The 280,054-nt window shown below is 37.3% G+C and overlaps 2 protein-coding genes, 1 non-coding gene and 1 pseudogene across 4 annotated transcripts; all 4 read right to left on the bottom strand.

The window, feature by feature from the left end:
* Nucleotides 1-8,759: 8,759 nt before the first annotated feature.
* Nucleotides 8,760-10,706, bottom strand: LOC110582023 (annotated as a pseudogene).
* A 27,266-nt stretch (nt 10,707-37,972) lies between these two features.
* Nucleotides 37,973-176,875, bottom strand: COL21A1 (collagen type XXI alpha 1 chain). 2 transcript variants are annotated; one of them, XM_044917712.1, is made up of 29 exons: nt 176,754-176,875; nt 172,854-173,405; nt 154,580-154,748; nt 154,270-154,486; nt 151,742-151,915; nt 150,622-150,699; nt 148,479-148,487; nt 148,089-148,172; nt 140,901-140,963; nt 128,899-128,952; nt 128,754-128,807; nt 112,861-112,914; nt 111,970-112,021; nt 110,867-110,922; nt 110,695-110,748; nt 82,487-82,540; nt 59,931-59,975; nt 57,876-57,929; nt 55,853-55,906; nt 52,896-52,949; nt 51,209-51,280; nt 49,466-49,501; nt 46,574-46,618; nt 42,632-42,664; nt 41,916-42,062; nt 41,772-41,826; nt 40,859-41,059; nt 39,984-40,061; nt 37,973-38,498 (listed from the first exon to the last, which is right to left on the bottom strand). In XM_044917712.1, the coding sequence occupies exons 1-29, from the start codon at nt 176,839-176,841 to the stop codon at nt 38,311-38,313; spliced, it is 2,874 nt and encodes a 957-aa protein (XP_044773647.1). In that variant the 5' UTR covers nt 176,842-176,875; the 3' UTR covers nt 37,973-38,310. The 2 variants fall into 2 exon arrangements, with proteins under 2 accessions (XP_044773647.1, XP_044773646.1); XM_044917711.1 differs by lacking the exon at nt 148,479-148,487.
* On the bottom strand, nt 42,912-43,571 carry LOC110581945 (39S ribosomal protein L30, mitochondrial-like). The gene has a single exon (XM_044917713.1). It carries the CDS (start codon nt 43,430-43,432, stop codon nt 42,950-42,952), a length of 483 nt encoding a protein of 160 aa, XP_044773648.1. The 5' UTR covers nt 43,433-43,571; the 3' UTR covers nt 42,912-42,949.
* Nucleotides 176,876-276,981: 100,106 nt separating the features above from the next.
* On the bottom strand, nt 276,982-277,087 carry LOC123325612. The gene has a single exon (XR_006540546.1). It is a non-coding gene; the product is annotated as a U6 spliceosomal RNA (small nuclear RNA).
* Nucleotides 277,088-280,054: the final 2,967 nt, after the last annotated feature.

Raw genomic sequence — 280,054 nt, 5'->3', positions numbered from 1 at the left:
AGAAAAGAAAAGAAAAGAAAAGAAAAGAAAAGAAAAGAAAAGAAAAGGAAGGAAGGAAGGAAGGAAGGAAAGAAAAAAAAGAAAAGAAAAGAAAAGGAAAGAAAGAAAGAAAGAAAGAAAGAGAGAAAAGAAAAGAAAAGAAGAAAGAAAGAAAGAAAGACAAACCAAGACAAACAGAGCACAGAAGGCACTTGTGCAGCGGATGGAGAAGTTTCCTCCTGGAGAGCTTTGGTCAATAATGGCAAGAGATCCAATGAGGAGACTTATGAAAGCTCTTAATCATTTTCCTTTTAAGTAGACTGTTACTCACATGAAGTCCTTAAGCCCACTAAGAGCCAGACATGGCATATTCTCTGGAGTTGTTCTGTCTTAGATGCAGAAGTTCACCTCTGAGGTAAGATTAAATGATAAACTGATAAATATATGTAGATTTGTGACATGGAAGAAAATTGCACTTAGGTCTTATTAAATTGTATTTTTTGTACACAGCTTTCCTAAAGTCCCTTTGGAAAAGACTGCTAGCTTTTCATCAAAATGCATTCCTCCTTTCTTTCACAGCAAGAAAGTTGTACCTGGGCACCTCGTCTGGCTGGGAAGTGCCTGTAGCCTGGTCTGACCATAGACATCAGTTCTCTCTACCAGGAAGTTAGTAGAGGTAATGTGAGCCACTTCCTGGTCTTGCCCTTGTTTTAACCTTGCACATCCTTGCTCCCTTTCTATGAGCTGGGCACACACACACCTGTGACCCCATTTTTACCATGCAAATGAGGATAACGCTCTGGGGGGAAGATGGAGTAATAAGGGAGGAAGGAATTTGAGTCACTGAATGACAATATGGAACAGAGCTACTCCCCAAACCTGGATTGTTTCTCTAAAGATTCTTATGTGAGGGAGGAATAAATTAATATTTTTCTTGGAGCTAGACTACTTGGGAAGCTCTGTTGTAGCAGGTTAAGTGAGCACTAAGAGATTTTCTGTAGGTATTTTTACACTTTCTATGCAATGTCATATATATACATACACATATATACATAATAAAACAGTGACTCTCCTTGTACCCTTCAGTCATGATAAATAAACCATTGCCAATATGGTTATGGTCCTGTGTGCTCTTTACCAATCAAAACTCTTCCTTTCCCCAACCTCTGAAGTAAGTACGAGGTAATCTCGAATTTGATGCTTATTATTCCTCAACGTGTTTTTATATTTTACTAAATATGTATACTTCCTTAAGAATATATAGTTTTAGGGTGCCTGGGTGGCTCAGTTGGTTGAGCGACTGCCTTCGGCTCAGGTCATGATCCTGGAGTCCCGGGATCAAGTCCCGCATCGGGCTCCCTGCTCAGCAGGGAGTCTGCTTCTCCCTCTGACCCTCACCCCTCTCATGCTCTCTCTCTCATTCTCTCTCTCAAATAAATAAATAAAATCTTTAAAAAAAAAAGAATATATAGTTTTATCTGCATGTTTTATAACATTATATAAATTTAATCTTTAGCAGCTGGGGATCTTAGTTGTAAATACGAAAGAATCTACTTTGGTGAGTTTAAACAGAAAAGGATTTTATTACAGAATATTAAACGGTTCATAGAATCCCCAGATTCTCAAAAAGGCAGCATGAGACACAGTCCAACCACATCACAAAAGCTTCTCTAATGAAAACACCAAGGCGTCTAATCAGCAACGGCGAGGCAGTGGGATGTAGAGAAAATAGTTTTGTGTTTCTGTACTGTCTGGGCTTTCTGAATGAATTTTGCTGAAAACTTGGGATCCTAGGGTAAGATGCTTAGAGAATTCCAGAGAGATTTACCTAATTCTAGAGGTATGTGTTTACATTTCGACGAAAATGAGGCCCAGGCCCTTGGAAACATCCGTAGGTCATAAAAAGCCAGAGAGCTACATACAGGAGGCCTATATTGCTCCTGGAGACATGGATGTCTATTCCAAAAGGCTCGAGTGAGAACCCAGGATTCTTTCCATCCCATTTCCACAGAAGAGAGATTTTTCTTCTTCCTTTCAGGGGAAGAGAAGCAAGGCAGCTGTCCTGTGTATAAGGAGGGAATCCATTTTCCCCTGTCCCTCACCAGGGCAATGTCCACTACATATGTAAGAGGTTTTCCTACCTGGCTTTCATCACATCACCTCAGGGGTAAGAACTCAGATGAGGGGGAATCACATGCTTATTAGTTATAAAGAAACAAATACAAAATCTGCCTCTGATCCAGACCACCTCATGTACACATTCAGAATAAAATAAAGACGAATATTAAATCCCAGCAAGTGCCTGGGATTAGATGTTAGACATTCCGACACACCACTTCCCCACCCAAACACTGTACACAATACTAACCAGAGGCCTTGGTCAGGGTATTGGGGAAACAGGCTCTGAGGCAGGGATTTCTGTGCAGTATATTTATTGGGACTACTCTTAGGAACAATGCCTATAAGAATTAGTGAGGGAAGTAACATTAGGTAGAAAGATAAATTGAACTGTAATAAAATTGTAACAGAGGCCTCAGGGCGACTGGGTGGCTCAGTTGTTAAGCATCTGCCTTCAGCTCGGGTCATGATCTCAGGATCCTGGGATCGAGCCCCGCATCGGGCTCCCTGCTCAGCGGGAAGCCTGCTTCCCCCTCTCCCACTCCCCCTGCTTGTGTTCCCTCTCTCGCTGTGTCTCTCTCTGTCAAATAAATAAAATCTTTAAAAAAAATAAAATAAAATTGTAACGGAGGCCTCAATGACTTAGAGAACTCTGAACATTTAGTTGTCCTAAATTTAGACCAAGAGTTTAGATCCCTAGAATGGACCAGTCACTCCACACAAGCTGTCTCTGGGGGAAGAGCTACCCTCCAAGAGCAATTCCTAGAAACAGACTCAGCTGACAGCTCTCAGTAGCAACATCCTGGCAACTTCAGGATGACTCCTTTAACCTTAAAGGGAAGATCCGAGCAGTGAGCACTCTAGCACCTAGCACCAGATCACTTCTTCCAAATATAGCCGTCTCTTCAGAGTGCTCACTTCTGAATCCAAGGCCTGCATGGATGTATCTGATGGGAGAAAACTTTCAGAAGTATGATGGTGAGGAAAGACATATCTATATCCAAGTGTGTATTCCATTAAGGATAGAGAGCTTCCCTGTCCATGATAGAAGGTATCCACTCTATATTCAACCTGACATCAGTTGGCTGCCAGTTCTTTATAGTATGCATTGCATTTTCACAGGGCAGAGGTGGGGGAGCAAGTAAGAGGCAGAGACAGTTCTGTCAGGGCGCTGCTGCTAGAAACCTAAGCACTTAGCACTAGCAGTAGCCTGGTGAGCTTTCACGAAGAGACATGCAGGTTGAGCTATGAAACCACCATATTAACAACTACCAGTACTCATTTCAGGCAGAAGCAGACACGAGCACAGACTAGGTATATAAAATAAAGTTTACTTATCTAAGTAAGGTGTACTTATCTTGCTACAGAAAGAAGTTAGTGGAATCAGAATACCTACTGCAAATCAGAATGTAGGATTCAGAATATTGCGAAGATCAGCAACATTATCCTTTAACAGATTTTTGTATGAGTTTTCATGTTCTCCTGAAAAGGGAACAAGTGCAGGTGAAACATCTTACTGAAAGTTATATCAAACTTTCGGGAAGCTCAAATGCTCCCCTTCCAGCCCAATGTCATATATTTAAACCTGGAAAAGTTCTTCACACAGGCTCATCTGGCTCTGTGCCAGAGGCAGCATCATATAAGGCAGGTTGACTTCATCAATCTAGGTGCTATACAATATAAAATATAATAGTATAGTTCATTCAGAGAGCCCATTATTAAGGGTTCATTTATCACCCCTGGCCTCCCTGGTTTAAACGCTCTCCTGAAATGAGAGCTAAGAAACTAGAGTGATGATTATATCTGGGAGTCATGCTAACAGATCCTATTCCTGTCGACCCTAAAGGCGTACTGCCATCTCTACATGGTAAAAGCCAACTCTTTAAGATCCAATTACTGAAGTGAGGGGGGGAGGATGTATTTTCCAGATCAACAGCACCCTGTCAAGTACCAGAGGTTGTGTTGATTTGCTCTAGTAAAAAAACTACATCTTCAATGGAGTCATCACTTTATTAAGCTGACATTCATAACCCTTATTCTCCAAGGCCCAAGTACAACAGGTACCATAAGTGAACCTGTAATAAGGATAACCACACCTGCATCTTCCAAGTTTTTCATAGTACTAACCTCTGATTTCTTAGGGACACAGTATTTCTATGGCTTATACTTTGGTAGGGAACTAGTATTCTACTATTTGCCATTTGACTCTTCTTCCATGACAGTCTGCACACCATTTTGGAAATTGATAAGTATGTCTAATCCAATAATATACTTAGGAAATAGGACGAATAATGGGAAGGCTGTGTTTTCACGTCTGATGGGCCCACTGTGACATGGTCTTGAGCCAAAATTCCATGTATCACCTGACCTCAACTCTCCTCAAGCCCACAACCAGTGAACCACAAAAATGTTCTGGGTGGCAGCATCGTTTTCCTCCTGGTGACGTAACAAAATACCACATATTTAGAGGCTTAAAACAATGTCATTTATTATCTCACAAACCATAGGTTAGAATTCTAAGGGTCTCCCCAGGCTAAAATCATGATGTTGTTTCAAGGATCAGTCTGGTTGTTGGCAGATTTTAGTTCCATAGATTTGTTGAACTGAGGTCCCCATTTCTTCACTGGCTTTCAGCCAGGGGTCATTCTCAGCTTCTAGTAGCCATCTGCATTCTCTGGCTCATGACCTTCTTCACCTTCAAACCCAACAATGGCTGATCATCTCCTTATGCTTTGAATCTTTCTGACTTCCCCTTCTGATATATCTCTTTCTGTCTTCCTTTTGTGGTAGCATTGCAGTGTACTTTCTCAAGGATTCCTGATCTTTTTTCATTTAAGATGGTCTGGGTTTATAAACTGTGGGTTAGGAAATTGGTAAGATGCCTTATGTGGTCAAAAAGAAGTTAGACTATTGGAAAATAGTTCGTATAAACATGGTTAAAACGAATCTCTGATCCAAATGAAGTTTTCAAACACCAGTTTCCTGTCATAAATATTTCAAATGATGTTTATAATTTGTAGTAATTTAATTGCACACTTCAATGGTCTTAAATGGGCATTGTATGGCATTACATAGAGATAAGACTATATATAGGCTATTTTACATTTTGATGCATATGTTTGTAATAACTGTATGATGTGTGTATGTGAGAGTTAATATATAAATAACAAGCTATAGGTATGACAGTGGACACAAAATGTGTTTAGTGTCATATGCAAACTAAATAATGTCTTATATTTAAAATATGCATATGTATTACTATACTTCATGTAAAAGATAGTATGGTTCACATAAAAGAATAATTAGTACTATTTGTATACTGACAAACCAAATACTTCGGTAGTTAAACTAATGTTTATCAGATAGAAATAGATTCAGTAGTATATAATAGATTTCTAAACTAAGCTAGAAATTTATTTCTCTGTCTTATAAGAGTCTAGCCATGAATGGTCCAGAGCTGCTGTGAAGAATCTGCTCCATCAAGTCACCTTATCTGACATCCCTAGCATACTGCCCTTCTCTACATGGTCTAGGAGGACTTGCTACCATGTCCACATTCCAAGAGGCAGGATAGAGGAAAGGGACAAGAGAGGACAGTTTCCATCCTTTTATAGCACAACCCATAAATAGCCCACATCATTCTGACCACATCCCATGGGGCAGAACCGAGTCACACAGCCACACGGAGCTGCAAGGCAGATGTGAAATATAATCAACACTGAGATAGATTGCATTTATTAAGCACCTACTTATTGTACTAAGCCCTTGATGTAGAGTTTTGTTTATTTTCATTCAATCTTCACAACTGACATCAGGCCTATATTATAACGGACTTGTCTGAAGTCACAAATTTGGAAAATTAGGACAAGAAGTTTCACATTTCCTAGTTGTTTTCTCTTTTCACTCTATCATGCATTAGTGACAGTCTGATGACTTTGCAGCCTACGGCAGAAGGGCCATACACATGTAATATGATGTAGTCTTAAGTACCAAGAAAGCCAAAAAGAAATTGTCTTTTCCACCAAGTGCTTTAGACAGAACACCATTTTAGATGTTTTTAGCCTCTTGAAGAATAAAAATGGGAGGTCTTTTGATGGGAGGCCATCTGTAAATGATGCTGCTCAGTCTGAAGATTTTTGCAACTCAATTCCACACAGGAGAATGAGCATCTCTAAATTTCATGACCCGATACAGACATGATGCCAACTGCAATTGTGCCTTTTCAGGCTCTGGGTCTTCCTATCCAGCACAAGTCCCTGTGGTAGTACCATTTACCCTGATGATTTCCCTCCTCAGTGCAAAACAAGCTTCCACTTAATCAGCTCCATTTTGGTGGCTGGTTAGTGAAACATTTAACAACAACAACAAAATACAGGTATATGAAAGAACTATGGTACAGAAAGATAGGTTATGGAACTATGGTAGTTCAGGAGTTGAAATAGAGATGACAGTCTATAAAAACGATCATAGATCTTAAATATCTAAAAAATACGGGACACCTGGATGGCTCAGTCAGTTAAGCATTGGACCCTTCATCTCAGCTCATAATCTCAGAGTCATGAGTTGAAGCCCCTCATTGGGCTCCATGCTGGGTGTGAAGCCTACTTAAAAAAAAAAAAATCTAAAACAACAAACAAAAAACCCACCTTGAGCAATGGCACTTTGTCAAGTTTGTATCTTTTATAATAAGAACAGAAAATTTAGCTAAACATCAAAAGTTCACCCAAGAAAACTTGGTAAAATGGAAATGGGAAACTCATGACTCTGTGTAGGGAACTGATGTTAGAACAACATTCAAAAGCAAATCCTTCTGGTAACAGAGCTCTATCATCTTAGATGCCTTTAGCTATAGAAATTATTCCACATTTCCAAGTGGCTCCTTCTCCACTTTTAAAAAGAGAAGACAGAAAGGAATAGCAAACTGCTATGCAAGCTGGGACAAATTATGTTCCAGGGAAGGAACTGTTGCCACGTGACATATCATTGCACTTTGGTGGCCCTTAACCCTCATGGCAGAAGGGAACATAACTAGAAGCAAAGACAAAATCTCTCATAACTCCATTTCATGGGAGCAATTCCTTCTTTTACAACACCTTACCCTCAAGTAGTAATTATCAAAAGTGGTGAATGGGGTTAAAAATTCATCCGGGAACACAAGAGCCTTATCTGAATGAATGGAAGATGGAATATTTCATGTGCCTGGCTTCTCAGAGTTTATTGGCTTCTCGTGTGAAAGGCAGAAAAAGACCAAAGAGATTTTGTGGTCTCTAACACAAGGTCCAAAAGTGTTTTTAAAAGAGAAAGAGAAAAATGGATGATTCTGTCACGAGCAGAGCATGCTGGAATTCTTTAGATACACAAAGGGCTACTCAAAAGCCTTGCCTATTCTGGTTTTACATCTTGAATGAAAATATAAATTCAGAATTCATCTTCAGAGGACTGACATGGTCTTCATCCCATACATACTTCCATGCCAAAGGCTCTTCAACGGAAAGCAGCTGTGTGAGCCAATGGTGAAGTGGTAGAAACCGAGATGCTATGACATTATCTTATCTCTGTGCCTCCTTTCTTCTAAGGAAATAGGAGACCCTTTTTTCTCGGTGAACCATCTCCCCTCGAGGACAAACACAGAAGAAGGAGATGGGAGATTGGAGGGGAAGGGGGGCGGAAGTGCCCCAGGGCGAACACACCAGTTTAGTCTCTGAAATTTTGCCCAGGTGGGAATAGACTGGCCAGCGGGGAACTAGGGCCAGCCAGCCCCTCCCCTTGCCTTGAAGCCACTCCTGGCAGCCTTATAAAGCTTAGGTTCTTGGTTATTTTGGAGGCAATGCTTGTGAAGGCTGTAGCAATACCAATACTCATTTAAACTGAGCTGGCTTGAGAGAGTTCCGTGGTAGTTTGCACACTTCTGTCTTCCACTGCCAGAGGTCGTCTCGGCCCTGCCAGCTACACATGCCCAGCCGCACCTGTTGTTTCAGCTTACACAGGCCAATCTCCCTCATCATCTCCTTGCACCCCATGACACGGTGATCTCCATATTCCATGGAAGGTGTGGTGAGCAGGGCTAGCCTCTGCAAATCCATCCATCGTTCCATCCATCATCCACCTGTCCTTTCATCTTCCTAACTTCTATCCTTCCTTCCTTCCCCTTTTCCTTCCTCCCCACTTCCTTTCATTACAGTCTTGGCTGCCCACTACATGAGTTTGGAGCATCTCCAATTCATCTGTGCTTTCAGGTTCACTTAGGTTTCTTCTGGCAAACCCGAAACACATATTTCTGTATCTAAACTTGAAGCGGCTCCCAGTGGTCCCTTGCTGGCCATGGTTGTTGCCAGGGAGAGAGGCTGGGGTCACACAGGGTGAATCCTGCTGGTCATGCACCTATCCCAGATGCCAAGCATGGACAAAGTTTCCTTTGGAAATACCCATGAAGATGTTGCTTCCATATGGGCCTCTATCACTGCTGCTGATACTGGGGGTAGAAGAGGAGGTGATCGGACCATTCCAGGGACTGCAGCACCCCCACATTTTCTCTGTGCAGGTCACAGCCTAGAGGCCTGGCTGTGCCACATGGGGTTGACTTGGATTCCTGGTGCAGGGGGGCTGGGCCTGGGACACTGCTGAGGAAACAGAAACCATGGAGACCTCTGACCCTGGCACAGTTAGGCTCTCTTGCTGAGATTGAGACTGAGGAATTTCTTGAGGTTTTAAGACCCTATGAACATGTAAAATGGAGTATGGTATCTTCTGTTCACTACTGGCTTTTGCAGTTTCTCCCAATTCTGTTCATCAAAATGCAGGGAACTGCTAACCAGTGTATATATGATAACTCCCAAGCAACACATATTTATTTACCAGGGGTGCACCTTACATTTGGCTCTGGAAGATTTCTAAGGAAGCATAAGAGGACTGACACAGAAGGTGTTCAGCTTGTTGTCAAAGGTGAATTTCTTGCTGCAAAGTCTGCAATCTTGATGTTCATGTCAGCATCCAAGAGCAGGTTTTCTGTCTTTAAGTCTCTATTAATAAGAAACTTCCAGGGGCAGTACTGCACAGTAGATACTAGCTGGTGGCATTTGGCTCAGGCCTCTTTCTTTCCTACTCCCTGGGCCAGCAGATACTCAAATACCTCTTGTCCACTAGTATGCCTCATGAGAAGATAAGGTATTTACTCAGTCTCTATCCCTTCAAATAATTTCACTATGTTCACTATGATTCAAAGCCTTCATGATTTTTACTTCATGGAATCATTTCTGGAGGTTGAGTTCTATTGAGTTTTGTCAATGATTTTCACAGCTATCTCTTTCCCAGTCAGAATGTGCTGAGTCAATTTCACCTTGCCAAAGTTATCCTTGGAGAGGTAACACTTGGTGATGTTCTTGAGAGACCAGCAACTATCAACACAGGCTTCCTGTTCAGCAGAGGTGAATGGCTGAAAGGAACTGCAGTGTGTTGGACTTACTGTTGGGGTTAGAGTCAAGGTGTCCCAAGGGCAGCTTAAAATTTGGAAAAGCAGCTGAGAAACTTGGTCCAAATTGCTTAAAAGAAAATCATTTCCGGGGCGCCTGGGTGGCTCAGTTGGTTAAGTGACTGCCTTCGGCTCAGGTCATGATCCTGGAGTCCCAGGATCGAGTCCCGCATCGGGCTCCCTGCTCAGCGGGGAGTCTGCTTCTCCCTCTGACCCTCCTCCCTCTCCTGCTCTCTCTCTCTCATTCTCTCTCTCTCAAATAAATAAATAAATAAATAAATCTTTAAAAAAAATAAATAAAAAATAAAAAAATTTAAAAAAAAAAAAAAAAGAAAATCATTTCCAAAGCATACCTGATGAACTGATCTTTATAGTGGAATCAAAAACAAAACAAAACAAACAAAAAAAACCCCACAACTGCCAGACCAAAATAAAAAATAAACAAAAAAAAAGAGCAAGCTAATTAAAAAAGAGAGAGAGAGCATAAAAGATAAAGGGAAATTGAGAAAAAGAATAAAGAAAAAAATAAAATGAGAAAAAAATTAAAGAGTAAAGAAAAACAAAAATATAATAACAACAAACAAAATAGACAAGGGACCCATAATGCCAAAGAACAAACAATCTATCTTTAATCCCTCAGGTTACTGAAAACCAGCTTTCTGAACTGGAAGGACCACAAACCTACGCCTAACCAAGGACTTAAATGCAGGCTTGTAATTCCGTAACAATGACATAACAAAGAACAAGGAATTGGGATAATCCGTAGTGGTTTTCATATGTTGGCCTGAAGGACCCTTTACCCTTATAAAAAATTATCAAGGCCCCCGTGGGGTGCCTGACTGACTCAGTCAGTGGAGCGTGCGACTCTTGATCTGAGGGTCATGAGTTCAAGCCCTGCATTGGGACTAGAGCTTACTTTAAAAAAAATCATCAAAAAATTATCGTGGACCCCAAAGAGCTTTTGTTTATGTGGGTTATAGCTATTAATATTTACCTGAGAATTAAAATTTGTAAAATGCTTCAGTGGATTTTCATTCCCAGTTTGAATAATTTTTGGCTTTCAAAGAGCTCATAATGTCTATACTTTTTTCTGTAAACTCTGAGTAATTGGTCTTAAAATGATGCCAATATTTAACATCATGATGCTATACAAAATGTTCTATTGCATAACACACAATAAGGTACATTATCATCATCCAGAAAGCTTATAAGAAGATACCTCTCATCATATTTTATTTCTTATTTACAGTTTTGCCCAGTTGCTTTGGAACAGATGTCTCCTTTCCAAGAGCAAAAGAACTTACTATGTATGTATGTTTCAGTACCTTTAACTATAGAGGTTACACCTGTGGGTTGAGAAAGCAAGTCTTTTTTTTTTTTTAAATCAACAATCCATCATGTCCCATGTCCCTTTATTCAACATGGGTAGTAGAGTCCAAGCGGTGGACATGACAAGATACTCCTACATGATTAAACTATTTATTGATTATCTAGATACAAAAATGTGCAAAAATCAACAGTGTACAGCTTGGTGGCTGTTCACAGTTGAACTCCCTATTGAACTAACATCCAGACCAAGAAACATAATATTAACAGCTCCCTGCCATCCATCACCCTCCTTTCTAGGCACTTGTTCCTTAAGAGTAGCCACTATTATGCAGCCATCAAAAGGAATGAGATCTTGCCATTTGCAACAACATGGATGGAACTGGACGGTATTATGCTGAGTGAAATAAGTCAGTCAGAGAAAGACATGTATCATATGACCTCACTGATACGAGGAATTCTTAATCTCAGGAAACTAACTGAGGGTTGCTGGAGTGGTGGGGGATGGGAGGGATGGGATGGCTGAGTGATAGACATTGGGGAGGGTATGTGCTATGGTGAGTGCTGTGAATTGTGCAAGACTGTTGAATCACAGATCTGTACCTCTGAAACAAATAATGCAATATATGTTAAGAAAAAAAAAAAAGAAGAAGAAGATAGCAGGAGGGGAAGAATGAAGGGGGGGAAATCAGAGGGGGAGATGACCATGAGAGACGATGGACTCTGAAAAACAAACTGAGGGTTCTAGAGGGGAGAGGGGTGGGAGGATGGGTTACCCTGGTGATGGATATTAAAGAGAGCACGTTCTGCATGGAGCACTGGGTGTTATGTACAAACAATGAATCATGGAACACGACATCAAAAACTAATGATGTAATGTATGGTGATTAACATAACAATAAAAAATTTTAAAAAGAAGAGTAGCCACTGTTCTAACAATATAGGTTACTGTCTCTTGTTTATGAATTTTACACAAATATAATCACACAACATTAAATCCTTTGTGTCTGTATCCTTTGTTCAATATTCTTGTGACATTTATCTATACTGTTTACTTTGCTATTCTAAATGCCATTGGGCATACATTTTGTGACTATAAGAGTTTATCAATTTAACTGTTCATGGGCATTTGGGTACTGTTTGGGGACGTTAAGAATAGTGCTGCTTGATGATATGATACTTTATGTGGAAAACCCAAAAGACTCCATCCCAAAACTGCTAGAACTCATACAGGAACTCAATAAAGTGGCAGGATATAAAATCAATGCACAGAAATCAGTGGCATTCCTATACACCAACAACAAGACAGAAGAAAGAGAAATTAAGGAGTCGATCCCATTTACAATTGCACCCAAAACCATAAGATACCTAGGAATAAATCTAACCAAAGAGGCAAAGGATCTGTACTCAGAAAACTATAAAATACTCATGAAAGAAATTGAGGAAGACACAAAGAAATGGAAAAACGTTCCATGCTCATGGATTGGAAGAACAAATATTGTGAAGATGTCAATGCTACCTAGAGCAATCTACACATTTAATGCAATGCCTATCAAAATACCATCCACTTTTTTCAAAGAAATGGAACAAATCATCCTAATATTTGTATGGAACCAGAAAAGACCCCGAATAGCCAGAGGAATGTTGAAAAAGAAAAGCAAAGCTGGCAGCATCACAATTCCGGACTTCCAGCTCTATTACAAAGCTGTCATCATCAAGGCAGTATGGTACTGGCACAAAAACAGACACACAGATCAATGGAACAGAATAGAGAGCCCAGAAATGGACCCTCAACTCTATGGTCAACTCATCTTCGACAAAGCAGGAAAGAATGTCCAATGGCAAACAGACAGTCTCTTCAACAAATGGTGTTGGGAAAATTGGACAGCCACATGCAGAAGAATGAAACTGGACCATTTCCTTACACCACACACAAAAATAGACTCCAAATGGTTGAAAGACCTAAATGTGAGACAGGAGTCCATCAAAATCATAAAGGAGAACACAGGCAGCAACCTCTTTGACCTCAGCCACAGCAACTTCTTCCTAGAAACATCGCCAAAGGCAAGGGAAGCAAGGGCAAAAATGAACTATTGGGACTTCATCAAGATAAAAAGCTTCTGCACAGCAAAAGAAACAGTCAACAAAACTAGAGACAACCGACAGAATGGGAGAAGATATTTACAAATGACATATCAGATAAAGGGCTAGTATCCAAAATCTATAAAGAACTTCTTAAACTCAACACCCAAAGAACAAATGATCCAATCAAGAAATGGGCAGAAGACATGAACAGACATTTTTCCAAAGAAGACATCCAAATGGCCAACAGACACATGAAAAAGTGCTCAACATCACTCGGCATCAGGGAAATCCAAATCAAAACCTCAATGAGACACCACCTCACACCAGTCAGAATGGCTAAAATTAACAAGTCAGGAAATGACAGATGTTGGCGGGGATGTGGAGAAAGGGGAACCCTCCTACACTGTTGATGGGAATGCAAGCTGGTGCAACCACTCTGGAAAACAGTATGGAGCTTCCTCAAAAAGTTGAAAATAGAGCTACCATATGATCCAGCAATTGCACTACTGGGTATTTACACCAAAGATACAAATGTAGTGATCCAGAGGGGTATGTGCACCCCGATGTTGATAGCAGCAATGTCCACAATAGCCAAACTGTGGAAAGAGCCAAGATGTCCATCGACAGATGAATGGATAAAGAGGATGTGGTATATATATACAATGGAATATTATGCAGCCATCAAAAGGAATGAAATCTTGCCATTTGCAACAATGTGGATGGAACTGGAGGGTATTATGCTGAGTGAAATAAGTCAATCAGAGAAAGACATGTATCATGACCTCACTGATATGAGGAATTCTTAATCTCAGGAAACAAACTGAGGGTTGCTGGAGTGGTGGGTGGTGGGAGGGATGGGGTGGCTGGGTGATAGACATTGGGGAGGGTATGTGCTATGGTGAGTCCTGTGAATTGTGCAAGACTGTTGAATCACAGATCTGTACCTCTGAAACAAATAATACATTATATGTTAAAAAGAAGAAGATAGTAGAAAGGGAAAAGTGAAGGGGGGAATTCGGAGGGGGAGAGGAACCATGAGAGACTATGGATTCTGAGAAACAAACTGAGGGTTCTAGATGGGAGGGGGGTGGGAGAATGGGTTAGCCTGGTGATGGGTATTAAAGAGGGCATGTACTGAATGGAGCACTGGGTGTTATATGCAAACAATGAATCGTGGAATACTACATCAAAAACTAATGATGTAATGTATGGTGATTAACATAACATAATAAAATTCAAAAAAAAAAATACTGCTGCTCAAAACATTCTTTTTCAGCTTTTTTTTTTTTTAAGATTTTATTTATTTATTTGACAGAGAGAGAGCGCGCGAAAGGGAACACAAGCAGGGGGAGTGAGAGCGGGAGAAGCAGACTCCTGGCTGAGCAGGGAGCCCAATGCGGGGCTCAATCCCAGGACCCTGGGATCACGACCTGAGCCAAAGGCAGACGCTTAATGACTGAGCCACTCAGGTGCCCCTTTTTCAGCTCTTTCAATGAGTACATATACGCTTTTTTATTGGAGATATACCTAGAAATAGACATGCTACTTTATAAGGTATGCATATTTTCAATTTTTAATAGATACTACAGTTTGTACGAATTTAAACGCCCAACACCAGCATATGAGCGTTTTCTTTCCCCTCTCTTAACACTAATATATGAGAGCTCTGTTTCCTCTCTTCTACCTAGTATTCTCCACCTTTTACATTTTAACCTTTCGGTGGGTGTGTAGTGATGTAGCATTCTGGTTTTTAATTTTCATTTCTCTAATGCCTAATGAAGTAGATAGAGCACCTTCTCATATTCTTATTGTTCATTTCCTTTCTGTAAAGTGCTTGTGCAAGTCCTTTGCCCATTTTTTTCTATTGGGTTCCTGCCTTTTTTTTTCTTATTGGCTTGAAGGTATTCTTTATATATTTTGGATATGAACTCTTTGTTGGATATGGTTCTGCATGCCTCCCACCCACCATGTTAACTCTGACACCACCTACTGTATTACCCATTATTCATTCCTTGTTTCTTGGAGATAAAAAACACACTCCCACCTTTGGGCTCTGCATTAGCTTCTACTTCTGCCTGTAATATTCTTTCCCAGAGATCCACATAGTTCTCTCATTTTTGCTCATTTTCTCTCTCAAATCTTTGCTCTAATGTCACCTTCTTAGTACAGCCTCCCCTGATATTCCTATTTGCCTTGGAACACCTCTTACACATCCTATCTGTCACCTTCATTTCTTTCCATTTTTTAAAAAGCTTTGCATTATGGAAATTTTAAATATCTGTCAAATAAATAAAATCTTTAAAAAATAAATAAATAAATATACACAAAATTAGAATAGTATAAAGACTCTCCCTCACATACCATTATCTACTATCAATAATTATCAGCATTTATATAATCCATTTTATTTTATTCATAAATATTTCAGTCTGCATCCTTAAGGTCTATTTTAAAAACACAGATGCCACACATCATCAAAATTAACAAATTAACATTATATAATACCAATCCATATTCAAATTTCCCAGTTGCTCCAAAGATAATTTGTTTCAGTCAATATGTCTGAACGAAAGTCCAAACAAGTTTTGGAGAAGTAATAGATTATTATTTTTTACCTTTTATCCTCGCCTTCAAGCTCTATTCATAGTATAATTTTATTTAAAATACCTAATGAATTATAAGAATTTCAGAGGAATTATGAATGCACATTCTATGAAAACAGAAGCTGAAGTAAAATTAGTTCCAAATATGTTCTTCTTACAATAGCATGATTATTCAGATCCTCATATCTTGAAAATCCAAGTAAAAAAATAGTTGTAATCCCCAGAGTGGAGAGTTTCACAGTTCATACAAATGTGGTACATTATCAAAAATATGTCAATAAAAAATAATCAAATATGCTGTAATACTCATATTTAAAAATATAATGAAGTCCACAATTGAGAAACAAGATTATTGCAAGAAACCAACTCGCATATGAATCCATTAAAATAAACAATTAAATTCTTATTGTTCAAATCCAGTGACACTAATATGTGCTGCAGCAATTCAAAGGCTATTAAAATTACCATGTTTATTGCTACTACCTTGGACTCCAACATCCACATAGATTTAAGCAGAATTTCTTGGTATTTTGCATGGTACAGAGTGAGGCAACAGAGTTGAGCAGAAAAATATATTGCCCTGAGAATTAAGAGATAAAAGTTCTGGTATATTTTCTATTCTTAACTAGATATGTGATATTAGGGAAGTCAATAATTATTTGTCTCAGTATCTTTCTCTAAAATGAGATAAAAATGGGGCGCCTGGGTGGCTCAGTTGTTAAGCATCTGCCTTCAGCTCAGGTCATGATCCCAGGGTCCTGGGATCGAGCCCCGCATCAGGCTCCCTGCTCCGTGGGAAGCCTGCTTCTCCCTCTCCCACTCCCCCTGCTTGTGTTCCCTCTCTCGCTGTGTCTCTCTCTCTCTCTCTGTCAAATAAATAAGTAAAATCTTTATTTATAAATTAATTAATTAATTTTTAAAATGAGATAAAAATACTTGTTCTATTTAGTTCACAGCGTTGTGAGCTTTCTGTGTCAAGTGAGACTTTACTCTAAAGATACCAATAATATTTTCCTCCCAAAGATATCATCCTTTTGACAGGCTGTTTTAAACAAATGTGTCTTGTAACTTACTCCTTTACTCTCCTTTGTAAAAACTGCAGGCATAGGGGCGCCTGGGTGGCTCAGTTGGTTAAGCGACTGCCTTCGGCTCAGGTCATGATCCTGGAGTCCCGGGATCGAGTCCCGCATCAGGCTCCCTGCTCTACAGGGAGTCTGCTTCTCCCTCTGACCCTCCCCCCTCTCATGCTCTATCTCATTGTCTCTCTCAGATAAATAAATAAAATCTTTAAAAAAAAATTGCAGGCATACACATTTAATTTTGAACTTAAAATAGAACAATTGTATTCTGAAGCTCATATGGTCGAGTTTTCAATACATGATGAGTTTGGTGGCTATAAACATTGAGGGAACTGTGGCCTTCTACAATGGACTAAGGTCACTCTTTCCAGTCACAGCCACATCCAAGTGGATTTCACCACTCTCTCCACACACTGATTGAAATACAGTGGTGCAGCGCTTGCAGCAACTTTAGAGACACCCACTGTCCTCATTTTAAAGTTCAGCCAACTTCTCTGCTCCTTACCGAAGTCCACAAATAGGATGGTACTTAACTTGACTTTTAAAAGTACTTTCACATACATCTTATTCTCTTCCCTTTTTCTTTCACAATCAACTTTCTCTTCTCATCTCTTCTCTTCTCTCTTCTCTTTCCTCCCCTCCCCTCCCCTCCTTCCACTCCTCTCCTCTCTCTGCCTCCTCTCCCCTGCTTCCTTTCACTTTCTCTCTCTCTTCCTCCCTCCCCTCCAATTTTCTCAAAATGCCTGTAAAAAAACAAACAGCTGGCTCTTCTACAGCTCTCTTAGAAGCAGTCCTGAAGAACACTATAGAATGAGATGATAGTATCTGACAATCCCAGTGTCCTTTTACAAATCAATTTTTGAAATTTTGTTTTAATCATACACCATCATCTGGGATAATAACTTCTGTACATTTATAACCTGCTAGACAATGTGGTATTGCATTTGCCTTCATACAGCTCAAAACCATCTCTTTTCAACAGTATGAGATCAGATTTGCTGGAAGTAAACACAGAGGCTATCAGAATGTAGCCAGGCTTTAATTTGGTGAAGCTGAACCAGAGCTGGGCTAGAATAGGATGCAGATTCAAGGGAAAGAGGGCAATTGAAAATTCAGCTTCCACAGCTGGCTAATTTGGTGTGAGACTATAACCTGCTCTTAGAACAAATCCAGGGATTCTTTCAAAAAAAATCAGAGAGTTTTCCTTCACATTGTTCAAAAAGTCAGACACAAAGACTCAACCGAGTCTCTTTGCTAGTTTGTTTGTTTGCTTTGTTTTGTTTTATTCCTGACTTCCCATTTTAAAACATGATCACCAAGTAGTCTTACTGGGTTTGGTATCATATTTCTCATTTTGATAGGTACAGGTAAAGGTTTCATTATGAACTCTCTTATCTAAGAGTCTTTTTCTTCATTTCTTTAATTTAGGATTGTAACAGCCTTATGCTTTGTGGGGTTCTCTCTTATTAATATAATCTTTTAGTCATTTAAAGATTTTGTTTTCATTGCTTTTTCATTGTTGCTTTGCTATGTATAAGATTTTGAGATCAACTGTGTTTACTGAATATTAACATTTTCAAATAATCTGTAAGCTTGCTGCAGGTTTTTTTTTCAGATACCTACTTTTTAAATTTTCTAAATTAAATAACTATAAAATGAATTTGGCCTTTTTTCTTACTTTAAATAAGCCAAGAATATCAATTTTTAAAAGAGGTAATGCATATACAGAACAAATACATTCTTTATGAAGTACAGATGAGATAGAACATAGGCTTTTCTTTGGCTCAACAAAAGAAAAATATAGATAAGTACATGTTGTAAACCCTAGAGGTACTACTACAATAATAAAATACATAAGTATAGGAGGGGGGAAATATGGTGGAGGACTAGGGGACCCTATTCCAACTGGCCCCCGGAATTGAGCTGGGTATCTACCAGACCACTCTGAGCACCCACGAAACCAGCCTGAGATGGAAGAAGATCTGGATCTCTACAAACAGAATATCGCAGGCGGTTGGTTTTGAAGTACGAAGTGGAGAGCCATGATTCTGCGGGCAGATATCGGAGGATAAACGGCGGCGGGAGGGAGCCTGGCCGTGGGGATCCTACTCCCCCGGTGAGAGACAGCCTCGTGCGCTGTGGACGGGCACAGACTCGCAGACTGGTAGCGGTGGGGAAAGGGCTTTAGGGCAGCCCCCGGGGCGGAATCCCTGAGCGGCGGGGTCGCGCCCGCATGAACTGGGAGCGGCTGGCGGTTTTAGAAGCACAAAGGGCAGAGACATGCCCCGGCCTGGCGGCAGGACTGGGAGCGCTGCGGAGGGGCGCACAGCCCAGGACGCTGCTGTTTATAGCAGCACAGACAGAGACGGAGACAGTGTGGCCTGGAGAGCTCACTGAAGAACAGACTGAGGTCTCTCTGCTCTGAGGCAGAGGGTTGGAAACGGTCTCTTCTGCTCTGACTCGGGAAGAGACACGGAAAGTCCCCAGGGAAAGGCGCCAGAGAACAAAAGCCCCAAAGACTGATTCCCACTGAGCCCATCCCCCACCACAGGGGCGCAGGGCAACTCCGCCCAAACAGGGTTGCCTGAGTAACAGCGCGGCAGGCCCCTCCCCTGGAAGACAGGCTGGGAAAACAAGAGGCCAGCAACCCTAAGGTCCCAAGAAAACTGGTGCATCTTGCTTGGGTTCTGGTCAATAATTTGGACTCTATACATTCCCTCAAACACCCATCAACAGAATGACTAGGAGGAGGAGCCCCCAAAACAGAAAAGACTCAGAGATTATGACTTATGCTGCAGATTTACAAATGGATGCAGATATAACCAAGATGTCAGAGATGGAATTCAGGCCAGCAATTGTGAAGACAATGGCTAGAATGGAGAAATCAATTAATGGCAACAGAGAGTTTCTAAGGGCAGAAATGAAAGCTGAATTGGCAGAACTTAAAAATGCTATCAGTGAAATCCAGTCTAATCTAGATAATGTAACAGCTAGGGTAAGCGAGGCAGAAGAACGAATAAGTGACCTGGACGACAATATAATAGATAAAAAGGGAAAAGAGGAGGCCAGGGAAAAACAACTCAGAATCCATGAAAATAGAATGAGAGAAATAAGTGACACCATAAAGCATTTCAATGTCAGAATAATTGGAATCCCGGAGGGAGTGGAGAGAGAGAGAGAGGGCTAGAAGATGTATTTGAGCAAATCGTAGCTGAGAACTTCCCTAATCTGGGGAATGAAACAAACATTCGAGTCCTTGAGGCAGAGAGGACCCCTCCCAAGATCAAGGAAAACAGGCCAACACCCCGGCATGTAATAGTAAAACTTGCAAATCTTAGAACCAAGGAAACCATCTTAAGGGCAGTGAGGGGGAAGAGATTCCTTATGTACAGAGGGAGGAACATCAGAATAACGTCAGACCTATCCACAGAGACCTGGTAAGGCAGAAAGGCCTGGCAAGACATATTCAGGGTACTAAATGAGAAGAACATGCAGCCAAGAATACTTTATCCGGCAAGGCTGTCATTTAGAATGGATGGAGAGATGCAGAGCTTCCACGACTGGCAGAAGTTGAAAGAATATGTGACCACTAAGCCGGCCCTGCAAGAAATATTAAGGGGGGTTCTATAAAAGGAGAAAGACCCCAAGAGTGATCTACAACAGAAATTTACAGGGATAATCTATAAAAACAACGTCTTCACAGGCAACATGATGACAATTAATTCATATCTTTCAATAATCACTCTCAACGTGAATGGCCTAAACGCTCCCATAAAACGGCACAGGGTTGCAGATTGGATAAAAAGACAGGACCCATCCATATGCTGTCTACAAGAGACTCATTTTGAACCTAAAGATACATCCAGACTGAAAGCGAAGAGATGGAGATCCATCTTCCATGCCAGCAGACCTCAAAAGAAAGCTGGGGTATCGGGGCACCTGGGTGGCTCAGTCGTTAAGCGTCTGCCTTCGGCCCGGGTCATGATCCCAGGGTCCTGGGATCGAGCCCCGCATCGGGCTCCCTGCTCCGTGGGAAGCCTGCTTCTCCCTCTCCCGCTCCCCCCGCTTGTGTTCCCTCTCTCGCTGTGTCTCTCTCTGTCAAATAAATAAAAATCTTTAAAAAAAAAAAAAAAAAAGAAAGAAAGCTGGGGTAGCAATTCTTATATCAGACAAATTAGATTTTAAACTAAAGTCTGTAATAAGAGACACAGAAGGACACCATATCATTCTTAAAGGGTCTGTCCAACAAGAAGATCTAACAATTGTAAATATCTATGCCCCCAACATGGGAGCAGCCATCTACATAAGCCAACTGTTAACCAAAATAAAGAGTCATATTGATAACAATACGTTAATTGTAGGAAACCTCAATACTCCACTCTCAGCAATGGACAGATCATCTAAGCAGAAAATCAACAAGGAAACAAGAGCTTTGAATGACACATTGGACCAGATGGACCTCATAGATATTTACAGAACATTCCTCCCTAAAACAACAGAATACTCATTCTTCTCGAGCGCACATGGAACTTTCTCCAGAATAGACCACATATCGGGTCACAAATCAGGTCTCAACTGATACCAAAAGATTGAGATTATTCCCTGCATATTCTCAGACCACAATGCTCTAAAACTGGAACTCAATCACAAGAAAAAATGTGGCAGAAATTCAAACACTTGGAAGCTAAAGACCACTCTGCTCAAGAATGTTTGGGTCAACCAAGAAATCAAAGAAGAACTTAAACAATTCATGGAAATCAATGAGAACGAAAACACATTGGTCCAAAACCTATGGGATACTGCAAAGGCGGTCCTAAGGGGGAAATACATAGCCATCCAAGCCTCACTCAAAAAAATAGAAAAATCCCAAATTCACCAACTAACTCTACACCTTAAAGAACTAGAGAAAAAGCAACAAACGACGCCTAAGCCACGCATTAGAAGAGAAATAATTAAAATTAGAGCAGAAATCAATGAATTAGAAACAAGAAACACAGTAGATCAGATCAATGAAACTAGAAGTTGGTTCTTTGAAAGAATTAATAAGACTGATAAACCACTGGCCAGACTTATCCAAAAGAAGAGAAAAAGGACCCAAATTAATAAAATTATGAATGAAAGGGAAGAGATCACGACTAACACCAAGGAAATAGAAACAATTATTAGAAATTATTATCAACAACTATATGCCAATAAACTGAGCAATCTGGATGAAATGGAGGCCTTCCTGGAAACCTATAAGCTGCCAAGACTGAAACAGGAAGAAATTGATAACCTGAATAGGCCAATAACCAGTAACGAGATTGAAGCAGTGATCAAAAACCTCCCAAAAAACAAGAGTCCAGGGCCTGATGGCTTCCCTGGGGAATTCTACCAAACATTCAAAGAAGAAATAATACCTATTCTACTGAAGCTCTTTCAAAAAGCAGAAACAGAAGGAAAACTTCCAAACTCATTCTATGAGGTCAGCATTACCTTAATCCCCAAACCAGGCAAAGACCCCATCAAAAAGGAGAATTTCAGACCGATATCCCTGATGAATATGGATTCCAAAATCCTAGCTAATAGGATCCAACAATACATTAAAAGGATCATCCACCACGACCAAGTGGGATTTATCCCCAGGATGCAAGGGTGGTTCAACATTCACAAATCAATCAATGTGATAGAACACATTAATAAGAGGAGGGAGAAGAACCATATGGTCCTCTCAACTGTTGCAGAAAAAGCATTTGACAAAATACAACATCCTTTCTTGATTAAAACTCTCCAGAGTATAGGGATAGAGGGAACATTCCTCAAGCTCATAAAATCCATCTATGAAAAACCCACAGCGAATATCATCCTCAATGGGGAAAAGCTGAGAGCCTTTCCCTTAATATCAGGAACACGTCAAGGGTGCCCACTCTCACCACTGTTGTTCAACATAGTACTAGAAGTCCTAGCAACAGCAATCAGACAACAAAAAGAAATAAAAGGTATTCAAATTGGCAAAGAAGAAGTCAAACTCTCTCTTTTCGCAGACGACATGATACTTTATGTGGAAAACCCAAAAGACTCCACCCCCAAATTACTAGAACTCATCCAGCAATTCAGTAATGTGGCAGGATACAAAATCAATGCACAGAAATCAGTTGCTTTCTTATACACTAACAATGCAACTGTAGAAAGAGAAATTAAAGAAACAATTCCATTTACAATAGCACCGAAAACCATAAGATACCTCGGAATAAACCTAACCAAAGAGGTAAAGGATCTATACTCTAGGAACTACAAAACACTCATGAAAGAAATTGAAGAAGATACAAAAAGATGGAAAAACATTCCATGCTCATGGATCGGAAGAATAAACATTGTTAAAAGGTCTATGCTACCCAGAGCAATCTATACCTTCAATGCCATCCCAATCAAAATTCCAATGACATTTTTCAAAGTGCTGGAACAAACAATCTTAAAATTTGTATGGAATCAGAAAAGATCCCAAATCGCCAAGGAGATGTTGAAAAAGAAAAACAAAGCTGGGGGCATCACGTTGCCTGATTTCAAGCTATATTACAAAGCAGCGATCACCAAGACACCATGGTACTGGCACAAAAACAGACATACAGACCAATGGAACAGAATAGAGAACCCAGATATGGACCCTCAACTCTATGGTCAAATAATCTTTGACAAAGCAGGAAAAAACATGCAATGGAAAAAAGACAGTCTCTTCAATAAATGGTGCTGGGGAAATTGGACAGCCACATGCAGAAGAATGAAACTCGACCATTCTCTAACACCATTCACAAAGATAAACTCAAAGTGGATGAAAGACCTCAATGTGAGACAGGAATCCATCAAAATCCTAGAGGAGAACATAGGCAGTAACCTCTTTGACATCGCCCACAGCAACTTCTTTCAAGATACATCTCCAAAAGCTAGTGAAATAAAAGCAAAAATGAACTTTTGGGACTTCATCAAGATAAAAAGCTTCTGTGCAGAAAAGGAAACAGTCAACAAAACAAAGAGGCAACCCACAGAATGGGAGAAGATATTTGCAAATGACACTACAGATAAAGGGCTGGTATCCAAGATCTATAAAGAACTTCTCAAACTCAACACCCAAAAAACAAATAATCAAGTCAAAAAGTGTGCAGAAGATATGAAAAGACACTTCTCTGAAGAAGACATACAAATGGCTAACAGACACATGAAAAAATGTTCATCATCATTAGCCATCAGGGAAATTCAAATCAAAACCACACTGAGATACCACCTTACACCAGTTAGAATGGCAAAAATGGACAGGGAAAGAAACAACAAATGTTGGAGAGGTTGTGGAGAAAGGGGAACCCTCTTACACTGTTGGTGGGAATGCAAGTTGGTACAGCCACTTTGGAAAACAGTGTGGAGGTGCCTCAAAAAGTTAAAAATAGAGCTACCCTATGACCCAGCAATTGCACTCCTGGGTATTTACCCCAAAGACACAGATGTAGTGAAAAGAAGGGCCATATGCACCCCAATGTTCATAACAGCAATGTCTGCAACAGCCAAACTGTGGAAAGAGCCGAGATGCCCTTCAACAGATGAAAAAATAAAGAAGATGTGGTCCATATATACAATGGAATATTACTCAGCCATCAGAAAGGATGAATACCCAACTTTTACATCAACATGGATGGGACTGGAGGAGATTATGCTAAGTGAAATAAGTCAAGCAGAGAGAGTCAATTATCATATGGTTTCACTTATTTGTGGAACATAAGGAATAACATGGAGGACATTAGGAGAAGGAAGGGAAAAATGAAGGGGGGGGATTTGGAGGGAGAGATGAACCATGAGAAACTATGGACCTGAGAAACAAACAGGGTTTTAGAGGGGAGGGGGGAGGGGGGATTGGTTAGCCCGGTGATGGGTATTAAGGAGGGCACGTACTGCATGGAGCACTGGGTGTTATACGAAAACAATGGATCGTGGATCACTACATCAAAAACTAATGATGTAATGTATGGTGACTATCATTACATAATAAAATTTAAGAAAATAAAAATAAAATAAAATACATAAGTATAGCCAGTAACTCAATAATGGAGATAATATAGATAATATAGACCTGACTGAACACAAAAGCTAAAAACATAAAAACTTCTAGACCTATGTTGGCCAATATAGTAGCCACTAGATACATGTGGCTATTTAAATTTAAATAAATGCAAATTAAATTAAAAATTCAGTTCCTCAGTTGCACTAGGCACATTTCCAATGCTTAGTAGCTAAGTGTGGCTAGTGGCTGCAGTACAGATATAGAAGTTTTCCATTACCAGAAATATCTATCAGACAGTGCTATTCTAGCAGAAAATAAAGGAAAAAATCTTCATGATCTCAGGATACACAAAGATTTATTAGATGAAGCACAAAAAGTGTGAACTATAAAAGAAAAAAATTGTAAATCATAAAAATTTTGAAGTTCTACTCCTTGAAGGACTATATTAAGAAAATAAAAGTGCAAGCCATAGACTTGAAGACAATATGTGCAATAGAGAACAAAGAGCTTGTATTCAGAAAATACATTTGCTTATAAAGTTAAGAATATACTTATAATACAATTCAATAATGCTATTCCTAACACTCAAGAGAAATGAAAATGTATCTCCACATAGACTTGTAAATGGGTGTCCACTGTACTGTTACAACTGTTCCCACACCAGAAATAACCCAACTTTCCATAAAAAGGTGAATTAATAATCAAAATGAAATATAGTCATATAAAGGAATACTATTCAGCAACAAAAAGGGAATACACAATTGACAGAGATAAAAGCACAGACGAATCTCAAAGACACGCTGAATGAAAGAAGCCAAAAACCAAGGATTACATAATGGAATCCTATGATTCTATTTATACAAACTCTAGAAAATAAAATTTTAATCTTATAGTGACAGAAAGCAGATCAGAGGTTTCCTAGGACTGGAAGAGGGTAAATATCTGGGGAAAGGCACAAGAAAACTTTTCGGGGATGATAGAAATGTTCTATATCTTAACTGTAGTGATAGTTTCATGGGCAGATACATTTGTCAAAACACATCAAAATATACACTTAAAAATGGATGCATTATATTATATGCAATTTGCACTTCAATAAAGTGTTTTTTTAAAGCTAGCCTATTATACTTATTAAATATACATGTTAAAAATCTAATTTTAGATTATATTTTGGGCTTTATGTAAGCCAAAAGGAAGAAAAGGAGAGAAAAGAGAAAGGCAGAAGATGGAAAAAAATAAAATACAGATCAATTTTAGGCAATTTCAAAATTGTGAAAAGAGGAGAATAGTTATTTGATTTATTTATTTTCATTTGAACTATCTTTTGTGTAATCAGCAATACAAAACCATTGCAATTATTTTTGCCCTCAGAATATTCTTTCCCCTGAGTAACACTATGTACAAATTTCATTTCATAGGTGTTTATACAGATTTTCATGTAAATAACATTATTGGGAAAGAATGTTTCCTTGCCAATTTCCAATGCAGAAATTAGATAATTCTAGGCATAAAAAGTTATGTGGTTGAATACTTTTCTTTAATTTCCATGCCAAGAGACCAGAATCCCTAATATTCAACAAGCTCTTCTAATTTCATCAGCAGTTAGCCTTGTGGAATGCAGAATTTGACACCAGAAAACCACATAATTCCACTGACAATGCGGTAATGTAGTCATGTCCTTAGAAAGCACCAATATTAAATTAGTGGAACATCAGAAAAAAATGAAACTGTGAATTATGATTTTTCTTAGCAACATATGTATTTTTTTCCTATTATCTCCTCCCCCACTTTTCCCGCCAAACTAATATTCTATCAAGTGTTCAATATTTCCAATGCGTTAAATTAGACTGAATGCTTAAAATTCTTCAAAACCTCATTTTCCCTAGTGCTATAAAATGACATGGGATTTGGGGATGTGAAAAAAGACAACACAGTGCTTGTTTTCTACATATTTTAAAATGGAAAAACGTGTTTGAGTACATTATTTACTATATAGATACAGTAAATTTCATTCAAATAATAAAAGTCAGTTTTTCCAGAATCACAGAAGAAGCAAATACTTTCATTTATTTCCAAAGAGTTATTTAGTGATTGAATTTAATGTGTGAATAGATGAAATAGAAGCAATAATTTACAAAGTATACCTAAAAAAGTCCTGAAAATTCTCAATTAGTTGCAATTCTCTGCAACAATGAGGCCTGATTCCACAGTACATCAGTCAAATCAGATGGATTTATTCAGGGAAAAAATGTCATCACCTGTTTCAGGAAGCAGGGGAACTGTGTGCCACTGCCTTTTGGCACCACCAGTAGCAATCAGAGGGGTCACGATCTGGAGGGCAGCCTGTGTGTTTAGTTACTGTAAGAAGAGAGCAGTTCTCTAGCTGAGCGAGAGTTAATGGTTAAATCAGCAAGGTGAAAAATGAATTCTGTTATACATTTCAGAGTTAAGCGATGGTAGGATATTCCGATGAAGAGGCTTCACTAATTCTGCTACATAGGAGACTAGAGAAAGAGTTAGGATCAAAGTTTGAGGTGAGATTTGGTAACTGTCTGCATGGGCCAAATTTGTTAGTACTTTTTAGTGATTAGCCACACATGACCAGGTGGTGGCTTAGCCTGAGAAAACCAGCCCCACTAATCACAGTAACGGCTCCCCCCTAATGGGTGCCTGCTACATGTTGGGTACTTGTTCTGTATTTTAAAATTAATGATCACATTTAAAAACAACCTCTGAGATGTCATTGTCCTTCTCATTTCAAAGATGAGACTGCTGGTGCTTATCACGACTAGATTCAAGGCCACACAGCTAGGAAATGGAACTTCTGTCCAAAACCTGTGCTGCGAAAGAAATTGTTCTTCCCTTGTGTTTTCCTTGTCATCACTGCAGAAGTTTAAAAGAATAAGCCAATCATCAGAAAGTTCTAATAATGACAACCAGGAGTTATGGAGTACTGTGTCCCAGATATTCTTCTAAGCATTTTCCTCAACTCAGCAACATCCTAGGCTTCTAGATACCACCATTACCCTCTCTTATATGATCTTGGTATTAGCAAATATGGTTCAAAAAGAATTTCAAATCAAGACTTGGCAAGAGGTGTACTTGAAAACATATTTTGAAACAGTGCAGGAAGCTTGCCTTTAACAAGCTCACAGACTCATGGGGGAGAGTGGCAAAAAAAAGTAGGAAAACAGGGTGAAAAACAAAAATGCCGCCACGGGGAAATGCACAGAATGTTAGTGGAACACCTGGGAGAGGTCCCAAAATTGACCTAGGAGAGTCACTCTGAAAGAAACCTGCAAATGACAGTCCAAAGGAGAGAACAAAAGCAGTGCAACATCTTCCAACTGAACTAGATAAATTGTAAGGCAGTGAAAAACTGTGCCAGACAAACACAGTTGTAGAAGGATTAGATGGTCTCCCGTCACCAACAAAATAGTATTGCAACATGGACTATACAGAGAACACATTTTAGTTACACTCAGACTGAAAACATGAGCTTTGGAGCCTGGCAGATCTGGATTGAATCTTGGATTCATCACTGTCTAGTCATATGAAGCTCAGCGTTTTCATTTATAAAATGAAAATCATATTACCTAGTCCTAAGGAAGCTATAAATACTAAAGGAAGGATGTTTTGAAGTCAATGAATCAATAGTAGCTGTTGTTATTAATGTCTCTCTTCTGGCTTCCTAATGTAACAGTCCTTGACAGAACCCAAGAACTCAACAGATCCCTGTTTCTTCCCCTTTTGGCTTCCAGGACTCTAAAACATGCCTGGGGCCATTAACATTTCATGGAGACAGACAATAGCATTCGTCTTTTACTCTCTGGGTACTATTGGAGACAGTGATCATTTCTTATATGAGCTAATGCCTCTAAAATTTTAACTAGTTTACCTTAAAATGAACAATGGAATCATGGTATGATGTGGCATAAAACTAATCAGAGCCAACTGTCTTTTTTTCCCCCCTTTTTCCTACATGGGTGCAACTTATTCCTATGAAGGCTTAAAAAGATCTTCCCCACTTCCCGTTTTTTTTTTTTTTTCAAGATTTTATTTGTTTACTTGAGAGAAAGAGAGAGCAAGCAAGAGAGAGAGAGCAGGAGCAGGGGAGAGGAGAAGAGGGAGAGGGAAAAGCAGGCTCTCGGCTGAGCAGGGAGCCCGATACAGGGCTCAATCCCAGGATCCCAGGACCATGAGCTAAGCTGAAGCCGACTGAGCCACCCAGCAGCCCCCTTCCCATTTCTTGGTAAGGCATGAAGGAGTGTTTGTCAATTAAATGAAAGCCAGGACAGCTGCTGACACTTAAATTTAGAAAAGTTAAAAAGGAAAAGTTTTCTTTCTCTTTTTTTAAGATTTTTTAAATTTATTTATTTGACAGAGACACAGTGAGAGAGGGAACACAAGCAGGGGGAGCGGGGGAGGGAGAAGCAGGCTTCCCGGCGAGCAGGGAGCCCGATGTGGGGCTCGATCCCAGGACCCTGGGATCATGACCTGAGCTGAAGGCAGACATTTAACGACTGAGCCATGCAGGCGCCCCAAAAGGAAAAGTTTTCTTAAATGGAGATAAATATATTATTATCAAAGAGATCCCTGGACAGGTAAAGAATCTTAGTTGTTTCTGGAATTTTAAAGAAAATAAATTCAGAAAATGTCTAACATTCTTTCCTTTTATCCTCACAAACACCATCTTTAACCATAGACTTTTTCTTCTGCATTCCTCATTTGCATAAACAAAATGCTGATTAGCATTAACATTTCACATCTAAAAGTGGTAAGTTAACTCACAAGATGTGTGATCAAAGAAATCCTCCAACATTATACTCTGTTCTTTACCCTTCTCTATTCTCCCAATTTTTTTTTCAACTAGACCTTTTGTTTCCCTGGACCTATATAGAAACACAACATGGGGGAATATTAATTATCTTTCAATCTTTTCACTTAATGTGGCATAAAGGGGTTCATCGTATGAATACATGTGCACCCGTTGCTATGATGAAAACCTATTCTTCACGGCAAGGCCATCTCAACCCCAGTCACTAACATTCTGTGTCCTTGCTGTTCCTTTCTGAATAATATTTGAAGTGAACATTCCTTGACTATGGTTGATCCTTGCCCAAGTTACCTGGGAGGATATGCTATTCCCACTAAGCCACTTCCTACCCATTCCATATTGCATCTCAGTTGTATAAGGACCAATCTTTTTTTTCCCAAAGCCCTGAGCAATCCTCAAAGACTCAACTGTCCAATAAACTCTTTCTAGTATAAAATTTAATGAGTCCTGAGAAAAGGAAATACATTTCTGACAGCATTTTTGAATTACATCTAATATTCCTGATTTTCTTAGTTTCTATCACTTTTTCATTTGTCATTTAGAATGAGTTATTAAATTCATTTCTTAATCTCTGGATGTGAAAATATTTGTTTGAAATATTGCCAGAGAAAGAAGTCTCCACCAGGAGCCTTGTGGGGTAGCCACTGTTAAATTAATTAAACAAAGAGACCATTAGATTGAGGGGGCTCTAGCACCTTCATAACCTGCATAAGCAAACCAAAACCTAAAAGTGAGATGCCTCGAGATTAAGAAATTGAAACAACCAATCACAAAGAGCCGACTAAACTTTCCCAAATAAGGTACCTGTTTCAGCTAGAGCCAATCAAATGCTTTTCTTGCTTTGCTTCCACCTCTGTTTACATCTTCCCCCAGCTCCTGTCCAGTAGAGCACCATTAACAACTTCCAGCTGGGGGCTGCCTGATTGCAGGCTATTTTTGCTCAAGTCTTATAATTTTTACTATGCCTCAGTTTACATTTTAACACACCAAAGACTGGCCCACGCTCCTCCCCTTTTCAATAATTCTTAAGGAAATATAGAGATTAATTTTATTTTAAATATTTCTGTTATCACTAAATTCATCATGAGGAGAAATAGGGGAAATCAATTAAAATAAACAGGGGAGTAAAACACTTATAACAATTTATTTAGTTTTTAATTCTCATAGGAGTGGACAATATGATGGAGCAGCGCCTTGTCTTTGGAGACAGAAGGATTTAGGTTTAAATCCTTACTGTTCCCCTAAATTCCATGTAACTGTGAAAAATCTGCACCTGAGTTTAATATTGAGAACGTGTAAAATTCATAGTTCATACAGTTAATTCTAAGATTAATAAAGGTATTATTCAAGTTTACAGAATTCAAGTTTGTTTCTGGAAAGTCCTTAGGCGAGGTCAGAGATGGAAAACAAAACAAAACAAAACAAAAAACATGGTTTCAAATCGATTTCCCTCTAAATCCAACCCACATGCTCAGATACTCCTGTCTACTCCCCAACTCCCTTAACCTTACCACTTCAGCCAAAGGCAAGGAAAATCACATCTAAATTAGATTTTGCTTTCCTCCAGGCAATCATTAACAATTGCTGGGATTTGGCTCTAAAAACTTCCATTTCCCATTTCTGGTTTCAGGGCTTTTTCCCCTGCAGGGTGTTTCCTCCTAGAATTTAGGCAGGCTGCAGATGCCCTGGGGAGACTGGAGTATGTCCTTTTATCTAATGAGCTAGTTTGATTTATTGAGCATTTCCAGCCTAGATGACATCATTAACTTTCAGTTCCTCACCAAATAGCCCGCTTTACCTTAGCATCCATATGTTTCAATTTGGGGTGGCAAATTAATGCTCAGAGACTGAGTTTATCTTTGCCAGCAATTTATTTAATACAAGTTTACTGCAGGAATTTCACAACCCACAGCACATAGGGTAATGTCTCTTCAAAAGCCAAGGAAAGAATAACCTACTTCCAACCAAAGATAAGTTAATCGCACTATTGTTCCAGGCAAGGGGAGGTGAGAAAATAAAGCCCACATTTAGTTGCGGTGTACCCTTATAGGAATTAGTACTTGAGTGATCTGGCTTAGCCAACTGAGAGCTTATGTCCAGCTGCCAGCCCAAAACATAAAAGTCCCCTGTTGCTAGAGCACATTGCTAGGGAATGATGGCGCCAGTGTTGATGGGCAAATTAAAAGTCCGCTGTTGTTAGAGCACATTGCTAGGGAATGATGGCGCCAGTGTTAATGGGCAAAAGAAGTGCTGCCCAGTTTTCTGCACTGCTGGTAAGAGAGTTGTCTTTACTACAGCGTTAGCTAATTGCCCCAAGGTCTTGGGAGAGCTCTTTAGATCAGCGGTCACCTTGCCTGGCCCAAACATTCTAGGACATCCTCACAAACACTCACTTTTTATAGTCTACATGTCTATTGGCCACAGTTGGGTCTCCATATGTTTTCACAGGTAAGCCCCAGTGGGGCCATCAGCAACTGAACTCCTGAATGCTTATCAACGACAACAGATGAGACGAGACACCCTAACACGACTTACTTCATGAGAACTTTAGTTGTAAAGTCAACTTCATGTTCTTTTGGTCTTTGTCATCAACAAGTGGATTTGAAATTATATCAAATCAATACACACCGTGTCATAAAAAAAAAAACAAAAAACTTACCCATTACGTTCTTACACTTGTGCAGATGACCAATGCCACAGCATTTATATCATCAGATGTTCCTAAAAGGTCACAGCACATGTAAAATCATCTTCTCTTGAATCCTGAGGCATCAGAGAGAAAAGAAAAACAGATACCTTTTACTCTTGTTATCAGTGAAAGGCTGTGAATAACACATAAGTGTAGAAACTTCTTGTCACAACCAGAACCAGCATCAGAAACAGGCTGGCATGTTTTGCCCCAATGGAAACCTGAAACGATTACCTTTCCATTCACATTCTAGACCACGATTCTCACGCCAACCTGCCAACGTTTGCAAGAGAGGCCCCTAGAAGATGTAGCCCTGAGCCCTACAAACAAACTTGTCCTATGTCAACAGCCAGGTGGAAGTCTAAAAAATTTGGTTCATACCCTAACTTGCACTATACCAGCAAGCCCTCACCCTCCTGGTATCACTGGGTACATTCTGGAAGTTATCCACGATTACAGTAGAATAAATTGATGGCCTTTTATTTTCCCATCCCCTCTGCTTCTGTCTTATCGTCCTTTATCTTCACTTTTATCCTCAGTGCCACTGTGATGGCATTTAATTAGCTTCTCCACTTCCAGTCCTGCCTGGGTTTCATCTACTCTCACTGCAGTTAGAGTGATCCTTCTGCAATGCAAATCTCTTCCTATCTCCTCCTTAAAATCCCACAAGACTCTGTAATATCTTCTCCTTCCCACTCCATCCGTTTTCCCCACTCTCAATATCTCTACCCGCATCTTTTGCCACCTTCTACCATCAGCTTTCTAAAACCCACAAACACAGAATTACTTCTACTTCCATTGAGCTGTATTCTCTGGCCCAATGCCTTTGTACGGTTACTACCTCCACATGGAAGACAAACCAGTTACACCAGAATCTCTTGAGCCCAAGCAAGGGCATTTTTTTAAAGCTCCTTAGGTGATTGTAATGCACAGCCCAGGTTGAAAAAACACAGTCATTTAAACCCTTTGTTTCAGAGACAAGAAAACAAATTCAGGGAAATTATCAGATTCATCCAATATCACATGTCACAGGACTCTATCTTTTTTGTTGTCAAAATGACTTATTTCAAAATTTCACTTTGAATTTCACTCTGTAAGAGCCATAGACACTTTTCAAATTTGATTTTTTTAATATTATTTTGAAATGGCAACTAAACTGGGGACATGATGGAAAAACAGTGTCATTGCATTTCAGTTCTCCAGATAGGATACTCCAGTCAGCGATGTCAAATGGTCCTTTTCATCTAGGATACCAATATGGGACTTTTAAACTCTACTTATTCAAAGTTCATCTGTGAAAACCTACTTTTAGAAAGGCAGAACCCAGAAATAATTTAGTAAGTAGAAACAGCAATGTTCTTTATTTCAAATGTGTTCTTTGGAGCAAGATACAATTTTTCTACATTTTAAGATTAACGTTTTGTTAAGATATTCTGGAGAAACATTTACAGCTCAATTTAATAAATGTTGGGCTTATTTTTGGTCTTTTCCTTTAAAATTACTTTTAATTGGACAGACTTTTAATTGAAGTGTCCCTCTGTGCTCCCCATCATGCCCCACAGTCCTCAGAGAGTAGGCTCTTAATGCTTTAGCCACAGAACTGCTCATCTCTTGTGCTAACATTTTATAAAATCTACTGTTCCAAGATTATAGTACGTCTGGTTTACTCACTTGTAAACTCTAGATAGTGATAAGGGCAGCTTTCTGCCTGCCCTGGGCACAAAAAACCTAAAACACCAGCCAGCTGGCCAGATCTACAACTGAGGAATACCAGGTCTGAGCTTCACGCCTCTCCTTTGACAACAGAGTTATCAGACTGAAGATATAATCAAAGCTCCTAGCCAGAGCACTTAAACTAGATGAACTGAATCATACAAAGATAAAACAGATAAGCCAGACATCAAAATATAAACAGCTTCATTAACTGGCTTAGGTGTTCAACTTACAAAAATGTTATGATTTGTTTCTTCTTTGGATTAATAGTTTTGAGGATATAAATCTAACCATGCTTGCAAAACTGAGAAAATTTTCACATTAAATATATATAGTGATAGTTTATATGATTAATGCAATAAGAAAAAGGTTATCATAGCTAGGTTCTGTAGAAGTGATTATATGTATTTTGCTGCCCTCTACTGGGGATCAAAGAATGACTTTTCAGTTCCATCTCAAAACCTTCTTCACAATGGAAATTAAATAATTATCTGGTGAAGTTCTAAGAACCAGGGATAAAAAGAGTTAATAAAAAAAATACAGTGAATAAAATGCAGATAAAATACCCCAAAACTATAAACCCCAAGGGCTTGTTGGGGTTTCCCCCTCAATTGTTCCTACTTCACATTTTCGACCAAGATGATCAAAATCTGGCAGACAGCTTTTATTGAGAATTATCTTTACCCTTAAGACTGAGAGTTTCATTCTGAATTGCAATGAGTCAGATTAATCAGTTTTATCAGTGTGAGATACACAGATATAAAATCTTTTTAATAGCTAAAATTTCATCTCAAGATGTGCTAATCTCACACCATCTGTATGGTTCTGATAAATTAGCTGACTTTATTCCACGAAATAATTTTTTGTTCCATCTCATTTAATCCTCAAAATACTAATTCTTACTATTATACAAGTACTATTAATATTCCCCATTTAACATATGAAGAAATCTAGGCATGAAGAACTAGATAAATTTTCAGAAGACTCACTGGAAAAAGGAAGTAGGGATTTGAATCCGGGCAAACCCACTACAGAAGCCATGCTCGTTGTAACTACAGTGAAAGAGTTTGCATGTAGCATGGTGCTGACACACGATTACAATGCATATTGTCCTTGCACGACAAAATCATTCACCTATTCATTTCTGAAAGTCAGTGTAAGATGGTTAATCTCAAATTTGTCCAAGGCAAAAATATATTAGGACATAACAAATACCATGATAAACTACAGAAATATTTCACCTTGAAATATTAATTTTAAAAGTAAGGATACTAAAAGTAACATGGTTTGTATTCTACGGGTTTTATTCTCAGAATCCTCCATGTTTTTTCTAACCACCCCCCCTCCCCCAGCCTTTGCTCGTTTTCATTATCTTGACATGACTTGGTTATGTTTAATACCTCCTAGCCTTTCAAATATCAGTTTATAATCTTTGCTTGCTTTAGGACATTTTTTTTTCCCTACCCTCACATCTTTCCTATGAGCTTGGGCAGCAAATAACAAAATGCTATTTTGTTATGGCAGTATACGACTAGTGGGCTTAAACAACAAAAAGTAATTTTCTCACAATTCTAGAGGCTGGAAGTCCAAGATCAAGGTGGGCTACCTTCCTGGCTTGTTGACAGTCACCTTATCACTGTGTGCTCACAGGACACTTCCTGCATGCATGTAGAAAGAGAGATTTCCCTCTTCCTCTTCTTATAAGGGCATCAGTCCTATAGGATTAGTACCCTATCCTTATGACCTCATTTAACCTGCATGACCACCCATAAGCCCTATTTCCAAATACGGTCACAGGGGAGTTAGGGTTTCCATATATGAATTTGGGAGAGACACAGTTTAGTCCATAGCGTTTTCTTCTTTCTTAGAATGAACGTATTGGAATCACCTGTTTACTTCCCTGCACCTCATTAGGCAGGAACTACCTCAGGCCAGACAGTGCAACTATATTTCCATTGTATCCTTGGCACGGTTCCTGCCACTCAAAGGCCACATGGTCAATGGTGCTTGAATGAATGAATAGGTACTAACTACCCTGTTCTGCTCCTTTACCACTGTCTTAACAGGTATTGCCATAATTAGCTGGGGCTTAGGCATAAGCGGATACCCAGGGTGACAGAACATCAAAATATGCCTTATGCTATGGCTGGAACAAAAAAGACAAAAAACAAAACAAAACCGAAACAACAACAACAAAAAATGTGTTGCAAGAATGTGGAGAAAAGGTACCCTTGTATACTGTTGGTGGGAATGTATATTGGTGTAACCATTGTACAAAATAGTATGGAGATTCCTCAAAAAATTAAAAATAGAAATACTGTATGATCCAATAATTTCCCCATTGGATATTCACCCAAAGAAAACAAAAACACTAATTCAAAAAGACATATGCACCCCTACGTTTATTGCAGCATTATTTACAACCACCAAATTATGGAGGCAACCCAAGCATCTGCTGATAGATGAATGGATCAAGAAGACGTGGTGTACATATATGCAATGGAATATTACTCAGCCATAAAAAAGAATGAAATCTTGTCATTTGCAACAACATGGATGGGCCTGGAGCATATTATGCTAAGTGAAATAAGTCAGAGAATGACAAATACCGTATGATTTCACTTGCGTGTGGCATCTAAAAAACAAAATGAACAAACAAACAGAAAGCAGAAACATACCTATACATACAGAGAACAAACTGATAGTTGCCAGAGGGGAGATGAATGGGAGGATGGGAAAAATGGGTGAAAGGGAGTAGGAGATACAGGCTCCTAGTTACGGAATGATGAAAGGTACAGCAGAGGCAATACAGTCGATGATACCATTACGGCAGCGTATGGGGACAGACGGTGGCTACACTGTATGTTTTAGCGTTGTGTGGTGACAGACGGCGAGCACAGCACACCGTACAGACCTGTTGAATCACTATGTTGTGCACCTGAAACTAATGTAACACTGTGTGTCAACCATACTTCAATAAAAAAAGCAAAAACAACAAAAAACAAGCCTTGTGCCAACTCTGCTACTGAATGTTATGAGGTCCTCATCAGAGGGGTAGAATGACACGTCAGTTAAACTAAACACAGATCCACAGCCACTCCTGGGCCAGGAAGGAGATGCTGCACCATATCTTTATGTGAGTAGCACACCAACCGAATTTCTAAGTTCTTATTTCAGATGAACAAGTTTGTAGAGAATAGGGTAAATAATAAAGTATATCCACTGAATAAGTGACTATGGGATATGGATACTATACTCCTCCATCAGTTCAAATTATGTATAAAAAAGAAACCACGGCAAACAGGCCTGTACAAAACTTTATTGTACTTTGAGTAACAAGCATGTAACAAAATTTAGAGCATGATTAGGATGAAATATCTCAAACATGTTCCTTACAAAAGCAGTAAGTACAGTACACAAAGACTGTTCATAATATTTTAAAGTCCGCTAAAAATATCAACATGTACTAGGAGCTGTGGAGTTATCTTTCCTTTTGACTAGAGCATTTATTCCCATTAGCTTTGCTACAAATCAAAGTTAACATATAGGAACATACACATATAATAAGTGAAATGGAAGATGAAGGCATACAACAAACATTCCAATTACTAAGCAAATGTGAAGAATGAAGTCTTTTTAGCATTCCTGAACCTGCATTTCCTTGGAACATACTGACCAGGTACAATGAAACTTTTTTCTAACATATTCTTAACGTGACACCATTTTGACCATTCCCCATGTAATTAATACTGTCTCTCAGCATAATTTGAGGGTTTGCACATGTACTTAAGAAACACTTTCATCTCATTTAGAGGTGATCATTCAAAACCCTGAACACCCACCAGTCCACTGTCCCTCCCCAATTAGGACAGACACTGGAGTAAGTGGCTGGTGGGGCAACACAGTCGGTCCTAGCCGAGTGTCAGCCCTGATGTTCTTTCCAACGACACCAGACATGTGTTTTGGCTAATGTGACAAGCATGTGCTATGAGATATGAAACATGAAATTCACACAGACATGAAATTGAACCCAAATACTCTGCTGCATGGAGGCTGAATGTGAAATATTTCACAGTGACTGAAATTGACTGGTAACAGGCAAGGGTGGGTTTTTTTTAATGTTCAACTTTGATTCAAATAAATGGACTTACAAGAAACCCTTGAGATTTAGTTAATGCTACTAATCTAAAGGCTCTTGAATTACTGCAGAGTCTCTAGAATCAGTATATGTGACCTTTTATATATTTTTCCTTAAGAAAAAAATAATAATAAAAACACCGAGGTACTTTAGTTTCTTTTCAAGGGATTACTGTTGTTATCTTCCTGAGATGCAAAAGACCACAAGAGAAAAGCACCATGCCTAGGTTGCTGAGTGAGGCATCAGACACTAATAGTTTGGTCCTTTTCTAAATGGATCTCTTCCGACAATTACACTAAAACATAGCGATGGATCGCAGATGCCAGGGGGTCCTGGTTGCCCTTGGATTCCAGGTTTTCCATGATCTCCATCTTTGCCTGGGAGACCTGGGTCTCCTGGAGGACCTTCTTTGCTTATTCCAGGAGGGCCCTCCGGACCTAAGATGGGACATGAGCAATATATGAACAGAGGAGTTTGGTTGTTGATGATGATAGAGCTGATTCTGTAAGAAATTTAAACTGAAAAAAAAAATTTTTTAAGTTTTACGTATTTGCACAGATGTGAAAAGAGGAGGGACTCTCTTGCTAATCCTATATACCTCCCATGTGGAAAAGAACTATTCAAAAATCAGCAATTTTTATAAAACTGGGCTAAGCTATATTAATATAGCAATCATGCTGCTGATTAGGACACAGAGCTAACATTCTAATATTTTAATTGGTGGGTTGCCCAAACATTTCTTCCTTCCAGCATATCTTCTGTCAATATCATTATAAATTAGCAAGTGAATAGATCAGTGATCTAAAACTTTACTGAAGTCACTTTTGTGCCATATTTGCAGTTAAATGACTATTCTCATTAGACACATTTTTAAGTTTCCACACTTAAATACAGTCATTACCATGCAATAATTGTGATCAACATACACACAAAGGTGTGATAGCACTCATTTGTGAATCATTGCCTAATTAGTTCAATTAGCATGCTCAAAGGAAGGAGAGTTAACGTAGGATTTTGGCCTTTTAAAAAGTTGATGACTCAAAAGGACAAAATATTCAGCTTTTGAAATGGGGCAGAGTAGTCTGAGGCACTGTCTATTACATTACTAATCATTCCTGCTATTACTAAGAAACATTTATTTAGCACTTAACTACAACTGTAGATACTGTTCCAAGTATTTTACATAAAGACTGTTGAATCCTTTGACCCACTCAAAAGCTTCTTGAGGTAATAACATCTACAATAATAATAAGGGGCACCTGGGTGGCTTCGCCAGTTGAGCATCTGACTTTGGCTCAGGTCATGATCTCAGGCTCCTGCAATCAAGCCCAGCATCAGGCTCCCTGCTCAGCGGGGAGTCTGCTTGTGCACGCTCTCGCATGCACGCTCTCTCTCCCTCTCTCAAATAAATAAAATCCTTAAATAGTACATTTATTGAAAACATGATTGTTATGCACTGTTCCAAATGCCCTACATGTATTAACTCACATCATTTTTCAATAATGTCATGAGGCACATAACATCACCATTTCACAAATGAGGAAACGGAGGCATAACAAAGTTAAATAACACAGCTAGCAGAGGGTGACTTAAGAGTCCTCCATTCAGTTATTCTGCTTTCTTGAGAATCAAAGACTGAACAGTGATACACACTAGATAAACATGGGTGACTAAAACCATTCAAGAACTAATCTACAGAGTAGTTTTCTAAGGCATCCAAATGATAAACAAGAGAAAATCCTGAGTGATTCATGAATATGATAGAGGAAGAAAAGTCTAGGAGTTAGAGCTCAATGTGTTGAAAGTGAAACATTCAAAAAAGGAAACAAATGTCTTGATTTTAAATTTTTTGACATAGGTTGGTGATGATTTTCTTAAAGCCAAATGTGCAGCAACACTTATGAGCATATAACAAGTCTTACCTGGGGGACCAGGAGGACCTTGTCCTCCGGGGTACCCAAACCCTTGGTTCCCTTTTGCCCCATTTCTTCCTGGTAGACCTGCAGAGTGTCAAAGACAGGAGTAAACTTACTTTTCCTATAAAATCACTTCCTCCTAGATTGTTTCTTTCAAAGCTGTTCATACACACATTGAAAGAAAAATAAATCTTTTAAAAATAGCTTGCCATTTATTATTTCTCACGGGAAATGTAATTTTTGAAGCAAAAATTTCTAAAATTATCAGTGATCTAGAAAGATGTAACAAGGATTACATATTAAAAAGGAAAATGGCTTGGGATTATTAGCCCTTTCTCTTAATCATAGTTGTTTATTTATTACTGTGATTGAACATCTAAATTGTTCATATAATAGTAACTGAAAAGGGAAGTATTATCAAATGACATTTCATATAAACATTCAAAGACAGAGAAGTAAGTTGTGGACCATTAGGAAGTTTGGTTGCAAAACATAATTTTTCCTGTAAGAGAAAAAAACCTTTTCAATAAGGTAACAGAAGTTACTGAGGTCAAAATAAAGGAAATAGTGTCTGTGTCTTTCTATTTAAAGACCTTCTTATTAAAGACTCAGGAAAAATCTCTAAGTGCATTGTCAACGTTTTCTAATTTGTCACTTCACAAGCTTTAAACTTTAACCTTTGTCTACTTCAGAATATTGCTTTAAGAAAATAGAAAATTTGCTTAACTAGTTGACAAATTATTTAGAGACTGAGGTATACAAGAGCTTTCTGTCATCATAAAAACAAAGATGAACCCTTGCCTATTAAATCAGTTTAGAGGGTGAATACAAACCATACCCTTTTTTATTGTTTGTTTGCTTATGCACATAAAGTTAAGTACCTTTTAATCCTCTGGCACCTGGACGTCCAGGAGCACCCACTAACCCAGGAACACCATCTCTTCCTGGCAAACCAGGAAATCCTCGAGGACCTTCCGGGCCTATGGGACCGGGTGGCCCAGGAATACCAGGGGAACCGTGTTGGGACTGGCAATGATCACAACTTTGAATTCTTCCACTCTGAAGTAAGACTGGTAGCTGAGCTTAAAAACAAAGAAGTCCCACCCCTTATGTTTAAATGGCAAATGTGCATTAGTAACATCTCTACTCATTTTTTACAATTTACAGATGCCAATTGGTCTGTTGACCAATAATTTCACTTCTAGGAATTTAACTCTGGAAATACTCAATGGTCTGTGTCATCATTTTATTGTAGCAATTGCTTAAAATGGGAGGGAAAAGTGAAAACAAACCTCAAAAAAGAAACTGGCAAATTGAAGACATCCATATTTATGAATTAAATTTTCAGAATTATGTCAGAAAAGAAAATTTAATTCACGGTGAAATCATGATAAATTTCTTTATTAAAAAGATTACAAAAGAGAACATATAATTTTCATCTTCATAAACATACTCATCTAGAAAAAAATAGGGGTTTATAAATGTCCTTTATTTTCTTATCTTACTTATATCTTTTATAATTTCTACCAAGAATCTGTATTACTTTAGTAACTTTAAAGTTATTAAAATCTGTTTGAGGGGCATCTGGGTGGCTCAGTTGTTAAGGGTCTGCCTTCGGCTCAGGTCATGATCCCAGGGTCCTGGGATCGAGCCCTGCATCGGGGTCCCTGCTCCGCGGGAAGCCTGCCTCTCCCACTCCCCCTGCTTGTGTTCCCTCTCTCATGTTGTCTCTCTCTCTGTCAAATAAATAAAAATCTTTAAAAGAAAAAGAAATAAAATCTGTTTGAGACTTACCTCTTAATACATCAGTGCAAACTTGTCGAATAAACTGTTCTGAAAATTCTCTCCCCTGCATCAAATTATTTGGCATTATAACATGTACATACCAAGTAAAAAGCAATGAGAACACAAGAACTATGGAAGAAGCAGAATACGTACGGGTTTCCCATCCAATCCTGGAGGTCCCTGAGGACCTGCTACCCCACGCTGCCCCTGGGGACCCACAGGCCCCATCAGGCCGTCCACCCCAGACTCTCCTTTTGGTCCAGTGGCACCTCTGACACCAGGCTCTCCCTTTTCACCTCTCTGAAATTAGAAGAAATCTTTAAAAGCTCTATTTAAATGTTTCAGAAGGTATAATTGCATCAAAGAATTCCTTAAGGATATGCATATGACTATATACATAGGTATATATGATGTACATTATATAGGGAACAGCTGTGAAATGCTGTTATTAATCAGAAGAGAAACTTCATATATTTATCCATCCACCCATCCCCCAACTCCACAAATATCCTCTCTTCATTGAGCGTATTGTGTAGGCAATACGTTTAGTGCCAGAGAAACAGCAAACATGACACAGTCCTGTTCCCAAAGAGTTTAAATTCTAGAGAGACAAATACAGAAACACCATGTTCTTTGTTGAATATATGCAGGAAAAAACTGAGCTCCTAATCTAGAAGAGCCATTAATGTTCACAAATATGTAACATTTCATAACTAATTCAATGAATCCGCATATTATGAAAATCACTATTTAAGAACTGAAGAACATGAAAAGCATTTTGTTTGTGATGTCAATAGCTAGATTTATACAGCATTGAAAATTGAAGCAATAAGGACTGAAAAGAGAGCATAAGACATGAAGAAACATACCTCTCCTTTTGCACCATGATGGCCTTGAATTCCCTTTGAAAATTAATAGGAAAAAAAACTATAATAACTGTGCAAGGTACAGTACTAGAAATGGGGCATGCACTTTTTGCCACAGGTTTAATCAAACTTTAGTTTTTAATTTGAAAAGTACTGATAGAATCAGTGAAAGAATTACACATGATACCTTTTTTGGTTTTTTTGTGGTTTTTTTTAGCCAGTGAAAAGGACTAGTATCTAAAATATGTTTTAATGAGAACACTTTCTCACTACCTTTAAATAAAAATGATTTACATTTTTTAATATGAAACTGCTCTGGCCTTAGGACTTAACTGCTTCCTGGTCTATGGGGTTTAGATGCCACCGCACCACTAATTCCCGAGTGCTCTTGAGGCACGTGTTAGACATGTCCTCTGCTGGAAGTCCTTGGGGCAACTTCAGGGGCTGGATCCTTATCCAATGTTTAACCACTTTCAGTTTTGCGTTCACTGAAGGGATATTCTTGTGAACTTGAGGAGTATGTGCTTTTTCTAATCCAAGCATCTTTATTATATCTTTCCCCCAATATGGACATCTTTTTGTACTTTTTATTCTGGTAACAATATGCAGTTTATGAGGGTGCTGTGGATCCCCACCATATTTTTCATGATCTGCAAGTGAAGGCTGAAATACTTTATCTGGAATTCTTGACTTGGTAAATTTGTGATGAATCCAATCCGTGCAAATAAGAGACTCCACACCTTTTGTCACAGTTTGGAGTCTGCCTGGGGGCCTCTGAACTATGGAGCGCAAAATCCCTGCCATGAGTGTGGTGACTGTTCTCTTCTGAGGCGAATGGAAGAAGAAAAGAGGAAAGATCACCGAGCGCTACATTCAACCCCAGCCGTCACAGCGGGCACGAACTGCGACGCTGCGCACTTTAGTTCCGGCCACGTCCCGCCCATTCAAGGGCCATCACCTTTTTTGTCTTTTTAAAGGAGACTAATGACTAGGCAATATGCTAACTGGGTAATAGGAAAATGTGAATTTATGTAACTATTTCATTCTTAGATATGAATATTTTTATATATGCAGGTCAAATATGTAGGTTAGAATGGGATTCTAGCTGAATTCTATTTAAATTCTATTCTGATTTTTAAATACATTACTATTTTAATGGAAATTAAACTCAAATCAGGTAAGATATATTTAGTCTTTTATTTGGTGATTAAATGTTCTATTTTCCCAAGTTTATGTTCTTAAAATTAAATTTCAATTGAGTACTATTTGTAAAAGATGAGTTAAAGCAAATATGCCATTCAAAATGATTACTAGGGAAGAAAATACCCATCTGTCCTATACCTAAACCATTCACAGCTGGTAATTCAGAGATTAGAAAAGCCGTGTGAGGTATAAATGGTATTCTTCCCAAGTGATACACACACTGGGGAGCCCACACAGGAAACTCACTCACCGTTAACAATCATTGAATGGATCTGGATGGCTCTATTAAATTACTTCCCACTTCTAGTTGGGAGTTCATTACAATGACACATTACAGGTGATAAGAACTTTCAAGAAAGGCATTAGAATTTCCCATTTTTGAAATTCCTTGTACACTCAGGATCTAAACTCACCCCATACCAGTTCAGGAACAAGGGTGGAGCTTGCACGTACACAGGCAGGATTTCATGATTCAACTTTACAATTAGAAAGGGTGTTCCACAATTCAATACAAAATTTAGCATATAACATTTCACACTATATATTTTGCGTTTGAATATTTATTTGGCTTCATCTCTAGGTTCCGTGAACAAAGATACCCAGATTAGACAAAAGGGAAGACAAATTAGGGAAAAATCCATGTATGGCACAGAGAAAGGCAGATTCTCAAATCAAAATGAGAGCATAAAAACACCAAGTTTTCATGTAAATATAGCAAGTAAAACACTGTAAGACTATTCTTTAAATATTGAGGTTTCTGAAGAAACGCAGGGGTGTTCCCTACCAGACATAACCCTACAACCGGTAGCTTGGGTAAGAAGAGAGTTCAGTTTGCACAACTAGAACTGAATTAGAGCTGAAACTGAAAACAGCTGTCATCTGAGAATCCACCAGGATGATCTCATGAGCGAAACACAACACAAAAGCCAAGAAATCACACACTTGCAGCACTTGGTAAAATGACAGGTAACTAGTACTGTTTATTTAAAGAGCTTGGGACAACTATTCAGCTGCTGAAAAGCAAGAGTTGCTCTGACCCCCAGGTACTCCCTGAGGGCTCAGAGTTCCTGGTGGTGAGAAATGCAGCGGCCAACAAATCTAGGGCAGAAGCTTTCTAGGGAACTCAAACCCTGCCCAGGGAGCAGACCGCTCTTTCCCTTGAGAAGTGAGGGGAAAAAGAAAACATGTTAAGGGAACTGTGGAGAGTGTCATCCGGAAGCCAGTGACCTAGCGAAGTTGGGAGCTCAGACTCGACAGGAAATAACCTTCTTTTCAGACAGTTACTATAAGAATTTGGGGGGAAAGGCTTGAGTTGCAGAGGTTGAATGGATGAAGAGGTGAAGGTCCTCCTATGAGAACAGCTGTTTAAACATTGTGTGATTAACTCAGGGAAACCAAGGGGGCAAGTCTGTGTTGTCTGTGAGGAGAAGGGGGACAGAGCTGGTTGTATCATCAAGAGGATCGGAGTCAAGTGGAAGAGCATCAAAACCAAAAGACACATTTTATTTTTTTATTTTTTTTTTTAAAGATTTTATTTATTTGAGAGAGAGAGAATGAGAGAGAGAGAACACATGAGAGGGGATAGGGTCAGAGGACGAAGCAGACTCCCCGCCGAGCAGGGAGCCCGATGCGGGACTCGATCCAGGGACTCCAGGATCATGACCTGAGCCGAAGGCAGTCGCTTAACCAACTGAGCCACCCAGGCGCCCAAAAAGACACATTTTATTGAACACAGTTGTATGCAGGCAAAGTCGGGCCATTTCTCCTCTTAGTTACTTTTGTTCTTGGTGTTAGCTTCTAAATTCTCAAGTCTCCTTAATACCAGCACTAACCTTCCATCCTCTATTATAGATAACCTTGTGACTATATGCTTTCAGACCTCGCCCCCATGGTCTCTCATTTCTCCAGCTGAGGGACACAGAGACCTCTGTCCTCAAAGACACCACTCAGTTTTATCCCCCTCTCTTCAGAACCAGTGTAATTACTGAATCTCTTGAATGTCACATTCGAAAGAGGTCTACCCCACCAGGGGACTCATGTGTACACTTTGCCCTTCCAAAGTGTACACATGGACCAAGTTGGATCTGAGCTCAAATCTCAGCAATGCAGCAGCACGCAAGCTACATCAAGTACAAATCATTTGTAGGCCTCTTTTGGCCCCATTTAGCTCTGACTGAACTTGCAGGCCATATGGCAATCTCACTACAAACACTACTTAATGAGGAGAATCTAGACAGGGAAGAAGCAAAACAATTTTACTATGAATCTATTCCGTAACACAGTCCCTCAAGATAGTATCTAATTAATCTCCAGCATAGTAAATTCTATCTCTGAACCCGTAAGAGGGAAACAAGTACATTCCTCCCCTCCTAACAGGCTTCAACTACTCACATGTCAAGAAATAAATCAAGACTGAACAGTAGATACGGAGATACTGCCATTGGATGGCTGCCTTTGGCCAATAACTATTCCAAGACAGTTAGCCATTCACTTGACCAGAAAAAAGCATGGAAAAGCAAGTATAACAGTCACCAATCAGTACAGAAAAATGAAAATATAAGGCAAATGATTAAAGCCAACCATTATCAGCACCACCACCTGACATTTTCTTCCTCGCCTGCTTAGAGTGTGTACTACATCTGCCGTTCTTCCCACTCATTTCCATTTGCAAGTAACCGGCTCCCAACACCATCCAGTTATGTGATTCATTATTTCATTGACCAGCAGAGAAAACAAAAATACCTGTTGCCCTGGGATCCCTTGTCTTCCATTTTCTCCCTTTTGGCCCTTTAAAATTTAATAAAAATTATTGTTAGCTTGCACACATATAATGCACTCACATCTAAGACACAAACTATGTATTAACCTGTGGTTAAGAAGAAATGTCACCAAACCAGTGATGCAAATATATAAAATGATGTAAGAGAGGAAGAAGTCTCTCAGAGGAAGAAAAAAAAAATCAACCCTAATATTAACAACATGAAAATAATTTAAAAATCCAATGGCTGTGGACATTTTGTTAATTTCAATGACATAACTATGTTCAGTGCTGACTATACACATGCCAAGACAAGAAGACATCTTTAAAGGAATTTTTAAAAATTAAAAATACACTACAAAGTGGAATATTACTCATATATTTTGAAAAATGGAATCTTGCCTTTGTGACAACATGGATGGAACATGAGGGCATTATGCAAAGTGAAATAAATCAGAGAAAGACAAATATTGTATGATTTCACCTATACGTGAAATCTAACAAAATAAAACAAACCAAACCAAACCAAAAAACCTAAGCTCATAGATACAGAGAACAGAATAATGTTTGCCAGAATGGAGGGGGGTGGGTGAAATAGGTGAAGGGGGTCAAAAGACATAAACTTCCTGTTATAAAATAAAGAAGTCCTGGGGATGGATGTATAGCATGGTTACTACAGTTAATAACACCATATTGTATATCTGAAAGTTGCTAAGAGAGTGATTCTCAAAAGTTTTCATCAAAAGAAAAAATTTGTAACTATGTAGGGTGATAGATGGTAACTAGACTTATTGTGGTGACCACTTCACAGTGTATACAAATTTTGAATAATTATGTTGTACACCTGCAATATAGTTGACCCTTGAACAATGCAGAGGTTGAGGGCACCAACCTCCCTCAAAGTCAAAAATCTGTGTATAACTTTTGACTCCCCCCAGATTTAACTAATAGACCACAGTTTACCAGAAGCCTTATGAATAATATAAACTATCAATTAATACATCTTTTGTATGTTATATGTAATATATCCTATTCTTACAATTAAGTTAGAGAAAAGTAAATGTTAAGAAAATCGTAACGAAGAGAAATACATTTATGATACTGTACTATATTTATTGAAAAAAAAAACTGCATGTAAGTGGAACTGGGGTGTTCAAACCGACATTGTTCAAGGGTCAACCATATACTATTATATGTCAATTATACTTCAGTATGATGAGTACCATAGAAAACATTTTGCATGAAGATCTTTAAATCAGGACAAATAAGAAGAGAGGAAAATTAATAAAGATATAAACACATTTGTCCCTTTAATAAATACTTTTGGATATCCATCATATAATACATGGTCCTAGCCCCTAAAGCACTACTTCATCCCTACATTGGACAAGATAATTAGCAATTTCTAGGAAAACAAATACCTAGGTAATATAATCAATGAATGATCTAGTGACTTAAATTTTAAATCACTCTTGCATCGTGATTTATTCACTTATTTACTTAAGTGAATTCCTAATATTTATTGAGTGACACCTATTTGCTGGCCCAGAGGGACACTGAAACAAAGATATTGTTTACCTTCATGTTGCTTACTGTGTGGTGGGAAAGATAAGCCATTAAATCAAGACTAATGACAATGCATACTTAAATATCTGGGCTGGATACTACCGGAACAGGAAGGGGTATCTGACAGAAGGGGCATCTTATAGGGTAGGGAAAAAGACTCAACCTTAAACGACCAAAAAGAGTCAAACAAAGAAGCACTTTCCGGGACAGACTTTATCTTGAAATGTGTGGGGCACCACGGAAGGATTCCTGAGCAGATGTGTAGCTTAGTTATTGCATGCTGGTAGGAGCATGGGAGGAAGGAAGGAGACTGCACTCAAGGGACCAGTGAGGAGGACACTGCAGTAATCTGAGACCCATGACAAGAAATGATTAGGACAGTGTGGACATGAAGAAGGGGCCAAGTTCCAGAGAGACTTAGATGTGAAACTGCTGGTGGAGAGAGAAGAGAATGAATTTTAAGATAACTTTCAAGACTTTTTCCCCTCAGGTCATTACACAGTGCTACCAATTACCATGACAAAGAACAGAGTAGGAGATGGTTTATGGGGAAAGGTGACAAGTTCTGTTTTGGACACGTTGATGTGCACATGAGATATCCAAACTCAGTACCAAGAAGAAAATTGGAATATGTAGGTTTAGGGCCTCACAGACACTTCCTTAAAATTTGCCTCACTCTTCATCTCAAAATTAACTTAAAGACATCATAATAATACCTGAATATCTTCAGTAAAAGAAATTGAATCAACAGTTGAAAACCAATTGTTGAGACTCTAACCTTAGTAGAGTCTAACTCTACTATTACTTCAATTTGTAATTTCCTTTTATGCCTCCAGAAATTCTAGAGTTCTTTGCCTTTGTTGCTAAGACACCCAAATGAAACATGCTTCTAAATCATTAGATGTCCTCAGCCTGATTTAATTTTTTGGTATAATTCCCCTTCCATCTGTTAGTTTGAACATGTTTTATATTTGGTGTTAATGGTTTCTTTTCGAATTGATTTGTGCCATAAGCCATTTCAAAGCATTTCTGGAAACATACATACTTTCCATAAATATTAGATGTAATAAAATCTATAACTGTTTTTGTTGAACTATTTGGTTCCCAAGTTTTCTACAACACTGAAGTGAAGAAGAATCTTAAAATGAGATTTGATGATGACTAAAATGTTTAGAAGACAAGAAGAAAGCTGGGACTTAACAATTAGATACTGATGGCAAAACAGGAAGGAGTTGGAAACCACGTAAGAACTAAAAAGAGCAAAGCCCTGATTTTATTGTCAAACAAAAATAAAAAAGCCAGCAACATACCTGAATGCCTCTTTCACCTTCACTTCCTTTGTCCCCCTGCAAAAAAGGCAGTTTAATGTTTAGCATAATCTAGGATCTTCTGTATCCTTTCAAATAAACATTTTTCCACAGGAAAAAAATATTTGGTCTCATACAAATTCCACAAGTTATAAGCAGAAGCTGATTCCAAAACAGTATTTGGGAAGACAGTAAAATCGTATTATGTCAAAATGATGTTCTAAATGAACACTGTCTTGTGCTCTTACATTTGAAAGGAAAATTGACTACAATTTCTATTTTACCAGGAATAAGACAATTTTCTGTATTGAACACCATCTGAGGTTAAACAAACATGAGAAAACTCATTTTGACAACTGTTGCTTTATTAAATCAAACTGAAAATCTTCCATTGAGCCAGTTGTAGCCACACATTTATAGGACGCAATGAAGTAGAATATTATGTTGAAATGGTATTTTAGAAAACATATGCTTCAAAAATGAATTTGAGGGGATATCCATATTCCAGAATAAAAATAAAAATCCTAGGATTTTTTCAGCTAGAGGAGATATTCGAGATCAACTAATTCAATGTCCTGGTTCTTACAAGGACATGAATATGAATATGAATTAATATAATGAATCTGCAAATCAAGAAAGATAAGCACTTGCCCTAAGATGAACCTGGACACCGTTTCCAAATTTCTTTTCTACCTTACCATGCTCTCTAAACAAAGAGCGAGTTTTGTGTTTACAACAAACAAAATATAGGTGATCTTTTAAAGGGCAAGTTTTGAACACTAAATTTCTCTAAATCCAAACATATATTCACAGGTTTACTTAATATGTACTAAGTTTCTAACACTTCATTGCTGCTGAGTGTCATCCCTGTCTCTCCTGTGTTACCAGCTGCTTAATGGGAAAAAAAGGTTAAGGATCATACTGGTTATAATAACCTAGGGGCCAAGTATATAACACATGAGAAACAGAAAATTGAAATGGTAGAAAAACTAAAACAGCAAGGGATATATAGATGAAGATGTAAGTTAGTATCCTTTCCAGAATAAAAGCCAGTATATTTACTTTTATCCTGAAATGTACGTATTTGCAGTGGGATTGACTTCTTTGACAAATGGGCAGTTAGTTGTGTCTTAAAACCCCCAAATAATATTTATATAGATATAGCTTCAGCCTTCCTTTACTTGAGGAGAGAGAATGAACCTAAAGTGTTGCTCTCTTCTCTCACCAAATCATTCTACATCAGTATACATGATTTGTATTTTAAACTCCTCAAATTCATTTTAAATGAAATTCTATGTAATACACTCTTTCATAAATAGGAACTTCATGGTCAAACATTCTGGGTGTAATTTTTATCTTTTTACACTTTTGCCCCAGTTTTGGTAACAGTAATGTTCACATTTCGGTAAGAGTGCCTGACATGGAATACTTTTCCTACAAAATTCTGATTCATGTGGACTGACAGCAAAGCAATCTGAACTTACAGGATATTACTTAAGGATTTGTTTCCATTTTCTGAGCTGCGTGCCTCATCCAAGGCCTTCATCTAGGAGACCATACCCATGTAGGGACATGAAAGATACCACAGCTATGGACATGGTGTGGATCAGATCATACATATACAAATATAAAAGTCAGCTTATCGTTAAAAGTATAATCAGTCCTACTATGATACTTTCACAAAAGGAAGACTTACATGCTAAAAAGCTGATTAGAAGTTAATTATATCTCCTAAATAATGCATACCTTTTTTCCTTGAATTCCAGGTAAACCCAGGTATCCTGGTTCTCCCGGGAGACCTACTGCCCCTGGTTCTCCCTAGGTAACATAGAAATTACATAAAGATTGCAAACCTACTGCTTATGCAAAACACCACTGTTTTTATCCCTACATATATCTCCAATTTATAATCCATGGTTACAAAATTAGTTGACATTTAGAGTTATTACTGCAGACAGAGTAAAGAATGAAAAGGTAACTGGAGTCCTGATAAAACTTCTTACACTTTTTCCTATCTTTGCTAGTTAAACTATTCTGATAGCAATGTTTTAAAATTTTATAAATATTTGTCATTTTTATTTTATTTTATAGCTTCAACCAGAAAGTAAATAATAAAGTAGTGATAATAAACATAGGTATCTTTTGTTTTATTAACTTTCTCTTGTTCCTTGAAACTGCTTATTCTCATATTGCTACTTTAAAGAATCTATTTTATTGTTACAAAACTGGAGAGTAAATAGAACTAAAATTACTGAAAATCTCATTACTGTTTTTACTTTGTTATAGATTTTCTCTCTACCTCTCACAAGCACACAATGAACAATTTAGTTACTAAGATTTGCTCAGTATGCATGCTTCATTTTAGAATGTCTTTTACCACAAAATATATTAATACCGCGATGTTCTTCATATGCCGTTATGTTTTTAAAACGTAATTTTAAATACAGAATAGTACTTAACTGTATTGATTTACCATATTTGTTTTAATAAAATGCCAATTATTAAACATTAGTTTTCACCATTTTTATTTTCATAAACAATATTGGGGTGAACATCTTTGTAACTAAATAGTAAACACACTCATGTTTTTTTCTTTATACGTAAGGAATACTGTTTTTTAGAAGTAAATTCTTGAACTATTTCCAGTACAGGTAATATTCCACAACTTAATTCCTCCGCTCTCCATCATCCCGGATAATCCCAAGGGATTAGTTCCTTTATGAAATAAAGATTGCTTAAAAGTCTTACATAAGGAAATTTTCTGAAAGTTATAGTGATGATGTGTCAATGACATTTAGGTCATATCTGTAATATATAGGATGGAATCCTGAACTTGCTTCATGGTTCTTTGGTTTGCGTTTTACCATTAATTTCAAACTCTATCACATCAACTAAAGCTTACTCTCTTTCGTGGAAAGAGCTTTGTCCTCTTTACTTATTATGCCCATTCCTGAACTGTTGAATATTACTGTAGATTGTTAAAGGCTTGAAGAGATTTGAAAATCCTATTGAAATAAACATCAACCACTTGGTTTGGAGGAAACTGGTATAAAGGGCTCTGAGACCCCACACTAAATCCCTTCAATCAGCATACAAAAAAATAGCACCACTTGTGAGAGCCACACCCACTTTCCTTCAGTTACAGAAGACAGTGATATTCTCTGGACCAAAGAGGAGGTTCATATTAGCATATGGATTTTACCATTTCTAGCAAAATCAAGCCAAAGGGTAGTTTATGTCTGTTAACCCAAACTATGATAAAGTGTCCAAAAGACAAATGAAATCTCGCATTGGCCATTTTCCTTCATGTTTGTTAATTTTGTAATATAGATAATCCTTCATTTCATATAACTTTTCTTAAGGGATACATCAAATAATGAAGGGGACTTACAATTCTTTGAATATATTTCCAAATGCCTCAAATGATAATTACCTTTAGTCCAGAAGCCCCAGGCATCCCTTTAAGTCCAGGTTCACCTTTATTGCCCTGTCAATGCATCAAACCATTTGAATTTTTAAAAATATAGTCACAATATACCTGATATAAACACTTAAGAGAATACATTTAAAATAATTTTTACATTTTCAACTCTCCAACTGTTTGAAACATAGACTCTGTATGTTAAGCCTACTTATTAAGAAAAACTCTTTTGGGCAAGGAATGAGTCCCCATATTTATAAAGCTTTCTAAAAGCATGTTTTAAAGTTAGCAGCTACAAGTAAGGGACAAGCTACGAAACCTCAGGAACCAGTGCTAATTAGCTGGGTCTCCATACTCCACAGACCAGAGCCATGTATTTTAACAACGTCCTATACACTGAGAATCTTCATCTTTGCCCTGTTTCATTTTCTCAGCATGACTCACCTTCAGCATGCAACTGGCGGAAAGAAAATTAGCTTCAAATGTATAGTGGCTTTTTTTTTTTTTTTGAAAAAATATGAATCAGAAAATGTTTACTTAGTGTTCTTTTTCAGGATTCGAGTGCAGTCCTTTCTAATAGAAGCTGGGAGGGCAAGACCAACTTGACAGGGCAAAGAATATAAAAATATAAAAGGGGTTGGGTATATATAGAGAGAACACATCTGCTGGCTAATAAGGGGAGACTGTCAAAGATAGTGTTCGTTTTCAAATATACTTTGATACCTAAAATCCCAATCTAGTCAATGTCTGGCAAAAGCAAGAGCCAAACTGGGTGTACTAATAAGTAAAGGTAATCAACTTCATTTTCAGCTTTTGAAAAGTTTTCTAGGTTGCTCATGTTGAAACATATGAACACAATATTTGGACTTAAAGCATTCAGCACGTAACAGCATTATTAAGCCATTGAACAATGGTTCCATAAAATTTCTACTTTTACAAGTGATTAAGCAGAAATTCACAGAGGTGACAAGACTTGCTGCAAGTTACAGTTACAGGACTTGAATATGTTAACATATCTTAATGTCATTTAGATAACAATTTTTAAAACTAGAATATAGTATGGCTTAATGGCTTTTTTAAAAAAAAAGGTATTATAAACCAAGTTAGATGTTTTCTAAAGATCCACCATAGAGTTTCAGCCTTGTCCTTGCCCTATTTAATACAACTTTTTTGTCCCACCCTAAAATTCATACCAATTGATACTGAAGGCAGAGTTGACAAACTTACTAGTTGACAAAACAGGCAGAGATAAACTAACATGGAGGTAAGTAAACTATGGCCCATGGGCTAAATCCAGCCCAATGCATGGTTTTGTAAACCGAGTTTTGCCAGAACACAGGCACATCCCACACAGTTAGTCCATGGCTGCTTTTGCAATATAATAGCAGAGTTGAGAAGTTGCAACAGAAGCTATATGGCTCCCAGACTAAAATATTTACTATCTGGCCTTTTGCAGAACACCTGAGCTAATATACTACATGAAAAAGAGTTGAAGTGTCTCACTGAAAAGATTACATTCAAGAGGTATAATTTTAACACTTTGAATCTATTTTTAACAAAATAATTGCACAAGTACAAGATGAGAGAAAACAAACTTTACAGTAATTCATGTAAAAATAAGCAAACTGATCCTGGAAACAGCCATATCAGCTTTCCCAGCCATATCAGCAGAATCTACTCAAGTGGTGGATGCCATACAGTATTGTTCTAAAACTTTTTATGAAAATTCCAGCAGATTTAATGACCCCTAGCTCAGTGTGAGCTAACAATGTGAAGTGGCTGATAAAAACAAGCTGATGAAATCTTAGGCTGAATTCATAAGAATTAGAGCATCCAGAACACCACGGGGGAGTCCACTGTACCCCAGTTACAACTACTATGTATCTTCTTAACTCTGTATCTTCTTAGAAAATGACTTTGAGATATTGTGCAGGATCTCTACTTGGTAAGGGTTTTATACCAATTCTGTGCATACTTAGTACTGCTAGGACACACAATACTCCAAGGATTCACAAGGATCCACCACTGGTGAAAAGGCAGCTACTTTTCCCTCATCACTGGGCTCCCATGATGTTTTATCCTATTTCTTTCTCTAAGTAGTTTTGAAATTAAAAGTAGAATAGATTAGGTCATCTACTCATCTTCTCGTTTTGTATCCCAGGGTCTATTCCCATGGGACAACGTCTAGTTAAAGGTTTAATTCTTCCAAAAGAGCAATTCCATCATTTCCTTTTGTAAGGTTGTCCTACATTCTACCATTAAATAGTTGAGAATAGTTTGAGTCTAGCCAGAACATACTTAATTTGAGCCTCTAATAAACTAAGAAAAAAAAAAAATAGCTGTCTTAGCACAGGATTCCATATACCTAGAAAATGGTCCAACCATGGTATTCAGAGTTTCAGTTCTATCTTGAGAATAACCTAACCTGACATCCTAAACATATTTGTCAGGCTTGCCTAACATTTTTTAAATATACTATTAATTATACTAAATAATATACTATCTTACCCACAGTTCTGAAGGAGAGAATGCCTAATACAACCCATGACAAGGCATTTTACAATAAAAATTCCATATACATTCTACCAAATAAAAATATCAAGATGATGACTCAGGAACTGGTAAAAAGTTATCCTCAATCCTAACTACTAACCCTCTCCATTTGGTGGGGTTTGGCACCAAACTCCATACAACTCTACACAGTCCTCAGTGCTCCTGGGATGATGAGAGAGGAGGAGGGGCTCAAGTAGTGAGAGATTCCGGACATTTTCCTGCTTAAACCAGACCTGCTTTACATCAGGCTGTTTTTATATGCTTAGTTTTTGTTCTAAGATTTCATTCTTACAAATGACTGTTCATAGAATTAAAACCACATTTAAATAAAATCAGTAGAGTTAAAAGTTTTCCTGAGTACATAAATGATCATTTTCCATAAAGTTTTCTATCTTATTTAGTTTCATTTTGTTTACCTTAGATCCTGGTGTTCCAGGCTGACCGGGCAAGCCATCATGTCCCATCAAACCCTACATTTTTAAGTGGAAGTTTCAAGAGTAATTTAGAAAACAATATTAGAAAAATATTAAATCAATTTCCAAGGTACACATTCTCAAAATAATCTGCTAAAAAATAATACAATATGGGGAAAAGTTTCCCACATACATCCAAATAAAGGATAATAAAAAATCTACGCAAGATAGCATGAAGGCCAGCAAAGCCCTCCTAACGTGGTTGCTCAAATAACCTACAAATAGCAAAAATTCCTGGAAAGCTAGTAAAAGAAAAATGTAAACAAAAGTTGATTTTTTTTTTTCCTATATTCTCACTTTCTTCCTTTTGTCAAGATGGCTAAATTAGGTTTCTTCAGAGATGTCATCCTGGTCAACTTTACATTCAATTTCTGTTTTCTTAAACAATATTTTGAAAGAGTTACCATCTAATAAATTCTCTGAATCTAACAATCTCTCTTCAAGTTACAAAATGATCATATTTTTAACCATATAATTCAAAATATGACAACAATTACTCTAGCAACAAGGAACTAATTTAATTTAGATTCTACTTTAAATACCACTACATACATTAAAGCATTTGCTTTCTCTTAAACATAGCAGAGGAAACGTGATGAGCAAAAAATATGCAATATCATCAGAAAACATAATCTCAATAGTATCATATTGAAAATACCATGTCATCACTACTACGCTTTGCTATCAATTTAGGATATTACTGCAACTATAAAATGTAAAACATACTGGCTCATCGCATTAGGTATGTTACATATACATATTCTCAAAGTTCAGTGAGGTTCTAGCCAATACCTTCAGTTTTGGGAAGCTAACTCAGATACTGGTAAATCACCAAGTTTATTCCTTTTTTTTTTTAATTTTAATTTATTTGACAGAGAGAGACACAGTGAGGGAGGGAACACAAGCAGGGGGAGTAGGAGAGGGAGAAGCAGGCCTCCCGCGGAGCTGGGAGCCCGATGGGGGGGCTCAATCCCAAGATTCCAGGATCATGACCCGTGCCAAAGGCAGTTGCCTAACTGACTGAGCCACCCAGGCGCCCCACCAAGTTTATGCTTTCAATGAACAAATGACATGGTAGTGAAGGTGGAGGTTGAATATTCCATTTTAAAGGGAACAGTCTTCTTTTAAACCTCCCCAAAAGTCAAATTCATATCTAATGCACAATATTTTTCTTATTTACTCTTATGTGCAAAATTCACCAACTCTTTCACCAAGCAATGGATAAAATATCTGTGTTAACTTACATAAAGTCATAAACTGTTAAACATGAAAGATACCCATTTAACTTAAAGAAAAAGCTATTATAGGTAATTTGAATCACAGGTTAAAATCAACATCACTTCTAGCAATTTTTATGCAATCTTGCACACATACAATAGGATTTTCATAACTTCTAATATCAAACTCATATGTCCCTTCCAGTCTCAAAACTTCCAAAATTGGGACGCCTGAGTGGCTCAGTCGGTTAAGCGTCTGCCTTCGGCTCAGGTCATGATCCCGGGGGGTCCTGGGATCAAGTCCCGCATCGGGCTCCCTGCTCCGCGGGGAGCCTGCTTCTCCCTCTGCCTCTGTCTCTCTCTCTGTCTCTCATGAATAAATAAATAAAATCTTAAAAAAAAAAAAACTTCCAAAATTATTTGTTCACTAATTAAGGATCTTCCTATACAACTCTTCTGAATATATTCTTCCTTATTAGTGTAATAAATGTGTAATTTTTTTAAAAAAATGAAAAAAGAACATTTAAAGTTTTAGACTTTTTAGGTACTTAGTTTTTTTTAATGAATAGATAGAATATTTGTTTTCTGGTTTCTGGAAAAATGGACATAATCTTTTTCATACAAATGGATTTGTGGACCCCCAAAATCTCACTGTTGGATCCTCCCCAGTTTTATAAACTCCAAAATAAGAACTCCTGGTACATAGAAAATGTATTTCAAACACCCTGATAATAATGACATTAACATACAGGAATCCCTGGAGCTCCTTTTTTTCCTAGTGGTCCTGGAGGCCCAATGTCTCCCTAAAAATCAAATACAGATTAAATTTAAAATTTTGAATTATCAATCCATTTCCAGGAATTTCCCACCAAAGCATTAAGAAATGAAAATTCAATACCAATCAGCCCAGTCTGCCTCCCCTTTCTCTACTGTAAAACAGAAGCAACATAGGATGGAAAAATCAGGAACATAACACCTTAAAGATTTGGGCCTAAGGTCTGTGAAATCACTAAGTCATATATTTTTATGAGAATATCTGGAGAGACACTGTCATTGTTTCAAACAAAGACCTGGAAGTTCACACAGAGTTGGTGAGGTAAGACAACGGGGGGCGGAATCATGTGAAAAATTTTCTTTCTTATCATAGATGAAGAAACATGATAGTAAACATAAATTAAGAAAATACAGGATATAGAATAGCATTTCTACGTCAATTTCTTGGACTGTGGCTAACTAGGTACTCCAATGGCGTCTTTGAACCCTGAACAACAAGAACAAAAATCTGGAAAGAACATCCTCTGGGAGATAGTGCTGGTCTTATAAGAAGTTGGAGAGGTCTTCAAAGATCCCGCATTTTAATAAAATATACTCTGGGTTGACACTATGATTATGAGGATTTAGATCTATGCAGAAATCTTGCCAGAGATAGAGATGCAGGAGCCAACAAGCTCTAGGTGTCCAGTGCATGAGAAACTGAATGGTGGGCTAGCCATGGGGGGAGGGTGGGAATCTTTAATACCTGGGACGACCCAGGACTCTTACAGGGGCTGATGTGATATCCATGGCTACCAGCAGGAGGCAGCTCTCCATGCCCCAATTAGGCTGACAGAACTCACACCAATTAACATGAAGCAGTGAGCTCATTTTCATCAAGAAAGAAAGAGGCAGCAAGCCATAAGACTGAGAGTTAACAGAAATAACAAATTGCAGATACTGGAATTGTTAGAAACAGATTTTAGAATATATGAGATCTTTAGAATATATGAGATCTTTCATGGAATCATGAAAGACGATTAGGACCATAAATGGAACAAGAGGCTGTCAAGAATAAAAAGATGTTATTGAAAAGTTGAACTTTCAGAAATGGAAAGTATGATTGTCTTGTTTTAAATCTATTGATGGTTTAAACAGCAGAGTAGACACAGTAAAGGAAGAATAAGTACAGTAGGAAATATATCCAAAAAATTTAACCAGAATGCTAGAATCAAGGATATGAAAATAAGAAGCTCTTCAGAAGCATGGAGGACAAAATGAGAAGGAATAAAATTCATCTAACTGTAATTCCAGAAGGAGGGAACAAAGATTGGAAGAGATGTAATTTGGAAATAACAGGTGATGTCTTCCAGAGTTAGTGGAAATAATTCCACAGAGCCAGGAAGAAAACTGAATTCTCCCCAGGGCGAATAAAGAGAAATGCATATCTAGATACACTGTAATGAGTTTTAGAACATGAAAGACAAATAAAATACCTTAAAAGAATCCCAAAGAAAGGGACTGATCAGTTACAAAAGAATAGTAACTAGAATGAGAGCAGATGTTTCATAGTTAATAAGGGAATCCTGCAGACAATAGAAGAAAATCCTCAACATGTTTCAGTGAAATAATCATCAACCTTGAGTCATATACCCTACAAAATGATCCCTCAAAACCAAAAGTAAAATAAAGATATTTAAAATTAGATAAAATCTAAAAGGTTGTTACCAAAATATCTGTACTAAAAGAACTGCTAAAGATATAGTTCAGGAAGTAGTAAAATTATCCCAAAAGGATGGTCAAAGAGCACAATACAGAAAAGTAACCAAGTAAAATAGAAAGCACATGTATAAACCCAAATTAATATTATCTGTATAAAACAAAAAACTAATTATAAAGACAAAATAATAGTTTCTGAAATTATATCATATTTGAACAATTAACTGTTGCCATGAAGGTGGTAAGAATATATTCTATGTGAAGACATTACCACTTTGCCCTTCTAATAAACAGATCCAGCCCCAAATCTTTCAAGTTTCATTAATACTCACTTTTTGTCCCATTAATCCTTGGTTTCCAGGAAATCCTGGCATTCCCTAAAAAGTAATAAAGTAGTATTTCAATTTTAAAAAGTATAGACTTTATCACTAAAGATGAATTCAAGTCCTGATTGGATTTTTAACTTGTAAATAATGCATAATTTCAAACTTACATCATCCACTTACAGTATAACACTGCTACTGACAATAATCCAATTTGGAACGGAGAAAATTTATGGGATTCAATATTATATGAACATCTACTGATAGTTAAAGTTTTAAATAAAGGCTTTCAAAAAGAAACACTTATGAGAATATTAACCTTGGTTCTTCTTTCAGACCAACATAAGTGATAAAAATAAGGATACTTCACTTGAACATATTCCGATACTATTTAAAATGAATAATGCAAGAAAAACTGTCAAGTCATAGGAGTTCAGATTCAGTACAACAAAGACCCCCACCACCTCACAACCATAATTAAAAACTAGTAAGACTAATATCCTCCAAACTGAGCCATGAAACACCCAGGAACTTTAATTCCTTCTATAAAATACAACAATCTTTCTCCTAATGATTCCCTTGTTCATAAAACTATGAAAAATATGCAGGTCACAGCTTGAGGACAGAAAGAAATATAGAGAACTCTTTCACATGGCTCCACCTAGATGTAGAAGTTCTTCAGCAAAATTCAGAGAATATTGATGTTCATTGTACCAATTTGAGAATAACATTAGCATATTCATTAATGGGCAAGCAGTTCTATTGACAGTCATGCAATGCATTTACCAAAATAATCTTTTACCAGCCAAAGCAAACAGTGATGGCACTAACCAATTTCCATTTTTTATTGATTTTTCTTAGTTCCTTTCTGAAGGACACTTCAGTTAAAATAAGTAACACTGGAAATAAGTAACTAGACAGATGGCCAAAAAGGAATTTGAAAGACAAGGAAATTGGGACCCATCAGTATTTCTTTGAAAGCCCTCTGCATTATCAGGGCTCTCAAAGAAGAGCAGTACTCCTCAGTAAATCAAGGCACGTGGTAGAGAGGCCACTATCAATGAGATCAAGTTATCTTCTATTACAGGGAGAGTAAACCATTATTTTGATTTTCACATCTTGACTTTATTAACACAATATTGGTCAATGTGTTAGCCACAATTATAATGCAAGACACATGCATATAGTTCTGGTTTTAAAAATCTGAATTTGAATCATAAATTGGAATTCATGTTGATTTTATTTGGCTCCATTCATTTTGTCACGGCACTACACCCTTTGCAAAGAACAAAAGTTGTACGTGAGCAAGGACTATCAACAAAGGGCTTGTAGTCTAGTTGAAAACACAAACTTTTACAAACATACGAATTAGAAAATAATATAAAACCATATAAATTTTAAAGTAACATTATAAAACATGAGCATAAAAATAAGGAAAATTAAATAACTGAGTTTTTGTAGAAAGAACATAGAATGATATGAATTGTATCCTTCCAAGGCAGAAAATGCATATTCTCAATGCAATCAATTAAGATCAATATTGTTCCAAATAAAGGCTTCCATTTCGATAGAACATAAGTTGGCATGACACCATCTGTAATCAATTCCCATTCAAATATACATATACACACACTCACTATAGGTTTAGATTAAGTCCTGAATCGAAATAAAACCTGTCTGTAAAATCTTATCAGATATAAGACAGCCATATATTGTTCTATGCTGAAACTGGTGCAGCTGCGGCCATGCAGAGTCCTTTGGCCCCAAGAATCTCTAATGGGGTCATACAATTACCAGGTCAGGTCTTTCCTATAAGACCTGAGAAGCTGAATTTCTTGCTGCACGCTGTCCTTTACTACTTAGAATTTCATCACTATTCAAGTCTCTATGCCCTCACACAATCTATGATATTAGTACAAATCAGTTACAGATACCCTGCCTCTACTCCTGTTTCGGAAGCCAATTCCAGTGCCAGAAAGGCCACATCCTCACTGTGGGGGCAAATGGAGTTATGCTCAGGCACCCTGACCTCCACCTCCCAGGAGCCCTTGAGAGCCCCCCCAATTCACACCCTGGATCTGATTTGACACCCTATTACCTAAATAATTATAATACTGAGCTTGGTCTCTATTAGGACGTAGTCCCAAATCTTATTATTTCAGCATATCAGATATTGAGAGTATTTGGGGGAGATTCCAGATTTGAAAAAAAAAAAAGATTCCTTTTCCTATTGTCTTAACAAGTTAGTAAAACATTAAAATATAATTCAGAGATATGCAGTCATATATTCTATGTCTAATTATGCCAAGAACTATTGCTTATTTTATAAATATCAACCACAAATATATAAAACTATAGAATATTTAAAAAGAAGATGTAAAACTGATTTATAAAAGCAATTCTTGGCAAAACTAATATGATACCATGGGTATGCATGCATGTTGAGAGAGAAGTTAACCAGAACTGAAGTCATTCAGAGCTATATTAGTTAATAAAATTCTCCTAGATTTTATTTTCCTGGGCTCCCATTTATTGAAATTCACTAAATTTTGCCAATTTTACACTAGCAGAAGTATTATTCAAAACCAACTGAAATTTACCAGCTTGTCGATCCAAAGTATTTAGTGACAATTACTTCATACAGCAAATGTTTTCCAAGCAAACTATTTTATATTTTACTTTCGGCCTATGTGGTTCTGGATTCAGGCAACTGTGAGAATGTATAAATAAAGACAGAAACAAGCATTTTATTTGGTAAGAGGAAAGCGGTGTATTTCCCCACTTCTGTGATTTCAGTCTGGGTTTGATAAAGAGCAGAAAGTCAACTGGAAAATCCTGCATAATGTTGTGGTGAAAAAAGTGTTGACATAAAAAATGTTCTAGAATCTTCTCTGTAACCATTAAACCATTGATGTGTAACAAAAAGTCATTAAGAATAGAAATACATAATTTAGAATAAAGGGTTTGGCCCCTATTTCCTAAAGACCACTTTGTAATGAAGGAAATATGTCCATGATACATTACTTACAAAAGACAAAAATATCACTTGATACTTTCTCAGGTCCAATGAATTCAGTTACCATACCCCTGAAATCAGAGCATCTTGGATCCAATCTGCTTGTAAGTAATACAATATTTTCAATGTACTAAAAACAAATCTAACCCGTTAATGGTATTTTTGTATCAAAATTTTCAATCTTTCCGCACAGTGGTAGAGATATTTAATATACAGTTATCAAAATATCAGAAGCATGTTTTTTATTGTATCAAGAAGTGATTTGTTTGTTCCTAAAGATTCATGAACTCTTATTAGCTTATTAGCTAATTAAATAGCTACAAAATTACAACTACAAATTAGCTTATTAACTATAAAAATTACAACTATTATTACAATGATTATTAATAAAAAGCCCAGGGGAAGCAGTTACAGGGTTAGACCCTGAAGTCAGCCAGCCCATTATCCAGTGGCTGAGGGACTCCAGAAGTATCCCCATTTTATACAGGGCAAAATAACAGAATCTACCTCATAAAGTTGGTACATTATATCAATTAACTCTCACAAGCTTAGCTCAGTGTTGGCACTCTAATGAAAAATTTTCATGACTGTCTTTTCACAGCTCCTCCCTGACCTTTGAAAGTTGTGAAATAGATGAAGTCAATTCTCCCCCATGTCTCAAAATTTGTCCTCCTTTTTCCTTTTAAGGATGTCTTTTTTTTTTTTTTCTTGTGGGGGAGGGGTCTTCCTACCTTGCCTTTCTCTACCCGTTTCCAAAATTTCCCATTGTACCCAAGAGGACTCCAGCAGTCTAAGGCTTCCCACTAGGGGGGTGCCGAGTTGGCAGTGCCCGTCACCCACTACCTTTGTCTTTTCATGTTTGGCTAACTTTGACTACAATGACTTTTTTGCTTTTTAAACATTCACATATATTTCATCACAATTCTTTCAGGAAAATATAACGAAAATTTCAAATGTATTTTCAGTTGAACCGCACAATGTCTTTCAATCCTTTTTTTAAAATTCCACAAAACTGACAGATCATTATGAATGATGTACAAAAGATTACTCTGTGGTAAGAGAATGCTGAAGAGAAGTAACTCACAACCATAGCTGCCAAACCTAAAACAAACCAATACATAAGTACTTGTAATAAACCCATAATAAGGGAATCACCAGCTTTACTATTCCCTTTAATACTTCAACACAGTTTTACTACTCCCTCTAATCTTTTTTTTTTTAAAGATTTTATTTATTTATTTGAGAGAGAGAGAATGAGAGAGAGCAAGCACATGAGAGGGGGGAGGGTCAGAGGGAGAAGCAGACTCCCTGCCCAGCAGGGAGACCGACGCGGGACTCGATCCAGGGACTCCAGGATCATGACCTGAGCCTAAGGCAGTCGCTTAACCAACTCAGCCACCCAGGCGCCCTCTCCCTCTAATCTTTAAGGGGAAAAAAAAAGAATCTGAGTAACATTGGATGAATTTCTTCTTCCCTAGCCTATGGATCAGGACGCCACATGGGAATGGACCCAAAGTACCCAAAGGTAAGTAATTTCAATAGAAAATGCTTTGGTAAATATTTCTGGGTTACTTATGTTTACACACAACAGAAAATGTCACCAGTTTGACATAATAAGTTACAGAAAGAGACCAGAGCTGGCACCAGAAGGAAAAGCTATCTGGGAGCCCTTACAAAGTTGCTTCATGTTACTGGCATTTCTCTTCAGCATCTAAAAGCATTTTTTAAAGGCCAAAAAGATATTCTAAACAATTTTATTGTTGTCAAAGTATCATTTTTCAGGACAAAAAAAAAAGACAAATGTTTAGCAAATTAAAATAACATACCTGAAAACCCAGAAGAGGATGGGGAGGACAGGATTTAGAGACCCACGGACGGTCTCTGCACTCCCACCACATCATGGGAAAGTCACGGACTCACTCTGAACCCAGAACTCCAGAAAATAACCTGTCCCTTTATATTAGCAAGTAAGATCATGCACATGAAATATATTAGGGAGTTAAAAGGAACATATACATATAGACACATGTAATGCTGAAAACCAACTCCATTTGAAAGAAGTTCCAAAATGATATTGGAGCTACTCTAAAATGAGTTCTGATCCTCTGAGAACCTAAAAAATGCAGTCCATTTTGGTACATGGAATGTCACTGTATAATGCAAAACAAATTGTGATGAATTTCTCATAAAGGAGAAAAATGAAAATGAATTTTCCAAAGACCTTTAAAGTCAACTCAGTTGCTGAATAGATTTTATATACCATTTTCTAGAGAAATCTGAATTACTTTTTTAAAGAAGTTCATATATGATCGAAGTCACCAAATGAAAAATTTTTAGAACACCAAATCAAAGGTGAAACTAGTTTAATGAAGAACACAAATGAGTTTTTAACCTTAATAGTTATAATTCATATAGTAAAAACTAAATAACCGATTATTTGAAAATTATATCTAATTTGTTGTCTACGTGTCTTTTATTTAAAACCTGTTTTTAAAACATGTATATAGTTACATACTTATTGTGCAACTCAGCCCACTGTGAATTTTGCTGTTTATATATGTATATCCCCATTTTCCTATTGAAAAATGAGATGATACACTAATAAGCATTCACTAAAAGAAAAAAAAAACTTGAAGGAAAACTATGTAAGTTTTCTATTAACCCATGACAAATCACACATATTTAGTGGCTTAAAACAACACAAATATATTCTCTTAGTGTTCTGTAGGTCAGAAGTAATGCATGGGTCTCACTAGGCTAAATTCAAGGAGTTGGCAAGGTTGCACTCCTTTCTGGAATCTCCAGGGAAGAAATCATTTCCTATTCATTCAGGTTACTGGCAGTTGGGGAACAAAATAAAACAAAAACAAAACAAAAAAAACCAAGGTCTCCTATTTTCTTGCTGGGGGCCATTCCCAGCTTCTGGGGGCTACCACATTCCTTGGATCAGGCCCCTTCCCCCAACTTCAGCAGCAAGTAGCTGGTCAGGTCCTTCTGGTGTTGAATCTTTTTGACCTGTTTCTCATCCATCTTTTCTCCTTCTAATTATGTGTGATTACATTAAGGCCACCCAGGTAATCTAGGATAATATCCCCATCTCAAGGTCAATAATCTTAACCATACTTCAAAGTCCCTTTACATTGTGAGGTAAATAATGTTCTGGGAACTAGGATATGGATATCTCACAGGGGGAGGAGGGGAGTCATTATTTTGCCTACCACAGAAATATTACTTAACATGCAAGGACCAGATAGTTTCTATGTTATTTAAATTCCTCCAGGGCATTAAAGATGGAGGTGATTTAAATTCACATTATGAGGCCACCATACCCTAATAACAAATCCAGTCAAGAATAATATCTAAAAATGAAATCTACAAACTAACCTAATTTGTGTCAACACAAATGCAAATGGCTTTACTATAATGTTAGTAAATCAAATACAGCAGGGCATTAGAAAAGTAGAACATGATTAAGAGAGTTCGCTTCAGGGTGCAATGAGTGTTCAATGTTAAGAAATATATCCATATAATATGTTCATCCAAGTTATTAACAGTTTAGAGGAGGAAAAATACAAAACCATCTCAAAAAATACTAAAAATGCATTTTGCAGAATTTATCAGGCATTATTAAAAACTCTTACGAATCTAAATCTAGAACTTTGTAAACCTGAATCTGAATCCATTGGAAACCAACTGTAAACATACTTGGTGAAACACTAGACATTTCTGCTTAAAATCAGGAATAAAGCATAAGCTGGATTCTGAAGTAATGATTTCACTTATAGGAAAACATCCTTCCCTCCAAATATTGCATAACACATGGGAATATATGTAATATCAATAGGGGAAGTTAGATGAAATACATCCATGCTATAAATAAAAGGAAATGAGATAGGTGTTATATTCTTTCTTATAACCAGATATGGTAAAATATCTGTAACACTGTGAAGTTAAATAATATTTCAATGGACATGACTTTTTATTTTGAAAATGTGTATGTGCTCTGTTTATGTATTCATATATTCAAGACTAAGTTTGGAAAGAATCTTACTAAATGAATGATTATTATCTCTAGGGATGGGAACGGGATTTGGGTAAACTAAGGCAGTTTTGAAATTTACAGCACAACTTCTACATGTTTTGCCTATTTAAGAGAAGTTAAATAAAATGTATAAGTGAATACATAAGGTAATATAAATATAATTAAAATGTACAATAAATAATACATTAAAAAGTTGGCCCATGGAGTTTTATATTTCAAAAATTTCTCAGGAAAAAAAAAAACCTAAGATTTTTCTCCCCGCATTTAAGTCATTCAAGAAACTACTGTTAAATACCTGTCCTTCAAAATAAAAGAAGATATTAAAGGTTGTGGCTATTATTTCATTTAAAAACAACCACCACCACCACCACCTTATGGGGAGCCTGGGTAACTCAGTTGGTTAAGTGTCTGACTCTTGATTTTGGCTCAGGTAATGATCTCAGGGTTGTGAGATGGAGCCCCACATTGGGCTCCCCCACTCAGTGGGGAGTCTGCTTAAGAGTCTGTGTGTCTCCTCCTCTCCTTTCCTCCTCCCCCCATTCGTGCACACTTGCTCTCTCTCTAAAATAAATAAATATTTTTAAAAACCACACAAAAAAACTAAAAAACAAGAAAGAAGTATACTGCAACCTCACAGCTGTGACCTCAGAGGGTAACATATCTGCTTAGTTTTCATGCCTTGGTAGGTTATTCTCACAGACAATTTTTCACACATTGCTAAGGATATACTGGTAGACAAGGCGTCAGTCTTCCCAACTAGGGAAGAACAATACTGTGTTTAAGAAGCAATTTCTTTGATAACAAAGACAGGAATTTGGCATTTGACAAGATTAGCCTTACCATTTCCCCACAACAGAAGTAATAGAAGGTAACTTTTCTAAAATAAAAATGGTAATAGATCAGATCTAAAAATTGATTTAAAAAATACTATATATATTTTCAAAGTAAATTTCTAGGAAAATTAATAACCTAAAAATTTCATTGAAGATGTAACAAACAAATAAATTTAAGTGACCAAATTCCTATCTTTGTGAGGATTTATCAATCTTCCCATAAACAACTTTACTCTTGTTCAGTTGTACGTAGATGCACCTTTATTTTCCAAAATAGATTTGCTTCTGAAATTTTGTCAAAAAATAATAAAGTATTTTAAATACACCAACAACACTGAATCTATTTGGAAATATAATTTCAAATTATCATTCATGGCAATATTGAAGTTTATTTAGCCTGAGAAAGATATTAAAGCACATATAGCCTTAAAAAATAATAAGGTAGCTAATAAGATAATTCCATTTTCATTTACCAATGTCACCAAAATTAATTGTTCTCAAGTAGGTAACTTTTATCTTTCTACTACATTCATATTCCTCTATTTTGATCAACCTGTATCATAGCCTTTATATCACTACTTATCAAATTTTATATCAGCTACATATAAGGCAGCCATTAAAAATGCAGTTCCCTGGGCTTCAGCCCCTAATTCTGATACATTAGGACTGAGATGGGCCAGAAAACTGAATTTTAATAGCTATCTCTCATGATTCTGGTTAAAGTACTCTGGATCAGAGTTGGAGAAACACTGCTCTGTTTACTAGATAGTAAACAGACAGACAAACTCTTGAACATTATTTGCATTTGGGGTATAAAGCTAGAAAAGTCATCAAGAAGTTTTTTATGAGTATCTACCAATTAAATTTTCATATAATCAATTTTATGTCTCTTCGTTCAAAAACAACTATAGATCATTTTCCCACCATTTTTAACCCTTCATCAAAAGTCTTAATACTGTTTTTCATGATTAACTTCACTTTAACGGAATTTAAGAGTCTTGACCTACCACAGCCTTTTATATAAACCTTTGTACAATATGCTTATTGAGTAAATTTTCTCTTTCTCCTAACTGCTGAGAAACTATTCTATCTAAAACCACCTGGTAGAATATTGTACATTCTATGACTGCTCAGCAAATATTAGCACCTGACTCCACATCTCAATAAGAATCTGCAACAATCCTAAAGCTCTCTTATGGTGGTTTCCCATTTTGTGTGATTAGTCATTCCATTCTTAAAATACATTATTTTAAGTTCTTCATATTTCACCTAAATCCATCAATTAAGTGCACTTTTCATGTAGACATCATAAAACTCCTTTGCCCTTATTTAAATATTCATCAAATCACTCTTTATACTTCACTTGCAAGAAAGAGATCTTCACTGAAAATGCCTGGTCCCTATGTTCTAATAAATTAAAAGTAAGTTATATGCCAATCTTATTTGATCATTTCCAGTGGATTAAATTCATTATGAACCATTAGGGTCATACATGACTTCTAGAACATTCTCAATACTAGTCTACTCATGATTAATACACTCTTTTGTTAAAACATACCTTGGTTTTTTTTTTTCCCCTACAACCTCAGAAGTGTGTACCAGAAAGAGTGTCAAAGCCACAAACTTTTGAAGAACCAAAATAAAAACAGCAAAGCAGCTATGACTTAACAAAGTACATCTGTTTCAAACAACAGAACACTTCAGTTCAATATTCAAAATTGCAAAAATCATTTTTTATAAACCATCTGAAACTACTGGCAATCTATTATCTATTTATTAGGTAATTTACCTGATTATCAAAAATAAAAATGTGTATTGGTATAAACAAATATTTTCAAGCGCTCTTTCTCAGATACTCCCCATCTGTATTTTAACACACCCTAACATACTGAAAACATAAACGATTTTCTGATGTTCTCAGAGGCATGAAACATTTGTCTAGTGTTCAATGTGGTAACCACACTCAAGCATTTTGAAAATATTGTTTAAAAACATTAAAAAAAGAGCTCATCAGAATGAAATAATCTAGTTACCAAAGTGTGCACTCCAGATCACATAAAAAATATCAGTTTCCACACTTGTGAAAATAGAACAAATTGAAAACATTTTCATTTCATCTGTTAAAACAGCATTTATATGGATCATGAGCCCAGTATTAAATATAACTTGTCTTGAATAACACTGTTAATTCTGTATTTTCATGCTTTGAAAATGGTGAATGTATTTGGACAATTTAAAATGATCATATGATACCTTACAATAAAGATAAAAAGTATACAAAACAACCCCAGCCCCTGTATGACTAAAGAACATAATCTGAAACTCAAAGTCTTGAAATCTTTGAAATCTAGACTAAATATCCTGTATAGATGGTGATGCAAGTTTCCTCTCACCCATTCTCTTCAAAACTGAGGTGGATGTAACCAATCCCCATGTCAGTGAAAACAGTGAGCCTATGTTAGCAACATGAGATTCTATTTACCCACAGGTTATGTTACCCATTCTGAGAACTAATCATACATCATTTCATAGGTTCAGTTACATTCATTGCTCTTGTCATTTCAGAGTTCAATAAAGTCTTTTTCAAATTATAAGGACATGAATAAATAAGACTGAAATAACTACATTTTAATGCTTATCAATAATTTCACAATGAACATATTTTTTATTTTTTATTTTATTATGTTATGTTAATCACCATACATTACATCATTAGTTTTCGATGTAGTGTTCCATGACTCACTGTTTGTGTATAACACCCAGTGCTCCATTCAGTACGTGCCCTCTTTAATACCCATCACCAGGCTAACTCAGAGTTAGCCTGTTTGTTTGTTTGTTTCTCAGAGTCCAGTCTCTCATGGTTCATCTCCCCCTCCAAATTCCCCCCCTTCATTTTTCCCTTCGTCTTTTTTTTTTTTTTTAACATATAATGTACTATTTGTTTCAGAGGTACAGCTCAGTGATTCAACAGTCTTATACAATTCACAGTGCTCAATGCTTTGAAACTAGAACTCAATCACAAGACGAAAGTCAGAAAGAACTCAAATACATGGAGGCTAAAGAGCATCCTACTAAAGAATGAATGGGTCAACCAGGAAATTAAAGAAGAATTAAAAAAATTCATGGAAACCAATGAAAATGAAAACACAACTGTTCAAAATCTTTGGGATGCAACAAAGGCAGTCTTAAGAGGAAAGTACATAGCAATACAAGCCTTTCTCAAGAAACAAGAAAGGTCTCAAATACAAAACCTAACCCTACACCTAAAGGAGCTGGAGAAAGAACAGCAAATAAAGCCTAAACCCAGCAGGAAAAGAGAAATAATAAAGATCAGAGCAGAAATCAATGAAATAGAAACCAAACAGTAGAACAGATCAATGAACCTAGGAGCTGGTTCTTTGAAAGAATTAATAAGACTGATAAACCCCTGGCCAGACTTATCAAAAAGAAAAATGACCCAAATCAATAAAATCATGAATGAAAGAGGAGAGATCACAACCAACACCAAAGAAATGCAAACAATTATAAGAACATATTAGGAACAACTATATGCCAGCAAATGAGATAATCTGGAAGAAATGGATGCATTCCTAGAGATGTATCAACTACCAAAACTGAACCAGGAAGAAATAGAAAACCTGAACAGAACTATAACCACTAAGGAAATTGAAGCAGTCATCAAAAATCTCCCAACAAACAAAAGCCCAGGACCAGATGGCTTCCCAGGGGAATTCTACCAAACATTTAAAGAAGAATTAATACCTATTCTTCTGAAACTGTTCCAAAAAATAGAAATGGAAGGAAAACTTCCAAACTTGTTTTATGAGGCCACCATTACCTTGATCCCAAAACCAAAGACCCCATCAAAAAGGAGAATTACAGACCAATATCCGTGATGAACAGGGATGCAAAAATTCTCACCAAAATACTAGCCAATAGGATCCAACAGTACATTAAAAGGATTATTCACCACGACCAAGTGGGATTTATCCCTGGGCTGCAAGGTGGGTTCAACATCCGCAAATCAATCAATGTGATACAATACATTAATAAAAGAAAGAACAAGAACCATAGGATCCTCTCAATAGATGCAGAAAAAGCATTTGACAAAGTACAGCATCCTTTCTTGACCAAAACTCTTTGGAGTATAGGGATAGAGGGTACATACCTCAATATCATAAAAGCCATCTATGAAAAACCCACAGCGAATATCATTCTCATTGGGGAAAAACTGAGAGCTTTCCCCCTAAGGTCAGGAACGTGGCAGGGATGTCCACTATCACCACTGCTATTCAACATAGTATTAGAAGTCCTAGCCACAGCAATCAGACAACAAAAAGAAATAAAAGGCATCCAAATCGGCAAAGAAGAAGTCAAACTCTCACTCTTTGCAGATGATATGATACTTTATGTGGAAAACCCCAAAGACTCCACCCCAAAACTGCTAGAACTCATACAGGAATTCAGTAAAGTGGCAGGATATAAAATCAGTGCACAGAAATCAGTGGTATTCCTATACACCAACAACAAGACAGAAGAAAGAGAAATTAAGGAGTTGATCCCGTTTACAATTGCACCCAAAACCATAAGATACCTAGGAATAAATCTAACCAAAGAGGCAAAGGATCTGTACTCAGAAAACTATAAAATACTCATGAAAGAAACTGAGGAAGACACAAAGAAATGGAAAAACATTCCATGCTCATGGATTGGAAGAACAAATATTGTGAAGATGTCAATGCTACCTAGAGCAATCTACACATTCAATGCAAACCCCATCAAAATACAATCAACTTTTTTCAAAGAAATGGAACAAATAATCCTAATATTTGTATGGAACCAGAAAAGACCCCGAATAGCCAGAGGAATGTTGAAAAAGAAAAGCAAAGCTGGTGGCATCACAATTCCGGACTTCAAGCTCTATTACAAAGCTGTCATCGTCAAGACAGTATGGTACTGGCACAAAAACAGACACATAGATCAATGGAACAGAATAGAGAGCCCAGAAATGGACCCTCAACTCTATGGTCAACTCATCTTCGATAAAGCAGGAAAGAATGTCCAATGGAAAAAAGACAGTCTCTTCAACAAATGGTGTTGGGAAAATTGGACAGCCACATGCAGAAGAATGAAACTGGACCATTTCCTTACACCACACACAAAAATAGACTCCAAATGGTTGAAAGACCTAAATGTGAGACAGGAGTCCATCGAAATCCTAAAGGAAAACACAGACAGCAACTTCTTCGACCTCAGACGCAGCAGCTTCTTCCTAGAAACATCTCCAAAGGCAAGGGAAGCAAGGGCAAAAATGAACTTCATCAAGATAAAAAGTTTTTGCACAGCAAAGGAAACAGTCAACAAAACCAAAAGACAACTGACAGAATGGGAGAAGATATTTGCAAATGACATATCAGATAAATGACATATCAGTATCCAAAATCTATAAAGAACTTATCAAACTCAACACCCAAAGAACAAATGATCCAATCAAGAAATGGGCAGAAGACATGAAGAGACATTTTTCCAAAGAAGACATCCAAATGGCCAACAGACACATGAAAAAGTGCTCAACATCACTCGGCATCAGGGAAATCCAAATCAAAACCTCAATGAGATACCACCTCACACCAGTCAGAATGGCTAAAATTAACAAGTCAGGAAACGACAGATGTTGGCGGGGATGCGGAGAAAGGGGAACCCTCCTACACTGTTGGTGGGAATGCAAGCTGGTGCAGCCACTCTGGAAAACAGTATGGAGGTTCCCCAAAAAGTTGGAAATAGAGCTACCCTACAACCCAGCAATTGCACTACTGGGTATTTACCCCAAAGATACAAATGTAGGGATCCGAAGGGGTACATGCACCCTGATGTTGATAGCAGCAATGTCCACAATAGCCAAACTATGGAAAGAGCCAAGATGTCCATCGACAGATGAATGGATAAAGAAGATGTGGTATATATATACAATGGAATATTATGCAGCCATCGAAAAATGAAATCTTGCCATTTGCAACGACATGGATGGAACTGGAGGGTGTTATGCTGAGCGAAATAAGTCAATCAGAGAAAGACATGTATCATATGATCTCACTGATATGAGGAATTCTTAATCTCAGGAGACAAACTGAGGGTTGCTGGAGTGGTGAGGGTGGGAGGGATGGGGTGGCTGGGTGATAGACATTGGGGAGGGTATGTGCTACAGTGAGTACAATGAACATATTTAAGAGATTTCTTCGAACAACCAGAAAAATGATTAGTACCATAGACACAGAGCCTCCAAATTTAAAGTCCACAATGTTGCTTTATAAAGTTGTTTGATGGTGGTCTCATTTACTATGTCAGTGAAATCGTTTGTAAGGAAAGAATTAAGCAGATCCTTTGTTAAATTTGGTGGGATTTTATTAACTAACTTATACAGATAATGGGCCAACAATTGATTTTTATGTTTAAAGAAGACAAATATAATAGCTTCATAGTCATTACAAAGCCAAAAGCCATATTTTGGGAAATGAAAATGTTGCAGATATTGCTTACAAATTCAATCACTCCTGCAGATAAATCAGACATGTACATGATTACTTTAGTTAAAACCTATTTCAAAACGCATCCTAAGAGTTACTCTCAATCAGGTTTTAAGACAAAATCCTGGAATTAGCAGGGGATTAAAATAATAAATACAACTGAATTTTTCAAACATTCTAAGTTGATTTATGTGAGTGAGCTGCCTTCACACTAAGAAATGCCATGTGAAATTCTTAGGAGACATCAGGTTAAGGTTGTTTCACTCAACACATACCAACAACGTGCCCCTCCTCGTGCCTGAAACAAGAGTGGGAAAAAAATGTTACAAATCTGTACAGAAGACCTCAAAAAGCTGGCCACTCAATTGCAAATCAAACAGAAACAATGACAGAATTCAGGGTTCTTTCCCCCTCTTAACCTTTCTTCTCAATATAAATAAAAAATACAGTCAAATAGGAAAATAAAGATCCCTTCACATTACTAAGATAATAAAGTGAATTATACCACATGGGAAACCACCATAGCCTTTCAACATGAACTTTTTCCAAGAATTTTATGGATGTCTTTGGCTTTATAAGCATAAAAATGACATGTCAAATAATCACCCCAAAGAGAAGGTGATGAAACAAAAGACCTACTTGTCTCTTAAGAACATGATGACTTGGACCAGTTCAGCAGCTAACATTACAAGCACAACATGCAGTTTAGCAAGAATTTGAAAGACATGAGGAAAGGGAGCAAAAGCCTCTATGAGCCAATGTCCTCAGATATAGTACAGTGACCCCCACATCTTCATCCCTAGAAAAATGATACAGCAAACATTTCCAGAATACAAAGGCTTAAAACATCCTTATTTAAGAAACATGTGCTCGGGCGCCTGGGTGGCTCAGTTGGTTAAGCGACTGCCTTCGGCTCAGGTCATGATCCTGGAGTCCCGGGATCGAGTCCCGCATCGGGCTCCCTGCTTGGCAGGGAGTCTGCTTCTCCCTCTGACCCTCCCCCCTCTCATGCTCTATCTCATTCTCTCTCAAATGAATAAATAAAATCTTTAAAAAAAATAAAAATAAATAAAAAATAAAGAAAGAAACATGTGCTCACCTCCATAGGTCCAGAAAATGTATCATCCTTTCTCTCATCCTCATGGAGCTCCAGGAATCTTGACTCAAGGAATGGAATCCAGGCCCTGCCTACGCATCTTCACCCTGAGCCACCCGGGGCTGGTTGATCAGAAGAGAACTAGCAAGCAAATGCCTCAGACTGAGCAAAAATGTAACACTAGATACAGCAGGTCATCAGTATTGCGCACCCGGACAAGAATAGCTAAGATAAAGAAGCAGAGGAAACATGGATGCTGCAGATAGTTTGGCCAGCAACAACTGGCTATGGCAAAGTAGCTGATGATCATAATTTGGTCAAATACAAGTGTTTCCAGTTTTCGTTTTTCAACTACTGGTGAATTTTGGTGGTCTGCTGCCTTGTCACCCTATCCACCTAACTGTCCAAGATAAAAGCAGTTATTGGTGAGAAGTTCAGAAAACATACTTCCAGCAACTGAGGATTCCTTGAAGCAATCTGATTTTTCTTCATTCCTTGGCACAAAATGTAGTCTGACAAGCTTAAGATCTTTTTTAAAAAAAGAAACACTGTAAAATACTCAAAATCCAGCCCTTAATTTTTTTTTATAATGTATTACAAAAACAATGGCATGCTCAGGGGAGAAAATAAAGTACCAATAAGCAAAAATAGAACCTAACAGACATCAAAAACCATCCTGGAGAAAAAATAAGCAAAGTAATCAAAACAGGATTAAACCGTATGTTTACCACATAGATTATTTCTTATACATACATATTCATAAAGTATCTCATTTTAAACTATGTTTAGGTATGTATACATTTTATACAGTTTATATACATAATCCATTTAGTATCGGACATTAAAACTGTTATGACTTTGCAAGATGATGAGGAGTACAGAGAAGACACATGGGCTAAAAGTTACTAAATGGAATGATGCAAAAAATGCAGAAAAACGAGAAGAGGATGAAGTTTTTAAAAACACATGAGAGGTTAACGAAATTTATGAATCAGAACATAGTGGTGGCTGAAGAGCCTTGCTTTTAACCAAATCGTCATTTAAACTTGTTGATTTGCTTTAATCCCAAATGTTTTTAATCAATACAGGTGCTGCCAAGTGTTTGCTTGGTATCAGTATGTGCTCACATGCCTTTTTACACGGGTCCATTGCTAAATAAAATGTTACTAGATGAAAAGCCCAGTGTGCGAGTTTCCTGTGCCTGCAGTAAAAAATCACCACATCCTTGGTTCTTTAAAACAACACTATTTTATTCTCTCACAGTTCTGGAGGCCAGAAGTTTGAAGTCTGCGTCTTGATAGCGTTGCACTCCCCGCAGAGGTTCTAGGGGAGAATCCATTCCTTGTCTCTTCCAACTTGGAGCTGCCAGCATTCCTCAACTTGGGGCCGCCTTGCTCCAATATCAGCCACCATGATCTCAGGGCTGGCCTCTGAGAAACTTCAATTCTGCTCTTAGGGTCTTTCAGCTGGGATCAGCCACCCCTCAGATAACCCAGGATAACTTCCTCATCACAATATCCCAATTTAATCACATCTGCAAAGACCCTTTAATCAAATGAGATAGCATTTACAGGTTTCAGGCAATAGAGTCTGATGATCTTGTGGGGGAGGGAGGGGAGTATTTTTCAACCTACTATCCATAGTATTCACAAAATTCTCCTAAAATTTCCTTGAATCTGACCCACTATTTCTTATTAGAATTTTATTAGTTGTGTCTATTCTTTGCTAATTACCCAAAACATAGGCCACCTATTTAAATGCCTTTGTTATTATCTAGATAGGTTCCATTTGAAAATACTTTAGGATCACCTCCCCCAGCCCAAACTGATTCTTCTTGCTCTCTTTTCTGTTTATTGCTTGGTCTTCCTGTGTCATCATCCATGAGGCAGGACTTTGAAAATCAACCTTTTTCATCTTAAGTGCCACATCCAATTAATCCTCAAGCTCTGCTGGTTCCACTTCAGTTCACTTCAAATCAGTCCCACTCGCGCTGCCCCCGACTCTGAATGTTCCTGGCCTGGTTGTAACTGCAGGGGACAGAGCTCAGCTAGCCGGCTGCCAGGCTCAGTCCTCTATACCTTGGCTCACCTTTATCCATTCTCTATTCTGCTGTCAGAGTGATCTTTCTCAAACTTTCTGAATCTGATCAACTCACTCACCTACTTGAAACCTTTGAAAAGATCCCACTATTCTCAGATTTAAGTTCAAACAACACAGACAGGGCTGCTACCTACACCCACAACCTCATCTTGTATTTCTATCCCATTCCTTCCTTCCAAATCTCCTAAGCAGCCTGAACTAGAATCAGCTTTTTCTAAAGTACCATGATTTTTTTTTTTTTTTTTTACTTCTACATTTTGGAACATACTACAGGTTTCTGCCTTGCCAGGCCAAACAACTAGCCAAGTCCTATTTATCTTCCAGAATTTGGCTAAGAGAGTCCCTTGTTTAGGAACATATCCCTATACACTTTAAACAAGTGAACCATACAGTATGTGTACTATATCTCAATAATGCTATTATTGAAAAGAAAAGAATGAATCGGGCTCAGATGGTCCCAAACTCAGTGTTATACACATCTCCAACTTCACAAGATCCCCTGTGCCTATCTCCCTAACATTTCTACTACACTGTCATCTGCTGGCTCATGACTGCTTGAGGGCACGACTGTGACAAATTAATCTTCACATTCTCCTTGAGTAATATAATGTCTGGTACAAGGCGGACACTCAGTAAATGTTTGTTGAGTGGGTGACAAGATTATATAATCCTTCAACACAGCATTACATGGTTGAAACCAACTATAATAAGTCCACCAAGTGTAGAATGGAGTTTACAGTCACCTGGATTGAAGTTAGGTATATATAGTTTGCCACTGAGAAAGTAAATTACCTTTGCGGCTAAATTACTACGAAGATTGACCAATACTAGGCTTTAAGATTCAAAGTATAGCCATTAGAATGTAATTGCACTTTAGACAATATAATCCTTTCCCAATGAAATACAGCCTTTGTCCTCAATTTGCATTCCAGCAGTTAGTGTTCATATTTATCAATCAGCTTACAGGGATGAGTCATCATCCAGCTGCTATAAGCCGTGTTTAATTAGCTTTAAAGCATTTTTCTAAGAGCTTCTGTCCTTCCAACTTAAGCTCCATTAGTTTTCTTGGCTGCCACATTATAGAACAAATAAAGTGAACACGTCCTTTTTAGTGGGGCCAAATCATTCATTATACTTATATGCAGCATCCACACACAATGGAAGAGTATTCATTTCTTTGTGTCATCAAATACATAAACTTCCATTTTTTTTTTCCTGTTTTCAAAGCGTTTCCAAAAATGGTAAAGATCAGTCCTCAAAGGATGTTACTTCTAACAACCAAGTTTTCATTAATGGCCTAAAGAGAATAATTCATAATTCTGTTCTTAAGTGTAAAAGAATACAGACCAGAAGAATTCTATCCAGATAACGTGGGCCAATTTTAGATGCTCAATCTATTAATTGCTTTCCTAAGAGAGCATGTCTTCTGGCATAGGAAACCTGGTTTCCTCTCCCGCGGTTGGCAGGAAAGAGAGACAGAGGGAGAGAAGGGGCAAAGGACAGTTCTTGCCTTCCCTAATCTGGTGGGATGGAGTAGGAAAGAGTCTGAAGAGTTTCTCTTGGTAACTCCCAGTTTTCTACCTGGCTGGTTTAGAAGAGATTATATTCTAAATACCTCCACTATCCTACTACCATTCCCTGCCCCAGCACCTTGCTTGCCTTTTTTAGAACTCTGTGATTTAGCTTTTGTTTCTTTATCCTTTTATGGTCTCTCTCCTCTGCGAGGGTGTAAGCCTCCACGGGCAGTCTATTTCCCTCTCACTAAACCCAATGCCTTACACATTCTGTGAATGCGGTGAATGTTGGGAGGGAAGAAAGAAAGAAAAGGTTGAAATCAGAAGGGCCTGAGATGGAAATTTACGCTAGTGCAAAAGTTCTAGACAGAGGTCAGTCTTGAGTAAAGTGGGGGTAGGCAGGGCAGAAGAAAACACAAATCAGTATCTGCTTCTGGCTGCAGGGAGAAACAGGCGGCCTTGGGAGAGGAAAACAGCCCCTTAAGCATTTCTAATTCCCTATTCCATTTGGTTTCATTAACAGGATTGCAATAGTATTATTTTTCAAGTAAATATACGCTGCTCCTGTCACATTATGGTTCCTGTAGACTTGCTGGTCAGTCTGCCCTTTCTAACATTGTTTCTGTGGGAAAATGAGTCACAAGTTCCAAATAACTGACTCACCAAGATTCAGAACATAACCAGCTCAAATTATAACCTGGTTTTCATTTCAACTGCCTCTTATTTCCCTCTTCTCTTTCTTTTCAACTTTCTCGTTCTCTCAGCTGTCTTCCTTCCCCCTAGGGCCCCCTGTGTTCGCGTACCTGCACACCCATGTGTTTGCATGCACACACACCTTATATTCTCTCACAATAAGAACATAAACAAACATATCCGGTTCTCATATCCAGTTACCAAGTCTTAGAATTCTTCCTTAATCATAAAAATTATGAGTCAGATATGAGCTCACACTCCAGTCCAATTCACATCCTGGTTGAGGCCTTATTTGCCCATGCCCAGTCTGTCAAAATAGCCAGCTTGTTAGTGTCCGGATTCCAATCTCTTCTCCTTTCAGTCCATCCTGCATATACATGTAACTCATAACTGCCTCTAAAGCACTACTCTGCATCGTGTTAACTCTTTTTTTCTCACATCACTGCCATGCCAAGTGAATAGAACTTACTCCCCGAATTCACAGTCGAGGATTTCCATATGATGAACCTATCCCACCTTCTCAACTTCACTTCCTATCACTGCAGCCTCAGGGCCGCTTTCAGATCATTTCATATTTCTTAGGCACACACTTAACCATCCTACCTGTGTGTCTTCACTCATGCTCCTCCCTCTGGTCTTCCTTTCTTTCCCAGTCATCCTTTTATGATCAAATCTAGCCCCAAATCCTTGGTAAAAACTTTTCGATCACCTCAAGATACAAGATTCCCTTTCTATATTCTTTTTTAAGTTTTTACTTTAATTCAAGTTAGTGAACACAGTGTTGTATTAGTTTCAGATGTACAATATAGTGATTCATTAATTTCATACCTCACCTGGTGCTCATAAGTATACTCCTTCATCCCCATCACCTGTTTAACCCATCCCCCTCCACTCTCCCCTCTAGCAATCATTAAGTTGTTGTCTGTAATAGTCTGATTATTTTTCTCTCTTTTTTCCCCTTTTGTTTCTTAAATTCCACATGAGTGAAATCACGGTATTCGTCTTTCTCTGACTGACTTATTTTGCTTAGCATAATACTCTCTAGCTTCATCCATGTTGTTGCAAATGGCAAGGTTTCATTCTTTTTTATGGCTGAATAATATTCATATATCTATATAGATAGATGATAGATATAAAATCACCTTTTTTTTAAGATTTTATTTATTTATTTGAGAGAGAGAACGAGATAGAGTGAGAGAGCATGAGAGGGGGGAGGGTCAGAGGGAGAAGCAGACTCCCTGCTGAGCAGGGAGCCCGATGCGGGACTCGATCCCGGGACTCCAGGATCATGACCTGAGCCGAAGGCAGTCGCTTAACCAACTGAGCCACCCAGGCGCCCTAAAATCACCTCTTTATCCATTTTCAGTTGATGGACACTTGGGCTGCTTCCATAATTTGGCTATTGTAAATAATGCTGCAGTAAATATCTGGGTGCATGTAGCTATTTGAGTTTGTGTCTTCATATTCTTTGGGTAAATACCCAGTAGTGCAATTCCTGGATCATAGGGTAGTTCTATTTTTTTAATTTTTTGAGTAGCTTCCATACTATTTTCCACAGTGGCTGCACCAGTTTGTATTCCCACCTATATTCTTTCTGCGCTTAGGAGAACTCTATGCATTTGTGCAATGTTTTCATAGTTTTTTTCCATGTTTCCTAGGAAAGCCTCACAACAACACAGCAAAGTGAGTATCGTAAGTATGTACACTTCACAGATAAGGAGAAAGGTTTTCAGAGATGTGAACTGATTTACCCAAGCTTGCACAGCTGGAATGTGACAGAAATTATCTTTAAACCCTGGCCTTCCCATTCCATGTTAAATTCCCTATTCGGCACTTACTATAAACTGCCTCAGGTTGGTAATTATTTGCATCATTTTTTTTTTGCTGTCTTCCAAACTAGATTATAAGCTCTGTGAAGGCAGTAGCTACGTAAAGAACTTACCCCAGTGCATTATAATACACAAGATGAGAACTCAATAAATATTTGATTGAATGATTCTAAGAGTAGGTCAATCCATTCACCCAACTTAAAAAGCTTTGGTGATTCTGCTCTCCCTCTTCTGCCCAATATTTGAATTCTGAGTACTCACCTGAACACTCTGTGAAAAAATGCAATATATCTTGGCTGTTTTTAAATTTCTTAACCTAGTCATCCCCAAAATAAGCTGCAAATTCCCCTAAATTTAAATTCCCCTTAAGTTACTTTGATGAATAAAATGAGACCAGCAGGTATTTCAATGTTGGCCAATGTTGGCCATGAGTTGTAGGAATAAAAGTTGGGGAAAATGGTAAGTGAAGTTGAGTCATCTGGCACACTTGCTGAAAACACATATATCCAGGATTCAGATCCAGTACTTTCTCAATCATTTTTCCTTATGCCAGTTTTTATTGAACACATGACCCCAGGGGGCATACTACAAAACAATGAACCAGTGGCAAAGCGACACTGACTGAAGGCTCAGCAACAGACCATGTTGTTCGTATTAGCCATTTGTTTGTGTGGGCACGAGTACTCATGATTGTAATTTATACTGCATGTGAATTTTCTGCTCTTGACATTCTTCCTGTTTTGTAAAAAAGGATTAAATTTTTCAATATTTTACAATGTTCCACAAAGAGCTGCTATAACCTCTAAGTCTGGAAGTCACTGAACAAAGGACAGGGAACCTGACAGGAGTATTTAAATAAAGGATTTTATGACAGGAAAAGAACTTCAGTCTTTAGAACTGAATTCAGAAGGTACTCACAGGCTCTCCTTGTGATCCATCCTGACCTGGAGCACCTGGAGGTCCTGCTTCTCCCTTTTGAAGATAAAAAAAAGAGAGAGAGAGAATTCCATTTTCAGGCATGCTTATAAAATAATAATATATAACATTACATATTAAAGTACCTTAGATACAAACAGAAAAATTACTTCTAGGTTATTATTATTAATAAGTTACATGGTCACAGATGGCAACTATACTTGATACAGAATTGGTGAATCACTATATTGTACACCTGGAATTGTCTATAACACTTCAATTAAAAAAATGTAACATTGTATGTCAACTATACTTCAATAAAAATATTCAAAATTTTGTTTGCTATTTTATTATTTACTTAATATCTAAGAAAAATTCTAATAATAGTACAGGATGTTTTTAGATACAATTATAGATTTCTATTAACAAATTAGGTAAAAGACCTAAATAAATGGAAATATATATGCTGTTTATGGATAGAAAAACTCACTTTTTTTTTTTTTTTTAACAAGAAGAGAGCAGGAGGGGAAGAATGAAGGGGGGGTGAAATCGGAGGGGGAGACGAACCATGAGAGACTCTGGACTCTGAAAAACAAACTGAGGGTTCTAGAGGGGAGGGGGGTGGGAGGATGGGTTAGCCTGGTGATGGGTATTAAAGAGGGCACGTATTGAATGGAGCACTGGGTGTTATATGCAAACAATGAATCATGGAAAAATACATCAAAAACTAATGATGTAATGTATAGTGATTAACATAACATAATAAAAAAAAACCTCATTCACAGTCTTGAAGCTATAAAGTCTTCATAGCACAGGGCGCCTGGGTGGCTCAGTTGGTTAAGCGACTGCCTTCGGCTCAGGTCATGATCCTGGAGTCCCGGGACTGAGTCCCGCATTGGGCTCCCTGCTCGGCAGGGAGTCTGCTTCTCCCTCTGACCCTCCTCCCTCTCATGCTCTCTGTCTCTCATTCTCTCTGTCTCAAATAAATAAATAAAATCTTAAAAAAAAAAAAAAAGTCTTCATAGCACAAAGATGTTAGATGTCTCCAAATTAATCAAAATTTAATGCATTTTCAAAAGAAATCCCAAGAAGATTTTTGTTGTAATGTGGCAAAATGATTATAGGATTTAAGCAGAAAAACAAATTACCAAATAGTCAAGACAATTTAGGAGAAGACCAAGAGGGTGAAATGAATTTGTTCCTGAACACATATCCAGCTATGGGAGTTAAGAGTGTATACCACCAACCCAGGGAGAGATAAAAGATGAGTGGAACAGAAAAGGGAGCCCAAAACTGCCTTCAATAAGTTCAGTATCTGGAAAGGAACTATAACCGCAGCAAATGGTACTTGGACTATTAAATATAATTTAAAAAATTAAAACTGAATAATCACACACATGCATACACAGAGGAAATAAGACCAAGGTATGAGAAACAAAATTTTAAATCCTTTTGAAGGAAACATAAGAAACTATGTCTATAATTTGGGGGCAGAGAAGAATTTTTTAAGTAAAATGTAATAAAACCATAATAAATTTTGATTATCTGACTATACTAAAAATATAATGGCTTATCAAAAGATATTTTAAAAGTCTAAAGATAGACTACAGATTAGAATAAACTTGCATGTAATAACAAAGGGTTAGCAAATTAGTATCTAGAAGTTAAAAGCCTTCTAGTACTCAATAAGAGAAATAAAATAAAAAGTAAAAATGGATTATATAAAATACATATGAAATTTAAAAATTCCTTCTAGATTATTGATTTTAACCCTTCCTGACATCAAATAACTTATTATGGAATTCATGAAGTGACTATATAAATATCAAATCTATTATGGCAGCAGATAATTGAGTTAATTTATAAAATAACTCTGATACTGTACACTCATTCTTATGACAGTAGGACATTACTTTCATTGCCAAAGGAAATGTGATCAAGGTTTATATCAATCCTTTCATATTTATTTTTATTTTACTTTTTAAAGTTGATCATTCTCTTGGAATGGAGCCAATGCATTGGATCATTCTTCTGGATCTATCAGAATTGATCATTCTAATTTAACCTTGCCACCCAACAGTTGCATTTTAAAACCAAAATAAAGCTTTCATTAAAAGTGGAGTTACTTATAAGTTATTACTTGAAATTATTTGAGACTTACCTTAGTATCCGCCTCTTTAAAATTAACACCTAAAATATTTATTCTTAGATGGCTGTAAAAACTAACATAGTTCTTAGTTATATGCCTTTAAAATACTATGCTCAAATTTTTTAAGCATCTTATTTGATACCCACCCTTTTGCATCCTCAAAACTTTTCCCAAATTGCCAGTGTACATAAAAGTATCTACACATACTTAACAATAAATATTAGCTGAATTTGTTCCTAAAATGTATATTTACAGATCAGTACAGCTATTAAACTATCAGGGGCAGTATAATAAAGGGTGGGGAGAGGGGGAATAAGCCTCTTAAAATACAAACACAGGCACACCCTCCAACATTTAGGCTTTTTGAAACCTAACGGTCATTAGGAGCCATGATTTTGTCTTCTGTTCAGCAAAGTATTGCATCATAACAAGCAAAGTTCTCTGCAATTATGCCACACTTTGTTTCATACCAGAGAAAACACTTCATTCTACATGAGAGCAAGAAAGGAAAGCAAAAGCCTTTTTCTTGTAAATACTTCAAATGCCTGAGTGGAAATAGGTCTAAGGGTGAAAGAGTCTCGGAATAAATGTACTGATGCATATGCCAACATTGTTTTCCATAGTTTCATATTTTAATGAATTTCCCAAAACCGTAGAAAATGAATCACAGAAGGAAGAACAAATAAAACCTGGCTAACATAATCAGCACTTAGAAAAAAAAAAAATTCAACCACATCACATTATGGAACATGGATTCTCCCACTTTCGTGAATTCTTGCATTTCATAAGCACAGTGAAATACCAACTCAAGCCAAATAGTTCATCTGTTCCAACTGTATTTACAAACACTAGCTGACAGCTGACAACAGAGCAAACAAAGAATAATGTTTTCCTGTAAATTAACCAAATTGGGAGGGGGGGGTGCTGCTAGCCATTGGGGTTCTACAGAAAAGCTTATGAAAATACCAAAGAGAAACAAAGATATATGTAGGATCCACTAAGTTTAAAATCTCTAGGTCAAAAAGTCTGAAAAATTAAAGGGATGTGTCAGGACCTAATACAACAGGGAAATACTGCAATGACTATACCTAAACTTAACATTCATATTAATAGTCAGAAGGATTCACCCAAGCCATTGGTTCTCATGTATGGCCCCCACATCAGCCAGCTCAGCTTCAGTTCATGTGGGAACTTCAAAGGGCAAAATTTCAAGCCCTCCTGCAGACCTAATGAATCAGAAACTCCAGATGGTGGAGCCCAGCATTTGGTTTTAACAGAAGTCCAGCTGATTCTGATGATCTGAGGACCATGGCATATCTGTAAGTCTTTAGGCCACGTACCTTCCCATAGTTCCAGGTACTGTCATATGTGACTTGCTAAGTAAATCTGCAGTTTAGCTCTTCTGTATATAAATGGAGGAGGGCAGTTGTCACATAGTAGAAAAAACAAATCTGGGATTACATAACTACTTTGGCTGGTAAAAATTTCTCCTCTTACTTCTCTGATGACCCAATCTTACTTTTTCCAATTAGCAGGAGGTTTTGTAAAAAGTAACTAATCATCATCAAAGATTATCAATAACAAAGTCCCCAAATTATTTGAGGATTTATTTTTATTCCTACTTCATGTACATCATGATACATAATTATATGAACAAAATGTCACCTATTCTTTATCATCTACAGCAGTGATTCTTACACTAGCTGCATCAGAATCTCCTGGAGAATTTGTTAGACTGCAAACTGTGGACTCCACTCCAGAGTTTCTGATTTAACAGGAATCAGCATTTCCAACAGGTTCCCAAAAAGTGCTGATACAGTAGCCCTTGGTACCACGCTCTAGCCCAGATCTCAAGATACTTACACATCCTTTCTGCTCTTACCAACACCTCTCTACAATGACACTGTATATAGCTTTACACTTGGCACGGAGTTTTAGGATGGCCAAGCTGTTCAACAGGTATCTTGTTTATATAGGTGTTGTTTTCCTGACTTGCACATTCTTTAAAGGGAAGAAACATCTACATGAGTTTTTTTTTTTTTTTATTACTAGGAATACTTAGAATTGCGCTGAGGAGAAGGTATAGTCCCCTTCTTTATAAACACTAAAGCATATCAAGGAAGGAGAAATGGGTTGTTTATTCTTAAATGTTTAATTTCAAAGGGATAAAGGAAATGAGGAAAAACATTGATGGATAGGGCTAAAGCATTTGCTGTTGTAAAATTATGCACATTGGTTATCAAAAGATGGTGGTAAATCATCTTTACCTAGAAGTGTCCTCTTGATTGCCTGAATAATGTTTCATTGGGAGATGAAGGATGATTTCTTTGGGGCCATTTTCCATAAAATAATTAAAGGCAATACACAACCTGTGAAATTCAGTATTGTAATCAGAACCTAACCTGATCATTTGATTGCTTTCATGGCCTGGAGAACCTTGTACATGTATATTTGTTTGAATGGTGGAAAAAACGCATATAGCATGTCCCTAGCTCTAATTTATTATTTTGCTATCCTATTATTAATTTCCTTCTTAATATAAAAGAATTGAAAAAATGTTACACTAAACATTATTTCTAAATCCAGTTTCTACAGCTAATGTCAAAGATGATTTATTCCACAAAAAGCAGCTATTTTTAAGAAGGAATTTCAACCAACAACAGACATGTAAAACTTGCATTGAATGTGTATTTCCTTTCATGCTATGGCCTCTGGTACTTACCCACAAAAAAATTAAAAGAATGGAGAATAACTTAGTTTGTGGCCATCACAACCCTCAAAATCAGGTGGGTGACCATTAAAATATAATTTAATTTTGAGGAGTTTCCTTATTTTATTGTTAAATACTTTATTTTGACTTTGATCTTACTACATGGTTGATTCTTAGTTTGTAAACAAACCTCTAGCATGCCAAAAGATATACTGAAGATCTAAGACTTAGGGAAGCTTCTCCCTGCTTACCAAATAAACAGACAAGAAGTTTAGGAGGAATCATGCAGAGAGGGGAACCACACAAACTAGGCCTGGAATTCTATCTCTGTTGTGTAACTGAATGCACTTCTGGATAAATTAATTCATCTGTCTTAATCTGACCTTACTGTCTAAGTGACATTAATATTCCCAATGTCATAAGATTTCTTTTAACAAAATAAGAGGCTTTGTGAAAGTGCCTTGCACATCTCTAGGCACAGAAGGGAAGATTCATAAAAGTGAGCTGATCCACTGCCACCAAAAAGTTGGGGTCTTAACTATCCTTTGTCTTATGATTTCTTTTATGTTGAATTCTTTCAAATAACACGGTATCTTTATATTTCTACTGCTATGGTTTAGCATTATTGTTTAGAAAAAATAAGTATCTAAAAAAATATAGTTAGGGCGCCTTGGTGGCTCAGTCGTTAAGCGTCTGCCTTTGGCTCAGGTCATGATCCCAGGGTCCTGGGATCGAGTCCCACATCGGGCTCCCTCCTCGGCGGGAAGCCTGCTCTCCCTCTCCCGCTGCTTGTGTTCCTGCTCTCGCTATCTCGGTCTCTGTCAAATAAATAAATAAAATCTTTTAAAAAAATAAAAATAAAAATAAAAAAATAAAAAATATAGTTAATATTTTAATATTTTAAAATGTCATAAAAACAGTAGAGTCAATAGTTTCATCAACATTTTCTATATTTTAGAAAGACTATTTGGGTGTAACATGATTTTTCAACAATTTGGTGAAAGGAATTTTCATTGGTTATTAAATTATGTCTACGTGATCTTGGACAAGTTATTAATCTTCTCCATTCTTAGTTTCCTCATCTGTAAAAGGATAAAAATTTTTTTTTTTACTTACAGTTCAGTGATTTATGAGATTAATGTGAGAATGCATATAAAATGCTGGGAAAAGAGCCAGGCATGTAGTAAGTATCCAATAAATTATGTCTGTTGCTATCCTGTGTCCTGTCCTGGTTTCACGTCTCTTCATACCCAGTTTAAACACTGTTTGTCAGTATTTCAATTGCTAACTGAAATTCTCATCCCTTTATCTCACTGTTCATCTGCTGCACTTGCTTAGGCAAACCTCAATATTCAGTAAATCAAACTGAAAGCCTCCTCAGACCCAGTACAGCAATGCTATAGTATAAGTATAGTATAACATAAGTATAGCAATGTGAGGGGGAAAATTGTATGACAGTCACATAGACTATAACTTCCAGCTTCAACGAGACTTCAACACGGCTTTTCTATTTCTTTACTTTCCTCTGGGCCACATTTTCCACACAGCTAAATCAACAAAACTACCTTTTCCCTCTCAACCGGTGACAATTTACACTTCTTTAGAGAAAACAGAAGTCAACATCTTGCCACCAAACCAACACACTAACCTGAATTTTCATCCACCCATTCTTTTTTTTTTTTTACCTCTCTCTCTTAAAGATTTGTCAGAGAAAAAGAGAGAGAGAGAATGAGAGAGAGAGAAGGAGAGAAAGAGTACATACAAGTGAGCACAAGCAGGGGGAGTGGCAGAGGGAGAAGCAGGCTCCTGCCATAATCCCTTCCAGTTCTGTTCACTCTCCAATTCCTTCCCCTCTCCAAATGAGATAGAGCTCCTTATCAGGATTTAACTACTTGCTGGACATTTACTCTTAAATGTGCCACAGAAATCTTAAATGCACACATTGTACTTCTCATTTCTCCACCTCCCCAACAGAAGACAAACTTAACCCATCCCAATAAACAATTCCATTAATTAAACATCAAACTTTACTATACATAAAAAGGAGATGCTCAAGAAATAAGAAGCCTAGTAAGCCACTCAAACTTTTATACCCCTACTATTAGAGGTCTAAATATATTTAAAACATTTCAAATTGAGAAAACTTGCAGACAATATCCAAACAAAACTACTAAATGAAAAACAGAAAATGAGAATCCAAACATTTCAGTAAATTTCCCTCACACAAAAATAAACATGAAGCAGGAAAAAACTGCAACAAAATGCCATAACCTGGATTAATGTTACACAAGTATTTTTCAGACATAAACAAGGATGATATAAAATAAGAACGCAGGAAATAAATTGAAAAGACAAAATAATCTCAGCTATCACAATTAAATTACTAGAAACTAAGGGAGAAAATATTTAACTTTAAATTTTTAAAGGCACTGAGAGAGAAAAAACTAAACATAGCCAATAAAAATGAATTTTTTAAAAAAGATAAAAAAGGTGAGGAAAGTGGTAGAGGTAGAAGTTAGCTCAAGAAGTCGCAACATATCTAAAATTAGAGTCCTTAGATATAAATTAAAACAATGTAACAGAACTTCTATTTAAAACTATAATCCAAGGGGCACCTGAGTGGCTCAGTCAGTTAAGTGATTGACTCTTGGTTTCAGCTCAGACAGTGATCTCAGGGTCATGACGTGGAGCCCTGCATCGGGCTTCGTGCTCAGCACGGATATTCTCTATCCCTGTCCTTTTGCCCCTCTCAATCATGTTCTCTCTCTAAAATAAATCAATAAAACCTTAAATACATATACATATTTTAAAAACTACAATCCAAGATAATACTCCAGAATTAAAAGAAGCCCTGAATCCACTTATTAAAAAGATTCTGGGATAAGTGGAATTCTTAATTCTGAGACATAAATTATGCTCTTAGACTTTCCACATAAAGGTTTTTGTTTTAACTTTCCAGGCTTCCATATGAAAAGACAAAGCCACTTACAAAGGAAAGACAATTAGGTTGACATCAGAAGCACACATAACAGCCATGGAACAACATCTCAAAGAAATTCAAAGAAAAACCGTGAAAAGCACTGAGACAAGAGTTTCTAATGACAGCGACAAGACAGTGACAGCCAAATTGTCATTCAAGTAGCAAGAACAAAGAAAACATGTTAAAATACAAGAATTCAGAGAATACTGTATTCACAAGCACTTCCTAAGGAATACACTATAGAAGAAGCTTCATAAACCAAAATGGTGACTAGGAATTATTGGTAAAGGGGCTGGTGATGAACACTGAATATATTTAGTTGCAGATTTGAAGCAAAGGAGGGATATGAATGGAAAATCGTTTATAAATATTACATAATCTGACGAAGTAGAAGTAATATCATTAAACAAATAAGAAGAGGATGAAGGAAAGAGGAAAATAGAATTCATTAACTGCCACAGAGATAAGGTATCATTTAAAGTTAGCAACACAAAGCATAGATGCCTAAGGAAGGCAAAAGGCTTCTAAAGGAATTTTAAACTGTATTTTTATAGACGACTAAAGGTATTTGTATAAAGACCCTCAGTAGTTAACATTGCTGTATGGTATATTTGAAAGCTGCTGAGAGACTAGAGATCCTGAGTTCTTATAACAAGAAAAAAAATTTTTTGGACCTATATGAGAGGTGATGGATGTTAACTAAAGTTTTTGTGGTCATCGTTTCAAAATATATGTAGGTAAAATCGTTCTGATGTACACCTTAAATTTATACAGTGCTGTATGTCAATTAACTCAATAAAACTGGCAGGAAAAAGAGCACTGGAATAACATAAACTTCCTAAATCCCAAAGAAAGGCAAGGCAAAAAGAAATTTAAAACTGACCACATTGAGAAAGAAGCATAGCAAATAGTGCACAGGGCACATAATAATATAACAAAATTAGAACATAAGCATTATGACAGATGTAAGGCCAAACCTATTAGTGAATAAAAATAGACTCAATCTCTTAAAAGAAAAAAATTTCAAACTGCTTTTAAAAGGAAAGACCAACTCTATGCCTGAGATAAGAGAAACTAAAAATTATGGAAAAAGCAAACAACCGAAGAATGTGCAAAGGTTTAAGCAAATAAGAATAATCAAAATGAAGAAATGCAATTCTCATATATAAGACAAAGTAAACTTCCAGCTAAAACTTGATGTCAAAAGCCACAATCCAAAGTGAAGATGTAAGAGTTATGAATATCCATGCAACAAATAAAAACCACATTCATGAAACAGGATAGAAGACGACTAGATAAAAATGACTAGATGACACAAGATAGGTAAAAAAAAAAAAAAATTAAGTATATAGAATATTTAAAGAAGATATTCAATAAAGAAAATTTTACAAATGTATATTGAGTTTCCCATTCTCAAAATAGATATTTACCTTCTTATATGACAGGAAACATTTCTGACAATTGAACATATAAGTCCAGGAAAAAATTACAACAAATCCCATTAAGAAGACGTTATGCAAATAACATTCTCCAATATAGTGCAATAAAACCAGAAGTTGACAACAGAATCAAAATAAAAGAATTTTCAACGTAAATTTTTTTAAACTTTTAAACAATTTCTAGGAAAAAGAGAAGTAAGATCAAAATTACAGAATTTCTAAAAAGTAATAATGAAAACACTGCACATTAAAATCAAGGGAATACAATTGAAACAATAATCAAAAAGTATGTATAAATTTAAATACTAAAAGCAAAAAATAGTAAGGCAGCAAAAATAAATGAATTCATTTCCCAATTGTAAAATCTAGAAAAATATAAGAAAAAAAAAAAGGAAGGAAGGAAGGAAGGAAGGAAGTAGTACAGACAAAAATAAAAACAAAAGAAAAACCAGAAATGGAAAATCAATGAAGTTAAAAATTAAATTATGTTGGATCTTTGGGGAAAAAAAAAAAGCCCAAATCTCATTTTTAATCAAGCAAAAAAACAAAAAAAAAGTAGAAAGCGAAAGCATAAATATTCAAAGAAATAACAAAGGAAGAATAATTACTGAAACCAAGAAAACTTTTTAAAAACCATTAAAGGATTTGCACAATCCTGTATAAGTCATTTGAAAAATCTAGATGGAATAACTAATTTCCTAAAAGAATGAAGTTTACTATTATTGACCCTGTGAGAGATAGAGTGCTTAAGCCAAGCAATTTCCATGTAAGAAATAAGAGAAAGTTATCAAGAAGCTATTCAACACAAAGAGCATCAGGCCCAGATGATAATGGAGAAGCTGAGAAAAAACCCTGCGGTGCATGAATTCAATTATAACCACCAATAACAAATGATTATTACATAATATATAATATCAGGAATGAAAGAACATTAAAAATCATACATTAAAAGGACAAGAATATGGCACAAAAACAGGCACATAGATCAATGTAATAAAACAGAAAGCCCAGAAATAAATCCACATGTATATGGTCAATTAATCTTTGACAAAGCAGGAAAGAATATCCAATGGGAAAGAGACAATCTCTTCAACAAATGGTACTGGGGAAAAAAGGACAGCTACATGCAAAAGAATGAAACTGGACTGCTTTCTTACACCAAACAGAAAGATAAATTCAAAATGAATTGAGGACTTAACTGTGAGACCTGAAACCATAAAAATCCTAGAAGAAGTGGGGCACCTGGGTGGCTTAGTCGTTAAGCATCTGCCTTTGGCTCAGGTCATGATCCCAGGATCCTGGGATCGAGCCCCACGTTGGGCTCCCTGCTCCACGGGAAGCCTGCTTCTCCCTTTCCCACTCCCCCTGCTTGTGTTCCCTCTCTCGCTGTGTCTCTGTCAAATAAATAAATAAAATCTTAAAAAAAATTTTTAAAAAAAATCCTAGAAGAAGTACAGGCAGTAATTTCTCCAACATCAACCTTAACAACTTTTTTCTAGATATGTCTCCTGAGGCAAGGGAAACAAAAGCAAAAGTAAACAACTGGGACTATATCAAAGTAAAAACTTCTGCACAGCAAAGGAAACAGTCAACAAAACTAAAAGACAACCTTCTGAATGGGAGAATATATTTGCAAATGACATCTCTGATAAAGGGTTAGTATCCAAAATATATAAAGAATTTATACAACTGAACTACCAAAAAACAAATAACCAAATTTAAAAATGGCAGAAGATATGAACAGACATTTCTCCAAAGAAGACATACAGATGGCCAACAGACCCATGAAAAGATGCTCATCATCATCATCATCATGGAATGCAAATCAAAACTATGATTAGGTATCTCCTCACACCTGTCAGAATGGCTAAAATATAAAACACAAGAAGCAAATGTTGGAGAGAATGTGCATAAAAAGGAAGCCTTGTGCACTTCTGGTGGGAGCACAAACTGGTGCTGCCACTGTGGAAAGCAGTATGGAGGTTCTTCAACAAGTTAAAAATGGAACTATCCTACGATCCATAATTGCACTACTAGGTATTTACCTGAAGAATACAAAAACACTAATTCAAAGGGATACATGCACCCCTCTATTTATTGCAGCATTATTTACAAAGCCAAATTATGAAAGCAACCCAAGTGCCCATCAATAGATGAATGGATAAAGATGTGGCACATATATACAATGGAATATTATTCAGCCATAAAAAAGAATGAAATCTTGTCATTTGCAACAACGTGGATGGAGCTAAAGAGTATAATGCTAAGTGGAATAGTCAGAAAAAGAAAAATACCACATGATTTCATTCATGTGTGGAATTTAAGAAACAAAACAAATGAGCAAAGAGAAAAAAAACAGAGAGAGACAAACCAAGAAACAGACTCTTAACAATAGAGAACAAAGTGATGGTTACCAGAGGGGAGGTGCACAGGGGGGATGGGTAAAATAGGTGATGGGGATTAAAGAATACACTTTTCATGATGAGCACTGAGTAATGGATAGGCTTGCTGAATCACTATACCATACACCTGAAATTAATGTAACACTGTATGTTAACTACACTAGAATTAAAATTTAAAAAAATAAAACAAATAATTTTAAAAGGACAGGAGGGCAGGGGCGCCTGGGTGGCTCAGTCGTTAAGCGTCTGCCTTCGGCTCAGGTCATGATCCCAGGGTCCTGGGATCAAGTCCCGCGTCGGGCTCCCTGCTCTGCGGGAGGCCTGCTTCTCCCTCTCCCACTCCCCCTGCTTGTGTTCCTGCTCTCGCTGTGTCTCTGTCAAAAAAATAAATAAAATCTTTAAAAAAAAAAAAAAAATAAATAAAAGGACAAGAATAATCCAATGTAATAAATAAGCAACTGCCTTCGGCTCAGGTCATGATCCCGGAGTCTCGGGATCGAGTCCCACATCGGGCTCCCTGCTCAGCAGGGAGTCTGCTTCTCCCTCTGACCCTCCTCCCTCTCATGCTGTCTCTCATTCTCTCTCTCGCAAATAAATAAAATCTTAAAAAAAAAATTAAAAAATAAATAAATAAAAGGACAAGAATAATCCAATGTAATAAATAAAATATGCCAACAAACTGGAAATTAAATGAACAAATTCCTTGAAAGGCACAAATTACCAAAACTTACTCAAGAAGAAAGAGAAACACTAAATAGCCCAATATTTAGTAAAGGAATTTAATTAGTAATTAGAATCTTCCTTACACTTACAAAGCCCAAGTCCAGACAGTTTCACTGGTAAATTCTACCAAACAAGGAAAAAAATGATACCAATTCTACACAAATCTTTCAGAAAAGCTAATATTACCTTGATACCAAAGCCATACAAAAAAATCACAAGAAAACTACTGACCATTATCGCTCATGAACACAGACACAAAAGTACTTAATAAAATATTTCCAAATTGAATCCAGCAGTCATAAAAAGAATAATACAAAATGGCTAACTGGCATTTATCCCAATAATGCAAGATTAATGTAACATACAAAATCAATGTTATACATATTAATGAAATAAGGGAGGAAAACAATATAAATCAATAAATGCCGAAAAATTTTTCGAAAAATTCAACACCTAATCATAATTAAAGAGAAAAACTCTCAAAAGACTACAAATAAAAAGGAATTTTCTCAACCTGATGAAGGGTTTCTATATAAAATCAACAACCAACAGTTACTGGTAAAAGACTGCCTAGGGTTAGGAACAAGGCAAGAAATGTACACTCTCACTACTATTCAAGATTGTACTGAAGGGCCTGTACAGTGCAATAAAATCATTAAAATAAATTTTAGTCATACAGATTAGTCTAAAAGAAGAAAACGGTATTTATTTCTAAATACCATGATCATCTATACAGAAAAATGTAAGGAATTTCCAAATAAAGTTGCAGGAATCATTAAGTGAGTTTAGCAATATTGCAGGATATATGATCAATATACCAAACTAGTTCTATTTTCATAGGCTAGTAACAAAAAAATAAATCTTTAAAAATCTCTTCACAAGAATATTTTTAAAAATGAAATATTTGGGTATAAATTTAACAAAAGACATACAAGATCTGTACACTGAAAACTACAAAACATTGCTGAGATAAATTAAAGAAAAACTATAAGTGAAATGATATACTATGTTCATGGATTGGAAGACTGTTACAACCATAACTCTCCTCAAACAAGTGTAAAGATATATATATACATACTCTCCTCTCTAAAAGTTTCAGCTTAATCTCAGCCCTTCTGCCCTATCTTGAGTAGGGGCTGGACTTGGTAACTCAATTCCAAAAAAAAATGTGCAAGAAAAAAAGCAATAACTTCACAATGAAGAAACATGACAAATACTACCATAACCAAATGATCAAAGTTAATATAATCAATGATTAGTCATGTGGATAGCATATACTCTCTGATATGATGAGATGGGCACTTCACCTTTGTGTTATCCTTCCCCCCCCCACCAAAAAAAAACACCTATTATTCCAGCATAATCATGAGGAAAATATCAGAAAAACCCACACTGAGTGACATTCTACAAAATACATAACCAAAGCTCTTCAAAACTGTCAAAGTCATGAAAAAGAAGAAAAGACTGAAATTATCATAAATTAGAAAAGACTAAGGAGGCATAAAAAAATAATGCTATGTGGTATATCCTCAATTAGATCATGGAACAGAAAAAGAACATTCTTGAAAAACTAATAAAATCCAAATAAAGTATGGAGTTCAATTTACATCAGTGCATTGATATTGATTTCTTAGTTTTGACAAATGTGCCATAGTAATATAAGATGTTAACATCAGGAGAAACTGGGTAAAGTGTGTAAGGGAATTCTGTATACTGTATCTGCAACTTTCCTATAAATCTAAAACTATTCCAAACTAAAAAGTATACTTAATAAAACTCAGGCTTTTTTGTAGTTTTTCAAGCTGACACTTAAGCTTATATGGAATTTCATACACTTAGTATATCCATTACAATTTTAAAAAGAAAAACAAGTTTAGATACACTGTCAGATTTCAAAACTTTAAAGCTATGATAATCAAGACAGTGTGTTGTTGACAAAAGGCCAGATGTATAGATTAGTGCAACAGAATCAAGAGTCCAAAAATAGTTTCAAATGTATTGATCAAATTTTATTTGGCGAAAATGCTCATGTAATTCAATGGGAAATGATAGTCTTTTTAATAAATGATGCTGAAAGAGAGAACTTATATATATATATATACATATATACCAAAAATAAGGGTAACTACTATGAAGGGATAGAATATGACTCTAAAAATGAAAAATAAAAAAGATTTTTTTTAAAAAAAAGAGATTAAGATGTTGGTTGAAAAAGGGAAAAAGAAAAATTCAAAAAAAAAAAGTTAAAAAAATTAACTTTGAAAGACTAAAGAATCATGGGAAAAAAGCCTTGAATTCTATGTGCAGTATTCCCCTAGCACTGGAGTTCTGCCATTCTCATTGATCGATAAACTTGGTCTTGGCTGGCTGTTCTTGCTGATATTCTGGGGGAGGGGCATTAAGAGGGCATTTGATGTAATGAACCCTGGGTGTTATATGCAACTGACAAATCACAGAATTCTTTTTTTTAATATTTAATATTTTTAATATTTATTTATTTATTTGAGAAAGAGAACATGAGAGAGTGAGAACACAAACAGGTGAGAGGGGTAGAGGGGGAGGCAGGGAGCTGGATATGGGACTTGATCCCAGGATGACCTGAGCCAAAGGCAGACACTTAACTGACTGAGCCACCCAGGTGCCCTGAATCACTGAATTCTACCTCTGAAACTAATAATATAGTATATGTTAATTAAATGGGATTTAAATAAAATTTAAATTTAAATAAAAAATTTTAAAAGAAAAAAAATAAATGATGCTGAAAGAATTAGGTGTACTATTGGAAAAAAAAAAATCAATCCTGACTTTTTCCTCATGTCATACATAGAAATTAAAATCATCAAAATGGATCATAGGCCTAAATTTATAGGCTAAGATGATAAAGTTTTATAAATGTTCTAAATATAAGTATTTAGAAAAACTGATTTTTTTTCTTTTAGAAGAAAAGACAAGAGAAAACCTTGTAACCTTAAGTTAGGTAAATATTCTTAAATATGATACAAAAGGCATGAACCACAAAAAAAAAATTAAGAAACTGGACTTCATCTAGATTAAAAACTTTTTCTTATCAAAAGACACAATTAAGAAAGTGAAAAAACAATACGAGGGCAAGAAAGTATTTTCAAACATATATCTGATAAAGAACTTATAGCCAGAACACATAAAGAAATCTTACAACTCATTAATAAGAAGATAAAAACCCAAAATTTTTTTAATTGGTCAAATGTTTTGAATAGACATCCCACAAAAGAAGATAACACCAATGGCCAACAAGCCCAAAAAAAGATATCAACATTGCCAGTTATCATGGAAATGCAAACTAAAACTCCATATTCAGAATGGGCAAATCCACAAAGATAGAAAGTAGATTAGAGGTTGCAGAGGGCTAAAAATAGAGCACAAGTGGCTGGTAGGAAATTGGGAGTGACTGCTAATGGGTATAAGATTTCTTTTTGAAGTGATGAAAATGTTCTAAAATTAGATTACAGTGATGACTGAGTAACTCTGTAAATATACTCAAAATCACTGAATTGTGTGTGCAGTAAATTAAATAGGTAAACTCTATAACGTGTGGCTTATTTATGAATAAACCTGTTAGAAAGTGAAATAAGGTTTACACTTGTAGGTATGTTCATGCAAACACGCTATCCAGATTAATATCAAAAAGGGAAATAAACTAGGGACACCTGGGTGGCTCAGTCAGTTAAGCGTCTGCCTTGGGCTCAGGTCATGATCCCAGGGTCCTGGGATCAAGCCCCAAGTAGGGCTCCCTGATCAGCGGGGAGTCTGCTTCCCCTTCTCCCTCTGCCTCTCCCCGCTCTTGTGTGCTCTCTCTCTCAAATACATCAATAAAATCTTTTTTTTAAAAAAAAGGACAAAAACTAGAAAAAAAAGAACCAAGCCCAAAGTTAGCTGGAGGAAGGAAATAATTAAGATTAGAGCAAGAATAAATGAAACAGAGAATACAAAAACAAAAGAAAAAATAATTAAAGCCAAAGTTTATTTTTTAAGAAGATCTAAAATATGGACAAATCCTTAATTAGCTAGACTGAGGGAAAAAAAGGGAAGACTCAAATAAAATCAGAAAAAAAGAAGAGACATTTTATTTCTGTGACATTGATGCCACAGAAATAAAAAAGATCACAAGGGACCCTTATGAATAATTATATGCCAACAAACTGGAAAAACTAGAAGAAATGGATAAATTCCTAGAAATATAAAACCTAACAAGACTGAATTAAGAAGAAAGAGAAAGCCTGAACAGACCAATAACAAATAAGGAGATTGAATCAGTAATGAAAAATCTCCTAAAATAAAGAAAGTCCCAGGACAGGCAGACTTCACAGATAAATTCCACTAATCATTTAAAGAATTAATATGAATCCTTCTTAAAATCTTCCAAAAAATAAAAGAGGGAACAGTTCCCAAATCATTTTATGAGGTTAGTATTAGTATGATACTAAAACCACAAGGAAAGAAAACTACAGGCCAATATTCTTGATGAACATACATGCAGAACTCCTGAAGAAATAATATCAAACTGAATTCAACAGCGTATTGAAAGGATCATCCACCATAATGAAGTGGGATTTATCCCTGGGATGCAAAGATGGCAGTATATGCAAATCAATGTGATATATCAGATTAACAGAAAAAAAAGATAAAAATCACATCATCTCAAGAAATGTAGAAAAAAACATTTGACAAAACACCATTTCATGATTAAAAGTCTCAAAAAAACTAGGTATAGAAGGAATTTAACTCAACACAATAAAGATGACATATATATGAAAAACCCACAGTGAACATATTTAATGAAAAAAAAACTGAAAGCTTTTCCTTTAAGATCAGGAACAAGCCAAAGATGCCCACTCTTGCCACTTCTTTTCAACACAGTACTGAAAGTACTAGCCAGAGAAATTAGGCAAGAAAAAGAAATAAACATCATCTAAATTGTAAAAGAAAGAAAATTGTCTCTGTTTGTAGATGACATGATCTCATATATGGAAAAACCTAAAGACTCCATTAAAAAACTGTCAAAACTAATAAATTCAGTAAAGTGGCAGGATATAAAATCAACATACAAAAGTCAATTGCATTTTTATACACTAACAGCAAACCATACAAAAAGGAAATTAAGAAAGCAACCACATTTATAATAGCATCAAAAATAATAAAATTTGAAATAAACTAAACCAAAAAGGAGAAAGACTTATACACTAAAAACTACAAAACACTGATGAAAGAAATTAAGACATAAATAAATGAAAAGCCATTCCTAATCCCTAGTTCATGGATTGGAACATTTTTTATTCTTAAAATGTCCACACTACCACAAATGACCTACAGATTCAATGAAATCCCTATCAAAATCCCAATGGCATTTTTTATATAAATAGAAAAAAGAATCCCAAAATTCCTACGTACAATCCAGGAACCAAAAGCATAGGCAACAAAAGCAGAATTAGAGAAGTGGGACTACATCAAACCAAAAGGCTTCTGCACAAAAAAGAAAACCATCAACAAAATGAAAAGGCAACCCACAGATTAGGAGAAAATATTTGCAAGCCATGTATCTATTTGATAAAGGGTTAATATCCAAAATATATAAGGAACTCCTACAATTCAATAGCAGTAATAACAACAACAACCCAATTTAAAAATGGGCAAAGGAACTGAATAGTCATTTCTGCAAAAAGACATAAATGACCAACAAGTATATGAAAAGGAACTCAACATCACTAATCAATGGGGAAATGCAAATCAAAACCACAGTGGAATATCATCTCAAATCTGTTGGGGCTATTAGCCAAAAAAAAAAAAAAAAAAAAAAATCTTGGAAAGGATGTGGAAAAACTAAAAGCCCTGTACACTGTTGGTGGGAATGTAAATTGATATAGTCACTATGGAAAACAGTTACAGAGGTTCCTCGAAAAATTAAAGAGATAACAACTATATGCTGTGGCAATCTTCCTTCCAGGTATATATCCAAAGGAATGGAAATCAGGATCTCAAAGACATACCTGTAGTGCCATGTCCACCGCAGCATTACTCACAATAGTCAAAACATAAAAGCAACTTAAATGTCTGTTGACAGTTGAATGAGTAAAGAAAATGTGATATCTAGATAGACACAGATAAGACATATAGACACACACACACACAGACATACGCTTCATCCTCAAAAAAGAAGGAAATCCTGCCATTTGTTACAACATGGATGAACCCAGAAGACATGCTAAGTGAAATAGGCCAGACATAGAAAGACAAATACTATATGATCCCACTTACAGGTGGAATCTAAAACAGTCAAACTCACAGAAGCAGAGAGTAGAATGGTGGTTACCAGGGGCTGGGGAGAGGGAGAAACACGGAAGTATTGGTCAAAGGGTAAAGTTTCAATTATGTAAAATGAGTAAGACCTAGAAATCTACCATACAGCTTAGTGCCTACAGTTAACAATGCTGTAATGCAAACTTTAAAATTAGCTAAGAAGGCAGAACTTACATTAAATGCTGTCATCACAAAAAAAAATAATAATAAATAGAGAGGGAGGAGGAAGGAGGGGGGGCGGAGCAAGATGGCGGAGGAGTAGGAGACCTGGATTTCGTCTCCTCTCAGGAATTCAGCTGGATACGGATCAAACCATTCTGAACACCTACAAACTCAACAGGAGGTCGAAGAAAAGAAGAGCAACAACTCTCTCATCAGAAAAGCGACCACTTTCTGGAAGGTAGGACGTGCGGAGAAGTGAATCCGAGGCGATATTCGGGAGGATAGACGGCGGGGGAGGGGCCTCCGGCGGCCGCTTCTGGCAAGTGATAAAGCAGCGGAGCACAAAACCGGAACTTTTAAAAGTCTGCTCCGCTGAGGGACGTCACTCTGGTGGCTAAGCGGGGGGTGGAACCCTCCGGGACAGTGTGGTCTCAGGACCCACGGGTCACAGAAAGACCGGGGGTGCCTGAGTGTGGCAGAGCTCCCAGGTATCGGAGCAGGGAAGCCGGCTGCAGAGGCGGAGCCCAGGCGCGGGCTCTCAGCTCGGGGTTGCCATAAACCGTGATCCGCGGCACAGTCGGGCCCCTGCTCCTCCAGCAGGGACCCAACAAGCGGCAGATCCGGGAGACTCACCTTCCTCCCCCGGGAGGAGCCGCGCGGGAGTGCACCGCAGGGATCTGCTGGGTTTGGAGACTCCACCCGGGGTCGGGTGCCAGAGATAGAAACGCGCGGTCACAGGCCGGGTGAGCACGGAGTGCGGCTGGAGACCGGGGAGACGGGAGTGACTGACGGCTTTTCTCTGGGGGCTCACTGAGAAGCGGGACCCCGAGTTCTCGGCTCCTCCGGGGCGGAGATTGGGAGGCCGCCATTTTCACTCTCCGCCTCCAAAGCTGTACGGAAAGCTCGCAGGGAACAAAAGCCCCGGAGAGCAAACCCCAGCAGATTACTTAGCCGGGAGGGGGCAAGGGCGGGGCAATTCCGCCTCTGGCAGAGACATTTGGAAACCACGGCAACAGGCCCCTCCCCAGAAGATCAGCGAGAACAGCCAGCCAAGACTAAGTTTACCCATCAATGAGAACGGCAGAACTCCAGCTCTAGGGGACTACTGCACATAGAATTCATGGCTTTTTTACCATGATTCTGTAGTCTTTCAAAGTTAATTTTTTTTTAACTGTCTTTTTTTCTTTTTTTATTCTTTTTGAATTTTTCTTTTTCCCTTTTTCAACCAACATCTTATCAATCCCTTTTTTTTAAAAAAAAAAAACATTTTTATTTTTCATTTTTAGAGTCATATTCTATCCCTTCATAGTAGTTACCCATATTTTTGGCTTATATATATAAGTTGTTCTCTCTTTAAAATTTTGAGATAGTTTCTTCTAACAGATCAAAATATACCCTAAATCTCTAGTATATGGTGTTTTCTGTTCCCCTGCCTGATCACATCCTCTCCCTTTTTTTTTTCTTTTTTTAAATCCTCTTCTTTCTTTTTTCAAACAACTTCTTATCAATTCCTTTTATAAAATTTTTTATAATTTCCATCTTTACAGTCATATTCCATCCCTTCATCATATCAACCCTTATTTTTGTACATATATAAGTTTTTCTTTCTTTAAAATTTTGGGAGGCACTTTCTTCTAAAAGACCAAAATACACCCCAAATCTAGTGTGTGGCACTGATCATATTTGATCACATTCTGGTTTTTTTGTTGTTGTTTTGTTTTGTTTGTTTTTGTTTTTATCTTTATCTTTTTCTTTTTTTTCTTTTTCTTTTTTCTCTCTTTCCCTTTCTTTTCCCACTGCTTCAGGTTTTTTCTGATTTGTTTAGAGTATATTTTCTGGGGACGTTGTTACTCTGCTAGCATTTTGTTCTCTCATTAATCTATTCTCCTCTGCACAAAATGACAAGACGGAAAAAATCACCTCAACAAAAAGAACAAGAGGTAGTACCGACTGCCAGGGACCTACTCAATACGGACATTAGTACAATGTCAGATCTAGAGTTCAGAATCATCACTTTAAAGATACTAGCTGGGCTTGAAAAAAATATGGAAGTTATTAGAGAAACCCTTTCTGGAGAAGTAAAAGAACTAAAATCCAACCAAGTAGAAATCAAAAAGGCTATTAATGAGGTGCAATCAAAAATGGGGGCGCTAACTGCTAGAATAAATGAGGCAGAAGAGAGAATCAGTAATATAGAAGATGAAATGATGGAAAATAAAGAAGCTGAGAAAAAGAGAGATAAACAACTACTGGATCACGAGGGCAGAATTCGAGAGATAAGCGATACCATAAGACGAAACAACATTAGACTAATTGGGATCCCAGAAGAAGAAGAAAGAGAGAGAGGGGCAGAAGGTATAACGGAGCAAATTATAGCAGAGAACTTCCCTAATTTGGGGAAGGAAACAGGCATGAAAATCCAGGAAGCACAGAGAACCCCTCTCAAAATCAATAAAAATAGGTCAACACCCCGACATCTAATAGTAAAACTTACGAGTCTCATAGACAAAGAGAAAATCCTGAAAGCAGCTCGGGAGAAGAGATATGTAACCTACAAGGGTAGAAACATTAGATTGGCAACAGACCTATCCACAGAGACCTGGCAGGCCAGAAAGGACTGGCAGGATATATTCAGAGCACTAAACGAGAAAAATATGCAGCCAAGAATACTATATCCAGCTAGGCTGTCATTGAAAATTGAAGGAGAGATAAAAAGCTTCCAGGACAAACAAAAACTAAAGGAATTTGCAAACACAAAACCAGCCCTACAGGAAATCTTGAAAGGAGTCCTCTAAGCAAAGAGAGACCCCAAAAGCAACATAGACCAGAAAGGAACACAGACAATATACGGTAACAGTCACCTTACAGGCAATACAATGGCACTAAATTCCTATCTTTCAATAGTTACCCTGAATGTAAATGGGCTCAATGCCCCAATCAAAAGACACAGGCTATCAGACTGGATTAAAAAACAAGACCCATCGATATGCTGTCTGCAAGAGACTCATTTTCGACCCAAAGACAGCCCCAGATTGAAAGTGAGGGGGTGGAAAACCATTTACCATGCTAATGGACACCAAAAGAAAGCTGGGGTGGCAATCCTTATATCAGACAAATTAGATTTTAAACCAAAGACTGTAATAAGAGATGAGAAAGGACACTATATCATACTTAAAGGATCTATCCAACAAGAAGATCTAACAATTGTAAATATCTATGCCCCTAACATGGGAGCAGCCAATTATATAAGCCAATTAATAACAAAAGCAAAGAAACACATCGACAACAATACAATAATAGTGGGGGACTTTAACACCCCCCTCACTGAAATGGACAGATCATCTAAGCAAAAGATCAACAAGGAAATAAAGACTTTAAATGACACACTGGACCAAATGGACTTTACAGACATATTCAGAACATTCCACCCCAAAGCAACGGAATACACATTCTTCTCTAGTGCCCATGGAACATTCTCCAGAATAGATCACATCCTAGGTCATAAATCAGGTCTCAACCGGTACCAAAAGATTGGAATCATTCCCTGCCTATTTTCAGACCACAATGCTTTGAAACTAGAGCTCAATCACAAGACAAAAGTCAGAAAGAACTCAAATACATGGAGGCTAAAGAGCATCCTACTAAAGAACGAATGGGTCAACCAGGAAATTAAAGAAGAATTAAAAAAATACATGGAAACCAATGAAAATGAAAACACAACTATTCAAAATCTTTGGGATGCAGCAAAGGCAGTCCTAAGAGGAAAGTATATAGCAATACAAGCCTTTCTCAAGAAGCAAGAAAGGTCTCAAGTACACAACCTAACCCTACACCTAAAGGAGCTGGAGAAAGAACAGCAAATAAAGCCTAAACCCAGCAGGAGAAGAGAAATAATCAAGATCAGAGCAGAAATCAATGAAATAGAAACTAAAAGAACAGTAGAACAGATCAATGAAACTAGGAGCTGGTTCTTTGAAAGAATTAACAAGATTGATAAACCCCTGGCCAGACTTATCAAAAAGAGAAGAGAAATGACCCACATCAACAAAATCATGAATGAAAGAGGAGAGATCACAACCAACACCAAAGAAATACAAACAATTATAAGAACATATTATGAGCAACTCTATGCCAGCAAATTAAATAACCTGGAAGAAATGGATGCATTTCTAGAGATGTACCAACTACCAAAACTGAACCAGGATGAAATAGAAAACCTGAACAGACCTATAACCACTAAGGAAATTGAAGCAGTCATCAAAAATCTCCCAAAAAACAAAAGCCCAGGGCCAGATGGGTTCCCAGGGGAATTCTACCAAACATTTCAAGAAGAATTAATACCTATTCTTCTGAAACTGTTCCAAAAAATAGAAATGGAAGGAAAACTTCCCAACTCATTTTATGAGGCCAGCATTACCTTGATCCCAAAACCAGACAAAGACCCCATCAAAAAGGAGAATTACAGACCAATATCCCTGATGAACATGGATGCAAAAATTCTCACCAAAATACTAGCCAATAGGATCCAACAGTACATTAAAAGGATTATTCACCACGACCAAGTGGGATTTATCCCTGGGCTGCAAGGTTGGTTCAACATCCGCAAATCAATCAATGTGATACAATACATTAACAAAAGAAAGAACAAGAATCATATGATCCTCTCAATAGATGCAGAAAAAGCATTTGACAAAGTACAGCATCCTTTCTTGATCAAAACTCTTCAGAGTATAGGCATAGAGGGTACATACCTCAATATCATAAAAGCCATCTATGAAAAACCTACAGCGAATATCATTCTCAATGGGGAAAAACTGAGAGCTTTCCCCCTAAGGTCAGGAACGCGGCAGGGATGTCCACTATCACCACTGCTATTCAACATAGTATTGGAAGTCCTAGCCACAGCAATCAGACAACAAAAAGAAATCAAAGGCATCCAAATTGGCAAGGAAGAAGTCAAACTCTCACTCTTTGCAGATGATATGATACTTTATGTGGAAAACCCAAAAGACTCCACCCCAAAACTGCTAGAACTCATACAGGAATTCAGTCAAGTGGCAGGATATAAAATCAATGCACAGAAGTCAGTGGCATTCCTATACACCAACAACAAGACAGAAGAAAGAGAAATTAAGGAGTCGATCCCATTTACAATTGCACCCAAAACCATAAGATACCTAGGAATAAATCTAACCAAAGAGACAAAGGATCTGTACTCAGAAAACTATAAAATACTCATGAAAGAAATTGAGGAAGACACAAAGAAATGGAAAAACATTCCATGCTCATGGATTGGAAGAACAAATATTGTGAAGATGTCAATGCTACCTAGAGCAATCTACACATTCAATGCAATCCCCATCAAAATACCATCCACTTTTTTCAAAGAAATGGAACAAATAATCCTAAAATTTGTATGGAACCAGAAAAGACCCCGCATAGCCAGAGGAATGTTGAAAAAGAAAAGCAAAGCCGGCGGCATCACAATTCCGGACTTCCAGCTCTATTACAAAGCTGTCATCATCAAGACAGCATGGTACTGGCACAAAAACAGACACATAGATCAATGGAACAGAATAGAGAGCCCAGAAATGGACCCTCAACTCTATGGTCAACTCATCTTTGACAAAGCAGGAAAGAATGTCCAATGGAAAAAAGACAGTCTCTTCAACAAATGGTGTTGGGAAAATTGGATAGCCACATGCAGAAGAATGAAACTGGACCATTTCCTTACACCACACACAAAAATAGACTCCAAATGGTTGAAAGACCTCAATGTGAGACAGGAGTCCATCAAAATCCTAAAGGAGAACACAGGCAGCAACCTCTTTGACCTCAGCCGAAGCAACTTCTTCCTAGAAACATCGCCAAAGGCAAGGGAGGCAAGGGCAAAAATGAACTATTGGGACTTCATCAAGATAAAAAGCTTTTGCAAAGCAAAGGAAACAGTCAACAAAACCAAAAGACAACCAACAGAATGGGAGAAGATATTTGCAAATGACATATCAGATAAAGGGCTAGTATCCAAAATCTATAAAGAACTCATCAAACTCAACACCCAAAGAACAAAGAATCCAATCAAGAAATGGGCAGAAGACATGAAAAGACATTTTTCCAAAGAAGACATCCAAATGGCCAACAGACACATGAAAAAGTGCTCAGTATCGCTCGGCATCAGGGAAATCCAAATCAAAACCTCAATGAGATACCACCTCACACCTGTCAGAATGGCTAAAATTAACAAGTCAGGAAATGACAGATGTTGGCGGGGATGCGGAGAAAGGGGAACCCTCCTACACTGTTGGTGGGAATGCAAGCTGGTGCAGCCACTCTGGAAAACTGTATGGAGGTTCCTCAAAAAGTTGAAAATAGAGCTACCATATGATCCAGCAATTGCACTACTGGGTATTTACCCCAAAGATACAAAAGTAGGGATCCGAAGGGGTACGTGCACCCCGATGTTTATAGCAGCAATGTCCACAATAGCCAAACTGTGGAAAGAGCCAAGATGTCCATCAACAGATGAATGGATAAAGAAGATCTGGTATATATATACAATGGAATATTATGCAGCCATCAAAAGGAACGAGATCTTGCCATTTGCAACGACGTGGATGGAACTGGAGGGTATTATGTTGAGTGAAATAAGTCAATCAGAGAAAGACAAGTATCATATGATCTCACTGATATGAGGAATTCTTAATCTCAGGAAACAAACTGAGGGTTGCTGGAGTGGGGGGTGGGGTGGGAAGGATGGGGTGACTGGGTGATAGACACTGGGGAGGGTATGTGCTCTGGTAAGCGCTGTGAATTTTGCAAGACTGTTGAATCTCAGATCTGTACCTCTGAAACAAATAACGCAATATATGTTAAGAAAAAAAAAAAAAAAAGAAGAAGAAGAAGAAGGTAGCGGGAGGGGAAGAATGAAGCGGGGGAAATCGGAGGGGTAGATGAACCATGAGAGACGATGGACTCTGAAAAACAAACAGGGTTCTAGAGGGGAGGGGGGTGGGAGGATGGGTTAGCCTGGTGGTGGGTACTGAGGAGGGCACGTTCTGCATGGAGCACTGGGTGTTATGCACAAACAATGAATCATGGAACACTTCATCTAAAACTAATGATATAATGTATGGGGATTAACATAAGAATAAAAAAAAAAAAAATAGAGAGGGAGGAAACTTTTGAGGTGACAGATATGTTTATGGCACTGATTATGGTGATGATTTCTCGAGAATATACTCATGTACAAACTCACCAAGTTGTATACATGAAATATGTAATTTCTGTATGTCACTCATACCTCAATAAAGTGGGTTTTTAAAAAAAGCTCAAAGGGCGCCTGGGTGGCTCAGTCGTTAGGCGTCTGCCTTCGGCTCAGGTCATGATCCTAGGGTCCTGGGATCGAGCCTCACATCGGGCTCCCTGCTTGGCGGGAAGTCTGCTTCTCTCTCTCCCACTCCCCCTGCTTGTGTTCCCTCTCTTGCTGTCTCTCTCTCTGTCAAATAAATAAGTATCTTTAAAAAAAATAAAAATTTAAAAAAATTTAAAAAGCTCAAAAAAGGATCTTAAAGTAATGTTCTAATCAAAAAATGGACAAAGAAACTAATTCCTTATTGAATATATTCTCTGACAAGTACTATGCTGGGTGCTCTATTGTTCTCAGTCCCTAGCACACCATTCTAAGTAGGTAACATTTATCCCATTTTTTTAATTATGTTATATCACCATACATTACATCATTAGTTTTTGATGTAGTGTTCCATGATTCATTGTTTGCATATAACACCCAGTGCTCCATGCAGAACGTGCCCTCTTTAATACCCATCACCAGGCTAACCCATCCTCCCACCCCCTCCCCTCTAGAACCCTCAGTTTGTTTTTCAGAGTCCATAGTCTCTCATGGTTCGTCTCCCCCTCCGATTCCCACCCCCTTCATTCTTACCCTCCTGCTATCTTTTTTTTTTTTTTAACATATAATGTATTATTTGCTTCAGAGGTACATTTTTTAAATGGAGAAAACTGGAAGGTCAAAGTATTTGTCAAAGGACGTACAGCTGGTTAGAAAAAGTCACCAAGCGGTGGGAATCCAACTCAGTTCTAGTCTCTAAACTTTACTACCCCCCAAAACTATAATCTCATTTCTTGGGGCACATGGGCTAATGGTAACAGAAGACAAAGAAAAATTAAATTAGATGAATGCCAAATTTGCAGGTAAAGAAAAGAATCTGTGTTCTTTAATAAAGAGAGACTAGATTATAAACTCCATAAAAATAAAGGTTGTGACGGTCTTCTTCCCCTCTGTATGTCTAGCACCTAATAAATATCAGTAAATGTCTGTTTAATTAACAAATGGGAAATAAAGTACAGAATCAGTGAAATATAATTAACACATGACTGAGCTCTTATGATGATGGGTTAGCAAATGAGCCCCAATATTTTAAATTCAGGAAGCACTATTTATAATATTTAAGGAGTCATGGATATTTGGGGAACTTTCATAATACTTATAAATAAATAAATGAATAATTTGTCCAACAAAAAAGAAATCAGTAGCAGACCAAGAAAATCTGAACTGGATTTTTGAGCAAGTTTGGCCTGATGACTAGGGAACATGATATCTCTAAATCCAATGCTTGACCAAGTGGCCTCACTGGTTGATGGATTACACAAATCCTCTCCTTAGGTATTCAAAAAACTTATAGCAGAACAATTATGTGGGCTGTTGGCACATCCCAGATAGACTGACTTAAATATATACACAGGATTGATACCCTTTTATTTAACAAACTACAGCATAGAAAGCCCATTTCTATTTGATTATTAACCAAAAAAAGTTTCTTTATGTAAGAATATGATGGTGCTAACCCATCATCGTAAGGGCATGTGCCTTTGAGTTTTTTAGGGGTGGTGAATGACAGGCACTTTGCAGTTCCTCTTGCTCTAATTCTCTCATACTAATATCATACAACTGGTAAAGAAGTTGTTAAGGTTAAGGATGAAGTCCCCCTACCTCCCACCCAAGTACCTCCCTTATTGGTAGATAAGAGCTTGGTACCTCTGCCTCTAACCCACCAAACAAACCAATTTGAATGGCTTATCAAAGAAGTTCAACCTTCTAATATCAGAGATTCTAACACCTAAGAATTCACAATAGACTCAAAAGAAATTTACTACCATTTTTAAATTACAGTAAAACACTTTCAGCTCATTATTTTATACCAATGTCATAATGTAAACAAAGTCAAGTATCAGTACATTTTTCTAATGTTCACTCACGAGATACAGAAATCTTTTGGTTTTTTTATGTAAATACCTTGTAACCAGGACTACCCATTAATCCATCCTTTCCATGTCTTCCTGGTTCTCCCTAAAAAATAAACACATGTATTTTAATATATTTTTTGCACTAATTTTTCTTTCTAAAAGAAGGCAGTACAATTTTTATTTAAAGTAAAATACTGAAGAGCTTTTTCTATCAAACTCACAGCACGTCCAGGAAGGCCAGGAAATCCAGCATTCCCCTTTTCACCTTTTGCACCCTGTATTAAAAACAAACACTTAGAAAACAACCCATGCAATAATTTTATTTTCAATTTTTGTTTTTATTACTCAGAAAAGCTTCATTTTTTTGTTTGCTTAGCTTTCTGACTCTGTGCTTGTGCCTTCAACACATCCACAATGATTTTCTGCTCAATAAAGCAAGCATGCTTGACCTTGGCATGGGCATATTTAGCACACATGGAACCACCATGGGCCCTGCTGACATGTTTTTTCATTTTAGGCAAATTCCTAAGACTTTAGGTCTCACAGCACAAATTCTTTGAAGTTGGCTTGGGCACACACATATGGATCTTGGTGGTTTCCCAACCTTTTCTTGGTACAAAGGTAAACAATTCTTTTACCAGAGGTTCTGGACAGCCTAGTTTTGCTAGAGGCTGTATTGTAGAATAGCCTGTGATAGCAGCTGGACCATTGAGAATGCCTCTGGACACCATCCCCAGAGGAGGTACAATAATGATTTAAAAATTCCAACTCAAACTTAAGTTAAAAAGTTAACCTCTTTACGTAGTCACAGAATTTACGGAACTACAGCTAGAGTTGGCTCTACAACTCCCGGCAAAGCATTATTTTACCAGGCCAGTGGACACAAAGACATTAAAAAGCAATGGTGAATGCAGGATTACAAGCATCTAAAAACAGAAACCACATCTTGGCAAAATTAAAAAGCAGTGAGTATTGTAAATATAACATACAGAAAATATAATCATCCTCCAATGGGAGGAAATCGGAAGGCCCATAACTGATTCTCCATGGACATGCTGTTAAGCAGCTCCCACTTCCTCCCAAAGAATCTCTCTTTATAAATATTTTAAAAATTCAGAATGATCAATAACATGATGTATTCTTGTAAAATACCACACACCAGGTATTATTCTATTTTTTCATTATTCTAAATAAATTTCCTGAGAAAGGTGAACAAAGCTAATTGCTATAATGGTGAGTGAGCTGGGACTGAAATATAAATTTTCTACTTCTATGACATCCAAAGTTCCATACAGATACTTTGTTTTATAATCCATACTTCCCTTTTTGCCATAAAATCCAGTTGATCCTTTATCTCCTTTGGGGCCCATTTCACCCTAAAAGACAAAATATAAATACTGAATTTTATTTTTATTTTTTTAATTTTTTATTTTAATTCCAGTATTTATGTCTATTTTTATGTGATTTAACCAGGGAATTCTTCTGTATGTACCTGAAGAAAATGTGTATTCTATTTCTCTTGTTTTAAATACATCTTTTCAAACCATGTATTCTGAAGTATGCTTCAAGTTCTTATTAAAAAAAAAAAAGACAACTTTATTCATTTAAAATAAAGCATATCAGAGGGGATGTGGGGGATGGGTGAAATAGATGAAGGGGATTAAGAGTAAACTTATGATGAGAACTGAGTAATGAGGTATAGAATTGTTGAATCATGATATTGTACACCTGAAACTAATATGACACTATATGTTCACTAACTGGAATTAAATTATTGAATTTTAGAGAAATATGAAAATGTCCCTTAAAGCTTAAAGACAAAAACAGCACCAATTATAAACAAAGTTTAATTGCCAATATGAAATAAAATAGAAATAATTTAAGCTTTGTTTATAAAGCCCTATTTTTGAGGCTTTATGAAGAAAAACAAGGAAAAATAAGGATAGTTGGTACCATAACAGGGCTTATAGTTAAAATAATTTTCATATATTAAAACTTACTCATCAATGTTTAAATGCCAAAACATTTGTGACTGGAAATTTTAAAGAAAATTTGTAAAAAAGCTTTATGTAAATTATGATAGTAATCCAATCATTTACTTTAATATACTTTACATTTGAGCATTTATTTATAACACATTTGTAACATAAAGAAGTTTTAATTTAAAATAAAATGCAACATTACTGAATATTAAAAGACTAGATTGTTTTTCAACCTTTAATCCTGGCATTCCATGAAGCCCAGGAAAACCAGGAAGTCCATGGTCACCCTGAAAATAAAACTAAAATTAATGAAAGAAAATACATTTCAGCCTAAAAAAATCATCATATATTCAACTTCACCCTTGTCAAAATCCACTGGAAAAAAAATCTTTGAACAGTTAAACGCATATCTACATTAAAACCCTATCTCTATGAAACATCAATCCTCATTTATCAGAGTTTCCTTTATGATTAGAAAAGGAAAGTATTTTGAGACTTAGGTGAACTTGTTCCAGTTCTGTGAAAAATGCTGTTGGCATATATATACATATTTTGCAGGGGTCGGGGAGTGCAAGCATGAGGAGGAGGGGGAGGGTTGGAAAGGGGGAGAGGGAGAGAGAGAGAATCTTAAGCAGGCTCCATGCTCAGCGTGGAGCCCAATGCAGAGCTCCGTCACATGACCCTGAGATCATGACCTGAGCCAAAATCAAGAGTTAGTTGCTTAACCAAATGAGCCACCCAGGTGCCCCAAATGCTGTTGGTATTTTAAGGAATTACACTGAATCTATAGATTGCTTTGGGTAGTGTGGACATTTTAACATTAATTCTTCTAATCCTTGGGTATAAAATATCTTTCCATTGCGTCATTTTCAATTTCTTTCATCAGTGTCTTAAAGTTTTCATTGTAAAGGTCTCTTACCTCCTTGGTTAAATCAAAAAACATGGAGACAAATGAAAATGAAAACACAATGAGCCAAAATTTTGGAGATGCAGCAAAAAACCATGAGTAGTACATGAACTCAGTAAAGTTGCAGGATACAAAATTAATACCCAGAAATCAGTAGCATTTCTATGCACTAATAATGAAATAGCAGAAAGAGGAATTAAGAAAAGAATCACATTCACAATTGCACCAAAAAGAATGAAATACCTAGGGATAAACTTAACCAAGGAAGTAAAAAACCTATAGTTTGAAAACTATAATTCAATGTAATCCCTATCAAAGTACCATCAGCATTTTTTCAGAACTAGAACAAATAATGCTAAAATTTGTATGAAACCACAAAAGACCCCAAATAGCCAAAGAAATCTTGAGAAAGAAGAAAAAAGCTGGAGGTATCATACTTCCAGATTTCAAGATACACTAAAAGCTATAGTAATCAAAACAGTATGGCATTGGCACAAAAATAAACACATAGATCAATAAAACAAAATAGCCCAGAAATAAGCCCATGCTTATATGGTCAATTAATCTATAACAAAGAAAGCAAGAATATACAATGGGGAAAAGACAGTTTCTTCAATAAATGGGAAAACTGCACAATTACCGGCAAAATAATGAAACTAGAACACTTTCTAACACCATACACAAAAGATAAACTCAAAAGGATTAAAGACCTAAATGTGAAACCTAAAACCAGAAAAAGTCTAGAAGAAAGAACAGGCAATAATTTCTCTGACACTGGTTGTCACAACATTTTTCTGGCTATGTCTGCTAAAGCAAAGGAAACAAAATCAAAAACTACTGGGACTACATCAAACTAAAAAGGTTCTTCACAGCAAAGGAATTATCAATAAAACAAAAAGGCAACCTACTGAATGGGAGAAGATTATTTGCAAATGATATATCCATATATATTTTAAAAATATAAAGAACTTCTACAACACCAAAAAAAAAAAATCTGATTTTAAAATGGGTAGAGGACCTGAACATACATTTTTCCAAAGAGGGCATAAAGATGGCCTGCAGACACATGAAAAGATGCTCAACATCACTCATCATCAGGGAAATGCACATCAAAACCACAATGAGGTATCTATCACCTCACACCTGTCAAAATGGCTAAAATCAAAAAGTTAAGAAATAAAAAGTATTGGCAAGGATGTGGGAAAAAGAAAGGAAATTGGCACAGCCACTGTGAAAAGCAGTATGGAGTTTCCTCAAAAAATTAAAAAGAGAAATACAATATGATCTAAAATTCCACTACTAGGTATTTGCACAAAGAAAAAAAATATTAATTCAAAAAGATATCTGGACCCCTATGTTTACTGCAGCATTATTTTTAATAGCCAAGATAGGGAAACAGCCCAAGTGTCCGTCAATTGATGAATAGAGTAAAAAAAAAATGTGTTATGTATGTATATATGTATATATAATGGATTATTATGCAGCCACAAAAAGAATGATATCTTGCCCTTTGCAACAATACAGATGGAGCTAGGAATATTAGGCTAAGTGAAATAAGTCAGACTGAGAAAGACAAATACCATATGATTTCACTCATATGTGGAATCTAAAAAACAAACAAAAAGCAGAATCAGACCTATAAATTACAGAGAACTAATGGGTGCCAGAGGAACGAGGGGTAGAGAGATGGTCAAAGTGGCTGAAGGGCAGTAGGAGATACAGGCTTCCAGTTATGGAATGAAAAAGTCAAGGGAATAAAAGGCACAACATAGGGAATATAGTCGATGATATTATAACAACATTGTATGGTGACAGATGGGAGCTATACTTATGGTGAGCATAGTATAACATTCAAAGACACCGAATTACTATATTGTACACCTGAAATTACTGTAGCATTGGGTGTCAGCTACACTTAAATAAAAAAATTTAAATCTTAATATTTAAAAAAAATATATTCACATAAAGAGTGACATAGTTATTGAAGGGATAAAACCCTCCAAAGGCAGCTTTTTTCATTCTAAATTTCCGTATCATTATCAGCTTAAATCACCAGACCCTGTGGTTACATTGCTACTGCATTTTCAGTTTCCAGCATTATCTACTGACCTCCCACTGTGAAAGAAGAGGATCATCCTCTCAAACCAACCAACACCCTCTCCCCATCTCCACTTCTAGGAAGCACAAATCCCCTTAGCTTTCTATTACAACTTTGGTTGAATCAATAGTCATTATTTCTGATAAGAAGATTCACAACTAAGCCATAAATATGCTGATTGCTTGCCTTTTCTTGCCCTACAGTTAAAAACTGCCTGTTTTGGAAAGAGGTAGGGGGTTGACACCTTATTTTCCTATAAACTTATTACAATATTGAACTCCAATCTCCAATTGTCAAAATCACTTTGAAATATACTCATATACATTGAAACTTTGACATTCTTTGTCTTTTCTAGAGCCTTCTCATTTGTCTCATACACATTTGTTCTCCTCTGTTTATTCCCTTGTTAGGGGAATACATCATCCCATAGCTTCTGAAAAGGAATTCATGGGAGACAACTTTTTGAAACCTTAAATTTCTGAAAATATCTTTATTCTGTTCACTTATGTAATTAATAATTCACATATAGAAGTATAGTTTAGAATTTTTTTTTCTTTCAGACCTTTGAAGGTTCTGCTCCATTCCCTTCTTGACTTTAGTGTCACTAGTGAGCTGTTTGAAGCCTTTCTGATTCTGATCATTTGTATATGACATTTTTTTTTTGGTGGTTGTAGGGTTTTCCCTCTCAGAAAGCTTGTAGGATCTCCTGTTGTTTATAGTGTCTTACAATGTCAAATTATACAATATTCAGCATAAATATGGTCTATAATCATCCATTACGCTAAGCAGTATGGAAGACTTTTCATCTATAATGACCCCATGCTTACACATGTGGACTCAGACCACATACCCAAACTCCATCCACATTTCACATACACAAGCTTCCCTCTAAGCATACTGTGTTAGAAGGCACTCAGAAGGACAGAGACAGGAAAGAGGCTTGCAGACTCTGGGGTGTGCTATACAAGGAGTGTGAGGACCCAGGATCTGGAATGTGGTCTACAAGGCGGTCATGTGCTACAGGAGTGCCTCTATATTGGTCGTGAAGACCCATCACTTCCTACCAAGGAACACAGCTGAAGCACCATCCATCAGGGGTTCTCCCTCCCTGAAGGCACTAATGACAGTTTGTCCAAGTCTTCTTCTCAGGTCTTCTATCAGTTTCTTCTAAGATTTTTTGCTGATCTTTAATTTTCCTAAGATATTTTCTGATTCCTAATGATCAGTTCATATGGAAGCTGATGATAAACTCTCAGGGAGTACTGTTCAATGACTTAGATTCTCTATATATGGGGGGGGCGGGGCGCTGGGTCATTTCCCTAAATATCTCTGGCTATTAGTGGATTCCCCATAGAAGGATCTTCTTTGCCTATAAGTACAACTCCCTCCTTTTCTTTTCAGTCTAGAGACCTTCAGTTTTATCTTCTCTGGATAATAAACTTATATATCCTGCAGGGTAGAAGAAGGGAGATTCACTTCACTGTACAGAGGTTAGGAAGGGATAGCAGGATCTCATTGTTCTTAAAGGAATATTCAAACATGCTTCCATTTTTTAAATTTTTTTAAAGATTTTATTTATTTATTTATCAGAGAGAGAGAGACAGAGACAGCACAAGCAGAGGGAGTGGCAGGCAGAAGGAGAAGCAGGCTCCCTGATGGGCAAGGAGCCCGATGCAGGACTAGATCCCAGGATCCTGGAATCGTGACCTGAGCCAAAGGCAGATGCTTAACTGACTGAACCACCCAGGTGTCCCCATGCTTCAATTTTTAGCCCTACCTTCAATTCACTCCCAGTTTCAGAAATTACTTTGTATTACCATTTCCTAAGCTTTTGGGGTATCTGTATGCATAGGCGTGTGTGTGTGAGCACGTGTGCGTGTGTGTGCAAAAGGGATTCTCTCTCATATGAATATTACTTTTTATTTTAAGATTGAGCTTCCTTGGGTCCTTTCAGATTCCAAAAATGTAGACCTATTATCTTCTTTTTTATTCTCTGTGTCATGTTAGGTTTTATTATTATAATTATTATTCCATGGCTGTTGCTTTATGGGAGTTTAAGAGATAGAGAAAGTTAATGTGTATGTTCTACCCTTCACCTTCATCAAGAAGTCCTAGTGACTTATTGATGCTTAAACAGTAATATCCAGAGCATCCTGCCCTCTAGGGAGGTAGGTTCCCATCAGTTCACTATTAAGGAGACAGCAAGACAGATATAAGAAAGATATAAATTGATAAAGTATATATATGGTGTAATCTCCAATTGTTCCCATTATACTTTCCACTGGGAGGCCTTAAACCTCCTGGAGGGTTATTACTATGACCTCTTGTGTAGGGGTGCTAATATTCATTCACTTATTCTGTTTTATGCTGAACCAATTTCATTCTTTATCCACTCTGGTTAATTGCAGGAAAATCTGGGAATGTACTTATCTGACTAGACCAATACACTATTGGCCTTAAAAAAAAAAAAAATTGAATTTTAACAACTGATCTATTCCACAGATTGAAATATTCCTTTCCACTAGTGAAAGAATGGGAGCCATTATAAAATATATTTTTGCAGAGAGAGAATTGGGGCTTCAAGTCCAGGAATCCCCTCATCCTCTCCCATAATAACTGATGTCAAATAAGAAATAAAAATTACATTATACTTTAGATCTATCTGTATTATGTTTGGTTCCTTTAATTTATCTCTAAGTGTATGTGATATAAAAAGTATGCTAGGCTCATGGTTACATCCAAAAATCTGCTCACCTTTTACTATCACAGAGAAGATTTTTATCTGGGCACACAGCTTCCCAAGTAGCGACTCTACTTCCCAGGCTCCTTTGCAGTTAAGCATGGCCACCTAACAAAGTTCTTGCTAGGAGAATGTGTAGAGGACTACAGCCCGCAACTTCCACAGAATTTATTAAAAGGAAAGTGATGACTAGTGATGAAGGCTTGTCTACGTGGAAGGGAACACTCTGAGACTAGACCAACAAGAAGGAAAAACATGAGTCTTTGGAGGAGTACGTAAACAACGGATTACAGGAGAAATATAAACTCTCATTTACACCACTGCATTTTGGGGTTTATGGTATTTTTTGGCTGGTAAAGAATGTCCTTCTCGTGGGTAATAGCTTTCCCGTGACCATCTTAATTTTCCACTAAAGATTAAAAACAATCTGTGTGTATATGGGAGAGAAAGAAAGACAACAGAAGATCCACTAAAAACCCATACATTCTAGAATTTATTAATCCTAAAATGCAATAATTTAACCAAAGAATAAAAGAAAAAAAAATAAGATTCAGGGGGAGACCAAGAGGCACAACAAGAAAACTGGATGATATTCTCCCCCCTACATGTAGACTCCTAATATTAGAACCAAAACCACTTTTTGTTTTTTCCTTTTTGCTTCGGGCAGGAAGGAGTGGTAACAGTTTCTACAGAGAGAAAAGATTAAGTTAAGAAGACTACCTGAGCTAACTCTTTAGAAGCTGTGTTGAAATAACCTGTTGATGGCCGGGCTAGACAAAGATATACTCTTGATAAAATGGAATTTAGCTGGACAGTAAATACTTGATAGAAATACAGAAGAAAGAAGACAAATCAGGATTCCCTATTAAGGCTGAACAAAGTCTAAGAATTCCACTCTCTGGCTACAGGTTATAGAAAACATAATCTTCAAATTTTAATTTACCAGAGATAACAAACAAATCTCAGATGAAGTGAGAAGACCAGGAGCATTCAACCACATTAGAATGGAAAAATAAAAATCTGGACAAAGCTACCCTCATGTGCATAAATAAGATTTTTAAGTAAAATACAAAGGCATAGCATACATATTAATATATAGCAGTCAAGCGGGGCAAGGAAGGCAAGGAGAAAGAGGTAAGAAATTTAGTGAGCAAATTGTTGAGGAATACTGAAACAATATCTACAAAATACAGAACATAAGAAAGTGTTATCTGAACACAGCAAACCTATGAAGAATTTAGGGGTTGGGGGGCTAACCCCCATGCAGTTGAAAATCCACATATAACTTCTGACTCTCCAAAAACTTAACTACTAATAGACTACTGTTAACTAGAAGTCTTATGAATAACACAAATAAGTGATTAACATATAATTTTTATGTTATGTGTATTATATTCCGTCTTCTTATAATGAAGTAAGCTAGAGAAAAGAAAACGTTATTAAGGAAAATACATTTACAGTATTATACTGTATTTATTGAAAAAAAATAAGTAGACCTGTGCAGTTCAAACTCATGTTGTTCACCCAAGTTATGGCCAAGGTTTAAAATAATGGGTTGCAAAAAAGTGGTAAAGTTAAGCCAAAATCTATCCACAATGGGCATGTAATGCAAATGACAAATAAATGCTCTTGTGTTGGTCATCTGCTACTGTAATACAGCTTAATCTATGTTAATTAATACAAAAATTGGTATGCTAGAAAAAGGAGACTGCCAAAACAGTATCAAAAAATATATATGGCACTGGCTTTGGGGCTAGGTAGTGAACAATGAAAACAATTACTAAAAGTGTAAAAAATAGTGATTCATTTAATAAAGTGGTAAATATCTGATAAAAACTTTGCTGGTAATACTTGCAAAGGCAAATAATGCATCAAATGAACTTAGAGCTACAGGTAAAGAACTGAGAAAACAGAATGTTGGTATCATGAATTGATTGGTATTGGCTGTTTACAAAAGGCACTGTAAAAGAAAGAAGCTCAGAAAATAATCGGCCGATTTGCAAGTAGTAATTAAAAGGAATAGACCAAGTCCAAAAATACTGGGATTGGAAAATACAACTTTTTTCTCATCTCTAATAGATAAATGATGAAACTGGAAGAGACCTTTAAAAGAAGTTCAATTAAAACAGTCTCCAGGAAGAACCAAATCAAGGATGTGGCCATAAACACTATTCTTAAAACCTCTGAATCAATGAAGGTGGGTCCAATAAATCCTTTCAAGATGGATAGAATGGCTCAAGGGAAACAACAACAACAACAACTAAGAATGCAATGGATGTCTGATAAATATAAGTCACCTATCATTAATTATTAGTAGTTAATAAATTAATGTAGAGAGGGTCATGACTAAAGCAAGGACTACGGATGCTGCTATTGGCTGGAATCAAAAGTCAAAGATACAAAATCACAAATATCCATCTGCTGTTGAGAGAGTTGTACTACCAAAGAAGCCATAAACCTGGACTAAAAGAGACTATGTTTGAAACTTCACCCAACATCACTATTTTTAATGTTTTTCTAGCCAGTTTTGAGTAGCCAATGAATTCAGACAAAATATAGAAATAAGAAGTTAAAAACTAGAAGGAAGAAAACTAATCTTTATATATGATCATACATCTAATATACCAATATACACCTACTACCCTAAATTACTGAATATGCAGTTAATTCCTGCTTTAAAAATATACAAAAATGTTTTTATATATAAATAATAAGAAATAAGAATATATTAAAGAACATTTTCTATTTGTAATAGAAACAAAGGAGATAAAAATTCCAAGATATAAACTTAGGTAATGTTGAAGACCAATATGAAAAAAACTTCAATGTTATTTCACTGAGTTTCAAGATTGAAATAAAAAGGTAAATAAATCATAAACTTAAATGGGAAAACTCAGTATTGAAATTACGTCAATGATTCTATAATTAATCCATAAAAGGAATCCTAATTAAAATATGAATAAGAATTTCTAAAAACTTGAAGAAAAGATATTGAGCTTTATCTGGAAAAATAAGCATGTAAGAATAGCCAGGAAAATTTTGATTATAAAGAATAATGAGGAAATACTAGGCCTGCCAACATTAAATCATATTATGAAGTGACAACAATTAAGAACAATTTGGTATTGGAGAGGATGTAGACCGACAAATGGAACAGAATGGAAAGCCAAAAACATAGAGCCATATGAAAATGGAAATTTAGCAATAACGAGGAGCTTTCAAATAAATGGAGAAAAAGTAAATATTGTTGTGGCAACTGGCTATCCATTTAGGAAAAGAGAGGGAAAAATACGAATGCTCATCTAACTTTACTCCAAATACCAAAGTATAAAGATTCAAATATAAAATAACAAAATTCTAAAAGTAATGAGTCTTCAAAATGCTGGAATGCGGAATCCTTTTATATAAACACAAGCATAAGGGAAAAAAAGAAAAAATCTACACATACATAAAAATTTAAATTTTATGTATGGCTGAAATTTCAAAGACCAAATCAAAACACATAAAAACCAGGAAAAAATATTTTCATACTATCTATGAACTGTCTATAAAACTCAATTTTTAAAAAGATCAACAGCCCAATACAAAGCAAAAAAAAAAAAAAAGGATATGACTAAAAAGGAAATGACAGAGAATTAACAAAATGCCCCAAAATCACATGACAAGGTTCTTTACCTTACTAATAAAGAAATGCAAACCAAACCAATACCATTTTTAACTTGTACTGGTGAAAATTAGAAACTTGGAATGAAACTTAGTGCTGATAAGAGTGTGAAGAAAGTTATTTTCACATACTTTTGGGGGGAGTACAAACTTACTGAACTTAAATAGGCAGTCTATATCAAAGTTTAATTATGCATTTAACCCTTTGATCCTGTAATCAATTCCAGTTCCAGGAAATTTTCCTATGGATATACTCAGAAAAATTTACACACACACACACACACACACTGCAACGTCTTAAGAACCACAGCATCCCTAAATCAGAGATTTTAAATTGGTTAGGGACAGCCCATGTAGTATATAGCTGTGATTAACCTGCTTACAGTTTCTTTCATGAAGCCTTTTTGAATTTTCCACTTTCCTGTAACTCTTAGAGAATTGTATTCAACTCTCTTCCTTAGCACTTAACAACTGACTATCTTGACACTTACTGTATACGTGTTATGTGCTTTATTAGATCCCAACCTCTTGGAGGAAAAATCCATTCTGGTTCATTCCAATTTTTCTTTAGTAGATATGACCACCATTTATCAATATCCAGATTCTCTCTACTTCCAAGCATATGGGGGAATCATACTTTGCTGACTCTTGAACTTGGTGTGGTTTACAAAATTTGCTCTGGCTAATTAAAGATAAATAGTAGTAGTTTAAGAGCCACTGTCTGATTCTCCAAATACCTGCTCCTATAAGTAGTTATAATCTAGATGATGAAACTTCTATCAGCCTAAGTCTCCATGTGAGGGAAAGGGGGACCCCTCACTACTGCTAATAAATGTGTAGTCGGATGAGCAATAAACCTTTATTTATTTTGAGTCATAGGCATTTGGAATTTACTTGTTACTGCAGCATATGCTACTCTATCCTCAGCTGGTGCCTTGCTTTTGATCAATAATAATTTGCTGAATATGAAAAATATTTTCATTTTCTAAAATACAATAAACACTTTTGAGTCTTCCAAAATATTCCAACAAAACAATTATTTTTGAGGAGTCACGCTCCTGGTTCCATCTGACCTTACAAGAGATTAGAATCAAAGAGAATCCAAGATTTAGCTTTCCTGACTGAAGAATATGCCTTTGATGAGCTTATCCATCCCATAATTTGGTCTAGAATCATAGTCTCTAAAGTAAGGTCAAGTTGGAGCACCTGGGTGGCTCAGTTGGTTAAGCAACAGACTCTTGATTTTGGCTCAGGTCATGATCTCAGGGTCCTGAGATCAAGCCCCACATTGGGCTCCCCACTCAGCAGGGACTCCGTTTGAGATTCTCTCCCGCTCCCCTTACCCCTCCACTCAACTCATGCATGTACATACTCTCTAAATAAATCTTCAGAAAAATAAAAGGGTCAAGATTATTCATGTGCATAGTAAAAGAATATGAAAACTGTTATCTAAAAAATCTCATTCTTTAAAAATTTCTCAGTGTATGCATGTTTTAAATGTATATAATGCTTTGTTCAGTAGCATAGGCATATAATTCATACATAAATATGGAACTACATGCCTAAAAGTCTTCTACTACAAAGATTCTACAATTTAAATTCACCTAACACATCTTGGTAGGTTCTTTCTCCTCTCACATAGAAACAAATGTTAAGTCTTTTGAGGCTCAGGCAATGATTTATTGGGAATTGTTTAAATCTACTAAAATGTTCCCCATCTTTAACACAATCATGGGCAATCCCCTTGGGTTTGGGGATCATCGCTGAACTAGTCAGGCCTAGAAAAAAAGGTAGATTCCTGAGCTTCCACAACAGGGTCACTCCCATAGCTTCTTAGTGACCATAGACAGAGTATACCCAAAATGAGGATGAGAAATAGGAGTTTAGAACCAACAAAATATGAAGCACTCTATAAAAATTCAATGAAAGTTTTAAGTTTCCCAGTGATGCCAGTAGAGAAAAAGAAAACAGGACAGAAAATGGCATAGCAGCCAACAAATGAGGCGGGACATGGAATTAATGATTCTTTTCAATAAACTGAGATACTGAATCCATTACAGAGCCTTAAAAGAAATGAAGTTGAAAGATCAGAAAATGATCAAGACATTATAAACGTATTCACGGAAGTAATCAACACCTGAGCACACACAGGTTAGCACCCCATGTACAGAAGGGACACTTAACAAAACCTGACTTCAGTGACTATTTAGGGAAGGCACAATTAGTGCTGCTTTGGAAGAAAAGCCTCTGAGAAAAGGATATAGGAAAGAAGGAAAATGTGGTACCACCCCTTCCATAAAAAGTAGAAAAAGTTCTGAAAATTCCTGCTTTTAACAACAATTCCACAGTTTCTTCAGATTCAGATGAAGCAAAATACTTCATCAGAAAACAGAATGTATATATACGTGTGTATGTATTTAATATTTTTATTAACTATAACATTGGTTATATCAATATATTAATATTTTTAAAGATGTATTTTTTCTACTTATTCAAGAGAGAGAGAGAGCATGTGCACGCGCATGTGCGAGCCAGCGTACGTGGAGGGAGAGACAGAACGAAAGGATCCCAAGCAGACTCTGTGCTGAGGGGAAGCCAAGCCAACAAGGGGCTAGAGGCAGGGCTCTATCTCACGACCCTGAGATCATGACCTGAGCCGAAACCAAGAGCCCGACGCTTAACCAACTGAGCCACCCAGGCACCCCTCAGTATATTAATAGGCTTATCACCAATATGTATACTTATATAAGTAACACATAAATTTATATTCATGTAAGTTTATATTTAATAATGTAATAAACAGACTCTGTTAAGGATGAAAAAGAAGGGCACAGGACTGAGCCCTGGAACAATCTGACATTTAGAGAATGGATAGAGGATAAAGTAAACGGTGAATTCAAAGCCCAGCCAATAACGTGTAACTTCATTAAGCCTCCCTTTCTTGTCCCCCTCCAACCCCAGCCACACATACACACCAGTGTTTGGGCCTTTGGGCTGTGGTGTTATGAGGAAGCTACACAGGTAGATTACCCTCCCTTTTTGAGAAAGAAAATAAACGTGGTCACTTTACTAAGCCAATTCTAACTATTTCTCCCTCCCATAACATTCTTGGCTTTAATTTTTTGTAATTTTTTTTTGGTCTTCAGACATTACAGAAGTAAAACTACTAACATCCTAAGTTTTAGCATATTCCCTAATAACCCTTTTAGCTTGGTCCTTTATTACTGTTCTCTCAACATATATACTGGAGTTCCCTAATTATAACTGACTATATAAATCACTGTAATACCACTTAATCTTTTGACTTTAGAAGTGCAATAATGAAAGTAAATCTTTATTCATCACATCATACTCTTGTATGAATGTTAAGGACAATGGGAAACTGAGGTCTTGAAGTGACAATTTAAATGTTAATTGATCTAATGAGGAAATTAAACAAAATGTATAATTTGCTCCATAATGAGACCTTGGATATAATTAGCATATTTTATTTCTTAACCCCAGAAAAACCAAGTGATGAATTTGTACAAAGTCTAAAAAAAAAATAGTTACTACCTCCCATGTGTTCGGAATTGAGTTTGCTATAAAAAAGTTTCATAATCAACTCAAAAGCCCATATATATGTGCCAGTTAATCAACTCAGCCTAATGTAAGTTTTAACAAAATATATTTCTCCCAATGATTTAAATATACGGGTTTCCTTAAAGTTGAAGAAGTGTTTTGAAGGGGCGCCTGGGTGGCTCAGTTGTTAAGCGTCTGCCTTCGGCTCAGGTCATGATCCCAGGGTCCTGGGATCGAGCCCCGCATCGGGCTCCCTGCTCGGCGGGGAGCCTGCTTCTCTCTCTCCCACTCCCCCTGCTGTGTTCCCTCTCTTGCTGTCTCTCTCTCTCTTCAAATAAATAAAATCTTTAAAAAAAAAAAAAAGAAGTGTTTTGAAGTACTTTTTCTTGAATTCCAAATAGCTTTAAAGCATATTATAAAATGAGTTACCAACTGAAGACCATTTGGTGAATAAGTGCTCCTTTTTAATTTTGTAAATTAAGGAGGGAAAAAGAAAAAAACCCTGCAAAATCTATACACATTCTATGGTCTGATAGGTAGGAACAAATGTTGAAGTCAGCAAGAAAGTGCATGTAGTTTTAATTATCTTAAGTGGAAACTCCTACAATGGGAGTTTTCAGAAGAAATCCACAAAATGGAAATGATTCTGGGAAAAGATCCTAATGGAGGACAGCGTTGTATGGAACAATCTCTGAGAAGCCACTGTGTGATGCCTGGGAAAATGTCCTGTGCTGCCCCAAGTCAAAATCACCTCAGGGGTCTATTTTTCAACCTTCCCATTTCTGAAAATTAAGGAACTATATTCTAGAGGAAGAATCGAGGAAACGTCTGTAACTTATTCAATTATTGCAACTCTAGGTAAGGAACACTCTAAAGCCACACAGAATGTGAGAAGGAAATGTAGATGGCACAGCACATGGTGGTTTCGGGCTCAAAGTGATTGTGTCAGGTCAGACTTTGTGCCCCAACAACAAATTTCAGAAAACAAGCAACTCTGAGTGTAACTATTACTGGACTGAAAACAGAGAACTTCACATAAACATACATCTTATTTTATTCAACAAAATGTATGACTTCATAAAATTCATGCACTTCTATTGTGAAGAGAGTACAATGACCCCAAACCACAGTGCAGTTAAAGCTGTGACTAATCAAATTGTTGTTATTCCTTTATTTTCAAATAGACACTTTACTCCAAATCTTTTTAAGAGGAATAAAAACCCTCCTTTTTATATCTGGTCTCTAAAACCCAAGTAAAAGGGAAAAATAGATAAATTTATTCATTCATCCATTGATAGATACATTCATTCATATATGCATACTTTTAATAAATCCCTGTCATCCTCAAATCAGGCTAATTGTCAGAATGTTAAAGAAACAGCAGTGATCCGGGGTGCCTGGGTGGCTCCATCGGTTAAGCGTCTGCTTTTGGCTCAGTCATGATTCCAGGGTCCTGGGATCGAGTCCCACATCGTGCTCCCTGCTCAGTGGGGAGCCTGCTCCTCCCTCTCCCTCTTCCCCCTGCTCATGCTCTCCTCTCTCTCTCTCTCTCTCTCCAGTAAAATCTTTGAAAGAGAAAGAAAGGGAAGAAAGGAAAGAAAGGAAAGAGCAGTGATCCTGTAGACTAGAATGTAGGTGAGGTGTCTGGCACATGGTCTCCTCAGGACAGATAACCTCATGCTCCCAGTGAACTCCCCAGTTCACCTGGCAGAGGTCAGGCAATCTCTCTCAACAACCCCACAGCATGAAAATATAAGACGTCTGCCGTTCCTGCAGGTGCGGCATGCTCCGTATCACCTCTCAAGATGTATCCCCATCATTTAAAATAGGCAGATTTCTCCACGGCTAAAAAGACTCATAAAGGTCACGCAGTAGGCAAGAGGAGTTTATGCTATTCTTCAGGAATTATATCGACGGCAGCAGTTGCTTTATGTCCTTTAATTCTTCCCACATTATAAAGCTGCCCTGACCTAGTCATCTTTTCTGCTTCTTTTCTGATCACTAAATTTCCAATTCAGTGGCTGCTTCAACCCATGTTGTGCCCATGACATATGGCAGCCCACCCCATGCTACATCCCAACTGCAGCCATGGTACATGAACAAAACAGAACAAAACAACCACCATTTAAGAAAGACCCTGTACCAGGAACGACACTAAATATTTTTCACACATTATCTCATTTAATCTTCCCAAGAAACCTATGAAGGAATCACCATTGTGCCAATGAAAAATATAAGACTCAAAGACATTAAGTAACATGCCCAAGATCAAATAGCTTGAAAGTGACAGATGCATCATTAGATCTGCCAGAGATCCATCCATCCAGAGATGGTACTTTAGTAGCTACAATTTTCTGCAACCAACATGGGCAACCATAAAAGCATAAAATGGATACAGGTTAGGATCAGAATTTCTCAGATGTGAACGCTGTGCACACTACTTTAAAAAGGTAATATTTTGCAAGGATTGTAGTTAGAAAATTAGTACAGGTTTTTATCAGGAGCAAACACCAGAATGCCTTCACAGACCTTAGAAATACAATTGTGCTTTAAGCTAACAAATCAATACGGGATCTGAGCAAACACAAATGGGCATCTTGGACGTGGACCAGCTACCAGGGCCAGTAGGCCTCGACCGATCTGGATCCATGGGGAGGTACCGACATATTGAACATACTTAAGGAACATGTACTTCAAAAGGAAGCTTGCCAAATCTCAGAGCTGTAAAAAAGGAGAGTCAGCAGTACAAATGTACCCACTGAAGCCCTAAGGAGGAAGTCCAGTAAGACTAAGCCAATAGACCGTCTGCCAGATTGGCATCTATTACGGAGGACATGACTCCATCCACATAGTTCTCGCCCCTCTAAGAAGGTAACCCCCCTCAGAGTTTAACCACAGGGAGAGAAAAATGGCATCATAGCAATGTGAATTATCTGTTCCATGTCACGGTGGTCATCCAGTGACAACCAATTTCATCTAGTGATAAAAGCCCTTCTGTGGGCTTTATTAGCCAGTGACCACTGACCAATTTCCAAGCCCACAAATCTTGGGATTCCCCAAGGTGAACACTACTGAATGGGAGTCACCATAGGTAACATCCTTGGTGTTCTTGAATGAACCAAAGCAACTGGACACATTTTTGTTTGCGTGCATTTACCTTTTCACCATCTCTCCCTGGTTCTCCTTTGTAACCTGGTAGCCCTCGGACTCCCTAAACCAAGCACAGAATAAATTCTGTTAATTATGTTTTTTGGTTCACTGGAAATGTTTAATTCTTCAGTGTGTACCTATGAATCACATACCTGTATTCCTGGGGATCCTGGGACACCTGGTGATCCTGCAATTCCCTGATATCCCTAAAGAAAAGTAAACACAAAATAATTAGTATTTCAACATACTCAAAAAGAGCAGTCCCCCATTTCAGGATTCACTCTTTTCTTGAGTGTCTTACACTTAAGAGTTCACTGGGTGACTGTTTAAGAAACAAAAATAACAAAGTTTCAAATGCTGAATGTGGAATTAATATCCTTCAGTCTTTAGGGAAAAGGTCTTAAATATCTCTAGATTAATAAAAATATCCAGATATGTTTCAATGACATGGAAGGCTCTGGGATGCAAATACAGAGCCAATGTTCAAAGCTCCTAAAAAAAACGTTTTGCACATATTCAACATAGAAACATATTCAACATATTCAAGAGAAAAACATGTAAGATTAGAGGATTACACTAATACATTTTTAAACTACCTAATTAATGGTCATTTGAGTTAATCTCTGGAATAAATCAGAACTTGATAAATGTTATTCTTTAGGGTCAGTCTGTAACAGCCTTTTGGATTGCTCATTTTAGAAAGCTGCTGCTGTTAACCCCATGAGCATGGCTGTGACATGTCTCCCCCACCTCCCAAGGCTGAGCTGTCTGCTGAGGCGAGGGTCCCTTTCAACTCCACTGCTTCTTACATGTCCCCCCAGACAGTGGACCTTTGGTACTACAGCACAACTTCTTCAGACAAGGCAAACTATTCATTCTTCATTCAGCATATGGCAATTAAACTCCCAAACAAACTTGCAGGCCCAGAACATTTGTCTAGGTTTCTCTGGGTCAATGTCAAGTTGACTTGGTCCACCTGGCACCTGCAAATACATGTCTCTTACTTAGATTCCATCTCTCTCAGATCTTACTGTTTGGATATGGCTTTCTGTTGTCAGCTGTATTAAAACAGATCTCATTAGTGTTTCCAATTACATCGTCATTGTTAAATCCAAAAGCTGCATTTCCATGTGGCTATTTATGGCTGGTTTTTATATTCACCCACTCACTTGTAAGCACATTTCTAGCTGTCATTTTAGAGACAGCATGACTCCCTGCTTTCCCACTCCCATTTTTAAATATTCCTTTTACTATTCTTTACTAGCTCTAATAATACCAATAACAGTAATAATGGTTGTCTCAGCAACAGCACTCCTAAATTATTGTTTTTATCCTTTTACATGCACTTGTATTTCTTATTCTGTAAAATGTTCCCAGTTACTCTCCAAATGATAGACTATATAATTTCTAGCGCCAACCATAATCCTTTCCTTCATACCCCATTCAGTTCTTCACAGAGTGTATCACTAGGATACACTAGGATTTCTCTAGGATTTCTCACACAAATTCTTCTCCTGAGTCTGTGCCCAAACCTTTAACATCTTATTTCGTCAGTGAATGAGTCTCAAAACGAATCTCTCCATACTCCATACAAAACAATCTGCAGTATTCAAACCCAACATATGTCTCTGGGCAGCCACTGTCTCTGTGTCCTGGGATTATGTGCCCCTTGATATGAGAAACCTGGTCCAATTCATTTCTGTATTTCCAGTATTGAACAGAGCATTCGGCAATTTTTTGTTAACCACACTTCGGACGAATTTACCTTCGAGTCATCCACACTGCACTAAGTGTAAAAAATCTCTTTCCCCAAGGAACCAGGTTATGTTCGTGCTGCTACCAGGAGCAAACTGAAGCTTTTAGTAATGCCCTGTGCTTCCTGTTCTCAAGATCAGTCGGAAGAAAGAGGAAAGTCAATCTACACGGTTTGCTGAGGCTTTTTTCTCTACCACTCCAGTTACCACTGAATCTCTTTCCTTCAACCACTTTGCAATCAGATAGGTCTGGAATTAAATTTCAAATCTGTCACTGCTAGCATATGCCCAAACGGAGTTAGATTACTTATAACTTCCACCATTTAGGGTGCCTCCAAGTCCTTCAAAACCCTGTATGCACTCTCTGGATAGTCCGACATGATACACAATAGGCTGTTGTAATTGGGAGAAACAATAATAGCAATAATTTATACAGTATTTGTCATGTTCCAGTCTAAGTACCTCACATATATTAATTCACTTAACCCTCACAACCACCCTTTAATGTAGGGTCTACATTATCCCTATTTTCAGATGAGGAAACCAAGACAGAAGATTAAGTAACGTGCCCAAAGATACATAGCTAGTAAGTTGAAAGAGCCAGTGGGAATACCCTCTATCAGAAAATGCTTCATGGTAGATCAGATCTTATGATTCTAGAATAATTAACAAGATTTTTTTAAAGCCCATTTTGCGAGGCTACTTTTAAATTATTTAGAATATGGAGTGCCCAAAGAAAAGGAATGTTCATATAATTCCTCAAAAGAAAGTTACCATGGAGATTGGCTATTTACCAAAATGACTGATCATCTGCAAAGTTCACTGTAATGAATTGTTCTTTTTCACAATTTTTCAAAAGTTAAGCTAAATGTCATATCTGCTTTATTACTTTTTTCACAAAACGAATCTTTTGTAGAAAATCAAAAGCTGTTCTCTTCCTCGAAGAAGTTAATATGATCCATTTGCTAGAGAGGACACATCGCATTTCAATAGATTAAAGCAACATGGAGATGCCCCAAACTGTGTTCCCAGCTCACCTCTGACTCATAATGTGACCTCAGGCAGAGTGATCAAATCCCCAAATCCTGGGAGGCAATTCAAGAAAGTGGAAAGACAATGAATTTTAAAATTGGAAGACCCTGAGCTGAATTTTTCTCCTCCCTTTACTTTCTACGGAATTCTGGCTAAGTGACTTTGCCTAGCTAAGCCTCAGTTTCTTACCAAAAACCAGGATAACAGTGCCCACTTCAACTTCTGGAAAAAAAAAAAAAAACAAATGGAGTCACAGGTGAAAATGCCTGGCAAATGCTAGGAACTCAGATGTAAGTTTCTTTTTTTCTGCTTCTTCAGATTCAATGACTTTTGTACAAAATCATGAGAACACTTCTGCAAAATGTTATTCTGTAGGCTTAATGGGCACCATTAGTACACAAGGAATGGCAGATCCAGGTGTCATCATTTTGATTTAACCCTTTTTCAACATTCATATAGATCTGATGGTGAACATGCGAACAAGGCTTCAGTGTGTTTTACAAAGGCCAGGTTTGTTTTATCTTTGGAAGAACTGCAATACAGAAATAATAAATGCTTCCCACAATATGAGAACCAGGTCGATATGTTGTTGTTTTTTTTTTTTTTAACTTACAATGAGATGCATTCTTGAAAACTTAGTTGGATAAAGAAATTCTAAGATTATTTTAGAAGCTAGAGGAAGCACGATTAGCAAGAAAAATCAACCCACACCCAAGCTGGGGGATCCCAGGGAAAATCACCAGAAGAAATTGGATGAAATTCAGAAAAATAAATTTTGGACTAAAAATCAGGAAAATAAAGGTTAATAGGGAGGAATATTACAACACAGAACAATTTCCAAGAGGTGCAAAAACTAAACACTGGTTGACTCATAGCAGGGTACACTTAAACAAGAAAAAATGCCCTGAAACAGGAAAAATGATAAGCTTTCCATAGAGCTTAAGGAGTTTTTATTTTTCTTAATACACAAGCTTCTATGTTTTCCAGTGGGAGTACCATTTTCACATGATCTTTGATCAATACTGTCTGACATTAATTTTGCCATTTTGCAATTATTAGCAGATCTAAATATCCACCCTGCCCCCATGTGCAAGACTTCTGACAGTAAAGTCTTTTCCATGTTCACAGAATGTCTCTTTGTAAATGAGTCATTTTTAGGAAAAAAATATTCTCACTGCCAAATTGTAGGGTTGGAGAATACAGAATCAATTTAATTTTCCTCCATGATTCATAGTTACAATGCTCCAGGAAAGATGTATAGCACTGAAATGGAAATTAAGGAAATAAAAATCATCCAATATGCAAGGCTCACAATCTCTTCTGAGCCCAATTCTAATCAGACCATAAATTATCCTGCCAATCTCAATATACAGATCTTCTTAAGTAATCAATTTCCTTTAAGTATTTTAAACTCTAAAAATGAGAATAAAATCCAGAGAAATCATTTTGGATGTCACTCTTCTTTTTGAAATGTAAAAATGTGATTCAAAGTTTATTCTATTACATAATTTTCTTCTGTTTTGCAAAATTCCCACAGATACCCTTCAGTACACAGCCAGGGTAACTAAGTAACCAAAATCAAGTGTATATTTTTAATGTCCACTGTGGATTCTTCTTGCCATCGGTACTCTATATAGTTCCACACAACTAAATTCCAAAAATATTCATAAATCTCAGTCTTTTCATATATAGCTAATATAGAAACTCGTTTGTTTGCCACCTAACCCAACTGTTAGTCAAGTAGTATATATGCCTGAACTGTCTGCTCAAATTACTTGACTAATAGATCCCAGTAATATACATAAAATTACACCTGAGCTAAGTTCTAAGAAAGATGCTATGGGAGGTAAAGAGTAGACAGGGAAGCTTTCTGAAGTGATAAGTTCAAAGCAACACTAAAGGAAGAGCAGTGCAGAGGAACAATTCCTTGAAGAATTTAATACACAAATAATAATACTATGTACTATCTACATACACATCATTATTGTATATACTATCCATACTATATAAAAAATAAGTAGTCTATTTAGAGGCCCATGAGGAAAACATGGAGAGATCCATACATGAGACTTACACATGGGGAGTGCTGGAGAAAAATCAGTCGACAAAGCTTTGTCAAGGAAAGCTTTACAGAAAAGATTTAAATCACATTTTGTTATAGAAAAGATAAATTGCCCAAGTGTAAGAGAATTCATTTGAGGCAAATGGTCCATATTTTAGTCTACCAGTGAGCCTCTCATGAGGGATGTGTGTGTGCGTGTGTGTTTTATGGTACCGGGAGACAATGAGACAATAAATCTTTTTGCTAAAGGAATCCAAAATGAGGTGAAGTGAGAGCTCAGGTAGAAACTGCTTTCTCTAGACAAATGTTTCATACACTTCATCATTAAGCCACCTCTTACAATTTTCTTTTCCAAGCCAAATAACAGCCATTCCTTTGGCTTGTAACCTCATGTACCCCATTTTCCAGGTCTTAATCTGAATTCATGGCACTCAGCCCCAAATTCCCCACAGCTCTTAAACTGTTGAGTCCACAACTGGCACCATATTCAGTTAAGAGTCTGAAAGAGGAAAACACAAAAACTTGTCCCATGGGTCCTACTGTTCTACTATTAATTACTCACCTCCTGTCAAGCTTACTCTGCAAGCCTAACTTCTAGTTTTCTTCCTCTTCTTCCTATTCTCTACCATCATTCTCGACCATTTTAAAACAGCATCTCTTGCTTGAATTATACCCAAGGTTCAGTCAATTCTCCCCTGACATTCTTCTGAGTTCTTACTCTCTCCCCATTTCTCTCTTCTAAATGAAATCCAAGTCCTACAAATCCCTGAAGTATAGCAGGCTAAACCAATCCTAACACTTCAGAAGCAGGACTGTCATCTTGCTCAATACAGATGTTACATATTTACTAACAATGCCAAAAATTGCATCAGTCTTTCAGGCAGCCCCATTACAAATGCTGATCCCTTTTCACCAAGGTTAAATTTAAATAACATGTCCCAGACAAGTAAGAGCCATACGTTTATTTGGGTTGAATTTCACTATGTTAGAGTAGCCATTCTCCAAGTTCGCCAAATCCTTTTGGATCTCTGTATCTCCCCAAGTGCCAAAATGCCAAAAGTGAAATCGAGAATTAAAAATTCTTAAAAATCATAATAAAGTAAATGAATAGAGTAATACTAAAAAAAAAAAAAAAAAAAAAAACCCTGGAAGAAATAACAAAACATTTGATTGTGAGAAAATTTTACATTGTTAAAAATTAAAAAAACTATAAACCAAATAAATAATTAGGAGAAACATTTACAACATATACATCAAAGGACTAATTCTCTTAATATGTAGGAAGCTCTTACTAATCAACTGATCAACATTCAAAATACTATCATTCATATACAAAATGGGAAAAGGACAAAAAAGGACAATTAACAAAAAAGGAACTCACTCTGAATGTCAGACTTCTATATTCAAATACCACTTAAAATTTCTACCCGAACAGGGGCACCTGGCTGGCTCAGTCAGTGGAACATGCGACTCTTGATCTTGGGGTTGTGGATTTGAGCCCCACACTGGGTGTAGAGATTAGTTAATAATAATAAAAAATTCTCCACTTGACCTTCTGACAAAAATGTAATATATCCTAAACCAAACTCTTGATTTCCCTTGCCCAAGTTTTTCTATCCATCCTTCCATATCTCACTGAGTCCCCTTTGACTTCTTTCCTACAAACTCAAGCAGTACATCATCAAATCCTGTCAGCTCCAACTTCAAAATACCCCCCAAAAGTCAGCAGTTCTCTTTACCTCCCTACTTACCATCCTGATGTTAACTGCCATCATCTTAGAACTCCTGGATTATTTCAAGAGCCTCTGGACTCATCTCCCTGGCTTTTGCCCTCATTACCCTAAAATCTATTCTCAACTCACAAGTCAGAGTATTTTTTTTAAAATGTAAGTTACATCACCCCAATCCTTTATTCAAGACCCTCCAGTGGCTCCTGAGTTCACTCTAACTAAAAGCCAAAGTCATCACAATGGCCTAAAGAGCTCTACTCAATCTCCCCTCCTTTCTCCCTCTTATCTACACAACTTCATCTCCTACTAACCTGTCCCAACCCTCTCTATTTGTGGTTTGATAAAATCATGTACCTTTGAAATTCCCCATCTGTATTGACTACCACTTTTGTAAGGTTTAACCGTCTATAGAAAGCTAGCCACTTTCTGGAATCTCTAGACTAGACAGGGGTACACAGAGGGGGGTGGGGACAAAGAGAGGCACTGCATCACAGAGTGTGACCCACTGACCAATCTACACTTCTGTCTATTGGTAGCAGTGTGGTATCAGTCTTCCAGAATCACCTAAGGTCAATAATATGGAAAATCACCTCCAGAATCTGACAGTTTTGATCTAGCTTACCTTTCTCTCTTAGCAAATATGATGGCTTTAATGGGATCTTAGAAAATTAGCATTGGAGAGAACCTGGGCCTCATCTGGCACCATCTTCTCATTTCCCAAACAAAGAAACTGAGACCCAGTTGCTTTGCTTTGAAAGCAAAGCAACTTTTAAAAGCAAAGCATAAGGCAAAACAACCTCTGATCTCTCCAGCAAACCGCTAGGGCTTTGGTTTGAGTGAAGTACTTTGGTTCATGAAGAGTAATTAATAATTACGGAAAACAGGGAGAAACAAGCACTACAAAAATATAATCTTCTACAAAAATCATAAAATAGTCCTAGTATATGTTTTCATATATGGCCGCCTTCTTAAAAATATCAAAGTCATAACAATATAACGCCTTTACCAATAGTACGTCTCTGAATTATCTAGCAGGAATGTAAATATTTCCCCTGCCTCTCTCTATAATGATAGAATAGCAAAACAGTAAGCTCAGACAGTGCTGATAGAAATCATTTAACTGATAAAGAAATGAGAAAGGAGGGGAAGAATTTGAAAACAGCTCTTTAATTTTGTTTGAAGGCATTTTCCTTATGAAAATTAGTATTTCTCCAGAGTGGAATAATTTCCTATTTAAAGCTTCAGTTGACTTGGCCTGGTTATAATGTGAAAGAGATTCAGACTGCTTATTGAAGGGGATTGCACAGAACCAAATCCAAACAAAGCAGAATTCCCTTCGAATTGTTCCATCCAATTTCCTTGGTCCAGATGGCTTCAATCGCCAGCCAGAGACTCCACCCACACCTACCCACTCCCGCTGTGCACTGGCCCTGGACACATACTAATGACCCTCAGCTGTTCTGGCTCCCAGACTCACTTTCTCTTCCTGCCTGGCCACCCAACCTCCTATCTCCTAGGAGGAAGGAAAGAGGGAGAGGGAGACACTTAGGAAAAAAAGTCATACCTTTGGGTAAATAAGATTTATATTAGTGAATCAGTTTCTTATTGCTGCTGTAACAAATTACCCCACACATAATGGCTTAAAACAACACACTCTTATATTCTGGAGGTCAGAAATCCAACATTGTCTTAGGGAGCTAAACTCACGATGTCAACGGGGCAGCATTCCTTCTAAAGGTTCTAGGGGAAAATGTGTTCCTTCCCTTTACTAGCTTCTGGATGCTGCAGACATTCCTTGGCCCATGGTCACCTCATCCTGATCTCTGCTTCTGTCATTACATCTCCTCCTCTGACTCTGATGCTCCTGCCTCCCTCCTATAAGGATCCATGTGATTTTACCGGGCCACTCAGATAAATTTCTGCAGGATAATTTCTGCATCTCAAGATCCTTGATTTCATCATATATGCAAAGTTCCTAATCTAACATATTCACAGGTCTTAAGATTAGGAGGTGGACATTATTCTCTTTGTTCTTTCTCTCACATCAGATATTGCCTAATATCATCTAACATCCAATATCAGGTACTACAAAGCTATACCTATGTTAATACATAAAATCATAAACGCACACAAACATATACATGTACTGAAAATAGGATGAGATAACAAGTGTATTATACCTGAAATAAAAGTCACAGAGTAATATCCAAGATTATTGTATCAGGCTTATTACAACTAATTTCCAGTACTTTGTTTATGGCAAAATATTTAAAAAAAAAAAAGCACACTAGAGCTGATGGCCTGTGAAGGGCTTGCTCACCACTCACCTCCAGATACTGCCCAGGGCTTTTCACCACTAAAAAAAGACCAAAGCCTAAATAATTTAGTAGTGCTGTCAGTGGAGCTCTGTATCATTACCATGGCAGCATGTCACGTGTGTTTGCCTTGGAGTGGGACAGCACCAAAGCTGCCAGCAATAGACAGAGTAGGTCCCAGGAAAGGTAGGGGTCTTCAGATAGAGACGAGGTCACATTTATAAAACGCCTCCCACCCAGAGTGATTAGGGGAGAACTCACACAGGGTCTCCGGCAGTATCTTCAGTGGGACTAAGGAGGTGCAGTGAGAGAATGCAACCAAGTCACATGACACTTTTAAGTTAAAGTGAGAAAAGGATGGGATAGAAGGAACCACAAGGAAAATGTTGGCAGGTAACAAGAGTTAAGGATAAAGGCAAAGAGGAGATGTTAATTTAGAACCTATTTGTTTCATTCAATTCGAATAGAAGCAATCTGATGATAAATTTTTCATCTTCTTTCCTGCAAATCACCACCTGGCCACTTCTGTACTTATCAGCTTGGCCTTCCACCCCACATAAAGGTTCAACTGTCCATACTATACCAACACCTTCCCACCTACCTAAGGATTTTCTTCCTGCAAATATCCCTTATCTCCCAAATCATTGATTTTTTTTCCCTTCTGCTCATTTTCATCATCATAAAACCATGTTATAACACCTCCCATCTTTTAAAAAGACCCTTCTTTTATCCCACAAACTAACCATGCAACTGCTCTATTTATCTGATCCTCATTCTACTCCTCAGAAAAAGCTTCCATATTCAGTCATCACTTTATCTCACACCGTCTCTTGAACCCATTTCAAGCCAGCTTTTGTACCCACCCTCCGTGAACCCCATTTGTCAAGGGCCTCAATACTGCCATATAGTAAATCTGGTGGTCTAGGCATAGAGCTCATTTTTCTCAGCATCTTAGCAACGATGACACAACTGAGCAGTCCCTTCTCGAAATGCTTTCTTCACCAGGCTCCTGGATGAAACCCTCTCCTGGTTTTCCTCCTACTTCACCTGGTCTTTCTTTCCCAATTTCCTTGGCTGCATCCTCATCCTCTTTTTCCTCTGAAGACAGCCTGAGGTTCAGTCCATTGCCCCCTTCCCTTCTCCACTTATCTGTGATTACTCTCTAAATGATCTCATCCACTCTGGCGGCTTTAGATAGGTCAATCTACATGCCAAGGAGTCCCAACTGTGTATTTTCATTCTCAAATATATTCTTGAACTCAAGATTCCTCTCTCCAGCATCCTAGGAGACACGAGGGGCATCCCAGAAGACAACAAGGCATCCTCCCCCACTGCTGTCCAGCTCAGTAAGCTGTTCACACAGAGATCCTCTGAGTTTTCCCTGACTCTTTCTCTCATGCCCCACATCTAATTTGACACACTTCTGGCCAGCTTTACATTAAAAAATAATCCAGAATACGACCACTTATCTTCCTTTTCACCACATCGCTCTAGTCCAAGACACTTTTACTTCTCCCTTAGAACTGTGAAATAACCTGCTTCCACTCTTGTCCTACATATTCTACTCTCCACCTGATATTTATATGTATCTTTCTAAAACATAATCCAGGTCAAGTCACTTCCTATCCCAAAATTCCCAAAAGCATTGCCATCACATGTAGAATGTATTCAGGTGGGTCTGTAGAGCAGTGCTGCCCCAATCACCCAGCAGCTCCTCAGCTCTCCACAGCTTCGTTTGGTCACCATCTTGTGCCCTCTTCAGACTCCCTTCTTTGACAGTCTCTCTCTAGAGAGGTTCACCTGTATATTTAACACTTTTCCCACACAACATTGGCATAAAAGGCTGCAATACATCACTACTTCTTCAAAAGTTGGCTGTATTTTTATATTAAGTTTGTCAGCAAACCTCTCTCAGGGACTAACAAGCTCCTGAATAGTGGTGGTTGGGGTACTGATGGTTTAACCATTAGGCTGTGGTTCCTTCATTCCTTAAACATTACTGACTCACAATACAAACCTTTCCATCTTTCATGGCAAGAGGTTAATGTCTCATGATAAAGAAAATCCCTTAGGGGTGCCTGGGTGCTTCAGTCGGTTAAGCATCCAACTCTTGATTTCGGCTCAGGTCATGATCCCAGGGTTGTGAGATCAAGCCCTGCATCGGGCTCCACACTGGGCATGGAGCCTATTTAAGATACTCTCTCTCTCTGCCCCTCCCCATTTTCCCTCTTAAAAAAAAAAAAGACTCTTAGGAGATACTTTTTTGGTGACAATTATTTAACATTTAAAGGCAAATTCCTAATGTTTATTTACTGTTATACACATGTTGAGAGCTGAACTACCTGAAAATATTTGCCTAGAATGCCTTCAAGTAGATTTGCTTTATGTTTCCTTAATTCAAAAATGTTCCTAAAGTTCTCTTGAAACTTAGAGGATATTAGTTTTTTCAGATTATAAGTATATTCCAGTGCATATATGTCCTTAGGAAATATCTCTTTTAAAAAGATTTTTTTTGAAAACTTTCATAGACAAAAAGGGAAAAGATAAAAGATTTCTGAACCTAGCTATTCATCAATACTCACTGGACAACTTCTTAAATGTAACAAAGATGTATGCAATTTTGGAGTAACTCGCCTATTAAGTGACTAGAACGTTGATTCTATTGACCAAGCCAGGCTTAATGTTCTCTTCTGCTTAACTAAACTTCAGACAGACTTCTTCCTGATTCTAAGCCCCTGATCTCCCTTTTCTTAGAGCATTCACTCCAGAAAATTTGTAATTATAAATTCTTTCTCTGACCCTTTGAGTGGCAAACCTTTTTAAAAGCTTCTTGTCAGTTTTACAACTAGCAAGGAATGTCTTTCTCAAGGACCTAGGAGCCATCCCTTTGAAATACAATCATCCAGAAAGATAAGTACCCAGATCTTCCAGTCTCTGTGGGATGGTAGTACCCTAACTTTGGTGAGTGCCAATTAGCAAAGACAGATGGCCTAATCACAGAGGAAAATGTGCCAAACTCAGGATAACTCAATTTGCTCCATCCCATTGATCAACAGCCTAAAGTCCTCCAGTACTTTTCCACTAGCTCACGCCAGTACTCAAGAACCCTCCATTTCTTTGTTTCAGTGAGTGGAGTTCAATCTCTCCCTATTACAGTAGTCTTAAGTAAAGTCACCCTTGCCTGTTTAACTTAGCCCAGTGCAATTTCTACTTTGACACCATAATCCCAGTACTGGAGATGACTAAGCTTTCAGTACTCACAGGCTTACCATCTTGACCAGATTGTCCAGGGTAGCCAGGGTTCCCAGGCTGTCCAGGTTCACCCTAGAAAGGAAAAAAAAAAAATTCTCAGTCCAAAACAACCACCCACACTGCTGCTGTCAGAGCCCTTCAAGGTTCAAGCTAATTCCATGATTTGTAGCTCTTTGTATATTTAAGAAGAAGAAAGGAGGAAGAAGAAGGAAGAACAACACAACAACAGACATCCCAAAATAGGGTTAGAAAAGTAATGGCATATTTTAAATGCCCACTTTACCAAATAAAGGCTTTTTATTATATAAAATTTTCAATGATTTATTTCTGTGAGCACACCAGGTATAACAAGTAAAGTACTCTTCACCAATGTAAAATGTCAATATTAATGTCAGGATACATTTTTAGAATTCTGAACTGAAGTGTTGTAGCAAATATGGTCTCAATGCCAGCCATTTTTCTCTCATAATTCTCTTCTCTTTAGACTTAATTCTATTCTCAACCTTACACAACAGATATCAATGACCTATGATGTAATAATTCAATTTGCAATTATTTATTTAAAAAAAAAGTCCACAGGCTATATGATCTTACACACAGGACTCAAGTTTAAAGCTGCATGACAGTCATTTCTTTTATTCTAGTTGATGTGTCTCTTTGCCTATATTTATAACTTTATTTAACATAATGTTAAAATTTTTAAATCTGAGTATTTATATGAGAGCGAGGCCCAAGCCAGACAACTCTGCCCAACCCCCATAGTCCTTGAACACAGGGACTAAGAAATGAAGAAATGACCTTTGCAAACCGCCCCCAAACCAAGGATGTCCAAAGAACATTAAACCATACAATACGACAATTAGCCCAGGCACATTCTATGAAACTCTAGTATATTGCCCAATGGCCAATACTGACCGTTCAGATAGTCACCACCCATGAAAAAAGGCAATGAAAGCAACATTTTTTGTGAGGTGAGGGTGTTGTATAATTTAATTCTAAAAAATACTTCAAAATTAATATCATATTAATCTATTGCTGAATCCATGAGATCCACATGGGGCATCTTGCTTAAAAACATGAAGTCTCGGCCATCAGTACCAGTAAACTTCTGCAGAGAGGCAAGGCAGCTGCTTTCAGTCAAGTCATTATTTACATTAAGAACTCATTCACAGAGGACCCCAAAAATTATAAATTAACTAAACACCAATACTAAGGGTACTTTCACAGAGCCAAATTTGAAGATCTGAAATACTACTTCAGGCTACTGGCTACGGAGAGTTGTTCCTGAAACATAACAGGAAAAATGGAAAGAACTATGTTAACTCTATTAAGTGGCCAATGAAGGGGGGTTGGGCTTTTCACTTAGGAGCTGCCCAAGAGACAAAGCATGGGGAAGGGCTGAGAAGAAAGGAAATGTTATTTTTAAAAGAAACAGAGAAAGAACAGTGTAAATCCAGGGAGAAAAATAATGCTGAAACATGTCCTGTCTTGCTGAAGAAACAGAATTTATAGTTCTAACCCAAGGACTTCCAGTGTTAGCTGGGCATTAAGGAGTAACATTCTGGTTCTCTAGGGAGTTGGAGTTTTTCTCTTATTTTGAGAGGATCCATCTTAATCTCTAGCCTCTCTGCCATCCTTTATCCCTGTTCAAATTGGACTCGTTATCTTTTTTTTTAAAGATTTTATTTATTTATTTGACAGAGAGAGACACACTGAGAGAGGGAACACAAGCAGGGGGAGCGGGAGAGGGAGAAGCAGGCTTCCCACGGAGCAGGGAGCCCTATGCGGGGCTCAATCCCAGGACCCTGGGATCATGACCTGAGCCAAAGGCAGGTGCTTAATGACTAAGCCACCCAGGCACTTGCTATCTTTCAACAAATTCCATCTTTTCTTCTCCTGACAGAAGTTTTTCTTCCTTTTCCACTTAAGAATCCATTATTTCTTTTTTCCTTGATGTCTTTTTCTATTGAAATGCTATAGCAGCTCCTATCACTGATCCCTTATTCATAAGCAGAGTTTTCTCAGTTTTCCCTTGATTAGTCTTCATTTATCATTTGGATTGAAACTTCTTGAAAACAGAGTCTTTATTTTCCCCCTTTTTTGAGGGGGTGGGAAGGGTTGACAATGCTGCGTATCAAGTAGGGATTCAATAACCATTTGTGGATTGATTTATTTTAAATCATATTTCCTGTTAATGACCCCCTTTACTTGCAGAGTATTATTATCAGCAAAATCTAGTATATCAAAAGGATCTGAGAGGGTTTATCATCTACTGTGATGAAGCTGGAATACAGCTTTGGTAAAAGAAGAAATGAAATTTGTGTTTTAACACTGCCTCAAAGCACAAAACATATTAACAACATTTTAAATAAATAGAAACTAAGTTTCCAAGACAAAAAAAAAAAACAAAAAAAATCACTCACAAGATAAATCCAATGTGACTTCAGAAGGACCATAACATTGGTGAACAGCCCCAAGAGGGAAAATAATCTCTTTTGCAGGTTCTATTATTGCTGGTAGGTTTTACCGGTTATTCTGACTATTGCCCTATTGATTTATTTGCAAAAACTGAGGAAGGTTTGGTGTTGTTTCCATAAAATTGGGAAAATACAGACAGACACGACCAATCAGAATAAAAATTCAATTGTATTACTGTAATAAAAGTCAATGCTCTATCTTGATTTACATATGCTAAATTACTTAATCCTCATAATAATCCCATGAAGCAAGCAATTTTATTATTCTCATTTTTTATATACGCAAACTGAGGCCCCAGAAGGTTAAGTCACTTGTTCAAGGTCACACCGCAGTAGTGGAGATGACACTTGAACTCAGCCAGTTCAGCTCCAGGGTCCATGCTCCTAAACACTACTATCCCTGCCCACATTAAAATGCATACGCTGATTAGAACCAGACCTGGGGACTGTTAGCAAACTTAATACAGAAAACAATTTCCAAATACATTAAATGAGACATAAGACCTATTATTGTACAATTGTGACTAAATTCCCAATCCACTTTCTTCCAATTTAGCTGAAACATTTGCACATTTTGAATTTTAAAAACTATGTGTTCAGCTGAAAAGCAGTACTTACATATGTTGAATTGAACTTGTGCCACAGGATTTTTGAGTTGTTGACAGGAGTAGAAATGTCACGGACGAAGCTGAAACATCTCTGAATATGGCCTCTCAAGTAGTGTAAATATGAATAATCAAAGTAAGAAACAGTTGTGCTTGCAAAAGCAAGATACTATTTTCAGTTGCTCATCTAAAACAAATGTCTTTGGAACTCTTCACCTAGGCGCAAATCCCATGTGTTCAAGCCTTCTTCTCAAAACTCCTTGTGCCTTCATTCTACCCTCCGGACTCTGCAGGAGTATCTGACCTAAGACCTATTCCCTTTTCCTAAACCAACCTCTTCCCTCCCTCAAAACTCAAACACCCACTCTTTCAGGCTAGAAGGAACCCACTTAGTCTGGGAAAATTAACATAAAAATGTGAATGCCCAGTGGCCCCTGAAATTTTCCAAAGGCTTTTGTATTTTAAACAGAGGATACTTTGATAGCCTGAATGAATCTCTAATGGTGGTATCTGGAGGGTGAAACAAAGGAAATCAACAGAGATACAGTGATAGAGAGGGTGGTATTTCAGAGAAAAGGATTCATAAGAAATTGTTCCTTCCTAATAAGAAGAAAAAACGCCTTCTTTCCACTTCAGAAACAATAGATCGAACATCAAGGTTAGATCAAATCTGGGGAGTTTGTCCCCAGAAATGTTCCTACTACTGAAGTGGGGGAAGAAGTGCCATTCACATGCAAAAGTCCTTTGAAAGGGGGGTTTGTAAATTGGGGATTGCCTGGATCTTTCTTATCACAACAAAGGCATCCCATATAGGTTAACTGGGAAAAGGGGTGAATCAATGATTTTATAATTCATTAAATAAAAAATTATTACCATTAAGCACTGTGTTAGATATTGGAATTCCAAAGGAGAATTTAGTTTGTATTAAACTTCATTGTGAGCTGCCTGCATATATAAAGTATTCCAACAGATTTATTAATTTAATTACTCCCTATGTTTGATATTGGGGATACAAAATGAATTAGCTATTCTTCAAGGAACTCATAATCCAGTAATATATATATTTCTATGCTTATTGTAGAGTTATAATGCCATGGTAAGTCTACGTATAGGAAACCATAGTTATTTTGACCTGTTTTTCTAATAGGGTTGTCATATCTTTTGGAAACTCAAAGAATTTTAAACAGATGAGTTTATCTTTAAATAAGCACTGACCCACCTATCCACACAGCAATTTCTCCTGTTTCAGTCTGAGGACTCAACTCTCAGCTCCCAGAACTCTATTTCTGGTTAACAGGAAGACGACATCTGTTCTTCACAGGTAATTTTGTTTGATGGACATCTGTAAAACTTTCCAGAGAGCATCTAACAAAAATGGCCAATAAGTTTCAGCTGGATCTATAGGAAAATGGCTTCATCTATTTTAGTTCCAGTTCTGCTAATCTAATTAAAACCCTGTTAATTCCCCAAGCCAGAAATTCTCTAAAGGAAATACAACTCAGAGTGTTGCTAGGGATTCTGTTTTTCACATACAGGTCCCTGATGTGGGTAAGGAACCACTTCCAGGGGAAAGAGCCCTAAAGGGATGGAAGAGAGAGAGAGAGAGAGTGTGTGTGTGTGTGTGTTCCTGTCCTCCAGCCAGATTTTCTGAAGAAAATGGAAAGCAGATCAAGAAGGCACGCCAATTTAAAGATTGGTGGAAAACGGCAATTTCACTTAAAGTAGTAGGTGGCAATAGCATGAGATTATGACTAAGAAAAAAAAAAATGAAAATGAAAATGAGGAACACATGAAACTTGGAAATACTCGATATCAGAGGCTTGACCAGAGAAGACAAAGGCCGTGCTAAGAATCTGCTGTAGGAACATACATGAATAAAAATTGATGTCACTTCAAGACACCTAATAGACCACTAGTAAAAATTCAGAAAACATCAGATGTATCTGATGCCTCCCCAAAAGTGAACAGCCTTTTAGAGATCCTGGGGGTGGCCTGAACCTCCCCAGGAGTCAGAAAAGCATGCGGGGCTTTGAGAGGTCAGACATTATGTGCACCTGATTTCCATATTATATCTCTTACAGATCAAATCATTTTTATGTATAATATTCCAAGTGGAATAAACTATATATATGTGTGTGTGTGTGTATAGATGTGTGTAGATATATGTGTATATAAATATATACTTTTTAAAAAGAAGTCTGCTGGTAGATCACACCAAGTTGTCTTACAAGGTGTATTCTCCCAAGAGTATCCTATAGGCATTTCTTCTTTATGTCAAGGTTTAACTAGAGAACAAAGAACACCTGGATTAACTTACCTAAATGCAATCTAAAAATAGTTTATAATAGTAAATTGATTTTAATATACTGATTTCAAATTCCCAGCCAAATAGATTTACTTTGAATGAAATAATGAATATATATTATTTCTTAAATTACATTTCTTTTCTTGATTTTAATGCGAGTCCTGAAGTAGGTCATGAGCTATCACATAAAAATGTGACGAGCATAACTGGGTGTTATATGCAACTGATGAATCATTGAATGCTACATCAGCAACTACTGATGTACTATATGTTGGCTAATTGAATTTAAATAAAAAAAATGGATGGGAGAAACATGCATGAAAGATGGGAGGAAACAAATTACCTTAGATGAGCAGTTTAAAAGCTAAATTTTTCAGTCATGGTGACTGAAGCACTAGGGAAATTCCATCTAAATGAACATTACAATTCATATTTAACAAAAATTAGTAATTATTGCTTGGGCATCTCAAGCAATAAATGATCAATACATAAAACAATCTTTTTGGCTAGGGAGTCATATCTGCTTCCAAGTTAGACATTATTTTTATCTGAGTGATATTTTAATTTTTTTTTTTTAAAGATTTTATTTATTTATTTGAGAGAGAGAGCGAGAGAAACAGCATGAGAGGGGATAGGGTCAGAGGGAGAAGCAGGCTTCCCGCCGAGCAGGGAGCCCGATGTGGGACTCGATCCCGGGACTCCGGGATCATGACCTGAGCCGAAGGCAGTCGCTTAACCAACTGAGCCACCCAGGCGCCCCTGAGTGATATTTTAAAATATTAAATGAATAAGATTTAGGGGCACCTGGGTGGCTCAGTCAGTTAAGTGAACAACTCTTGATTTTGGCTCAGGTCATGATCTCAGGGTCGTGAGATCAAGCCCCCTGTCGGGCTGAGTACTTGGCAAGGAGCCTGCTTAAGAGTCTCACTCTCTTTCAGCCCCTCCTCCCCCCACTTATTCAAGCTCTAAAATAAATAAATAAATCCTAAAAAAAAAAGATGAGCAAGATTTATGTATAGTAGACAAACCACTTAATATCTCAGTATCAAGCTGGGTCTAAGTGATCCCACAGTAAGTATCAACTTAAAAACAGTCATTCATACTTAATAGCATAGAAACATATTCAGACTATTTAGTTATATAAAAAGTAACTAGTTATAAAATGGCATGTACATCAGGGCTCCAATCATATAAAAATGTATACACAATTATGTAAATGTTTATATACACAAACCCTATACACATAAATTAATAGATACAAGTGGAACACGTGCATATATGAACATGACTAACAGAACACACTCCCTGAAAGTAATTATTACATGATTAAGTAAAATTGATATATATGCCTCTATTTTTAGAATTAGACACCAAACATAACACTGAAATCAACTTTAATATTTCTACTTTATTTTTCTATCTGAAAATCATTTTGACAAACTAAGGATTTAGAAACATATCTCAACAAATGCCATTTCTTCATTTTTTTATGAGGTTGTAAGGAGGTATCATTCTGGGAATTGGGCAGCAGTGTTTGGGAAAAAAAGACAAACCAGCAAATAAATTAAAAACACTCCCCTCCCTCACTTTACTCTGGGCCAAGGGTATCAGTTCTAGGTTCAAAAGCAAGTATAGATTGGGATACACTTTTTTTAAAAAAAAATCACTAAAACTAAGGTTTTAGACTGTTCTAAGGCATTACGTAGAAATTTCACAATAGCATCAGTGGTGACTAGGAATTTTGTGCATTTGCTCGGCTCTTGTTTGTGTGTTTTAACCAAAAAAAAAAAGCAAGTTAGGTATTACTCACTTTGGGGCCTTGCAGTCCTGGTTTTCCTGGAGGACAAACACAGGGAGCTGGAGTTGAACCTACATCACTGGGACCGTTGAGGCACTAGAGAGACAAAAACGGCAATCAACAACAAACATGGAAAGACACATGTATATCTATATGTACATAAGTATGTGTAGGTGTCTGAATGTCTTTATGAAACTGTAAAGATATCTTACATCTGCTTTCCAATTTTGTTTAGCACAATCCATTAAGAAATTCTGAATCACAAACTATGAAAACTAAATGCACTCAAACTACATAAAAATGAGTTCTATTGGTCTAATGTACTTACAGTTGATGGAAGGAAGCTAAACAGTCCCACAATACAAATATTACCTTAAGGAGAATAATAGTTTCCAGGCCTACCTCACCATTCTGAAAGAAAAACAACAATGAATGTGTTTTAAAGGACGCTTTTAAATTTCTAAATTATCTTCCTAATTTATAGATATTTTATTGTCCAGGTTCTAGATACATGAAGTATCAAAACCAGCAAGAACTAAAACATGTACGTGCCACTGTCCTAAAAAAATGACATTAATACACGTTATGATGACATTTACAGTAGAATAAAGTAAGGACATGAACAACAATGAAGAGCAGAACGAGAAAATGGAAATGCCAAAGCTGCTTGGTGTAATGGTCACGCAGGAGCAAAAATACTCCAGGGTGAGATTTATATGCTCTTTTGAACTTTCTGGAAGTCATATAAAAACCAGAGGAAAAAGCCAAAACACATCTAAGAAAGTCACAAATTCCATGCATTAAATTTTCTGCATTTAACTTTAGGAGACCTCCTCACTAAACAATTTGCTTCTTACTGAATAATACATGATTTTAAAAAGGTTAATAATCTTTCCAGACAATAAAAATTAAATCAGAAAATGAGAAAGTGGGAATAAAGATGCAAAAGGTATGCTACATGAAGTCACACCTGAAGTAAGGAAGGAGACATAGAAACACAAAAAAAGTGACTGTGAGAACTCAAAATCTACTATCTATTCTTGTGCTTTTATGATGTGGGAGGGTAATGGTCATAACATCAATGCAGAAATATCAATAAATAAAGTATATAAAATGGACTCTCAGAATGTAATCACATATTAATACTTTTAGGAGAGATTAGAGGTCTGTATTTCAAGTTGTAAGTATCTAAAATAAAAATTATAGTGTTTAAACAATTACCTCTCTAAAAAACCAAGAATGAATCATTTCTGAAAGGTTCCATGGTTGATATTATTATAGAGCATTTAAACGTACTGCCCTATGTCCTCAGGTTTTCAGAACATGTGGATTTGTAGGTTATTCAGTTTGATAGGAAAAAAAGATGATGGTAGTATGACTTTACAAACTAAAAGAACTATGACATGAGCTCAAAGGTCACTGGGAATCCACACTGTAAAAAGTTTAAAACATCCTATCTAATTTGCATTACAAAAATATACTTTTTTTTTTGCCCAAGGGGAAAAGGATTACACACGTAACACACACACACCGCAAGCACACGTATATAATCAGACTCTAACATTTTAGCTTATCATTTCTTCCTAACACATTAATGAAAATAGCTACATAAATGGAAAGTTACTATATCCTTGAAATACAAGAAAATCTTCCTTAGGTAACAACAACAAAAAGAAACCTGTATATTCATTATGGTGTGAGAAAATATGTCGGTGAACAGGAAAATGAATCACTTCCTATTCTTTAGAATTGTGCTGTGTGGGGTATTCTATCCACACATTTAATTAAGTATAGAAATGTATTTTACAGTCTGGGTCCTCCGGATATTCAAAGAATCCTAGACTTTCCTAGAGCAGGTCCAGTCCTGCTTCACTTGAGTACCGGAAACCTCACACTCTGAGGTGTGAAGAAAACCCTTCCTTGTGCTCCTCCATTTACACTTGCACAGTGATACATTTTCATTTTATTTCAATTATGAACCTCAAAGTAAGTTTTTTTTTTTTTTTTTTTAAGATTTTTTATTTATTTGAGACAGAGAGAATGAGAGAGAGAGAGCACATGAGGGGGGAGGGTCAGAGGGAGAAGCAGGCTCCGTGCTGAGCGGGGAGCCCGATGCGGGACTCGATCCGGGGACTCCGGGATCGTGACCTGAGCCGAAGGCAGTCGCCCAACCGACTGAGCCACCCAGGCGCCCCACCCTACCATGTTTTTTTTTTTTTTTTTTTTATTTGAGAGAGAGAGAATGAGAGACAGAGAGCATGAGAGGGAGGAGGGTCAGAGAGAGAAGGAGACTCCCCGCCGAGCAGGGAGCCCGATGCGGGACTCGATCCCGGGACTCCAGGATCATGACCTGAGCCGAAGGCAGTCGCTTAACCGACTGAGCCACCCAGGCGCCCAAAGTATGTTTTAATCAGTGTAACTTTAATTGCACTGACAACAAACAAATTAACTCTGTATATTAAATTAAGCCTCACATATTATCTTTTATTTATTGCTCTGAAAGTACTGAAGGAAACACTTGGGAGAAAGAATCCATCCTACTCACAAATCCAGGAATCTCGCATGCTGTCTCTCGGTTGTTCTGTTCTGGGTCACAGTAGATTCGCAACTTCTGGACATCAAACTAGGAACATAAACCCCATCAGGTTAAAACTGAGGCCCAAGCTAATTGCTTCGTAAGAGCGACCCAACTACATGAGCAGTCATGGAAGGCTTAAATCACAGCACCTAGCTAAAAAACAGTAATACGAAATTTAAATACCTAACATACAGTTTAAAGATGTGATGCAACATAATTCATAAGGAAAACTCTAGCACCAAAAACAAAACTTTAATTTCCTTCGGGAACCCACTGGAGCTTTTTTAGTATCTCTATATTAAGAGCTAGCCTAGAGAGCATTTCCTAGGACACTTAAAAGCTTTCCCAGGCCTTCTGTGTTTATCCTAAATGTCTACAACATTTCTGATTACAAAAGAGTGAGTTTAAGAAGTCATCTTTAGTTTCAGAGATTTAGTTGCTGGCATGGAGTGTTGTGTGATGAGTAGTCCAAGCACCTGCTGCTATTTAAATATTTACTCTGACATGTAACATTAATATATAGAGAGCATGGTGTAATTTGAATATGACAGTCTTCCCTTAATAGAAACAGAGTGGGAAAGTACATGTTTTCAAATAAGGGATTGTCCAAGAAATGGCTATCTTTTTATATACACATTTCTCAACCCACACAGATACTCCACTTTTTAAAAAATATAAAAAAGTAACAGTTTTAAGAATCCTGAAATGCATTAATCTGATCGTAACCTCACAGCTGCAGAGAAATTTTATACCTCCCGACTCACAGCTCTAATCACAGTCTCTTTTCCAAGTTATTATTTAATCTATGCTTCTCCTGGGAAATATGAAATTAATGTTTCATAAGAATGTAGATTTCTACCCTGAACCCAGGGGAAAAGTTTTCTAAGAATTCCTATATATTAAGTCTAATTTTGCATTTTCATACACACAAACACACAATTCCACTAATCAACTGATCACATTTTGTTTAAGTGTCTTAAAGGAATTAATAATTAAGTTAAATACAGTTAAATGTGATAAATACTATCACAAAGGATAGCAAAAGCTCACTTTATACAATGCAAAAAGCAAATCATTTTTTATCCACCTGAACGGTTTCTTCTTTCCCAGAATACTTTCCGATTTGAGTTTGCCCGCTGATGAAGATCCCTAAAACTGGATGTAATGGCTTGTTTTCAATTTGTTGATCATCAATATACAGAGTCACATCTTGTTCTGCTACTAAGAGACGAATTTGATGCCAGCCTTCATCAAATAATATCTACAGGAAGAAAGTATGGAAGATTCATAAGTAAAATTCCTAACAATCTTTCTTTTTCTTTGTTCCCATTCCTTTGCTGCCAACCATAAATCCACACCACACAGACTGGTTGTATTATATACTAATTCACCCTGATCCAAGCTGGGTCTCAAATTCTACCCACCAATTAATTTATGAAGCCATACTTTCCATTACATATCCATTACGTGTAAGTAGATGTATCAAACAATTTATTGAAACAACTCCCTCAAGGTCACAAATAAATTCCTAATCTCTGAATCCAAGTGGCTTCTCCTATTCCTCATCCTATTCATTGCAACTTTAGATCCTTAACTAGTCCATCTTCCTTGATATTCTCATTCAACTTCCATGACTCAAACCATCTTGATCATCTTCATTTCTTCTTCTCCAGTTGCTCATTCTCTATTTCTTCGAGGGCTTCTCTTCCTCACCTGCCTTTTGATGAGGTCATTAACCCACAGATCTGTCACTGACCTTTTTCATTCTCCCCTTTGATTACCTTATCTATTCTTACAGGTCAATATTACCTCTATAGAATATCTCCCATATCTACAACAGCCTGAACCTCTTTCCTACATATGGGATCTATAATTCTAATACTAGCTAGTATAGTTTTACCAGGATATTTCACAATCAGCCTGAGGGAGAGTGTAGCAAAATGAACTTGAACTATCCCCAAAACTTTCTTCCTCTCAGTTTTCCTTGAATAATAATATCCTCAGTTTCTAGACTGCAATAAGTGTGTTTACCTCTTGCCTTTCCCTCAGTTGCAATAAGAACCAGATGCAAAGTTCTACCAAATATGTCTCTTAAATGACTCAAATTCACTTCACCATTTCAAACATTTTCATTGCCATAGTTTATGTTCATGGATATCTTGCCTTATCTGAATAATTTTCAAACATATCTCTAACTCTTCCCTCTCTAAGCCATCCTTCATACCTCCACTACAATTAATCTCTCACTAGAATTCTGTCAGAGAAGATGCCATATCTTATTAATTTCTGGATTCCCAGGCCTAGAGCAATTTCAGGATACAGATGAAAATATTTTTTAAGAAAGAAAAAGGAGAAGGAGAAGAGAGAGCAGCTTTGACCATGACACACCTATGATTCAAGACTTTTTGATGAAATCCTGTCATCCACTGGATGAAGCCCAAAACCCTTTGTATGCTTTCCAGATCCCCACAAATTGAACTTGCACCTTGTTAGCTTTTTCTTTCGTGTATCTTATACTCCAGACACAGGGGACACCACTTCCTCTTCTTTAAATAAAAACCCCGCATTTTACTACACATGACTACTCAGTACTGAACCACTGACTTACATGTCCTTCGCTCTCTTCATCAAAATCCTATCCTCTTCAAGGTCCAGCCCAAAAAGCATCTCATTAATAAGCCTTGCCTACATATTGTGTTAGAATCTACTTCTACCCCTACACTCCATTAATACCTGTACTTCTGGTAGATACCAGAGGCCTTCACTCTTCCATTATAAATAAGTTCCTTGAAGGTGTGAAACAGGCCTTACTCATTTGTGATTTCTTACAGAACCTAGCATATTGACTTTAATAAAAATGGCAGCCAAATTTTTTAAGAAATTTAATCTGCTTACCAAATAAATTATACAGGTGGCATAATTTCATATACAACCTTGTACATTTCCTAAATTATATACTCTTAGACTATAATTATAATAATGATCAAAACATAACTGTTTCTATCACTGCATCTGTATTCTGAACACATCTGACTTGAAAAATACACTTTTATCTTTAGTTTATCAATTTTACTAAATATAGGCTCCTTTGGGGAAAACAAAGCATTCTCCTAATAAATGGGAATTCTGCACTCATTATCTACCTGTGTTTAAGGTTCTAACAAATGTCTTTATCTCAGTATCTTATAGGACATGGCAGTGTAAGATGGACCAACATGACTTTGAAACTGATGAGACTTAACTTCAATTCCTGATGCCACCACTTACTAGCTGTGTTACTTTGAGATGGAACTTAATATACTTTAAACCTTTTTTTTTTTTTTTTTTGGTCTGTACAGTGAGAGCAATGGCTTCTGTGTTGGGTGGAGATTATAATTAAATGTTCCTGGCATCTAATAGCAGGTACTCAAAAAATGTGAGGTCCCCCCACTCCTTAATCCCATCTAAGAAACAACTTTCCTTCATTTGTTGCTTTTATTCAATAAAGCAACATTAAACTATGAAGTCAGTATCTTTTCAGCCATGTTAAAATTATGGCTCTCTTCCTCCAACACACACAAACCTGGTGGTGATTCCCCCAGCAATACCATCATAATCATACCCAGGCATCTTTACCTTAACTTGAGAGTCAGCAAAAGTGACCACTTGTGAGCCATTAATTATGCTGGTTGTTATAAATAGTAACGTTTTATCCACACCATTTAAGGTAACAGCTATTTGTGGCCTTCCATCAATGGTTAAAATTCTCCATAGATCCCACATTTTCTTGACCTTAAATCTCTGAGTGGAGACAAATACATATGATGGAGGAAGACCTTCAGGGAAAACATTGCTAGAAAAAGAAGAATGTGCATAAGCTTAAAGAATTCTCAACATGTCTATAGACATATATAAAAAAAAGTTTATATCAACACATAACATATACCTTGTGAATTCTGATAAGTCAACTTTTGATGTCACTTCATATCCTTTTATCTTTGTTGGTGAAAGCATGATTCTTTTCTTAACCTTTTTCTTTACACCCAAGCCTAAAAGAATATCAAACCCTTTCTCATCACGAGCTGCCACTGGAATTCGTGTTGGACAGACAGATTCTATAAATCCAAAGCAAAAGCAGTAAACATTGATTAATCATGGATTACTTCAACAAGAAAATGAGAAATATTAGAGAAAATAATTATAAAATCTATATATGCACACAAATGCATATAAATGGATGTAAATGCATTTTGAGAAAATGTGCAGGAGTGTTTCTGTCATTTGAAGTCTCAAATGTTATTTTCCCCCTAAAAGGGGATAAAAGTAAAACAGAATTAGAAGAGAAACATTTGTTAATAGATTGCTTTAAGAACACTATGCTGACATTTATAAATCACTATTTTGAATGTTGGGCAACTTAATACCTGTGGGGTAGAATACTGGAATGGCATTGACAAGTCTCATCCAGGATTTACTATTAATTAGTCACATGACTTTGCATAACTCTTAAATTTCTTGCATCTAAGAGATTAACTCTAAGATTCCTTTCTTGCATTCCCAGCATTTGAGGGGTAAAAAAATAAAAGCGTCATTCTTGATATTCTTTCCAGTTTTAGCAGATGATAATCCTATAATTCAAATAACATTGGTTCTATTACTCTGGAAAAAACTGTCTTTTCTGTTCATGAAAGTTCTTGAAATGGGCCTATTAGCTCATCTGTAATTAATTATATTAATCATATTTATATAAAGACTATTTCCTTAAGAATAATCATTAAAGGGCACCTGGGTGGCTCAGTCGGTTAAACGTCTGCCTTCAACTCAAGTCATGATCTCAGAGTCCTGAGATGGAGCCCAGCATTGGGCTCTCTGCTCAGCAGGGACCTGCTTCTCCCTCTCACTCTAACTCTGTGCTCTCTCTTGCTCTCTCTTAAATAAATAAACAAAAATCTTTAGGAAAAAAAAAGAATCATTAATATTTGCATTATACAGTCATCTGTATAAATTATAAAAATATGGCATGCTTTTCACTTGCTGGGAAACTAGTATCTGAAATTACGTGGAAATTTTTATATGGTTGAAATGATATTAAGCTGTTATATTGTAGAAATGTTGCAATATTTTCAGATTCTTCCAATGCCCTCATATGATATATACATTGAGCATGACTGCTTATATTTTATAGAGCAGCTAACAAAATAAAACAAGAACTCCACTAAACCTCTTTAAGATAATCACCCTCTTACACAACATTAAGAGGGAATAGTATCATATTTATAATACAATAAAAAGTAACGAGATGGATTTTATTAGCCCAACATGTACAGTCATAATTTATACCATAGAATATTGGAAAATAAAATAAAGGTTTGATATTAATAAAATTATAACTATTCCTGGAAAAGGAGGGGCATTTTTCTCTTCAGGTCTTAAATCTTAAGTTTTGAAGTAACCCAATGAATTACATCCTTCTTCCTCTGGTAAGCTTGGAGCTAAGTGATGAGGAGATACAGGAATGAGGCAAACAGATGTTGGTTGGACATGTGATCCAGTGAGTTTGGTAGATGCACACCATAATGAACCCCCTCACACCACCCCAGAAGCACAGGGCTGACTTACTCCCTATCCCTCCTTAGAAACAGGGCCTGCCCACTAAGTTCACACCTGGTCTACAGAGGAAACCAAAACACACTAGCTCCACAGACACACTGATCCAAGGAGAAGACAGCTGAAGGCTCTTGGCCAACCATGACCAGCTACTTTTATCACACTCACTCATCTGAAAACTGATTTTCTCATTCAGTGGTAAGGAGCTAAAAAAGGGTGGGAGAGAGACCAGGAGAGTTAGCCTAGCTGAAATCCCTCCACATGAAAACATGAGAAGCAGGGTCTAAGTGTTTCTAGTAACAATCTATTATACAGTTTAAATCATAAATCAATTAATAAAACTAAGTATTTTATGTCATGATGCAGGGGTTCTTTTCTGGCAGGCAGTGGCGGGGGTGGGGGGAATATGCAGAACAATACATGAAGCCTCATGTCAGATGCATTTGATTTAAAACAGCAAAAGAAGTTCAGCTGAAAAGAAAACATTACATCATAAAAATATTCAGATTTGAATTGCTCCTTTCATTTTCCTTACAAATGAGAAATTATAAGATGTCGGATTAAGATCTCAGACTTAAGACAAGAACATGAGGTTTAGACTGAAGCCTCTCTCTTAACCTCTCCTGAACCTCTGGATTCTCATCTGTGAAGGGAGAATAATGATCTCCTTCACAGGGTTTGTCTGAGGATCAAATGCGATGATGTATGTGAAAGTGCTTTGTAACTCCAAAATGGCATGCAAGTGCAGGGGATAAAGCAAGCATTGTGTTCATCCCTTTGCTCTAACAAAGTCCTTTACACTATCTTGTAATACCCAAAATTTTATGGGGAAACAGTGTGGCACAGCTTGTGAAATCAAAAATGTACAATATAGCCATGTCTTCATTATTACCTAGCACATCTCATTAAGAAGTATAGATTTAAATAATTATGTTTACTTGAAGGTAATTTTTCTTCCCAATTCATTCACCTGCAAGAACAGTATCTTAACACCTGGGAAGTGAAAAAAATGTAGTTAAAATGCTCAAATACAGTTTTTATGTTTGTATATACCTAGCTATAGGAAAGAGGTAAAAGAAGGTTCCATATATAAAATGCTACTTTGATTACCAATGAACAATTTCTGCACAAACTTGAGGAAAGAGAGGTAAATAATTAATTTCCCCATTGTGTAGAAAAAAGAAATCTATGTTTAAGTATACAAACCACATCCAGACAAAAATATGGAAACTGGAAATAAAAAGTGAAATGTGAGAACTATAATTTTAAGTACGAGGAAAATCAAATGCAAAGAGAGACTCAGTTGGGAGCTTGTTATAATACTTACAACAGGTAATTAGAACAATCCAGATCAACCAAGTTATTTTAAAGGAATGCATTCAGGAGCAAGGGTAAAGAAAACAGAAGACCGACGTTCACAAATTATTTCTACACCATCTACACAGTTTTAACTTCATTTTATTCCAATATGTTCAGAATATTCAGGATAGGAATGCTTTCTCGGAGGAGCAAAGGTCACTCTATTTATTTTAAACCCTGGGAGCCAGTAATACCTGCTTTTTAGTTTGGTTGATTTATTTTTGCTTTTGTTTCCCTTGCCTTGGGAGGTAAGAAATATCTAGAAAATTGTTGCCATGGCCTGTGATCTCTTCTAGGATTTTTATGGTTTCAAGTTTCACATTTGGGTCTTTAATCCACTTTCAGTTTATTTTAGAATGGGAGAAGGTATTTGCAAATGACATATACAATAAAAGGGGTTAATATCCAAAATATATAAAGAACTTAAAACTCAATACCAAAGAAACAAACAACCTAATTAAAAAAATAGAGGACACGAAGAGACATTTTTCCAAAGAAGACATAGACATACGAAAAGATGCTCAATATCACTAATCATCAGGGAGAGACAAATCAAAACCTCAATGAGATAGCACCTTACACCCGTCAGGATGACTAAAATCAAAAAGACAAGAAAAAACAAGTGTTGGCAAGGATGAGGAGAAAAAGAAACCCTTACGCACTGCTGGTAGGAATGTAAATTGGTGCAGCCACTGTAGAAACCAGTATGGAGGTTCCTCAAAAAATTAAAAGTAAAAATGCCATATGATCCAATAATTCTACTACTAGGTAGTTACCCCCCCAAAAAAACAAAAGCACTAATTCAAAAAGATATATATACCCCTATGTTTGTTGCAGCATTGTTTATAATAGCCAAGATATGGAAGCAACTGAAATGTCCACTGAAAGACAAATGGATATACACATACACAACGGAATCTTACACAGCCATAAAAAAGAATGAGACTTAAAAAAAAAAGGATGCGATCATGCCATTTGCAACAACATAGATAAACCTAAAAGGGAGTATGCTAAGTGAACTAATACAAAGAAAGACAAATACCATATGATTTCACACACACGCGGAATCTAAAAAAAAAAACAAAAAACAAAACAAAAAAAAATAAACAAACAAAAAGCAGAATCAGGCCTATAAATACAGAGGACAAATTGATGATTGCCAGAGGGGAGGAAGGTAAGGGGATGGGCAATATAGGTGAAGGGGAGTGAGAGATAAAGTTAATGAAATTTTAATAGTATCATATGATGGCAGATGATAGATACACTTGTGGTGAGCATAGCATAATGCATAAACTTGTTGAATCACTATGTTGTGCACCTGAAACTAACGTAACATTATATGTCAACTATATTCAAAAAAATTTTTTAAGTTTTTAAGTGATCGATAGAACCCAGAAAAAAATATTCACTTTTCTATTAATTCTCAGGGCTTAGTAATATAAGTAATCCAGTATTACCAACGTCATAAAAACGTGTCTTATTTAAAATTCTGCCATGGACATGGGCACAAAAACTGTATAAATCTCTAGTCTAACCAGAGCAACCAAATTCCAACTACACCTTTCCAGCTTTAAGTTACCATCACAGGAACACTGATGAACACATTATTCTAGAACATATCTAGCCTACTTTATAAGTGTCTATTTAATTCAATTCCACATTGCCACATTGTTCGTATGTCACCTCTCTCCAGATGTCACCTCGTTTTTTTTCAGATTAAGGGAATTCTGTCAAGGAAATCTGTGGTCAGAAACCAAAAGTAATTTTACTGATCCAGACCTGATAGTTCAATAAAACAGAGTTGTCTGGTGCAGATCTGTGCAAGCCGACTTCTTCAAACTTTCCTTGACTGAACTTGGTTTTGACGGTAAGGCAAACATGAGTGTATATCCAATTGATACATACCCCTCAATGGTATTCAGTGGCAATTTAATACATCTGCCTTACTGAAGGTCTATTATATCATCATGTACTTTAATGTCATGCACAAGTTCATCAAAAGGAGGAACAGTCACCATTGTTCCAATTTAGTACCAAGGTTGTGATAACTTAGACTTCATCATAACATACTAAAAATGCAATAAAATAGCAAAACCAAAATAAATTATGGAAACAGAAATACTCTTACCAAAGATTAGTTAAATAACAAAGAAGGCAGCCCCAACTTCACACAATTTCTTTTCTCATTACAGACTAATCTCATCCTCCTTTACCATCAAGCAATCCCACTTTCTTGAAATCTAGGTTGATTTAGAGTCAACAGTCCTTCATCTGAGGAAGATGTCTGCCAGATGCATGGCTGACAGACAATGAGACACAGTAAGCACAGATTTCAATGGTAAGTCAATGGAACAAGAGACTCCTATTACTCTTTAGTACAACTTGTGCACAAACCAGAAAAGTCAAAATTTCTTGCACCATTAAGTCACCTCACTGATCATAGAATATATTTTTTAACAATAAGAAAAAAATATAAGAAATAACAATAATCTTTGGCCTAAGGAATAGTTAAAGAAAATACAATTCTACAGGCTTACAAAATTACAAAAATAACTCCTCTGGTTTTGCCATTTCTCATTTTAAAAGCACTGATTATGTAATGAAATTTTTTTTGTTATTCCTACCTCAATACTATAGATGGAGAAAGGGTAATGTGTTTTGCCTTTACATATACCCAGAAAATAGTATGTGTATAATTCCTTTACCTCATTCTTCACTCCTTTTCTTTTTCATTTTTAATTTCACAGAGCTTTTGTCAGATATTACAGTTATGTAGCATTTTAACATACAAACTATTTCTTTTTTTTAACTAAATGTCCAGGCATCTTAACATGTCCCTAACGTTTCTCCAGCACACTGATATTAATATTCATAAAATGTCTGATCACCAAAGTTGGAGCCAGTCACTTAGCCCAAGATCATGCTTCAAAAATATGATGTTGACAAAGGCAAGAACCAAACCTGGATCTTGGTCTGATTCCAGAGATTGGGCTGGACCACCTTACAATGCTATAGCCTCAGTTTTATAGAAAAAAAAAAAAAATCAGGAGATAGTGCTTTACTTTAACATATGTTGTGCTGAATTTTTTAAACCTTTTTATTAAGGTACAACCTACATTCAATAAAATGCCCTAATTACAAGTGCACATCAACTGGCACATATTCATGTTTATAAACTAGCACCCAGACAAGACAAAGAACACATCTAACACCTTTGAAAGTTACCTCATGATCCTTCACAGACAATAACCACCACTACCAGAGGCCACCACTGTAATGATTTCTATCATCATGGATTAATTTGGTCTATTCCTGAACTTAATATAAATGAACCATACAGTATATTCTTTTACTTGAATTTTCTTACTCAACATAGTATCTGTAGGATTATCCATGTTGTTCCATGTAACAGTGACTTGTTCTTGTTTGTTGCTGTGTAGTATTCCACTCTGAATTATGACGTATTTGTCCATTTTTATGTGGGCAATCATTTGAGTTGTTTGCAGTTGACTATTTTTAATAAAGCTGTTATGGACATTCTTGCATGTGTCTTTTGGTAAACATATGAACTTATTTCTCATAGTCAAATATCTGGGAGTAGAACTGCTGTTTCAGAGGGTATCTATATACTTTGCCCTATTATACAGTGCCCAAAACTTTTCCCAAGTGATTGTACCAATTTTCACCTCTACTAGCATGTCTATTACCACTTGAAAAGGATGGAGGTGTTATGAGAATAAAATATGTAATTAGGTGACAGATATTATACATAATGTTTCAGAGAAAGAGAGAAGAGGGGGGAATGGGCTATCCATACAAGTTTTAAACATTCCTAATGAAAATTATTCTGAGTATTTTCTTGTTCATTCCTTTCTTAGACATAATTAATTCATACAACTGCATGTAGAGCCAATCATAAACACTGAGAGCAAGGTTTATATGTTGTAATTTGTATATTTTCTAAATCATGCCATAATCATTCTACTTTTCCAGTGAATACTCACACATCACTCTTCACATAAAATATAAGCATATTGTGTTTATTTGGTGGGAACATAGCTCTAGCCTCTTTAATTAAATGGAAAGTCTTATTTTTAGGCACACATTGTCCCTAACAATGTAAATTGCCTTCAATTCAGATTAGATTCAAAACCTTTTAATCTACAGATAGATTATAAAGTGATTCTCCTGAAAGTTTGATGAGATTTTACGGAATACTATACTCAATCCTATCTTATCCACCAAACTTTACCCTACCTCCCACCTCTCATTTCCCTCTGCTCCACCTTGATGGTTAGAAATTCATGTATATATGTACCAACAGTAAAGAGGAAGAATGGAAGGGAATCAGTTTTATATGACGACAGAAAAGTTAATCACATGTATGTAATGATATCATGGAACCTAAAATACTGGCCACCTCCAAAAACATCTCAGTTGTCCTGGCCAAGATTGCTGATATGTGTACCCTTACCCTCTGTGACTTCTAACGAAATACAGATGGAATTAGGAGTAGGGTAAGGTAATGTACTAGGCCACTATTACAAACACTGTAAAGCTTGAATTAGATAATCAAATTATCTAGCAATCTCTAAGCAAAGAATAGTATACAAATTATGAGTGATTTTTTTAAAGATTTTTATTTATTTTTGAGAGAGGAAGAGGGAACAAGCATGAGTGGGGGAAGGACAGAGAAAGAAGCAGACTCACTGTTGAGCAGGGAGCCCGATGCTGATGCGGGACTGGATCCCAGGACCCTGGGATCATGAACTGAGCGGAAGAGAGATGCTTAACTGACTGAGCTACCCAGGCACCCAAAGTATGAGTGATTTTTGATGGGAGGGAAAGAAATTCAGAAGTCCTAAACATCATTCCAACTTAAAGTGCATCATTGTAGAAAGCACTGGAAGGAAAAAAGCCTCAAAGTTTTACAGGATGAAAGATACCAAAGTTACACTCAAGCAGCAGTCTCTTTCTCTCTCTCTCTCTCTCTCTCTCTCTCAAAGAAGATAAGGCTGAGGATGCATAGCTAATTGCCTTCTGACCTCTAGCCTTTGGCCCCATTTGAGCAAGTCAACATCCTATACCCCTTTAAAAAAAACAGATAAATTTCCTACCTCATCCAAAAGTCAAGATGGTGGAAAATAAAACAGTAAGAATACACAGGCAGGGGGCACCTGGGTGGCTCAGTCATTAAGCGTCTGCCTTCAGCTCAGGTCATGGTCCCATGGTCCTGGGATCAAGCCCCACAGTGGGCTCTACATAGGCAGTTTTCTAGAGCCTGCTCTTTACCCACACCTCTGCATAGGCAAGCTCAACATACCTGAATTAAAATATGGGTCCTAAAACCCAGTAATTCAAGCCATCGGCTGCTGGAAGCCCTTAAAGACACCTAAGGATGGTATCTTCCTGGGCGCAAGGAGAAATTTCTTTCTCCCTCCTTTCTCTCCTCTTTTTGCATCAAGCCCATTCTGATTTACTCAAAAAAGAAACAGAAGAATGATGGCAGCAAGACGGTGGAAAAGTCACAGCCCACATTCTCCCACTGAAACACTGATTTAACAATAATAAATGGACCAAAATACCTTTATGAAAATTCCAGATTTGGATTAGGAAGTTGAAGTACCCCAGGTGAGCACAAAGCCAAGAAGAGCCTCACTGAAACAAGTAATACAAGTAATTTCACTTTATCCACATCATTCCCTCCCCCAAGCCTGTACAAGTAAGTGCCAGGAGAGGACCCCCCTCACTCGTGATACTGCCCATGAGTGGAAAAAAGAAGAGTAGAGCATGTATCCACAGGCCTGCCCAAGAGACTGGTTTCTGTCTAACCTCATTTGGAGCACTGAAGGAACTGGAATCATTTGGATTACTGGGAAGTGCTGAGAACAAAGAGTCTTGGAGGTGGGGGGAGGGAGTTTGTTGTGGCTGGCATGGCTCAGCATGATCAAGAGAAGACACACAACTTGAACCTTCTCCCTCTGGAAGAAGAGAAAAGAGTGGAGCATGTATCTAGCATTCTAGCTTTCCCAAGGGCTGCCTGAGGGAGTAATATTGGTCCCACCTGACTAAGGATGCTGACAGGGAACCAGAATACAGTGGATGTCTAATGCCCACTGAGAACACGGTGGGGAAGCTTATGGCTACAAAACTAGAACTTAAAAGTTATTGACAGATACCAAAGGGAGTGAGAGATTATGAGCTCCTAGGAAAAAAATAGCAAACCTCTCTAATTAAGAAATTGCTCACTCAGGCCTAGAGAAATTGCATCCTTCCATAAAAAGGCTTCAAAGGCCCCCAGAATTGCTAGACAGACTAATGGGACTTCCCCTGTACAATGCCAGTTGGTAAAGACTGAGAGAAGAGACTGTTTTTTCAAATGTGTGGAACCCAAAACAAAGCTGTAAGATACACAAAGAAACAGGGAAACATGATCCAATCAAAGGACTAGAATAACTCTCCAGACACCAACCCTAAAGAAACGTAGGTGTGTATTATCTGAAAAAGAATTCAAAACAACAATAAAGATGTCCTATGAGCTTAAGAAAATGATGGTATAAACAAAATGAGAGTATCAATAGGGATATAAAATATAAAGGAGAACCAAAAAGAAATTTTGGAGCTGAAGAACACAATCACTAAACTGGAAAAACAAAACAAAGCAAAACAAAAGGGGGCTGATTACACACCGCTGTTAGAGTATTATAGTATTCTGAACTTGTCTATATATTTAACTAGTGAGTTTTTTTTAAAGATTTATTTTTATTTTAGAGTGAGACTGCGAGAGAACGCGTGTGCACACAGCAGGGGCTCCAAATCAGACTCGATCAATCAAAAGAAAGAATCAACAAACTTAAAGAAGGTTATTTGAAAATATCTGGGGAGAAAAACAAAAATTTAAAAGAATGAGAAAGATTGAAGAAAGCCTAAATGACTTATGCGACACTATGAAGTACACCTATACATATTATAGGCATTTCAGGAGAGAAAGAGACAGAGTTTAGTTAAAGAAATAATAGCCAAAAACTTCTCAAATCTAGAAAAGGAAATGTACATCCAAATTAAAGAACCCAAAGAAATCCACATCAAGACATATTATAATCAAATTGTCTAAAAAAAAAAAAAAAAGTTTTGAAAGCAGCAAGAGAAAAGCCACTCATTATGTACAAGGGTATCTGCCCCCCACCCCATATGACTACTGGCAGATTTCTCAATAGAAACTTTGTAGGCCACAAGGGAATGGGATGATATACTCTAAGTGCTTGCTGAAGGAAAAAAATTGCCAACTAAAAAACTATAACTGGCAAAAATAGTCTTCAAAAATGAAAGAGAAATAAACACTTTCCCAAATTAAAAAAGGCTGAGGAAGTTCATCACCTTGCCTTATAAGAAATACTAAGGAAGGGGCGCCTGGGTGGTTCAGTTGGTTAAGCGACTGCCTTCGGCTCAGGTCATGATCCTGGAGTCCTGGGATCGAGTCCCACATTGGGCTCCCTGCTCGGCAGGGAGTCTGCTTCTCCCTCTGACCCTCCCCATGCTCATGTGCGCTCTCTCATTCTCTCTCTCTCAAAGAAATACTAAGGAAGTCCTTTAGGTTGAAATTAAAGGACATTAAACAACAACACAAAAGCAGTGCAAAGTATAAAACTCTTTGGTTAGGAGCACCTGGGTGGTGCAGTCAGTTAGGTGTCCAGCTCCTGGTTTCAGCTCAGGTCATGATCTCAGGGTTGTGAGATCGAGCCCCATGTCAGGCTCCATGCTTAGCATGGAGTCAGCTTAAGACTATCTCTGCCTCGAACCCTCCTACACTGTTGGTGGGAATACAAGCTGGTGCAACCACTCTGGAAAACAGTATGGAGGTTCCTCAAAAAGTTGGAAATAGAGATACCCTATGATCCAGCAATTGCACTACTGGGTATTTACCCCAAAGATACAAATGCAGGGATCCGAAGGGGTACATGCACCCCGATGTTGATAGCAGCAATGTCCACAATAGCCAAACTGTGGAAAGAGCCAAGATGTCTATCAACAGATGAATGGATAAAGAAGATGTGGTGTATATATATACAATGGAATATTATGCAGCCATCAAAAGGAATGAGATCTTGCCATTTGCAATGACGTAGATGGAACTGGAGGGTGTTATGCTGAGCGAAATAAGTCAATCAGAGAAAGACAGGTATCATATGACCTCACCGATATGAGGAATTCTTAATCTCAGGGAACAAACTGAGGGTTGGAGTGGTGGGTGGGGTGGGAGGGATGGGGTGGCTGGGTGATAGACACTGGGGAGGGTATGCGCTATGGTGAGTGCTGTGAATTGTGCAAGACTGTTGAATCACAGATCTGTACCTCTGAAACAAATAATGCAATATATGTTAAGAAAAAAAAGAAAAAAGAAGATAGGAGGGGAAGAATGAAGGGGGGAAAATTGGAGGGGGAGATGAACCATGAGAGACGATGGACTCTGACAAACAAGCTGAGGGTTCTCGAGGGGAGGGGGGTGGGAGGATGGGTTAGCCTGGTGATGGGTATTAAAGAGGGCACGTTCTGCATGGAGCACTGGGTGTTATGCACAATGAATCATGGAACACTACATCAAAAACTAATGATATAATGTATGGTGATTAACATAACAATAAAAAAATTTTTTAAAAAAAGACTATCTCCCCCTCTCCTTCTGCGCCTCCCTGCTGTGTGCACACACGTTCTCTCGCAGTCTCACTCTAAAATAAAAATAAATAAATCTTAAAAAAACTCACTAGTTAAATATATACACAAGTTCAGAATACTATAATACTCTAACAGTGGTGTGTAAATCACTTTTAATTCTGACAGAGAAGTTAAAATAAAAAATTATAAACAATAACTGTAAAAATACGCTAATGAATACACAATGTAAGACGATGTAATTTGTAACATTAATAATAAAGTGTGAGGGGGCAGGGAGAAGCAAAAATGTAGAGTATTTGTATGTGATTGAAATTAACATATCAGCTTAAAATAAACTGCTGTAACTATATGATGCTTTATGTAACCCCCATAGTAACCACAAAGGAAATACCTATATAAAAGATACACAAAAGAAAATGAGAAAAAAATCAAAACATGTCACTACAAAAAAAAAAAAGGTGAATGAAACACAAAAGAAAAAACACAAAGCAAGACAGAAAAGAGGGACCAAAAAAGTATAAGACATACTGAAAACAATTAACAAAATGGTGGTATTAAATCCTTCCCTGTTGCTATTTCAGATATAAATGGATTAAACTCCCAAATAAAAAGACACAGAGTGGCTAAATGGACCAAGGCGGGGGGGGGAAAAAAAAAACAACAAGATCCAACTATATACTGTCTACAAGATACATACTTTAGGATTACAGACACACACAGGCTAAAATAAGGGGACAGAAAAAGACACTCCATGCATATGGTAACCAAAACAGAGAAAAGGTGGCAATACTTAGACAAAGCAGACTAAGTCAAAAACTCAAATGAGACAAAGAAGGACATGATGGGATAATAAAAGGGTCAATACACCAGCAAGACATAACAATATAAAAATATATGCACCCAACATCATAGCACCCAATATATGAAGCAAACACTGACAGAACTGAAGGGAGAAACAGTAGACATAGAAACAGAATACACGGGCGCCTGGGTGGCTCAGTTGGTTAAGCGACTGCCTTCGGCTCAGGTCATGATCCTGGAGTCCCTGGATCGAGTCCCGCATCGGGCTCCCTGCTCAGCAGGGAGTCTGCTTCTCCCTCTCCCCCCTCTTGTGCTCTGTCTCTCAAATAAATAAATAAAATCTTTAAAAAAAAAAAAAGAAAGAAAGAAAGAAACAGAATACACAATAATAGTAAGGGATTTCAATATTCTACTTCCAGTAATGAATAGAACATCCAGACAAAAGACCAAAAAGGGAACACAGAACTTGAACAACACTACAGACCAATGGAGCTAACAGAGATATACAGAGAACATTCCACCACAGTAGCAGAATACACATTCTTCTTAAGTGCAAATGAAACATTCTCCAGGATAGATCACATGTTAGGTCAGAAAACAAGTCTTAACAAATTAAAGAAGACTGAAATCATACCAAATATATACCCCAACCACAACATAATGAAACTAGAAATTAAATGGTAAGAGGAAAAGTGGGAAATACACAAATATGTGGAAATTAAACAACATGCTCTTGAACAACCATTTATTCAACCATTGACTCAAAAAAATCAAAAGAAATTAGAAAATATCTTGAGATAGACAACAACTAAAACACAACATACCATAATTTATGAGATGTGGCAAAATACTAAGTATTTTGGAATAAACGATCTCAAATAAACAACCTAACTTTATTCATTAAAAAACTAGAAAAAGAACAAACTCAGCCCAAAACTAACAGGAACAAGAGAATAATCGAAATTCTAATAATCTTTAAGATAATTAAGATTAGAGCAGAAATAAATGAAATAAAGGGTAAAACAAAAAAATCAAGAAAATTAAGAGTTCATTTTTTTAAAAAATCAACAAAACTGAGATTAAGAATTCCTCATATCAGTGAGATCATATGATACATGTCTTTCTCTGACTGACTTATTTTGCTTGGCGTAATACCCTCTAGTTCCATCCACGTCGTTGCAAATGGAAAGATTTCATTTTTGTTTTTTTGTTTTGATGGCTGCATAAAAACAAACTGAGGGTTCTAAAGGGGGGGCTGGGGGGATGGGTTAGTCTGGTGATGGGTATTAAAGAGGGCACATATTGAATGGAGCACTGGGTGTTATACGCAAACAATAAATCACGGAACACTACATCAAAAACTAATGATGGAATGTATGGTGATTAACAAAATAAAATTTTTTAAAAATCAACAAAACTGAAATAACTTTAGCTAGATTAAGAAAAAAAAAGAGAAGATTCAAATAAACAAAACTAGGAATGAAAGAGGAGACATTACAACTAATACCACAGAAATACAAATGATCATAAGAGACTGTAATAATTATACATCAACAATTTTGATAACCTAGAAGAAATGGATAAATTTCTGAACCATAAGAAACAGAAAACCTAAACAGACCTATAACTCATAAGGATATTGAATCAGTAATCAAAAACCTCCCAACAAAGAAAGGCCCAGGACCAGGTGTCTTCACTGGTGAATTATCAGTCCTTCTCAAACTCTTACAAAAAACTGAAGAGGAGGGAGTACTTCCAAACTCTTTTTATAAGGCCAGCATTGCCCTGATAAAAAGGCCAGAAAAGGACACTACAGGAAAAGAAAACTAAAGGTCCATATTCCTGATGAGTGTAGATGCAAAACTCCTCCACAAGTTACTAACAAAATGAATTCAACAACATTATCAAAAGGAGCCCAAAAAATCATACATCATGACCCAGTGGAATTTATCCTTGAGATGCAAAGATGGTTTAACCTATGAAATTAATCAATGCAATACACCACATTAACAGAATAAAGGATAAAAGTCTCATGATCATCTCAATATTTGCAGAAAAAACATTTGACAAAGTTTAACATTCTTTCATAATAAAAACACTCACCAAATTAAAGAAGGAATTTACCTCAACATAATAAAGGTCATATAGGAAAAGCCCACAGTTAACATTTTAATCAAGGGTGAAAAACCAAAAGCTCTTCCTTTAAGATCAGGAAGAAGACAAGGATGCCCACTCTTGCCACTTCTGTTCAACATAATATTGTAAGTACTAGCCAGAGCATCAAAAGTAATAAAATACTAAGGAATAAACTTAGGAGGTGAAACACTTGAATGCTGAAAACTACAGAACACTGCTACAAGAAACTAAAGAAATCACCAACAAGTAGATACATCTCATGTTCATGGACTGGAAAACTCAATAATGCAAAAATTTCCCTATCACCCAAAGTAACCTATGGTTTCAATGCAATCCCTATCAAAATCCCAATACCAGTCACAGAAGGACGAACACTGCATGACTCCACCTTTATGAAATAATGTAAAGTAGTCAAACTCATTACAACAGAAAGCAGAATGGTAGGTGTCAGAGGGGGAGGGAGAGGGAAATGGGGAGTAGCTGTTCAACAGGCACAGTTTCTGTCATGCAACCTGAAGGAGTTCTAGATAATCTACAGTGCAACACTGTGCTTGTAGTTAACTATACTGTACTATACACTTAAAATGTTTAAGAGGTTAGATCTCATGTGTTTTTTACAATAAAAAAATAGAATGAAAAAGAAAAAACCAAACTCTCAGACAGATAAAGAAATCATTGTCCATTACAAAAAGATCTTCCTGAAATAAGAAACGTACTACAGAATACACCTTTAAGGAAATGGTAGGTCTATGAAGTTGAAATAATCCATGTGGGACCAAAGAAGTAAATAATATTTTGTTCATTGTGGACCAATCACAACAAGAGTATAAAAGTGAACAATATTAGGAAATGGTAATCCCATATGATAAGCACTTCAATGTAGAATTTAAGCATTTGTCAAAAAAAGAAAAAGATGAAATTTGTCAAACAATGCACAAATTGCAAGATTAGAGGCTTCTGCAATACAACAATGCATTAATCATAATCTAATAGTTATTAAAAAGTCAACTGCAAAAAAGCCTTTATATTCCCCTAACTACAATTTCAAAAACATTTTAAAAGATGGCTATTGTACAGCATGTTTGTGAACTGAATAGACACAGACATTACTTACATTCTTTCTTTGAGTGTGCATGAAGAAATATTTGGCAAGATTTCAAATTTAATTTTTTTTACAGACTGGACATTTTTGCTAAAAGAATTTTTTACCCCTTTTAAGTACAGCTACTCTTTCACGTGTAATTAGAATTTTTTAAATAGAATGCATTTACCAAAATATGTATCTACAGAAAGTGTCTGAAGCAAGTACTGCCCAGACATACTTAAATTTATATTTTAGGATATAAAAGAATGGTAAGTAAAATATCACCATGAAAAGTCTGTTTTAATAATGAAATATATCTAGCTTCAAAACCAAAGAATTCTAATTCTAAGCTTACAATGTATTTAAAAATCTATGTATATCAATTATTTTTCAATAAAATTGGGAAACAAATATAAATTCTTCTCTCAAGATGAGAAGAGTCAACACAGTCTTACTGTTGGAAACATAAAAAGAATAACTGTGATGATCATTTGTACTTGCTATATAGTACCTTTTTAAAAGTTTGATTAAAGAAAATGCTTAACTTCTATCCCTTCTTAAATAATCTAAAAATAAATTTAAATGTTTTTCTGTACTATAGCCCCCAAACAAATATGAAGAAAATAAAGAAATAAATTTGTTTTCTAGACCACAATCACTTAAAAATGTTTGTTTTTTAAGATTTTATTTATTTATTTAAGACAGAGAGAGAGCGCACACAGAAACAGAGTGAGAGGAAGAAGCAGACTCCCCACTGAGCAGAAAGCCTGCAGGGCTCCATCCCAGGACCCTGAGATCATGACCTCAGGCGAAGGTAGATGCTTAATCAACTGAGCCACTCAGGCACCCCAGAAATGTTTCTATCAAATGTGAACCAACTTGTTTTTGGAGCTTTTTTAGGTAAACTAGAAAAAAAAAGCCTTTCCATTTTACATGAATATTATTTTTTAGGTATGTTGTATGTTACATGCCTATAATATTACAAACAAATTACTCTCCCCCCAAATAATATGAATATAAGCATGTCTATATCCTTATATGATTAATATTTGCCAAAAATTGGAGCTTTTCCATACCATGCACTTATCATAAACACAAAGTTAGATTTCATGGAATGATATAAAAATAATTGACTAATAAGTACTATATTTTCAAATGTTCTCTCACTGATGGTAGAAATTTAAGTCTCTCTCAAGTGCAATTTTTAACATTTTCCCAGAGCTTTAACAATGAGAGTACTTTGACCTTTGTTTTTGAAAAAACTGAGAGATTCTTGGGGCGCCTGGGTGGCTCATTTGGTTAAGCGACTGCCTTCGGCTCAGGTCATGATCCTGGAGTCCCGGGATCGAGTCCCGCATCGGGCTCCCTGCTCGGCGGGGAACCTGCTTCTCTCTCTGACCCTCCCCCATCTCGTGCTCTGTCTCATTCTCTCTCTCAAATAAATAAATAAAATCTTAAAAAAAAAAAAAAAAGAAAGAAAGAAAAGAAAAAACTGAGAGATTCCCATTCAGACTCTGTACAAGAATATTCACGGTTATTTATAGCAGAAAAACTTAGAAATGAACTAAACACATTGATAAATGGATTAAAAAAATGTGGTGTATATATATACAATGGAATATTATTCAGTCATCAAAAAGAATGAACTCTTGCCATTTGCAATGACATGGATGGAGCTAGAGTGTATTATGCTAGGCGAAATAAGTCAGAAAAGAACAAATACTATATGATTTCACTCATACATGGAATTTAAAAAATAAAACAGATGAATATAGGGGGGAAAAGAGAGGCAAACCATAAAACAGACTCTTAACTATAGAGATCAAATTGAGGGTTGATGGAGGGAAGATGGGTGGGGGGTGGACCAAATGGGTGATGGGCATTAAGGAGGGCACTTGTGATGAGCACTAGATGTTATGTTTAAGTGATGAATCACTAAATTCTACTCCATACTATATGTTAACTAACTAGAATTTAGATTTTTTTTCAAAAAGAAATGAACTAAACACACACAAAAAAGGGAAATTATTAAATGAATTATCTTAGGATACTAAGATTGCTATCATGTTAATAGAGGATGAAAATTATACATAAAAATAATATACAACAATATGAAAATAGAGTATGAAATTATATATACAATGTTATCCTTACTTAGGCACATGAATAAGCTCTCAGACACACTGAAATGAAAAAAGACTGGAATGAAAAAGACAAAAAACTCACTAACAAGAGTAATAATGATCATATGTGGTTTATATATATTCCTATTTTTTATGTGTCTTTATTTTCTTCCATCTCCACAATAGACATGCTGTAACTGAAAAGCAAAAGCAACAAAAAAACAAAGTATGACATTTTCCAACTGTAGATTTTTTAAGTAATTGTTTCTAAAAAACAAAATTTATCCAGAATAAATGAATCACAAAAATACACATTCACCTCAATTCTAACATGATAATTTGACACTAAATATAACTACATTGGTATAAAAAGCAGGTTATACCAAAGTGTTAGAAAATGCAATTATTAATGGTTTCCAAATTCTATTAAGGCTTACCTTCACAAAGTTTCTGCTTCATCACCTCCCTTATTTTGGATATTGCAATATAGTCTTCCACATAAAACACGTAAGTAGATGAAGGCTTATTGGCAATTGCTCTAAGTTCTGCATCTTCTGTTTCTGAACCAACGCCAATAGCAAATAATGTTATTTTACTGTCTCTTGCTGCTTCTGCTGCATCTTTAACTTCATCTTGGGATTTACCATCTGTAAGTACTACTGCTATCTTAGTCAGAAACCGTGAGGATTTGGCAAAAAGGTAATCAAGCGCAAACTGGATGGCCTTTCCAGTTCTTGTGTTTCCGCCCAGGTAATGTATGGATTCCACTGCTGCCATCAAATTCTCTCCTGAATCATGACTGCCAAGAGGAATCTCCAATACAGGGTAGTCACTATACTGGACCACACCAACCTGAATAAACTTCGGTCCTATGTCAAAGTTTTTTGTGATATTGACAAGCCACTTTTTCACTATTTCGAAGTTTTCTGGGCCAACACTGTAAGAGCCATCTAAGATGAAAACTAAATCTGTCGGAGCAGTACGACAACCTAAGTGAAAAAGAAAACCATCAGAGCACATTTGTTGTATAATACGCAAAACATGGGAGGTTTTTACTCACAATCTTTAAGTAAGCAGATGCGGGGGATCCTTTCACAACATACATGTGTATCAAATCACCATGAGGCACACTTTAAAAATATAATACAATCTTATATGTCCATTATACCTCAATAAAGCTAAAATTTTAAAAAGAAAGTAACCAGTTCATAAGAGCTTTGTGAAGATTAAATAAGATATACTGCCTAGCTCATGAAAATTCTTTCTAAATGAGAGCTATTATTTTTGTTGACATTTTAAAATTCCATTGTCTTAATTTAAGGATTAATGATTCGGCTTTAAAAGTAGGAAATAAAAAATGCATGCTGTATTTGACATGATATCTAGATAGCTCTTTGTAGGGGCAGGTATTACCATAAAGCAACATTTAATTCCCCACTGAATAAATGAAAATTCAAAAATAAAGAAATAAATTATATTCACCTATATGCTAATAGCATTCTTTTAAGTTATCCATGAAATGTTTAGTTTAATGCTAATCTGAAGTATTTACTAAAATAAACATAAACCAATGAATGGGAGAAAGAAATTTAAAAACAAAAAATCTTTCTGCCAACTTCAGGATTCAACTAGCCAATAAAGATCCATATTCTTTGATATAGTTGATAAAAGTTTAATGAACCAAGACCACCAATGTAGTCTACTTTTGCACTACACGCAAGATCAGTGTTTAAAGATCTGATCTCTCATCTTCAGCCAGTAAGACACTCATGCTAAGTGAATCTGTGTTAATGGGTATAAAGCTATTCCTTTCTCCATAGAGATAAAGATTCTTGTTTCAAGATACCAGGAAACACATGTAATCAGCACACCTGAGAGTTCTACTGGAGAACAAAAAACTATCTTTGGTATAAGTTATACCTACACAAGTTCTAAGCACTTGTCAAAAGAAAAAAAATCTTAACTCTCTTTTCTGCAGTACACAGCATGCCTCCAACCCTGTTTTATTATTTCAGTATATGTGTATTGAATAGCTACTCTGTGGTTGATATCATGTTGGGTACCAGCTTCAAAGATGCCTAAGATATCTCAAACAGATACCACAGTCTATTTAGACAGACAACTGGCTGGTTAGGGAAAGTACAAAATATTATGAGAACATTTAGGAAGGGTAGCAAACTAACTGTTCAAAGTCAGAGTAGATCCTGTGGGAAAGCTGACAGGGAACCTGAGATCTAAAAGGAGAGCTTTAGCCAGGTGAAGAGGAGGGCCTTTTAATCAGAGGGAATAGTAAGTACAAAGGTCCAGAGGTAAGAATTGAACACAGCCCAACAGACAAAGTGGTTTGAGTAATTCTGACAGTTTGAAATGGCCAAGAGAGTACATTGAAAGGAATGGCTACACTTCCTCTTTCTCTCAATTCTGCACTTAAAGCAGCAAAAATACCATTTAGGGCCCATCAGATAAAGATCATATGTCCCTCGAGAAGGTAAGTTGGAGAAGCGTGAGATGAGTCAAGGTAATATAATAACAAATTTTAAGTTTTGTGTTTCTACTCATATTAATGGTCTCCCTTAGGAGTGATCAGATGCCCAATATAATGATTTATTTTCTGCAGACATTACAAATAAGATATCATAATTGCAAAGGACAATCCTGGAGGATAAAACAACGTTCAGTGACGATTAGTATTTGTATTCCTGCATTTCCTTAGAAGTAAAATCAATCAATCAATCTCTCTTTCTCTTTCTCTCTCCTTTCCTTTCCATTCTTTTCCTAATATTTGTCTATTTCCATACCTGGAATGATGACAAGGTTCACACAAAGATGCCTCAATTTTAAAGTTAACTCACCCATCACAGTAACCAGCAAAAATGAACACTATTGTCATGTGAACATATAATCCAGAAGTTACCAAAAATTTTTTTAACTGCCAAAACATGAATTTATCTCAAAAATGTAACCATGATTATGATATCACTCTTAAGGTGGCAGTGAAGTCCAAAAAAGCATGAGGAACACTATTCCAACCTCCTTTCGCATGGTGAACACTGCCAGAGTTCAGGCCAGGGACAGCAGAAATGGAATTCTTCCCCAAAGACAGATTTTCTAACCCTAGGGAATGCAGGTCTTCTGGTTTTATTGGACACTGGGCTGGGATTAGAGACATATGCTCTTGTTGGGCTTTTGGGGGGGAAACAAAAGGACAGGCAAGTTATGTTTGCAGAGTTCTTCAGGGTTGTCCTTCCTCACTATTATGAGACTCATTGTCTAGACCTACTAGTGCTTGCGTGCCACTTGATTCAGTGTTTATAAACTCTTACAGGGTTATTCTTGGTCCTTCATATCCCTTTCTAGAGCCATGGACCATATATTTCATAACTGCAAGGTCAGCCAAGAGCATGGGTACAAAAGCAAATACTGCCATTTATAAAAACTAGACAAAATACCACTCCAAAAGACTTCTTCTTGGAGAGATGAATCACCAATGTCATAGAAAAAAAAAAAAAGGACTGAAGATCAAAGGCATAGTTCAAATACTAGTTATAGCTCTAACCAGCTGTATGATATTAGGTAAGTCCCTTAAGTTTTGTGAATCTCTTTCCCTACTCAAAAAACAGAGAAAAGAATATCTACCCTGTACAGTACTTGAGTGGATTAAACTATAAAAATGTTATACAAACATTAAATTTATTATTAATAAATTTTAAGCTAAATCAAGCTGTCAAACCATATGATTTAAGTGCTGGAGAAACCATAATTAATTTACAGTATGGTGTTTACGCATTTTAAAATATGATCATAAGCCAACTTTTTTAAAAGAAATGATATCTGTAAATAATGGCCTGGGTAGCAGAAGTGCAATATAGCTCTCCTTCTCTAATGCAAGCTCTCCTATACACAATCAAAATAATAGTCACCATCTACTGAGATGTCATTGTGCTAAGCCATTAATATGCGTTATCCTGTTTACATGGATTATCTCATTATCTCTATGCGATAACCTCATAGGATGGTCCTAATAACCCAATGAGGTAGGCACTTAATCTCCATAACACTAAACTCTAAATGGCTAAGCATAAACTCAATAGCAGACCATTTATTCCAAAGCCTGATGGTTAAAAGAGAATAAACAATTACCAGGGAATTTTCTCAAAATTAACTCTGATAGAAGGTTTTCCTCTCAGTTAATATGTAACATAGCAATTCATTTCCTTTTAGGGAATTAGAGCATCAAAGACAAAGAATAAGGTCCTTAAAAGAACTGCTTGAGCTCCCCTAATTTAATTTCCACAATCAATTTGTTGGTAAAAAAAAAAAACATTGATAGTTCTTACTTGATCTTATTTCCCCATCTTCAGCTAATACAGAATTCTGAAGAAGCAGGACCAAAACTATCCAAAGAAATGAAATATGGTGAGCCATGCTTCTGTCTTCGTTCTAATATTTTGGTTTTAGGATTCCTAAAAAGAAAAAAGAGAAAAAAGGAAAGTTAAACACATTAGAAAAATAAAGATAAATACCTAACCATTATAAGCTTAAATTTTTTCATTGTAATACTCGGAGTTTTTACTGGCCTTAGAATAATTTATATGTCTAAAATAGCCGTATTTTAATAAAATAAAGGACAAGAACCATATGATCCTCTCAAATGATGCAGAAAAAACACTTGACAAAATACAGCATCCTTTCTTGATTAAAACTCTTCACAGTGTAGGGATAGAGGGAACATACCTCAATATCGTAAAAGCTATATATGAGAAGCCCACAGCGAATATCATTCTCAATGGGGAAACACTGAGAGCTTTTCCCCTAAGGTCAGGAACATGACAGGGATGTCCACCCTCACCACTGCTGTTCAACATAGTACTAGAAGTCCTAGCCTCAGCAATCAGACAACAAAAAGAAATAAAAGGCATCCAAACTGGCAAAGAAGAAGTCAAACTTGCGCTCTTCACAGATGACATGATACTTTACGTAGAAAACCCAAGAGTCTCTACCCAAAAATTGCTAGATCTCATTCAGCAACGTGGCAGGATATAAAATCAATGCACAGAAATCAGTGGCATTTCTATATATTAACAATGAGACAGAAGAAAGAGAAATTAAGGAATCGATCCCATTTTCAGTTGCACCAAAAAAACCATAAGATACCTAGGAATAAACCTAACCAAAGAGGTCAAGGATCTGTACTCTAGAACACTCATGAAAGAAACTGAGGAAGACACAAAGAAATGGAAAAACATTCCATGCCATGGATCAGAAGAATAAATATTGTTAAAATAGCTATCCTACACATTCAATGCAATCCCTATCAAAATACAATTGATATTTTTCACAAAACTGGGACAAATAACCCTAAGATTTGTATGGAACCAGAAAAGACACCAAGTAGCCAAAGGAATGTTGAAAAAGAAAACCAAAGCTGGTGACATCACAATTCTGGGCTTCAAGCTGTATAACAAAGCTGTAATCATCAAGACAGTATGGTACTGGCACAAAAAGACACACAGATCAATGGAACAGAATAGGGAACCCAGAAGTGGACCCTCAACTCTATGGTCAACTAATCTTTGACAAAGCAGGAAAGAATATCCAATGGAAAAAAGACAATCTCTTCAACAAATGGTGTTGGGACAATTGGACAGCCACATGCACAAGAATGAAACTAGAGCAATTTCTTACAGCATACACAAAAATAAACTCAAAATGAATGGAAGGCCCAAATGTGAGACAGGAATCCATGAAAATCCTAGAGGAGAACACAGGCACAATCTCCTTAACTTCAGCCACAGCAACTTCTTGCTGGACACTGTCTCCAAAGGCAAGTGAAACAAAAGCAAAAATGAACTATTGGGATTTCATCAAGATAAAAAGCTTTTGCACAGCAAAGGAAACAGTCAACAAAACTAAAGGGCAACCTATGGAATGGGAGAAGATATGACATATCCAATAAAGGGCTAGTATCTAAGATCTATATAGAACTTATCAAACTCAACACCCAAAAAACAAATAACCCAGTCAAAAAATGGGCAGAAGACATGAAGAGACATTTCTCTGAAGAAGACATACAAATGACCAACAGACACATGAACAAATGCTCCACATCACTTGGCATCAGGGAAATATAAATCAAAACCACAATGAGATACCACCTCACACCAGTCAGAATGGCTAACATTAACAAGACAAGAAACAACAAATGTTGGCAAGGATGTGGAGAAAGGGGAACCCTCTTACATTGTTGGTGGGAATGCAAGCTGGTACAGCCACTCTGGAAAACAATAGGGAGGTTCCTCAAGACGTTAAAATAGAGCACCCTATGACCCAGCAATTGCACTACTAGGTACCTACCCCAAAGATACAAATGTAGTGATTCAAAGGGGAAACTGTACCTTAATGTTATAGCAGCAATGTCCACAACAGTCAAACTATGAAAAGAGCCCAGATGTCCATCAACAGAGGAATGGATAAAGATGTGATGTGATGTGTATATATATATAGACGCAACACGCACACACAATGGAATATTACTCAGCCAACAGAAAGGATGAAATCTTACCATTTGCATCGACATGGATGGAACTGGAAGGTATTATGCTAAGCAAAATAAGTCAATCAGAGAAAGACAATTATCATATGGCTTCACTCGTGTGGAATTTAAGAAACAAAATAGACGATCATAGGGGAAGGGAAGGAAAGATAAAATAAGACAAAATCAGAGAGGGAGAGAAACCATAAGAGACTCTTAACTATAGGAAATAAACTGAGGGTTGCTGGTGGGTGGGGGATGGGGTAACTGGGTGATGGGCATTAAAGTGGGCACATGATGTAATGAGCACTGGGTGTTATATGCAACTGAGGAATTACTGAACTTTACATTTGAAACTAATGATATACCATATGTTAATTAACTGAATTTAAGTAAGTGAAAAAATAAAAATAAAATAGCCATATTTCAAATATATTAATGCAAGAGGACAATGACTAGGAGCTGAAGAAAACCATGTCTTTTAATTCATAATTATCTTGGAAAAGTATAAACTTTTCTAAAACTTTAGGCTTTGCTCAAAATACTTACTAGAATTCCTCCTCGGGCATGGCCTGTAGAGCTTTACCACATTCTTTTCATTATCTTAATGGTAGCAAACATTTTTCTCTAAAAAATGGGTTTGCATTTAAGAAACACTTAAAGGGTATTTGGTTAAAATATTTATGTAATAAAGCTAAGTGATAACATTTAATTTTTTAATGGGGTGTGATTATAAGCACTAAGATCTATTTTATTTGATTCATAAACTCAGTTATATGATTTTAATATGTCTTCTAAGTTAGTCCAAGGACTTTACCTCTGGTTAGAATGTAGAAAGTTGCTAGAGACTATCACTCCCACTAATAAGAACATGCCAGATAAACTATAAAACTGTAGTCTTTTAAACGCAATAGAAAAGACAGGATTTAAAGAAACCTAAATGAGCAAAGTTCCAAAAATTATTAATCCTTTATAAGATAGAAGAGATTCTGGGCTGATTTCATCCCTAGCAGAAAGGGAATACTCCTCAGGAGGAGCAGGAATCTGCACAGCACAGGAGAAACCAACCAAAGCTTGTGTGACAGACTAGAGTCCTGCAGGGTCCCAGCCACAGAATGAGTATGCCCCCACCCAATAATTCTTCCCCATGAGCCTTAACAGAGTACATGGAACAGACAAGTAATACAGAGAAAATTGAGAGGGCGCCTGGGAGGCTCAGTTGGTTAAGCGACTGCCTTCGGCTCAGGTCATGATCCTGGAGTCCCTGGATCGAGTCCCGCATCGGGCTACCTGCTCGGCGGGGAGTCTGCTTCTCCCTCTCCCACTCCCCCTGCTTGTGTTCCCTCTCTCACTGTGTCTTTCTCTGTCAAATAAATAAATAAAATCTTTAAAAAAAAAAAAAAAAGAAAAGAAAATTGAGAGCACTATAAAACAGCAAGAGAGATCTTGTACCTTCCTCCCCCTGTTCAGGTAACCCACAGAATTGCTCAAATACAAATCTTTGGCTTGCTGAAGCCTGGGGGAGAAGCAAAAGAACTGAGAAAAGTCCCTCCAAGGCACTCTAGTCCTTCACCACAGTGGAGAGAGATATCTCAAAAAGCAGAAAGCCAAACGAAGGAGAAGAGAGAAAAATAAAATTTGGAAATACAAAAAGGTGGAAACCATACTGACAAGCTGAAAGAAATCTCCCAGGGGTCTGCCAAGATACGAGAAAAAGCAAGAAAAATCTGATGTCTGATCAGGATTAAAATGTTCAGTATAAGCAGATCCAGAGATATCTAAATATCAGAAATATCAAACAGGGCCTGTAAAATGGTTATCATAAATATGTTAAAGGATCTAATGAATAAGATGGACAACAATGGGCAAAAATATGAGAAGTTTCAGGAGAGATGGAAACCTTAAAAAAAGATACAAGCTGAAATGCTTGCCATAAAATATATATCAAAAAAATAATTCATACAAGGGGCTTACCTCCATACATCAGAGGAAAGGATTAGTAAACTTAAAGATGTCAATAGAAATTACCCAAAATGAAACCCAAAAGGGGGTTGGGAGAGAATGATAAAAGGAACAGAGCATCTGAAATCTATAGAACAGTATCAAGTGGTCTTGATTTAGCATACAAGCCATTAGCTTTTCAGATGGAATGGAGAAAGTGAATATTTGAAATACCTGAAAATACAATAGCCAAAGATTTTCTAAATTGACAAAAGCCACCAACAATCAGATCAAAGAAGTTCAACAAACCCCAAGCAAGATAAAAAGTGAATCATACCTAGGTACATCATACTCAGTCAGTATCAAAATAAAAGAGAAAATTCTTAAAACCAGCCAGAGAAAAAATATTGCACACAGAGGGACAAGAGTTCAAATTTTAGATGGAAATTTCATGGTAATATAAAGGGTAGATCAGAAAGATAAAAATTCTAAATGTGTAGACATCTAATAATAAAGCTTCAGAATACATGGAGCAAAAAATGGGAACTAAAAAAAATTCAAATCAAAATGTTACATTTTAACACCCTCAGTCAGAGGAGCATCCAACTCTTAATCTTGGGGTTGTGAGTTCAAGTTCCCCATGGGGTGTAGAGATGACTTAAAAACTTTAAAAAGCATTTTTCAAAGAATGTATGGACCATAAAACAAATTAAAGTAAAAGAAATAAATAACTGATGAAATAGAAAACTGAAAAAAAAAAAGTAAATTCTTTGAACAAATGAACATTCTTAGAAATCCTAGCAAGAATAACCAAGAAATAAAACAGAAAACATAAATTACATGAGTCAATATTGAAATAAGGGATGCCACTACAGACCCTACAGACATTAAAAAAATAAGTAGACAGATGAAATAAACAAAATTCCAGAACACACTACCTATAGAGACTGGTCTCAATTGAAATTCTCTTAGAGAAATCAAATGTTTAAACAAAAATTTTCCCATAAAAAAAAACAAAAACAAAAAAACCCCTCCAGATCCAGATAGTTTCACCAGTAATTTCTATCAAACATTTAAGGAAAAAAAAATACTAACCAAAATATTTCATGACATGAAATTAAAAAAACAGAGGTGAAATGAACTCTCCCCAACTTTTTGTATCAGGCCAATGTAACCCTAATAGAAAACTAGACAAAGATATTACAAGTTAAGAAAACTATTGTCCATTATCCCATGAAAAAGGATGTAAAAATGCATAAAATATTAGCAAATTAAATCTAACAATATATTAAAAAGATCATTACCAAGTAAAGTTTATCCCAGAGATGCAAGATTGGTTTAACATTCAAAACTCAACTGATGTGATTTACTATAAGAGACTCAAAAAGAAAAATCAATGAAGATCTCAATTTATACATCAAAGGCATTTAACAAAATTTAACACCCATTCATGGTAAAATTCTCAGCAAACTATAAATAGAAGGGAACTTCTTCAACATGATGAATGCCATGTATGAAAAATCAACAGCTAACATCATAACCAAATGGTGAAAGCTGACAATTTCTCCCCCATATTGGTAAGAAGTTAGACATATTCTCACATCACTTCTATTCAAAAATGTACAGAGAGTCCTAGCCACTGTCATATTCAAAATGAAAAATAAAAGATATAAAGCCTATAAGGGAAAAAATAAAACTATAACTATTTATAGACAACATGATTTTCTATGTAGAAAATTTTTTGAAATCTACCAAAACATTAGTAAAACCAGTAAGTCATTTTAGCAAGGTCACAAGACACATGGGTAATAGGGTTTTTTTTTTTTTTAAGCATATCTATATACTAGCAACAAAACTGGGCAGGGGGAGAGAATGTAATATTATATTTAATAGTATCAAAAACATCATAACCTAATGAAAAATATGAAAGACCTCTATACTAAACATATAATACACTGTTGAAAGAAATTAAAGAAAGCACGTAAAGATCTACATTCATAAATTAAAGACTCAGTAGGGGCACCTGGGTAGCTCTGTCAGCTAAGCAACCAACTTTTGATTTTGGCTCAAGTCATGATCTCAGGGTCATGAGATCAAGTCCCAAGTCGGGCTCTGCACTCAACACAGAGTCTGCTTGGGATTCTCTCTCTTCCTCTCCCTCTGCCCTTCCCCAAGCTCATGCTCTATAAATAAATTAATTAAATAAATAAATTAAATAAATTATCTTTTAAAAAAAGACTCTGTATTGGTTACATGTCCATCCTTGTTAAATTGACCTATAAATTCAACACAATCCTGATCAAAATCCCAGCATAGTTTTAAAAGAAAGTGACAAACTTATTCTAAAATTATATAAAATGCAAATGATTTTGAATTAGAAAAACAACCTTAAATGAAGAACAATCTTCAATAAAGAACAATCTTGATTAAGAAGAACTGAATTGGAGAATTTATACTACCTGATTTTGACTTATTATAAAGCTCCAGTAATAAAGAAAGTATGCTATTGGTGTAGGATAAACACAGAATGAAACCCAAGAGAGTTCAGAAATAGACCCACACTTACATGGTCAACTGATTTTCAGTAAAAGTGTCAAGGTAATTGAATAGGAAAGTCTTTCCAATAAATGGTGCTGGATCAACTGGATAAACACAATAAAATGATCCTTGACCCCATCTCATTGCACATACAAAAATTAGATAAAGCATAGATCTAGATGTAAAAGCTAAAACTGTTATGCTTCTAAAAGAAAATTTAAGAGAATATCTTCATGACCTTGGGAGTAGGCAAATTTTCTTAGGACACAAAAACCACAAGCAATTTTAAACATGGAGACATTAGATTTCACCAAAATTGAACATTTCAGTTCCTCAAAAAACACCATTAAGGATACAAGCTAATAGGGATGCCTGAATGGCTCAGCTGGTTAAGTGGCTGCCTTTGGCTCAGGTCATGATCCTAAGGCCCTGGCTTCTCCCTCTGTCTGCTGCCTGCTTCTCCTTCTGCCTGCCATTCCCCCTTCTTGAGCTCACACTCTCTCTCTCTCTCTCTGATTAAAAAAAGAGATAGAGACCACAAGCCAATATTCCCCAAAAAAAATACTTATAAAAAATGACCCACACCCAGAATATATACATTTTTTAAACTCTTACAGTATTACTCAGCCATAAAAATAAAATAAAATCTTCCATTTGTGATGACATGGATGGACCTAGACGGTTATTATGCTAAGTGAAATAAGTCAGTCAAAGAAAGACAAATACCATATATTCCATTTATATGTGGAATCTAAAAAACAAAACAAATGAATAAACAAAACAGAAACAGACTGATAGATACAGGAAATAAATTGCTGGTAACCAGATGAGGATGGGGTTGAGGGGCAGGTGAAATAGAAGGGATTAAGAGGTGCAAACTTCCAGTTACAAAGTCAGTCAGTCACAGGATATAACAGCATAGGGAATATAGTCAATGACACAGTAATTACTGTGCACGGTGACAGATGGTAACTACACTTATCATGGGGATCATTTTGTAATGTACAAAAATATTGAATCACTGTGATATATACCTAAAACTAAGAGGGTATTTATGTCAATTATAGTTCAACAAAATAAAAATATTTTTTAAAAAATAAATTTTTTTTAAATAATTTTTTTTAAAGATTTTATTTATTTATTTATTTGACAGAGACACACACAGAAAGAGAGGGAACACCAGCGGGTGGAGTGGGAGAGGGAGAAGCAGGCTTCCAGCTGAGCAGGGAGCCCAATGCGGGGCTCAATGCCAGGACCCTGGAATCATGACCTGAGCTGAATGCAGACACTTAATGACTGAGCCACTCAGGCGCCCCTAAAAAAAATAATTCTTGGGGAAAAAAAAAAACTTCCTAAAAATCAACAATAAAAAAGAAAACATTTTTTTTAAATGGGGTAAAAGTCTTGAGCAGACACATTACATAGGGAGATACAGAAATGGCCAACATATTAAATAGCACTCATCATTAGTCATCAGAGAAATGAATGTTAAGACCACAATAACATTTCACACCCACTAAAATGGCTAAAATTGAAAACTGACAATATCAAATGTTTTTGAGACTATGTGGAAAAATTGGAATTCATACATTGCTGTGGGAAAATGAAATAACCACTTTAGAGAATTGTTAGGGTCAGTCTCTTAGAAAGTTAAACTATGACCAGCAATTCCCCTGCTAGGTATATAACCTAGAGAAATGAAAACTTGTGCCTATAAAAAGACTTTAATGATGTTTATAGTTTTATTCATAATCGTCCCAAACTAAAAATGACTCAAATGCTAGCAACAGGAGAATAGATAAATAAGTTGTGCGGTATATTCACATAATGAAATGACACACAACAACAAAAAAATAATGAACTACTGTTACACCCAACACGTGAACAAATTTTAGATATATTCAACTTAAGAAGCCAAACACACACACAAAAAAAACACATAAGGGCGCCTGGGTGGCTCAGTTGGTTAAGCGACTGCCTTCGGCTCAGGTCATGATCCTGGAGTCCCGGGATCGAGTCCCACATCGGGCTCCCTGCTCGGCAGGGAGTCTGCTTCTCCCTCTGACCCTCCCCCCTCTCATGCTCTATCTTATTCTCTCTCAAATAAATAAATAAAATCTTTAAAAAAAAAAAAAAACAACACATAAAACATGATTCTAGTTTTATGAAGTCCCAAATAACAAAACCAATCTATGGTGTTAGAAATTAGGAAACACTTGCCTTAGATGAAAGAATTCAACTGTAAAGTGGCAAAAGTAAACTGGCTGGGTCAGAGAAATATCCTACATTTGCAGTGATGATGTTCAGGTGTATAAATTTGTCTAAGGCCATTAAACTTATAGCTTGACAACTGTATAATTTGTTGTATAAAAATTATACCTCAATGAAAAACAATCAATTCAGTATCATCACTGTTGTTTTTCACATTAGGCTGTCCCCTCTGGACAAAGAGCTATAAAGGCCAAAAATGTCAGTGAGAGGCATTTTTGGTGAGTCATCACCAGGATGTGCTGTTTTATGGCAATAATGTGTGCTAATAAATATTGACTAACTTCTTCCCCAAAAGCCTCAAAGTTATTTTCCCCCTCTACCATAGTCATCTTCATTATTTCTATGTAGTTTCTAATTCCTTCAGAATTCTTGGGCTAAAGTTAATTGTCTAATTTTATTAAATTCTAGATTGGAAACCATTCAAGTAGACCACATGAAAAGGGCATTAAATATATGTTACTGTCATGTTATTTAACCTTGGAAACATAACTGGTATGTTTCATAAATGTATTTTATAACTATTTCATTGTACATATGCTTAAGTGCAATGCATATAAACTGAGGCATACCAAATTTTAACATTTACTTCAATCACCTGGGGAGTTTGTTAAACACATGGGTGCCCTAGCCCTACCCAATAGCTTCAGGTTGTAGAGCAAGGGACCAAACATTTCAAAAAATAAAAAAAATAAAAAGCTTCCCATATCCATATGCTAATGTATACCAAAGTTCTAGAAATCTGTTATAAGATAATGCAAAAATTATACATATAGAAAAATTTAAAACTCCTACAGTTCCTATTCTCCTGGTAGAGAAATAAGTTAGCAATCCCAAATAGGAAAGCATTACTCAGAGAATCTCCACAAGCAAATATGTGTAAAGATTTGCTACTCAAAAAAAAAAAAAAAAAAAAGATTTGCTACTCAGAGAGGGGCTCATATGCCACCTTTACACATGGAAAAATCTGTGTTGGAAAAATGTAACCTTTTAATGCTATATAAATAATTCTTGGTAGACGAACCATGAGAGACGATGGACTCTGAAAAACAAACTGAGGGTTCTAGAGGGGAGGGGGTGGGAGGATGGGTTAGCCTGGTGATGGGTATTGAGGAGGGCACATTCTGCATGGAGCACTGGGTGTTATGCACAAACAATGAATCATGGAACACTACATCTAAAACCAATGATGTAATGTATGGGGATTAACATAAGAATAAAAAAATAAAAATAATAATAATTCTTAATAGATAATGAGAAAAGAGGGAATTACTTTTAACAGAATGTAGGAATGTAGGAATTTAAACCATGCTCCTCTGCTAATGTAGATATACACAGCTAAATGCACACCAAACAATCTAGCTTATAGATTTACCACCACCACTAACTACAATTTAATAGCTTTCTTATAATGTTCGGGAAAAAAAAGGAAATTGATGATCTATGATCATCCTCTCAACTACAGAAATAATGATCCATATTCTCTCACCTCACGATTGTGATAACAAAAATACAGAGTTTACAATGCTTGAGACAACACTTCATTTAATCTTGGTAAGTGGTGAAGAAAACAAGGCTTGCTTAGGTAGCATGGCCTCCCTGTCACATGCGCTCCAATAAGCCTCAGACCCAAAGGTTCTGGGAATTCAGAAGTGACCAAACTAGATAAGGAATTGGCTTTCATGTCGTTCCTGCTCCAGAGACTAAATACCTGAATGAGAGAATTTCATATAATGTTAGGTGCTTTGAAGAAATACAAACAGTAATGTAGAACTTGGGGCCAGGAGAGGAAGGGCTCCTTTAGATCTAGAAGTCAAAGGAGGCCTCTAAAAAGATGCCATTTGGGCTGACAGTTGAGTCACGTGAAGGAGCCATCCTTGCCCAGAATGGAAGACAAACTTTCCCTTGTGCGGATGGAATAAGTTTGGCTAGTTCTATGAAGAGAAGAAAGGTCAGTGAAGCATGAGCATAAGAGCAAGAGCAAAAGACGGCAAGAGCTAAAATGAAGTACCAAGGACCACATGAAGTATGTTAAATTTAGAACTGTCTTCCCTAAATGCAAAGTGAATCCAATGGAGGGTTTTAAGCACGGGTGTCTCACGATCAGGCTTTACACATTTAGTGTATCATCTCACTTCCCAAATCAAAGAGCTTTATAGATTTTAACAGTTGATTCTTCAGAGAAAGCAAGAGAGAGATCAATTGTTCAATTATTATCCTTTTTTACTTTTCATATCTCTTCCATTTCTTTACCCTTTGTGTTGTATCATATTCTATTGTCACAGTCTCTGATATTTTACTAAAATCAAAACAACTACTGGGGCACCTGGGTGGCTTAGTCAGTTAAGCATCAGACTCTTGATTTCACCTCAGGTCATGATCTCAGTTTACCCAGCGTGGAGCCTGCTTAAGATTCTCTCTCTCCCCCTCTACCTCTGCCCCTCCCCACCAAAAAATAATAAAAATAAAAATAAAATAAATAAAAATAACCCTTATAGTAAATTTCTGTGAGCAGTGGATACAAATGAAAGCAAATTCCTTGTCTCCTTGTAATTAATGTCCCTTGCAGTGGGTCAATGGTAAAGGCATGGGAATCAGCATGACGAACCACCAGGAATTTTCAAAATAAGGGACTGTCAAGAAAGATGTCATCTCAAAATTTGGTTGCTGTGCTTGGCCATAAAAGCTTCAAATGAAACAGAAGACCAAAAATAGTCCCCTCCTGAGACACTAACACTCATGCTTATTTATAGGCTCTTTTAACTCAATTGTAAGACAGGAAAAGGTGGAGAAACAAACTCCGGTCCTCACACTTTCATGCACACAAACACCTATACATCTACTGAGTTCTATATTTCTGACATTTTGATAGAAGGAAGCACTAAATGGGACAGATAAAATTTAAGAAGAGCAAAATGCTGGCAAACCAGAAAAAGAATTAAGAATTAATTCATGTATAGATGTATGTAGTAGAGTTTGGTTTGCTTGAGTTATCATTAAAACAACAGAACCATAGTTATAACTTTTGGAATTTCATAGGTCCAATCAAGCCCCCCAAAATATATAATTAATCAATGCCACCTTGATGGTGTGTAACAGTTTGTGGATATCTAAACAAATGACACTGGTTATATTTCTCTAAACGACCATCTGGAGTGGTAGGGTAGACAGGTAATTATAAATCCCTATCTTATAGACAGGCTAACAGATTCAAAGATGCTATTATTTTATACATTGCAGAGTTTACTTTCACACTGCAGAGTGACTACTTTCTTGATTCATGTTAAAGTACATTACATAGCATCCATTAAAGCCACACCAGACAAAATGAAGGGCAGTAACTTGGTTGTCAGTAGTTTGATGGAATGGTTTAAAACCCCATCTGGCCATGGCAGCTTCTGAATACTCAAGCAACAAAATATAAGGTCTGTGTAATCATTCAAAATGAGACCAGTAAAAGATAACCAAGGAACATGGAGAACGGCGTATTTATTTGCTTATGCAACAAAACCCCTGAAAGAAATCAGGCCATGGGATTCTGTTGGTAATTTAAGCTGTGCTTATAAATGTAGCCCTTTTTTCTATCCCTAAATTCCTCTTATATTAACACATTTAGCCTAACTTTTTTCTTGATTCACCTCTAATTTTTAAGACAAAGTATTAGAAAAGTAAAGACCTCAATTCCCAAAGAGATAGCTAATAATATTTTTAACAGCTAACTCAGGTCTAATTGTTCTCCAGCTACTTAGTCTTCCAATTCATTGATAATACACCAAAAAGAATGGTGTATAACAAGTCATGAGGTGTGAGTTCTAGTTATGGATGTCCCATTTGCCTCCTTAGAAAATAAAACATAAGCATATGGAAAGTTAAATAGCAATACAGGATAATAAATACAAAATAAATGGCATAGACAAAAGAGGAGCCAGGGTAAAGGAAATCAGTAGAAATGAGCATTTTATGTTCATCCCAATGGTGGTTTCTAAATACCATTTTCCATTAAAAGGAACCAGGGCTCTTTGGGAAAACAGCAAATTCCCTATCTGGGGTACCTGAGACTTGAGATCAAAATCTTGTCATTTAAAACAAGCAAGAGTCTCAAAAACTACTGGGATTAGAGCAAAAGGACTGGCAAGCTAAACTGAGGGCTCCTTTTGGGTAACAATGAAACCATATGATCTTTAAAAATAATAGTAACTACAATGGACTGAAGTAAAACAATTTGCTAAACCTAGGAGTTCATATCAATACAAAAAACACCATGGGTCACCTTTGGCGGTTGCTAGTATACAAATAAAGAGAATCAAGCATTTTCTTACTTTTCCTACATGTATGGTATTTCAGGGTAAGAAAACAGTTGATGAAGCAACAGTTAATAAATGCCAGAAAAATAACAGAATTAGAAAATCACATTTTGCAACTCCTAATGAAATAATGGATCTAGGCAAGGGTCACCAGGGCTGCTAATATTATTAGGTAAAAGGTCAGAGAGAAAATTAGGACAGATGCCTTAGGCTTGACTACACCTGAACCCACTCATCCACCTTAGCATCATTACAGTAGAATAAGACATGTTCCTCCCAACATGACATAACAGGAGAAGCACATTTTCATTTGTGTATTATTTTTTAGCCAATAAAAAGTAAAACCTGAATCTACTCAACTCTTTATCTACTCAATTCTAAGAAATATGGGAATATGTTAAATGACACCAACAGATTGAAATCAGCAAAATCTAGAAAGTAAAAACTGTACAATCAATAAATAAATGGCATGAAAAAAAGGTAAGGGGACTTAAGAGATACATCAATTAAATGCAGTTGTGGACTTTGTTGGAATCCTGATACAAACAACAAACTGTAGATATTTTTGAGACAATCAGAAAATTGAAGATGGACTGAATATGAGATGATATTCACCATTTTAAAAAATACATTGGGTGTGATAATAGCATGGTGGTTATGTTTGCTTTACCTTCTTAAATATTCAAAGAAAAAAAATATATAAAAATAATAAAAGCACAAGCCATGCCTTTGGACAACATATTTGTAACCCATAATCAACAAAGAATTTGTATCCAGAATGTACATTAAACTAATTTAAAGCTGCCTAGTTAATCTAATACCTCAATCTATGCCACTTTTATCAAAACCCAATGAATGTTTATGCCTACATCAGTAATTCCAAATATGATGTTATATGAGTAGTTTTCTAATTTTTCTAACCAAGTCTGAAGTGTTTCAAAGACTGTGAAATTGTCAAGTGGGCACTGTAAAAAAAAAAAAAAAAAAAAAAAAAAGATGGCACCAATTCAAATCTCCTGGAGAATTTAAAAGACTTGATCTAACCTGAATAATTTACTCCTAAATCAGTATTAATCTTAAGAGAGCAAATAAAATTAGCACTAAGCATTTCATTAACATTTCTTACATTCAAACTATAGCTATGATATACTAGAGGGTTTCTTAGAAAAGCTTTATGGTACCTTGGAGCCTTATATAATTGTTACATACTGTATACTTAGGTTCATTTTTAAAGGTCTGGATCCTTATTTTCTTATTTTGAGGTATCAGTGTGATAGTTATCTGTGACTGCTGTTCAGAGATAACCACTGATATATTATCTAATGTTAACTGCGAGTCAGGAACATAGCGCCTCCCCAAATATTATTACTTTAGTTGATATTAACAACTTAATGAGATTTTATAGCATAGTTTTGCTACAAATACAGTAACTGTTCCTACTCTAAGACATTCTAGGTATAGGAAAAACTATAGATGTATTAGACTAATGACACATTGATAAAGACTTAACATTTAAGTGGAATAATGATAATCATCTTCCCAAATCTGTAATTTTTCTCTTTCAAGGAGAACTATCACAGGAAATAAAAATGCATGGTGCTTATATGGAATGCATAGTGCTTTCATTTACATTATCACTCTCATCCACATAACCTTTCCTTGTCTGAACTCCTCACACCCAATAATATCTACTACTTCACTACTGATTTATGTGCAGAAGAATCACCTCCCCCAACTCCTAAGTGTACTTGTCCATGCAGGACTGGTTTTCAAACCTTGGTCACCAATCACTAGCCTGGGCAAGTTCTCAAACTAAGCCATAGTTTTTTAATGTGAAAAATTAGTATAGTACCACAGCCCTTCTAGGACTATTAGGAAGATTAAATAAGATAGCAAAGGTCTGGCCTTTGTGAGGTTAAATAGCAGTAAGCATTTACATTTCAATTTTACCCTCACTAAATCCTTAATCACAAACAGGAAAGTATCTTATATATGTCTTCTGTATTCCACAGAGTCCTTAATGATGCTAAGCCCACAGAAGGCAATGCAGTATCTGTACCATCAACTGACTCAATAAACATTCATTGAGAACCTGTTTGTATCAGACTTTGGGGTAGGCATGGGGAGAAAATAAAAATGAAGAAGAATGTCACAGCTCTTTCACTGAAGATTTCTAAATCAGCTCGACACTCAATAATAAGGATATTAGAAGTATGAAGTAATTTTAACATAACTTGGAATAATTGTAACTGGAGGTTGACCAAAGTATTTAAAAATACAAAACACAAATAACAAAAATGCATAGTCATTGTCATAACTAAACAGGAAAGATTTGAGGCTATGGCCAATGTTTATCTCCCTAAATAAAAATGTCCCCTGGGGTTAAACTTTAATGGGCAAATATGAATATTTGTCTAATTGGAAACCTGTTTTCTTTTTCTTGGAGCATGAATCACAGGAAAAACATTGCAGAGATTCAAGTTCCATGATAAAGAAGAAAAAACAAAATGGGTTTTCATAGATGGGATGAAATCATGTTTCCATGGAAACCCTGAACCGGTTTGTTGCAGCCCAACTTAAGTTGGCAGTTTTGGCTAATTTCAACTATAAAAATTAAATTTGGCAACTTAAAAAATTTACCCATACTATCAAAAAGTAATTTTCAAATGATAGCTAAATACATAGAAAGCATCTCACTGGATTAAAGACATATATTTTAATTTGTTTAATCATTACCAACTTCACCTGGCAAAGATACCATTTAAATTGGAAACAAATCCAATGAACTAAGTTGTGCCAGAATAAACAGAATCTAGAATATGGTTGTCTTTTGATTCTAATGTTGGAGCAAGAACAGGGACAAGAACTTCCTCTATTAGAGACTAGCAGAGTCTGTGGGTTTAATAGCTTTTACTGAATCATGATAACCAAAATAGACCGAACATCCGATCCCAAACAGGCAAAGCTACTTTTTTTTTTGCATTTAGATTATTTTTTTTCCAAATTAGAGATCCAGTTGATCATTGGCACATGTTAGGCCAAATAAGACACCAAAGTGTTTATCATAATAATCTTTAAAATATTTTTGTCCTATGTTTTACATTTACTAAAAGTTTTACCCTTGGGGTGCCTGGGTGGCTCAGTTGGTTAAGCGACTGCCTTCGGCTCAGGTCATGATCCTGGAGTCCCGGGATCGAGTCCCGCATCGGGCTCCCTGCTTGGCAGGGAGTCTGCTTCTCCCTCTGACCCTCCTCCTTCTCATGCTGTCTCTCATTCTCTCTCTCTCAAATAAATAAATAAAATCTTTAAAAAAAAAAAAGTTTTACCCTTATTTAAGGACCTCATTGCTATACAGGGATTGGCTCCAGCCCTTGAATTTGTTTCATATGAGTTTCTTTTGCATGATCCTGAGCCTTTGGACAAAACAAGTAAGACCAAAAGGCAGGCAAACAGAGACCTGATCAACTCTGCATTAAAACTAACCAGTCATACAACCTTGATCAGCTCTTCTCCACATCCAGTAAAGCAACCACATTTAAGTAAAATTTAACCTCCAGTGCTTCATCCATATGACAATTCCAACACTGGGAAACTTACAACTACTTCTTAATGGATCATTCTTCTCTTCATTCTTTTACTTGCATGTTCCTCTCTCTCCTTCCCTTCACTGCCAAGCTTCCTGAGAGAGAGGTCTTCATTTTTCCCCTCCAATCCCTTACTTCCTGCTAAAGCTTCATCCCACTGCAATCCAGGGTCTGACTCCCACACTCCTGTTAAAGGCACCAGTGATTTCCTAATTGCCAAATTAAGTCAACTCTTTCTAACCATCTTTCATTACTTCCCTGCATTTGGCTCATATACATGGCTACTTTTTTTTTTTTTTATTGAAACCTTTCCCTAAGTCTTCCTTGACATCACATTCCCTAGGAGTGACTTATTTTCAGACTTCTCTGAGAGTCCCTCCTATACTGTCCTTTATGTGTTTTGGTTCCTGGGGTTTAAACAGAGCCTCTACTGTTCTAATTCTTCAAGCTCTCATTTCCTCCTCCCCTTCAGCTTTAACTATCACTTTGATATCACCGTATCACAAATTTTTATCTCCAGGGCATACTTATTTTTAAATAAGAGTCCATTCAAGAGTCCATTTTTTAAATAATTATATTCAAAAGTCTGAACATCAACTTTTAAACAACCAAAATACATCTCTGTTTCAACAAATCTTGAAGTGAGCTCAAGGCCTACTCCTAAAAAAACTGCTATTCTCTTTCTATTCCCTATTCAAGTAATGACCCTACCATTTACCCAGTTATCCTAAATCAGCACCATGAGTGTCTTTCAAAAGCTATTTTCTGTCCATCCTCTCTCACAACTAATAACAAAACCCTCAAGATTCTATTTGCTCTACATCCACTACCATAGTCAGAGGCTGGGGCTTTATAATTTCATATCCATCCATACTATTGAGATAGATGCAGAAGAAACATTTGATAATTTCAACACTCTTATCTTGAAATATACAACATCATTTACTACTTTAAAGTAAAAAGACAAGTTTTTTATATGAAAAACAAAAATCTTTAGGAAACATAAAAATTAATGGTGAAATGTTAGAATTCTCTTTGAAAAAGCCAGAAATAATACAAGAATGCCTGCGCAATCACTTCTATTTAGCACTGTAAGAGACACTATCTAAGAAGACAACAAAAATAGGTATAAGATTGAGAAAGGAATAAAATTATCAATATTCTTAGGGAAAATATCTAAATTTAAAAATCCACATAAAAATAATTAACAATAACAGATTTCAGCAAAGTTGTTACATATAAAACTGTACTTTTAGGGGCGCCTGGGTGGCTCAGTCGTTAACTGTCTGCCTTCAGCTCAGGTCATGATCCCGGAGTCCTGGGATCGAGCCCCACATCGGGCTCCCTGCTCCATGGGAAGCCTGCTTCTCCCTCTCCCACTCCCCCTGCTTGTGTTCCTTCTCTCACTGTGTTTCTATCAAATAAATAAAATCTTAAAAAAAAAAAAACTATACTTTTAAAAATCAAATACCATTCCTTTACTCAAGCAGCAAGAAATTTAAAAAATCAGTTTCTGGGGGCTCCGGGGTGGCTCAGTCAGTTAATCCTCTGACTCTTGATCTGAGCTCAGGTCATGATCTCAGGGTTGTCAGATTGAGCCCTGCCTCGGCTCCACACTCAGCTCGGAGTCTGCTTGTCCCTCTCCCTCTGTTCCTCTATGCGTGTGCATGCTATCAAATAAATAAAATCTTTTTAAAAAATGAGCTTCTGACGATATCATTCACAATGGCAATAAAAATAATGGCATGTCTAGAGTGACTAGAACAAAATTATAATTGAAGGACAAAAATTTGCATTTCTAACAAAGACTGATGGCTTGGATATATAAAGGCCTACATTCAGTAAGAAAAATAGAAATAATCCAATAAGACAATAGGTAAAGATTATGAACAAGAAATTCAAATAAGAGGAATCCTAGATGTCCATTATGAAAATATGAGCAATCTTAATAGGAAAATACAATCTAGAACAAAATACTATTCAAACCCACAAAAATATATTAACAACAAAAGTTAGAGGATTTAGGGGGTGCCTGGGTGGCTCCCAGTTGTTAAGCGTCTGCCTTCGGCTCAGGTCACGGTCCCAGGGTCCTGGGATCGAGCCCCGCATCGGGCTCTCTGCTCAGCGGGAAGCCTGCTTCTCCCTCTCCCACTCCCCCTGCTTGTGCTCCCTCTCTCACTGTGTCTCTCTCGGTCAAATAAATAAATAAAATCTTTAAAAAAAAAAAAAGTTAGAGGATTTAGGAAAACAAGAACTCATGCTTTTAAAAATGAGAATACACTGTTACAGTCACTTTGAAGAGCAATTTACAATGCTTAGTAAAGTTGAAAAAAATGCAAATGTTAAAATCTCATGATTCTATTTCAAGGAGTACCCCCTGAAAAATATACCTGTGTACGAAAGGAGACATCAAGGAGATATATCTATCCCTGCAGCATTATGTGTAACCAGAAAAAAATGGAAACAGCCTGATTGTCCATCAATAAGAGCGTGAATACCTATTTCAAGACAGTAAAAATGGGTGTTCTAGAGCTATGTGTACCAAATATAAGTGAAAACAGTAAGTTCCAAGAGGAAATAAACAGTATGATGCCATCTACATAAATTTCAAAATTTACAAAATAACAATACATGTTGTTTGGGGGTACATATTCATATAGTAGAAGTACAAATGCTTACATGGGAATAACACACAGTAACCTTCAAACAGCAATTATTTCTGGGTTTGAAAAGATCAGAGGCATGAAGATAGATCTCTAGCTATTTATCTGCAATTTTATGACTTTAGAAAAGACAGAACTATCTGAGGTAAGTAAATACAGGTGATGAGTTCATTGGTGTTTTGCATTATTTTTCTATGTTTAAAATATTCTCTAATTAATTTCTTTTAATTAAAATCCCTTAAGGGCTTCCTGTTGCCTTCAGGATACAACTCCAACCCTCCTCAAATAAGTAAGCCCTTTCATTATTTGGTCCCCACTTAACATTCAAGAATTATCCACTCCTGCTAAATATCACAATCCCTGTGGTACCTTCCATGGTGACACCTTCTCCACCCTCAGAGAGACTTAGAATTCGGTTTCACACTGAAACTTCAGAGAACCTTTGATATAACAATTGCTTATATACATGCCCATCTTCCTCCACCAGCATGTGAATTGCTTGAGGACAGGGACATCTGAATTTTCTCTCCCTCCCACTGTGTTTCGTAGTGCATTCATGTAGTAGAAACTCAATAAATGGCAGGTGGATGGATAGGTATACACAGACATCCATTGCTGAAGGTCAGCCTTGTTTCCTACCAGCTTTCCATTCTTAGAGAGATGTTCTTTGCCAGCATAAACACTCGTCCAACATTAAGGGACTCTAAGAGTTTCGGTGGCCTCTAACTCTGCTCCTACATGCTCACTTATCCCAGATTTCTAGTTTTCAAAGACTGGTGCTGCTACTTCCACTGTACCCATACTTTCTTTGGGTCCCCCACTCACAACCCACACCCTCTATCTACAGAAGTGTTCACCATCCCTCCCTGGCAGTGCAATTACCTACAGATCAAGATGGAAAGGTTTGGGAAGATTTGCCCATATCTAGGTACTTCTGCATCTTCCTGCACATACAGCACAGGGCATAGTTCAAAGATCAGAGGCTTTCAATTAAAACAGATTTAAATCCTTCATCTATGACTTACTTGCTTACACTTACTGTGTGACTTCACCTCTCTGAATCTTACTTTCCTCTTCTTTAAAATGAGGAGTAAGTCTATTCTATCTACTTGAAGGGTTATTGTCAATGCTAAATGAAATGGCATAAAAGCACCTTGTAAAGTCTCTCACCCATTATAAGAACCCAATAAATAACTTTCATTCCTTCTCCTTAAATTTTTTAATACCATGATTTGTCTAAATAAATAAATAAATAAATAAATAAATAAATAATAAAAGGAGTGGAAAAACAACTGATTGCTCTAGCTGAAAAGAATTCTCCCTTCTTTCCTGAATACTATAGTGTATTATATGTAAATTTTAAGCAGGCATCCATCACTTTCCTGTAAGGTAATACATATTCATGTGCATCTGTGTATGTCCTATTGTCCAACCAGTGAGTTCCCAGAAGGTATAGCTTAAAACCACTAATTCCCTAAGCCACACTATGCTTTACAAGTTATAAGCAATCATCTATTTTGATAGCTCACCCACCACTGGCAAAATAACTGGGTTTTTTTTTTTTCACGATGGTGATAGATTTATGCTAATTCATCTGTATTTTCTGAGATGACTTCTTCTGAGGTCACACATCAGTCAAATGACAGCTAGGACAAAGTGTACAGAATGTCGCTGCGGAACCCTCAACTGGCACACACGACCTACTGCTGCACTACCGGCCATGTTCCAACCAACCAACTAAGCAAACCAGTCCAGATACCATCCAACCCCACACAGAAGACCAACATTATTAGTTTTGGAAGAGTTTATTTTTAGAAAATTCATACTTTAGCTTTGAAATTGTGAACCAAGTAGAGCCAAAAGATGATACAACCAGACATAAAACAACAAAATGATATCCATCCCCTATTCACACGCACATAAATTTCTTTTTGGCCAAGGATGTCTTTTAAAGCCCAATCCACACTAGGATGACTTAAAGATGCACTGCAAATCCCATCCTCTCTCCTTCTACTCTATTCTGTTATCCAAATAATACCCACTGGAATCATCAACAGACCTCTTGATTCCAGTCAACCTCATACAGATGTGAGAGGCTCCGTAGTTATATACGGCCATTTGAATTCCTGTTCCTAACCACCTGTAGAGTCTTAGAGCTATATTTTCTTAACACGTGTCTTTTTACCCAGGCTAAAACTTAACACATGAAGGCTAAGCTGCATTTTTCTACACATTTACATTCTTTAAACAAACAATGAAAAAATTTGAGGTCCTCTACCTCAACATCTTTCATATTTTATAGTAACAAAATAATTAGCTATTTCTTTCTGAAAAGCAAGCATGTAAGATAATAAATTTGTAGACTTAGAAGGTGAGTCCTAATTACATTTTCCAAAACAACTTACAAGTATTTCCTGTATTAAGTGAACATATCAAATTCAGTGGTATACATATTCTTCAAATGTGTGAGTTCTTACAAAATATGTGGCCAGTCCTTATTTTTAAGAAACTTTTTAAGGTGTAGAGTTTAGTGCTATTTCTAAAATATATTAAGTTTCAAAATAAGAAATAGTGTTTGAGAGTAATACTCTCAAATGTCATGGAAGTAGGATGTTAAATTTTTAATTAAAATAAGATTTCTATGAAAGGACCATTTATGAGTTTCACTGGATGGTGTCCATTCAGTCTGAATAATTGTCTGAATAATTGAGCCAGTATATGGAGAGGATTTCATTTGGTAGAGTCCCACTGCTGGGTCATCTGAAGCTAAACTACCAATTAAGTCAAGGCTTTATCTCGGTTAACTCAACCACCGGATTCAGAAATCCAGAAATCCAGCCCAACTGTGGACTCCACAGCAGTGACAACTAAGGATTGACTTTTCTCTGAGACTCAGAATAGCATGCATTAAATACATTGAAGTAACAAGCAACTCCCTATTAAGAGAAAAATAAAGGGAATGGCCCTTAAGATTAATGAACCAAATGACTGAAAGTTACCAGAAAGTCCTTCCAAACCAGTTTCATTAACAGATAAGAAGGTGGAGCTCAGTGAGGTTAAATATTCTAACCAACATCAAATGCAGTTACACAGCCAATACCAGAACCAAGGTCCACTGGTTCCCAAAACAGTGTTCTCCCCAATATACCATACTGCCTCCCTTACCTGGGTAAAGGTTTAATGTTACTGCTCTAGAAGTAACCTGCAGGTGTCAGCCCATGGCTTAAACACAAAGAAGGCTTCTATCCACAGGCAGTATCCCAGGAACCTCAAAATAACTCCTCCCGCTCTTCAACACTTAGCAAAACAATCCCACTCCAGTCCAGGCTCTGCAAAGCAGCAGATGCATGATTCCCCTGGTCACTGGGCTCCTCTGCGAGCTGGAGGCTGCAGTATGTGTACAGAGAAGGGAAACCAATTCTACTCCATCTCACTGTCAGGAGTGCTAAATGTGATAATGAAAGCTCAAGAATTTCAGACTGTGACATGGGATACAAGGTATTAAAAATTCTATGTCTCCAAGTGAAAAGCTAACCCATTCCTTGACCTTTACTATAAAACTATCTGAACACAATTTACTACTTCTTTAAAGCAGAATGCATTAAAAACATTTATACAACACTAGCTTGATACAAAATATTAGGAAGGTCCTCAAACTTTTCTAAAGTACCTTGCTTTCAAAGTAGAGAAAACATACTTGACAAATATGAATATTCAGTTGTCTTATACTCCTAACTGTCCTCTAACATTACTCTTAGGCATAGAAGGAGGTCACTTTGTAAAAAAGAAACCGAAAGAAACACATCATGAGTAACTTCATGAAAGCTGTTAATCATATCATTATTTTGTTCTTAGTACACGTCCCAACACTTCTTTAAATCAAAGGCTTTTCCTTAACTGTGTAATAAAATCACCACATGGGTTGTCACTACGGTAGATCTACAGACAACATCTCCCTCTTAGATGGAAATAAAACACACCCCTCATTCATTTCAATTACGGAGAAAACACCTGATAACCAGTACGGTGTAGTTCCCATCACATGAGCACCACTTTAAAATAATACCTGTTTTCCTTGTGTGAAACGAGGGCTATTGCATAACTTCTTTTTTTTTTTTTTTTTTTAAAGATTTTATTTATTTGCGAGAGAGAATGAGAGACAGAGAGCATGAGAGGGAGGAGGGCCAGAGAGAGAAGCAGACCCCCTGCTGAGCAGAGAGCCCGATGCGGGACTCGATCCAGGGACTCCAGGATCATGACCTGAGCCGAAGGCAGTCGCCTAACCGACTGAGCCACCCAGGCGCCCTATTGCATAACTTCTTGAAATGCCTTTTCATTCTTGAAGTTTTCTCTCTCTATGTATAACATAACATATTGAGTTTTTTGAGCTAGTATTTACTATTCCATATTTTTTAAATCTTGGAATCGTTTTATATTCAGAAGTAAAATTTAAGGGTGCTATCTTTGTCTCAGATGTAATTTTAGTACTTCTACCTGCCCACAGAAAGCAGGAAGAAAAAAGTTAAACTGGTTAGTATTTTAAGTACTCCAAGTGACTGAGTTAGTGCCAGGATCATAAAACTGACACTTTACTTGCAGAGAAAAATTGTTCTAGAGGAAGGTTGTCTCAGTACAATTTTGCATTGAAAAGCCAATTTACATGAGATGAATAACGCAAAACCGAAGTGGTGAAACCTGTTACAAATTCAAATTATTTAAAATAAAGAAACCGGATTTGGCTTCCAGAAATGTAATTAGCAAAAATTACATCTATTACAACTATTGCTTTGGTGAAACATACCTATCTTTTGTGGTATCATCAAGATAAATTCCATTTAGTTACACAGTTAAGATAGTATTTTGTCAAACAGCTGACTTCTGCTGAGATGAATATTTTGCTGCTCTACACACTGAATGTGATCCACTAAAATAGTGGACATAGCAAACATGTATCAAGTACCTGATTTATTGCATGCCTGATATTTACTGAATGCCTGATAAGCACTGAAGTATTATGAAGATGTAGTAATCAAAGCACTTAACTGTGCAGTTTATTATAAACACATCTTGTTTCTTCCACAAAACTAAAAGCTTTTACAAGGTAGGTAATTTTTTTTATTTTTAATAATAACTGTATTACTACATAATACATGGTAGAAGCTCAATTACTATTGCTTTTATGGTTAATGTATTTGTCCATCTATTCATTCAATGAATATTTATTACCTACTTGTCAAATGATATAATACATGCACAGCACATTGCATGGCACCCGGCATATAGGAGGTGCTTAATAAATGTATGTTAGATGGAGAGATAAATAGCTAGCCAGTCATGATTTATAGCAGGTAATGGGCACACAATAGATATACAAAGAATTTTGACGCTACAGAAACACAGAAAATAGCCTAGGGGAATCCAAGCAATTAGCTAATGCTGGTTAGCAGAGAGAACTAAGGGAACATTATGCAAAAAAAAAAAAAGTAGAATCAATATCTCAGTATCAAAATACAAAGCAAGTTTAATATCACTGAATGATATCAACACTACCTATGCTTACCTGATGTCAACCTTACCTAAAATTTCTTACTTACTAAAGACTCAAGGAAAACCATCAGTCATTTCATGTTTTATTTAGGAATTTTTTTTATAACTAAGGAAGACAGAACACCATTTAAACACTTAAGGAGTCAGAAGAAAACCATGATGTTATCTACACTCTGCTTGAACTATCAAAGAAAAGGAAATTTGCTACTTCCTAAATGCTACAAGGTTCTTCATGATCGTACTCTGAATAACAGCTAATTTTTATTGAGATCCTATATGAACCTAACAATGGATTAAACAATTACATACATTATTTCATTCAATCCTATGAGCCCTTTAAGTAGCAACTCTACTATTAATTCTACTTTACAACAGCATGGTGAGGTTCAGAGAGATTTGAAGGAAGGTAGTCACACAAAGGCAGAGCCAGAAGTCTTCACAAAGTCCCTCTGAGGCCACATGACCTCTGCTTTCTACTACAATCCAGTGCTAGTCTTGACGCAAAAATCTCTTATTAACTGATATTCTATAGTTCTAGTTCTTCTTTTTACATTAAATGCACTACTGTGTATTTAGTCCAGAGTTTCTCAACTTAGGTTGAAATTTGGGACCAGATAAGTCTTTATCTTGGGGGGTCTATCCTGTGCAATTTAGGATGTTTCCAGCATCCCCAACCTCTACCCCACTAGATGTCCTTAGTTTCCCCTTCCAGTTGTGACAATCAAAAATGTTCCCAGATATGACTGGGGAACAAAATCAAGCCCATTGAAAAATTACCAACTTAGTCAACAGAGGCTTGCCTCAAGGATTAGCAATTAGAAGACTTAATAAAACTGTATTTGAACTTTGTTAGCCTTAGATTTCATAGTAGAAATCAACCACCATGTTTATAGTCCTTCACCCAAAGAATAAGGCATTATGGTTAAAAAGCATCAGTTTGTTTAAAATATTAAAAAGATTTGAATTTGTTGGTTAGCTTTTCAGTTTCTGACTTGACATAAGCTCTACTCTCTTACTATCAGTGTTTTGGGGATTTTCCTTCTATTTCAGAATCAAATGTTCTTATAACAGAAGATAGTTCCTCCCAAAAAAAAAAAAAAAAAAAATCAGGCAAATAAAGAAACTCACCACACACAACTCATGCCTTGTATTTGCTTTTTACTTTTTTTAAGTAACCTTTACCCCCAACGTGGGGAGCAAACATGACACCGAGATAGTCACGTTCTCTACCAACTGAGCCAGCCAAGTGCCCCTGCTTTTCATTTTGGCCATGAATAGAATTCTAAAATTGGAAGTGTTTTTCTTCTATTTTATTCTGGGTTCACAGACAACTAATTGTAAAACACTATAATAATGTTGCCTATGAGGATTTTTATTAAACTCCACTCACTCACATGATAATGGCGGTTATATTGTTCATGTTTTTCAATCCATACAACTCACAAAGCTCTAAAATCTCATACCTTTGAAACTGTTATATAATCTGAGTCTTTAGTGCATTCAAATGATATAAAAGAAATACCATTTCTCTAGGGAGTAAAGAGTTTAAGACATGTAATCCATCTCTGTGATGAAATGCAGATTTCCTACTAGAAGACAAAACATTCATTTAAATCAGTTGAGTAGGATAGTACAAAAAGAAAATTCATCTGGTTACATTTAAGGCTCAAAAAAAATCATGTACAAAAAAGATTCTTTGGCTTTCAGCCTAGAGGATTTTTGTGTTATTGTCAATCGGATATATTTTCATTCAGTTTAAGCTCATATTCTTCAAAAACAGGGACTCACCAGGAGGTGTTAAGAGAATTTCAAAGTGGATCACACAGATCAGAACTCCCAGATTCCAAAAAACTAAACCTCCTTGATGACTTTGGCAAAGGTAGGTAAGTGGCCTAATTCTATGTCCTTTATTTTTCCCATCCTTTACATTCTTGCTCACACCAAAGAGATCTCATGTGAGTGGTTCATATATTTATTCTTTATTAAATGCTGAGAAGGTACATATTGGGAAGAGGGAAGAGAGTTTCTTGGTCTATTCAGAATAAAAAACTTTTGCAATCCCTGGCTAAACTACAGCTGGGCCATTCACTTCTGAGATAAACGGCAGTCCTACCAATATTGCTTTCCATGATTATCAGTCCATGTATTAGCTGTGTTCATTTGAAGAAAGGCTGACCATGACTGACAGTAATATCAGTAGAATGGAGTAATCCTAGGAACATTTTCCTATATTCTTTGCTTCTTTAATTATTGTCTAGATTTTATCTTTTCCTTTCCACTGAAGAGTAAAAGTGTCCTCTACGAAGGCAATATGAAGGAAAAGGTCTGTACTCTCTTATCTCACGTTTCTATTCATGCTTTATTTGGATGCCTAAGCAATATTCTTCATTCTGTAACATGCCTTGCACAAACACCAGTTTTTTTGCTTTTCCAGATAAGTAAATCATTAAATTTTAAAAATAATTAAATTCTTTTAAAAATTTAGGTACTAGGTTTATGTCATTTTCCATATATGGTGGCAAACAAAGTACATTAAAATTTCCTGGAGGCCACCAGTAAATGGTTTCTGATAAGTAAAGTTATTACACTGGTCTTTCACCAGTGAAGGAATAATTCTAAGTTAAAAAACTATATAAAAATTTTAATCAGTGTAAGGGCGCCTGGGTGGCTCAGTTGGTTAAGCGACTGCCTTCAGCTCAGGTCATGATCCCAGGGTCCTGGGATCGAGTCCTGCATCGGGCTCCCTGCTCTGTGGGGAGCCTGCTTCTCCCTCTCCCACTCCCCCTGCTTGTGTTCCCTCTCTCGCTGTGTCTCTGTCAAATAAATAAATAAAATCTTTAAAAAAAAATTTTTTTAATCAGTGTAAAACTATATTTGCACAATGCATTCTTGGTAAACTACCCTTAAATCAAAGATGCTAAGGAATGTGATATCATTAGCTATTGCCAGAGTAACAAAATGCATCATGGCTCCTCTCGACAATCACCAAAAACATGTCCACCCGATAAGAACTAAATTAACTGATATGTGAAAAAATATTAAAATCTTACATTTTAATCAATTTTTCCATTGTAAAATGTTGGCAGACAGTTCTGCATGGTATTTCTGCACTTCTTGAACCATCTTTTGTTTGAAATATTTCCAAGGATGGTGGGAGAGATCCCCAACTGCCTTGGGTGATAGTGTCTCCCTCCTGGGATGAGGACAGAATTTGTACTCTGACTAGTATAATAAGGATGATTTCCCTTCCAGTACAAATGTTGGACAAGTCTGCTAGCACCCTTTTTATAACAGTGGTTTCTTAAGCTCAGAATTCCTCAGCTGTGACATTAACCTCCGTGTATGCTGGTAGCCAGCTGGGTCCCTTCACACTACTCTCGTAGGACTTGAGGGGCAAGAAGAACCAATGCAGATATGAAGCTCATGCTGTCTGCTGTGTTGTGGGTAATAAAGTGCTTTATCTCTGACCCAAGAGTCTCCTTTCTGCCAACCTAAAACTTTAGCAGACTAACTTGTTAAGATTGCAATTAGGGTAAAACCTTCACAGTTCTTGACATAAACATAATAGATGCACAATAATTACAAATGTTAAGTGAAGAGCACAAATCACTACGTATAACTGAACCCCATGCTTATGTAGATTTATAATTTTCTTTAGCAAAAGTGTATATTACAGTCTATATTTTGTTAGACACAATTAACACAAAAAATACTGATTATTTTAATATTTTCCTTTCTGATAGCTATACCTCATTTCAATGCTTAACAAGTCCCAATCTCTTTGGAACATGGTGGACATAAACAAAATTATTTATATATCCAAAAATAGGACTGTTTCCAAGAATCAACAAATTTGACCAAATCAAAACATAAGAACAGTGACACTATGAAGCTGTTGTTTTCCTAACATTGCTCTATTTTACCCTTACTGGAAAAAACACATCAATATGAGCCATTTGATGAAAATAATGACAGATTTCATTTGGACAGCCAGGCTGAAATATTATGGTTGGACAGTATCCCTTTTAATGTTACTCTATTATATAAATGTATTTAACAGAAAAGTACTGCTTTAACTATCACAACCAGTGAACCAAATCATACCAACCACTTTTCCTAACTTTCTCAAAACTGATGATGATGAAGAACAGTAAAGCCCTTGAGTAAGATACCATGCAGAGTAAATTTCAACTTAAAAAAAAAAAATTAAAAAGAAAATCCCAACCCTTCAGGAAAAAAAGAAATCAGGAAGAAATTTCCCTTTTGTCTAATTCTAAAAATAAAATCACTCTAACCACTAAATTAGTCTAAACACCACTGACTCCTTCGAAGCCACAATTTAAATTTTCCCCCCACAAAACTCTTACAATATTCCGTTTTCCTTTAACATTATGCAAGTTACAATAAGGCTTCCATTAGAGCAAACAACTTCCCCTGTATGAAATGGCCATTTCTTTAAATCATTTTGAGACCCTGAGCTCCCAAGAAACTAAGCACTAGACCAACCAATCCTCATTGGTTCAGAACACCTGCTGCTGAGTGAGGCAATGATTCAACATGTCTAAAACACTTTACAAAGCTTCAGTTATCGCGGTTGCCACTGGTTCATAGTAAAGAAACTTGAAAATGTTAAGTAGCTAGGTTCTCTGCTCAAGTACAGAGGGAACCTACAATAACTGGTAGAATGACAGCAAGCAAAACCTACTCTGACAGCAGGGACCTGGCATTTGACTGCCTAAAGGTTGCCACTTGAGTGAATTTTCAGCTTGTTCCTGGGCAAAGGTGTTGTTGTTTTTAGAGACTCAATGAAAAGAACCTACATCATAAAAGAATCTGGTCAGGACCTTGACCCAAAAAGATCATTTTAAAGAAAAGGACCTTTAACGGCAAGAATGTGTCACTGATATGAATCACAGGCAAAATTTTGAAATTTCTAAATATATTATGGCCTTTACTTTTTCAATATATTAATCACTAATAGAGCATCTTATCTTTTTTTAATTTTAAATCTCTAGGGGTGCCTGGGTGGCTCAGGTCATGATCTCGGGGTCCTGGGATCGAGTCCCACATCGGGCTCCCTGCTCGGCCGGAAGTCTGCTTCTCCCTCTCCCACTCCCCCGGCTTGTGTTCCTGCTCTCGCTATCTCTCTGTCAAATAAATTATTTTAAAAAATTTTTTAAATCTCTAAAACATATTTCTAGAAGTAATAAGTATTCTGCCTGCTATTTCGTGATCTTTTTTCAGCTTATTTCAAATAGACTTCCCAAGAATCAACAAAGTACAAATACTAAACAGAACTGTTATAGAATACAAATACTAAATGGAATTGTTTAAAGAATCCACAGGTCTTGAATTTTACTTTTTAAACCCTACATCAGAAATGTTACCAATGGCCTCAGATCTGTACCTCTGAAACAAATAATGCAATATATGTTAAGGAAAAAAAAAAAGAAGAAGAAGAAGAAGGTAGCGGGAGGGGAAGAATGAAGCGGGGGAAATCGGAGGGGTAGACGAACCATGAGAGACGATGGACTCTGAAAAACAAACAGGGTTCTAGAGGGGAGGGGGGTGGGAGGATGGGTTAGCCTGGTGGTGGGTATTGAGGAGGGCACATTCTGCGTGGAGCACTGGGTGTTATGCACAAACAATGAATCATGGAACACTTCATCTAAAACTAATGATGTAATGTATGGGGATTAACATAAGAATAAAAAAAAATGTTACCAATGGCTAATTCATTCATGAAGCTATCAGGCAGAGAGGATACCCTAACCTGCTATCTTTTACAGTCAAGAATGTACCAAGATAAGTCACTTTGATTTCCTCACCTAAAATAACAGGAATTTAATATTATTTCTTTCTAGGAACTAGAGAAAGGTAACTTTTTACCAAATGCCCTGTTATATAGTTTTCCAATTATATTAATGTTACCTAGCTTTTCAGGACAGAATTCATTGGGGATGGTTGACCATATAAACACACCAAAATGTCAGACTTCCAGTCTAACTAGCAAATTTGCTAACTCGCTGGTCTGGTTTGAGTCACATTGTATTCAGGAAACCCCATTTTCCTAACTTAACTTGAATTGTTTTTGTGATGATGTTCTTTGGTTTGCTTTGCTTTTATGGGACAATGTACTGCTTAGTAACTCCAGTATTGCAGTTTATATGAAAATCAGATGCTCCTCACTTCCACAAAGAAGGTGAAACAACTAAATTAGGCAAGATTTAAGTTAGTTTGAGAATGAAACTTTTGATGAGACTTACCAGACATGAAAATTGGTCACTGAGAAACATTGGGGAATACTTTCTGTGGAGATTTTTTTAAGTATATAAGACTCTCATCCCTGTGGGATGGCTTCTGTAGGGGAGCCCACCAACAGTTGAATGGATTTGGAATCACCCAAGTGCTTTTCCAAGTTTATAATAGTGGCATGGAGGGTCTTCAAAGAAACTGAGAGAGTAACTCTTTCTCAATAACTAAAAGCAGAATGCAGTTCCAGAACACCAAAACTCTGCAATGCTGGTTTGTGACCTTGACTCAGAGTCACTGGGATGCACTAGGAAACCACAATTCTTGGCAGATGCACATTTTATGTGCAAAGGCTTACCAGATGTGAAGTTCATATGTGCAACAGAAACAAAAATGAATTTCCTGTGTAATCTGACATGCCAATTCATTCTGTGAACCAGCAGGTAGCAGGCCGTCTCATGTTTAAGCAGAGCCTATGGAGTTTGAATTTGAGCAGAGAAAACTTCTTAAGCCCCACACCTACTCCCCCCCCCCCAATTAAAACCAATCCTATATGCTTGTTAAACCCGAAATCCCACCAAGATTTATTTCTTTAGATTAAGAATCCCATCCCTTTTACAATGGAAATTCCCTTGGGAGACATAAACTGTTACCAGTTATTTATACTTCAGTGTAAATGAATTTCAAATCCTGCCTTGACAGCTGGTTTTGATAAAAAGAATACATGAAGCTTGGTTGTTTAGATTGTGAGAGGAAAAAAATCTTCAAGAGATAAAAGTTAATAAATGAATAACTACCACTATTATTTGTCTATTCATTCAGCGATATTTATGAGCACCTACTATTCAGGCATTGTGCTAAGCATTGAGGATACAAAGATGAAAAACATAGTTAAGGGCCTCAAAAAAGGTACGGTTTGGTGGCAAGACATCAAATATGCAGTTACCATAGAAGAGCAAGGAGGTTAATGACGGTGTGGGCAAGATGCAAGGGGAGCTCAGAGAAACAAACACCTAAATCTGCCTGGCAGAGAGGAGATGGGAAAGTTTTCCAAGAAGAGGTAGAGTTTGCCCTGTGACCCAAAGGAGAACCAGGGATAGTACCTGATTATGCCCAGAAACAGTAAGGAGCAAGATGTGCTCAGTGAAACAGCATTCCTGAAATAAAGGCGTTTGGAGTGAAGTACCTGCGGGGGGTGGGAGGCAGTGTGTCTTAGTTAACTCAGGCTGCCATAACAAAATACCATATAGTCTAGGTGGCTTATACAACAGCCATTTGTTTTCTCAGAGTTCTGGAGACTGGACGTCTGAGATCGGGATGCCAGCATGGTCGGACTCTGGTACGACCTTGCTATAGGTGAGTGCCATCTTGCCATGTCGTCACCAGGCCTCTTCTTTGTGGGGGAAGGGGGGGAAAGAAGGTGAGTTCTCTGGTGTCTCTTCTTATAAGAACACTACTCCTATCATATCAGAGTCCCACCCTTAAGACACAATTCAGTCCATAGCAGGAGGTGAGGGAAATGAATCACAATGATGGGGAGGGTACTCAGGAAACAAATAATGAAGAGCCTTTTAAATCAAGTAAAGAAGGATTGATTTTGTCTGTAAAGCTCATTCTAGGATTCCAAAGGGATTTTAAACAGGGAGTGACATATTCTGGTTCACATTTTAGAAAGCTCACTATGGCAGCAAAAGGGAAATCAGAAGGGACACAGAGAGGCAGTAAGGGCCTGATGCACGACAGAGGGAGTGAGAAGAGGGGTGAGAGCTATTCAGGAGTAAAAACAGGCCAAGTTTGATTGATCATATCAATATGGAGAAGAGAAATGAGAATGACCCCAGCCTCTGGCTTATGCATCTAGTAGATTGCAATGTTCTTTCCTGAAAGAAAGAACTCAAAAGGAAAACCAAATTTGTTTGCTGAGAGATATAGGAGAGAAAATTAAAAGCTTATTAGTTTTTTAAAAAAAATTAAGTATAAGCTTCATACACAGCATGTACATATGGAATTGTTTACTTGGCAGCTGAGTACACTAACTCACCCTGTTCCAGGAGTGTAGTAATGGGAGATACAACTGATGCTAAACAGAGTGAATGGATATGGACCCACTCTGGCTTACTATTTGCTTATGAGTGCAAAGGGCTGAGATTTTTGTCCTCTAAAATTCTTTATATTGAACAAACATGTAACAGTACAAGACTAATTTTAAAAACACTGGTTCATCTATATGATGAAGCATTATAGAGGCATGAAATTCATTTGTTCCAAGAATGACATAAAAGAGTAAAAGAAAAAGAAAATATGAAACTATATACAGTAAGCTAATTGTGTAAAACTATTTTTTACATAGAAATGTCAAAAATTGATCCCTCTAGATAGTAGCATTACAAATATGTAATTTTTTCATTGCTTTCCCATGTTTTCCAAATTTTTCTATAAAGAACATATGTTTTAAAATCAGAAATAATAAACTTTTTAATCTTGCATATGTTTTTAGGCAAAGCTAATATTTTAAAAAAGAGGCTCTCTCCCACCACCAGCAGACACATAATTATCCTCTACCAAACAGGGGAGGTTAGGCTATGCTAAATAGCAAATATTTCCAAAAACTGTAATGCCTTGTAACAACAAAGGTTTATTTTTTGCTCACACTATATGTCCACTACGGGCTGGCTAAGGGCTCTGCTCCACATTCCTCATTTTAGGATCCATTCTGAGGAGTGTGGTCACTTGCCATGCCAGAGGTAAAGACCCCTAGAATGTCTCAGACTGACAATTATATGCTCCAGTCCAGAAACACATGTCAATTTCCACTGAACCCACTGGCCAGAATGAACGTGGGGCCAGGAAATGTAAACCTACCATGTAGCTGAAATGTATTTGGCCAACAGAGCTAATAATGATCACATATAACTACAAATTCAGCAGCCCTCCCCCACCCAAAAGAATTATGGAGTGATTTTTAGAGTAGTGTTGTTCAAAACTGCAAACCATGACCCCCATGAGTAGATTGTGAAATCAATTTAGTGGTCATGAGCAGTGTTTTTTAATATAATGGAATTTAAGGGGAAATGTCAGAACATAACACATGTAGAAAGGGCAGATATTTATCATGAAACAATATTTGGTACACATTTACCAAATAAATACAGATGTGTCACAATGTGAAATATCTTCCGTGGGTCCTGCGAAAAAAAATTGAAAACCATCATTCTGTGGGTGCCCCTAACTCACTGAGATAGATAGAAACATAACAATTTCCATACTGGGCTCTTCGAACCCTATGTTCTCAGACTACCGTGAAAGATTGGGAAAACCTGGTATTCCTCCATGGTATAGATCTCAAAGAACCACATCCAATTTTTACTCTTTAGTATAATGCTCTCTCAGTAATAAATCAATTAAGAAATATCATGAAGTAACATATTTTTAGCACCTTCTGAGTATCAGTTTCATTATTTTTTATTTCTCCTAAAGTAACAAATTTCAAGCTTCAAAACATTTCCCTTAACTATACAGATCCTCACTTTATTGGTTAGGAATACACACAATTCTTATATTAATTTAAACAGCATCCTTGACCAAGATGAATAGTAATAAAAATTTTTTTACTTTGTATTGCTATTAACGTATAAAACATTGTCATAATGATTTTATCAGGCTTACTTATGTTTTGATGTTTAAGAATGCACATTTCAAAACTCCAAAATACCTATTGTATCTAACTCTTGTCACAGACTTAATATTCCCAATTTGCAATATCCCACTTTTTAACTTCAACTAAGAAAATACAAATTCGAAATATGCACACTCTCTATCTCTATATGTTTATGGGGAAAGTACAAGGTCTATCGATTTAATTTCAAATTTCTCATTTCCAAAATGAATTCTTCTTACTCTTACTTTGTCATCCATGTGAAATATTTTTAAGTGCTTACTTAAATGCAAGAGTTTCAACCAATTTCAGTATTTTCAACCCTTCCCCCAAATACCCTCCCATATTTGTTCCTATCTACCCTCCATAGCACTGCCAGTTCACAAGCCAGCCTTTGTTTCTATAAGGAAAATACTGGTTAAACCGCCAAAAATAACACAATGCCTCATGTGGTATGATCTTCTTTTACCTCCCAGATGGTTCTACTGCCACTTACTAGGTATGCCTGCAGGTTTCCTGAGGAAAAGAGGAGTCAATGTGAACTAATACGATCTACCATCCTGACATTCAAAAGCACCAAATAAAACATGACTAAGTGCATTTAAAAGAATGGAAAATGAAAAGACCATCCTCAAAAATAAACTAGTATGCAATTTTTTAGCATATAAAAGGAAGCTCTGGTATGGAAAAATGATGAACATCCTGCATTGGTTAATTAAGGAAGCATTATATTCAGTTCAGTGACAGGAACTAGTTTAAAAGTGATGAGTCACAATATTCTGTTCCTTCCTGGCCCTATTCAGTTAGGTGTGGGGAAAAGAGGATTATACTGGCAGCTGGACCATCTGTATCCCAACAAAGCGTCTAAAAGACTGCAAGAATCTGAGCAATAAAACAAGTCTGACAGGATTTCAGTATCTCCTCTAAAAAAAAACAAGGGGTGAGGAGTGAGGAGTTGGAGGATCACTTCCATTTCAAATTTGCTGCAGTTCCATACTCTTAAATAATTTACCTATTTATTCCATTAAATACAATGTTAATAATTAGCTTCTTTAAACAAACCAAAAAAAAGGTCATTTCATTTCATTATTCCAAACTGGATCTACTATTGAATTTTCTATCAATTAACTTCTTATAAACAAAATTATCATACCTATAACATTTCTATTACATCCAAAGAGCTCCAAAGATATGCACAGTATCATTCCGGTCATTCTCTTTTCATTGGGAGTTTCTCTTTTTATTGCTTTCAGACAAAAATAATTCCTTGAAAATCCTCCTCCTTTTAAACAAATAAAAACCACTACATAAATCCAACTAAATGCTGATAGTATGGTTTTGAATCCTAAAACATGGAATTTCTTAAACTATTTAACATTGTTCTCCCCAATACACATACACACACACACACACACAAAATGTCAGCAAATAAATACAGTTCAAATTTGGATTATCTGCCAACTGGATGGCAAGAAACAACTAGTACAGATATTTTTAAGTGGTGGAGAGTTGGGAAAAATATACATTTGGGCACTGGAATGTGTTTTATTCTTCTACTTGAATAAAATAATGCCTGGCATTCTGGAAATTGGCAATAATGTACTTCAAACTGAGTAAATAATGCAACTTTCTTAGGAAAAACATCAACTCAAGAGAACTAGAGAACATTTTAGTTTGTAAATACTTTGGTTCATACCTTGGCAAATGAGAACAGTATGCTTTGTTTAAAACAGTATTTTTAAATCCCTGCTGTACAAGACTAGTGTGAAAAAGAGAATGAAGTATAGGAGGTGACAATGTCATTAAATATTTATAAAAATTCTTGCAGAAAGGAGCCCTAAAAGGGATCACAATACACAAACTAAAGATTGTATTATTATTACCAAATTTGCCATCTACAATGCAAGAAATTCATGAGGTGGGAAACTCTCGTAACACTGCTCACTCCAAAGTTGGTCACATTCTCTCATAGAGATTTTCAAATTCAATGGTCTAAAGCAGAAACAGCTGCACTGGACTTGGTTCATGGTGGAAAACTGACATTTCTCTAGCAAGTGCCAAGTGTAGTCTCAGAATTACAATATATCAGACTATATCCAAAAGGAGATGCTCTTATTTTCCTACATCATCCAAATGCTGCTCAGAAGAAATTGCAAACAAGATCCCTAAAGCCATATTACCCAGTGGCCCAAAGGAACAATATGGCTGTCCACATATTGCTTGGTCCAAAAAGTTCATTTCATAGCAGAAGTAATAAAGCAGACACCAAAATGACTTCTGCTCCTTTCAACAATTACAGGTGTTTTAGAATATTGTCAGATTAACCCTGAACATGATGCCTTCACAACTCCATGCCCTCTATTTCTGGGAAGGTCAGAGGAACCATATTACTCAGAGCTAAAAGAAAAAATATTCTCAGAGCAGGAGTAGGAAAAGTTCCCAGACAGATGTAGAGTAGGAAGTGGTCTGCACGAATGATGAAGAACAAATGGCCTCTTGGACATTATGCAACTCTTTTCCATTTGTATCTGCAGGAAGCCATGAGTATGAGAGGCTCTTAGATTGGTTTAGCAAAGCAGGTTTCAGGTAGGTCTGCCACCAGCAAAACCCAAGAGAAACAGGAAATAGCCATGTCCAGAAGACATTAGTATACTGCCCAACTCCACAATCATTAGGGGCAAGCTAGGGGAAACAGGAAAAAAATCCATTTGGCAGTAAATATGAAATTGCAAACACAAAGATGTGAATAAATATTCAATGAAAACTATCATCATGGAGGAAGACACAAAAATAGCAAATACAGTAACTAACATCCATAGAAACAGAGTTATTACAGTAAGAAATAACTGACTTAAATGTACTTAATATATTCAGAGATACATGTGAGAATATTTGAATATGTATATTAACATAGTGAGAGACGTATGAGAATAATTAAAGAGGGAAGTACTGAGATGGAAAATCAAGTTGAAGAATTCTATCAGATTACAATGCAAAAGGATACCAATTTTACAAAACATTAAAAGTTTCAGAAGGAAAAAAAATTAAGATATATGAAGAAATAATGGAAGAAAAGCATTCAGAGCTAAATAAAGATCTGAATCTTCAGACTGAAAGTGTCTCACAAGTTACAAACTGAATGTGGTGGGGGGGGAAGGCCTCTTTTAGACACATATTGGTGAAAAATCATAATTCAAAGGATAAAGAAATCCTAAGTGTTTCCATGGGGGGGGGGAGGAAATAGAAAGGATACCAATTAGTCTCTCCAAAAAAATTACTATAAGATAAGCAAAACTAAGAGTTAGTGTGGGATAGAATTTTTTTTTAATTAACAAAATTTTCCACCTACTCCTAACATTCCTCCAAAATAAACTTCTAAAAGTGTTACTGGAAAAAAGTTAATAATGTTCTTTAAATAAAATACAAGCTCTCAAACTGGTAGCTGATGGGGAGTGAGAAATGGAAGGTGGTCAGGGCAATAAAAATCATGTAAATAGGACAAATTATCTGGGGAGGGGACCAACTAGCTATTAGTAGGAAACTAGGTTTTAATTTATATAGAGAAATATGATGATGACTATTATTATGTAAACAGGAATATAATTTCCAGGGATAACTCATAGGAGAAGAAAAGGAAACAATTCCCAACAAAGATAGAAAAACTAATAGTAATAATTATAATGAAGAACAAGAAAGCATAATAAAAACAGAAAACAAACTAAAAGTCAAAGAAACAGTCCAAACATATTAGCAATCATAAAAAGCTTTATAGGTTAAATTTGGTATTTAGAATTTAGAAATTTCAAACTGTAGGGTTTTTGGTTTTTTGTTTTTTTTTAAGATTTTATTTATTTAGAGAGAGAGTGCAAGCAGGGGGAGGTGCAGAGGGAGAGAGAATCTCAAGCACACTCCATGCTGAGAGCTGAGTGCAGAGCCTGAGGTGGGGCTTGACCAAAGACCATGACTTGAGCAGAAACCAAGAGTCTGACGCTCAACTGACTGAGCTACTCAGGGGTGGGGGGTGGGGGGGTGGGTGGGTGGGTGTGTGTGTGTTTTAAGTCCACCTGTATGCTGCTTATAAGAAACCCACCTACAATATTGTTAAGTGCCGGGGCGCCTGGGTGGCTCAGTCGTTAAGTGTCTGCCTTCGGCTCAGGTCATGATCCCGGGGTCCTGGGATCGAGCCCCGCATCGGGCTCCCTGCTCCGCGGGAAGCCTGTTTCTCCCTCTCCCTCTCCCCCTGCCTTGTGATCCTGCTCTCGCTGTGTCTCTCTCTGTCAAATAAATAAATAAAATCTTTAAAAAAAAAAAATATTGTTAAGTGCCAAGAATAAATCATATCAAACTGACGTGGACTTCTTTGATGGGAGTACTAAGGTGATATCAGATGAATACTCCGCTCAAGAGATTTCAAAATGAGAAAAGATGAAATATAAGCTTAATATAAACCTAAATGGCTCCCCAACGGAGAGTAACACCTGATGCCAACATGGTAGGAGGTTTCTAGTGATGTTTTTTTTAGATTACTGACACTTGCCCCGTCCAGTTAATTGGTTTCTTGTCACTTGGGTAAGGGCAATGGTGACCTGCAAATTATAATTCCACACAAAGCAAGGCTAAGAATGATCTCTGACTGACTGAAAGACTTTATTAAAAGATCTCACCTGGATAAATAATGGGCCAATTGCCACAAGACAAAATTCAACAGAAACACACAAAAGTCCTGGGATCGGAAATCTGGATTGTAGAATGCTCAATAGGAATCTACTGGCTTCACAGCAGGAGGTCTGAAGAGACTAAAAGGTCTTAGCTAATGGTAAACTTAAGTCATTATTGTAAACTAGATGCCAACACTTAGCCTGCTCTTGGGCTACACCCTCTCTATTCAGCAACCAATGGTCAGAAAGAATCAAACCTCAATGTACCTAGAGAAGGCTGAGCAGACTGGAAACATTAACGGCAAACCACTGCAAAAAAGCAGCAGTTTTAGAATATGATGTTCCACTTGTCTTCAAATACTGGCAAGACTGCCACGTGGAAAAGAAATTAAGCTTCTCCCCATCACCCCCAGAGTACACAATTAGGATGGACCAATGCCTGGAAACTCCAGGAAGGAAGTTTTCAGTTTAATTTTAAAAAGGTTTTAATAAATGGGGATGTCCCTCAAACTGAAAGTTTCCCAGCACTGGAGGTGTCTGGAACAGGACAGTATGCTCATTAGGCATGCTATCGGGATAAGCATTACTGGTATCAACAATATTTATACTGTAAAAAACAATTATTTGTAAGATAATTTCCAGCCCTATGATTTATGTTGACTACAGTGTCTAAACCAATCATTTGTCCAAACTGAACCGTACTTCAAGCAGGTTTAAGCCCTACCTCCTCTATGAAGCACATCATGACAAAAAAAGATCATACCTTCCACAGTGCCTATCTCCAGTATTAGACCATTTAGAGCTCCATTACATTCTTATTTTGCCTAAAAATTATATTTGAAATAGTCCATCTCCCAATGGTATCATAAGCAACCTGGGGTCATGACCAACCTCAATCTATCAGGCACCCTGGTAGCCATTGAAATTAAAGTTGCTGACTTACCATTTCTCTTGTGGTTTTTTGTTTTTGTTTTTTTGTCTTTCCTTCATATAGCACATAGTCAATGTTTTTATAATCACCAACATCTGCTTGTTGTGAAAATAATGAAGTACACAGTAATGCCTTCCTTGGGAGTTTCTATATCCCCTTCCTGCTTGATATACCAAAATTCCTGCATTTTTCCATTTAAAGCTTTCCAACTCCCTAGTGAGAATAATGTTAGAAATTAAAACCAGGGCACCTGGGTGGCTCAGTCACTTGAGGGTCTGCCTTCAGCTCAGGTTGGAAACCCAGGGTCCTGGGATCGAGCCCCACGTTGGGCTCTCTGCTTGGTGGGGAGTCTGCTTCTCCCTCTCCTGCCACTCTGCCTGCTTGTGCTCACATGCACTCTCTTTCTGTCAAATAAATAAAAATCTTTAAAAAAAAAAAAAAAGCTGAAACCCATTCCTGCAGATTTTGAAGATAATAAAACATGCCTTTTTCCTTTCCCCTTTTACCACAGAATATATCAATAGATGCCTCTGAGAAAACAGAAATCCCAGATTTTGAAGGGAAAAAGGCAAAATATGAAATTCTCTAGAGTCCAGAGTAATAAAGATTAGCAAAGTCTTACACTCTAGAGAAGCAAGGCTACATGTCCTCTTCACTGCAGCTTGGAAAGACTCTAGCTCTGTATAAGTGGATTCCTTGAGGATACTGGGTTGGGTGAAATAGACCAGCCTTGTCTAAGGACTGGCAATACTAAGACAATGAAAGAAAGGAATAGTGTAAAAAAAAAAAAAAAAAAAAAAAAATCTTCTGCAGCTCATTTTATGATAAATGCTCATCTTTGAGGATAAACTGGAAGAGGGGATAAAGTAAAAAGCGTACACACATTTATTTTTAAATTTAAGTCAGTATTTAAATTAAGTTTGAAAATGTGAAATTTTCATTGCTTCTCTAGTCTTATGCTGCTTTAGACTCAAGGTTCAAAAAGATGGCAGGTTACTAAAAGGGAAATTTCAAATTCAACTTGGCAGCCATGTCCAAGATGATGTAGAAACATTTAAAATGCACAAACTCGTTGCATTACTCGAGCTGAGCATTTAATAATGTAGTAAGTCTGGCCAAAAATTGTCCAATGTGAAATCACACTACCCAGCTACACATGAAAAATATTTAGAGGCATAGTTAAGGAAACACAGATGCACAAATGGCTCTAAATATCCTATGTCGGCAATTGGCCATTCATTTAATTAACTTATAATGAATCAGAGATCAAAAATATATTTTTTCCCAGGGTTCTGACATGTGTAGTCTAAAAATAATTGATTCTGATTTCCCAGTGCCTCCATAATTTCCCTGTCAAGCCTCAGTCAATTGAATTCAACTCATCATAGTTTTTTGTCTAGTTTTTTATTTAATAGACTACGTACTAAGTCCGAATACTCTGTAGAAACTTATGTACATTATGTATGTGGAACTCACCACAGTTTTGAGAACATAGGCCCAACCACAGACGCTAATAATAAACCTTCAGACTAGTAGATGTGGGAGCAATTAACATGATTACAAACACAACCTCCTTAAGGCACCTACTATAAGCAGCAGTAAAATAGGTTTAGGAGCTTCATGGTAATGCAACTAACCCTGACATCTGGAGAAATTTGCTAAGAGATTATTGAGGACAGGGATCATATCTTTTTTTTTTTTTTGACAGAGAGAGACACAGCAAGAGAGGGAACACAAGCAGGGGGAGGGGGAGAGGGAGAAGCAGGCTTCCCGTGGAGCAGGGAGCCCGATGCGGGGCTCGATCCCAGGACTCTGGGATCCTGACCTGAGCCGAAGGCAGATGCTTAACGACTGAGCCACCCAGGTGCCCCGGGATCATATCTTATTTATCGCTGCATTGCCAGGATCTAGGTTAAACTATAGAAAGAACTAAAAAAATATTTGTGGAATGGATGGATTAATGCATATTTTATACAAAAGCACCAAAGTGTGGGTTGCAACAGCACAGGGAAACCTAGCTGACAAAGCAAATCAGTACAGAAACCTAGGGCTGCATCTGCCCATTGACATGGCTATGTTCTAATTTTCACAAAGATGTGCTAATGGGCTATCTACGGCTGACCAAAGAGATCTCTGCAATTGCTAAATCCAGGAGCTCATGACAAACTACCTGTAGCTGCAAAGAAGACTTGAAGATACCCTCAATCCCACCAAACCATCACAGTGACCTTCTGGGACTGTGCCATATGGCAAAGGAGGACCATCTTGCAGATTCCAGATCAACACTTATAGTCACAAGGCGTCGCTCCCAAAGGCCAATGTTACTGCCAGCTTCAGGAGACACCATCCCCTGCATCCATACTTTCCTCTCCCTCGGCCCAATGTGAACAATGGTGAAAATCTGGATGTGCCTCTTCATGACCCAGGCTGTACAGAGGATATTGTCCTCTAAAGGGCTAAGGTGGGGCACCTGGGTAGCTCAGTCGGGTAAGCGTCTGACTCTTCATTTTAGCTCAGGTCATGATCTCAGGGCTGTGGGATCAAGCCTCATGTGGGGCTCCAGGCTCAGCACAGAGTCTGCTTAAGTCTCTCTCTCTCCTCCTCCTTTTGTCCCTCCCCCTGCTCACACGCACATGCTCTCTCTCCCTCTAAATAAATCCAAAAAAATAAAGTAGTAATGTGTTTTCCAAAAGATAGATATCCAAGTCTCAAGTGTGAAAAAGCTTAGAAGGAGAATATTATACTTAAGATAATAACAAATTTGAGCTAATTGGAGTACTTTTTATTTGCCAGGCACAATGCTGAGGGGTTTGTGTTATTCCACTTAACCCTCCTGACCATACGAGGAAGTAGGTCCGATGATCCTCACTTGACAGATGGACAAATTAAGCTTTAAAAAGTTAAATACTGGGCGCCTGGGTGGCTCAGTTGTTGGGCATTTGCCTTCAGCTCAGGTCATGATCCCAGGGTCCTGGAATCGAGCCCCACATCGGGCTCCCAGATCAGGGAGCCTGCTTCTCCCTCTCCCACTCCTCCTGCTTGTGTTCCCTCTCTTTCTGTCTCTCTCTCTGTCAAATAAATAAAACCTTAAAAATAAAATAAAATAAAAAGTTAAATACTAGGCACAAAATCACACAGGTGTTAAGTGTCAGGACCACAATGACGCAACAGCCATGATTTTAGCTATCATGGGACATGGCCTCAAGGTCTTAGGGTACAGAATATTCTTTGACATTCAGAAGGAGTAATAAACTGATTTTCTGCTTTTACAAAAATACTGTGTGTCATTTTAGCCATATTATACTATCTGTAATTAGTGTCTGGTATTTAAAACACATCTGGCACAATATGTATTTTATGAATTACAAAAACATAAATTAATCACACTGTAACATCATTATCTCTCATTTGTATGGGAATTCAAAATTAGTTTCAAATGTTTCCATCTACATAGCATGAGGCATTCATTTTTACATTATGAAAGTAAAACATGTATATTAAAAAACAGACAAAACAAAGAAAATATCTATCATTCTACAAACTAAAGACAACTGTTAACATTTTGAGAAACATGCAATTCAGAGCTCAAAAATATAATTTGATTACTCATATAAACCTGATTTCCCCCACAAAACCCATAATTCAGAATCAGAAAAAAATTTTTAAGTGTTAAAAAGGCCAGTGAACATTTTTATGCAATTCCCACATGGAGACCAAAGAAAATTTTGTTTAGCCATCATGAAAAGATATTTACAATTTTCTTGAAATAAAAAAATCTGTTATTTCATTATTCCTCATTCACTACTGTCCATCTTCAGTGAACATTCAAAAAGGATGTTAATAGGAATTTGAGAAATGGGTCCTACATTTCTCAGTAGACTAATTTCCTAAAGGATTCTACCTCACATTGACCGGAACTCTATATATAGGTGTTCTAAGCTGCAATTCTTTACATGACCCATGATGGCCTCAAACAGGGCTTGCAACCAAGGAAAAGAAAAACATACAAACAGCAAAATGAAAAAGGACTTTACAATTACACCTGCCTGGCTGTCCCTTACTGCAGGCTTTTCTAAGCTACTAGTTTTCACTCAGTTGGTGGCAGGCTGGGGTGAGAATCCAGGTTTCTCATTTCCTGGTCCAGCACCTTCTTGGAAAGGAGAGCATATATTTAGTATTGGACATTTAAATATTATTATTGTTACTATTTAAATAGTTCAAAAATGATGCATAGACAGTAGGTACCTACTTGGTCACACTACACACTTCAGTGGCTGGCTGCCACTAAATACACACAGAGTTTGAATTAGGTTCCATGTACTTCCACTTCCTGGCAAGGGTATGAACCCCACCTTCTCTTTTATTCCCATCCCCCTCCTCATTACAAAGGAACCCAAGTAAGAACTCTGCTTATAGCATTCTAGTGAAGACAGTATGTCATCCCTGCTCCCCACCGTGTTTATTTCGCTCTTTCTCATTTCAAACCGTAGTCCAGAGGTGCTAGCTCACAAGTGATCTGAATGGGAAAAGTATAAAAGGAGCTGTAAAATGATGAAAGGGCAGACTGCCCAAGGCAAAGGAAGTTTCTCCAGGGAAGTGGTGGAGTTGCCCACCTTCTCAGGACCTTGGGTGTTTACCTTCTCCATAGTGCCTCTCTCTGGGATAAACTCTCCACTTCTTGCCAAGATCTGCCTTCAAATCATACCGAACCCCTTCTAAAGACTGATTCATGGTCATATGTCAAATGAAGAGTCAAAAATGGTTGAAGAAATTAAGTAGGACACATCAGTCTTTGCTTGGTTTTTCTAAATTTAAATCAGAATTATTTTTGCCTTATATACTTTTTTCACTTAAAGATACTTACAGAATGTTATTTTCACATAAAAAATTGAAGGGAGTTTTCCATTTAAAAAAAAAAAAGGAAAGAAAACTGCCAATTGGCTATTAATAGACTTACTAAACTGAACTTGGCAACTACTCAGAATCCCCCTAGGGTAGCCAAGCGCATGGTAGGCGCTTAATCACTATTTGGTGAATGGCTGAACACTTACAAAGAATGTTCTGGTCTTATCTCTAATATTCTACCTAATTCTGGGTACTACTGGGAAACACAGGCCTAGAACACCCCATGAGGTGGAATCAAACTCTCTCTCCCTAATAAAGTAGCAAAATACATATATAACAAGGTTTAGAATTTTTGAAAATATGTATTTCAAAAAGTGGTTTCAATCATTGAACAACCTTTGGATTCGAAAGTTACCATGAAAATATAATACCTATGTTTTGAGTGTTTGTCCCGATAATGCAACACATTAAAACTAAATTTCCAAAAGATATTTTTAGAAGAACAAAATTTCTATAAAGCTCAAACTTTACTAGAACTTCTTTTTCCTTTGAATTTTAAAAGAAAATTTTATTGGTCTTTTTTTCTTCTTGACACCAATAACTGTAAAAACAAATAGTTAACAAATAGCATAACATTGCAATCATGGCTAAATTGACCTAGATCAAAACAACACAAGCCAAAACAAAAACTAAACACTGAATCAAACACAAGCAACTGGCACGATTCCCAGAAGGTCACTAAACTTGGACTTGAGAAAATTGTCAACGTTTCCTGAAATTTTCAAAGATATCTCTAAGTTTTTTAATTCGTAAAAACCAAAATGCTAAAGAAACAACAAAGAGAAAAAACTAAACTGAATCCTTAGAAAAGACAAACCTAGTAGGAAAAAATATCCCTTTCACAACTGACAGCTATAAATTTATTTTCTTGACATGGTGGACATAATGTTTTCAGTGGTTCTTCAATAAGGAAATCTTTTGAATAGATAACTCTGAAAGCAAACTGAGTTAAGCAGGACAGGGAGATCTGTAGCATTCCAATAGTAATCTATCTTGGATTATGTGCCTCTGTCACATTATCTGATTTTCCAGAAGGCAAGATGGTTGAATGAAAAATGTACTGAGTAGAACACAGGAAGCCTGATTTGTTATCCAGTGTTACAACTAACATAAGCCTTTAGCCAAGAATGATGCCTCCAAGCCTCTGTCTCCTCATTTATATTAGATCAATTATAATATCCCTTAGCACTCTAAAAATTCTATGAGTACATGGGAATCCCACAGATACTAATGTGTAATGTTACAGGGTCTCTCTTTATAAAGGACATGATTACTTTACTCCTTTTCACAATAAATTAACCAAACTGATTATTTTTTTAATCAGCTTGGGTATCAACATTCTAAAGAACTGTACTGGGTGCCTGGGTGGCTCGGTTGTTAAGCGTCTGCCTTCGGCTCAGGTCATGGTCCCAGAGTCCTGGGATCAAGTCCCACATCTTGCTTCTTGCTCAGTGGGGAGTCTGCTTCTCCCTCTACCCCTCGCCCTCCCAGTCTCTCTTTCTTTCTCTCTCTCAGATAGATAGATAGATAGATAAATAAATAAATAACTGTGCTCAGGTGATACTGATGTTCAGTCAAGTTTGGGAACCAGTGGGTTGAAGCAGTGATTCTCAAAGTGTGGTCTCTGGCCAGCAGCAGCAGCATCTGGGAACTTCCAGAAATGTTATTTAAAGTGTTGTATTATTTTGAGAAACTTGAAGTACTTCACTTATTCTGAAACAAATTCTCCCACTACCTAAAACAGGAAAACCATCAAATGAACTAACCTAAACTACTATTTTTTTTTTAGGATTCAATTTTTAGAGGCAAAAACAGAAGAGAGAGCTTCAGCTTAAACCATTAAGGTCAAAGTAAAATGAACAGCAAATTCTTATTAAGCATTTACTATGAGTCAGGCACTGTCAAAAGAACCTTATATATGTTAACACATTTACTCCATATAATAACCTGCTGAGGTAGGTACTGTTTCCCCAATTTTACTGAGGAAACAAGCAAAAAAACATATGCAACTTTTCCAAGTTCAAACAACTAATAAGTGGCAGAGTCAGATACAAGGCTAGGCAGTCTGGCTGAAGAGTGTCCTCAACCATAAGATGGAGAAGAAAGTTGGGGGACTTGGCTTCCATGGCTGATCCTCTTTGCGTGAGACTGGACCACATGCCAAAAATAAACATTTCTACTTTGTTTCTCTCAAGAATGATAATGAATCTAGCTAAGGAATTATTATTGCATGCTAAGAAATATAATCCAAAGACAATAAATACAAAATAAAAACATGTATCCATTTCCACTGATGTGTTATACTCACAAGACTTCCAAGATTGGCTTTAATAGTAAAACCATCCACTTTGGAACAAAATAGAGCCCTCAAAACGAACTAAATGAATGCCAGGTAACGCTCATCAAAACCTTTCTAAGTGAGCCAGGTTATGTAAATCAAGTGCAATTAAGCCAGCTTCTCTAAGACTATCTCTGCTCCAGTCCTTATGCGTACAAGTGGAGAATCATAAAATCGCTGTGGGGCATTGCAGTATTGATCATTCCTAATTGGCCACTCACTGCAACAGTGCTGTCATATCCTGTCACTGTGAATTGCAACATCGTGGACTCTCTTAGCTCTTCAGATAAATTATCCAGAGCACATGATTTGATTACTGAGAGCTTGAATTTGCTTCCACATGTCTTCATTTTTCCCATCAAGAGATGTACCTCTGATCTCTCCTTTTCATCTCCACAGCTAGTCTTCATTTCATAGTGAGTTCAACAGAAAACCCTAGTCACATTAAATTCTAATTATATTCAATTTAATAACATTCACTTGTAATGTCAAAAGTATCCTAATAAAGACTGATTGCCTGAATGAAGGAGTTACTAAAATGCTTATATGCTGGAACCTGTATTAACATTTAGTCTCCAGGAAGTAACAGAAGATTAGTAATAGGCAGGTATAACCTCTTTAATTCAGAGACGCAAGATGAGTTATAAAAAGGTGCTTTAAGTTAGAAATCTAATATTCAACTTATCACTGAAATCAAAGGATAATCAAGACTAATTTCAAAGTAGAGAATAATTTGGCATCCTTTTTGAAATTGATACCATATTTTTTTCACCAGAACTATTTGGTCCTAAGAAGATCATCCAGCTCCAATCAAACAATGTGCAAAGAATTGCTTTTTGTGTATGTGGTTTGAAGCATTTTGAAATTATTGCAGTTAAGGAGAAAAAGAATTCTTAAATTACCTCACCTACACTTTTTGCCAGTTTAGGCCTGTCCTTGCTGTGTCCTCATTTTGCTTTCTCTTATATTCTCTTGAACAAACCTTCATGTAGCTGGATAAGGTTTCATTCTATGCTCACTCTCAAGAACCTAAGAAATACCAGATGGTACTTCTCAAGTGGCTCTCTTGGATGCCACAGCATGCCACTTTTAGATGCTCTCTTACCATCTGAATTTTCTAAGGACTGATAGTATGGAGAGCCAGATTTTAAGACTATTTAAATGTGAATGTTAATGGATTATAAAATCCACCTGGTAGTGAATGAAATCCTTCACCAGTGAATAAAGACCAGATGATTTGAAGCTAGTCAAGTAAAAAAAAAATTCTAGAAAGTTCCATATAAAACATGCAATAAAATTATGAAGTTGAAAATATTCATATGTTCACATTCTGGTAAAAGGCAAAAACTGTAAATTCTAAGGGTTAGATTAGCATGTAAATACAAAATCTGGCCATGTTATCAACATATTTTTCATTTCAAGGTGTTTGGGGATTAGGTTTTTTTTGTTCTTAGTGCGAGTGTGCTGTGTATTTCAAGCTAATGAATATTTAATTTACTATTTTAACACTTTAGAAGCATTATTTCACTTACCTCTGACAACAGTGTGAGAATTATAAGGATGCACTGTATTACCACAGTCCCCATTTTACAGATGGGGAAAATGAGGCTCAGAGAAGTTATGCAACCCTCCCAGAGCACAGGAAAGCAGAAGAGCATATTTTGAACCAGAGTCTTAAGCCTCAAAGGCTCCTGTTCCTTACCACTACCAGTATTTTCCCCAGTTCTCTAAACACAAGCTTAGTACCTGCCCCTCAGCAAGTCTATATATCGCAATCACAAACTGGCACAGAAAATACCAGTTTGGAAAATAAATATTCCCTGTACAGAAAGTCTTGCTACGGTTAGCACTGTGTTCACCACGCACACATGTGCTGGGACTGGAGTCATGCCTATTCTAGCTTTTTATCCAACATCAGATTTTCTAATCCATTTAAGCCTATTTGCAAAGTCATTCTATTTCTGTACTAATGACTTAGAAACAGCTGCAATTTTTTCGCCAAAATTTTGTAATCTCAGATCTCTATTAAAAGAAAAAAAAAAGGAGCCACTTCAGATAATCCAGAGACCTGCAATGCTGAATTCCCTTTCACTCTGGAGAATTGGCATGAATCCCTTCAAGCTCCAACTGCTTTAAAAAAAAAAAAAAAAAAAAAAAGAGAGAGAGAGAGAGTCCTCTAAAGTACACTGATGACAGGGATGATCTGGAATCAACTCATTGGGAGCCAAGGATTCATGTTATTACAGCTAGAAGACTCCTACGTACATTTCTTCTTTGGCTTCATTTCAACTCTAGAAAAAATAAAATTCCTATTCTCTCCTAAAGTATGCAGATTCTACTATGTAAAAATTGCTCAAGATGATAGCTAAGTCTCTACCCTCTACGGGATCCTCCAAAGGTCCCAGTGTGTATTTTTTTGATATGGGTAAAACCCTACTGATGCATACCTAGGATTTTTTTAAGTGTTCCTTTTCCTCCTCCGCCTGTGGAGGGACATTTGCAGGTGCTTGCCCGTACCTTAACTGAGATCCAACCGAATGGTTCTCAAAAGTGAGTAAATGCTAGCATCACCTGGAGGGCTCATGCAAGCACAGATAGCTAAGCCTTAGAGTTTGAGCCTGGGCCCTAGATTGTCCCAAAAAGTTCCCAGGTGATACTTATACTGCTAGCCAGAGATGACACTCTGAGAACCACTGCTTTAACTTACTGGTTCCCAAACTATTCTGCATGGAAATCACCCGAGAAGAGCTGTTTTTAAATGTGGATGCCTCCAAGTCCCACTCCTACAGATTCTGATTTAATTGGCCTAGGGTGCTGCTCAAGCACCAAGTTTTTTAAAGTTCTCCCAAGCTCCGGTACTGTGCAGCACCCTTTAAAAAAAACTTCTGGGCCGCACACACGGTCCACCGCCCTGTGCACTCGCCCACGCTCCCGGCGCGCCACGTGTGGACGCCACCGCCCCTTCCAAAGGGACGATGGGCTCTGGGGCGTACATCCCGCACAATAAGCATTCTCGGGGCCAAAGACCCCGAGGCAGAAATCAGCACGCAGCGAACCTTCCATGATTCATTAACACCCAGTAACTTTGTAGGACAAACCCTGACATCCCAGCCTCCAGTCTGGGTACCGGGTTGATCTCTCGGTTCACCAAGCGCTTCAGCGCGGGGAGAAACTCTACCCTCAGGAAAACCAAAATGTCAAACTGCTGCCCCGGGACAGCCAGCCCTAAGCGCCCTGTTTGTCATTCTGGCAGGATGAGGGGAGAATGGCAGCGTCATTCCCCGCTGTCACCTTACCTGGAGCGGCGTCTAGGGTCAGGGTGGCTGTCGCAGCCAGCAGCGTGTTGCACCAGGGCTTCGGGGGCCGTCCCAGGCAGCAACCAGCCCCAACCTGAGCAGAATCTGGGCTGAAGTGGGGTTTACTGCCCTCCGCCCCGAGCCCCGTCGCCCCGTCTACCCGCAGCGGCCAGTGCCGAACGCCGGCGGCTCTGAAGCTCGCTCTCGGCCCCCTGGAGGCGGAGCCCGGGAGATAAGGTTCGCACTCCCCACCCGCCCCCTTTCCGGTGGGCAAGGCCAGAGGGTGGGTTTTGGATCGCGATCTCCAAGTGCGAACTGCTAATTAACCCTGGTGGAAACACGCTCAGTTCAAATCCTGCCGGGACCAGCGAGGGCTGGACTGCAGAAGCGGACTGAGGAACTCCCCGCGAAGCGGGAAAGATAAAGGCGACGCCGAGGGTGAAAGGGCGAGCACCAAGGGAGGCGAGGACCTGGGGGGCGTCGCGGCACTGATCAGAGGTGCCTGCCTCCCTTGGCCGGTGAGAACGGCCCCCAGGGGGCGCCAGGGTCAGTCACCCTAGTCCGCCCAGTAGCTGACTGTTGTACGTGCCTTTGACCTAAGGTAATAGCTGCCAGAAAACCTGAGAGGAGTTCACTTTCAAATAGGTAGGCAGTTACCTTTGAGGACCTAGAAGTTACAGGAAGTTCTGGAGTAAGGCGACTGCCTTTATGACAATAAAGGAATACTCTATTACTCACAGAGCGCCAGAAAGTACTTTAACTTTCTTGTGCTTAGAACTCCCATGTTCCCTGAACCCCCTTAGGCCCCTCACCTGTCACTCTCCCCACTTCTCACTCTGCTTTACCCCCCCCCCATGGCCTGCTTGCCCTTCCTTATACACACCAGTGTGTTCTCTCCCTACTTCATCTACCTCCAAAGCTCTATCCCACACCTTATCATAGTTGCCTACTTCTCTTCATTCAGGTCTCAAATGCCCCTTCCAGAGAGTCCTTCCTGCACACTCCATCCAAATGGAACTCCCACAACCATTCACATCCCCTAACCCCACTTCATTTTCAACAGATTACCTATTACTCTTTGAAATTGTATTATTTGTTCTTTTGCTTTGCATTCATCTCAAGAGAAGCTCCACGAGGACAGAGAATTGGCCTTCCACATCTAGAACAATACCTGGGACATAGTAGGTACTCAATAAATATGGGCTGAGTGAACGTGTGACTCAATTTCCCCCCAGGGGAGAACCTTCATAGAGAAATACCTTCCTTCAATAACTGAATCCTACTAAGTTCAGGTCAGATACAAACATCTTGGGATGATTATCATTTTCTGCATTTCCTCATTCGTTTATACATTCATGTTATAGTCCATTAGTATACAGATATGTTTCTTCTCGGGTCATATCAATGAAAATATGATCACAACTTCCCAATATTGAGACAGAGATACCAGCCATATATTTACAGTAATTTTCTGGGGAGAGGTTCCATGACTTTTTAGATTCTCAAAGCATGACACTCTGCTTTTCATGTATTAAAAGGTTAAAAAGCCTCTCATGTGTTCCCATGTCTACATCTCCAACCCAGGTCTCTTTCTCTAACTTTTAGCAGGTATCCCAAGTGTCCATGGACATCTTCACTTATATGAATTACAAGCACTTCAAATAAAATGTGGTCAAGCCTGAGTTTATTATTTTTCTGTTCCCCTCTTAAAAAGCCTGTTCCTTCCCTCTGCATTCCCTGCCTTTCTCAAAGTCGCCACCATTCAACCAATTGCTCAAGATGAGACTTTGCCTCACTCTTCACTCTAAAGCAAATATGACCCTCTCCTGATTAAAACACTAACATGGTTTTCCATTGCTCTTAAAATAAGCTCTGAATTCCTTAAAATGTCTCCAAGACTTTCTTCTCCACCCTCAGGATTTGCCACTTCCTCCTCACCTCCTCCCCACCCCTTATCCTCTAAACCCTAGTCACACCTCAACTTCGGCTGCCTCAAACCCTCCATGCGCAGACTTCTGACCTACAGAAACTCAGACTTAATTCATTTGTGTCATTTTAAGCTGCTAAGTTTTGGAGAACTTGTTATGCAACAATAAAAGACTAATGCAGTGACTATAAGCCCAGATAATCTAGCAAAGTCTGAATTCCCTGGGCTATCTTCTCCTTTTTTAAGATTTTATTTATTTATTTGACAGAGAGAGACACAGCGAGAGAGGGAACACAAGCGGGGGAAGTGGGAAAGGGAGAAGCAGACTTCCCATGGAGCAGGGAGCCCAATGTAGGGCTCTATCCCAGGACCCTGAGATCATGACCTGAGCCAAAGGCAGATGCTTAATTACTGAGCCACCCAGGCACCCCTGTCTATTTAAGACTTGCACATAAACATTTAAATTTAAAAATTAGAAAAGAGAATATGCTTACCAAGTAAAATTTCCCAATTTTTGTTTTAGAACATTATTGTACCCAAATCTTCCTCCTCAGTAATAGAGATCTAAGTCATAGACCCCAATATCAGAGCAGAAGAGACCAAAAGAATCCTTCATTTCCTCTAGAGTCCCTTTTGTCTCGTCTCAGCCCCATCCAAACCCAGGCTATGGATATAGAAGGAGCTGTGTTACAAAAAGATTGCCTATAATTGATATATTGCTCTCTTAGAAATGCCTTTTGCCCTGACTATTCAGGAGAACCAGGCTTAGAGAAAGACAGACTGGGGGTAGGGCCACAGTCTGTGTAGCAATCACTGCTCAACAGTCTTGTAAAGGCAACACAGCTTGAGAAAATAGACTTCATCTGTTTTTCCTGCCCTTGCAGCACTCTGCCCAAGACGCAAAGTCCAGAGAGAGAGTCCAATTAGCCTGCCTTGGGTTACATGCCCACTCCCTTAGCTAGAGGCCTGACAGACTCCAAGCCAGTGGTGGGGAAACGTCTAACCCTAGTACACCAGCTGACAACCAGGAATTAGGTATTATCTGATCAATCTAACCATAAAATCAGCTCTGCCCCAATAGCACTCTTTCAAATACAGAGTGGACTTATGTAGTTCCCAAAGTCGTGAGGAAATTGCTTGACTAGGTGGCCGACCTTGAAGCAGTTCCCAGGTGAGGAATATCCAGGGTGCTGACTGGAGAGGCTTGGGTCACATGCTCCATCCATGGAGCCGGAGTGGAGCCCCACCCAGAGCCCACAGACGGGACTCTGAAGAAGGGGAATGGCATTTCTTCAGATAGAATCAGGGCTCTGTTAACTAAAAAAGAGGAAACAAACCTGAAAGAAGGGGATATTAAAAAGCAACAAATGTTCACTGCATTTATACCTTTTGCTGACCAGCCTCCAGATACAATTTTTTCCCCAAGTGAAGACAGCCCAAACCTCATCAGATTTCTACATTCAGTGCCAAATCCAAGATGTGCATTTTTCTTGGTCAGGTTTAGATGGGCCAGCATCTATGACTAAATGATCAAATTAACCATTATCAATACTGGAGAGAGAACAAGTAACTACAGTAACTAGCATTTGGTAAAGGAGAGAAAAAATAGATCTCATCCCACCACCATTGTCACTATATCCTGCAAAACAGAAATAGCCAAGACTGTTCCATGGAAGAGAAGTGAGTATCCTGGTCAGCCCGCTGGTAGCCCCTAATTCTGCCCTCTAGGAGGATCTCCTTTGACCACTGACCATAGGACATTATTGTCCAGTTTGAGGTCTACCTGAGAAGGCAACTTCCTTTAAACTATAGGAGGCTTCTGGTCAATTCCAGAGACTAGAAACTAAAGGTCAGTAACTTGACTAATCATGTCCTTGAATCTACTGAGGATTCTGGTTTCTAGGCAGTAGCTTCAGTGTTCTGACCATCTCCCTAGCCTCTGCCTAAAGCAATTATAAACAGGGATGTGGGATGGAGAGATGTGCCCATTCTGACCTTTGACCCCAAACTATAGCCCAACTGCATTTTTGCAGTAAATGTCATTATCCCCTTTGACAATCAGACACTTCATAACAAGAGGTACATGCAAGGTCCTGGAGAGCCAGCTTCTCATTTCCTTCTGCGGTTCCTACCTTCCTCCTATTGATCATACTAGCTTTATCATTAGGCAGAGAACTTGGCTTTTCCAACTATCTAAGGCTCCAGAGCACCAGAGTACCAGGCTTTATGCCATTTCATTTTGCAGGCTGCAATCAGTGTCTGGAAACAGAAACTCTTTCCATTCTACATGGAAAATGAATCCTTTGGAAATATATGAGTAGCTCACAGAAGCGCTGGAAAACTACATTTGGAAAAAGAAGAACCAGATAAAGCTGCCGAGATAACAGGAACTATTTAGCATTTTTAAAGGGATACCACCAGTGGTAGAAATGAACTACATTTTTTTTCCCATTCATATATTAATCTACTCAATGTATAAGGATAGTGAGTTTCACTGGCCTAGCTTGGGTCACCAACCAATGCCTTAGATTAGGAGAGAACAAGGCATCTAATTGTACTGGGCTACTAAAACACATTTGATAAAGCCTTTAAGCCTGAATTTAAGAAGCCTGAAGAAGAAGAAATCAGCAAAGGAAATCAGGATGCTGGTACCTGTTGCTGTGTGCAACAAAATAAAACAGCTACTACAGAGAAAGGAAAATCATGCCATTTCCTTAGGACTTCTTCAGAACCAACTATAGAGGCTACTTCCTGTTCTCTTCAACACCTACATTCTTGGAGTATAGACACACTTCCAGTTTGATGGTTAAATCCAAAGGGCTAATATACATTAATTGTATTCCATCTAAGAAGATATGGCATATAATAGCCGTACTGTGGAAATAATTGGAAAATACTTCACAGCCCAGAGGTCCATGATTTTTCAGGAGTGATTCTAATAGTCCCTGGTTTTGGCTCCCATGATAACATGACTGGACCACTCAAACCACAGAAAGAATCATCCACACGGATTGGTTTAGGATGGACAAATGACCAAAATTAGGCCAGTTAGAGATCTTTCTGGAACTTTGGAAGGGAGGGAAAGAGGAGTTTTGTTGTTGTTGTTGTTGTTTCTTGGATTTTGAACCCTAGAGACCGTGTAAGCCTAAATCTTCCTAGAAGAATCTGACTGAAAATGAAGCCAACATAGAGAATGGCAGAACTACAGGAAAACAGAGAACAATCAACAGACATCAGGTGAATATCTATATCCAGTCATTACTGAAACTAGGCCTTCTTCTGGATGTTTTTCCCTTAAGTAAATAAATCCCTTTTTTGTTTAAGCTAATTTGAATTGGGTTCTGTTGCTTTTAATGAGAAGAGCCCTAAATTGAACACCCAAAAGCAATTTCAAAGCTGAAAGAATCTTAAGAAAATAGAATGTCAATATAAAATCATTCTGTGTCTTATAGGTTAAAATGCTAAATAGCAAATCATTGCTTAATACCAGAGTTTAACATCAATAATGAATATTTTTTATAAGTCCCCTTAAAAGTCCAAAAGCCCAAGACAATGTGACTCATATTCTAATTTAGTTGGATGATCTGCAGTTTTTATTTCTGAGGGCATGTACTTAGATCCAAATGTGAGACACCCAAATTAGCAGGTAAAGATGCAAAAAAATACAAATATACCCAAAAGTGCAGTCAGAAAGAGTTTAGAGATAATTCTTCCATTTTGTAGTTCCTCTTTTTCTCAGTGTCAGAGTCCCAAGTTCTTCTGGCCAAGAGAACACGGAATGAATTCACATTCCCCAAGATTTGGGTCACATTTCTTACATTTTTTCATAGGGCTGAAAGACAAATTGAACTTTCCTAGCTTTGAACCATAACATAGAAATCAGGAACTACCCTATTTCTAACCAGCTGTGGCAATGATTTCTTGTTAGACTCCTTCCTACAGAAACTCTTCAAAAGATGCTTCATTATGATTGTTACAGTGAAGAGGAAAGAGGCAACTGGCCTTTGTGTTGAAGTCATTTATATACAGGCATCATCAAAAGTAAAAGGAAAATAAATTCTTTGTTTGTTAATTCATTTATGATTGAAATGTTGTATCTAAAGTGAAAGCACATATTCAGTACTGGTTTTCCTTTGAGCTACAATTAAAAATTGGAAATAGAGCCCTGTCAACAAGGATTCTCCAAGTCCCTGAATTCTTTATAGACATGGTTAGTAATGGGCTTGGATAGATAAAAGAGAGTCCAATGCCCATTAACTTTGAAGTTAACAAATATGTATAACAAACAAATTGCTTCAAGTTCCAATGGATCTGTGTGCACGCACATGCATGCATGTAGGGAGGGGGGAGAATGAGAAATATTTGAAGATATCAGAGTTATTTAATATAGTTTTCTAAAAACTATAACAATCCCAGTTCCTTAACTTTTCTTAAAGGTCGTATTTCATTCCTCTGAGAATTTTCTTAGCACTCCTCTGAGATTGCTTCAAGTGAAGCATAGATCCCTGGATAATAGTTCATACAGGAAATTATCAGTGATGACCACTTGGAGAAAATATCCCACAGTGTGCTGCTTACACTAAAAAGGAAAGACAATCCTGTATTTTTGGCTTCCCAATTCATGGTAGTAATCCTAGATTTTTTTCTGTCATAATAAGTCATTTATTATCCAAGATGCATGTTTTCCCCAGGTAAATGATTCAGCACTCATCCCCTTACATTTCAATTCTGTTTAATTCTCAATACTTTGTTTTTATAAAAGTCACTTTGACCAGATTTAAGAGATACTTCATCATATGTCATATGAAAAATTAGGATGGTGGCCGAAATAATGTCTGTGGTCCCTTTCCAGATCTAAAGTGCTTGAACCTCTGTGGGACAGGCAAGCCATAGTTACTATCATACGTTATAACCTGCATTTTGTTTTCTTACTTCCTACATTCTGTAAATCACAGCTAATTGAATGAAGTGTCCTCTAGGTTCGTCACCTTCTTTTTCAATTCTGGGTATAAAATCTTTCTTTCCTAACCTTCTAGATTGATCATTGTTCTTAAAAGGGAGAGTGTGCGTGTACTTAGTGTTTTCTACAGACTTTCCCCAGTCTAACTGCATAGAGCCCTGTAAAACTAATCTTTTCTTAAGGATATATGGGCCTCTTTTTATTAGATGCTATCTCTAGAACTTGCCATCATAAATTAGGCCACCTGCCTGCATGACATCTTGTTGTAAGGAAGAGGAAGAGAAATATCTCCCTCACTCTGCCAAGGTTTTTCCCTGGCCAAAAGCATACTTGGGAAGCCTCAGTGAAGCAGCAAAGGGTGGGGATGAATGCCTTGGCTGGCTGCATGCCGACCTTGCAGAGATGCCAAGTTATTCAAAAGAACAGTCCCTCTGCTCTAGCAGAGTCATCTGCTAGAATCTGTGTACAGGAGAGATGTGGCTTTCCCCTCAGCCCTTTTGGGAGCTCACATTTGATAAAGCCTTTAAGCCTGAATTCAAGAACCCCACAATATACCTGATTTAAAAAAAAAAAGTTTTATAGAGAGAATACCAACCTACCTCTCACCACAGCTGGTCTCTGAGAGGAGTGCAAGCACAGGATAATCTCTGTACACTTTTTCCAAATGTGAACAGTGACAATTCTGGGAGGTCTGCTTGGCTCAGCTGAAAGATCCTCACCCAAGGTTTTCTTCCAGTGATTGATGAATTCTAAGGATGTAAGGATTATAGAATCTCTCTATTAGTTTTTCTGATTTTTTTCCTAAGGAAAAATTAAGGGACTCTACAGTATTTTTAGACTTCTTTTTATTTTAGAGAAAGAAAGAGAGAGCACAAGCCAGGGGGTGGGGTGCAAAGAGAGAAAGGGACAAGCAGACTCCACACTGAGCGTGGAGCTCCACACAGGGCTCAGTCCCACAACTCTGAGATCAAGACCTGAGCTGAGATCTAGAGTTGGAGGCTTAACCGACTGAGCCACACAGGTCCCCCTAGAGTATTTTTAGGAGGGACTTTAACCCATTAAATAGTTGCTGAATAAAAGCATGAAGTTCTCTAGATGCCAAGTAACCTAAGACCAGGCTAAAATTAAAGCTAATTCAATGGTCTTATATCACTTTTTTGCCCCAGTCATCCTCACCCTGCTCTTCCTTAAGGATCTGGAAAGCTTAGTCTGAGGACGACTTACAGGGCTCCAAATCCAGCCCCTTTATTTCTGGTGGATATAGGAACGTGGACAGAGATGGGAAGCAACCATTGTATTTTCCCTTCAAATCCTAATAGAATGAAACTCACTTCCTGCACTTTCAGGTTTAGTGGCAGAAAAAGTTTCTTACTTAAAAAAATATATATTTTCCCTATGTATAGAAAAAAATGAAAAGTTTTAGTGTCAAATTAGATCTTTGAAAACTTAACAAGTAAATATTCAGAATCAGACCCAAGACATCGCTTTGGTGCAGTGTCAGAAGTAAAGCCTCAAATAGGAAGAGATTCAAAAGTGTGTGCTTTGTAACATAAATTAGTTTCATACTTAGGAGGAGCAAAATCTAGACTTAAGATTTTGAAGCCTAAATATTTTCCCCACTCCACTAACCAAATAACATTAAAATGAGTGTTTTGAGTCCCTTTTCAAGGGCAAAGCTATATCCTTTTTAGTCTCACATGGGAGTGAAACCAACAATGCTTCACCATTCAGGAGGTAAGTATTGATCAGTTGGTGGAGAAATGAGTGTGGCAGATTCAATTAGAATTTGTAAAGTCTTAAATCGAACATTCAAAATACAAGTAATGTCATGTAGACAGGCAAAGAAGCCCTAATCTCAGATTTATACAGAATCAGGTACGAACTCTGATAAATCTTATATTTCCCATATTATAGGGAGGTATTTCTCCATTACATTCTCCTATTTACAATGACTGAGGAGTAAGCACGTTCTATGAGGTCTCACAATGGGATGTGTCAAGAACAGAAGCTATAAGAATCAGGGCTGTATTAAAAGGAAAGATAAAAAAGATCATATGAACATTACTTCCCCAGCAAATCCTTACTACTAGCAAGGGTGGACTTGATTAACACTCTTTTATTATTAAATATAAAAAAGGTAAGGCAGGGTAGTATAGAGATTATATTGCCAAAAAGAAAATATCTGTAGCTCTTGTATGCTTCTGGCGGGAGTGGAACTTAGTTTGAGCTTTCTGGAAAGAAATTTGGCATTATGAATCAGAGGCCTTAAAATATGCATACCCTTTGACACAGTAATTTTGGTTTTAGGAAAATACCCAAATAGAATAATCTGAAAAGTAAGCAAAGATTTATGACCAAAGATACCAGTTAAAACATTATTTATAATGGACAAAAAATAAACAACAAAAATGCTCCAAAATTGAGGATTGGTTAAATCAGAGGTCAGCAAGCATTTTCTGTAAAAGCCCAAATAGTAAATATTTTAGGCTTTGTAGACCATGCTATCTCTGTCACAACTACTACTCTGCATTGTCGGTGTGAAAGCAGCACAGACAATAGTAAGTAAGTGGGTGTGGCTGGGTTCCAATAAAACTTTACTAATGGAAATTGAAATTTGAATACATATAATTTTCAAATGTCATGAAATATTATTGTTCTGATTCTTTTAAAATATTTAAAAATGTCAAAACCATTCTTAGTTCATGGTTTTACAAAAAAAAGGTGACAGGCCAGATTTTCCAACCCCTGGCTTTAATTATAGTATCCTCATTAAAATTTTATGTTCAGTATTTCACTATCAGTCCAAATTACACAGTTTGGAAAAAAAAAATTACACAATTTGGGAGGGAGGGGGAGAGGAAGGAATAAAGGGAAGAGGGGGAGACTGGAAGATAATATGTTAAAAGATTCATAGTAGCTATTTCTAGATTGAGGCATTATGGGTGATATGGATGATTTTTCTTTCACTGTTTATTTTAGATTTTCCACAATAAGTATATGTTATTTCATGATTAAAAAGAACAACTTTTCTGGCTAAAAGGATTCATTTCTTTCTCCTTCTTTAAACATTATTCAGAAATTTTGGACTTTCTGAGATTCTTGATAAAGCTCACATTGGTTTTCAACAATAACATTTAAACACCACGTTTTTGTAAACAGAAGCTCTCAATTCATTTATTTTTAAGGGCATATAATTTTTAAACTTAAGTACTTAGATCTTAGCCTCAAAGTCAGAGTCTGTCTCCCCTACTTTTTCATTCCCCTCCCACCCACATGTACCCTTCAGCTCTCCCCCGCTATTTAGCAAGTGCATGCTGCCCCAGCTCCCCATACTGGTGTGGTAACAACTCCAATCACTTCTCTCTACCTGCATCTCAAATACACCTCCTCTAATCTCAGAGGCTCACCATTTAAAGTCCACATGCATACACCCCATTCCCTCATCTCTTGCTCACCTGCTATTGGCTCATGGTCAGTTAACAAGCAACCCATCACCTGCTGGGTCAGTGCTGTGGTATATATACCAGATAATGGCTCACTCTGTAGGACCTCCAAAAATATCTTTATATTTATTTTAAAAGGGGGGTTGGTATCTTAATATCTTAACTCAATTGAATAATAAGCTGACGGACAAATTTCAGGCATCCCAGCCAGCATTTCCCAAGCATATTTCACAAACACTCGTCTTGTAAGCGATTGCAGGGGGAAAAATAAGATCTGTGTTCAGATCATTTTGAGAGATGCTGCTTTCCATTTATGAGACTCCTAATTCCTATTAGCATATATGTACCAAAGGCTTTGCAAAGTCCAAAAGTAAAGATAACCCATTTAACTTGTTTAACTCATTGTATCCCAAACTTACCTGCGGCTTCCCTCTGGACCACCTCCTCCCTGTCTCTGCACTTTGTTTTAATAGAAATACCTAAATATCAAAAACATCCAACAGAAGCAATGTTCCCAAGGAACACTCTTGGGGATTCCCTGACCTGGCCAATGGAAGAGCTGACTGGAAAAGTGGGGGCAGAGAGAATGATGCACTCTAGCATCCCTCAAATCATTCTGCATTGGCTGGTGATGGTCTCAGACTCTGAATCTGGCCATTCTGGCCTACGTTCCACCATATTCTCCCAGCTGCTTTGGCACTGCCGCCATGTGCATTTCTACTCAGACTTCTGAGTGCCTTCACCTCCCTCCTTCTCCACTTGCTGCTCCTCTCTCCATCAATCTCCCTGACTCCACACCACAGGCGCTATCACTCTAGTGCATTCCCATCATTGCTGAGTGCTCTCTCACCAACTGTGTACTTAAATTTAAATTAAAAGCACCATAGCTTTCCTTGGCCACTGCCAAAAATTAGCATATGTTTTCAGTATCTATGAGACACACACAGCTGCCATTTTTAGAAAATTACATTCCATTTGCAGAAATATATGTATACAACTGTGATGAGATTAGATGTCCCCACATTTATTTTTCTAAGAATTGAGCACATCCAACATACAATCTTCTCTGAATGCATCTCATTGTTTCTCTTTTGGCAATATCTTTCAAATATCCAATCACCAGGGATAGTTATGCACTAACCTTTAATTCATGTAATAGCTTCTTTGAAAAACATGTACTTTTTCCAAAAGCAAATTTCTACAGGCAGTCTACAAAGGATACAGAATAGAATATTGCTGCTGGTTGGGACAGCCTTCATGAAACCTATTATTTCAGGTTGTAGATACGTGCCCCTTATAACTAGAGCTTAAAGAAACACATGGCCAGTTCAGCGTTTATTGGTTTCCAAGCCACATTATGGTATTCTGAATTTGTTCTGGCCATTTTCAGATAAGTCACTTTATCAAGGAGGAAAAGCATGACATTCCTTCTCACATTACAATTTGGATTCTAATCCAGCAGGAGCAACACACGGCCACTCCACCATGTACACACATAGCATGTTTCAAATTCAGCAACAGTGTGAAAAGGCAGAGAGTTAGAACCAAATAATAAGTCTGGTTTAACAGGAGAATATTATCCAGAAACCTAGGCTTAAGCTGAATTATTTTTTTATCCTCCCTCAAGAAATGACTCTAAACCTGAGAGAGTGGCTCTTCTGTAACCATGGATTTAACTCAAAAGAAAGTCTCAGGGGTGCCTGGGTGGCTCTGTCTGTTAAAGCTTCTGCCTAGGCCCCTGGGATCTGGCCCTGCATCAGGCACTCCACTCAGCAGGCAGTCTGCTTATTCCCCTCTCTCTGCCCCTACCCACCCCCACACTTTTCCATGCTCTTTCTCTCTCTCTCAAATAAATAAATAAAATCTAAAAAAAAAAAATGAGGGACACTTGGATGGCTCAGTCATTTAAGTGTCTGCCTTTGGCTCAGGTCATGATCCCAGGGTCCCAGGACTGAGTCCCACATCGGGCTCCCTGCTCAGAAGGGAGCCTGCTTCTCCTCTGCCTGCCACTCCCCTGCTTGTGCTTAGCCTCTCTCTCTCTCTTTCTGACAAATAAATAAGATCTTTAAAAAAAATAAATAAGATAAATAAATAAATAAAAATTTTTAAAAAAAGAAAGTCTTAGGTAGAAATAGTTCAAGTAAAGTTGTGAAATACTGCTAAACATTATTACAGGCAATGCAGAACTTCCAGTGAAGATTTTTTAGAAAGTGGGAATGGAAGATAACTTTCTTCTCAAAGAAGTCTGGTTTTGGAGTACAATTTTCCCTTAAATAATGAAAGCAAGTTTTCATTGTCTAAATGAATTCCTCTATCTTTTGGTTTTCTTGAAATTTCCTTGCCTTATTTTATAGAAAATAAGGAGTTAACCATAATTCCAATACAGGGAGCATCTCTCTTCTTGCTAGATGGGATGCTGCCTGATATATGAATCATTTAATAAAGCCAACTAGATCTTTGGGGGAAAAAAAACAAAAACAAAAACAAACCATAACTCCACTACAAACCCAAAGATATACCAATGGTCTTCAAAGCCACAACCTCTCAGACCTCCTCTCTCACCACTCTCCCTCTCCCTTACTCTGCTTTTGTCATAATGTCACTCACTTGCATAAACCTAAAAGTGAGTGCCTCCTTCAATTCTGTACCACAGGCATCTCTCTTGCCTCACCCTAGGCATGGCCCTAATCCAGAAGCTAACATTGTAGTCAGGAAGATTAATCATTGTATTAGTCAGGCTAAACTAAGTTATGCTGCAATAACAAACCAATCCCAACTTCTGGTGGGCTTAACTCAACAAAGAATTATTTCTTGCTCTCACTACAGGCAGGGCAGTGGGAACCTCTGCTTTGCCTACGGAATTACTCAGGAAACGGAGTGATGGGGGACGGAGCAAGATGGCGGAGGAGTAGGAGACCTAGATTTCGTCTGGTCTCAGGAATTCAGCTGGATAGGGATCAAACCATTCTGAACACCTACGAACTCAACAGGAGATTGAAGAAAAGAATAGCAACAACTCTCTGAACAGAAAAGCGACCACTTTCTGGAAGGTAGGATGTGCAGAGAAGTGAATCTGAGGCGATATTCGGGAGGATAGACGGCAGGGGAGGGGGCCTCCGTCGGCCACTTCTGGCAAGTGATAGAGCAGCGGAGCACAAAATCAGAACTTTTAGAAGTCGGCTCCACTGAGGGACGTCACTCCAGTGGCTAAGCGGGAGGTGGAACCCTCATGGGACAGTGTGGTCTCAGGCCCTAGGGGTCGCAGAAAGACCAGGGGTGCCTGAGTGCAGCCGAGCTCCCAGGTATCGGAGCGGGGAAGCCGGCTGCAGAGACGGAGCCGAGGAGCAGGCTCTCAGCTCGGGGTTGCCATAAACTGTCATCCGCGGCACAGTTGGGCCACTGCTCCTCCAGCAGGGACCCAACAAGCGGCAGATCCGGGGAGACTCCCCTTCCTCCCCTGGGAGGAGCGGCTCAGGAGCGCACCACAGGAATCTGCTGGGTTTGGAGACTCCACACGGGGTCATGTGCCAGAGATAGAAACGCTCGGTCAGAGGCCAGGTGAGCACAGAGTTCGGCCCGAGACTGGGGAGACGGGAGTGATTGACTTCTTTTCTCTGGGGGCATGCTGAGGAGTGGGGCCCCGAGTTCTCGGCTACTCCAGGGCGGAGATTGGGAGGCCGCCATTTTCACTCTCGTCCTCCAAAGCTGTAGGGAAAGCTTGCAGGGAACAAAAGTTCCCCAGAGCAAACCCGAGCAGATTACTTAGCCCACTCTGGCAAGGGCGGGGCAATTCTGCCTCCGGCAAAGACATTTGGGAACCACAGCAACAGGCCCCTCCCCAGAAGATCAGCGAGAACAGCCAGCCAAGACCAAGTTTACCAATCAATGAGAACGGCAGAACTCCAGGGCTAGGGGAATACTGCACATAGAATCCATGGCTTTTTTACCATGATTCTTTAGTCTTTCAAAGTTAATTTTTTTTTAAATTTTTCTTTTTCCCTTTTTCAACCAACATCAATCCCTTTTTGAAAAGAAAATCTTTTTTATTTTTTATTTTTAGAGTCATATTCTATTCCTTCATAGTAGTTACCCTTATTTTTGGCATATATATATACGTTGTTCTCTCTTTAAAATTTTGAGATACAGTTTCTTCTAACAGATCAAAATATACCCTAAATCTCTAGTATATGGCTTTGCTCTAGTCTCCTGCCTGACCACATTCTCTCCCTTTTTTTTTCTTTTTCTTTTAAAACCTCTTTTCTTTTTTCAAACAACTTCTTATCAATTCCTTTTATAAAATTTTTTATAATTTTCATCTTTACAGTCATATTCCATCCCTTCATCGCATCAACCCTTATTTTTGTACATATATAGGTTTTTCTTTCTTTAAAATTTTGGGAGGCACTTTCTTTTAACAGACCAAAATACACCCAAAATCTAGTGTGTGGCACTGATCTATGCACCAGCCTGATCATATATGATCATATTCTGGGTTTTTTTGTTTTGTTCTGGTTTTGTTTGTTTTTATCTTTTTCTTTTTCTTTTTCTTTCTTTCCCTTTCTTTTCCCCTGGTTTCAGGTCTTTTCTGATTTGTTTAGAGTATATTTTCTGGGGACATTATTACCCTGTTAGCATTTTGTTCTCTCATTCATCTATTCTCCTCTGGACAAAATGAAGATGGAAAAAATCACCTCAACAAAAAGAACAAGAGGTAGTACTGACTGCCAGGGACCTACTCAATATGGATATTAGTACGATGTCAGACCTAGAGTTCAGAATCATGATTTTAAAGATACTAGCTGGGCTTGAAAAAAGCATGGAAGTTATTAGAGAAACCCATTCTGGAGAAATAAAAGAACTAAAATCTAACCAAGTCAAAATCAAAAAGGCTATTAAGGAGGTGCAATCAAAAATGGGGGTGCTAACTGCTAGGATAAATGAGGCAGAAGAGAGAATCAGTGATATAGAAGACCAAATGATGGAAAATAAAGAAGCTGAGAAAAAGAGAGATAAACAACTACTGGATCATGAGGGCAGAATTCGAGAGATAAGCGATACCATAAGACAAAACAACATTAGAATAATTGGGATCCCAGAAGAAGAAGAAAGAGAGAGAGGGGCAGAAGGTATATTGGAGCAAATTATAGCAGAGAACTTCCCTAATTTGGGGAAGGAAACAGGCATCAAAATCCAGGAGGCACAGAGAACCCCTCTCAAAATCAATAAAAATAGGTCAACACCCCAACATCTAATAGTAAAACTTACAAGTCTCAGAGACAAAGAGAAAATCCTGAAAGCAGGTCGGGAGAAGAGATCTATAACCTACAATGGTAGAAACATTAGATTGGCAGCAGACCTATCCACAGAGACCTGGCAGGCCAGAAAGGACTGGTATGATATATTCAGAGCACTAAATGAGAAAAATATGCAGCCAAGAATACTATATCCAGCTAGGCTGTCATTGAAAATAGAAGGAGAGATAAAAAGCTTCCAGGACAAACAAAAACTAAAGGAATTTGCAAACACAAAACCAGCCCTGCAAGAAATCTTGAAAGGGGTCTTCTAAGCAAAGAGAGAGCCTAAAAGCAACATAGACCAGAAAGGAACACAGACAATATACAGTAACAGTCACGTTACAGGCAATACAATGGCACTAAATTCCTATCTTTCAATAGTTACCTTGAATGTAAATGGGCTAAATGCCCCAATCAAAAGACACAGGCTATCAGATTGGATTAAAAAACAAGACCCATCGATATGCTGTCTGCAAGAGACTCATTTTAGACCCAAAGATGCCCCAGATTGAAAGTGAGGGGTGGAAAACCATTTACCATGCTAATGGACACCAAAAGAAAGCTGGGGGTGGCAATCCTTATATCAGACAAATTAGATTTTAAACCAAAGACTGTAATAAGAGATGGGGAAGGACACTATATCCTACTTAAAGGGTCTATCCAACAAGAAGATCTAACAATTGTAAATATCTATGCCCCTAACATGGGAGCAGCCAGTTATATAAGGCAATTAGTAACAAAAGCAAAGAAACACATCGACAACAATACAATAATAGTGGGGGACTTTAACAACCCCCTCACTGAAATGGACAGATCATCTAAGCAAAAGATCAACAAGGAAATAAAGACTTTAAATGACACATTGGACCAAATGGACTTCACAGACATATTCAGAACATTCCATCCCAAAGCAATGGAATACACATTCTTCTCTAGTGCCCATGGAACATTCTCCAGAATAGATCACATCCTAGGTCATAAATCAGGTCTCAACCGGTACCAAAAGATTGGGATCATTCCCTGCCTATTTTCAGACCACAATGCTTTGAAACTAGAACTCAATCACAAGAGGAAAGTCGGAAAGAACTCAAATCCATGGAGGCTAAAGAGCATTCTACTGAAGAATGAATGGGTTAACCAGGAAATTAAAGAAGAATTAAAAAAATTCATGGAAACCAATGAAAATGAAAACACAACTGTTCAAAATCTTTGGGATGCAGCAAAGGCAGTCCTAAGGGGAACGTATATAGCAATACAAGCCTTTCTCAAGAAACAAGAAAGGTCTCAAATACACAACCTAACCCTACACTTAAAGGAGCTAGATTAAAAAGAGCAAATAAAGCCTAAACCCAGCAGGAGAAGAGAAATAATAAAGATCAGAGCAGAAATCAATGAAATAGAAACCAAAAGAACAGTAGAACAGATCAACGAAACTAGGAGCTGGTTCTTTGAAAGAATTAACAAGATTAATAAACCCCTAGCCAGACTTATCAAAAAGAAAAGAGAAATGACCCAAATCAACAAAATCATGAATGAAAGAGGAGAGATCACAACCAACACCAAAGAAATACAAGCAATTATAAGAACATATTATGAGCAACTCTATGCCAGCAAATTAGATAACCTGGAAGAAATGGATGCATTCCTAGAGACGTATCAACTACCAAAACTGAACCAGGAAGAAATAGAAAACCTGAACAGAACTATAACCACTAAGGAAATTGAAGCAGTCATCAAAAATCTCCCAACAAAAAAACGCCCAGGGCCAGGTGGCTTCCCAGGGAAATTCTACCAAACATTTAAAGAAGAATTAATACCTATTCTTCTGAAACTGTTCCAAAAAATAGAAATGGAAGGAAAACTTCCAAACTTGTTTTATGACGCCACCATTACCTTGACCCCAAAACCAGACAAAGACCCCATCAAAAAGGAGAATTACAGACCAATATCCTTGATGAATATGGATGCAAAAATTCTCACTGAAATACTAGCCAAGAGGATCCAACAGTACATTAAAAGGATTATTCACCACGACCAAGTGGGATTTATCCCTGGGCTGCAAGGTTGGTTCAACATCCACAAATCAGTCAACGTGATACAATACATTAACAAAAGAAAGAACAAGAATCATATGTCCTCTCAATAGATGCAGAAAAAGCATTTGACAAAGTACAGCATCCTTTCTTGATCAAAACGCTTCAGAGTATGGGGATAGAGGGTACATACCTCAATATCATAAAAGCCATCTATGAAAAACCTACAGCAAAATCATTCTCAATGGGGAAAAACTGAGAGCTTTCCCCCTAAGGTCAGGAACACAGCAGGGATGTCCACTATCACCACTGCTATTCAACATAGTATTAGAAGTCTTAGCCACAACAATCAGACAACAAGAAGAAATAAAAGGCATCCAAATCAGCAAAGAAGAAGTCAAACTCTCACTCTTTGCAGATGATATGATACTTTATGTGGAAAACCCCAAAGACTCCACCTCAAAACTGCTAGAACTCATACAGGAATTCAGTAAAGTGGCAGGCTATAAAATCAATGCACAGAAATCAGTGGCATTCCTATATACCAACAACAAGACAGAAGAAAGAGAAATTAACGAGTCGATCCCACTTACAATTGCACCCAAAACCATAAGATACCTAGCAATAAATCTAACTAAAGAGGCAAAGAATCTGTACTCATAAAACTATAAAATACTCATGAAAGAAATTGAGGAAGACACAAAGAAATGGAAAAACATTCCATGCTCATGGATTGGAAGAAAAAATATTGTGAAGATGTTAATGCTACCTAGAGCAATCTACACATTCAATGCAATCCCCATCAAAATACCATCAACTTTTTTCAAAGAAATGGAACAAATAATCCTAAAATCTGTATGGAACCAGAAAAGACCCCGAATAGCCAAAGGAATGTTGAAAAAGAAAAGCAAAGCTGGCAGCATCACAATTCCGGACTTCCAGCTCTATTACAAAGCTGTCATCATCAAGACAGCACAAAAACAGACACATAGATCAATGGAACAGAATAGAGAGCCCAGAATTGGACCCTCAACTCTATGGTCAACTCATCTTTGACAAAGCAGGAAAGAATGTCCAATGGAAAAAAGACAGTCTCTTCAACAAATGGTGTTGGGAAAATTGGACAGCCACATGCAGAAGAATGAAACTGGACCATTTCCTTACATCACACACAAAAATAGACTCCAAATGGTTGAAAGACCTAAATGTGAGACAGGAGTCCATCAAAATCCTAAAGGAGAACACAGGCAGCAACCTCTTCGACCTCAGCCACAGCAACTTCTTCCTAGAAACATCACCAAAGGCAAAAATGAACTATTGGGACTTCATCAAGATAAGAAGCTTTTGCACAGCAAAGGAAACAGTCAACAAAACCAAAAGACAACCGACAGAATGGGAGAAGATATTTGCAAATGACATATCAGATAAAGGGCTAGTATCCAAAATCTATAAAGAACTTATCAAACTCAACCCCCAAAGAACAAATGATCCAATCAAGAAATGGGCAGAAGACATGAACAGACATTTTTCCAAAGAAGACATCCAAATGGCCAACAGACACATGAAAAAGTGCTCAACATCGCTCGGCATCAGGGAAATCCAAATCAAAACCTCAATGAGATACCACCTCACAGCAGTCAGAATGGCTAAAATTAACAAGTCAGGAAATGACAGATGTTGGCGGGGATGCGGAGAAAGGGGAACCCTTCTACACTGTTGATGGGAATGCAAGCTGGTGTAACCACTCTGGAAAACAGTATGGAGCTTCCTCAAAAAGTTGAAAATAGAGCTACCATATGATCCAGCAATTGCACTACTGGGTATTTACCCCAAAGATACAAATGTAGGGATCCGAAGGGGTACATGCACCCCGATGTTTATAGCAGCAATGTCCACAATAGCCAAACTGTGGAAAGAGCCAAGATGTCTATTGACAGATGAATGGATAAAGAGGATGTGGTATATATATACAATGGAGTATTATGCAGCCATCAAAAGGAATGAGATCTTGCCATTTGCAACGACGTGGATGGAACTGGAGGGTGTTATGCTGAGCGAAATAAGTCAATCAGAGAAAGACATGTATCATATGACCTCACTGATATGAGGAATTCTTAATCTCAGGAAACAAACTGAGGGTTGCTGGAGTGGGGGGTGGTGGGAGGGATGGGGTGGCTGGGTGATAGATATTGGGGAATATGTGCTATGGTGAACACTGTGAATTGTGCAAGACTGTTGAATCACAGATCTGTACCTCTGAAACAAATAATGCAATATATGTTAAGAAAAAAAAAAAAGAAGATAGCAGGAGGGGAAGAATGAAGGGGGAAAATCGGAGGGGGAGATGAACCATGAGAGACGATGGACTCTGAAAAACAAACTGAGGGTTCTAGAAGGAAGGGGGGTGGGAGGATGGGTTAGCCTGGTGATGGGTATTAAAGAGGGCACGTTATGCATGGAGCACTGGGTGTTATACATAAACAATGAATCATGGAACACTACATCAAAAACTAATGATGTAATGTATGGTGATTAACATACATAACATAAATATTTTTTAAAAAATATTTATATTTTTTAAAATATACATAACAATAAAAATTTTTTAAAAAAAGGAAACGGAGTAATGGCAGCTTTATCATGTTTATCCCATCTATCTAGAACATGTGGTCCCTGATCACTATAGCAGAGGAAGAATGTAGACTTTACCCTGCCTCAGCCCAGGAGTGACTCATGTCACTTCCTGCACATTTCATTATCCAGAACTGCAAGAGGATTGGGAAAGATAGGGAAGAATACTTGATAAATTTTACTGTCTCTGCCAAACACATATATACAAGTAATTACAACTGAATGCAACAGATATGAATTTTAGTTATTAATGTATCCAATTCCTCAAACCTGTGCTCTTTCTTATCTTCAGGCTTTGAAACATTATGCCCCTTCTGCCTAGCATATTCACCACAAATGCACCCCACTGCCAAATTCTACACTTGGCTGCTCAACTTTCCGGTCTTGGCTTAAACAGCATTTCTTCTGAGAATCCAAGAGAGATAACCTTCCTTCTCTCAACCTAGACCCTCCTTTGTGCTCTCATTTACTTTTGTCACAATAATAATAGCTAGCATTTTATTATCTACTCTGTACCAGGTACTATCCTGAGCACTTTCCACTTAATCCTCACATTAAGCCAATGAGGTGGTGTCATAGTCCAAGCTCCCTAGAAAACAGCCCAAGCCAAAAGCATATATGCTAGCCCTGTATTTGGTGGGTGATCCCAGGGAAGCTGGAGGGCAAGAAGAGGGCAATGGGGCAAGAAGGAATGGGAACATGGATAAGGAACTGAGTATACAGCTGGCCACGGGTTTGTGATATACTAGGTGCTCACAGCGAATCAAGAGACAGTCAGAGAGGCAGAAAAGTACTACTGTCTGAAAAGTCCATCCCATCTCCAATTAGACCAGAAGCAGCCATTCTGTAGGCACTGCGTCTGTTGTAGTAGCTGCAGCTTGGCTTCATGACCAAGAGAAGAAGACAAGCTGTTATAAGGCCTGCTCCAGCTAGAAAGCAAGGGAAAGACATGGGTCTGGGGTGGTCTACAAACCCAAGCCAAAAACATTTGGTTCAGGTAGTTATGTTTTATCTCCAGCTTTTAATTGGAATAGTTAATGCACAGAAACATAACAATTAAACAAGATTACACAGCTAGAAAGTAATATAACCAGGATGCAAACCCAGGAAAACTGGCCCCAGAACATGTGGTCTCAATCACTACACTGCTACAAGAATGCAAACTCCATAAAAACAAGAAATGCTTTATCCCCAGCACCTATCACAAATATCGAGTCTGACCCACAGTAGACACTCAATAAATATTTATTGAATGAATAAGTTTAGTTTCAAATAAGTGGTATTTCAGGAAAAGCTAAAGAAATCAGTAGGGAAGAGAGATTATATTTTATCAGGGTGCTGTGGAAGTTTCCATGGCAGAAGTAACATCTGAGCTAGATTTTTTAAAGATTTAGAAAAAAGTCTGACCCGGTAGCACAAAGGCCATATTTGGAGACTGTAGTTTTACTGAAATGGAGAGTCAAAATAAGGGAGTGGTGGGAAATAAGGCTTAAAAAGTACACTGGTATCAATTTGTGGAAGTTTCACCATATTCAATCACAAGATGCTTAAATCAGAGAGCAATTGAAAACTGTACGTTCCAAAAGACATTTCTACTTATAGCAATGCCCATGGCCAAGGAAGACAAGACCATGCCCCAGAATATCTCCAATTCATGGTTCACTTAAGCCAGTTTTAGTCTGTACTCTAGGAACCCACCATTGTTCATTCTTTACAGGCAGAAGTTCCATTTTGTTGTTACCCACATTTCAATGGCTAAAGATGAAGGTGTGTTCTTGTTTTCTATCATGAAAAATCGAAAACAGCTGTTTAACATTCTCTTTGTAATAAGCTTCGTACAATTCAGGCAGTTATTTAAACATTTTCCTGATATTTGAGCATTAACCCAGCATACAGCATAAGAGATACTATAAGAAATCTTAGAAAAAAGAACAGATGATAACATTGGCTTTAGAAAGAGAACTACCTGCACTCATACACACACGCACACACACCAACTTCTAAAAATCTATAAGGAATGAAATTATGTTCCTTTATGGGAAACTCTATGATGTTTTCCTTGTGATACATAAAGCATTGCCTTTTTGCCTTTATGATAAATGCAGTCTCTCTGGAACTGATTATAACACACATGGGAAGCAAATTGCTGAAATAAATTTTTTTTTAGCAACATGAAAATTCCAAATACATCTACAAGAGTTTCATAATGCTTCCATTTGCATTCACATTTCCATTTGGTTAATGTCTTCATGTATCAGTAGGAGCAACATAAATGGAATAACCCACAAGTCACCCTTCTGCCATTCACTCCTTATCTCATCACTTCCCTTGGACTTAAGCATCTTATGCACTTTGGAAACCACCTCCTGGTTTTCCTTCTACTTGTATGGCTGCTGCTTCTCAGTCTCCTTGGAATGTGTATTCCTATCCACCCTACCATTAAACATCAGCATTCCTCAAAGATCAATCCTAGACACATTCCTCTTTTCATCTTCCACTGTCTCCCTAGATTTGATTCATAAGACTCACAAATTATACCTGCTTCAAGACTTGGCTGTTAAAGTACAGCTGACCCTTGAACAATGTGGGGGTTCAGGATGTCACCCCCCCACACACACAGTTGAAAATCTGTTTATAACTTTTGACTCCCCAAAACCATAACTACTGATGGCCTCCTGTTAACCAGAAGCCTTACCAATGATATAAATTGTCACTTAACATATGTCGTGTATGTTATATGTATTATATACTGTATTCTTAGCATAAAGTAAGCTAGATGAAAGAAAATGTCAAGAAAAACATGAGAAAGAGAAAATACATTTATGGTACTCTACTGTATTTATTGAAAAAAAATCCACATATAAGTGGATCCACACAGTTCAAGGGTCCACTGTACATGTAACTAATTCCCCATGGGACATTGATATCTGAATGCAGGCATAGCACCTAGAACTCAACTTATCAAAAACTGAATTTGTGATACATGAACTCCCAACCTGATTCTACTCTGTTTTCCTCTCTCATCCTTTTTTCCTTTAATCCCTATATCTAATCAAATATAATCGAATCACCAAGTCCAGTAAATATTATCTCCTCCATATTTCTAATCTCTCCACTTTTATCCTTCACCATCACCATTTGCCTAGTACAAGATATTGAAGCAGGATATTGAGTGGGACTTTTTTGCTGCCCAGGAGGCATCAGTGGTTCTCCATAGGGTCTTTTCCCTTCTCTACCCACAGGGAAGGAAAAGTACCTCTCGCAATCCAATGAGGGAGAAACTATAAAAGAGTCATTCAGAGGACTGAGGCGCCTTCACAAAGAGGAGACTGGCGTCTCAGTCCACAGTGGCTATCTGCTTACTTAGAGGTGTTGTGGATTTGCCCATTGTGCTTATCTGAGCAAGAGGAGAGGACAATTGGAGTGAGATGGCAGGGCTGAGAGAGGGCTGGCAGTGAAGCAGTCCGTATGCTACTTGGAAAAATCAGGAATGTATGAGTTTGCCATACATCAAGAGGATGTCCCACAACTCTTGATGGGGATCCCAGGCACAAGAGGCTCTGGAGGGGACTGCCAGGGCAGATGCTAAGTGGGGAGTTGAGAGAGGTGATAGAATGCATGCAAATTCTTCTTGAAGAGCCAGAATTTGGATGCCTTTTGCATATACGTCACCAAAGGTTAGTCAGTGTTAGTCCAAAAAATAGCTGGAATTAGCAGCTCAAGGACTGTAACAGAGCCAACCAAGAAAGAAACACTGTCCTTTTCCCTTCTTTCTTCCCTACCCCACCTACCAGTAGGGCCTCATCTAAGGACAAACAATTATACTCCCACCCCCAGTGTAAAGGGAGTCTAAATCCTCCTTCAAAAACACTTGTTACATAGACAAATGCCAGAGGTATCATCATTCCAAATCCTCGTACTTAAAGAAGACTCTACAGCTCATGGTCCCCATATGTGACACATCACATCTTCTTAATTCAGTGAACGGGAGGCCTGCTTCCATCCCTTTCACTTAATTAGGTCTCTTTATGGGCTTCTGCCAGGTGCACAGGATTGTTGTTCATATTTGCACTCTACTTGCTGATGACATTTTAGGAAACAATCCCCTCCTAGTTTAAAAATGCTAAGTAAAATTATTTATGCTAGTTGGAGTCTCACAGTGCAAAGTTTTTGAGGTATAAAAATTAAATTCCATCTACCACTGAGAAGAAAAATTAAGCAAATACAACAAAACTTTCATTGAAGACGTAAGCCTTGTGAATTCTTTTCTACCAGTCACCGAAACCTGTCTCCCAGTGCCTTTAATGAGGCAATTTTACCCTGGGTAGCGCGGGCGCTTTTATAGGCCAGTTGTCTAACAAAATATGCCAACACAACTATGCTTTATAGCTTCATTAATGCTGATGACAAAAGACATAGTGAATTAGTCAGTGCTATCTTAGGTCATGGTTATTCTTCCCACCAAAAATCAAACTGAAAGTAAACTTTCCAACTCTGTAGAGAGAAATCAGCTTTATAAATATCACAAACGCCTAATATAAAATTAGAAAATGTACTCTTTTTAGAAAGTACTGAACATTGAGAGAAATCAGCTTCATAAATATCACAAACACCTAATATAAAATTAGAAAATGTACTCTTTTTAGAAAGTACTGAACATTCTAGACCGGGAGTCAGAAAAATATAGCCCATGGACCAAATCCAGGCCACTGCCTGTGTTTGTAAATAAAGTTTTGTCGTGAACAACACCATTCTGTCAACAGGGGCCTTCACACCAAAAAAACACAGTTGAGTAGTTGTGACAGAGACTGAATGGCATACAAAGGCTAAAATATTTCCTACCTGGCATTTTACAGAAAACATTTGCTCACTCCTGCTCTCGTTGCAATGCATTATCTCTAATTATGCTAGAATGGCTGCTCTCCTTTGAAAGAAAAATACCTGAGTACCTGAACCTTTTCTGGTAGGATTCATTTAGATAGATAGATAGATAGATAGATAGATAGATAGATAGATAGATAGATAGATAGATAGATAGATGATAGATAATAAATGATGGATAGGGAAGTTTCTACTTATATGTAATATTTTCATTTATGGCACCTAAAGGAAATGGAAAAAAAAAAGGACATTGAAAGTGCTTTCCTAATCTTATTTTAAGAATCATTTTTCTCTTGGGATGCCTGGGTGGCTCAGTCGGTTAAGCGTCTGCCTTCAGCTCAGGTCATGATCCCAGGGTCCTGGGATGTAGTCCCACATAGGGTTCCCTGCTCAACAGGGAGCCTACTTCTCCCTCTCCCACTCCCCCTGCTTATGTGCTCCCTCTCTCTCTGATAAATAAATAAATAAAATCTTTTTAAAAAAACCATTTTTCTCTTTAGACAACGTGTTTGACAAAGATTACCTACCTCAAATTTGTTCAAGAAAAGGAAATAATTTTATCATTCTTTTCCTTTGTTTCCTTTATTAATTATTAATAGCACATATTGACCCAGTCACATTTATATATTTTCCATAGCATTCAGTTCAGGCTGAATGTATGTAGTTACTTTATTTTTTTTTTATTTTTTTTTTATTGTATGTAGTTACTTTAAAATCCAGCTAATTAGTATGGTGACTAACATAACATAATAAAAAAAAAATCCACTTAATTTAAAGTCTGACTTAAGTCTGAGGAACAGATTATAAACATCTTCTTCAACTCCTCTTCCAAATAGGGGTCTAGATTACTGATCTTGAGTCTCAACACAGCACACATTAGCTAAAAAAAAATTACCTTTCAGATCACCTAAAATACAAAGGGGTTATGAGAGCTGTATATTGACATTCAATAGATAATATTAATAGCCAATGCTCATTGGGAGCTAACTATGTGTTAGTGTAGCGGAGACTATCTAGCTCTTCATCAAACCTGCTTCCTTCTCCTCTAGGAACATGGCCTGAGGTCTAACTAATATATTGTTCCTGGTCCATAAAGTTCTTCTGCGCATGGTCCTCCATGCTTTTTGCCTTTTCATTGATTTGAAGGAGATGAGCCCAGCAACCTGAAAAACCACTGTTAAGGAGGGGAAGATGGAAGATGGAAGAAACATGAGTCCCCATTCTCAGTTTGGAGGAGAGCCAACTGTCAATCAAGATTCCCTGTTTTGGACTTTGTGTGAGTAAGAAATTAACCTCCATAATTTTTGCTCCATTATACATTTGGAGACTTGCTTGTTATCACAGCTAGCATGACTCTAACAGGTATTGTCATTTAATCAAAAGGTATTTGTATTATTACTACTATGTATATGTAATGCCTACCATATGCACTATAATTTTAAGATCAGCACATTAATTTATAAAAATATGCCAACCCATGTAGATATTTTACAAATGTGTAGCAGATTCTTAAGAATGTCCTGAAACTCCTTGATCTTAGAAATCCACATAAAATTTTTTATCACATTTTAGGTAATTCAGTGGCACAGTAGGTTAAGCATCAAACTCTTATTTTTGGCTCAGGTCATGCTCTCAGAGTCCTGAGATCAAGCCCTGGGTCAGGCTCAGTAGTCAGAATGGAGTCTGCTTGGGTATCTCACTCTCCCTCTGCTGTTCCCACTCCTGCGCTCTCTCTCTCTCAAATAAATAAATCTAAAAAAAAATAAAATAAAAACCAGAGAATACTGAATAAGTTACAGATAAGCATAAGAAGGCACAGACTTATATTTATACTCCTGACAAAGAAGTGATATTTGCACTAATTATACAAAGGCAACAGACATCCTACTCAAATTATTATTTGTTAATTTCCATAAGTTTTTAAAAATTCTGGTCAAAATTAAAGACCTCTGAGCATCTTTTATTTGTTGGAACATGAAATAATATTGTTCAAAGTTGCAAATTATATCCTTCAAATCTGGACTTTATTTCAAAACAATTTTGGATATTGTGTGCCACTTACATTGCAATGTTCTTTTGTATATTTTCTACTTGGCAAGCACAGAATTAAACAAGCACCAGAAACTTTCATCTTCCCTTCCCCATAAGAATTCCTACCACCGCTATCCTCTCCTTTGAGCATTAGATCGGCCTTATTTAGTTTATGTGAATAGGCTGAAACAACGGTGGGATGTTTGAAAAACTGTAAAATGACTGCCTGGGGGTTGCAGTTAATGATCTCAACAAGCATTCCAGCTGACACATCCCTATATAAAAGCCAAAAGAGAGCAGGAGGTTTGATAGCAGGGGGCTGGAGATGTAGAGGAAAAGAAGCTCATTTTTCTAAGAACGTCATTCTTTGTCCTCTCGTTCTCTCCATATGTGTTGCCTGTGGAGGAGTCTATAAACACTGCAACCCCCACCATTCCCCACAACGGGCCAAACTCTTGATAATGGCCTGAGAGGCTTCCCTCCCCCATTCCCTTTCCCCTTCCTCCAGATATACACAATATAAACCACACATTTGTGCATGCATACAGCATTGTACAGTGTACAAAGCCTGCTCAAATCTGCTTTCACTGATCTCTAGGACAATAAGACCCTCTCCCCGCTGGCTGACTAGGAGCATGGTCACAATCCAAATGAAAAAACTGAGGCTCAGGAATGGCAGCAATCACACGCCACACCAATGCCTGGTGACTAACTCAACCTGCCTAGAACCTTCACCGACCTCCTTAAACACCTCCCTCAGCACCTTCTCTCTCTCTTTTCTTCTCTTTCTTTCTCTTGAAATAGTCATAAAATACTTTAATCTCCTAGTCCTGAAATAAAAGATACTCATGCCTGAGAACGAAGTTGCCCAGCACTGAGCGAGGAATTAGTGGCGGTAGAATGAGGCTGACGTGGATTCATTAACTTGTTTGTAGCCATGGTGGCTCCTTTGTCTTTGCCTGGGCCCCCTGCCATTCCTGTTGCCTCTGATGGCAACAGCAGAGGTCAGGAGTGCCTTTCAGCCACTCCTTTCTGATGCAGCTCTCCTGAGAACAATCCTGTTCCTATTGCCAGATTTGATAACTCCAGGGTTGTGCAGGAAAAATACTGGAAATACTTACGGGTGATTCAGACACTTCAGGTGCAAAATAAAGCTGTGTTCATTTAATTGCTTAAAAAAAATCAAAGGAGGTTCTTTTATGAGTCTTAGATTATACTAGTGAACAATACTGTCTGCGAGTAAGAGGCAAACCAGCAGAAGATATTAGCAAGAACACCAAGACGCCCTTGGTTCCACCAAAGTCAAATAGCTTTATATTTTGGCTGTATGAGTCAGATGAGAATTTCCCCTCCATCTCTAAGACCACCAACCTCCTCCATTAATTAAATTAATGTTTAATAACAATGATAGGAAACTAAGCCTGATAAACCACTCAATCCCTCAGATGTTCATTTGAACACACTTTATCTTCCCTCCTCTTCCCTCCCCTTCTTCTTCCCAATCTTTCCCTCTCTCCCTCCTCTCTCTGTCATTTGTGGACATACGCACACACCCAAAAACACACACATAATGTAGATGGCATCCAAATAGTTACCACATTCCATTACATCCATTACCTTCCAAATAATCTATTTTACTTAACGACCATCTATGAGTTAACCATCCATGCTTGTCTCCTTTTACTTAATCACTTTTTTCACTGATTCGGTGAATTTTTATTCAATGTCCAGTATGTACCAAGTAGTTGGCTAGGTCAGCTCATCTCAAATCCACATACCTTTCCTGTGGGACTCATTTACAAATGTTCTCATTAGTATCACTCATTGAAGAGGTATTGACTAAGCCCCAAAACATCAAGAGATAAGTTTGAATAGGTAGCACAGAACTACGCTCTTTTTGCTTTATTCTACTTCCTTCCAAGTTTCTCAACTCTTCTCCAAATTCCTGATATTATTGTGGATTCTTTTGCAGAGCTGAATGCAGCTCAGCCTAACTGCCACTCACTGGAGCCTCCAGTCTCCAAAGCATTTAAGACACATGATCTTGCATATGAACAAGATTTTATGATCACCAGTCTATGGGTAAGGAAACTGAGGCTAGAGGGGTGAAAGAACTTACCCAAGTGTGTCTGACCATAAGGCAAATGTTCATTCCTCCACACCGGACTTTCCCATGGTCCTTGTGCCTCAACATCCCTGCCTTCTCTAGTCCCTGCAGCTTTCAGATTCCAGGCACTCCCAGCTGGGGAGACTTCAGACACAGGACCACACTCTGGCATGTTAGTTCTGACAGGAAGAAAGAAAATGGGATCTTTCATCCATTTTGAGTTTATCTTTGTGTATGGTGTTAGAGAATGGTCAAGTTTCATTCTTCTGCATGTGGCTGTCCAATTTTCCCAGCGCCATTTATTGAAGAGACTGTGAGACAGGAATCCATCAAAATCCTAGAGGAGAACATAGGCAGTAACCTCTTTGACATCAGCCACAGCAACTTCTTTCAAGATACATCTCCAAAAGCTAGTGAAACAAAAGCAAAAATGAACTTTTGGGACTTCATCAAGATCAAAAGCTTCTGCACAGCAAAGGAAACAGTCAACAAAACAAAGAGGCAACCCACAGAATGCGAGAAGATATTTGCAAATGACACTACAGATAAAGGGCTGGTATCCAAGATCTATAAAGAACTTCTCAAACTCAACACCCCAAAAACAAATATTCAACTCAAAAAATGGGCAGAAGATATGAAAAGACACTTATCCAAAGAAGACATATAAATGGCTAACAGACACATGAAAATATGTTCATCATCATTAGCCATCAGGGAAATTCAAATTAAAACCACATTGAGATACCACCTTACACCAGTTAGAACTGCAAAAATGGACAGGGAAAGAAACAACAAATGTTGGAGAGGTTGTGGAGAAAGGGGAACCCTCTTACACTGTTGGTGGGAATGCAAGTTGGTACAGCCACTTTGGAAAACAGTGTGGAGGTGCCTCAAAAAGTTAAAAATAGAGCTACCCTATGACCCAACAATTGCACTCCTGGATATTTACCCCTAAGACACAGATGTAGTGAAAAGAAGGGCCATATGCACCCCAATGTTCATAACAGCAATGTCTGCAACAGCCAAACTGTGGAAAGAGCCGAGATGCCCTTCAACAGATGAAAAAATAAAGAAGATGTGGTCCGTATATACAATGGAATATTACTCAGCCATCAGAAAGGATGAATACCCAACTTTTACATCAACATGGATGGGACTGGAGGAGATTATGCTAAGTGAAATAAGTCAAGCAGAGAAAGTCAATTATCATATGGTTTCACTTATTTGTGGAACATAAGGAATAGCATGGAGGACATTAGGAGAAGGAAGGGAAAAATGAAGGCGGGGGGATTCGGAGGGAGAGATGAACCATGAGAAACTATGGACTCTGAGAAACAAACAGGGTTTTAGAGGGGAGGGGGGATTGGTTAGCCCAGTGATGGGTATTAAGGAGGGCATGTACTGCATGGACAACTGGGTGTTATACGAAAACAATGGATCGTGGATCACCACATCAAAAACTAATGATGTATTGTATGGTGACTAACATAACATAATAAAATTAAAAAAGAAAATGGGAGCTTTTATGTGTCTTGGAAGGTAGTTACCTTTTCAAGGATAATCACAAGATCAAATAACAGTGACAAAGTTTCAGTTTACAAAGTCATTTATCATTTAACGCATGCATAGTAAATACTATGGGATTTTTTTGGGTGGGTGCCTAGTGGCTCAGTCAGTTAAGCATCTGCCTTTGGCTCAGGTCATGATCCCAGGGTCCTGGGATCGAGCTCCGCGCCCCACGTCGGGCTCTCTGCTCATCAGGGAGCCTACTTCTCCCTCTCCCCCTGCCTGATCATGAACATGTGGGAGCCTGAGCACAGCTGTGAATCAGATGGCACCTAGACTTGACAGATAAAGCCTATAATTAAATAACTCCAATACTCCAAGAAAGAGTCAAATGTCATAAGAAGGATATAGTAAAAAAAAAAATAATAATAATAATCTGGGAGTTCAAAAAGGAGAAATATTGAATTCTAGAAACTCTTGGAAATTCTTTAAAACTGAATAACTTCACTGTTGTTTTGGAAGATGAAGTGAGTGGGTTTTTAGAATTGCTGTTTTCTAAGTGGAAGTTTCCATTCTAAGTATTTTTGGAGGAATTCTAAAAGCCCTGATGCCTTCAAATTACAGTTCCAGGCACACCAAATAAGCAACTGTTGATTGGGGTCACACACAAAATGTCTGTGTTCCCAGATTAGAGAAGCACCTCAGAAAGCCTTAGTATTGGTTACCATCAAAATTGTATTACAATTCTAGGTATCAATGAAGATTTTGATGGAACACTGAAGGAAAGAAGAAAAAAAAATGGGAAGTTTTAAGCTGGAAAGGGTAAACAAGACATTAGCTGCTATGGGGAATGGTGGTAAATTTCATTTTAAAATGAGATTTTATCATCTCTTATACACATGATTTTCCCATAATAAGAGAAAATAATTTTAGAACAAGTATTCCCAGAGAAAAAAACAAAATTACAAAGGTACAAAGACTAGACCCATATTTCTACTGTTCTATTATTATGAAACATGTGGAAACAGAAGGGCCCTGGATGCCAGACACATGATCTAAATGGTTCGAAGTGTGTCCAGCACAAACTTACGATGGGAAAAATCCTCTGTGGTCAGACCAGCGTGCAGAACATTGCACAGCATGAAGCCTTCTTCCAGATGCATTGATTGTGTGTTGAATTAAATAAATCAAATCCAGAGACCTGTTAACCTCACACAATATTCAATAAAGAAGGGTTTCCCAAGAAATGTATAGGTTGATTGTAATTATCTTGCAAAGCAGGTTATTGTCTGTGCACAAGTTACCTGGATGATAATATTCCTCCAACAAAAACGATCGTTCCTTACTCAGTGAATAAGATTCCTTGCCACCCAAAACCAGATTGCAAACCTACCCCAGGGCCACTGAGTTAATGAATTCCAGTTCTTAAAAATTATTTATGTCAATGATCTCCTTCATTACTATAAAAAATAAGAATATACTGTATCCACTTAGCAGGCTACATAATAGCCTATTCATGTAAACTTTCTTCCCTTGGCTTTCTCAGCAAAGATGTACTTTTTTGGATGAATCCTTCTTATTTAAAAAATTTTCCATGTAGGTCAGGAGAAACTTCTATTTCAATCAATTATAAAATTAAACGATGTATTTTAACACTCAGTGAATATACTCAAAATTTTTGAAAAATAATTTAGCAATCTGCATAAAAGATCTTCAAAGATAAAATATTTGAGCCTAGTAAAGTCCCTCTCTTAAGTATCTGTCCCAGGGAAGTCAGAATGTAAAGATTTATGGGCAAGATTCTCAGTGTTGCATTATTTATAAAAGTGAAAAAAAACAAAGTCCATCAAAGGACTATAATCAAAAAGTCATTATGAATCCATTTGTTGGAACAACACACAGTCATTAGAATGTTTTTTCTTTTTTTTAAGATTTTATTTACTTATTTGACAGAGAGAGACATAGCGAGAGAGGGAATGCAAGCAGGGGGAGTGGGAGAGGGAGAAGCAGGCTTCCAGCTGAGCAGGGAGCCCAATGCGGGGCTCCATCCCAGGACCCCGGGATCATGACCCGAGCCGAAGGCAGACGCTCAACGACTGAGCCACCCAGGTGCCCCTAGAATGTTTTTTAACGAATATTTAATCATGTGGAGAAATTCTTATAATCCAAGGTTACAAGAAAAAAAATTAAGAGGGAGAATAAAAATTCACTGGTAAACCATCTCCTAACTTCACAAGTAAGTGTAGGCATGATCCAAATGCATCCTTGAAATATACCAAGATGCTAACAGTGTAAGAGCTCTATTATGAATAATTCTTATTTTCTCCCTCAGCTTCCCTACATTTTACAAGTATTTACAACGAACATGTATGATTTTTTTAAAGGAAGACATGAACCAAAATTGTTTCTGTCATTGTTGCTCAGTGATAGGAAAACAGGCATGATTGTTGGTGATGTGTGAGGGGACCACAAATAAGGAAAGAAGGCCAGTCTCCAAAAGACGAATGAAAACCATACAAAAATGTGAGTAGGGGCGCCTGGGTGGCTCAGTTGGTTAAGCGACTGCCTTCGGCTCAGGTCGTGATCCTGGAGTCCCGGGATCGAGTCCCGCATCGGGCTCCCTGCTCGGCAGGGAGTCTGCTTCTCCCTCTGACCCTCCCCCCTCTCATGCTCTATCTCATTCTCTCTCTCAAATAAATAAATAAAATCTTTAAAAAAAAAATGTGAGTAGCCATCTGTAGCAGGAACCAATGTTTTAAATAAAGAAGCCTTGCTGAAGAGTGTGCCATTACTCAAAAATTCCAATAAGAGATCTAGTCTCAGGAAGGCAGAGCAGGGACACACACACACAGACAGACACACAAAACTTCCCCAGCTAGGGACAGAGAGAAAGAGAGAGAGAGAGAGAGAAAGATCAAACAGTAAAAAGAACAAGAGTGGCCCTAATTCCTTAGCTTTCAACAGCTACAGAAAAAACCCATCTCATGACTCTGGCAACCGAGGTCTTTCAGGAAGTGAACTCCACCAACCTATTTATATTCTGTCCACAAGTTCCATCTTCTGGCTAAGATCAGTTTACCCTACACTTTACCTACTTCAAAACACTTACCCTTCTCCATAATACAGCCTACTTTTCCAAGGTCTGGGGTCCGTGGGCACGGTTTTCTCTCCTCCCCTTTTCTTTGCCTTCAAAGCAAGTCAGACTCACTTAGAGCGGCATCTGGTCATTAGAATTGTTTCAAGCTCCCAGGCGATTTGAATATGCAGCCACATCCGAGAACTACTTGTCTCTGTTCATTTCTATTTTTGTGGCTTTCCCCCTTGCACCACCCCTCACCCTCTCCAACAAATTGAATCAATAAATAGCAGGGACTTGTCCATTCATTCATTCCTTCACCCAGTGGATATTTACTATGTGTCTTCCTGTGCCAGGCATTATTAATTTTTATAGCTGATCTCCTTCATCATCTTCTTCCTGCCCACCCAGCGCCTAGCATATAGACTGGCACAGGATAAAAACTCAATAAAAGTGTGTTCTAGTTCCCTGAAATCATCACAAGGGTTTTCCAGCTCTTAATCATGATCTTAAACAGCTTCTTCTTCAAGAGTGTCAATTAGCTAAGGTGTCAGGCTCTTCTTTTTAACATGATACTAACTTTGCATATTTTAGATCTGGAAAGGATCTTAAGATCCAATTGTCTTTAGGATAGAACTCCAAGGATAGAGTTTGTGCTGAGCAGTCTACCTCACACAGCACAAGGAATCCATGGTTTTAAAATGTAAGTACAACAATTCCTTCACAGAAGAATATATATATGTATATATATATACATGTATATATATATGTATGTATATACATATATATATATGTATATATACATATATATATATATAGATATATATATATATATATATATATATAGAAGGGGAGTAGAATGTTCTCATTTCTGTTAGGACAACAAGAAGGAAACACATGCCAAAAAAGTGACATTATTAAATTAGTGTAAAGTCTTCTCAAGTACTATGTACTTAACTGAAAACTCCTGAGGCTTCCTGTTCTCCATTGATCAAACCCAGGTGCTCTTCCCACCCTTTAAACTTTCCTCCACAGACATGCTCCCCCCGACCCTACTCTCCTCCTCAGCCCACCTTCTCCCAAAGGCACTATTTGCAATAAAGTTTGCTAACCTCCCAAACAGTTTGCTTACTCTTTTCTTCCTGTCACACACATTATTCCCTTCTTGACTCTCACATGAAAAGGGAGCAACAATGCTGATTTTTTTTTTTTTTGGCCTTTCCCTAAGGCTTTTATACTGACAGTTAATTAAATGTGGATTTCCACTAGCTCAATCTATTTCAGGAAACAGAAAAGTCAAAAAGAGCTAAGGACTTAAAGTCTCCCTTGATAGGTCCTAATTAACCAGCCAATCAGAAATCATCCTAGTGTTTAAGCTAATAACTATGCCAAGGTATGATTTCATGCAAAGTTTAAACAGGACATATTCAAAACAAGCTAGAGACAAGGATATCCATAAAAGATAAATTGAGGAGACATCAAGTTGATTCAAAGGTGCATGCATTTGAGCACTCTGCTACCCCTGAAGGTCTGTCACACACACACACATGCACACACACTAGCATCTGCACATACAAACACATGTGCACAGATGCCCATAAGCATGGAGACACATAGACACAAACTTGCACACATCTGTGTGGAGATACACACAGACACATACTCACACACACTTGCAAAGACACATGCACACACATATAATACTCATACATAACTATACATGCCCATACACACACATGACATGCACACATGTGCACATGTATGCACACTCACATCTTACCGCCCAAACAAAATTCAAAGTTCCATGAGGCTGGTACCCTGTCCTCTACTTGTGTTCTTCCCCAGCACTTGGCACTGGGCTGAGTACTCAGTTAAGTACTCAACAGATTACCAGTTAATTCAAAATGTTTACATAATTTTCTACATTGGTATGTCTAAATTTACTAATCATTTGACCTTCTTTATACAACTTAATATCTTATTTTTCCTAAATGAAAACTGCGAATAACTTCTACTTTTCTCATAGAGTTACAGGGGTGCTCAAGGCTGATGATCATTGAGCTCATGCACTTTTGTAAAGGGAAATGCAAGTTTGATAAGTGTTCACAATCTCATAAAGTTCTACATAAAATAAGACTGGAGATGAAAAGGATGTTCATAGAGAGAGATGGAACAATCTCAGAAGCAGGAAGTTTAGATTTTCTTTTCTGAAAGAGTTGACTTACTTTGTTTCCTTTTGACTTTTATGTGTTTAAAGGCGATGCTGATTTGACTTCACCATTCCGTGTTAATACTAGTATCGTACTAATTGTTCTTAGGGAAAGAGTAAATAGAAAGTGGCAGAATTACTGCAGACATTTCAAGTCTGTGAATGGATTTCCCTGTTAATAGAAACCAAAAATGATCCTCAGACTGAGGGCCTAAAGACATGTGAGACATGACATTAAACCTGATCCACTACCACATTTAAGCACTTCAAGGCTGCTTGATATATTTGAAGCAGAATGTTTTATCATAAAGCTGTATTTTTCAAACTCTTTTCCATTATGGCCCTGTGGTAGGAAGAATAATGCCCCGCCCCCAGTGTCTTCACTCTAATATTCAGACTTTGAATACATGAGGCTAAATTCAGGACCTATAATAAGTGACAAACAGAACACGCATCTTTATCCAACAAGCACATTATAGGACTATCTTCTGTCTTCTAAGGTTCTCCCAATAGTCTCTCTGAGAATTTGTGGTTCTCAAATCTTTTTGTAGTCTCTGACACCTAGATAGGCCCATAGATGCTCAATAAATATATTTGAATGAATAAATGAATGAGCAAACAGATAAAGAGATATGAACTGGGTTGACTTTGTCACTTGTTTTAGATCAGGATTTTTTGACCTTGGCTCTATTGGTATCTTGGGTGAAATAATCCTTTCTTGTAGGGGACTCTCTGTGCACCATCCCTGGCCTCTCCCCACCAGATCCCAGTAGCACCCACCAAATTGTGAAAATCAAAAATGTCTCCTAATGGAGGAGGTACAAAATTGCCTCTGGTTAAGAACCACCACTCTAGAACAAAGGTCCTCAATTCTGGTTGCACATTAGAATAACTTTGGAAGACTTTTAAAAACCCAATGGTCAGGCCACACCTCCAATTAACTAAGTCAGATTCACACAGAGCGGCATCTAGTCATTGGTAGTTTCCCAAAGCTCTCAGGTGATTTGAATGTGCAGCCAAATGTTGAGAATCATTTCTCTAGCCGCTCGCTATTAAAATGTGGTCCATGGACCAGCAACTGGGCATTATCTTGAAGTTTATCATAAATGCAGAGTCTTGGGCTCTATCTCAGACCTACTGCACTGGTCAGAGTCCAGGCACGAGACAGAAACCACACCAATTTTTTAAACAGTGAGAATTTCATGTAAAGAATTGTTAATGAGGGGTGCCTGGGTGGCTCAGTCGATTGAGCATCTGCCTTCCGCTCAGGTCATGATCCCAGGGTCCTGGGATCGAGCCCCAAGTCGGGTTCCCTGCTCAGTGGGGAGTCTGCTTCTCCCTCTGCCTCTCCCCCTGCTTGTGTTCCTGCTCTCACTAGCTCTCTCTCTGTGAAACAAATAAATAAAATCTTTGGAAAAAAAAAAAAAGATTTATTAACGAGCGACAAGGTGAGAATGGCAGAGTGGGAAGATCCTGAGCTTACCTCCTCCCACAAACAAACCAGAACTACAACTGCATATAAAACAACTATCTCTGAAAACTGAAGATTAACAGAAAAGATTTCACACAACTAAGGATACAAAGAAAACTCCCACTGAGATAGGCATGAGAAGCAGAGACACAGTCTAATCAGGACCCACACCCCTGGCACAGCAACGGATAAACGAGAGGGCTCTTACAACGGTAGAGGCCCTCCCTGACAAACAAGGGGTCTGAGCCCAACACTGAGTTCTCCAGCCCAGGGGAGCTGCACCAGGAAGATGAGACCCCATGACGTTTGGCTTTGAAAAGTAGCAGGGCTTACGTCCAGGAGAGCCAGAGAGCCATGGGAAAGCAAGCCTCTGCTCTCCAAGGGCACATGCACAATTTCACTCCCTCCAAGTCCCAGTGCAGAGGCAGCAGTTTGAAAAGTACCTGGGTTACACAGGAAGGAGAATCACTGACAAATTTTAGGGCACATGCCAAAGGGGCAGGTGTCTGTTCTAACATTCTCTGGGGATGGAAGGTCTGGCAGGCACCTTTGTTTTTTCCTCCCCTTCCACCTACCCAGCCTGACACTGGTGCACTGGTGGGAGCCATGCCTGACACTCTCCATGTACTGTGCAAGCACCACTGAGTGCTCCACCCCAGAGCTCCCCAGCAGGCTCACCCTGCACAACCCACCAGCTCCAGCCAGAGCCCTTCTCAAGCAGCTCCCTGCCCCATCATGCCTGGAAGAAATAAATGAAATAAAGACTAAATAAATAAATAAAAAGATCAAGGAAACTAAGAGTGGGTTCTTTGAAAAGATAAGCAAAATGGATAAAACTTTAACCAGACTCATTAAGAAAAAAAAGAGAGGGCATAAATAAACAAAATCAGAAATGAAAGAGAAACTACAACTGATACCACAGAAATACAAAGGACCATCAGAGACTACTACAAATACTTATATACCAACAAATAAGACAACCCAAAAGAAATGGAAAAATTTCCAGAAACATGCAATTCTACGAAGACTGAATTGGGAATAGAAAATCTGACAAGATTGATCACTATTAATAAAATTGAATCTGTAATGAAAAACTCCCAACAAACAGAAGATCAGCACCAGACAGCTTCACACGTGAATTCTACCAAATATTTAAAGAGTTAATACCTATCCTTCTCAAACTACTCCAAAAAATCGAAAAGGAAGGAATGCTTCCAAAGTCATTCTATGAGGCCAGCATTATCCTGATATCAAAACCAGACAAAAACACCACAAAAAAAGAAAATTACAGGCCAATATTCCTGAACACAGATGTAAAAATCCTGAACAAAATATTAGCAAACCACACTCAACAATACATTAAAAGGATCATATACCACAGTCAAAAGAGGTTTATTCCAGGGATGCAAGGATGGTTCGATATCTGCAACTCAATTAACATGATATACTACATTAACAAAAAGAAGGGTGAAAATCATAAATCACATGACCATCTCAACAGATGCAGAAAAGGCATTTGATAAAATTCAATATTTATGATAAAAACTCATAAATATCATACCACACCTAACATCATACTCAACAATGAAAAGCTAAAAGCTTTTCCTCTAAAATCTGGAACAAAACAAGGATGCCCACTCTCACCACTTTTATTCAACATGGTGTTGGATGTCCAAGCCAAGCAAGCAGATATGAAAAAGAAACAAGGCAACCAAATTGGAAAAGAAGAAGTAAAACTGTCACTATTTGCAGATTACATGATACTATATATAGAAAGATCCCCACCAAAAATCTACTTGAATAAATGAATTCAGTAAAATCATAGGATACAAAATTAATATATAGAAATCTGTTGCATTTCTGTGTACTGATAATGAACTACCAGAAAGAGAAATTAAGAAAATAATCCCATTTGCAACTTATCAAAGAACAAAATATCTAAGAATAAATTTAATGAAGGAAGTGAAAGACTTATACTCTGAAAATTTTGTAAGATATTAATGAAAAAAATTAAAGATGACACAAATAAATGGAAAGATATGCTGTGCTCATGGTTTGGAAGAATTAATATTGTTAAAATATTGCAATCTACAGAATCAGTGCAATCCTTATCAAAATACCAGTGGCATTTTGGGGGGCACCTGGGTGGCACAGTCGGTTAAGCATCTGACTCTTGGTTTCGATTCAGGTCATGATCTCAGGGTTGTGAGATTGAACCCCGTGTCTGTGCTCAGCATGGAGTCTGCTTAAGACTCTCTCTCCTTCTCCCTTTGCCCCTCCCCCTGCTCACTCACGCACTCTCTCTCTCTCTCCAAAATAAATAAATAAATCTTAAAAAAAATACCAGTGGCATTTTTCACAGAACTAGAACAAATAATCTAAAAATTTGTGTGGAACCGCAAAAAACTGTGAATAGCCAAAACAGTCTTGAGAAGGAAAAACAAAAGCTGGAGGCATCACACGCCCTGATGTCAAACTATACTACAAAGCTGTAGTAATCAAAACAGTATGGTACTAGCTCAGACACAGACACAAAGATCAATAGAATGGAACAGAGAACCCAGAAAGAAATGCATGCTTATATAGTCAACTAATTTTCAACAAAGGAGGCAAGAATATACAATGGGGAAAAGACAGTCTTTTTAATAAATGATGCTGGGAAACCTGGACAAATACATGCAAAACAATGAAGCTGAACCACTTTCTTACACTAAAATGAATTTTAAGTTTATTTTTGTATATGGTGTAAGAACAAAATGAAAACAAATATTTGAAAAGATATTTGCACCCCAATGTTCATTATTTACAATAGCCAAGATTTGGAAGTAACCTAAGTACCCACCAATAGATGGGTGAACAGAGAAACTATGATACACACACACACACACACACACACACACAGAATATTACGCAGCCATAAAAAAGAATAAAATCTTGCCATTTGCAACAACATGGATGGATCTAGAGGGTATTCTGGTAAATGAAATAAATCAGACAGAAAAAAAATCATATGATTTCACTTAAATGCAGAATCTAAAAAACAAAACAAATGGACAAACAAAACAAAATAGAAACAGACACACAGATACAGAGAACAATCTGGAGATTACCAGAGGGTAGGGGATTATGGGAATGGGCAAAATGGGCAAAAAGGAGATTAAAAGGTACAAACTTCCAGCAGAAAATAATGAAGTCACAGGAATGTAATGTACAGCAGAGGGGATATAGTTACTATTGTAGCAACTCTGTATGATGACAGATAATAGCTAGATTTAGTGGCGATCCCTTCATGATGTACATAAATGTTGAAGCACTAGGTTGTACGCCTGAAACTAATACAGTAGTGTATGTCAACTACACTTCAATTAAATTTTTTTTGAATTAGTAACTAAGTAAAGTTATTAAAGCAATCAACTAGGTCATTGAAAGAGTGAAAATAAAGCTCTAGCATCTTAGGGTGATAACAAGGGCAGAAAGCAGCTACCGCCTTTAGGGTCAGGGAAAGAAAGGAAAGAGGTTGAAGTCCCTGACAGGGGAGTTGCTTGGCCCGCGCTGGGGTCTCTGAGGGGCGTAATGAAGTTCATCGTGAGAGTGTTGGAGAAACCGAAACCTGGAAGTTGCCGCCACGGGAAGGACCTGCTGCCGGATGGAAGGAGCACTGCTGAGGGGATGCCCACCGGGCAGCAGCCGGACGGTCCGTTCTCCCTCCTCCAGCTTTGCAGTGTCCCCCTAGTGCCCCGACGGGAGAAGCCTAGCGTGGAGCCAGCCGGCAAAGCACAAATGCGGGTGCAGAGTCCAGCCCCTGCAGCGCAAGGCAGAGCTTGAAAGTGTGGCCTTGGAGCTGAGAGCCGAGAGTTTAACCAGAATCTGCATTTAGCAAGACATCCAGGGGATTCCCATGCACGCTGTAGTGTAGGAAGTCCTGCTTTCGAGTCTGTCGCTTCTTGTATCAATCCTGACTTCTCAACAAGTTACCTCACGTTAGCCAGGAGCTTGGCAGCAACCTCTACTTGAAAATAATCACAATCCGCTCCCCAAGGCCAATGATAAAAACCATTACGTGATTGTGTTTGTCACCTGAGACGTCAAGGGAGAAAGAAATGAATTCGGTCTCTGTGTGCTCTTAAAAGTTAAATATTTCCTTGTCTGTTCCCCCCCCCCTTCTATTTCAAAGTATTACAAACAAAAGCAAATTGGCATTCTTTTGTTTCTTAATACTTCCTTAAAGGGCTAAGTAAAATCCAAAAGCTTCAAGTGTGCAATTCATATCAACAAAACAGGACCCCTCAAGGACACTCTGGGCCCTTTCACTCACCAGGGGACCAGCAATTCTGAGAACTGCATATTTCTTTCCCACACAGCCGCCTCAGCTTCCCTCAGATAAAGCCCTCGTAGCCGGAGCGGCTGCAGTTGGAGCGTCTCACTCCAGCAGGCATCTGGCAAATGCGCCTTGCTCACCACCAGGGCTACCAGGTGGGAGAGCATGGCGGCTCAGTGCCCACACAAGCCCACACAGCCCACACAGCTGAAGAAAATAACTGGTCAGCAAATGTCCTCCTTCAGAGCATCAGCACGTTCTGCTCGGCTCGCTAGCATCACCTTGGCATTGCCTGCACGTGGGGCGGGGGGGTGGGGGTGGGGGTGGAGGGGTGGAGGGGGGGGGGGTGTCTGTTTGTGAACGTTCCCGGTACGCTTCTGCCACCCAGTGGACGTTCCTAACTCTTAGGCTTAGACTTCAATGGTAAAGTCTAGCATTTGGAATTTATTCAAAGTTTAATTGTTCCTAAAAACTGCCAATCCTTTTAATAAATGTATTAGAAATTCATTTAAAATGGAATACGTGGGTAAGTGTAAACTACATATGTATACATATTCAATTTGACATAAATGGAAATTTGTAGTATGCTTTGATAATGAGAACACAGCTCATAGGGAAGTGTGAATGAAAACAAAATGACCTTTTTTCACATGTGGGAAGATTCTTCAGAGTTTAAAAATATACTAAGAGGATCACCGTTCCATATATATGTACCTGCTCAGTTCTTAGTTCCAAACATTATAAATTCTCTTGAGAATTTCACATGAAGTAAAAAAAAAAAAAAATTAGCACAAAAAGTGTCAATTATTTTGATTCAAAGGTTCATATTTGTGTTATAGGATTGCCAAAACAATTTTATTTTATAAGATTGCTTTGTGTCTAGGATGGTTTTATCAACCATGGATTCCAAGATTTTTAAGTTCTTTAAAACAACCCATGACATGTGACATTTAGAGATTATTCTTTTTGAGTGTGCATCAGTAAACTGATGAGTAAATATGTTGATAAAAATATTACAGGACATTCTTCAAAGAAAACAAAGAAGTGTAACTCCTAATAATCATATATTTACTATGTAGAAACTAGAAGACCAGGTGTCCTATATTAAAAGGGAAAAAAATCCCAGTGTTAAATCATCTTATGAGTTTATTATTGAATTTGATAATTAATGAAATAAAACATATCATAAGGACTCTTCTGAAAATCTCACTTCCTTAGGCAGCTCTGACTCAACTGCTAGCAAGCATATGATAGAAATCCTGCTCTTGATTAAAAAAAAAATCTATTACAGGAATCTAAGAATCATTAAGAAAAGTTTCAGAAGATAGAGAAGATACGTGAAAGCTGGCTATTTGGATTTTTAAATTTCATTAAGATAAATGAGAAGTTACATGACAATTTCCAAACAGTTGGCTAATTATACAAAATGCATTCAGGCATTAGAAACTATTATGAAAAGGTGGAGAGCTTTTTATTGTGTTACATTTCTACTGAACTTGAACTATAACAGCTGAGATGCACCAGCGCCTTTTGGAATTTATCCTGGTTCACTGCAAAGTGCATATGACAAAAACTGCATGTGGTGAGTCAAACTCAATTAAAATAAGACCAAAAAAATGATTTGAAATGGCAATTTAGTTGAACCAGAACTGGACCCAAATTGTTTTGTTACTCTACCAATCGAGATCATTCCAAACTCCTATCTTCACTTTACTAAACTAAATAAGGCTATCATTACAATTGCATTTTGATGTTGAATCATACGAAAAGGCATGATTGAATTAAGTAGCAATTTTCTGCTACCTTTGTGAGTTCACTGCAATGTGTGAGGACTTAACTTTTTTTTGCCATTTCAGTCAAAATGAAAAATCAATCAATAACCCACAGAACAAGATTTTGAAAAGGGTCAAAAAACAATGCATACCTGATATATGGTTTGTAAATATTTTTTCCCATCCCATAGGTTCCATTTGTTTTGTTTTGTTTTGTTTTTGCTGTGGAGTTGTAGGAGTTCCTTATATATTTTGGACATTAAAGGGGCAGTGTTCCATGGTATAAAGTTTCAGTTATGTTAAATGAATAAGTTCCAGAAACCTGCTGTACATCATAGTGCCCATTATAGTTAACAATATGGTATTGTGCACTTCAAAATAGATTAAGAAGGTAGATTTCTTGTCAAGTGTTCTTACTATACACAAAAAAATTAGGACACAAGGAAGATCTGGGAGGCATTGGATAGGTCTATTATTTTGACCGTGGTGATGGTATCATGGGTGTTTGATATGTCCAAACTCATCAAATTATATACGTTAAGCGTTGTATGTCAATTGTACCTTAACAAAGTTGTTTTTTAAAAAAGAAATACATAATATTCAAAAATTACATTATACATCTTCAAATAAAACAATTTCACACTCTTGCTTTTTAGGTTTATAGGAAATTGAGCAGAAAGTAGTTTCCCCTGTTATTAACATCTTCCATTACATTTGTTACATTTGTTACAATTGATGCATTATTCATACATCATTACTATCTGAGGTCCAGAGTTTGCATTAGCATTCACTCCTTGTGCTGTACATTCTATGGGTTTGGAAAAGTGTTTAATGAATAACATGTACCTACCAATACAGTATCATACAGATGAGTTTCACTGCCCTAAAAATCCTCTGTACTCTACCTATTCATCCCTCCCTCCCTCCCCTTGAGCCCCTAAAATACCATGATCCTTGTTCTGTCTCTGTAGCTTTTCCTTTTCCAGAATGTCATATGGTTGTAATCATGCAGTATGCAACCTTTTTAGAAAGGTTTCTTTCTCTTAGCAATATGCATTTCTCTGTCTTCTGTAGCTTGATAGCTCATTTCTTTCTATCACTAAATAATATTCTATTGTCTGGATATACCAGTTTATTTATAAATTCACCTACTAAAGGATCTTAGTGCTTCAAAGTTTTGGCAACTATAAAAAAAAGCTGCCATAAATATTCATGTGCAGGCTTATATGTAGACATAAATTTTTAACTCCTTTATGTAAATACTAAGGAGCACAATTGCTGAATTGTATGATAAGACTATGTTTAGTTTTCTTTTTTTTAAGATTTTATTTATTTATTTAAGAGAGAGAAAGCAGAGAGGGAGAGTGAGAGAGAGAAGCAAACTCCCCACGGAGCAGAGAGCCCGACTCAGGGCTCCATCCCAGGACCTTGGGGATCATGACCTGAGCCGAAGGCAGATGCTTAACAACCTGAGCCACCCTGGCGCCCCAAGACTATGTTTAGTTTTCTAAGGAATTACTAAACTATCTTCCAAGGAGGCTGTATTATTTTGCATTCCCATCACCTGTTGCTCCACATCCTCATCAGCATTTGATGTTATGTGTTTTCAATTTTAGCCATTCTGATAGGTATGTAGTGGTATCTCACTGTTTCAATTTACAATTCCCTAAATGATAAATGATGTCAGTAATCTCCCTGCTTATCTTCTTTGGTGAAGTGTCTGTTCAGATCTTCTGCTCATTTTTAAAATTAGACTGTTTGTTTTCTTATTGTTGAATTTTAAGAGTTCTTTGTATATTTTGGATACCAGCCCTTTATCAGATATATGTTTTGCAAAGAATTTTCTCCCAGTTGGTGGTTTAACTTTGAATTCTCTTAAAATACCTTTTACAGAGCAGAAGTTTTTAATGTTCATGAAGTCCAACTTCTGTTTTGTTGTTTTGTTTTTTTCATGGACCATGCCTTGGTATAGTATCTAAAAAGTCATCACCAAAGCTATGATCAACTAGATTTTCTCCTATGTTATCTTCTGGAAGTTTTATAGCTTTTCCTTTTACATCCAGGTCTATGATCCATTTTGAGTTAATTTTGTGAAACTCTGTGTCTAGAATCTTTTTTTTCTTATATGTGGATATCCAGTTGTTCCAGCACCATTTGTTGAAAATCTTGAAGTTCAGTAGTGTTAATCCTCCAACTTTATATTTCTCCTTCAATATTTTACTGGCATTCTGGGCCTTCAGCCTTTTTATATAAACTTTAGCATCAGTTTGTCAATATCTACAAAATAACAGATTTTAATTGGGCTTGTATTGGATCTATAGATCAACTCAGGAAAAACAGACAACAAATATTGAGTTTTCCAATCCACATGGAAAATCTATTTATTTATTTAAATCTTCTTTGATTTTGGGACGCCTGGGTGGCTCAATCAGTTAAGCATCTACCTTTGGCTCAGGTCATGATCCCAGGATCCTGGGATTGAGTCCCACATCGGGCTCCTTGCTCAGTGGGGAGCCTGCTTCTCTGCCTGCCACTCTCCCTGTTGTGCTCTCTCTCTCTCTTTCTCTCTCTGACAAATAAATAAATAAAATCTTTTTTAAAAATCTTCTTTGATTTTGTTCATCACAGTTTTCTAGTTTTCCTCATATAGATCTTAGATATATTTTGTTATACTTATTTTTCTTTTCTTTTTTGTGCTAATGTAAATGGTATTGTGTTTTCAATTTCAAATTCCAATTGTTCATTGTTGGTGTATATGAAAGTAATTAGCTTTTGTATATTAACCTTGTATCTTGTAACCTTGCTATAACTGCTTATTGGTTCTGGGAATTTTTCTGTTATTCTTTGGGATTTTCTGCATAGACAATCCTGTCATCTGTGAACAGTTTTCTTTCTTCCTTCTAAAATGGTATACCTTTGATGTCCTTTTTTTAAATTTTTTTTTATTTTTTATTGTTCTGTCTTACTGGATTAGCAAGGACTTACAGCACAATGTTGAATAAGGAGTAGTGAGGACATTCTTGCCTTGTTCCTGAGCTTAGTGGGAAAGCATCTAATTTCTCACCACCAAGTATGATGTTAGCTGTAGACTTTTTGTAGATTTTTTTATCAAGTTGAAGATGTTCTCTTCTATTCCCAGTTTGCTGAGATCTTGACTTATTTTAATGTAAGTATTAGTATGCTTCAGGATTAAACTAAGTAAAAAAGTCTGTCTTAAAGTGTAGTGGGTAATATGTCATCTTTTCTTTTCTAAACTAAAACTTCTAAGAGTATATCCAACATAATCATATTTTTAAATGAAGATAAAAACTTCCACTCACTGGAAGTTGAGTGTAGGTATATAGGAATGGCATTTTCCAGTATTGAATCAAAACTATACTAAAGCAAAATAACCCTCCAATCCTCTTGGTCAAAATCACTTCTTTAAGCCATTATGAAAAAAAAAGAGAGAGAGAAAGAAAATAAACCATATGTATACTAATGATTTTACAGTTTTGTATATGACACTTAGCTATGTCTCCAATTACCTCAACACATATAATGGTATTTTAAAACTATTATTATGTTCCCTCCAATTTTCTCAATACAATCATAGGTGCCATGTGCAATAAACATCCAAAGGCAGTTTTGTAATTTGTTTCATTGGCTCTTGATTGTTTACAGATACACTGTACATTATGCCAAACTTCTCCTTGAGACAATATCTGGACTGTTTCTGTTATGGTAAACCAACATTTGGGAAAGACTATACCAACACATGGATGGCCAGATTGGAAATTTCATGTGAAATGCCCACAGTACTAACCACCAAGAAGAACTCGCTAGAACAATAAGCTACTTTTACATTTTATCCTCACGAAAGTATTCATAAGTGTCCATAGAACACTTGAGAAATGCTTTACCGCAGGCATTAAATATATGAAACAGATTATAGGAATGAAAATATGGCACATTTTATCAAATTGTGGAAAGGTTTCCAAAATTACTATCCTTAGGTTCTTAGTCACTGATATGTCTAGAAACCTGAAGAAGGCTCAGTGTAGGCTGTTATCATCCATGAGATGTCTGAGACCCCCTTTGACCATATACACACTTCTTATACTTTCAGTCAACCGAGCTCTTGTTGCAGCTTTGCAATATAGCCTTCTGCTATATTAAATTGCTAATCTCCCACAAAGATCCAATATTGAGCCCAAGTATTTTCTAATTTTCAAAAAGAATGGGGTGTTAAAAACAAGTCAAAATGATAATATACATTGATAGAAAAATGACTGAATACAGATCAAGTTACAATAAACCTGCATTATGGAGAATGAATAAAACCTTGGACAAGTGAAAACTAGTTTCTATCATTCTCTACCCCTCAAAGTCATCTCAGTAAACCACCCCCCAAACCTTCATATCTCAGAATTTCCTTCTACTTACTCATTGTTCTGTTTATTCTCTTCAGCTTAAGTCAGGTGAAACTTGAGATTACTTTTCACTGACCTTAAAATGTGATCAGTAGCCATCTAGGCTTAAAAAGACAGGCAAGGCCCTGTATGGGAGCCAACATACATATTTTTACTTTGCTTAACATTCTGTCGTACTGTGAAATGATTCTAATCTTGAGAAAGAATAGTCAAGAACAGTTAAGATACTTACTAAGCTCTTTCATTGACTCTAATTTCTTTTTATTTGACTTCATGGGCAACTGGTTGTTATAACTCTAAAGAAGAGCTTCGTTTTTTTTTTTTATTTATGGCAACCTGAAAATTAAAGTTCTCAGAAAATGCACATGATTTATAATGATAATAAAATGAGATGTTGGAAAGTAGGAACAAGTTACACACAATGAAGTTATGGTTCTCAAAAGGTCACAATGCAGTAGACTGATGGCCTCTAAATGCCACTATTATGACTCAGAATGTGTCCTTTGAACAGCTGAACATTATGTTACGGTTAGGGCTTACAAGTTGAGAGCCTTCTATTATTTTACCCTTGTGGAGGCCTCAGTTCTTCACTGCGTGTTCTTCAGAGGTGCACACATCTCCAGACCTGCAAAAGGGACAACCGGAAGTTAGTGAGACCCTAATAAGGAGTCAGAATATCTGGCTCTAACACTCAAGAGTTGTGTTCATGTGAGCCAATTGTTTGGTTGTCCTGAGGTTCGGTTTCTGTTACGGAGGCAATATGAATGCTAAAAGAAAAAAATACCTTACACATGGTTGTCATCAAGCACAAACAGATTAGAAGGGGCTGAGTCTAATGAGGGAGGCTGTGGCCACATTCATGAAGGAGGTGATGGTGAGTAGAACTACTGCAAGTCAACAACTTTGGAGAACTGCAAATAGACTGGAGATGTATTTAACTGGTAGCATCAACAGAAATGGACTTTTAACTGGGTGAGGTATGGAGGGGTCAAATGTTGTTCCCAGGTGTCTGTCTTGGGCGGTTGTAAACTTAGGGTGTCTTTTTGTGGGACAGTGAGCATAGGCCATGGGGTAGATTTTTTTTTGTCATGGAATGTTTCACAGATTTGTGTGTCATCCTTGTGCAGAGGCCATGCTAATTTTTCTGCGCAGTTCCAAATTCAGTATTTGTGCTGCTGAAGTGAGTCCTGAACTGGCACTTTTTAGTCATGTGACCTTTGACAGTTCATCTGATCCACAGACCTCCAGCTCCAAACATGGAGCTGAATTAGATCATTTCATAGATTCTATTCAGCTAAAAATCTTTATGAGTCTATGAAGCTTTCTGCTTTGGAACAGGGGCATAACAGGGAATTTCTATTTGATAAATTGTAGAATGCTAATTTTGGATTTGAAAAATTAGAGATTGATTTTATGTATTCCTCCAAATATTTAACTTGTATATTTATGAAGAAAGCACTGTGACTTAGGTGCACTGAATGAATAAATTAGCTCTGGTTCTTAGTAAAGACCAAAAAAATGGCAGAAAGAAATACATAAAGATAGAGGCAGCTGTTAATGACATATGATTTTTAAATAATAAAATTATCATCCTCCTCCAGCCCAGCCAACCCTGACAATGTGTACTTTTGTTAATATATATAATATATTGAGGAAGCCCACTTATAATCACTGTATACAGACATATATGGAAAGATAGTACTTTAGTTCCCAAAAGAAACATTTCATATTGTTGTATTTTATAAACCATATTTTATATGGCTTAATATTTTCTGATCAGACTTTCATCTTCAACAATATCTTATTTCTCAGTTCTAGTGTGGGCTTCACCTAATTATTCATATGAAAAATATTCCCTCAGAATGTCCCCTAATCCTGGACTTTCTCTAAGCGCCTCTCCAACTGGGTTATATATGTCTTACCTTAACATTATTTAATATGTTCCTAAAATAAGAGGAGTAGAGCTTGGAAGTTTTTAACTCATATTTCCCCTGTGGTTAAGAGCTCCTCTTTCTCTCGAAAAAAAAAATGCAAATATTGTTTTAATTTTGCTTGCAATTTCATACACTTCCACATTGTAAGCTATTTTCTAAAATATGAACTGAAGTAATAGGAAAATTAAACAAGTCTGGCCAGCTTAGCATTTTCCATATTTAGTTGTTATATTTTGTCCTTCAGAACAAAATTCCACATTAGGTAAAGAAAGGACAGTAAATGTCAGATATGGAGCCGCCAAAGCGTGCAGGAAGCCAACATGAATATGAGGAAATTCATTAACAAACCTACCCAGATGTGTTTATACATGATTAAATTTATGGATAAAATGATACGATTCTACACTTTGCTTGAAAATAATCAGGATTGGGGGTGGAGGTGGGGATAGGGAGTGAGGAATAGAGTACAGATTAAAACAATACTCCAGGTCTTGGGATGATAGTTGTTTAAGCTGGGTGATGGGTACATAGGTTCTGTTATCTGATCCTTTCTACTTCTGTATATGTTTAAATTTTGTAGAATAAAATATTTTTCTGTTATACTAAATGCTCAATTTATAAATAATCAAACAGGACATCTTTTATCCTGGAATGTCTTTAAAAAAAAAAACAAACAAACTAGACCACAAGAAGAAATTAAAGGCATCCAAATCAGCAAAGAAGTCACACTCTCACTCTTTGCATATGATATGATACTTTATGGGGAAAACCCAAAAGACTCCACCCCAAAACTGCTAGAACTCATACAGGAATTCAGTAAAGTGGCAGGATATAAAATCAATGCACAGAAATCAGTGGCATTCCTATATACCAACAACAAGACAGAAGAAAGAGAAATTAAGGAGTCGATCCCATTTACAATTGCACCCAAAACCATAAGATAGCTAGGCATAAATCTAACCAAAGAGGCAAAGGATCTGTACTCATAAAACTATAAAATACTCATGAAAGAAATCGAGGAAGACACAAAGAAAGGAAAAACATTCCATGCTCATGGATTGGAAGAACAAATATTGTGAAAATGTCAATGCTACCTAGAGCAATCTACACATTCAACACAATCCCTATCAAAATAAAATCCACTTTTTTCAAAGAAATGGAGCAAATAATCCTAAAATTTGTATGGAACCAGAAAAGACCCCGAATAGCCAGAGGAATGTTGAAAAAGAAAAGCAAAGCTGGCGGCATCACAATTCCGGACTTCCAGCTCTATTACAAAGCTGTCATCATCAAGATAGTATGGTAGTGGCACAAAAACAGACACAGACACATAGAGCAGTGGAACAGAATAGAGAGCCCAGAAATGGACCCTCAACTCTATGGTCAACTCATCTTTGACAAAGCAGGAAAGAATGTCCAATGGAAAAAAGACAGTCTCTTCAACAAATGGTGTTGGGAAAATTGGACAGCCACATGCAGAAGAATGAAACTGGACCATTTCCTTACACCACACACAAAAATAGACTCCAAATGGTTGAAAGACCTAAATGTGGACAGGAGTCTGTCAAAATCCTAAAGGAGAACACAGGCAGCAACCTCTTCGACCTCAGCCGCAGCAGCTTTTCCTAGAAACATTGCCAAAGGCAAGGGAAGCAAGGGCAAAAATGAACTATTGGGACTTCATCAAGATAAAAAGCTTTTGCACAGCAAAGGAAACAGTCAACAAAACCAAAAGACAACCGACAGAATGGGAGAAGATATTTGCAAATGACATATCAGATAAAGGGCTAGTATCCAAAATCTATAAAGAACTTATCAAGCTCAACCCCCAAAGAACAAATGATCCAATCAAGAAATGGGCAGAAGACATGAACAGACATTTTTCCAAAGAAGACATCCAAATGGCCAACAGACACATGAAAAAGTGCTCAACATCGCTCGGCATCAGGGAAATCCAAATCAAAACCTCAATGAGATACCACCTCACAGCAGTCAGAATGACTAAAATTAACAAGTCAGGAAATGACAGATGTTGGCGGGGATGCGGAGAAAGGGGAACCCTCCTACACTGTTAATGGGAATGCAAGCTGGTGCAGCCACTCTGGAAAACAATATGGAGCTTCCTCAAAAAGTTGAAAATAGAGCTACCATATGATCCAGCAATTGCACTACTGGGTATTTACCCCAAAGATACAAACGTAGGGATCCAAAGGGGTACATG

This window comes from Neomonachus schauinslandi, chromosome 8, assembly GCF_002201575.2.
Source record: "Neomonachus schauinslandi chromosome 8, ASM220157v2, whole genome shotgun sequence".
NCBI lineage: Eukaryota > Metazoa > Chordata > Mammalia > Carnivora > Phocidae > Neomonachus > Neomonachus schauinslandi.
This window is presented reverse-complemented; position numbering and strand designations above follow the sequence as displayed.

Excerpts from the sequence above, each read along its gene's own strand:
- LOC110581945 (XM_044917713.1), bottom strand. The coding sequence starts at position 43,432 with ATGGCAGGGATTTTGCGCTCCATAGTTCAGAGGCCCCCAGGCAGACTC.
- COL21A1 (XM_044917712.1), bottom strand. The coding sequence starts at position 176,841 with ATGGCTCACCATATTTCATTTCTTTGGATAGTTTTGGTCCTGCTTCTT. Across the intron at positions 151,916-154,269 it reads TTGCTGACTCTCAAGTTAAG|ATATTATTTGATGAAGGCTG; the intron begins GTAAAGATGCCT and ends TTCTTCCTGTAG. Across the intron at positions 42,063-42,631 it reads ATCATGGTGCAAAAGGAGAG|AGAGGTGAAAAGGGAGAGCC; the intron begins GTATGTTTCTTC and ends TTCTAATTTCAG.